Here is a 288358-nt window from a genome sequence, read left to right as displayed (position 1 = left end):
AATTAAAGGATTTACAAGTCCTTTTTGCATTAAAGCTTTGCTTTGCCTAGGCTTTCAGCTAGAAAAGCAGAAGCAAACCATGGGGTTTTCCCCACAGTTACTTCTAGATTAGACAGCCATGTAATTCAGTGTGTGTTGTTTACCTTGGAGTGCTCAAATCTCCTAAAAGTTCCTAAAAGCAGCAGCTTTTCAAGGGAGATGTCTCAAATCCATACCAGCCCTGTGGTCTGAAAACTTCCTTGCATTGCTGGAGAGGGAAAGGGAAAAGGGGATGAAGGAACAACTCCAGGGCCAATCTGAGCCTTCCTTAAGTAAAGCTCTGCCTCTGCATCCTGTCCTCCTCTAGGGATTTGTGTTGTGTGGAATAAACATCTGCTAAACCTCAATATTTGCAAAGATGTCATGATCCTATTTGCAATAAATTGCATTCCTCCTCCTTATTCCTTCCCTCCCAATTTAGAGGATGAGCTGAAATAAGGTTAATGTTTAAAATAAATAATACAATTGGGACTACAGACAGTGTCCTGACACTGCTCAGGTAAATCTGGGTGGTCTGGAGATAGACTGAGGACTTTGTGACATTACTTCAAATATGCAAGAAGGAGAATTCCATTTTTTGCCCTTTGGAAAAGGTCATCGATCTCATAATGCCCTAAAGGGCACTAAAATTATTCTATTGAGCAAAAATCCTCTTAAGATGCACCCTAACTCACATTTTCTCCAGTGTATGGACTAGGGAATAGCATAGACAAAGCATGGTTAACCTTGCTTTGGGTTTCTAAAAACTTAAAAAATCCTCCTTTATCCTTTATGTATTATACCATTACCATCCCCACCTTATTGTTTTTTCCCAACTAAATTTCTGCATGTCCTCTCAGGTAGAGTGCTTATTTAAATTCCCAGGGAAAATCTGCAATCTTGTGCTCATGGATGTGTGGAAAGCATACATTTATCACAATCAAAGGAGAGAGGGGAGGAACGGAGGATATTGTCACTTTATTTTTTCTTCACCATTAACCTCTTAAGTCTTTAGTAAATTGGCTGTCCTTTAATCATGTCCTTAACAACCCCTGATGAGCTACTAATTGTATGTGCACTTGATCACTTGCAAAATCCCCTTGTACTCTTTTAGCTTCCATTCCCTCAGATTACAGCAGCAAGAATTTATCTGGAAATACTTCATTATTTCACTAGTTCTCATTAGGAGTCCAAAGGTCATATCCCTAGACCAATATGAAGTTGATTTTTCCATTTAGTCAAGGTAACTTAACTTCATCCCAAAGATGACATTTTGTTCCATTTCCTATCTATTCTTTTTGTTCCCCAGAAGTTTTTCTTTTCCTTCTGAAAACAGAAATAAATTAAGAAAATAGCTGGCAAAGATTCATGGCTTCGTTCTTCTTCTTTGGATCTTCATATTCTATTTATGAGCATTTTATTTCATGTATTTTTTTACTAGGAAAGAATAACACCTCATTACTTGTATCTGGTTTATCCACCTTATGGAGATGATGGTAATGCCTCAAAGTTCATGTCAATAGATACCACTGCTTAAAACAGCAGCTTTCTGCCTGCTCAGCTTTGTTCCAAATGCTCCATTATCTTTTTAATTGGCAATTTAATAACACCCAGATAAAAAATTCTATCAATTTGCATGGCCAACTGTTACCTCCATATTTAATTGCTATCTAATATTTAATCAATTTCTGGTTTTCCCTTTTACTTCCTCAGGACTAAAATGGAACAAATCCAGTTTATTCCATCTTTGAAGAGCTCCTGTACTGCATTTTCAGTGCTGTAGAAAACAATGCTTTTTTATTATTATTTTTTTAAATCTTCCTCTTTGCTAAATATTATTTGACTTTTATCTACAATGAATTTATCCCGAGTTTTTTCAGTACAGGAATTTGTAGTATGTGTAAAAAGAGGCCTGCCTATGGTGCTGGTAGTTTGTGTTGTTCTATTTTCTAGATTCTCCTGAAAAAAACTACAATAGAAGCAAAAGGAAAACCATGCTGATTTAGTGAGAGACAGCCAGAAATGGTTTGATATGAAAATTCATTTGATCTGCATCAAAACCCTGTCTGGATAAAAAGGATGTACTTTGTACACCACAGAAAGCAAGTTCCTTGTAGGATGTATTATTGCCTGCTGTGCCCATCAAATTGAATTAACACTCAGTGATCTGGTGAAAAATGGAGCCTGGATCAATTGTTTTGGGGATGGCTGAAGGAAAAGTGATGTGCATTCCACCCACCTCCCCAAAAATCAATGAGACGTAGCTGACTGTGCATGTGCGTTGTCATCAAAGCAGCTCAAATTCAGATTTGTGTTTAGTGTGCACAGAGGAATCAGCATCTGCAGGACAATAGCATCTATTTTTAGCCAAGATTAGCTGGTTCCATACCTGCTTCAGCCATGCAAACAGATCACCTGCTGCACAGTGTCCTCCCAAAAAATAAATTGATAAATAATTTTTAAAGTTTTAGTAATTAGGAGTTTGTGCGAGTGATGTTCCATGAGTTTTGGCAGGAAGCTCATTCTCACAAGTACCATTTGTCATCCCCCAAGCTCTAAAACAATCTTGAAACCTCTCAAGAAATGAGAAAGAGGGAAATGAAGCAACAACACGAGACACAATTTGCAAAGAAATAGAAAATGGTTAAATATTGCAAGTCAGATATATCCATAACATCAATGAAACTCTCCATGACAACATTGTTTAACATTTCAGCCTCAAATAATAAATAATTGTTTACAAAACCTGCTGAAAAAAAAACCAAACCAAGCCCAAACCCATCATCCTATATATGAGAAATGCTTTCTTCAAAATCTCTGCATAAACAAGATATTTGCCATAATTTAGAGAGACAGAAAAAAAGTATTCCAGAAAAATGGATTCCTATTAAATTAGGCTGGGAATTTCCTATTAATCTTCCTTTTAGCTACAGAAATAAATATTCTCTACCTACATCAAGAAAGTTTTTCTTGAGTGCTCTTTCTTCAGTTTTCTCAGCAAGGTCTTGTATAAAGGCATCATTTTGATATAGAGTTGTACAATTAAATTTAAGGGGTAAGCATTCAAAAATTTTATACTATAGAAATAGTGTAAATATATAATAATATATGATATATGGTATATGATATATGGTATAGAATATAGAATATAGAAGATATTGTAAATTATGTATAATATATAATACATAATAATATAATATGTAATATATAATGGTCTGGTGCAGAGCTGCCATATTTTTTAAAGGCGACGGAGTTACTGCAGATTGGTTTTGTAGGAGGAATAATCTCTTATTAGCCAATTAAACAAATGACTGATATTGAGTACACAAGGTACAAGCTCTCCTTTTTCACTGATGAGGGAAATACTTTATCACCCGATTGATTGTGACTGAATGGATGAGGCTGTGCATTGAGCAATTGCAAAAAGGAGGAAAGATGATTACACCACTTGAACCAGGCTCCATTTGCAAAAATCAATTCTACCAGGAGGAAAAAATATTTGTTGCTTTTTATCCTGGTGAAGGATTGATACTTAATATTGCAGAAAGCACCCAGCCCCTGGCTGGCACTCAGAAAATATGCTACATTTGCTTCAGCTGTTGTGCCATTCCAATATTGCATGTAAACAGAAAGAAATTATGCACATTAATTTCTTGGAGGTGAGAAATGATAACACGGGGTGATGATTACACTGCTAATGTGTATTTATTTATTAGACATGTCAGAACGTGCTTATATGTGATATCAGCAGGTAAAAATATTTTGTGCACCTCAAATCCAAGGCTGCTAAGCCAGACAGTACAGCTGGTTTTGGAGTGTACTATAAGAAGATTTTCCTTAGTTGTACAACCTGTGGACAGGAACTGTTGCCCTGGTAAGATTTCAGCGATTTCTCTATTCTAGTGTTACACTCAGTATTCAGTATTTTATCCTGCAGTAAATGCAAGGTAACATAAAAATATTTTTGTTATAATTAAGGGACAGGGTGTTAAAATATACTTCTAGCATGAAGAATGAAAAATCAGTTAATTAGGAGAGTCTGAAGTCCTCTGCTTTAAAACTACTTGTTACTGACTAAAGGGTAATCAAATCAAAATTTTCAAGCCATTCCATGCTATTAGGGTGACCAAGCAGTGCAGAGAATGCAGGACCCCTCCCTGTGCTTTTGCTCATCCACCTCTCAGATAACCAAAAGAGTCATCACACCTTTCCAATCTCTGCAAAACAAGCAAACAAAACACTCTCAGGCAGCAAACACGCAGAGCATTCCCCCTTTCTGGCTGAGCACTGAGCAGAATCTTCTCCAAAGACACCTTGAAACAGAAGGGGAGTTTCTGGTGTGTTAAAAGGCAGTAGAAGAGGCAGAGCCAGCTTAGGGCTGGCTCACTTTTTCCCTTCCAAATAGTTTTGATCCACCTCTAACTTCACCCCTGCACAGTGTGGATATCTCTGAATTTTCCTCCTCCAGATGCAACAGGCAGTCTGGGTTTTCCTTCCCTACTTCCACAAAAATAAAACCCATCCTGGTTTCCTAAATACCAGCATACCTAAATACTCCTAAATACTCCTTTCTTCCACCTCTGGAACTTAGAGCAACAAATAGGAGAGCCAGAAAATCAAGTGGGAGGAAAAGAAAGACCAGGAATACCTGAGGTGAGAAGATTTTTATTTATTACAAGGAAAAACAGTGGTTTTCTCCTGTGGGCAAGTTAAATGTATTTAATTGTGAAGCATTTTAATAGTTATGTGTGTTTAGTGTATTTGAATTGGAAAGTGCTACCATGCTTGGCCATAATATAAAAGTAAATTCTAACTTTTTTTATTCCAATAAAACAGCTTGAGCTATTAATATTGGTCTTTATGGACCCCAGCAGAGGTGTGGAAATCTCATTAGGAATGTAAATGTCAGGTAGGACACTTAAAAACCTCATTATGGAGAAGAACCCAAGTACCAAAAGTGACATAAATTACTGTCCAACCTGAATATTGCAGAAGAGCAATCCTGCAGAGCTCTGTTATGCGGTTTGATTGGAAGGACAATTACTACCAGCTTTATCTTGATATAATGAAGATGAAATGTACATTTAACTAGATTTGTGCTTAAACTGACTGACTAAAAAGAAAGTGAGGTAGAGAAAGGTAATAAGCCTCTTTAAATATTGAATAAATCTCTTAGGGCAGTAAAATACTTTTGTAGGACTTTTGTGTACTTTAATGGTTTATCTGTTCATAGTCATGCTGCAGATTGACATGTGGTAGAAAATTACGTAGATCTGTCTATTTCAGATCTGAAAATCAGCATTACTCAGCAATAGCTCCTTTCCCAATATAAAGTTAGCTATTGATTCTGTTGGTCTCCATATTTTTGGTTGTTCAACACTTCCCCTGACTTTGGGATGGAGAAGATGGGCTCTGCCTGGCAAGAGCATTAACCATGTCAGGTGAGTGTCACAATGTCTTGTCCCTGTGCAGAGGGCTGGGCTGGGACCATCACACATCTTTAAGTGATTTCAAAGTCAAATGGGAAGAAATTAAATGTTGGTGTTGGAAGATGAACACTCATGACCTGCTGCTGTAGTGATGGAGCTTGGATGGTTTGGCAGGAGGAAAGATAAGATGAGGAATTCACAGAGGGTATGAGTTCAACAAAACTGCTTTTGGCTGCTCTGTACCTTTCAGCTGTGTCCTTGCTCTGTCTTTCTCTCTTTTCACACCTTTCCCCATTATCAAGAAATCTGTGGAGTACAAAAGGATTGGCTCATTGCTTTGATGTAGACAAAATTAAACAGGACTGCTTGCAAGTGATCAGTTTTGATTATTTTCATTTCTCTTTATTTAAAACACCCTAAGAAGTCTGATCATGAATACTGGGGTTTATTTACTCCACCATATCAAGATTAGCCACAAAATGAAAAGGCAGCACCTACCCAGGTTCAAGATTTCTGCCTAACAGAGGCATAAATATCCACAAAACATCCTTGTCCCTTCAGCAGCTGAGCTGTTCTGTACAATCAATGGCTTTTTTTTTTTTTTTTCTTTTAACTCAGTGACAGAAAATCTGTCCAAACAAGGCATACTGAGTATGTTTGGTGGGGGATTTTGTGGGGGTTTTTTGAGTTTGTTTCTTTTAGTGTGTTTGTGTTGTTGGTTTTGTGGGGTATTTTTAGGAAAGAAAGCAGAACCAGCAGGAGATGTAAGTAATGAAGGTACTGGGTTGAGTTTGTTATACCCATAAAGCATAAATTACTCTGGATTTAGCTTTAAATATTCATTGGATTTGCTCATTCACTGCTGTCCATAAAAACCCATCACATTGTTTAGCACAATTAGGCTTGATTGTTTAAAGAGTCTGGACTGAAATAGCATTAATTAGCTGTGTCATGCTATTATTCACTGTCCATAAACTTGCTGTTACCATTCAGATCATGCTTGGATTTACTGGCAGAGCAGAATCTGGAAAAACATAACAGACAGTAGACTTTATAAAGCTGTTTTATTTTTTGCTGATTCAGTTTTCTGAGGGAGGACATATTGCAATATTAGGAAAAGATCTTTAAGCCTAAAATGAAGAGAGAGATGGAGATGGGACTTAGTTTTATATCTTTTTGTTAACATGTAGCTTCATAATCAGGAAGCTTTTCTATTTTTCCTTTTTTAGTAGTCCATATTGAAATTTCCGACTTGACTTTCTGGTTGTACAGAATTGGTCTTTGCATTTTCCACAGATTCTATAACAGCAATTTACGGGCACAAGCCTTACATTCCTTCTCACAGATGTTTTACTTTGCCTTGCTTTTACATTCACTTTTCCTTTTTAGCACTTATAATGAGCAGATATACTAAGCAACACAAAATATCTTAAATAAAGATTTTGCCAGTTCATTTAAAGCAACACAAAGTCAAGCACAGAGAAACAAGTGTGCTACGCTGTGATCCAAGTCACTTTAGAAAAACCAAAGCTGAACAAAAATGCAAACATTTATGTTTATTTACACAAACAAGTGCCTGTTTATGTACTGTATGCTGGAGAATTTTAAAAATTTAAATAAAAGGTAATTTTCTAGTTGTAAACCCCAGGCATTATCCGATCCCTACGCTCATCTAATGGCAATATCTCTTTGTGCTTGGATGGAGCACCAGCTCGCTCCTTTGGTGTGAGCAATTACTGTCATAAGCCATAAATCTGCCTCAAGAAGTGACAGTTTAAGCTCAGGATTCTTAATGCTGGCTCTCTTAGAATAATGGTTGCTTAACATAACACTTGGAGCATTACCCATGTGGATCAAAAAGAGGGGTTTGAGTGAAAAAAAATTCTTCTGTCTTCCAGATGAGCCTTTGGCATTATGCTGCATATAAACTGCAGTTATTTCACTCAGTACTGAAACTTCTACTGAGCTCATTTCAGGACTTCATTTAAAGACACCAAGAAGACAAGAAAGAAGGTATGTTTGCAGTTTAAGGCAATCTTCTCCTCTCTCAAAATTTTTTTAATATATAAGAAAGCCAAACAACAATGGAGAGGCATAATGGTAAACAGCAAATTCCTCCTTTAAGGAATGAGCCTTCTGCCTTTGCTGGGAAGCTTTCTTGTGTTGATACATTTAAAGAATATATTAATTTCTGCTGGATTTCTCTAGTATTTCTAAAAAAAAAAACCCCAAAACAATCAGAGGAGCCCAGTTAAAAAGCAGGCATCATTGAGAAACTTCATCAGTTCTTATGCAGATGATACAGCGAGGGCAGACAGAGTGTTTACTGCTCTGGTTTTTTTGTCAGGACTCTGGGATATGCAGATTTTTATATAACTGTCATTATTGAATCCTGTGGAAATTTCCAGCTGACATAGTCCTCAAATTCTAGCCCCAGTTTGTTTTTTGACTTTCTGATAAGCCTGGCAACCTTCACTGTCCTTCCCTAATCACAAAGGAGAAATATTGGCCTCTTGAGCAGCTGATGGAATTAATGCCTGATGATTTCACGATTAATGTAATCTTTATGCAGCAATTTCCACTGTTGTCCAATATCCACGATGAATCTCTTCACAGCAGCCATGAAATATTTTAGAGAAATTGTAACTTAGTGGAGAACACGAGATACACATCTAATCAGAACTTTGTGAATGTAAATCATATTCATGCAAGGCAGGCAGATTTTATTGGTAGGAGAAGTCAATAACACTAACGAGGAAAAATTCATTCTGTTGAACTTGTAGTACTTTTAATGTGCCCAATTTTTGCTGGATGCTCTTAGGCTGCCTTTTTAATTTAGATTTCCAGACACTTCTAAACCACATCCTGGATGCAAACCCTACCACAGCCATATGTAATTTTAAATCAGAAAACTCCCTCACAACCATAAAGGGCTACAAGGAGATCTTTCTTTCATTTCCTTTCAATACTATTGACATCCAAGTAAGTCTCAGCAAATGTGGTTTAGTCAATAATTCCTACTGGCATTGCTGGTATGATTTAGAAGGGACAGTGAGTCACCTACCCAACATAATAACTGTGTTAGGAAGGATGAAATTTGTCACACTGGGCTTTGCCTGCCTGCCCAGCAGATGAGAAGGCAGCTTGCCTGATTTGGGGATTTCTTCCCCCCCTTTCTCTGCTTTCTCTAAATCTAGTTCTACTGAAGGCAGTGGAAACACTCTGCTCTTCACACAGTCTTCACCTTTCACAATTTTCTATTTTATTTCTGTATCTAATACATCTCTTCAATCAGGAATTTCAGAAAATACTGTAAAATCCCTAGAATTTGAACTCATTTTTAAGGGTCCAGCATCTCAAAAGCCTTAAAAGTCTGTAATTAGTATCTGAATCACATGAAGCAAACATCTCAGAAGGCGATTTTTGAAAACCTGGATCAGGACAAGGCTCAAAAATTGTAAGATTTTGTTAAGGCTGATAGGAAGAATGTGTTATTTCCTCCTCGCCACAGTCGTCCCTGCTGGTTTGGTGTGGATTAGCTTCTGCAGGCTGACATATAAACCCACAGCTTCACCTCACTGAGAGATAATTTTTGTTAATGTCTCTAGGAAAATTTTAAATTAGAATTCTGAACTCTGTGCTCAAAGTCTTTTCCCCTATTTGTGCTTTAATATTCCAAATCAACCACAAACTCTTGCTTTGGTGAATTATCCTTTATCACCTTGATGCTGGAATATAGGATGGGGTGAGATAAACAGTGGATGAGCTGCCACATTTCTACAGCTGAACATCAGTAAGATGGAGAATTTCCTGCCTCAAGGTCTCAGCATTAGCTAAAAAAGAAATTTCCTTTAAAGTCACAGAGGAGTTAGAGCAGTATAAACAGTGAGGTTGCCAATTCATTGCCCTAGACTTCTGTCAGGAATCTGAGTGAGCTTGGTACTTGATTTTGACGTGCATGTTTATTTTACACCACAAGGTTTGCTTTTTCCAATCATACTTCTCCTCAGGGTTTATTTAGTTTTGCCAATACTAACAAAACTATTTGTGTGGTACCTGCTGAAATATTATTGAAGACATCTAGCAAGTCATTCTACACCCTCTTCTTAACATATTTTTAACTCTACTGCATAAACAGTTGACTTATTCCTGAAGGAACCGCCTTCCAAATCCCAGGCCACTTAAGCATTCTCTGATTATGTATTTGCTGGATGTCACTTGCTAAATTCTGTTTTCTCAACATTATTTGAGCAAAATGTTCTGGCTATCAGAACATAATAGGGGTGTTTCATGTACTGCAGTCATCCTACACTTGTCTGGGCCTTTCATGCTTCTGGCACTGCTTTTCCTTGTCAAAATGTTGGTTGAAGGCAGTCATTTGCTAAACACTTCATTTGGTAATTGCTTTTTTGGGGTGGGTGTGTGAGGAGGTTGGTAATTGGCTGTTTACTTTAAAACTGAAGGCACCTGAGATGGACAAGCAGGATGATGTTTCAGTTTGATAAAGCAGAAATACCAGTTCAGTGTGGAGTGTTTCTGCATGCTCTTTCTGCTGTAAGGTACTCTAAATTTACCAGATCTCCAAGTTAATCTTATTTTGAGCTTAATATTCTTAACAGTTTCTATTCCCTCTGCTTTCTTTTCTTCTGGCTATCACTGATCACTGTTGAAAATTCCTGTAGACCCTTGTGTGCTTCAGCATTTTTTCTGCCACAACTGTTATTATGCATTGTGTTTTCCAGGGACAGATTTCACATGGGATTGGTGAATCAATGTTTTCTGCCAAATTTCATGAGTGTTTGGCAAAGTGACAGTATTAATTGAAAAAACCTGCTGGTGGTTCAAGCCTGTTTATGTAAACAGGGGCACTTTTTCTTTCCAGCCTGTATCCCAGTCATGTTGTGGTGGGATTTTAGTTCCTGGCCACTTGAAAGTTCTCGTTATGAATGTCAGGTAAGTCTTTCTTCATGAAGAATATTAGTCTCATGCCAGGTGAAAACATTAATCTGAAATAGGCCAGCAGAAGTTACCACCCTTCTCAAAAAGACTCCTTTTGATTTTTTTTAAATTTTATTTTTATTTGGGAGGAATTTTAGCAAAAGAAAGATAGAGAAGTTTTCCCTTGAGGTGAAGTATTCCCAGAAAAATAGGTGAGATTTTTCATCACCAAATCCCAAATTTTGTATTTGCATTCCAGAATCATCTGCTTAGAGGACAAGTACAGGTCTATAAAATATTTCAGGCTTAAGTAATCTACGAGCTGTATGATACAAAACTGTGGCTGAAATTCACTTGAGTGAGTGAAAATGGAGTCTATCTTTAAATTGATAAACAGACTTTTGCTGTAAAGCTGTGCTGTTTGTTTTCTTTTTTTTCCTATTGGATAAAATATTTAAATTCAGGTTTGAAAACATCAGAAGACCATTTATTGTGAGGAGCCCCAACCTTCACACACGAGTATTTAATTGAGAGCCTGTGTAAACACTCTTGTATCTCCTTCTCATCTGTTTGCTGGGACACATGTGCAGCTCCAATGCGGTTTTTCTGTCCTCTGCCGTTCTAGGAAGAAGGAATTGCATATGGGATGAGCCCAGAATATCCTTTTTTACCTGCTTTGGCTCTGATAACCTCAGGCCCTGGTGCTTGGACTCTGCCCTCCAGCTGAGCTGACTTCCTTGCAGTGAGCTGCAGCATTTAAATCCAAGCCACCTGGTCAGAATATTTTAATATTTAGCAATGAAAAGCTATTTCTAGTTCAGGTCAGGCTTCTAATTTAAAGTAGCCCTGCTGGTTTTGATGGGACATGGCAAACACTGAAGTTCTGCATCAATCCAGTCAGTCCAGATATCAGCAAGGAGGTTCCACGCAGAACTCAGGATAATTATCTGTGCATTTTTTGTGGTGATGATTTGTTTTATTTCCTCTTCTCTTGCCAATACCTGAGCTCAATATTTTCAATTTATCCATGTAAGGGCACCTTTGCTGCAGTCATTCTGCTGACTCTGGTGTAGACATAGCCTGGGTCTCATTTTGCACGGGAAATACAAGTTTTCCTGGCATAAATAGGATAAAAACTAATGGCTGCATCTACTTTTCTTCATTGTCTTCATCATTTTGCTGCTGCTTTTAGGCAACACGTCAGCATTCAGTCATAAACATCTCTGTAAAAAATGTGTGCTGACAAACATCACATTATACTTCAAGTACATATTAGGTTTCTGAGCTGGTTTTTTGTTCGTCTTTTTCCACGACTGCAGGTTTGGGTTTTTTTCTGTGGGTGACATTACTTACAGATCTCTATCCTTACTTCGTCCAGTTTTATTAATTGCTTTAGAAGTAAATCAGTCTACACAGATTTGATAAATAGAGGGGGTGTCTAGTAAAGAAAGCTACTGTTTGTGAGCTCACGTGCTCAAAAGGAAGCAAATACAGAGCTGGTGTTTTGGCAGTTTTATTTGATGGAAGTCAATGTGAATATAAGTTTTACTAAGAAAAAAGGAAGACCACAAGACTTGTCTTGCTTGTATGAAATCCCTATTTGTGGAAAAATTTTCAAAAATTCGATCTTTTTTAATTAAGCTGCAAGTTGGCAATTGAAGGGGGGAAAAGAAAGGTTTGGACTAAATTGATTAAAAACATAGAAAAGGCTCTTATGGAATTTTCCCTGCATTTAAAACTCTTGATGTACTTGAGTCAAGTCATTATGTGCCACATTCACAATTTATACCAGCTGACTTTAAGGGTACTTCATTAGTGCAATGCCAGTGAGAATTTTCCACTTAGTGAAAACCTAATGAATACAGAAGATTTAACAACCTTTGAATCCCCTTTAATCTAAAACATGAAGAATCAAAAATAACAATGAAATTTTCACTTTTAATACAATTTATCTGTTAGTGAACACACAGGCTAGAATCGTTGCATCATTTTTTGCTATCTTGGAAAGAGTTAATGAAGAAAATTTATATGTAATATATTCTTTGCAATAAGTAACCATTAGTTCTTGCACACCTACTGGAATTCATCCTAAAAACAACAGCAAATTTATCTAAAATAAAATCTAGTTCTTCAACACCTTTGTCCTTCAGATGAGTTTTGCATGAGCTTGAATAAAATTTTGCGTTATAGAGGCAGGGTGTCTTTTATGCAATGCCTATAGTAAGTTGTTCCTCTGTAAAATGTGAATTCAGAGTTTTTGCCTTATTGCTGGCTCTAGTAATTAATTGTTTGTTAATGGGAGCAGTTGGAAGACTTCTCAAACTGAAATTCTTGAGCTGGAAATTTCTTTTTAACATTCCCAGATAAATGATCTGATTCTGGTCTCCTACTTTTTTATCCTTGAGTGACTCTAATGCTGCTGCTTTGGTTTTTATGCCATCCAAAGTCATGACTTGGCTCAACGAGAAACCAAAGGCCTAAAGTTTAAATAATTAGCACTAGCTGAGCATTATTTGGGGATCTGTAATATTTCAATATTTTTAGTCTTTATATCTAATTAATTAAATTCTATTAGGAACCACCATGACTGCAGGAGTTGTACTAATACTGTTATGCTATGGGTCTGCATCCAGCTTTAAAGCCAAGTTTAAAATCAATTCCTGTCTGCAACTTTTTTAGCAGTCAGACTGAGTTAAGATGGTTGAATAAAACCACAAATGTCAGTAAGTAATGACAGCTTACCATAATTTCTTTAAAAAAATCCTAATGTTGCCAGTAAGGAAAGTCACATGCTGTGGACACAGAAATCACAGAAATTCGTGTACTCTTTTAAAAGCCTCTAAAGTTTTGGTGCAGCTCTCACACTACAGCTCCATGAATATGTAATGGAGTTTTTCATTAACATAAATCTTTATGTATTATGATGTCAAATGAGTGAAGGTTCCAGCACAAAAATTTTAAGCATTTTGGAAGGAGAGTGATTTAAAAAGAGATGACAGAGACGGGAATCTCAGCCTCCAGTCTATGCTCCATTAATCTTAGGCAGTAAAATAATATAAATATAGTGACAGGGAGAGCCAAATTTGGATTTCAGTTCCATGAAGGAATATTGAGAATGTTTTCTACCATAAGCTAGGCTAAAATGTAGAAAATGTTGAGTCTTAACTATATTTGTAGAATATTGTATTGTTTCAAATTTGTAGCATTATTGATTTTATATATACGTATATATATGCACACACACATGCACACTTCTAAAAACAAGTAGATTTTAGAGGGTGATTCAGCTATCAAACCACACTGATCTAACATTTCTTTAGCAGCATTCAGGTGCTGCTCTGGAAGTGTGGAGCCCTTAACCAGTGTGTGCTGTCCCAATATACATGTTGAACACCTTGGGAGGATCCAAAACAGCTTTAAATTCATATATTTAGGCAGCTGAATACCATTGTTGTAATCATATGCATAACACACTTATAAGTTCTATTGCTTCCCCGTTGTATCACGTGGAAATAACAAATTTTCAAGTTCTAAAATTAATTCTATCAAGAACTTAATGAAGTAGAGCATTTAATTATTTAACTCCATTGCTTTCACTTTGTTTGTTATAGAAAATGTCTTCATTTTTGGTAGCTCTTGGTAATGTATTAGATATTTCCAATGGCACAAAGGATACCAAGTTAGGTGGTTTAAATTGCTGGGAATGTTAATGCAAGGAGTAGTTCAAGAAATTAAATTCTGACACATTGAGAAAAACTCATGCTTAACTGTTTTCAAATATAATCTTTAGTGCTGTAAAAATGATACTCTGCACTGAGCAGGTAAGACACACAGACATTTAGTTTCAAACTGGCAGGAAAATGAGGATGCTTATGAAGAAAATAGCACTGAAAATTAGTAAAATAATTAAAATGCAATAAGTGAAAAAGATATAGCAGACTTGTGGTCCTACAAAGATGGAAGGACAATAAACCATGAGGAAACCCAAGGAAGAAGAAAATCAGAACTGGTTCTCCCCTGCAAGGAGGAGAAATACTGACAGAAGAGGTGTGACAGCATGGCCAAGTCAGCAGTTATCAGCCACAAATCAAGATATTTTCCTTAATATTTTGGGCACTAGTTTCCCCAGTTTCCATAGTTAAAGCATTAAAACTAGAATGGAGTAATTGCAGAGCAGGTAATTGTTTGGGTATGTATAATTGCTGTATTTCCTCTTCCACATGGAGAAGATATTGTGGAAATATTCTTGTAGAGCATTACTGACAGAAGCTGAGGCAGACAAAGCCAATAAATTTAACAGGCAAATGGAGGCTCTCAAGAATCAGCCCAGTGTCCTGTTTGCCAGTGTAGGGGAAATACAGTATGGGAGACACAGGAAATCAATGCAACTGCAACACCTTAACCACTCTGAGATTCTAAAGGTCAGACCAGTCTGGGTTTTCTGCATTCACTTCTGCTAGTCTTCCCTGATGAGGTTGTCTTTTAAAAAGAGAAAATTCCTTAAATTTATATTATTTTAATTTTGTAATGCTGCAACTCATGGCAGCTCAATAAATAACTTTTCTTCAGAAATAAGTGATGTGATTATTATTTCAGAGAAATTTTAGTATGGGCAAGAGTATTTAGAAAGGAAAATCATGCTGCTCTAGAAAAGAGCATAAGAAATGTGGTATTAGCTTTCAGTTCACGTATGAGTCTGGTTCCATAATGGAAAATCACAGAAACATTGGCTGGAAGGGACCTGTGGAGGTCCAACCATATGCTCAGTGCAGGACTGTCACCAATGGGCAGAATTAGCTCAGCTGTGGCTTTGTCTAGCTGAGCCTCAAAAACAAGTGAGGTGGTTCCAACATCTTTCTGGACAGAAAAAAGAAGAAAAAAGTTTGCCCATAAATTGAGCTGAAGCCATGTTATGAGCTGCTCCTCATCAGCCATTTCTTTGTGCAGAACTGAGAGAACACAGACAGTTAAAACTGATAATTTCTTTATCCTGTTCAATTTTACAGACATGCAGATCCATATTAGGTTGCTGAAGAGCTGCATTATTTCAACACAACCCCATCTCTTCACCGGGTGATTTATCCACAGCAGCAAAAGGCACTGTCAATAAACCACAGATACAATTTGGATGACTAGGGGAAATTTTGGTATAGAGTAATCCTGTATGCACTAAACTGCTATTTTTCAGAAAGGATTCTTTTCATACACAGCTGCACAGAGTAGATGTCAATATATAGAAGAGCAATATGCCCATTTCCTTAACAAATGAGATTTTGCTTGTACTTTTCATCTGGACAGCAGACCTGAAGGAGCTGAGTACAGCAGGCTATGTTCCATATTGCAGCACTGCTGGATCACTTCTCTCTTTCTCAGTTATCTGGGTGGGTGAGCACGTGCTGAGAGTGCAGCACTAAGGTTTTAGTGATTGATGCTGCTGGGAAAAAGCAAAATGTGTCAGTTTTCTCCACACCTGGTGCAAAATAAATGCAGCATGAGTGCCTCTACAGCAATTCCTTTAAGACTTCAAAAATGGGGTTGTGAGGGATGGAATAGGAATGTGGAAGCTATAATATCATAAAGCAGATATTTTTCAATCATATGATTGCTTTTCTCTCTTGGCTTGCACAAGTCAAGCACTTGACTTGCTGTTTCTGAATGCTGTGGGATTTCATTTCAGAACAAGAGTGTTCATTTAAATGGTGGTTAATATTTCTAAATAGTCAACTGCAGGTTTTAAGAGCTACATGGATGCTGATTTCACATCATTCCTGTGAGATGTGTGCAGTAAAAAGGTGGAGCAAAGTTGAGAGTAAAGCAGAGTTGTTGAAGCAAATTGATAAAGCTGAGGTTTCCTGTTGTGTGTACTTTGTCTTGCTTTACTTTTGTTAACTTGGAAAAATTCATGTCCAGGTGTGGACTCTGATGTTTACTAGAACAGAAACCACCTAATTTCCATAGGATTAGGATGATACACAAAGCAGAAAGAGACCAAATTATCACTAAAAATTCAAATTCCTAACTTGGGGCTTCTGTGCCATCACATCTCGCAAACACTACTAAGTGAACCACAGTAATATTTGGTACCAGTCTTGCTAAAATCTGGAGAAAATAATCACCATCAAAGTATTTGTAAGTTTTCTTACATTTCTAAGCTCTCAAGACAATTGTAAGAGGCCAGGAAAATTACTGAGTTATTGACGCTATTAACAGTAACAAACACCAAAATAAACAACAATTTAAAAAACCCTCCATGTCTGTGGAGGATAGAAAATATTAATTCTGCTTTCTTTAGCATTTCTGTAAAGTTTGGGGGTATCACAGGACATATAAAAATGAAAATGCTCTACCTTGTGGTAGTCAAGCCATCCTCAGCCAGAGGTGGAAAAAGTACAGAAGCTGCAATTTTGAACTATATTTGGGGTTTTTTCATAGCAAACATTCAAGTCATAAGTGTATTTTGGGATTCCATAGTCAGTATTTCTGGAGTTGCCTGTTCACAATCCAAGTTATCCCTTGGTGCTTGCAAAAAGAAAAGAAATTATTTAAATGTGAGGGAATACTCACATCCCCAACTGCTTAGTGAGTGGAGTATTTTTTTTTTTAAATGTACTTTGTACAGTTAAAGCTGGTGTCATTTTTACAGAATTGCTACTCTAGACCAGTTTGAAAGTGGTAATCTATCACTGGAGTGATATTCCCAGGTTGCTTCATATTTGTATTTGTTAATAGGATTTTCTAGAAGTGAATACTTAGAGCCCAGCCCTGTGTTTGTTTCAGGTTGGACTGAAAGTCTCACATGAAAGGAACTGGATCTTCTCATGTTTTTTGGGAAAAAGGAATGCATGTTTTTGCTTCATCTGGTTGCACTTAAGTTCATTAAGCTGAAAATGAAATCTGTCAGAGAGAATCATGTGTAGCTTTGTTTGTTTATTTGTCTTTTTCCCCAAAAATGCCTGTAGTAGGAGTTTGTATTCATCTGCAACCCTCTCCAAACTGGGGTTTCTCTACAAAAGTGTGCAGAAGTTGTGGTTTTTTCTTTCTTAGTTTTAGTTCTTCAGATTTTGCAGCGTTCTCTCTGTTTAAATAGCTGAATAGCAAAGCAGAAAGTCAGCCCTTTATAGCATGTAATCAAGCTTTTTATATGCTGAGCATTTTTCATTAGTACAGGGGAAAAAATTTCCTTCCTTTGCATGGTGTTTTGACAGTAAATACAGTGAATACATTTCTTTCATTACTCCAGGTAGACTTTTGGGAAACCAACACTTCAAACAGAGATCTGCCTTTCTCTGCAAAGGATATGGATGAAGTATAACAGAAAATTAGAGGTGGTCTCTGATGCAAGGGACGTAACAAAGATCACATTTTCACTGCACACCCTTGCAGGAGTCTGTGTGTGACAATTTCTGACAATCAGTGCAAATCAAGCACCGTGCACCACGCTGAGCCTGGAATCAGCATGCACCACACAGCCCTCAGGAGAGAAAGAGGTGGTGCTGCTGCTGGGGATGGAAACTGGTGTGGATGCAAACTCTGAAAAGTAGAAAAATAGATCCCCTGATGACAAAATCACACCTGGTGTTAAAGTCTAGGCTCTCATTAAGTAATGATTATTGCCTGCTGTGTATAAAAATAGCCAACACAAATAGCAGAGCTTAGCAGTGCTAATTTAATAGTTGACTGTGCTTACGGGTGTTCAGTGGAGCAGAGAGAATAATCTGCTGAGAGTTGTATATTGAGTGATTCCAGTCCCTCTCTTCTGCTTCTGGAATAAGCACAAACAGATCACAATTTCCTGGAGTTCATCTCTTCAAATATCTTTTATTAACAACTTTTCCCAGACACAATTGACTGGGTTGATTGATCATGAATATTCTCAATTCAAACCGCTGTGTGTGCTTGTGGTTAATCAGATAAGTCACATTTTATCATTTTTGTTGACTGTCTGGGTAAATTCACAACAGCTTTCAGGGAGCTGAACCCAGCCATGTGCTAAAGGAAGCAAATGTACGAAAAAACCACATACATCTAAAGCATATTTATCAAACCACATTTTCATTAGTTATGTTTGGTAGAAAAGCATCATAACTGTGCATTAACTAAAAGGAGAATGGGACCTGCAACTTTGCACTTCATGGAAAATTACATTTTGCTATTGCAGATGTGTATTCTAGTGGGTAATGTGTGTATTTGTATATATTGCTAAATATTTCTATATATTGCTATATTTCCTTCACAATTTAAGGTGACATGAGACTCATCCACTGCCTTTTCAATGTTGGAAGGAAATATGCTGGAAAGGAATAGAGACTTAAATACTTTAGAATGTAAAATGGTAACCAGCTAATGACACAAAATACAGCACAGTTTGGGATTTTACAGATCACTCTAATGCCCTCATGTGATTCATGTATGGTCTGTATCACAGAGGAGCAAGAATTTTTAATATTTATTTTTCAGTGCTTGGGCCAATGGGGAAGCCTGGGAAGTGTTATCTGCTAAAACTAAACTAAACTTCAAAAGTCATCAGATTCTATGATTCTATAGGTTATCCTGTGGTCATGCATTCGTTTGTGGCTGCTAGAAGAAACCAAAGATTAAATAAGAAGTGAAAATAATCTTGGAACATAGCTGGTATTGATTGTCTCATTCAGTGTTTTTCCAAATCTTTCTATACCTTGAAGTTGCTGGTGATTTTTCCTTACAAAAAGCTAGGAGTCAAATTAGCAGTAGTTTGGAAACAGTAAATGAAAAGGATTCTTGAAAAAAGAAACTATCAGAATTTAAATACTAATTTGTAAAACTGGGAATTCTCATCCTGAAATGAGGCTAAACATCTTTTTCTGGGAGCAATTTTTAATTGATAGTGTTTACTGTTTCTTTGCTTTCCGTTCCTCCTTTTAAAAAGAAAAAAAAAATCAAATATTGCAAAAGAGCAGATGCATTTGCTGATTCAGTTTGCTGAGGAGGTAACTGTCAGCCCAGCAGGAAAGAACAAGCAGGAGGGGATTCTTCTGCTGGCTTAAAGTTGTTCATCAGTCTTTTTCCCAAATCCATGAAACCACAGCTCTACACCTCTGACGTGAGGTAGCATAAGAAAGAGCACCATCACATGAGTAATTGGGACAAAAATTGAATTTTTATACCCAGAGGTGCTAAGCATTTTCTTCACTTAGTGATTCACTGACAAGTGTCTGCATTCCATGCTGCCTAATCCCAAGCTGCTTTTATTTGCATGTTTAAACTTGAACATAACATTTCTTTGGCTGCAGAACTAAAAATTTACCCCAAAATAGATCTTCAGTTCCAATTATGGCAAATGTGTCTTTAAAACACATCTAATCGGGGCCTTCATTGCTTGGAGATTTAGTGCATCAGCTTTATCTTGTTTATTTAGGCAACTGATATGGTTTTCAAAATATGGATAACAAGGCATGGACAGAGCTGACTTTGCTGTGACAGAAATGAAAGATTGTTTAGATTTTTTTTCTCTGTGACAAAGGTACTGTTTGATATAAATGATGATATTCTGAGTTAAATAACAACAGTCAGAATTACTGTATTGTCTTAAAAATAACCAGAGGTGCAGGAAAGCCTCTGTCTCAGTGAGCTCAGTTATATTCATGCATCATCTTTTTTTTTTCAGATGTCCTTCAGTAGCAGACTCTGCTGGGTCTCCTTCAGTCAAAGCTGCTGGGAACTTGAGGAATGGACTGAAAAATGCTCTTTTCACTCCTATCCACTGGAAATGATTCAAACTTGTTTTATTCAGCACAACATGCTCTTTCTTTTACCCCTAGGAGGAGCATGTTTTCTAAGGATGGGTGTTGGATAATATCTCTTATTTCCTGGGTTTGGAGAGACTTTTCCTTTGCTTACATAGCTTTCCTTTAAAGCAGAAACACATCCAGGGCTAGGTGGGTGCCTTTCTAAGTGAGTTCTGCAGAGACAGATATTTGATACAACTGGGTTTTTTCCCCCTTGCTCTTCTTTCCTTCTTCTTTATACACCCCTATAATGTCCTCTACTTCACAGGTGCTAACTAACTAACTTTACTCAGTAAAGTCCCAGCTTGTATCTGTCTCAGCTTTGTCTTGGCTCTTATTTGCCTCTGAATCTGCTGTGTTTGTTAAAGACCAGAACAAACCTGCCTGATTTTCTGAACTGCACCTGTTGGCTTTGTAAAGATTTGACTTCTATCTTCAAATCTGTTGAAGCAGTGGATTTACCCAGCATAATTTCTGTCATATTAATGGACTCTTCTTCTTCAGGAAGACAGCATCCAGGTCAAAGAGTCATCTTTAAGACTTAATTACAAGTATCAGGAGGAAAACAGAGTGATCCTGCCTTGCATCTTGCCAAGCCATAGGTAAGCTCTGATGTATGACAAATATTGAAGGCAGAGATGACACACAGTTCAGTGAGGAAGATTTAAACACTGTAGGGTGATGTAAACACAATCAACTGTTTTCTAGAGCCACAGGGGTGATTTATGAGGTCTATGATTTCTAAATAAAGAAATGAGAATATTTCATAGAAAGCTCCCTCCTCTAATTGAGTGACAAATGGAACCAGAGAGGTCTCTTGTCACCACAGGTATGGACTTGCCTGAACTTTTGCTCTGTGGACATTTAAACAAATTCCCAAACCCCTTCAATAGTCTCTTAGAGTGCTTTATGTTACACTAGTTTTATCACTACTGTTTCATTTTCCTGAGCTGTGAGCTCATTGGTGAAGTTCTAAACCAGTGCTTCATTATATTTTCTAATTATCTATGTAGATAGCTGCTGTTATTTGGCTAAAAATGAATTTCTGTATATGTGGAGGAATAACACTAACAGCAAAAATAAAGGGTTTTTTTAAAGTTATAAAATGTTTAGATTGGCTCAAGTGAATTAGGAAAAAAATCTGAAAATAGAGCTTTGACTCATTTTACTTGATCTGAAATGATCAGTTCATCCTGCTAGGTAACTTTTATAATTTGACCTTGAGTGAAAGAGATTTCATTCCTGATAGAAACTAATTGTATGTGTGGTGTTCAAGCCATAGTGTTGAAATTAAATTAGTACTGCACAGGAGGGGATCATACAAGGAAAAACACACTGTCTTAATGGGCTATAAACCTGAGTGAAGCACTGTTTTCAAACCAATGAAATGGCTATAAAGTCATCTTTGCTTTTTATGATTCAAATATACCCCTGAAAGTTATAATTTATACCTTAAATACATAAACCATAGAGAGTGAAAAACTGCATGTTTCAGTAACATGACAATAAGCCCTCAGTTGAGTTTTTTACCAAATATTTATGCTGAGAGTTGAAATGAAAAGTTTTCTATATGTTCTTTGAAGGGAAGTCAGGTTTCATTATATTAGTACGAGCCTTGGAGCTGTGCTTCTCTTTTTTAGCAGCACGTGTTTGAAATTAATGCAGTTTCCATCTCCCTTTTTTTGCAGCACGTTTCACTTTCACAGTGCACACAGAGATCTGATCTCAGCTTGTTTGCTCTGGAGATAATGTAAGTTTTGCCAGTGACTTTGACAAAGAAAAGCACTTTGCCCAGTAATTGCTTGTAATATGCAGATATAACTAGCTATAATAACACGTGCTGTATTTCAAAAATTGAAAGAACATGAAATGCAAAGCCATAATACTGAAGGATTCTGGGGGCTTCACTAGACCCCACTTTTATACTGGTGAGCTCTGGCAATGTACAACACTCTTGAAATGGTGTAATTATGAATTTGGGTCATTTCAAGGTTGCTTTACCCAATGTAAAGAAGCCTTTGCATACCAGGGGAGTGGTGTTTGGGTATTGTCTTCAAACTCTCTTCTTCTGTAAAGAGCAATATTATATTGAAGACTGCTCCAGGAGAAGAGACACAGCACAGAAGTGCTTGTGGCAGTGAGTCTGTCCTTGCATCAGGCTAGGATGGTCTGTGGTGGTGAGCAGTGAGCACCCTCACCAACCACATCCCACTGTGTTTGAGCTGGACATCATCCTGGACAGTGCTCAAAGTCAACTATTCATAAACATGTTCATAAACCGCTGGAAAGAGTTTGCAAACTGAAATTATTCTTTGTTAAACCCCATCAATGAGTGTGAAAGCCTTCCCTAGTCTAGATTTGGGACTAAGAACTTAAACTGATATGCTCTTTGCCTTCCTCTTCCTCTGTTTTGGAAATATTCTTCAGCAGAAGGTGATGAAACTTCATCACTGAAAGGTGCTGAAGCTTGTGGTGCTTCTGGGAACAAATTTATCTGTGCAGGGTGAGGGCAGCTTTCTAGAAATGCCAAAATTCAGTCATTTCTGCTATTCTGCCTCCAAAGACATTTAGAAAGACACAAGAATTACACCTGCTGCCACTCCTGGGATACACATTTAGTGGTAATTCACCCCCCACACACCCATTTAAAGCCACATTTCTGAGTCTACTTGTTAAGTGGAAAAGTCTCAGTTTTTATTTAACTAAACTTCTGTCTTCAGAGATAGACTTGTAAGTGTAAAAACTGAAGGGAAGAAAAACAAACTTCCTGTCTTGTCTTTTGTGCAGTTTAGTGAAGGAGGGAGTCTGCTCACCACTGAATAGTTTGGATGCCCTTTTTTACTTTAATTGGGTAAAATGCATTTGTTTTTTGAGAGTAAAAGAACACATAAGGTAAATGAAAGCACTTATGGCATGAATTAAGGATATCCATGTTCACTTACAGCCACTTTTTAAAATCAATAAAGCAAATCAGGATCCTCTTCTACTCTTGTAGTGTAATTATGATGTTGCAAATGTATCTAAGAAAGAGCTTTGAATAAGCTTTGTTTATCAAAAAAGTCCTGATCCTGCAAATTCTTGTGAAAGAACAATCACCTGATCCTCTTGGGTTTTTATGGCTGAGTAAACGGAGTAAAAAAGGCTGAACCCACGTTAAAAACTTTGGTTTTTAACTGTATAAATTCCCATTCCTTTGGTTTTTATAGTTGAAGGGATTTGTAGAGAGATTTTGATGAAAACTGTAAAATATTTACTATTAACATACAGCATCTAACAGAAAAAATGTTACTGAAGCACAAACTGTACCAGTTCACACCTCTGGACTCTCATTTCTAATTTATTTCTTGTCAACAGAACAAAATGGATTTGGCATCTTTGTTTAATGTTCGCACCTCTTAAACTGCTGCTGTGGCTCTTTCTAGCAGGCACTGGAGTTATGCTCCAGTGAAATTAAAGGAATTTAATTTGCTTCTGTCTTTGGCACCTGAACAAGGGAGTTGATAAGTGAAAGTTTTTGCCAATGGTCTCCCAGCTCAGCAGTGACACGAGGTAATGTCTGTGAGGTGCAGCTGTGAATCAGGAAATGATTGAATAGATTCTATTTGTCTGCATCAGAGAAAAAACAAACCATAATTTTTCAAAAATTTCATAAAAGTATACAGCACCTACTGGACAAAAATTCAATTCCATTTCTGTGTTGTAGCTGTCAGTTTACAGTGCAATAGCTGCTTTTTAGCAGTGACTAATAACTACACTAGACAAATTCAGCAAACAGAATGATATTGGTTTTCTGTTATTTCTCTAAAAGCAAGGCTGTTTTTTTAACTTACAGATGCAAAAGCATCGCTGTCAGTAATCAAATCTTCGACATCAAAAGCCACATTTTGAAATGCCAGAAAAATCAAGCATTCTTTGTCTCAGACTGAAGGCTTTCTTAACTTTCACAGTGCTGTAAACTGTTGTTAACTCCAGTGGGATCTGAACGTATGTTTTTGCTGTTGGTTCCTGTTTCAGAGTGTTTGAAGTGAACTGTGATCAGTGTTCATGTTGAGAGGAAAGTTGGCTGGAAGTAAAGATGTGACTGAACCACTAAAGTTGGGTTTTTTCCATGGAAAGTACTGGAAGTATGTAATATTTAATTACATGTAAGAAGTATTTTCACTTGTTCATCAGATAAGGACTACTGTGGAACCATTTAGGGGCTTGAAAAATAATATTGGCAATTTACAAAAAATATCTTTCAAGAAGCATTTGGCAAAACCCCAATCCTATTCCTTCAAAAAACAAATGAACTACAAATATTGGGTTTGATGCAAATTGACAAATCACTCCAGCACATCTGAGCATTAATATTGGTATGGACAAACAGCTTGGCTGGATAAAAATGAAAATGTGCATATTTTCAATTTCTAATGAGATCTAGAGAATACAGATACCCTCCAGACTGAAGTGCAGGGGATGAAATTCGAAACACATTTATGGAAAAATGCAAATATTTTGCGCATGAATTATAATGTGGCTGCAACCCCGTTGTTTATAGCTGAGAAGGAAGATACATGATATACCCAAAGTGAAAACACTTGTGAGTTAATGGCAAATTTTTCTTCATTCTGCAAAAATTTTACATAGAGCCTGACAGTCTTTGAGTTTCCAATCCATGTCCAGAGCCATTGGTCCAATTCAGGTTTCACTGATCTGTTTTACCCTGAGCAAAAGGTAACTTTTTACCCATGCAGCAAGTTCTTTCCAACAAAGGTCTCCATTGTATGGCTTCAGCCCAAGGGTAATAAATTGCAGCACCAAAAGTGGTGATGATTTTAGGAGGATCAAATCAATTGTATTTGAATTTAAAGGTGGGGTTGATGTAGCAGAGAATTCGAGCTCTGTTATTTTACACAGTTAATTTTGAATCAGTTGAAACCTAAGAGTGGTCCTGCTTTCTCGGAGACCCACAAACAGCAATGCACAAAGAGAGGTTTTCTCCTTTTTGTTCAAAGAGTGCTCTTGGCTAGAAATCTTAAAAAGAGCAGATCTACAGTTTTAACACTGTATTTTTTGGGGTTTTTTTTTTTTTTTTTTTGGTTATGATCTTATGTCTGAGGGTGATCTGAAACCTGGATTGGCTTCACACTTTTCTACAGGCAATGTGTGACAAGAGAGGAAACTGAGGAGATAGGAGCATTATCTAAATGATATGGAGAAAAGCAGCAAGACATCCTAATAAACCACATGTATCCACATCAGAACAGTAGCAATTATAATTGGCACAATGTTAACTCAGTTTCAGAGTGTAATTCAGCACATATTTTGTCTCTTTTCTAGAAGGAACAGAAAATCCTCACCAGTATTAATTTATTTATAGCACATTATGAGCTCTTAGTCAGGGAAACATGTCCAGAACTTGGTGAGAGTCCTCTAAAGGGAAGTATTCATGACAGTTCCAATTCTTTTTTTTTTTATATAACCCTATTATATGAAAGTGAGAGATTGCTGGAAACATTTTCCCTCAAAGAGGAAAAAATTGTAGTCACTTTCCCTTGCAGATGGGAGGTATCAGGGAAGCCACTTTAACCATGGAAAGGGAATAGTTTTGCTGCAAGGAGTAATATAAATCAGATGCATCTTCAAAATTAATTCCACGGCAATTCTTTTTTTTTGCCACTAGTTACAGAATCTAGGGAAAATAACACATAAATAAATGAAAATGTGGCTGCTTTCTACCTTAGGGATATAGAATGGATTAATTTAATTTAATTAGATGAATGTGCTGCTTAAGTGGAAAACATTTCCTTGGTGGAGTAAACACACAAGAAGGCTGAACTTCTGGAACTCCATTGAAGTTCAAGATAAGCTCCCTAAAATAAGTTTCCCTTTGATTCCTTTAGAAAGAAGAAAAAAAAAAAACCCCAAAAAACCCATATTATTCATTATCAGAAATTAAGGGATTTTTCCTAATCGTATAGAGCTGTTTCCCTGTCACATCTTTTTGTTTTCAAGTTCAGATCTTATCCAGTTTTCGAATTGATTTTTTTTCCCCCCGTCATAGTGAAATAAACTGTTTACTGTCCTCCTTTCCAGTAAAAGCATGCAAGATGGTGATGAGTGTCAATATTTGCCAAGACTTCAAGTTTTTCAGACAGGAGAAAATCCTATCACAATGTCTATTATGCCCAGATCATGAAATTATTAGTTTTTCACAAAAGCAGATGGGGAGAAAAGTGAATTTAATAACAAAGATGTTGCTTTCAGTAGGTATGGAACCTTCCTCTTTGCAAAACCTAATTATTTCTTATTTCTGAAGTTAAGGCATCATCCAGACTAAAGAGTCCCAGATTGGCTGTAACTGTGTGTAATGGTAATTTGAAATTTCATGTTGTTTTAGTACTAATGAAAAACAAATGACAAAACAAGTTTTGTTCTCACACAAACAAAAAGATTTTATCTCTGCAAGAAGAATTAGGCTGATTTTCATTCTCTTACCTACTTTACATGTTTGGTTTGTTTATGTTGTTGATTTTGGCTGCTTGAACCAGCTCTAAAAGAAACTTACTGTGTTCTGCCTCCCCTGTTAAATCTGGCACAGGGGATGGAATCAGTGCTGGGAAAGATTATTTCTTGCAGGAATAATGAAGCAATGGGAACATTGCTGCCCTTTTTCTCCCTCCCCTCTTAGAGCAGATTTGGATATACCCAGTGGTTTGAAAAAATCATACTCTGTAATGTCCCATGAGGAATTACATGCCTATTGTTGGATTTATTTTAAATGCAAGCTTCTTAAATTCAGTCTGTGGATAAGAAATCTCATCAAAGAGTAATTCCACTCAGGGCAGCAGGAACTGCCCACACCTGATTCACTGCAGGCAACAGGAGTGACAAAAGACAAAAGACAGGCAGAGATTCAAACTTATAATTTAGGGGTATTGGTGGTACTGCCTGCTCAGGAAGAAGTTTTGAAATCTTTGTCTGATAATCATTTTGGATTATTCACTCTATTAGTCACAGTCTAACTCCTCTTCCTGTGACCATTATTTAATTTTTCTTTCCCCTTTTTTTCCTTCTCTGGCTCTCTGAGCAAGTGTCTCTTGAACTTCATTGTTCTAGTGAGCATTCATTTATGTACACAATTATTATATTGTTATACAAGTTTATTTTAAATCACACCTGCCAAATCCCTACCACCTGTGGCAGGGCTTACAGTTACCTGGATCTGCCTGAGGCTTTGCAGACCTTCACCCAAGCCCTTATTGTGTAATTAAAAGTTACTTTTAAATTGATTATTACAGAACAGAAAGCATTGTTACTGTGGGAATTCACAGCTCATCAGTTCTTCTGACCAAAGTGTCACGTGAGCACAAATTGTAAATCTGGAATCAGTTCTTGACCAGCCCTGGGTGACTTAAAATTGCTGCCCTGTGAACCCTTCACCAGAGTTAGATCATCATTATTCCAAACTATATGACTGGTGTGTGATAGGGTTTCTGCGGTATCAGAAATAGTAATTAAATAATATTGTGATAACCTTTGCAAATGGGCTCATTTGGATTCACAGAGCAAATAGCACCACTGCAGACAGGGTTTGCATGTCGCATGGCTGGTGCTTTTCTGACTGAACCACACAGATTATCAAAATTCACTGTCTATCATACTTTCCTCAAGAATTCCAAGTGGGGATTTTTGTGTGTTTTTTCAAGTTTAAATTCTTGAAGTAAATTTATATTTAAAAAAAAAAAAATTATTGCTGGGAAAAAGTCTGGAAACTCATGTTTGTAGTTCCAGATGTGAAAAAAACCCAGAGAGAGGTGTAGTAAGCTTCTCTTTTTATTTATGAAAATTCGAAAATTCGCTAAGGAGAATGTAGAACTTTTGGAAGGTATCACTGTGGTTCAGTGAGGAACAAAACTTGCAGTTGCACAAAGCAGACATGAGATTTTTCATATTTGCTTAAAAAAAAAAAAAGTGGAGTTGTGCCACTTAAAAAGTGTTTGATTTCTCTGTCTCAGAACTGTCATTTTGATCCTCCGCAGTCTTCCTTGTTGGTATTATTCGGGTTAAGAACATTTGGTTATTTGGGTTAAGAACATTTTAGGACAAGAAAATTTCTTAACTGTTCCTGCTCTGCATGGTGTGAAGAAGTCAGAGCTAATAACAAGTGTGGTGGCTCTCTGGCAGACTCTAGGTGCAACATGTAAAATGTGTGACATAATTATCTATAGATCTCCTAAGCATATGTGCTTTCTAATTTCTCTCTTGGCAGCTGCTAATGTAATTTTGAGCCATGGTGGAAGGAGTATAATCACCTTGGGGTCAGGGAAAATGTGCATTTGAGTGACTAAATGCCCCTGTTGGATCAGGACTTTATTTGGCTGCTCTGTCTGATCTATCCTGAAGTGCAGAAAGGCAAACGAGGGTCATTGTCACTCAGGCCTTTTCAGTCCTGGTGGCAGGTGCTTGGCAAGGGACAAGGCACAAGCCTTGGGGGCATTTTGGAGCTTATGCTTATGCTTTTTGTCTTAATTTCGTTCCTGACCCACCTATTTTTAAAAAGTCCTCGCAGTTCCCTGCAGTGGAACACCATGTTCTGTCGTGTTGCTGATGAGCAGGGATGAAACAAACCTCAGCTCCCTTAGGGACTCTTGGTGCATCTGAGATTTCATCTCCTTGAAAAGGCTTAGGAGGACAAGCCATATGGATCATCTCCTACACCTGGCTGCTGTGTCTCACAATGTCTGTATCCCAGTATAAAATTGTGATAACTCGAGCTGCAGCTGATGGGAATTGCCTCAGATGCTCTAAAGACAGTTGTGGGGCCAAGGTTCCAATTTCAAGAGTGAATCCTGACTTCACTGAACACAAAGTAACATATCCCTGTTATCATTGCATCTGCATCCAGACAGAAGATGCCCAACTTTATGACCATATTTCAGAATATGAGAATTCCTTTTTTCCCTTGGGGGAGAGGTAGAGGAAAGAGGAGACCCCAAACCAGGTGTTGCCTTGGAAGAGGCCTGGCACAGCACCCCAGGTTCATATTTTAGAGTGTGAATCAGCCTCCATCACCTGGCTGCTCACAGTCACATCCTTTAAAGCTGGGCAACCTCTGCAGGGCTTGGCAAGCAGCTCCTGCTTTTCCTGGAGCTTGGGAGAAGCTGGGAGCCCTGATGGCTTTGTGCAGCTGGGCTTCCTGAGAAAGTCTGGGATCTGTGGAAGGTGAGCTGTGCAGCTCTGTCACCTCACTGTGCTGGCTCTTTCTCCATGTATGCACATTTTCACCTCACACCCTGCTAAGGAGGTGGGCATTGCAGTAACAGTGAACTGGGAGTGCCAAGCTCTGTCGTTGCTTAAGGCAAGCAACTCCTTCACCTAACAAAGATTTTTATTGCAATCAGATGGGGCAGGGAATTAAATGGCCAGGCAGTTTGTCAGCAAGTCAGGATAAATATGACAACTCTGCCTGATTATGTGGAGGTTAGAGCTGCTCAGAATTGCTGCTGTAGGGAGCAGCAGATCAGAAGAAGAAGTGCAGCTGGGGGTTTGCTACCTGCCTGTGCTGTCTGGGAAATGCCACAGCTGCAAAGAAGCACGGCAGGGACACTGCAGGAGCACGAAGGAGAGGCAGAAGAAGCAGAGGACCTGATAACTGGAAACTAAAGAGCCTGGCAACTGCAGATAAGCAGATGCTTGTTACTTAAGCTGTGAAGAAGTATCATGAGACAGGGAGTGGGGCTGACACGGTACAGAATTTATTTAATCTGTCCTTTTTTGTTTTGCTTCTCATTCCTCATTGGAGCTTAGGGTTGTGCTTTTCCTGATTTAAGTGTATTGGTCTTACAAAGCTTCCAGACTTTCCAGTTAGTGGGCTCTGTAATATCTGCAAATCAAACTGAAGGCACAAATGTTGTTTTGGATGCTGAGCCACAACTCATGGTCCTTGTTGAACAGATCTCAAGGATGAAATTCTACTGACTTTTTGCAGGACAGCTGCAATGCAAGCTGAAATAGAAATACTTATGCCATAGAGCTGGAATATAATGTTTTTTAAAAAAAGTCTCTTACAAAGTCTGTTGCCCTTTAATAAATATAGTGATAACAATAAAAAAAGCTTGATGGAATTATACTTGGCCCTTTTGAAAACTTCTTTCTGTTGACAGAAACGTGAAGGACTTGGTAGCTGTAAGAATGTAGAGGTTTAGGGGAGAAAGATTCAAAGGCTGCAAAGGGAAAGAAATAAGTGAATAAAAAGGAGAACACAGTACAGATTTTAACCACAGAAGACACACTGGAGTATTCAGCCCCAGGAAATTCAAAGAAGGGGGTATTTACTGCAAATTTAAGAACAATGTGGTTACAGTGTAGTTTATATCTTGTGGCATTCAAGAAAAGTGGTTAGAAATTGTGTATTCTGTGCTTAATGAGAGAAATAGGTTTTGCTTTGTGCTTTGTAATGTTGAAAGCATTAGGATCTATAAACAACAGCATAGTTTAATCAAGTTTCACCATTAACTCCTAGAATTATTCCAGAAGTTCCCAGCATTCTGGCAAAGCTTCCCCTCTGTCATCTGCACCCAGAAACTTCAGTTCTCATCTGATGCTCACAAGGAGCCACCAGAGAAGTTGTCATTTCCCTGATCACAGTTCTGCATGGTGAAACTGCTTTTTAGTATGAACCAGTTTCACCTACAGCCTTTTGATACCATCATCATTGCCCTAAAGGAGATCTGGGGTAGTGTCTTTTAAACTTCTTATAATCTTGAAATCATCCCTGTTTCTGCCTTTTACGTTTTAATTGTAAAGCCAATTTGTTTCATATAGAAACATGAAACATTTTATTCCAGTACAGCTGATTCTCAAAATATCCACATCCTGAGGTTTGTAGTTCAGTTTAGTCATACTTTCATTTGTTCAGTTGTCTTTATCATGCAGCATCTCTAGGGAGTACCTCTTCTGGAACCTTCTCAGGTCATTTGGAAACTTTATCTGCATCATCATCAAAAGTACTGATGTTAAAGAAATGCCATTTCACTGGTGAAGTGCTGACAACTGCCTAAGATGTTGATGATAGTCGGTATTTTACTGTTTTGGTTTTTTTTTTGGGAGAGAATTTTCCATTTATAAGTAAGGAATAAGAATGCTGGGCTCACTGACAGACTTTGACTTGCAGCGTTTCCTGGAACACCACAGTATCAAGGTTTGAAAAAAGTCAGTTCTGAATTCTTTATCAAAGTTCTGACAGTCCATGCAAAATGCTTTGCATATCTTTCTCAGTCACATGACTTGTTATTTTACATTTACATGTAAAACGCATTTTTCTAGTGTTAAACTTTCCTAAATAATCTGCCTACCAAAACAAACATTATGGGGGAAAAAAAAAAGGAAAAAAAGTTGTGTATTTCCAGTAGAAAGGGGCTTTTTCCCCCCTCAGTATTTGCTCTATAATATCTCTGGTCTGGAGCAGGTGGTGTGAGAGGGTTTAATTCCTTGCTGAATGAAGATAGCAGTTATTATCCGCCCAACCATAGCTTTAATTTTGCTCTGATCACTGTAGCTAAATGCTTCTTAAATGGTTTCATTTAGAGACCAATTTAAATATTATTGTTAACAATTGGTGATTGCTTTATGTTCTAAAAAGTATTATTCTTTGCATTCCTTTTTCTGAAGCGGTGAGTATGAGAAGATCTTGGACATGACCAAGAGCTTTTATTATATACACAGGGTCAAAATAAGTTTGCTTTTGTGTTAATTCTAGGATAGTTGCTTGGCTGGAGATATGAAAACATATATAATATTAAGATATAGGAACAAAGGTTTCTAAATCAGATTACTTTAGCGTATGTGTTCTTTTAATATAAAATGGAAAATATCTGAAAATGTCATTATCCAAAATACACAGAGAAAGTTTGGATGCCTTCATTGCATCAAGCCCTTATATCTATGTCAGTGCATCCAGGAACTCCTTTCTTCCCAAATAAGCTTTCAGGCATGAGAACAAAGCAGCAAAAGCCTTCCTCTCATCTTTCTTCTTGCCCCCACTGTTTTTAATAATGTCTGTCTGACATGCCAACAATCAGGCACATGCTCTGCTGCTGCTCCTGTCTCCTCTCAGCTGCCTGAGAGGGATGAGGGGTGGAATTGCACATCAAGGATCTCTTTTGTTGGTGGAGCAACCAGGAGAGCGTTTCCAATTTGCAGTTTGGCACCGGCGCCTCAGAAGCACCACGGATGTTTGATGCCCACTTGGTTGCCTGCCACCAAACTTGGGGATCAATCACTGTGTTGTGACAGGATGCAGAAGGAAAAAAAAAAAATCCCCAAAGCACACATGCACATAAAACAAACAAAAAAAAATAGGAAAAGGAAAAAAAAAGCAGGAGAAACCTGATTTTTATTTTGGAAATAGTAGGACATTTACAGATTGAGAATTTTATTGCAAAATGTGAAGGAGGAGCAAGTGTGTCTGTGAGTGTGAATATACATGTCTGTATTTCTTTTGCATAACATCTCACAGACAAAATATTCCATAATTTGATTCCACTGACAGTTTTTGAGTTAAACCAGGGATTGCACTGAGCCATTCTTAGGCAACCACTTCCAAGTTAGTCCAAGACTTCTTGTGGCAGATCTGCATTCTTCTTAATCACTTGCAGTCAATCAGATTTTAATTTGTCTTTGTCTTCAGCCCTGCAAAGTTTGGGCCTAAAAGTTTTTCTGCTTCAAGGATCAAAGAGGTGTTTTCCCTGTGTGTGTCAGGCACACTTATGGAATGCTCTCGTATGTTTATTTAGCTCCATAATTATTCCATATTAACAAAAGCAGATTGTTTCAGGAATGTTTTTCAGAAGAGCCTGTTTGAAATCAGGCTTTGTTGGAATTATGGCACCTCCAATTCTGCAATTTTCCTTTTGAAATACATTGTAGGAATTCACTAGAAAATCTATAACAACCCCATTCAGGGATGAATGGCTTATTCTGCTTCTTATCTTGTTAATCAATATTGTTAACTAGCTGTGATGGACATAATTAATGGAATGACCCTAGCCCCTCCTAATTAGAGATAATTGCCTTGTTCAGTCACATTCACTCACCAAAATATAAGTGTGTGAGCATAAATGTCATAATTTATTTTAGATTCTGCCATGATCATTATGTATTCTGTTTTCTTGTTAACAACTCATTTTAATTCTTGCTCACCCAACAAAGCTGAAAGCCATGAAAGGGTCCTCTTACCTCTCTGAGCTGGATGGCCAAATAACACATTATTATATTGCACACTTACAGTCAGGAGGGTAAAATGAGGAGGGTAAAACCAGAATTCCACTGCTTGGCTCTGGCCAACATTGCCCAACAGCTTCTCAAAGATGAGAGATGTCTTAGCTTGAAGTTAAATGGTGCTTGCATCAGAAAAAAACCCTGAATTTTGGTATTCATTTCATGTACCCTTTTATCAGCTTTATTATTTGTTATGCTTTTGCTGAGCTTCCTTGAAGAAGAACAAAAGGGTACACTTATTATGCAGCTATTTCATGAGAGCTATTTAAAATAACATTTGAGGAGGAAAAAACAAATCAAAATGAATAAAAGCCTGGCAAACACATGATGAAACAGAATGAATATCAGAGCTATTAAATTAATAAGCTTGCAAAGCATTATTTATGGTATCTCAATGGAAGTTTAGAAATTGATAGTGACTTCTCCAAATTAATTGAGTACCTTTGTTGTATTTCAGGAATACAGATTCAAACTCACCGTGCCCATTCCTTGTGGGGAAGATTGTTCCACCTGCCAAAAAAACCTCAGGAGTTTAATCTGATTTTCATCTTCTCAAGGTAAACAGTGGAGGTATTGACTCAGGATGGCATTCATTCAGCAGAGCTGTGCAGTCTCAGATTGTCTGCACACAGTTGTCCTTGCTGTCACAAGCTGCCCATTAAAGGAGTGTTTGAAGCAGCAGCCTGAGGAAGATTTGACCTCTCCATGGCCAAGTCTGCACAAGTGCAGATGCAGGATTTGGTATTAAGGACTGACACGTTCAGGATGGGCTCAAACCTCCTGCCAGCTCAAAGGCCAGAGGAGTCACTCCCATGAGGAGCATCTCACGTGCTTGGGGCTGGGGGACATCCCTCAGCTGTGTCCCCAGAGCCCTGCAGAGAAGCACAGGGTCAGACACATCTGCACACCACCTGGGAGGACAGGACAGGAGGGGCAGAGGATAGAATGAAGTAGAGATTTTTTGGATATTATCTTTGCTGGGTTGATTAATATTCACTGGTGCCAATGAGATAGAGATACAGGTGTCTATTTCACCAAAAAAAGGGTGTCGGCAGACTGGAGCTGCTTCCTCAGAGTTACCAGGCTGCTTCCTGATGGCTTTGAATTGTGGGGAGTGGCTGAAATTCCAGTCCTTTTTGCTGTAGCCGGGAATTCTCCCTGAGTGCCCATGTTTCACCATTAAAAGTACATCTGCTAATTCTTCCAGGATAAACTATTTATCTATGACACTAGTTTTCTCCAGATTTGCTAAAATTTGGTTATTTCTGTTATAGCTTCTCATGCAGGAATGAGTGCTGGAGAGAACCACTGTGAAGTGAAAAAGGAAGATGGAGGAGCACTGACAGAAACAATCCCACTTTGCTATTCCATTTCTCTTCCCTCATTTCTGCTTCCCCTTTTCTCTGATCAAGTTTTTCCTGGAGTTTAATTTTTTTCCAGTGAGAGCTCTTTTTCAGAATAATTCTGATAAAATTTTTTTCTAAGCAATGTTTTCCAAGTGCCTAACAGCTCAAATTCTACAGTAAAATAAAAATCTACGTATAATGTGGTGAAGGTTTTAACTTTGTAGTGTTTGGTTTATTATAAAGATCCTCCTCTTGTGGTGTTCAGCTTGCAATTGGTGTGATTTTTGCAGAGAACCAGGTCCCCGCAGTGTGAGCTTTAAACAAGATATTGGATGAGAACTCATGATTTCCAGAAAACATTCAGTGATATGTAAAAGGAGCACTAGATTGGATTGAATAATAGCACAGGAACAAACAGTTCTGTATTAAGTCTTTCTCACAAATCTACTTCTGTAGGTAGATTTTCAATTCTGTCAATTGCTGCAAATATTGTTTGCCAGTACCAAGCATCAGTTTGTGGTAAGCAGTAAAAGTTTATCAAGCTGGGGTATTTTCCCTTGTTGTCCCACTAAGAATACTGACATTTTACCAAGAAATAGTAGAATTTCCAACCAGAATTTCTTTGGCTTCTTTGGCTGAAAGGTGTTTCACACGACAGAGTGAGCAAGGCCATTCCCTCTATGTCCTCCCTGCTCACCTGCAGAACCTCGTGGGACCCTGCTATAGATAACTACCAAAGCTTTGGGCTTCATTCCTTTTTTCTGAGGTATTATCAAAGCACTATTTTATCTTTTCATATTGTCTATCTTGGCATTTTTGTTTCCATTGAAATGTTCCTACCTTGAGCTTCTGAGATGAGCAAGTGTTTCATCTGCTTAGGGTTGTTCTCAGTAAAGGTGAAAGACCCAGTAATTTTTTTGGGCTGAAAGAGGCAGAGAAGTGATTTTTCCTGATCCAGTTTCTGTCTGGTTTAGGTTTTTTAGGTTTTCTGTTTTTCTATCTGTATTAGGTTTTGTTTCTCTTGAATTCCTTGCATATCTTATTGGGTTAATACCAAGGACTTTACGGCTCAGGACTGTATTCTCATAGAGCTTTAAAGGACATTGTTCTTGGCTGGTATTTCCAGACACTGCTAGAATGCAAAAATAAAAAATCCAAAAAGAAAAGTAAAAAAGGATAAGATTATACGTGCTGTTTATATTCATGTTTGTACTTGTAGGGATGTGTTGATGGGGAGGTGTGGTGAAATGATAAAAAGGTTATGAAAGGCAGTTATTCCTTCCAGTGAAATCAGGAACTCCTAAAGACACCAATTTTATTCTGAGAGTGAAGTGAAAAGGACCAGGACGATGCAAAGGTAGCACAAAAAAGAATTGAAAAATTATAATGGAAAAATCTATATTTCAAGCACTGGCAGGAATATATTTATGCATGGAGAGTATTCTGTGATTGATCTGCAATAAAACTGAGTGAGACACAGAAACAACACAGAGATGTTTGTGTCACTCTGCAACCTCCACTGGAGATAAATATGAAATACACTCATATTTCTTGGGAGATCTATTTGAAGCCTTCCTCCTTCCAATGTGCTCTTAACTTCAGTAGTGGATTTGTAACAAATTCCTTGCATCTGATGGAGTAATGTTCATCTTCTTGACCCATGAAGTGGCTTCAGAGTTTTGTCTTCAATATTAAAATGGTTACCTTAAACCAAAAAGCCTACAGTTCCCAAAATAGATGATGAGAGACAAGAGTCCTGATTGCTCTCAGTCAAATCTCTTTATCCCCCATTTTCTGTTACACAAAGAAAACCATCTGTCATGTTGTCATTAAACTTATTTTTCTATTAACCACAAAGTAAAAAAATGCCTGGTAAATTGAAGTTGCCTCAGTCTTTCACTGGGTTTATTTTTTTTTTAAATAATTTGATTTGGTGATGTTAAAGGTACTTTCCAACCTTAATGATTCTGTGAGTGCTGGAGGAGAAGGGGTGGAGAGGATTTATATCTTCTCATTATTAATATACTTTGATTTGAATGCACAAAGAGTTGACTGGAAAGAAGTACTGGAAAATATATTAAGCAAACCCACAAGGTTTCTGAAATGCAGAAACCAGCAGCCAAAACTACCATTGTGCCTCCTGATTTTGAAACACCAAAGTCACAATCCTGGCATCAAATTTTACATCACCTACCTTGAATTTGACATCCTATGTTACTTTAGGGAACCCTTTAAATATTATATTTCTTGATACAAACTTGAACTACATATTATTTAGTTACAGTTGTTCTGATTTGCTGTCAAAAAAATAAAAAAAATAATTTGAAGACATTATTTTCCTACATTGGATTGTCTGTTCAGGCTAAGGTGGATAAGGCCCAGAAATGAGACAGGTCAAAGATAACTTTGCATCTCTTAATTTTCAGGGCCTTACAGAATTCTTTAGTGGGAAGCATAATTTAGGATAATTTTCAGCACGTGGAACGAAGAGGAGATGAAAAATCAGAAAAAAAATCTTTCCCTCCTATCTTTTGTGGATATCTGATATAGCTATAGTTCAGTAATACCAGTACTTTCTTTTTCATTTCAGAGGCTATAAAAAATTAATTTAAAAAAACCAAAACAGAAGTGGCCAGGGGAGTTCAAGTGAGACTTGATATTTACACTCAAGATTGAAAGTCCGAAATGAAGAGCTGTGTAAGGTAGTAAATGGTATCCATGATTCATTGCCCAAAATAACACCTTGCAAAGGAGATGATGTCTGAGATCCCCCAGAGATAAAAGGAAAATCTTTGATATGATTGGCCTCTGCCTCTAGAAAACAGCACGATTTATAAAGTATTTTTTGCATTAAAGCAAGTGATGGAGGAATCAGGTGAAACAGTGGCAAGGCTTTATGGTCTTATTTTCTGTCCTGGCTTTTAAGATTAAGCCTCATTTTGTAGTACTTGTGTCACAGCACCACATAAAAACTTTCAAAAGAAACTGAATATTTGGCAATGCAGAGGGCAAAATTAATTCCCTTCTGAGAATATGCAGAAGTCATTGGGGTGTCTGCAGGCTGACAGACACAGTGAGGAGAGTCTCCAGAATGAAGAATTAGTTTAAAATCTTACATTTATTGCATCATATTCTCTAAGATTCACGGATTTGTTTGGCATTTGGAGAAAAAAAAGGACAAATGAGATAATTGTCCTGCAATTATTGACAGAATGGGATGCTCAGCAGTAGGAAAACTAATCTGGAATTCAAGTCAGGCTAAGGGAAAGTCATTAGCTATGCTGTGTAAAGCAGACATATACAATCAATGTGTGAATGTCACGTTTGTCAGGCCAAAGTGATGGGAAAAGACTTCTACTAAAAGAGAGAAAATTGAACACATCTATAACAGTGCAGGATAGTTCATATCCTGTTGTAATTGCAGTGCACTTCAAGCAGAATGAGAATAGCAAGGGGGGAAAAAAATCTCTCCTGAGCTTTACAGCAGCACTGGAACGTGTGACAAAGGTAAGGGCTTGGAAGGTGATGTTGGGAAGGAACCTGAGGCCAAGCAAAAAGATCAGTAAGATGGTTTGGGGGGAAAAAAAAACAAAGAAAAAAAGGGAAAAAAACCCAAAGCTGAATTGAGCTTTAGGCAGCCAGGGAGAAAGTATCTGTAAAAGAACCCCAGATGGTGCCAGAAAGAACTGATGGTTCTGCTCCTTCTGTCTGTTCAAATGTGTCAAGTGTGCAAGATCAAAGTGCACATGGTGATTTGATGGCAAACAGAGACACGTTAAAAAAATGAAACTACTGGGGGAGTTTGGATATGCATTATTGATAGATGTTTATTGGGTAAAGATATTTAAATATTACATATTCAGTATTGCTGCTTGGTCTGGTGGTGTGATGTGACTGATGTGCCACCAAGGGCAATCCTTCATGGAGGAAAAAGCTGAAAAAAACCCCAAAACTGAAAATGGAAATAATATTACCTCATTACCAAGCCAGGAATCCCAGATTTATTTCAGGCGGTGTCAGGTAAAAAGTCTGAAAGCTTCTGAATATACACAGAAAAAGGAAAGTTTGAAGGTATGAAATAGCTCTTGCTTGAATTCCTGTGGTATTCCAGGTGCTACAGTCATTGTCAAAGATCCTATTTTACAGTAATAATAATGATGATAAATAAAAATTGTGAAATAAAACTCCAAAGCACCAAGTCACTGCATATAAAACAAGGGGAATAACTGGTACAGGTTTGCCAGCTCTGTGCAGGACTTTGTGAGGGGACAGAGCTGGGGACACTTTGCTCCAGTGCCACATTTCAGGCTGCTGTTCCCTCCATCTCCGGTGCTGCTGTGGGTTAACCCAAGTGCTAAAGGAGCTCAGTAGTGCCAGCGAGAATAGAATTCCCTATTCCTGCAGTCAGTTAGGGAAAACCTCTCCCTTCCATCTCACAGGGTACTCCAGAAACACAAGCAGCAGCAGCTTCTGTGTGTTAAAGGGATTGAAACAGTAAATTTTACAGCACAATTCATCAGTGGCGTCAGTCAGGTTTAAGAGAGAGAGAGCAGGTTTTAGCAAAGCTGCACAGATTGCTGTAGCTGAGGTCAACAGCAAGCTCCTGGTGCTTTTAAAAATTGATTTTACTGAAATCTTACTCAATTTTCTTAGTAATAAAGGCCTCCAAGGATTTAAACTGCTGTAAGCAAGAGCAATGTTTGGCCCAGTTCTCTAAGTAGGTGTGGCTTAGCTCCATTACAACTCCAACTCAAATAATAACATCCTTTAAAAATGGAGTGCCCTTCCTAACATTTTAGTGAGCAATTTTTTTGTTTTCTCTTGTAAAAGCTGGGAGGTCATAAGCTTAAACTCCTAAAGTCTCCAAAAAACCTATTTACCTCCTTTGCAAAAAGGCTAACACAAAATCAGACAGCATATGTGGAAGGAATATAAATATATTTGCTTATCTGGCAAACTCAGTGCAGATTGCTTAATTTAAAAAAACCCCAAAAAACAACAACAACAAACTTTCCAAAATTAGCGTGGCTTGGTTATTTAATTCTAGACAAAACATTTGAGACTGTATAAAATGACAGAAAATGCTGTCTTTATTATTCTAGAGCTCACAAGAATCTTTTGAAGTCTTCTTAAGGAAAACTAAAGGGCAGGAGGCCCAGCATGTATATGTCTGAAATTGATACAAAAGGAAGTTCTTTAGAAGTAGTTGATAACTTGGATTTTAATTTAAAAAAAAATTTAAAAAAGAAACAAAAATTAAAAAACCTCACCAAACAAGCAAACAAACAAACAACACTCCCAACCAACCCAACAATCAGGACCCATAATATAAAAGATCTGACATTTTTTCTGCCTTCTTTGGGTCACAGAGCTCAGGCTTTTGCACTTTGCTGAAGGTGTTTGCAAGGTTCTCCATCCTTAAGCAGGGATGGAGGTTCTGTTCCTCCTTCCACTTCCTGTGATTTATATCTCAGGGGTTCTTCTGGAAATGCTGCAGTTTTTGTTCTCTCCTGGGCAACAGTAATACTACACTCAGCTGCCATCTTAAGGCAAAGCATTATTTAAAACAAAGTCCCATTAAAGGGAGCACATCCATAAACCCAGCAGAGTACACTGGGTTTGCACAGCTTGGCTTTCAGCAAAACCTTCCCCTCCACACTTCTGACAAGTCCCTGAGTTTCTTTCACAGATCCACTGCAAAGTATCTCCTTTTTTTCATTTCATGTAAAGGTCTAATTTTATGTCACTTTTGATGAGTGTCATTTTTCTCAAGAAATGCACTTTGATTCCAGTGGGTTTTGGATTTTTAGTTTTGCAGCTTGGCATTGCCAGTAGTGTAAGTTCATTTTAGGAACTGAATGGGGACTATTTTCTGCTAATTGTCTCCAGCTTTTTCAATAGTTTGGGGACTTTTTTGGTTTTATTTTATTATGATTCTTTTTTTTTTCTATGCATTTTCTACAGCTGCCTTTTGAGCTAGAACCTTGCATTCATTTAGGAAAATCCTGAAACTCTTTGTACGAAATTTCCCCCACCACACTGTACAATTTAGTTGTTACTTCTTTCTTTTAATCCTTCTGCTACTTCCCAGTTCCAAAGCTGATGCATCCAAAGGAAATGACTGAGTACTCACTGGCTAATTTCTCTCATTAAAATCTCTAGAGAGATGACTCATTTCAATGCTGGTAAACCTTTTCCAGCAACTTTAGTTTGGTAACACAAATGACAGAGGATTTCTTCATTTCTGGTATAAAAAATGTAACTCACACATTCTTCCAGGTTTTGGTGACAGCTCAAAGAAATGAGGGAATTTCTTTAAGCAAATGTTAAAGCCAACATTTAAGTCATGAACTGTCTCATGAAAAATAACCCTGATGATGTTTTAAAGATTGAAAATTTAGTTCAGATAAACCAAATATGACATTGGGGCGGGAAAAGCTTTTTTTCATGTTCAGGAGGACAAGACATTGTTGTAATACATTCTACTGACATAGACAGCACATCTCCAGCTCAGAATAAGAAATGTTTGCATTTCCAACGCTCTTTGGTGAGTTAGAAAAGTTAAGGAGCTCCATCCTTCACTACAGAGCTGCAGCTGGCTGCAGGTCTGGGGAGGAAAGTCTAAAATATCATAAAATATCTCATTTAATGGATAAGGGCTGCTTATCCCAAGGCTGACAGACTGTCCTGCTATGGGTCAATTGGGCTGGGAGAATACTAATGAGCTATAATTATTTATTGCATGTGTTGTCTAATAATTAGAAAGAATAATATTTAGACAATGTTAGCTTAGCCTTCTGCAGAAACTGCAATTCATTGCCCAAGTGGCTGAGGAGATTAATAAAAAAAAGCTACCTCGTGCTTTCTGGCAAAGTAATTAACTCATTACAATCAAGAAGAAAACACTGGAAGACTTGAGAGCTTCTCAGCACGCACAGGGTGAGCTGGGGTGATGGGTCAGGAGGATGGGGACGTTTCACAGAAGCTGAGCTCATCCAGCAGCACAGGTGTGACTGCTGAGAACGTGTCCTGCACCCAGCTGGCTGCAGCTGGGGGGAAAGGATGCTTTGGGGGGCTCTAATTAGGGGCCACGTTGGCTTTTTTGGTGTATTTTTGCTGTATTGTGGTTGGAGGCTGAGAAATGTTGGTACAAGGTGGGCACGTGAGGAACTTCTGAAGCACCTGTGTTCCCTGACAAGTTCTGAGCCTATCCAGTTAATAGCTAATTATTATATAGCTAATAGCTAATTATATAGCTATTATATAGCTAATTATAGCTAATTATTGCATATGATGCTGTCCTCAGTTCCCAAGCTCTCCCCAAAGTCCTGGAGGAAGCAGCTTTTGAAGCAAACAGGAACTCTTTGTCTCCATGCAGGCACCAGAATTGGGAACAAATCTTTGGAACATGGTTGTCCCTTTTGAAATCTGATTTTCCTCTTGGGTGGTAGCATTTAGTTAGGAATTAATAACCATATGTACAGTTTGCAATCAAATACCCACCTTGCCATAATGAGCAATAATTGAATGTAATATGTGTATTATTAGTATGAAATGATTTCATGCTTTGATGCTGGATGTGAAGTTGGGGGTTCTAAGATAATTCCACTTTATGGTCTTTTCCCCATCTTATTCTATCCCCTGATGGTTCCTTGGATGTGGTCAGAAGTCATGGTACCATTCCATAGGACAGAAGAGAAGAAAACTTTGACTAACAGGGAGAAGGTGAGGTGATTTGAGAAAAAAACAGCAAATGACCTGAAAATACAGAAGTAGCTCAATCATTTGCAGAATCTCAGGTATTCTTTACTGAAAAAAAAAAAAAAATCAACAGTTAAATGCAAAATGTTCCCTGTGGAAATGAAACTGTTAAGGAGTTCTCACATGTTGTGAACACAGACTCTTCAGAGTGTTTGCATTCTGCTGTTTAAAATTGCAGTTGGCCATGAGTGTTTCTCTCTGTTTTTTAGCTGGCAAAAATAGACGACCCATTTTGCTGTCAGTGTGCAAGCCTGGCTCTGCAAAGACAAGGGAATTCTTCCAATCCAGCTCAGCCAGATTACAGAGTTTTACCCGTGTGCTCTCCAAGTGCATTCCCCAGTTTGGATGTTGATCCCTGGTATTAGAAGTACTGTCATATTTATTTTAAAATGTGTCTGCCTATTTTTTGTCCAACCCTGGCCTTGCACTTTCTTCTGGAGAAAAAAAAAGTCAGTGAGTTGAAATACATGAGAATAAATAATTTCATTTCTTGGCTGTCTTTTTTTGTTTTGTTGTGTTTTTGTTTTGGCCTTAAAACAGAAATTTCTGAACATTCTTTGTGACCTGCAAGAAGAAAAACAAACTGATCAAACTTATCATTATACACCTTATGGGAGGTCTGCCAGTGTCTCCATAATACAGTCTGGTTTTACAGGATTCATGGGTTTCTACTGTAAGTACCCCATGCTAAAGCTAAAATTTGGCAAGCTCTTTCATGGTAGCAATACTCTCTCCTGCACATAAATGTTGCTTTTTTCTGAAAACTGGCAGTAACGCTGGTGAAGCTTTTCTTTTATGGCTTCTATAGATTTTTGTTTACAGAAAGGTAAATTCAGTCTAAGTGCTTGGACTGTCACCTTTTTATTGCATATTTAACAAACGATTCAGACTTTATGGGGAAAACTTGCAGCTCAAATGTATTTGCATTTTGCTTTTCTACCCTTTTCCATCTCCATGCTTTTTTTCATTACGGGATTGGTGTGCAGTTGTTTCATAATTACAAGTTCAGCTTTGTTGCTGCTCAAAGCTGAGTTTTTTATGCTGTCTAGTTAATCCATTTGTCTGGATTTTCACATAATTATTATGTAAGTATTGATTGGAAAGGGCTATAGCTTAGCTTTACATGACTTATTTAAAGTAACTTTTCACACTTCATTATCATTTGTTTTTATTGCATCCTGCCTTTTACTCTTCCACATCCTGCATTTCCTCATCTGCTTGCATTTTCAGGGCGACACAGTGCATTAGGAGACCTTTGAGTTATGCTGTAAAACCTTTCCCAAAGAATATTTAAACCAAGGGAATCTACTTGGTGGCTCGTGGGAGGGTTTTTCCTCCTTGGTCACCATCTCCAAGAGTGGCTCATGTCAGATTTAGGATGAACTCAAGCAGCAATGCTTCCATCCATAATACTTTTTACCTGAACACTAAATAGTTAACATTAAAACAGATGCATATACATACATACATATATATATATATATATATATATATATATATATATTACATGCACAGATATATATACATATGTTTATATATATACTGAGGTGGTTATTTGGAAGCCTAACTGATTACTGGGAAAAGCTGTCCCTGTTATGATTTATGTGCAAAAGTTCTGTCACTGCAGGTCTGTGTGAAGGGAGGTGCATCCACATGACAAACAAGAACCTGCATAAATAAATCCCAGAAATTGAGGGGGAAATGTTCTCACGCCTCCCAACAATCCCATGGAGGCACAGGCGAGGCATCACTTGGGGACCATTGTTCTGCCTCCTCCCTGAATAAATGGGGATTGTCCAGCCACCTTTCTTTATGAGTAGTGAACCTGTCATTAATTCTTTTTGTTTGTTTTTAAGGAAAATACTTTAAATCTCTAAGATTAGAAGTTTCGTGTCATTCAATTAATTAAACGAAGCCACTCAAGAGACATAAACATTAAAAAGCTTCTTGGAAGCAGGCTGTGGCCCAGTCCATTGGATAAATTGATTGATTACTTCTGTGGCTATTCCTAATAATCTGTAGCATTTTTTCATTAGGCAGAAAGTTGTTTTCCTATTTAGTATGCAAACGTGGGATCCGGAGCATTCTGCCCATGTGTTATGATTTCTTTTTTCCATTATACAATCACAGAATGTGTCACCTCCCTGTTTACAAAAGAAAAATGTAAGAGATAAAATTTGTGTTTAGTAAGGATTTTGATCTCCAATATATTAAAGAAATTAAAGCCCAGGCTTGGCAGAAAATCATAAATCATAGTTATGTGTTTCTCCAGAAGGATTTTATGGATGCTAGGGCAAAGATATTACCATGTGCACTCTGGTTATGTAGAAATGCCACTAGAGGCTATTTTCTTTCTTCAAAGGTGCCCTTTAAGCTCACAGAAAATTACTCTTAATAGAGTAAACATGCAATTTGCACAAAACTAACAGAACATGCGTCACAGAGAAAAAAGCCTAGTGAGAAATTTGTAATGAATTTAATCTTTCTTTCCTGCTGAGAATTTTCCCAGGTTTGTGGGGGGTTTTTTAGTGAAGTTTTTTAAAAATGCATTTTTTGTTTCAAATTTTTCCAAGTATTTCTGCTATTCATTTTTTCACTTGGGAGGTTTTCTTTCTGGAAAGTTTGACACTAAAATTTATATTATATGGATTGTGTTGATAATTATACTTTTCTTCCTGTATGAAATGAGTTCAGTGATGCTGAGATATTTACAAATTTAGAAAGTGATTGCTATGAGTAGCCTCAAAAACTACCTTCTTTGGAAATATTTTTTTTCCACCAACTGAGAACAGAAGTTTATTGGGTTTTTGGTTGATTGTCATCTTAATTTTTCCCCACTCCCCACCCCCCGATTTGTTCTTTCTTTACCCTTTTTCCTTCATCTTTTTCTCACACCATAAAAAAAAACCACCAAAAAACAAACAAACCTGAAACTGTGAAAGAAAGATGCAGCTTCAGAGAGATCAGAACTAGTAGTCCTGAGAACTTAGTAGGGTTTTAAGGGTGTATCTCTGTTGTATGACAGAACTCAAGGAAAACAGTTGTGTATTCTAAAAAAGCTAAGGAAAATGTTGGCAATAAACCCCTTCAGACTAAAGCAAAATAGTTTTTAATATTAGGGAAACTTATATTTTGAGGAATGTTAATATTTCTGGTCCTCTTGCTGTGGAAAAGCATCTTTGTCCAATGAATGGAAAGGTGTGGTGAAATGAGACTTGAGAAGGATAAAGGAGGACAGGAGATGTTTTTCTCTGGGCCATACATGGTGAACTGCATGACCAGACCAGCCTGCTCCTCCCTCTGCCCTTGCAGGTTTCCTGCTCAAGAGCTCTGGGCATTTTTTCCATCTTTTGGAAGTTTGACCACAGAGGAAACAGTGCAGATGGTAAATACGAGTGAAAGGAAGGGTTGGAGACATGAAACAAATGGTATTAAATTTGATGCTTCTTTAATTTGGTTGATTGAATAATCAAGCCTGGAAACAGGAAAGGAGATTAATATAATGTTAATTTTCAGTGCTCATGTGCTCCCCTGTGCTCTCCTGAACGAGGAACCTGTCTGAGATGACTTCTCACAGCCTTGCCTCTGCTTTGCTTTGGTTTCCATACATTTCCAAACCCTTCAGTGCAGCGCAGAGTTAAACCAGATGTTTGGGGGGTGCCAATACTGTGCAGGAGAGACCTTGGCACGGGTCTTGCCTTGCAACCAGTCCAGCACCTCCTGTTCTGCTGCAGGAAAGCTGCATCGCGGCTGAAGCAAGCTGGTCATTCTGTGTTGTTTGGTGAACCGGGAGCTCAGGTACTGCAGGCAGCAATTCCCAGCTGTCCCGCTGGCCCTGGTGACCCTGAGGACACCAGAACACACAGGGCAATGAAGAAGGAGGCTGTTCAGATGTTTACCACACTGGTTTGAGAAGCACTGGGTATTGGCTTGTCTGCTATCAAAGGTTTTGGATAATTCTGAGACGTAGTTCCACATCTGTTGCCAGAGGCTCCTCTCCTCCCATCCTGTTGCTTGCTGCATGTGCAGACAGCACATGCATTCAGAGCTAGCCTCTGTGCTATGAGGATGCATAGCTTTGGTTTGGAGTGAAATATTTATTTGACCTCGGTATTATTCAGATATTTCCCCATTTTCCACAGAACCATGCTGGGCAGCTCTGGAGATCTGAGACAAGTCACTTGGGAAGGAAGTTGTCCGTATTCTGAAAAAAACTGATCTGCAGAAGGGGAAGCTTGGGAAGCGCTGCTCTGCAGTGATTCCCCCTGAGAGCAGCGGAATAGCAGCTCTGTTTCTCTGCTCTGTGCTCTGACAGGTACTCTGGGGCCTCTGACGGGCTGCAAGGGCTGAAGGAAAGGTGCGAGCATGAGGAAAAAAACCACTCATTTTACATGGCAACTTCTAGAGTAGAGCTACACACTCCCACAGAGAGCAGCCCTCGGGTGGAGGCCCCTGCTCCAGGTTGCTTTAGTGATGGCAAAGCCAGCCTGCTCTGGGGCCGGAGTTTTGGCCCCGAGTGGTGCAGGCTGTCACCGCGGGCGGCCAAGGACCGAACGATGGAACTGGCGCTCGCTTCTCCGGCAAGCCGGCCACGGCTGCAGCCTGAAACTCCCGGGGTTTTACCGCTGCTTTGCCGCTGCATTCCCGCCGGGAGAGCCCGGTAATTGGACACGACCGGCTCGTAGCTGGCCGCGACACCCACCCGAGGCTCCCGAGTTACGTGACTCGTGCCACCCACCCGCTCTGCCGAGCCCCCGCTCCGTGTGACGGGGCACCTCCCGGGGCTGGCCGCGCTCGGGGCACCTCCCGGGGCGGGGGGCAGGCTCGGGGTTATCTCCCGAGACTTGTGGCGGACTCCGGGGCACCTCCGCGGCCTGGGGGCGGGCTCGGGGTTATCTCCCGGGGCGGGGGGCACGCTCGGGGTTATCCCCCGGGGCTAGAGGGGCATCTCGGCGGTCTGTGGGCAGACTGCGCCGCCCGGGCGGGGCGGGGCGGTGGGCGGGGCGCGGAGCGGAGCGGGGCGGGCGCTGCGCGGCGGCGGCGGCGGCGGCGGGGCCGGGCGGGGGTGGCCCCTCCCGGGCGCAGCGCGGAGGCGGGCGCGGGGCATGGTCCCGGCGCCGGGGCCGGTGGCGGCGGCGCGGAGCGGGCGCGGAGCGGTGGCATGCGGCGCGGAGACATGCGGCTGTGCCTGCGCTCTGCCCCGCCGACATGGACCGCCGCCGCCGCCTGCCGCCACCGCCGCCGCCGCTGCTGCTGCTGCTGCTCCTGCTGCTGCTGCTGCTCCGCGCCGCGCTCGGCGCTGCCGGCCGTCTGAGCGCCCGCCCCGGCAACGAAGGTGAGCCGCGGCACGGCCGGGTGACCCGTTTATTCCTCGTTGTTCCTTTCCGCTATTCCCCCCTTTCTCTATTTATTTTTCTTCCTTTTTAATTTTTTTTTTCTTCCCCCCGTTATTCCTCCCCCGCCCCGCTGCTCCCCGTTAAGGTGGTCCCGTGCGGCGGCGGCTCCTCGCCCCGGGAGCGCGGGGCTCGCCCTGGCTCGGGATGGATGGATGGATGGATGGATGGATGGATGGATGGATGGATGGATGGATGGATGGACGGACGGATGGATGGACGGACGGACGCGCGGGCAGCCGCCCTGCCCTCCCCCGAGCGAAGTTGGCGAGGGCAGCGCAGCCTGTGCCTCCCCGCCGGTGATGGGCAGCCGCAGCCCCGGGGCGGGGAAGGGGCAGTGGCCGGGCACCCGCAGCCCCAGCCCCGGCAGGTGCCCGGGACGAGCCGCCCCAGCCCCCGATGCCTCCATCGCTCTCATCCCGGTGGTAACTCCGAGCCCTTTCTCGTCTGCAGGGGTGGTGGTTGCGCTAGTGGTCCTGCCTTTCAAAACTTTTAATTAATCCGCAAAAGAAGCTTGTTGCCCTGTAAAACCTCCTCCTGGTTCCCTAGCGGGTTTGTGTCAGATCGTGTTGTTTGTATCGGATGTGTATCAATGTGTTAAGTTTGCGCGTGTTTGTGTAAAAAAAAATTTTCCGGGGAAAAAGAAAGAGTGAGTGGTTTGTTTTCTTTTGCTGTGTTAATTTCCAAGATGACATTTGCTGAAAACCCATGCTAGGTTTCCGGGAAAAAATAAACAGTGGCAACCAGACACTATGAAAAAAACCCCTAAAAGACCCCTGTCCTTTCCCTATTAATAAATAAATAAATAAATAAATAAATAAATAAACGGAGCTGCTTTTGCTTGCTTGCGGTGAAGGCACTCGGCATGACCAGGATGCCCAGTGTAATTATCTTTTGGGATAAAATCTAGAGGGCAGAGGTTGTGAAGAACTTCTAGCACCCACAACCATGTAAAACTCGCACCTGCTTGAGTTGGATGGTTGTCTAGAGAAGCTCTGAAACCTGTCAGAGCAATTATTTATTTCTCCCTTAGAAATAATGCTGATGTAGTTACTGATATTCTGGCTGCTTGTGGGATAAGGCAGTGAGATAACAACTTTGCATTATTTCTAGAAGGAAAAAGAAATATACAAAAAAATAACTAAGGAAAGATGCAAACTTCACAAGTCCTGGGTAATCTTTAAGCGGTTGATTTCATTGCTAGGAAATAATTACAGTACCATTATACAAGAGGAGCAGTATGTCATCTGTTTATATGTTTTATGCAAATTTGTTTTGTATACAGTGCTGTATAGATTTATTTTAAATGAGCGTGCTTTCAACAGTCACTTTTAAACCTCCAGATAGAAGCTATTTTGTAAATGTTGTCATTTCTCAAAAATAATTTTCAGGAATGAAAGCAAGTGGGTAGGAGTTTCTGTTGTCTTGTAACCATTCCTCTCAGGGAAGGGTTGTGGTTCTGTCAGTCAGCGGAGCAGCTCTGCCTCCATGGCAGTGGAGACACATTCTGCAAACTGACAGTGACTGTGCCAGGAAGATATTGGAGTGTTCCAGTTTGCAAAAAACACCCCACTTTTTGTGTCTTTGTTTCGAGTCACTGGCGCTGAGAATTGAGAAAAGAGGGAAAATATGGGTATCATACGGAATGCATGTTAAGTACACTTGTCCAAGTCAGCTTTCAGCAAATGCTGCCTCCCTTCTCTCAGCTTCAATAGCTTGTACAAGATGAGCAATATTTACAAAATTGGTAGTGAAAACAACAGTAAAAATGCAGTTACAGGAGAGTAACCTGCTTTTGAGTGTTTTTTTTTTTTTTAAGCATATGTTTTGCTATGCTTTTAAAAAATAGGAATACTGTCAATTTTCTTTTTAAAAAAGATATCAACTTTTAAGGGCTTTTTTAGTTGGCTTTTTTTTTTTTTTTTCTTAAATCCCCATTTAGGAAAGCTTGATAATCCTTTTATTTATTTACACTATATGGATTGATCGTGTGAGTTTAGAAATCTTAATTCTTATAATTTGCTGACCCACTAATTTGATGAACAAGTGTTAGCGTGCTGCTTTAAATCATGTCAGATGATGATATTTTTATCTATTAAATAATCTTTTTCTAACCACTTCATTTACATTTCTGGTGTTGTTCATATAAATTTCCTCCCAAAACTAGAGATAGATGTTTCTATATTTCTCTGGAGTATTTAGAAAAAGTTTTCTTTTTCCACCATTGAGAATAAAAAATATATATTTTGGACAGCATTTGTTGATGTAGGCATGTAGATAAAAATGTCTACTTTTTTCCTTACATTTTATATGAAAACTACTTTTTAAATTCTCCCCATAAATTGTTTTAACAGCGAATGGAACTAATTTTTGGTGTGTTTGTGCAGCTTAGTCTAACTTCTAGGGGATGTAAATGTTACGTGCCTACTGCAACAAGAGTGTGGGCAGAGAAATAGCTCCTGAATTTATTTGACTTGAAATAATTTGATTTTTTTTTAATCCAACTTCACTTAACATTTGTAATTAATATTAAAACTGTTGACTGTTGGTGGTAATACTACAGGAGAAGTGAATGGGATGAAGGGAGAAAAGGATGAAAGAGGGGCTGAAGACAAGCTGCTGTCTTACTGCACTTTGTGGTGCTCAATTTTTTGTCTTTTTCTTGGAGAGCTTGAGATTTTCTTTATTTTCTTCATCCCAGAGAAATTTTATATAGGCTTTTTTCTGGATAAAAAGTAAAACTTTCCCCCGAGTTTGTTTTCAAACTCTCTGCCGTGCTCATGAGAAATTTTCCCCACTCAATCACAGGAGCTCAAGAAGGATCTCTGAAGCTCAGATTTAGCTGTGTTTGCTGGTAAAAGGTGTGTGCTGTTTTCTGCAGGGCAGGACAATGTCAGGAAGATTTCACATCCAACTTTTCCAGTTTGGAGTTTGCAGGCTGAGCCCCGTAGGTGCACAGAGACCACAGGTTCTCCTGTTCCACTCTGCTGGGTATTCTCTGCTTGTTGAGGATTGAGTTTCTTTTTTTCTTAGAAGGATGCAATTCTCTTTCTGAATAATTCCTGTGGTATCAAGAAATCGAGTGAGCCCTGTCGTTCTTTAATTTAATAATTTCTCCTCATCTCTTCTGTAACTATATTGCCTGCCTGAGGGTACCAGCCACCTTAATTTCACTGTTTTATAACCCACAACAGTTAACACTTGACCTAGGTCATTAACAGGATTATCAGCAAATTTGTTTAAGCTTTTACTGACAACCTGAATTGCTTCAATAATATTTTGACTGTGCAGACAGGAAACTTCTTGTAACCTCTCAATCTAGCATAAAATTAATTTCTTGTGAGCACAGCTACCAAAAGATCAATACGAGAAATCTGCTTACAGTACTTGGCTTCAAACCGTGCCTGTTTTGGGTTTACAGTAAGAAGGTTCCAATCAGCCTCTCTTTTCAGTCTGGTTTTGGAGCTGCAGTTTCATCTTTTGAGCATTGATTGCCATCTCAGAACTTTGCAGAACCACACAATTAAATGCACCATTTTTGTCTGAGCTGGTCTCTGTTAACACTTAAAATTGATAAAGACAATTTACTGTGCCTTTGTAGTAGTGACAGCTCTTGGTGTGGTTTTGAAAAATGTGCTGCTTGCACATGGAACAAAATCCCTGTCTAAGTCTTGCATGTGATTTTGGGAAAGGCTGACAATACTGGGAACTTCTCAATAGAATCAGAAGGGGGAAATGCTTTTTCCAAATCTTACTTTGCTCTATGTCATGTATCATTAGGTCAGGGTAAGTCTTCATTTCTCATGACACTATTCCTGCTGCTGCCCCTGGCTTGCAACTGAGTGTGTATCTGCAGAAGAAGTTAAAAGCAGGTTTAGAAGTCTGAATGTGATACCTTTTAAAATTGAGTTTAAGAAAGCTCGGAGTCATGGGTGGGGGTTAGAGGACTGTTTTTCATACAGCTGTGTCGTATTCAAACCTTCTGTGCTTAATCCTAAGCTGTATGATTAGACAAATAATAAACATGTTTTAAAATTCACACCATGGTGTGATGGTTTCAAAGCTAAGAAAAGTTAGGTGAATGCATCATTTTATGACAACATTTTTGATAGTAGACTGTAACATGTGGAATAACTTATTTTCTTTATTGTTTGTCACTGGGCTTTTTTCTTGACTTACTTCTATTTCAGCATAGTGTATCAAAATGAAAAAATCTCTCCATTGGCTGTAGTAAACTTAAAGCAGGTGTTTGAAACAAAGAGATGTGCAAATTGGACACAGCAATTAATTCTTATTGCAGTTAATTTGGACACAACATACTTGCTGTCCAGCAAAGCACTCAGGGCAGAGAAATGGGTCAGAACTCTTCTGTACCCTCAGCTTCAGCAAAAAGGCACCACCAGATGGACAAGCATGGAACAGATAATAGGCACACCAAGTTTAACAGTTGTTTACACAAAAGCTTTGCAAATCAGGAGTGTGTTCTGACTGAACTGAAATTTTTCATTCCCAACTGGGAGGATGTACAAATTAGTTTTAATTTTTTTTTTTAAATTATTCTCTGCTGGAGTTAGGTATATTGCTATTAGTATACTTACTTTTTGATTCTGTTGGAGAACTTGGGAGTTTTCCTCTAGGAAAATGTCTATAATTGCTCTTGTTCTTGTAATCCCCACTTGATGAAAGTTTAGAAATACAGATGCAGGTGTTCATTTTCTCGTTTTCAGAGCTCTGGATTTTATCACCAGTGAGGGTCACTACAGAGCTGTTACCAAATACCACAGTCCTGTTTGTGGAGTTTTATACAGAGCCTGAGTTAGTGCCATAAGGTACCTGTAACTCGCGTAGCTTTGTAGCTGCTCTTTGATTTTTCTGGGAAAGAAAATAAAAATAAATAAGTAACTGCTGCAATAATTGTGCCTTTACTTACGGTGAAGTTCAAAGCTCTGCTCAGTGGAGCTGGCATTGAAACCCAGAAGGTGATTTTGATACCCCAAGGTGCAAAGCTGGATGTTTCCAGAGTTGTTAGATAAATCTCCAGAGGTGGGGCAGAGGGCTTTCCCTAACCCTCTGCCTTTCTAAAGCATAATTTCAGCATTCAAAGAGTGTTTTTTCTGGAATGGAACATTTCCTTTCTTTTACATTGTTAGACTTGTTGAAGCATTGCTGAAAATGTATTTGCGAGGAGGAAAAGACTTGTCATAAGAAATGATAGAGTGAAATAGAAGACTTTTTAGTTTACAAAAGCATCTGGCTACTGTAAAGCGATTGTATTTCCTAAAAATTCACCACAGTGGGGTAACCCTTATTTCTGTAAACACTTTAATACAGTGGCTTTAAAAAAAAAAACCAGCATAAACTTGTTCTAAACAAGAACTAAAAGTTGTAAACAAAAATAGTTTAATTCCGAATATTAGATATGAGCTCCCAGGAGTGTAATTTTGGAAACAGAGTGTGCTAGCAATTTGTGGGCTCAGGATTGCATTCCCCAGCAGAAATCTTGTGTTTTTAAGTTTCCTGGGCGCTTGCTAAGTCCAAGCGCAAGTTCTCATTTTGCAGCGTGAAACAGATGCAGGATTAAAATTCAGTCCCTTAAACTGAAAGTTCCTTTCAAATTTTTGCAGTGAATGAATGAAAGAAATAAAGATGTAGAAGTAAAGATAATCCTGCCTGAAAGAAACCTTGGGATGGTGACAGAAAAGTTCCAGTCTGCCACAGTGACGGGGAACCAGCATGTAAAGCCTTAAGTTTGCAGAGATGTTATTAAATCAGACACATTGTAAGCAGAAACGTTTGCACCACTCTCCTTTTTCTTTTTTTTTTGTTCGTTTAACTACCGTGTCCTGCTGTTTCAGGCAAAATATGGAGGAAAATCCCATTAATCTACTGGAAAAATATTGATGAAAGAAGAATAGCAGAGCAAACGAACAGTGGTTGAAACTTGCTAGCAATTAAGAGAACAATAGGTTGAATGTTAAGGTTCAGTCAGGGCAGTTTAGTCTATGGGAATGGGGCTTTTTTTTTTATTTCCAGCTGGTTTCTCATAATGTTTTTATATTTATATTTGGATAGGAAGATTTGCATGGCATTTTTTTAAACAATAATTAAACCTGCTAAAGTAAAGCTGCCTCACATAAGAGGACAGCAATTAAAATCTAAAACTTTAAATTGGTGCCTAGGAATGGGGGGGTTGTAGAAAATCTAGAGTGACAAATTACTCTTTTAAATAAATTACAATTAAAGCCTAAAAATATATTTTGGTCTGTGATGGGCTTCCCAGAAATTTTGTACAATAACAAATAACAACAAGTGACTTGGGATTGCTTAATTTAGTTGCTGAGAAGTGAGAAGGCAGCTGGAGGGGGGTTGTTCTTGATTTATTTATTTTTTTTAAGAGGCAAGGGTTTTTGAGAGATCCATTTTAGGGGGGAGAGAAGGATTAAGGGAAGAGAAAAAGTAGGCAGAGATGAAGAAAATCAGATCTGAATATTAAAAAAAAAATCCAAACTTCCTCTGATTCCTGACAAAGTTAGGGACGCAGAATTCAGTCCTGACAGGGATCTGAACAGTGAGCAAAGCACAAATTAAGAAATTCCTTGCCTCCCTGAAAGTCTGAGCTCTGTTTACATTAGTAAGCTTTGTGACTCTGATTTACCAGTGGTGAATTTCAACAGAGGCTGCAGTTAAGAAAGGGTAGAGGCATTTTCACCATTCTAGTTAATCTTGCTCTGACACTGCTTTCTTTAAAAAAGAAAAAGAAAAAAAAAAAAAAGAAAAGCAAGGCAAGTTATGTCTGCCCAGCCTTAATGTTCATGGAGAAAACTGGCTTTGAGGCCTTAAGGTTCTGAGATGGTGAGGGCCTTACCCTGCAAAAAACTTTTCTCTCATGATTTACCTGAGAGAACAAATGTGCTGGCAATGCCTGAGTGCTCAGCGTTCCTGCAGTACGTGGTTCCAGCTGTGGAGAATGTTCTGTGCTCACCCAACTCCCCAAAGACAGCCCAGCTGTAGGGAAAACTCATCCGGTTCTTTATTCTCAGCTCACCTGCCCACCCTTCCTCTCATGGCCTGTGCCATTTTTTTTGTCCCTTCCTTTCCAGAAATCAACATTCACCAGAAAGAGTAGAAGGCAGAAATAATTTTTTTTCCCTAATTTTGAGGGCTGTGTGCTCAGTTCTCTTTTTACTAAAAGCTGTTTACCAGAGGAGGGGATGCTTTGACCCTGTAGATGCCCAGAAGACAAAAAAGAGGAATGAAATGTTCAATGGCATTGCTTTTCCTGAAAGATGGGCTAGAGCTAGACAAAGGGTGTTCAAGGAATTAAAACAGAAGTTTTCCATGCAAACCAGGGAAAGAAACACTGGAGAAGAGGCATGAGGAACATGCTTAGTTTATGGAATAAAATGGAAACTTGATCCCTTTGTGGTAAGGTGGTGGAAGCAGAAGAATAAGCAGAAGACAGGGGTCTGAGAGTGTCTTGTGGGTAGATGGGAATAGAGCAGTCATTTACCTTTCTTATAAATATTTGTGTTTCTCACATATGGAAATAGTGAAAAAAGATGTTAGTGGGGTTTTGGTTGCAAAGGCAGCAAATGAAGTCGGGGCAATTCCATTTTTCATACGGATAGTTCAGCACACATGTTCTACATTAATTACCTCCATAAATTCTGTTAACCTGGCAAACAATGAAAATATCATGTTGGTGACATCACTGTATTGGAAAATAAAAATGGGTTCAGCATCTTGATTTTCTCAGCATGACATTTGAGGAGATTTCTTATGCTATTGGCATTTTACTCCTGCAATTTACACCGTGGTGTTGAGTCATTTGCTCTGTGGGTTTATTTTATCTGTGGGGCAGCCATGTAAGGACCCAAGCATTCCATGCAAGCTGGAGATCTTTATTCATGGAGGTAGAGAAGAAAAGCTTGACAAAATTATCAGGGAAGAAAAGCCTGACAAAATTATCAGGGCACACTTGAGTATGTGGCTTTCGAATTGTAGTGCTTCAGGATTCTCAGAATTGCTTTACAATTCTTGACTTCTGTGCTTTAAACTTAGAAAAACAAAACTCAACCAAGCCCAACCCAACTCTATTTATTTTTGTTTTTCTGTGCCCTATGCGAGGAGTTCCTTAAAAGCCAAATTTTTTTTCTGAGTTGTGGCATGCTGCCAGTTGATTCACTAGGGGGATATCACAGCCTTTTTAACAAATGAATAGTCATTTCCTGGACTTATGCTCTGGTCCCTGTCTCAAAATCTTCCGTCCTCCAAAGGGGTATTGATCACTTGCTGTGGATTTTGTTGATTTCTGGACCTTGAATATGTTTGAACTGCAATGAAATTTGTGGGAACCTTGGAACTTTTAGTTGTGGGTGCCCAAGAGTCTTTTCTGTGACACTTTTTTGTGTCTAGAATTCTAGAACTGAGCATGTCATAGTAGGTTTGGACTTCTCAGCTTACCTTAAGTGAACTTGGACACTGACTCAACATTTATTTTCCCCTTTAAACTGCTAAAAGTCTTCCCAAGGGGGATCTTTGTCATGCTCCAAATCTACCAGACCTTCAGAGAGCTCAATTCTGTAAAACAAGTGAACACTTTTTTTGCAAGGGAATGTAGAAGTAAAAAGAGTTAGATGTGCAGTGTGGTTAAACCTTTCTAAGAAGTGCTTTAGGACTTATTGAAATGATTTGAGTAATGTTTGCTCTTGAATTTTGGCTAGACATAACATGTGGTGCCATTTTATGTGCCTCAGGGTTTGGGCACCCAGTGGGACTCACAAATATGACACATCCTACAAGAGACCCACTTCTATTCTGGGCTGATAAAAGGCAGGGGTTGGCAGGGTTTTGGTAACTCAATCTCATCCACAATTTCTGGGTTTCTTTTTTTCCTCTGAGAGGGGGAAAATAACTTGGGTTTTAAAGGGAATTTAAACTCCCTTTCAACACAGTAGCCCCCATTTTGCATTTGCATATTTAACATGGTGCCTCAGTGGTATCAGATTTAATGCCAGAGTGCTGGAATGGAATGAGATCTGTAGGATTTGTATCTGGATGTGAGTTCAGCTAAACTCTAATTCAGGTATCCTGAAGCTTTCTGCCTCTTGCTTTTTGTAGGAGGTACTGGAACAGGACCAATTGGAGCTGCTTAAAAAAAATGCAAAGAAGCCAAGGCGACAGTAATTTGGAACCCATTAGGTTAATCCATTTTTAATTTTTATATCCTTGTCTTAATGAAAAGAACTGGCACATATCAACTTACAGGAAATAGCCTAATAAAACTGAAACCTTATTAGGCCCCTTTGATAAACAGTGCATTCCAGCCCACCACCAGTCATATGTTTTTGCATACTTGGAAATTGAGCTTTGTGCCACTTTAACAATATCAAGAGAACTCTCATGTTTCAAAGTAATAAAAAAGAAATAAAAATTTGTTTTGCCTGTGTTCATCACTGAGAATGGGTGGATGGTTGTCCCTTCTCCACAGGCAGGCTCCATACTTGGCACAGTGAGGAAGACCACTGGAGAGCTTCCACTTAGCATGGAGTGCAGGTGATGTTTTTATTTTTAGGCATTCCTGCATTGCTGATTGCTGTCCTGCATTCCCTCCTTCATGGCAGCTTTTTGAGAGAAACCTGCAGAGAGGGGTTGCTGCTTTGGCTGCTCCTTCTTCTTTTCAGCTGAGGTATCTAAATCTGGCCTCAGACTCTCTTGAGGAGAGTGTTTGATAAGAAAAGTAAAATCTGGGTGAAGAAAAATTAAATTCTTCCTATTCAAAAACTGCAGGAAGATGCCATAAAATTAGAATTTGCCAAATCATCTGAATTGATGGTGGAAACTTATATGTTCTGCAGAAGCAATAATCTCTAGGGTAATTTGACATATTTTGCTAATTTTTGGTCTTTTCGTCTGATATTTGTAACAAAATCTCTTAATTTGGAAAGTTTTTACTGAACATTTAAATGAAAATAGTGGAGGCTTGGTCTTTCCAGTTTTTTTCTGGATATTCCTGTGTTCAGTATTGCAGCAACTGTTTTTTAAATTCATTTTGGTTTTTGTTTGCTTGTTCATCCCTTGCCCCCACCCTGGTGGAGTCCTTCAGTCAGCAGTTTGACCACAGATTGAACATGACAGTTGCCAAATTCGGAACGTTCTGCACAAAATCACATTTGTGTTGTGCAGTGTCACAGCTCAGGCAAGGAGGGCTGGAAGTGCAGACCCCACAGGGCTGTGCCTCTCTCAGGACTGCAGCCTGGCTCTGGGCTCAGCAGAAATCTCAGCTTTGGGAAAGAGGTTTTTAGTAAATAGGCCAAACTGTTGGCATGTGGGTAGGGTGAGTGCTGCAGAGTTCTACTGGCTGTTTTTATTTTATTTTCTGCTGACCAGTGCTAACATCTTCACTAAAATATTTGAGGGGAAATGCAGGACCATAAAATCACAGGAGGCTTGACTTTTATTATTAAGCAAGCAGCAAATCAGGCTACTTAAAACCAGACTTCACTGCTGGACATCCTTTTTTATTTGTTGCCCCTTCCCAAAGGTTTCTTGGTCTGCCTTAGCTGCTTTCATGGCAACATCAGTGTGATAGCTGATCCTAGCTGGAAATTAAAATTGCATCAAGGTGCAACTTTGGCCTGAGTTCTGCCTGCCTGTCTATACATGTTGGTTCTAGCCCCAGAATAATCCAAGACACAAAGATGATGTGCTGCCACTGCTGGGGCAATGGAGAGTTGGGAAGGCTCAGATCTGTGTTCATAGGTGGATGAAAATACAGGTGCAAGCCCCCTTTGCTGGGAAGGGTTCACCATTCCAAAAATGTACATCAGGCTTTGTGCTGACTCCACTCTGTCCCACCCCAAAACCAAGTTCTGCCTGACTTTCTGCCACAGAGTATTTTCTTTGCTGCTTGGGATTATATGGCACATTTCAATTAGACATTCACAATTTTTTTTTTTTTTTTTTTGTTGTTGTTGCATAGCAAATTTAATTTTTCCCATTTGTTGGCATTTTTTTTAATAACTAGCCAGGGTATTTCTAAACTCAAAGTTTGTTACCAAACAAGAGAACACAACATATTGATGTGAGGGTTTTTAATGCACTTTAAAAAAAATATTAATGGAAAATGTTAATTAGCTGAACAAAAATATTTTATGTATTTCTTGACCTTGGCTATTGCTCTGTATTTTCTATGTGAAGAAGAAAATTTGGATATGTTTTCCACTGGTGAAGTTGTTTGTAGATGGTTCTCTAAATACTGCAAGTTGCAGGATAGTGTCCCCTAGAAGGCTTTCCTCATTTTTTTCAGCAGTGAGGGGAATCTCAAGAGTGATTCTACCTGGCACAGGATTTGTTTCTTTATTTTCATTCTTGAGGGAGGTATTTCTGCTGTATTCAGTTCATTGTGGCAGTTATTACTCCACGTGTTTCTGGAAATGCTGCAGCTTTCAGACTGTGTTCAGGAATCAGTTTAGTTTTAGGGTTCTTTTCTTTCCCTGACATCCCTCCTGATGAAACTTTCTGTTAGTGAGCCCTGGACCATCACTCCCAAATCTGGAAGCAGTTTCTGGTAGCACGAGTGTCATATTCCACCCAAGCCTCCATTCATCTGCTGCCGATGCCGTGAGAGGGAGAGTGAGGGAGCTTTGTGTTTCACATCCACGTCCCTACTCCAGTTCTGGGGAGAGATTCAATTTACCCCCTGGAAATCCACATGGAGGGAGCTGATAATGCTTTCTCCTGTGGCTGTGCACGGGAAAGGGCAAGAGAATTGGGCAGGAGAGAGTCTCTAGAAAGGGAAAATGTTCTTAATGGGCATTTTAGCGGTGTGCTGCATTGGCAGAAGTACTGCACTGTAGTGTGGTGAGCAGGGCTGTTGTACAGGAGGGCCAAATCACTGATTTTCAGAAGTCATGGCTGCTCATCTTAATACCAATAAATTCTCCCTTAGAATAGCTTTAAATCAAGGTAATTATGTGATGGGAACCAATGCAGGACACCGAGCTAGTTAGACAGCACTTTATTTATTTACTTAAAGTTGCTTCATGAGAGCTCCTCTGTGTCTCCTCAGCACAACTAGGAATCTTATCCAAGGCATTCTGTTGGAAAGAATTGTCACTAGCAATGAAACTGTTCAGCTTTTTTAAGAGTTACCCCTGGTAACTGGCTGGTCAGCCTCAGGGATTTCGTAGGAACCAGCTGAGTGATGGTCACACAGTTCTGCAGGAGGACTTGGTGCAAGGAGAGCAAATGAGTTGTGTGAGAAACTCATAAACTCCTTTCATCTAGCAAATACGTGGCTGTAGGCATTTGTAGGATATTTAAGTATTGGCTTTCATTTAACTTTAATGGTATGTGGGAAAACAAATGAGGATCACACTGAAAAATGCCTGCCAGTGAGGATCTGACCGAGTACATCTTCATGAAACACTTCACAAAATGGACCTGTCCAAGTGTTGTATTTTGTTACACTAAAGGATCTGTCAGGATTAAAAGAAGTTGTAATGAGTTAATGTAGGAATCAAGTGATTGTGTGAAGTTTTCCATTTTTACTTTTTACCTAACCATCCAAATTCATGAAGAAAAATAAATCAGACAATGAATTTCTAACCCATTCTTTATGAATTTCTTATGTCTTAGTGTAAGGAAATGCTATTTTTTCCTCCAGTTTCCAGATTAATATGTCGTGTTAGAACATACAATGACAAAATGAACAGTTGCTTCTCCCAGTCATTTTTGTCTAGGGACCAGGATTGCATCTTCTAAGTTCTGCATTATTGTTTCCTCTCTGTTGAGGTGTGCAACTCTCTGGAAGTCACAGGGAAAATAAGTGTCCTAGAAGCTTTTATCAGGAAGAAGGTGGTTTTTTTCGAGTTACTAATTGCAAGGAAATTTTTGCATTTTAGATACTATTAAAGAACACACATCTGAACCAGAAACCTCCTGTAACCAGTTTGAAAACCTCCCTTGTAAGGACTTCTAAAATGTAGTGAAGCAGGTTTGAGAATGGAAAAGTAGTGGTTGCAGTCTGAAGGAGATGAGGAAAGTGGAATGAAGGAGAGAACTGAAAAATTGTTCTTAACTTCATGGATTTGATCTGGATGATGTCAAGTTGCCCCATGGCTGAGGCACCTGCTTGTGGTGTGGGACACTGAACATTTAATTGCCACCCATGTCCTGTTGTGATGCCTGTGAGGGCAAGCTGGACCTGCAGGGCAGATCTAGAGCGGGGAAAATTCCACCATATTGTATTATTATTATATTAATTATTATATATAAAATATATCACTTCAGTTTGCTCCTGGGTGATTTACCTCAGTCACTTCTTGCCAAGAGATTTTCCTCAGGAGCCACACTTCCTTCAGCCCTGTGCAGTGCAGATGCATGGCAAACAAACAGATCTGTCTTATCGTGGGAGATCCAGAATCTTTGAGAATTTGTAACAAAAAATGAGAAGTGCACTTTTCCTTTTGAATTTTTGTTGCTGTTTCCTTTTTATGGATGCAAACCTTGCCTGCCTAGGGCCCTGTGCACTCAGTAAAGGGCTGACTGATTTTTCTTTGTCTATGTGATTGAGGACTTGATTCAGAGCTAAGAAATATGTGGCACTGGATTATGTTCTTTCTGTAATATTAGTAAAGATATTTTGTTTATTGATGTAGATAAAACAGTGCTATTGTTTTCTTTTAAAGGGAAGTATAACTGCAAGGGGAAACATTTTTCTCACATAGATGGCAGAGCAGCTCAGTCCTGGCAGTATAGCAGTGCACATATATTCATACAAAATACAAATATGCATGCACACATATGTAGAAAATGTTTATTTATGGTTCCTTATAGCACAGTCTTATTTCTAATACTGTACACCTGTGTCTCCTTCTGCTCATCCTAATTAACAGTAAAAATAATGCCTTCAGAGCTCTCTCTTTTTTTAAGTGGTGTCCAAAATGAAACAGCAATTAAAAGGAGAATGATGTAATAATACAAATAGCTTAACTCAGCTGATTCATAGATATTCTCCCTCTTTTTTTTTGTTTCCTGTTCTTCTGGTTACTTGGAGCAACAATGCTCAGGCCATCTGGTTCTGGGGACAGTGACAACCCCTCAGGTTAACAAATAGAATAAGAAGCTGCTACAGTGGCACCTCTAATAAATCTGTCATTGTCAGGTGTTAAAATGTCCTAGCATATGCTGAGATTTATTTCATGTCTCATTATCATTATTTCCATACTGAAGGGGAAAAAATATAAAGGGGGTGTGGGGGGTGGTGAACACACCCAACAAAAGTAAGCTCAGATTGCAGATAATAAATATTACGGTGTTGCTAAGAAATATTATTGCTTCATTAGTTGATATTTATATAGAAGCTATTTTTTATACAGTATTTTATATAAATTCACCTGTTCTGCTTCATGATGATAGAGAAGTGGTTAATTAGGGAAGTGTGTGATCAAGCACTTGGAGGTTGTATGGCCAAGATGCGGAAAAGAATTAATTTTTGTGCTTGTAGGAAACAAATGCCAAAAGAATATCCTTTAATTTCGATGTACGTATTTATTTTAAATAGTTGTGTTTAAAAATAAGTATAAATCCACTGAGATTTGATTGACTGGAAAATGCCTGTCAAACTGTTTAGAAATAAAATCTTCCTTTTCACACTGAAAATTATTGCATGGCTCAAAAAAAAAACAAACCAACAACAAAAATCCCAGCAAGATTAGCAATCAATTGATAGCCCTCTTTAAAAGCAGGTTTGTCTGAACTTGTAACATTGTAAATAATTACTTTTGTATCTAATGTGTTACACATGACATTTAGGAAACACTACTGCAAGACAATTTGAGAACAAATTAGATCAGAAGCAAGAAAGAACTGCAGGAAGGACTTTAATCAGCTTTCATTATTTATTCCTGTATTCTGAGAAGATTATAGATGCCAAATGGATGTCTTTAATCACATAATGATTTAAATATTCAGATCTCACCATTTCAGTTAGATGCAGTGACCCAAATTTCAGGCATCCGAGGGAAAAACGCTGTGGTTTGTGTAGCTGATAGAAGAGTTCTGTTCCCACCCCCTGCTGCAATTAATTTAGCCATGATCCATTGTTTGTTTACTGTCACTTTTCTGGTTTTCAGAAGTTGTCCTGTCTGCTGTTCATAGTGTTTTAAGCTAAAGGAGATGATCCTTTTCATTTGTCTTTTTCTTCTGTGCAGCTTCACCGCCAGGCCACCTGAACAAATCAACCTCTCCCAGGGTCCACAAATAAACACAGCTCTGGGTGTGGGTAACTGAGGTTAACTGGAAACTCACTGCTCTTCCTTGTGTCTTCTTTTGTAGTTAATCTGCTGGATTCAAAAACAATTCAAGGGGAGCTGGGCTGGATCTCCTACCCGTCACATGGGGTGAGTTCACTGGAGTGTGAAATGGGAAAGTGCTGCTGCAGACCAATGTGCTATTTAACCATTGTTTCCTCTTCAGAGGACACCGTGCAATAAGGCTGGGGCTTTGGAGATGCAAAAATAATCTGCTCTGAACTTGCAAAATATGGCTTTCATAGCTGTGGGGCCTTCTCTTCACAACACCCCTCCCAGAGCAGGTAAACCCCTGGAAAGGCTCGTTCCTTGGGGAGAAACATGAAAGCAAGAGGTGCACTGAACAACAGCAGCAAAAAGTTCTCCTTAGGTACTGCTCCTTCTCTGTCATAAAGTGTATTTCTAAAAGAGATTATGGTTCTGCTTCATGGTGTTACTTGCTAATTTGCTCAGATGGAAGTGGTGGGAGGTGAAAGCTCTGTGGACATAAGTGGTTGATGTAAGTACTTGTTTGTAACTTTTGTGCTGAATTGTTGCTAAACTGCTCAAGTTATGAGTTAGAGTATCACTACAGAAATGTCTAAATAATGCGCTGGAGGTGGTTGGTGGTTGTTTTGTTAACCTTGTATCCAGATCTAATGAACGTGGGTATTCGATTGGCAGATTTAGAAGTGCAGTCTTAAAGCACCTGTGCTTTCCAATTTGCTAACTCCATCATTTCTACATAGTTTTTTGCCAGCAGACTATTTTTAAAAATGTCTTATATGATAACATCACATTGATGACTAAATGGTGCATATCTGTCTAGTGATGCTGATGTGTGTTCACTCCCCACCTCCATGTGGAATGTGTGTTTGTGTGTAGGAACATCCCACCTCTCTCTTTCTGCATTACATCGTGTAGATATGCAGGATGACTCTTGTATTCCTGCATTCTTTTTCCCCCAAACACAAAAAAACCCCACTTGTCCAGAGCTACCCTTGCTCTCAGAGAAGGCTGAGCCATCAAGTCTTTGCTGAAAGAAAGCATCTGTGAGACTTTCTTTTGCTGTTCTTACCTTTATCACTTTTACAGAATCAGTGTTAACAGTGCCTTTGCATCTCTGCCTCATGGGATTCCTTTGCTAATGTTTAAGTTGTTCCTTTTGATATTAGGCATTATGCAGGTATTTAGCAGTACTCAAGGATGAAGGTTTGGTTCATTTTTTGAGTTTATGCATGGATCTCTCTCTGTGTCTCTGGATAAAATTGTTCCATTCTCATGGGAAAGAAGTGGGAAGAGGGTTCAGGTTTCCTCCTAGTGGCTTTTTCTGCTGACTTTTCCCAACAAGAAACATCTCTGAACAGGATGTCCAGAAGGGAGCTCTCCAGCAATTTCTAGTTCATCAGTGTGGGTTTTTTTTTTCCACTTGCATTTTTTTTATGAAGCCTTTCTCTCCCAGCTCCCACTGCTCCTCTGCTTTGCTCCCCTGCTCTGCTCAGCTCCTTGCAGCTGTGCAGATCTGCTGCTCTGCTCCCTGCAGCTGTGTCTCTCCTGCCTTGGATGCCTGAAACAGTTGGTAGGGAATGATGCAGGGTATCATGGGGGCTATAAGGAAAACAGATGTGCTGCATTACCCCACCAAAAAGGGCCCCTGGATCTGTCAAGGTCAATTTTATTGGCTTTTGCAAGTTTTTGTCAGGTAAATCCAGCCCAAGTTGTTGTCTGTGTGTGTTTGTACATGCTGTTCCTATTTACTGCCATATCTTCGGATATCGAAGCCAAAGTAAATAATGGAATTTCGCTGATGTTCTTACAAGTTAATGAAATTCCTCGTTAAAAATCGCGTGGCAGTAAATTAATGTAGATCATATGCTGTGACTGTTTTTGGAAGAGAACTGAGCCTCTAGACTGTAGTCTTCAAAATACCTTGAAATTTTAAGATTACATATTGAAATATAAATGTAAAGTATGGAAATAACAATGTTTATCCTATGCCAATTGGCATTTTGCTGTAAAATGGTGACAACTTGAGCATCGTGTGAGAGAGGCGCCTTCTTCTTACAGCCCTTTATTTACAGTCAATTAATTAAACCTGGTAAATATGGCTGTGTCTGTCTCTGAGCTAAAATATGAACTTAAACTTCAGTGGAAAAACATTATAATAAAGATGTCACATCATATTGAAAGATTGCTAATAGCAGAGCAGTGATTTAGAAGGTAAAGCTGATAGAGCTGCACTGGAGGCTGTGACTCACAAATGAGAATATTGGTGTCGTGCCAGTTCCTCTCGAGCGTGCAGCAGTGTTCACATAAATGTCAGGACACCAAAGCTGGTGACTTACAGGGTTTTAAAAAATAATTTAATTGAAGTGTTTAACAAACCTCTTACTAGGTTAATAATTTTATCCTGTTGATACATGATATTGATTGATTTCTGGCAAAATGATGCAAATTGATTGGTTGTTCTTTATTCCTATAAGTTCCCTAATCTTGGGCATATATAGTAGTAGCTTTCCAGAAATTCCTGAATATTCATGTTAAAGGTTGTGGCTCATTGGTATTCAGGGGTTTGTGTGTCCCACATGAGCACGCTGTAATGGCAGTGGTTTAGACTCTGGTGAGTAATATCACCCTGGAAGAATGTGATCTCTTCTTGAACCATCCCATACAGCCACAGCCTTGGCTCCAGGAACACTGATCTGGTCAAGCTCATTAAAACCCCGTCAGCACAAAGCACTGGCCCCTCCAAATAGCAAGGCACAAGAATTAAAAAAATATAATAGCAGGTTTTGCTGATGCTTGAGCATGATTGGCAGCAGCCACAAGGCCCCTGTCCTGTGCCACCATCCCCAGCACCTGCCCAGGCAACCTTTTTGTGATGCCAATCAGTCAAACCCCAGCTCCATTTCTATAGGTTTCATTAAAAGGGAAAGAAAGAAGAGCTACTTACTCTGTGCAGAGTATATTATTGATATGCTGATTAAGCATAATGCAAATGATCATTAACTGTAATTCACATAAATTACAGCAGCACAGATGTGGGGGTTGGGAGGATAAAGCAAGTCACTTTAGTAATGTACAACAGAAATGTGATGGATAATTCATACAGGACAAAAGGAGTACAGTCTAAACCCCGCTCTGCATATTCATGGGAGGAATTTTATTGGTTTCAGCATCATTTTTTTTTATGTATCTGATTCCTGCTCCAACGGTTTTTTTTGGAGAAGTTTGAAAAAAATATCATTCGTGACATAATCTCAATCCATCGTTCCGCAGTCACGCAGCTTGTGACTCAGTCTTTACGTGTTTATTAGTCAAATTTATGGACTTGAAATTTTTAGTCATGTTTTTTTCATGCAGTCAGTAGAAAAGTAACAGAGGAATCACTCTTATCTTGTTTTGTTTGTAGCTAGAGAAACGAATGCTGTGGCATTTTTTTACTGTCATGTAAAAGATAATTGTTCAAAAAAGAAACCAAACCATGTCAGGAAAAACAAACCATAACAGAAACAACTCTAACAAAAAAAAATCCAACCTCAATGAGTTCTGTACATGGCTAAAGTTAGTAAAATGCAGACAAAATTGCAAAGGCTGATTGGAAAAATAACGATTCTGTCTTTGATCTTGATGGCTTTCTAAATCCCCGAGTTTCTTCAGAAACAGTAGATTTCTTTAAGAGCTGGCCTTACTCAGTACCTTAAACTTTTGGGCACGTAGTTGGAAATCTGGTGTGAAAAACTTGGCTTTTTCTTAGTGGCCACTCTGATGGTCATTTGAACAAATCAAGCTGATCATGTCAGTAATGGAAACTGGTTCATCAGTATTTGAGGAGAGAAGGGTAACATTCCCTGCTCCCCTCATAGCTGGTGTTGTGCCAGGCAGGCTAGAGCCTGCGTGACTGAGATTAATGAGAGTTTTTCCATCAACCAAAAATTGGGTTGGAATCAAAATAATCCAAGCAAAAGTGAGGAAAATGCCTCCTTTCTTATATTTCAAAATCCTGAAAGTAGTTTGTCACGTTAGCCTGCATTGCTGCCTACCCAGGCTGCTGGCAGCCTCCCTGGTTTCATTTGTTCTGCTTTCAATAGCTGGCTAATGTGTGGCACTATAAAAACTTCTGGATCTTTCTTTTTGGGGGATATCATGGACAGAGTGACTGCAGGAGAGCCTGAATTATATAAGCATTTGGATGTCCCTTGTGAGTAGGTGAAGGTAGAGGAGAATTTGTGCAGGGTACATCCTGGCTCTCAAATAATTGTCATTCAAGAATCAGCTTCTCAGGCCACTGTGACTGGAAAGTTTCTATGTTAATGAAGAAGACATTTTGAAGATTAAGAAGTATTTCCATGAGGTTTGCTTTCCTGTAGCTTTGTGTGTTGCTGTTAATTGCATCCTGTTCTGCAGAAGGTTTGGTTTTTATTTTTCAGTAGGTCCTTAGTGCCAGTGGGTTTCCTTGTGCCTTTCCTTCAGCCTTCCCCTCAGCTGGGCACAAAAAAGCAGGCAAAGTTTTTCTTCCTTGCGCAAGTCTCACATTTTCACACCACTGCAGAATCTCAGGGCAGCTGAGCTGCCAAAAAACCTCAAAACTGGCCAACACAAATACAAAAATTTATCAAATGCCTCATTTTAAGGTTTTTTTGATGCTGATTGACATCTTAGCCCGTGTTCATTTTTTTGGCTGACACCAAACTTGACAACTTCTAAACAGTACTGTATATAAAGTGTGCAGTGCTGCTGAAATCACTAAGTGGTTGTGAAAATGAGTTTCAAAGTGAACCCAGTGATATCAAACCATTGGTATGAGACAAAAGACTGAAACTTAAAGATATCTTTGTAAAGATATCTTGTTTTAAAAATTAAAACAATCATGTCATGTTATATAATTTCTTTTTCGTATCCATCAGCAGTGGAATTTCCTTAGTCCTTCTTAAAACAATGTGTTCTGGAAAAATCAAGATTTATCTGTTTTGCCTGAGCTCTGCTCTCCTTACAACCCCATACTGTTACCCTGCCTTCCACAATTTGTGTGTCATGTCTGAAATTCAGGCAGACTGTTGTGAAGGTTGCAAGTCAAATGAACCACTTGGGATTCTGGTTTTGTGATTCATAGACTTTGTTTCTTGTTACAGTCAGTGGCTGATTGGGAAAATATTTTTTTTGTTCATATGCTCATTTTTTTCACTTATTATGTGCTTTTGGGGTGCACTGAACATGTATTTGTTTCACTTGATTCTCCTTTTTTCAAAATAGTGAAAACTTTAAAGAATAAGAGCCTTCATAAAAGTTTTTCTTTTTACCTTCAGTTTTCTGTAATCAAGCATGTGCTGTTTCTTAGTTTTAGACTTCTTGTGTTCCTCCTGGTGGAATTAAGCTCTCTGAATGTTCTGCTGTAAAATGGATGATTTTTCTTTGGAGAGGGACAATTAGAAGTCTGCCTGATTTCTGAATTATTTAGTCTCTTCATTCACACTCAGCCTTGCATCAGAATGCAGTTGTGGTTTCTTCAGTTTGTGGGTGCTGCTTTTACACAAAATCCTGAATTAGTAAAAAAGAAAATTGTATTATACTTTTTTCCCCTTTTCTTGTAGATTTTTCTTGTAGCAACAAGACCTGAGATAGGCCAGATAAATATGCTAATTCTGTGAATATTGTTATATTCATGACTGATTTTGAATAAATGTGAGTTTTGTTGATATTTTCAGAGGCAGTGTGAAAGTAGTCAATGATAGTGTATTTTAACTGGTTTTGACTTGTGTTTCTTCTGTGCACTATCTTCTGCTGCTTGCATTAAGCATGCATTTAAAAGGAACGTTTAAATTGAAAAACTTAAGTGGAGTTGACTAAAGAAATAAGATAAATGCTTTGGAGGAAAAGAAAGAGATTAAACATATTCAGAATTTTTTGCATCCCTGGTCTTGTTAGTAATTGTTGCCAGAAAGAAATGCCTTCCTTTTTAAAATGTGGAGCACTGGAATATTCTTAAGAATTTCTTTTTTTTTTTTTTAATAATTGTAGTCTGCATTGCATTCATTTGAAAAATTCAATGTGATCATAATGGTGCTATGCTTTAGTACATTTTTGAAACAGCTTTTAAGTTGATCTAAAATAGAAACTGTGCTAGTTCCAGTGATTATTATTAAGGAAGAGAGGCTTTTCTTTTTTTCCTACTTTTTACTATGTTACCTCAAATTATAAGATTTCTGTTAAACAATAATTATAACAACAAGAAGACAAAGTCCAGTAAGGGCAATGTCCTTATACCATATTTTACAATGAAAAATATGGACACCCTCCCCATATTTCATTACCTTCATCAGTCCTTTTATTTACTGGTAATAAGGTTGCTGAAGGTTGGAGATCAGTTTTCTGTGGTTTCAAATAAAAAAGAAAAAAAAGAAAGAGCAAGTTTTGGCTTTTGCTCCAAGAGTTAAATAAAGATCTTATTTAAAATTGCAAATGGAGATGCTTCAGCATCCAGTTTTCCCTTTTAACTTTCAAAGCTTAGGAGCAACATCATTCTCCTCCTGGGCAGAGTTTTATTTCTGTCAGGATGAATCCAGGCCATTTGTGAGAAGTTCTCTCAAATGGTCTCATCGCCATGAGATATTTTTCATTTGGTGAAGAAACACTTACTTCATAACTTTCTTTTGTGCTGAATTTATTTGCATAAACCAGAACAGAACAAAGTAAATACAGGAACTGTCATGAAATGCAATATTATTTATCACAGGGGCACACTGCAGTCAGTTTTAAGACTGTTTTTATAACATCAAGTCCACAAGACAAGCAACTCCCCTCTCCAGTTAAAAAAGCTCATAAATGTTTTTTTCCTGATAGTTTTGCTGTTCTTGTAATTACGGTGTCAATAGTTTGGCTAGGTAGTTTATTCTGGATTTTTTTTTTTTTTTTTTTCCAAATATCTGTAGGCATTCAGTCTGAGATGACTGTAGCTCTAGAGTGCTTTTAGAAGGTATAAAGTGGTTTTAGAAGGTATAAAGTGCTTTTAAAAGGAGTTGGGGAGGGGGCACTGATGGCTGCAGGGTGAAGGAGAGAGACTCGCAGGATATTTCAAGGCAGAAGACACGCGTTGCTTGATTTCCCTCTTCCCCCTGTCTTTTTTAGAGTTATTTGTGAAAACAGCCTGAGGGTTGTGGTAATTAATTTCCTAATTTCTCCCGCTTTGCCTCGCCCGGAGCGGCTCGCCAGGCTGGCTGCGGCCGGGCAGGAGGAGCGAGGGCAGCGCCGGCCGGGCGGGCGGTGCCGGGAGCGCTTCCCGGCCCCAAAACATCGCCTGCCCTTCCCCTCCCTGCTCCGGACACCCAAACCCCCGGCATCCCGCTGGAGGAGGGTGACGGGCTTGGTGGGGAGCTGGGACAGCGTCCCCATGAGGCTGTGCCCGGCGGGATGTTGGTGTTGGTGCTCCGCACCAGCGGGCAGCGGCGGGGGCTCAGTCCGCACGGCACAGCCCGGCTGGCTCCGAGCGCAGCATCCCGGCTTCCCGTTCCCCATCCCGCTCCCCAAGCCCTCATCCCGCTCCCCAAGCCCCCATCTTGCTTCCAAAGCCCTTCCCGGCTTCCCAAGCCCCCATCCCGCTTTCCACTCCCTATCCGCTCCCGAAGCCCCCCATCCCGCTTCCCAAGCCCTTCCCGGCTTCCTGAGCCCTCATCCCGCTTCCCGAGCCCCCATCCCGTTTCCCAAGCTCTATCCTGCTTGCCGTCCCCATCCCGCTCCCCAAGTCCCCATCACGTTTCCCAAGCCTTATCCCGCCTCCCGTCCCCTCCGCAGCCTCCCAAGCCCCCATCACGCTCCCCAAGCCCCATCCCGGTCCCCAGGCCCCGTTTCCCGTCCCCGCTCTGTGTCCCGGCAGGTGGCGATGTCCCTGCGGCGGGCACCGGGATGCTGTCCCGCACCTCCCGCCCGGACAGGCGGGCCAGGATTTAGGCAGCTTCTCTGTGTCCCCTGATAAACCATCCAGCGGCAGACCGCAGCCAGCAGCCGCTGTTTTGGTTCTCGGCGCTCCTGTTTTGGTGTTTGGAGCAGAAGGTGTTACGGTGGAGCTCATGTTTTGTGCCGATATTCTGCTTTTAATCAGCGGCGAAGGCTGTGTGCTGCTGCGGGCTCTCTGCACCGGGCGGAGATACCATCTTACACATAATAAGGTGATGAAATCTCGGAGTTTCACTCCGTGACATCTGGCCATTTCATCTGCGGGCTGGTTTCTCCTGCCTAACTGCGATTACTCAAACTTCATTTCCAGCTGTTGGGTTTCCAGAGGCCCCAAAGGGCAGCTGAGACACACAGGGTGATTTGATTGCTGGTTGTTAGCACCAGGACGGGGGATGAGAGCTGTGCTGCGATGTGGTTTGTGTGCTCTTGCAGTAGGCAAAGAGGGGCAGTCAACACCATCCTTCCTCAAGAGCCTGACAATTGATTTTAGTTGGACTCTGGGGGGGAAAAAAAAATTGAATTGCTCTGTGTTCGTGTTTTTAAACAAAATAAAAGCCTAACCCCAAAGTGCATCTCTTAAATCTAGAGGAAAGTTTCTGCTTGCAGTAGCTGAAACTTAACTTCTAAATTGGATGTCTAGGTTTCTATGCTGCACTTTCTGAGTAGAAAGGTAGGAATTAGTATCCTATATCAATTGTTTATCTTGGAATGTTAAAGGTAGATTTTGACCACTAATCCTTTAATTAGTGCCTGTTCAGACTTCACTGATATCAACAAAAGCATTATAGTCAATTAAGTTGGTTTAAGCTAATTCACTCAAAAGTTATGACTGATGGGAGAGGGTGATAGTGTAGGTTATGAGTCAGGCTGCAGAATGGCATAAATCAGAATCTACTTTTAACTTGGAATCTCCATTAAAATGTTGTACTGAAATGCATCTAATTTTCAGAGATGTAGATTACCAGAGACAAATTAAAATGTTGTTTAGGAGAGTTGCCAAGAGGCCACCCAGTCTCCTGCTTGGTGCAGGATAATTGTTGAGGTTCTATCAGGTCAGCAGCTCTGGTTTTGGAGAGTGGAGTCTGAGGTTGGAGATATAACAGCCCCTCCAGGCAGCCTGTTTCAGTGCTTCTAGTGGGTAGAATTCTGCCAGATACCTAACCTGAATTTCTCAAGACACATTTTATGGCTGTTTTCTCCTCTTACACCATCTGCTGTTACTAAGGAGAGTTTGTGTTAACTCCCTTTCAAGTTGCAGTCTGTAATGAGATCATTCCTTAGCTTTTTTTTCTTTTTACAAGACTGAACAATCCCTGTGTCTTTGCAATGTATTTGTCCTCTAACTTGATACTGAACAATCCTATTAGGTGTGATGCCATACCCAGTGCTATCCTGGCTTCCTTAATGGGGAGGTTAATGTGGAAAACCTCTAGCAGGATGGTGGAAAAATATCCAAGAATGGGATGAAGTAAGGATGTAGGTGCTTTATCTGTGTAACTGATGGAATGTTTCAGTCTAGAAGCACCTCACAGCAACGCTGCAGTTTAGTTTACATTCCTTTTACAACCCGGGGATTTAACAAGTATAAGCTAAATGGGTTCTGAAGGGATTTCTTGAAAAGAAAGATAACAGCACAGTGTGGCTTATTTCTTCACAGCTCCTAAAAATAAGAAGTCTGGCCTTAAACTAACTTGTGATCAGAAAGCTCTTGTAATAGGAGGCATGTTTGTCCAAAATCTGAATGTTTTCAAGACCTTTTCCAATCTTAATAGCTCTTTCCATGATAGCAAAAAATCCTAAGATTGTATTTTCTGCTCAGAGGGGTGATTTTGACTGTTTAAGATTCAGTAACAGAAGTGCTTTTTGGAAATTGAGTGTTTTGGGTTGGGGTGCGTTTGTTTGGATTGTTGTTTGTGGGGGTTTTGTTTGTTTAAAAAACCCAAACATTTTCTGTGGGTAAACAGAATAAAAAACCCAACAAACTGAGGAAATAATGGCAGCTGAACTGAAGGTGAGAGCTTTGGGAATAGTGACATTGAACATTCAGCTCTGTGTGCAGACTTGTCAGGTGTGAGGGTGAGTGAAGAATCCAAGAGTGGAGTGAGATCTCCAGAAAGCAACCTGGGTTTAGATTGCTTATGGAGCTGTTTCTGCTCCCTTCCATCTGCAAGGCTTGGAGCTTCTTTCCCGTGTGACAGGAGGGAATAAAGATGCCACAACAACCTTCATGTTCCAGAGAAAAGACAGGACCCTGTGGCTTCTTTGAGAGGGAGAGAGCTTGGGTTAACACCGGGTTTCCCTGAGACTCTTGAGTTCATATTTCAGAGATGGATTCAGTGACGTTTGTGCTTGTTACCTGTTCAAAACTGCACCTTTGTGCACCTCTGTAAACACTTGGAGTCCAAACAAACAGGATTCTCAGTTTTCTTCTTTTCACAAGAATTAAAATCCCAACCAGAGCTTCAGAAGTTAAATTTCTTTCTGCCTGTGTAGTTTGATACATCATGTTGAGTGCATTCCATCAGACTTATGGGATGTGTAAGCTGGCAAAGCAAACACTGCTACTGGAACTTGAGCGTTTATGTTCCCTGATATCCTTGTGTTACCTGTTTAACTTTCACTAATATTTCTGTGACACTTTATTAATAAACATAATGTATCTGTGATGGTAATTTAATTTTACTTTGAAACCTGGTAATAAATGTTTGAACTGCAGAGCACTTCTGTAGAAGTGTTTTAGCCTGAAGAAATGTTTAGAGGAGAGGCTGAGCTGCACTTCTGCTGATGGCACCGTAATTCAGCGGTGTGTATTCAGAAGTAAATGGTTTTCAGATTAGAACATCCTCTTACAATGAAAACATCCAGAGGGTGAATGTTAATCAGATCTTGTAGAAAAGTGCTGTGTGGATGAAGGACAGGCAGAGGTGGTGAGGTAATGCACAAAATAAATGTGCAGCCCAGGTGGAAACTTTACCACGGGGTTGATTTGCCAGAACCACAGCAGTCCTGAATTGTTACTCCTGTAGTCTGGAACTAACTGGAGTATCTAAAAATACTAAAGGCAGGTGTTGGTATTAAACCACAGAGGGTGTGGTGGGTTGGGCAGATCTGGGAACGAACCAGATCTGCATTGAACATCAGCACTGTCACATTTTTAATTTAAATAGTATTTTAAGAGAAAATTGTGCGTTGTCTGCTGTGTGCTGCAGCAAGCAGAGAGTGCATTGTGGGCTACACCACTGACTTCCTGAAGAGTTTGGGATTTTTGTATTGATAGAGAAAATGGAAGCAAAAGCTGAGAGAATGGAAAACATTCTGAAAACAGTAGATGTTGAATGTTGGTGTTCTTAAGATTTTTTGGAAAACTAGCATATACTGCGTGCTACATTTTGAAAATTCAGTTGTTGCATGTGACTGCACTATTGCAATGTCTTGATTTAGAAGGTGGAGGGCAGCATTAAACCCATAGAGCTGATTTACTGGGGTAAACCACTATTAATAGAGACACAAAGTGAAGGGTCTGCAATTTGTGTTATACAGGCTGAAATGTGGTGACTTTGAAGACAGACCAAAGAAAATACAAGTTTTACTTGACTCAGAGCTGTGTTTTAATCTGAAGAATGGCAGGTTACTATATAGAAGGTGAAAAAGAGGAATATAATCTGTTGTTAGGTATATAATTTGCATTAAATGTGTAATTTTTTGTGTTTATGTCCTTTGAAAAATAAGGAGGATTCAACAGTGGAGCAAGCATCTGAACTGAAGGCTCATGGGTTCTTGTAATACTGATGTACGAACATTTTGCAGGGTTCTATCTGCCACCCTACTTTATATTTAACATAAAATGTATATTTAATTGCCTCTGAAATGTTTGCAAGTGAACTTTTTAAAACCATATGCCTTTTAACTGGTGCATGGTAGAGGTGTTTACAAACACTGGCCAAATGTGGTGTAGGTTTGTTTAACCTGCTTCCCTAGTTGAGTTCAAGGCAGTGCTGTGACCAAAAGTAAACAGGTTTTGTCATGGCCACTTGCAATGTGTTGTATTTAGGAATCAAGTTCATTTAGTAACTTTTGGCAGGGTTCTATTTCTGTTTTTCTATGCCTGTTCATATTCAGGCATTGGAATTATGCTGAATTTCCATTGTAGCTAAGAATAAAATATGACTTCACGTAGGTAATGCTCCTGCACTGAAAATAACAAAGAGATGAGTTAATGTAAAGGTTTTGTGGTTTGGTTTTTTTTTTTTTTCTAAAGGTGAGTAATGTTTTGTAAATGCATGAACCAAAATGAATATAAATTACATTTTGGCATCATATTCTGTGCCAGACATTGTGGAACAAAGTCATGGGTGGAAAGGACAGAGGTGGAGTGAGTCTCTGAAGAGGAATCATTGGTTCAATGTGATTGTAAATGCATTTGTTGTGAAGACAGAATGAATGCAGAATTGTAATAAGTAACCACTGATGGCTGGTGTGAGCAATGAATATGGTATTCTGGGCAACTGGAAAGGTTATGGAATGGTTAATGGCATTATTAAAATGATAACAAAGTAAGAATGCCAAAAGGTCCAAATAAATACTAAAGATATATTGTATTTTCTGAGAGAGAATGGGCAAATAAAAAGAAGAAAAAGTGAAGAATCTTAGAAGTAACCCAGAATAATTTGATTAATGTGGAGTTTGCATAAAACCAAAATTAGGTTAAAAACATTGTTTCAGTGTCCGCAAATCTCTAGAAATGTGTAAACAAAGAATAATGCAAGAAAGATGGTATTGGGATAACTGACAGAGAATAGTTTAGAATTAGGTTTTTTGGTGCCTCTTGACATTTTGTGGACTGAAATGAACAGGGATAGAGGGGAAAACAGGAGATCACAACATAATACATTTTAAAAAGGAGCAAAAGAAGGTGAAACTTGAGGGAGTGACGAAGAGGAAATTCAGGAAGAAGGAGAAGAAAAGAAAAATTAAGGGTGAAATCTTTAAAATACCAAATCATGTATGGACAAGATGCAAACTGAGAAAGAGACATGCATAGGTTACAGGTTATTTTTGTCCTCTTGCTTATTAAACTACGAAGAGAATCCATGTTTGCTTCCTGCTCTGGGGTCTGTAGGGAAGCATGGTCCAGAGGGCTGTGTGTTCCTGAAGCAGTGACTCCTTCCACGGCAGCATTTCTCCATTTTTCTTTTCTATTTTTCTTTTTTAAGTCTCTTTTTCCACGATTCAGCAGATACCTTAATGGGTAAAATAAATACAGAGTCCTGGTCAAAGATATGACAGTATAAAGCAAAATTCTAATAGTTCTTTGCTTACAGTTTTAGGGACAAAGAGTAGAAGTTTCTCTGTGGTCTTTTTTTTCTATGAATGCAAATATCTTTATAGTCATGCACACACTCACTCTTGCCTGATAAAGAAGTTGAAAATCAAAAAGTTCTACAAATTTATATGCATTTAATACTGTATGCAGTGCATAAAAACATATTTCATAGCCTGTGCGTTGCATTAGGTCCTGACTGTTCAAGGTTTTTTATCAGTTCTTCTGTACAAATCTTGTCTTTTCTTCAACAAGTTGGTAGTTTTCAGTGTTTGCATGACAATTTCAAAAGACTCATCCAAAAGAAATATATTCATTGTATTTATTAAACTAGAACTTCTGCTGCTAGTATATCAGAGCAGCCAAATGCAATGTACATAAACACTTGTGGAAATCAAATTTTTATTTTACTGGAAGATAAAGAAACCCCAACCCCTCACAAATCAAAGAAGTCTTGCTATTCCCAAAGAAAGCAGCCAGTATTAAAAGAATTCAGTTTAATTCAAATGAAGGCTATAGACCAGATCATTGTATTGATATCAAGTTCCTTGTGATTGATGGTACAAGAGCGAATAAGAAATTAATTTGATAGACATTGATTTTGTACTGCAGTGTATTGACAACGTGCAATGTTGATATCTGCCTTACAGAACTTGATTATTTTCTTATTGCTCTTCAAGGTTATTCTTTATTTCTCTACTTCCTACCTTTTCATTAATGTGAAGAAATGAACATTCCAGTCTTTCTGTTTTGAGCAACTCATTTGGCTTCACTGGCATGGGGCGATTTGGCCTGGACCAATTTCGTCCTTTTAAGAAATTAAGTCTTCATTAAATCTCTTGCTTTCATAGTTTTCTTAACAAAATAAGATTTAATGGATGGCTACAGGTAGAACAGTTTTTACTGGGTATGCAAAGTCTAGGTGATAATTTCCTCTACCTGCTACCTGCTACCATTTAATTTTTCCTATGTCTTCTTTAAACTCTATTGCCTTTACTCCACAACTCTGAATAATTTCAAACAGCTTCTTTGTAAAGTCATCAAACCACATAAATGCAGTTTATTGCATAAACTTTGGAACTTGGAAAGCATTTGGACATTAATACTGATGGCAGTTTGATATTACCTCTGGCTTTTTGTGCTTGTAGGCATAGGAAATTTAAGAGGGTGTTTGACCTACATTTGCAGTAGAGTTTTGTGTAAGATATGTCATTAGACCTCTCCAAAGGTCTCTCAAAAGGGTAACTTGCAGCAAAAAATCCACATATCTAAGTTTTTGTGACAAATTTGGGTTATCAGCCTGCTTTGCATAAGAGTGTGTCATAGGTTTTGCATAGAATGGAATACTGGGACAGGTGGAAGTTGGGGACATGAAAAATAAGTTGCAATTTTCAAAAGGCACCACACTACTTTAGCAGCTGGAAGTGTAGCTGGAATTGACCCAAACCAGAGTTTCAGTTTAACAAACACAATTGTTTGTGATGGAATTATCTGAGGAAAGAGATGGAAAAAGGAGCAAAAATTAAACGTTTCAGTCAGTGAGCTGGGCCATTTTAGAAAGAACTGCATTTTAACATGGAGGACTACTGTGTTTTTTAAAATGTTATTATGTAACACCTTAACAAAACCTAATTTAACTTTCATTCTTACTTGTGGCATAGGATCTATAGGCCATCCCCATGATGTGTTTATGGCTGTTATATTTTTCAGCAGTAACAATGTCACATAACATTTTTGAGTTTTAGCATTTTAATTACACATATTTGACTTGAATTGCTTATGCACCTCCTTTAATGATCAAGTCAATGTATATCATAAATCAGAAGAAATCAGACAAAGAATCATCTTTGGTGTTGTGTCTTTTATGACTTAGAGTTTGGGAGTGAAGTAATTTTATTCTGTTTTTAAATTTGCATGACCCAGATGTTACTTCTGTGTCAAGAACAAGTGTGAGCCTCCCTAGAATATTTTTGACAGAACAATATAGTTACTGTTGTATTTCAATCATTTCCATAGCTGGTGAAGTTCATATCATTTGAAAAATTTATGGACAATATATTACAGGGAAGGGCTGCAGCGTGATAAGAGAGCACAGGATATTAAAAGAGATTATACATTCCAAAAAAAAGGAGAGATTTACTGTAGTCAGGAATTGCAGCGTGGATGGGGAAAAATGAGAATGGAAAATTAGCTCACAGATAAAAAACCCCAAACAGTTGAAGGTCAAACACTGACAAATTTTGCATTTGTGTGGGGTTTTGTCCCTTTGCTGAGTGTTCTCCTGGCCCTGTGCTTCCTGCACAGGATAAACTCCCCCAGACCCCTCCTGGGCACTCTGGAGCTACCTTGGGTCACGGTTCATGGAGGCAGCAGAGCCCTGCAGAATGGGAATGCTAGGAAAGAGAATCTCCGTCTGCTGTGCTGCTATGAAATAAAACAGCCGGGTGGGGTGAAGGGGTAGCCTGCTTATTTGTTTCTTTTCACCCTGAATTATGTGTGTTTCGCTGTGTGTAATTGACACCATGGCTCACAGCATCTCTGAATTTGTTCCACTTTCTCATAAATACCTGATACTACATTGTCCTGTGGGTTTTATCCTCTTTCCAGTGAATAGGATTTTATCTTTTTTTTTTTCCCCTAGATGCTGTTTTGCTCAAAGCAGATGTTTTATGACAAGTAATTTGAGGGTGTAACATGGAGGAGATGTGAAATAAAGCTGCTTGAGTGCAGCATTGTCTGGAAAAAAAAGTAGAGGCATGTGGAAGAAAAATAATGCAACAGCATCACTGTGATTGTAGTTGGAAAAATGAGTGTGTTTATTTTGATGAAACTTACTGAGAGATGTTTATTTAAGATGCCTGTGATGTTATAGTGCAGTTTGTAGTAGAATCCATTATATTAATTTGTTTTGTGGTAAGATTTCATTAGTTTCTAAGCAATATCTGGATGTTGTTTACGTATTAATTTTAGTTGTTGTGAAAACTGCTCATAACAAAGCTTTTGAGTTGTTCATAATAAAAATACTTCTGCTCTGAAGAGCATTTAGCAGTCTATACCTCACATAGGAGGCATGTGTGATGGACAGAAAAGAGCTGAAAGATGAGTTTATGCCTTTTTCTCCTTGTGGAAAATAGAAGGTGAAGAGGTCACTTGAATTCCAGAACTTAGTCCTCCATGGTTGTATTAATTCAGTCTTGAAGGACCTGGAGATATCTATTCTGGAGATATCTATACTAGAGATGTCTATTCTGGAGATAAATATTCTACAAATTGCAAAGCACTTCCTTACTCCTCAGAACAAACACAAGCAGATTGGTAAATAACAAACTTCAGTGGTGGAAGGTCCATAACAGTGAACTGACCACAAGGAAGCTGGACACAGAATTGAGAAATTGCTGTCATTTTTTTCTTCTCCTGTTTAGAAAACTTAGTAAACACCAATTTAGGACGTGTTGGCTTCCTTTGTCTTCTGCCAGAAGTCTGGTGCTGGTGCAGAATTGCGTGTGCCAGCTTTAGAGCTGATCACACTGCGTGTAATTCATTAATATTTTAAGAAATCTGATTTTAATAGCAGAGCTATTTTGAGACTAATGTTTTAAGAAGCTATCCAGAAGACAGCTTGACTTCATCTTTTCCTGTGTGTTTTCTTTTTAATAACATCTTACATTTTAATTTTTTTCTTTTCCTTTTTTTTAATCTCTGCTCTGATATTTTTTATTGTTTTGCTTAAGGAAAGTCACAAAAGATCACATAAACATATCCTTAGCTCCAAAGGGTTCAGATCTTGGCTGGTCTGGCTCCTTCATGTCTTGCACTGTTTGCTGAGCAGTGGAATATTTTTGTCCCTGAGAGGTCTGATGTTTGGGTGCCTGAATGGAGGAAATTGTAGATGGTTTTTCATGATTTGTAATTGCAAATTTTAAAAAATTGTAATTTTTTATTAATATCTCTGGCTACTGTTACACATTTTCTGTTGTCTCAAAATGCACCAATGTGCTGTGTTCCCAAAGTGGAGAGTGCTTAGGAATTATCAGTGGTACATACACTTTTTTAAAATGAGATTCATGTTTCTTCCATTGGAAATCTTAGGGTGGGTTTTCCTTTTTTTTTTAGCTGTTTCTATTTTAAACCTGCAATTTGAATAGTTAAAGCAGCACAAGAGCACGGGAGGTACATTCATTACAATGAATGGAACAAGGCTCTGGTTCTGCAAAAGCATCTACATTTTGGATCCTACTGGAATTAATGAGTTTGCTATCTGTAAAATTAAACAGACACTTCTGAATTTGGGGGAGCAAGTGTTTTATCAGTTTATTCTGCTTGTTGTTAGAAAAGTCAGTGTTGTCAAAGTTCTCTCCTTGCCTTAAGAAGGAGTCAGAACTGTTAATAGGGAAAGTTTTAGGGACTGAAAAAGCTTTAGTTTTGGAGCATCAGGATTTACTTTGAGGTTGAGGAATTGTGCTTTTCTAAGAACCTTTTCCAGCAGTCTCTTAAAGTGAGGTTGCTGACCTTGTCTCTGAAGTTTTTCCTGTTAGCAAACTTGTTGTCAGGCTGTGAAATACAAAGGCATTGTTAAAAAAGAAGGAACCTTGTTGACATTTTATTGGGAGTTTTTAAAGCATCAGAAAACTTTTAATAGGTAGGTTAAATGTGGGCATTGTGTTAGGAAAAAAAAAGTAATCTTGAACTAATTTAAAGTCCACAATTAGTCGGGATCACAGGTGGCAAGAAGAAGTTTTAATGATAGCCTGGCCCAGGCCTTGAGGTAAATGATGCATAATTATTCATAACTGCTATTTTTGGCTTGCTTGCATTTGTCCTAGACCTCTGCCTGAGGAAACAATTTGAAATAATTAGTGTGCTAGTGCAGTGACAATGATGAATGAATCAAATGCATCTGGTGCCAAACACGGATCTTGATAAGAAGCAGATAACTTTGGCAACTGTGGATTTTTTGTTTTTAGATTTCTGAGACTGGGAACAGTTTGTTCTTGTTGGTTTTGGGTTTTTTTTTTTTTTTTAGACTGACATGTTCAACATAGAAAATTACCACTCACTGGGCCGTGATCAAAGTGCAGCGAGGAATTCCAGCGCTGCGAACACGAAACAGGTCTGCACGCTGTGTGTGCAGCTATTCAGGGCTGGGAAAATGAAGGGGGAATTAAGGTGGAGCATTTTGAAAGATCAGGTCAGCAGAGCCAAAAGTTAATGTTAAACCAGCAAGATGCATTGCTTACCTCACACAAGTTGCAGGCACATTTGATGTCAATATTCAGCAGCGTAAATACAGCTGTGTATCATTATCAGAGCAAAGCTAGAGCAGAAACAGAAAGATTTGGTTCAGATCCTTGCATTATAGCTTAGTTAATGCTTCTGAGGTCCTCAGAGGTGTTTTCTTTCTCTGGCTTGAACGCTCATTTCTATCTATGTAATTCAATTTATATGGGTTTAGGTGCAGGTGGATGTGAGGCTCTTTTGAAATTAGAGGTGTTTAATGAAAAGGGAAAATGTTAATTTTAATTAATATGCTCCTGTCTTCTGGACTTCCATACATTTTTATCTTGTTGGACTAGTGAACAAATGTTTAGTAGTTTTGAATTTGTTCCTAATGAACTGATTAAAACAGGTTGCAAGGTGCTCAGCTCTGCAGTGCTCAGGTCAGTGACTCTGTGCCTGAGCTGTGTGAGCAGCAGTCTCTCAATCTAGAGATTATTTGGCTTCTACTCACAACCTTGAAATTACAACATTGTGAGTAAAGTTCTCTGTGACAAATGTGGCTCTAAAGAAAGACTTTTCAAACTGAAATGCAAGGTATAAATTTAGAGGAGATCTGACAGCCTGAGAGTTGATCTGTTTATTCACTTCTGCGTATGCTTTAAGGAAAATTGTTACAATGAGGATTTAAATTTTTGAGCTTGTCAACTGCTGCTGCACGTGGTGTGTTTTAAAGGAGTTTCTTGGTGACAGGCATTTTATGCATTTGATTGGACCTTAAACTCTGTGTAAACTTCAATAGAATGCCTGTAATAAGTTTTCCAACTTCTAGCTGGTCTTTAACCTTCTGCTTCTACATGTAATTAATGTTTTTCTAGTGATTTTTCCAATGCCAATCCTAATATTGCACCAGAAACTTAGACCTCTTTGGGCAGTGAACTCTTATTAGGTTGAGGATGCCTTGGCAGAATATGGGTCTAGAGGAGTTTTTAGCCCATCCAAATAAAACCTCTGTTCCTAAGAGAAGTTTTGCTGTGATAATAAGTTTGCATGATCAGATACTTTTTTTTTTGTAAACATCTCTGAGTGCTGTGTCTAAATCACCTAAAATCACTTTTTGTTTGTTTGTTGTTTCATCTCAGTGGTCTCTGGATTTTCTGCTTGGTGTTGATGTGGGATGAGGCTGGGGAAAGAAAACATGGGGAATAACTGTGTGTTCAGAGCCTTTAGTCCCGAAACTTAAATAAAAGTAAATTCAAGTATTAACTGCTGCCTCACTGCCTATGCACCTTGTTCACTCAGACAAAATATTTACGTGGCATGGGTTATTTTTATCTTAAATGCCAGAGATGCCAGAAGTAAAAGGTGAAATGAATGAAAGCCTGAGCAATTCAGAGTGTCTTGAGTTGCTGTCACAGTCAGGCTGCTCAGAGCCTTTCTTGTTGTGTTCTTCATTCTGGATTCTGCCTTTTCCCACGACTGCTGAGCTCCTGCAGCTGACCCAGGTGTTCTCTCTGCAGAACAGCTGTCCTAAGAGAGAGCTAAGAGGATGCTGCATTCCACTCTACAAAATCAAGGGGAACCTTCACCTGTGGCCAGAATCTGGAGTAAAATTTTCCAACTCCCTCTTCAGAATATCAGAATCCAGAGCAGATCTTGCCATTCACGAGGATGTCCCACTCGTGTAGAGCTCAAGGGTCCTGTGGGAAAGAAGAAGTTTAGTCACTGAATTAGGTGGTATCACCATGTCTGTGCACTCTGGAGCACAGGTGGATTTCCGCACCTCAAACACCACTCAGTTTCAGCAGCTTTGTGGCAAATGATGTTATTTTCTTAATTCCTATTTTTTTTTTTATTTTATTTTTTGAGCATCTGGCAGGGATGGTTTCTTTCAGTAGGTACTCCAAACTTTTCAGTGAAGAGTTTGTAGCTCTGGAGTCAGTCTAACATTTGTTTTCCACAATGTCAAGAGCTTTTGACCTGTAGGGTAAACCCAGCCCCTTGATTTGTCCCTGCTTCCCATTTCTGCTGGATGTTCCATGGGAGATGGGGCAAGAGCAATGTTTCCTGGTAGCTGAAGGTGTTTGCTGATACTGCAGTAATTTTTAAATGATGTAATTGTTGGAGCACTGGAGGAATGCCCCTTTTCCAAACTGAAAGGAGTAAAATAACTTAAAAAAATAGGTTGTAAGCTCTTGTAAGTTGTTCAAGCTGCACAGAATCATAAAGCCTGTTCCAGAAGTGGCAGAAATAAGTGATTTTTATTTTCCCTAGATTGACATCCTAACCAGATTTCCCACGTATGTCCTGTGGCTTCTTGCCTTTAGAGCAGTGCCATCAGTCTAGTGCCCATTTCTTCTGTTAAAATACAGTTTATTCAGTTAGCTTTGGGTTTGTAGCAGTTCAATTCTGCTGTTCTTTGTCCCAGCCCATAAAAAAGAAATATTTAAGAGATTTTTTCATCATAGTCAAGTGCCTCTGTGCATTTGTTCATAGAAGGCTCACTTGCCACCCAAAGAGGTGAGAGTTGGTGAATATTGAACTTATGTAACTTAAGGTTTTGCTCTTGAGTATCCTGTCTTTGGATTTTGAGGGTTTTTCCCCTCCTAGAAGCAGTGATGCTGCAATGATTTGAGAGCTTAGACCTCTATAGGCCTAACTTGCTTTCTGGAGAAAAGAACTGAATGCTGAGCTCAGGGGAGAGAACTATTCCTCTTTTGCAGCCATTTAGGAAAAATGTAGGATTTTCAATGTAATGAAATGGGAAGCTTAAGAGACTTCAATAGGTAAATAATTTAGCCTGGAAAGACTCTTCAGTGGTCCTAAAACTAACTAGATTTTTGGGTGGTCATAGGAACAAGAGTAATTTACTCTTTACCTATAAAATTACTCTTCACAAATCACTTCAATATATTAAATGTGGGCTTCTTTTTTTGTTTGTGGTTTGTTTTGGTTTGTTTTGGTTTTTTTTTGTGATCTAAACTAATCAGGGTAAATGATGTTTTCTGAGGGAGAAAAGTGAGTGCTCTTCTTCCGAGTAAGGATAGGAAGAATGTTTGGGGTTTTTAAAAGTTTTTTGAACAGTATTTCTTTTTCTTTGTGATGGGAACATATTTGTGGTAGATTTTCACATAATTTGGAGTTATTGGTTTTTGTTATTATTTTTTTGGCAGTGTGTAATCCTTTCCCATAAAAACAAACTGAAAATGATAATTTCTCTGAGGCAACAAGATGGAACAATGTACTGTTTTTTCCCAGATGGAAGCAGAGCGCAATAAGAAGCTTTTTTTTGAAGAGAACAACACATTCTTTGAAGTGGATAAACTTATTTATTTTTAGTATCTAAATCTGCCACAGTCTATGGACTGAGCATGATAATAACTGCCTCAAAGGTTATCTTCTTGTGTATTCCAACATTCACACTGAGTGTGGGGTGTGTGGGGAGGGTTAGGTAATCGATTTTGGTTTGGTTTGATTTTTTTTTGGTTTTTTTTGTGTTGGTTTTTTTTTGGCTTGGTTTGGATTTAGTTTTTTTGTTTGGTTGGTTGGGGTTTTTTTTTGTTTAGTTTTTTTTGGGGGGGGCTTTTGGGCTGAGTTTTTTTGGTGTTTTTTAATGTTTTTTTCATATGACCTTAAGCAGAAAAACCAGGTTGTTCATCGTCTCCCTCCTGTTCAGTGCCAGGAGCTCCTTCTGGAGTTACCCACCCTCAGATGTTTTGAGTTTCCTGCTGGGCAAGAGGGGACACTGGCAGAGGTATTCAGGTGCTGTTGACAGCCAGGGAAATGAAATGGAATTATTTAATCTAACTCAGTGCTGGTCCTCAAGCCTGGACAACAAAACTCACTCTCGTGTCCTTCCTGAAGCTTCATTAACAGAACAGAGTGTGCTGCTTTGACACATTAATTGGTTGCCATGCTTTCATTTTCTTCAAGTCAACCTTTCCTTTGGTCACTTGATTGAAATTACTGATAATTGCAGGGCTCTTAGGGGTCTGTTTGTGTAGAATGAACTTAAAGGGTCTTTGCTGTCCAAGGGAGAAGGCAAATGGTTCCTATCACTTGGGAGCTGCTGGGTTGTGCTTGTCCCACACACACTCCTCCCCTTAAAGAGAAAGGGCAACTCAGCAGAAAAAAGGCAAAGATAAACCCAACAGAATACCACAAGAAGTTACTTTTAAGGAAACCAGTTCTTCCTTATTGGAAAATAAATGGAAGAGTGAGAGTGGGCTGACACAAAATTAGCACAGGGAATATTTATTTGCCTATTTCCTGCATTATGTAACAATTTGTTGTGTTCAGCAGTTACCAACTTTCAGGAGCATCAATGCATTTAAATTTTTTTTAAAATGTCTGCTGAATAATGTATTGTACTCCTGTAGGAACAGAGTAAGATTTTGGATTTGAAACTTTCTGGTTAAGTGAAATGAAAAAATTGCACAGGGTAATTTAAACTGCTATAGCTTCCTGGATCTCAGGGTTTTTTGTATAGGTGTTTAACATTGTGTCATATTTAATATTTTCCTTTCCAGGTGTAAGACAGCCAAATTTATTTTTTTCCTAACACACTTCTTTGGTTTTTTGTTTCTTAGCCAATGAAAGCCAACAATGCTTTCCACTAAATGTTCTTATGACACTTTGTTTCAACTTTTCTCCACTACTTCAGTCAAAGACTGGAATTTCTGTATAGTTTTGATTGCCCTTTTCTTAGCTAAGGTCGCTATTTTCAGAAAATAATGTCATTAAAAGATGACTCACTCCATTTGTGTGCTCAGACATTTGTATTCGAGTGTTATAGAAAAGTCCACTTGAATTTTCTGGTTTGCAGTTATTTTAAACCCGGACATTACAGATACTGTTTAGTCTGATGAAACATGAACTTCAGTTTTGAGAAATGTTCTATTCTTTCTGCTGTGATAATTCACTGTGGAGAGGCATGGGGCCCTCTGTCTCAAATCTGTGCTATAAAATAGCATCTGCCATTCAAACAAAACTTCTTATGGGCAGAGATGAGTCATTCTTACATGTTCCTATTATGCCTTTCACAATGGAATTGGTCCTTCTCAGTACTACCACCTTTCAAGTAATAAAGGTAGCAGTAAAAATACTTTCCTGAACTTTTCTACTACAAAAAAGTGCCATTACCTCACTTTCAGGAGCATTAAACTTTTTTTTTTCTTCAGGTGACCTACTTTGTAGGGTAGATATTTCTGAGACCTCTTCCTTTTTCCACAGCTAATCTGCCTTTACTGTGTAAATCTCAGTTTATTTGTAATTTAGTACATCCTAAATAATTTTAATTCCAGCTAAATCTTCAATTTTAAGTTAGTGCTGTATTTTATGATCATAAACCAGAAACACTTGCATGGATTTTAGGTTGTTTCTGTGGCATAGGTTTGTTTGAGTGCCTCCTTGGATCACACGTATGCAGTCACCCCAGAACTGCCGTTCATGCCTCAGCTTTTAGCTTTTATATTTTTCAGATTCTGTGCTGCTTTACTGTGTACTTTTGAGCTTCATATTAGGGGATGGTGAGCTCTCTGCACAGAGTAGGGAGACAAAATCCTTCTCTAGCTGGGGACCAAGGACAAATGATCCAAATCTCAGGCCCAAAAGCAGAAACAATGTGGGCTGAAGAGCGAAAAACAAGAAGGATGGGACTGCAGGGGCTAAAGCTGTAATTGGACAATTAACTCCAAGATGCAAATAGAGCAGAACTGATCACAGTGAGAGACCCCATGAACGCTTGTGCATTTTTTGTGACCATTTTGGTTCATCTTGGGTGTGTCCCTGGCTGGGCTCTTGTGCTGCCCAAGGTGGATCCATGGAGGCCTTTTAATAAATCCCTGCTTTATTCTTTAGCTCTGTCTAGTTTCTGTTCTAGGGCAGCCTTCACAAGGCATCACTGTCATGATTGAATTAACATTATTTACATTAGTGGCTGCTTAGTATAGCCTGGAAATAGTTGGCAGAGATGGTGTTCTGCTGTGCAGTGAGGATACCTTCCCTGCTGATGGAGGAGACAGGGCTCTTAAGGTATAGGCTCCAGGAACAGAAAATGTGCATTGGGTCTGAGGAATGACAGAAGGTGTCTGGGAAAATGCTTTTATGTAGGAACAAAAGGCCTTGCACAGGTATTCAGGGCACACTCTGCTTCCTCATGCTTGGCTGCAATGGCAGTCCTCTCCATTTAAAGAAGCAACTCTGTGACCCATGTGCGTGCACAGATGTTGAGTTACTGATTTAACCTTAAATCACCTGCATGGCTGGACTGTTTCACTGATGTTTGTGCTGTGCTTGCTGTGCTTTGCTGCTGCTGAGATGGACAATTTCACCTGCACGGTCAAATGGCTTGTGCCACACTCGGGGCTCTCCTGAGAATCACCATGAGGTGGCTGTGAATTATGCAGGAAAGCAGCAGTGCTGGATCCTTGCTGCCTGCAGTGTATTGAGTGATACCATCCTGGGAGGGGTGTCCTGGTTTAGGGCAAATTTGGGAGAAAATGTCTAAAGGGGTTCCTCTAGAAAGCAGATTAAAGCAGCCGCTCCCCCGACTGGTTCAGGAAAATATTTCCTTGGAGAAGTGGAAAAAAAACTATTTAACAAACAAAGCATTCACAAGCATGAAACATGAATATTAAACAGTAAAACCTCTCGCTGTTCTGAAGAGATGGCAAACTCAGGAAGTCCCCTTTGTGGGCTGTAGTTTGGCTCTGTTTGTTATCAGTCCCTCCGCTGCTGGAAATGCCACGGCCCAGGCCCGGCCCGGTGCCCATAGGGGTGAGCTCCTGGTGTTTTTCTGGGTTTTCAGTCCAGAGCAGGGCTGAAAGTTCCAAGAAAAAGAAGATCCACAGACCAGTGAAATTCTCTGCCTCAGCTAGCTAAAACTAACTAAAAGCAAAGGAGAGCTCTCTCCTGCTGTCTGTCCATGCTGCAGACAACACAGGAATGTGGGGGAGCAAGTGCAGTTTCTGAAGACAAACTCTGCACTTCTTCTCACTACCTTTGCTCTCAGAACCAATCTTAAAGGTGCAAAATTTACTTCTGAGTTAAACAGATGAATGGGGATACAACTCAGCATCATAAAGTCACCCCAGGACAGAGGGGAAACAGTCCAGAAAGCAATTATTTGGCTCTAGATGTCTCTTTACCAAAGTGATCATCTTGTGTTTGGGTCATGATGGAATGACAGGAATCCAGTTTTGCCAAGGAAAAGTTCTGGTTATGTTGTTCCTCCCACACTTTAGGACTTGGCACTTTGCTTGCTGAACCTCTTGAAGTTCCTCTGAGCCCATTTCTCCAGCCTGTCATGGTCCCCTCGAGTAGAGCATGACCCTCTGGCATTTTGGCCACTCCTGCCAGTTTTGTGTCACCAGCAAACTGCTGAGGATGCTCTCAGCCCCATCATCCAGACCATTGATGGAGATGTTGAACAGGATTGGACTCTTGGGGTGCCTCCAGCCAGACTTTGTGATCACAGCCTCCTGAACATGGCTGTTCAGTTTCCGTTCACCTTCCTGTTGCTCAACTTTACTACGTTTTATCAGATTCTCTGTGATGTCACGGGAGAAAGGGGTAAAACTGTGCTGAGTCTTCCTGACGGTTTCCTTGTCCTTTGTGTGCTTGGAAGTGATTCCCAGGATTGCTTTTTCAATTACCTGCACAGGAGGCTGTGATTCTTCAGGATTTTGCTACTCCCCATCCCTCTCTTCCTGTCCCAGTCTAGGAACTGGCATTAACACTTCATGATTGTTGATCACAGCAGCCACTTCTGTGTCTTTATTTAAGGCTGCTTGGTTTGTTTGTTTCCCTGTGCTCTGTTTTTGGTGTGTTTTTGCCAAGTTGACATGCAGATGGATTTTTCCTTGTATCAGCTGCCAGACTGGGCACTTGAGGAGTAGGAGAGAGCAGAATCAGCAGTTAAGCTGTGTAGGGCCATGACTTCCCTTACTGTGCAAGTTCAATTTTCCATGTGTTTAGTGGTCAGATGCACATTTCTGTACCCTTCACAAGAAAAAGACATAGAGGGAGAGAGCATTTTAGCCAGGTATTTTGTTTGTGCTGTTTTACTTTGCCTTACCCAGACAGTGGTTATTTCTTAAGAGCAGTGAATTTTAATTTATGCTTCAGAACATCGTATTAGACCATCTTGAGAAATATAAACTCATTTCTAAAATCTTCCAGATAAAGCAATACAAACAATTTATCATTTTTATAGAGATCAAAAATGTTTTAATTAAAGACAGAAATTACAATACAAAATAAGTATATGTGGTATATAGAGTATGGCCTTTATAATAAAAAGTTATGCCTTATTATTCTTTAAAAAGAGTTTTTATATTTTTAACTTCTTGGACTCTTTTCCCACATAATTATGTTTAGCAGAAGTTCTAAGTCTAAGCAATTTCTTCTAAAACTGTGGTATCAATAGGCATTTAAATAGTATTTTATTATTTTATTTCCAAAATCTCTGTATATACTAAATGAAATGTTAGATGTGTTTAAATTATATTTAGGCATGTGAAAAATGAGTTTTCAGGTTTTTCACTCACTTTTTGTATTCAATTTAAGTAAATAATTGCTGCCTTATTAATAATAGCAACAAAATTATTTTTCTATTGGAGGTGTTCTTATTTATAGAGTGAAATAAGTGCAGTGTAATTACAGTAAACACAATTTCTCATTTAGTAGGAAATATTGCATCTAAAATTAGCAGACTGGAATATTCCAGAATGTTAAATGCATAAATTATAAAACTCCTAGGTATAAAGTGTGTGTTTAACATCACCTGCATAAAATACTCCTGTGAATTTAAAAGTATGTTGTGGATTTCTTAGTTTGGTTGGGGTTTTTTTTTTTTTTTGTTTTTCCTGACAATTGAAATGGATGAACAAATTTGCATTTTTTGTATGTTTGGGGCACAAATTGCTGTTTTCATGACAAAATGTTAGTCTTTGCACTTGGAATTTTGGTATATGGAATATGAGGCTTGGTGTAGTCAAAGATAATGTTCATTTAATTGTTTATTTGTTTGCCTGACTCCTTTGCTTTTGGATGCAGCACCACTGAGGTTCATCAGCAATAATTCCATTCAGTATCACTTCAAAAATTGAACTTCTCTTGTTATGGTTATCAGTTTCCTATGTTCTCCATCTCTTTTTCTGCTGCTGTAATGTGGGTTCAGTTCAAGCTGGAGTTCTCATTTCCCAAAACATTCCCAGTTGGGATGCTGGCTCTGGGACACGTGAATATGAAACAACTCTGAAATGCACTTCTGGACTTCATTGCCTATCAGTAAATCTGTGTTACTGCCTGTGTTTCATGGGTTATAAATCAGCAGTGATGCTCGATTTTTCCTGTTTCCTGTGGCTTGAAGCACATTCCAAGTGTTTTCATGTCCTGGGTTTCTCACTAGGTCCCATCCATCTTCTAGGGGAGAATTCTGATTCCAGAAATGGAAGGGATTCCTGACAGCTCAGGTTCTTTGTGGGCTTCTGACTTCACTCTCACAGTGTGTTCAGTTGGACCTGAGCAAGCAAGGGACTGAAGCTGAAGATCTGAAAGAATGTTGCATACACGTGGTAGTTTGTCTAACTAAGTATATTAAAATGTAATTTTTATCTCTGGCTTATGGGACTTCAAAGACTTAACTCACCCAGAAAGGCTGTGATGGCCTTATCTCAGAGCCTTGAAATTGAGTCTTTATCAGAAACATAAATAATTTGACAACAGTCCCTGACCTTGGGGCAGGAAAAGACCAGAGATAGGGGGAAGGTTGGTTAGTCTGTCCTCCTTTGCATTGTGATTCACCCATTCCTGTGGAGGTCATTGTCAGGACATCCTGGAAAACCATGTGGTTACTTCTGCAAGGCTACCTGGATGGCAAATACAGGGGCTCATTGTATTCTGGTTCTGAGTAAACTTTCACCTCTGGAAATCCAGAGGTGAAATCCGCAATCCAGAAAAATAAATAAAACACTGCAATTCTTGTCTGATTTTTTTTTCCCCTTTCTGCAGTCCCAAATGCAGAGAACTGAGTCAAACACACATTTACTGATGCACATTCCCAGCAGGCTTCCATTTATATTTAGTGTTTTGTGTTAAAAAATAACAAACCTCTCTCCTGTGCAGTTGGTTTCATTTTGAGCTTTTCATGTGCATGTAATCAGTGTCTTCCTGAGAGCAGTGCAAGCTTAACTTTCTTTTCTAACCACAGGACGTAGAAGTGAGGCAATTTTGAGTGTTTGAATACCAAACTTGCAGTGCAGTACTATTGAGTGTGTTCATATCCAACATTATGACAAAGAAATGAAGCTTGAGGAAATAAAGGTAATACATGGAAGTACTTTTGGCATTACAGCTAATGAACTCTCTTTATCTTTAGGGTAATTCTCTGAACCATGGCAGTAAGGTATTGGTGCCACTGATACTAATTAGTGTAGTGCATTTCTGGAAGCACTTTGTGCTCCACTGTACCATAGTAAGCTAGAAAATTTAATTTAGGCCTCATATTTACATGCAAGGGCTAATGGAGGAATTTAGCTGTTCCTGTGGATGTCTCTCAACCTCCCACAGAGTAAGTACACAAATATACCTATTTAATGAGATTTGAACTTGAGGTTCTTTGTGATCTTTCTCTAAAATATGACAATACCTTTTAGTATTTGATTTATCCTATTCCAAGAGACATTGGGCTCTTCCTTGGCTTTCCATGACCTGTGACCAGATTTTTTTTTCTAAGTGTTTGTGTATTTGTCAGCTGTTTTATCTAATGAACGTCTGTTTACCCAAGACTGGAATTGAATGAACCTGGAAGCTGTAAAAGTATGATTAACTCTTTGGGGTTTTTTATGGTTGATTGATTTTGGTTTGGGGTTGTTGGTTTTTTTTTTTGGGGGGGGGGGTTTCATTCTTTTTTGTTTTGTTTGTTTGCTTCTACAGGTAAAACTACATATTTTTGTGGCGTGCTTTTTTGTAGTTCCCAGTGTGGACAATTTATCAAGTAACAAACAGAATTTTTAGAAAACAATGTATCTCCAATTTACTACTACACTATAGAACTGTGAAAATCAGCTAATGCCATTGCTCCTCAAGAATCTTTGTTTAAAATCCTGGTTGAGTTACTTCTGTTTATTTATCTCATATTAAATTAGGCATGAGTTCTTCTTTCATCCCTAGCCTGACGCAGGAAAAGTAATTGTTTAATAATGTTTTAGAGCCTTGAGAAATCAAGAGTGTCTCAGCCAGAGGTTGAGAAGATATCTGGACTATCTCCAGAATTCCCAGTCAAATTACTTTGTTCTTGTTCAACCGAAACAAATTTATCTTTAGAAAATATGAAATGTCAATGAAATATGAGTTCCTGTATTAAACATATTTTACAATTAGAATAACTGGAAATATGTGCACAGAACTAACTTTTCCTAATTGTATGGTGAGAAAATTAATTTCCATAGAGTTACAGTAAGAATATAATAATTACCATCTCTCTTTTGACTCAGCAGTTGACAAAAGAATAATTACCTTTTTGGAGGTATTTTTAACTTAGCCTTTTAAGCATAATGACTTTTGTCTGATTTTAGCATGTGTTTAATTTTCAAGACCCTATATGATCGCTATATTTAAAAAGTAGTACATGTGCTATTTTTATTTATTGCCTTTTTGCAGTACTTCCCAAGCAAGGGATTGGAGGAAACAATATGAATATTATGCTTTTCAGGTATATTCATAACTATTTTTGGCTTGTCCTCATTAAAGGGGAAGTATGATGGCAAGGACAGGATTTCAGATGCTGTTTTCTTTAAGGTGTGCTGCCTTCTATAGAAATAGAGTCAACCTCAGAAGGAAAAATGTATTTAATTGACAACTTAGAAGAATGTAATAGTATAATTTAAATGCCTCTAGTGAAGAATGCAGTTTTCAATGAAAGCATGAACTGATGAATGAAAATGAAGCCTCTGCAAGTTGTTATTAAGAAATTATTGTAAAAATGGAAATGGAGATATGTAAGTGTGTAACCACCCAGCTAAAAAGATACAAATAAAGAGAACATATATAAAGGATAAGGATAATATATCCTTTATAAAGGATATAAAAAGAACACTGCCATATGAACAAAGTTAAAACCAAAACAACCCAAATAACTTTAAATTATGGTAATTACTCTGAGCAGCCTTTTATGGGATTGATTGTGGGCTCCAGCTGTCATGGAAGTTGTTTGAGGTTTCAGATTAAATTGTTGCCTCACATGGAGCTATGAAGCATTAGCTACGTGTCACTCACCCAAATTAAAGGTTTCCATTTCTAGATTAGCTCCCCATCTGGGTTGTGCCAGGGAGTTGAAGATTTCTGTGGAATCAAGGTCTTTCAGGAGGGGCAGAGTCACAGCTCTTGTCTTCATGTGCAGGATTACATCCAGTGTTGAGATCTTAAAGCTTTTATTGTGCTCCAGGCCAGAAATCCTGGAGCTTTTCCTCAGTGTTTTTGTGAAGATGGCTGTGCAAATTCCTTGGAACTGGAGATCCTCTGGAGCTGGAGGGAGACTGCTCCACTCAGCAGGGACCTGCTGCACTGTCACTTTGGGGTGACACCACTCTGGGGTGGCTTTGCCATCATCAAATCTGCTGCCAGGCTGGAAATAGGGACACAAACTTTGCAGCATACAACTCTTACGTTTCCATTCTCAGCTGCGTTGTGCTCACCTCCTGCTTAGTACAGGGTTAATCTCTCCTGCAAGAGGGGTAAAATTGTCTCAACATTGCTGTTTCTTGTCTGTCTACCTTGCCAATTTATCTTTATTCATGGCCTGTGCAAGGCACTGGTTGAAGGACATGTTGCTCCAGGAGCAGCTGGAGTAAGGATGCCTGGTTTGCTTTTTTTTTTTTTTTTTTTTCTTGTTCAGTTTTGCACTTAGAAAATGAGCAAATATTGTTTGGATTAAAGGAAAAGAAAAAGTCTGCTATGTAAAATTTGCTCAGAACTCTGTATCCCTCTTTGGTTTAATCATCTAAGTACAAATGAGATTTTCTGTTGGGAAGTAGTTTTATATGGATTTGTGTTCCTTGCCCTTGTGCAGTAGTACTGCCAATTATATTTATTAGCCCTAAATATTAAACAGCTGGAAGGATTCCATTGTATATAAATAAGACATTTGAGACCTGGAAGGTTGCCATTTCTAATACAGCCAGCTGGTGCTTTTTACAGTTACATTCAGCACAACACTACTGAATTTCACTTCCATTGAGTGTTGTGTTAATGACAATAGGAGAACGTGGGGTGGTTTGGGATTTCTCTAGGAAATGCCATTGTGCAAAAGTACATTGTTCTGAAAGACTGGCTAGCAGAGAAATGCTATATTATGCACCTGTTTTGTGCATTTTGATGTAAATATTTTTTTTGTTTATGTGTTTTGCTGGCAAATCCAAAACAAGAAACTGCAGGAGCTTTTCAAATGTGAATTTTTAAGTGTTCTTGTGCCACAGATGTTTTTCAATTTCTCTGTTGTGGTGCTGTTTTCCCATTTAAGTAATGGTTTCATTTTTTAAAAATCCTGCTTGCTGATGCTTCTGAAAGCATTTGCTCGTTCTTTGATTTAATTTTTTTTTAAAAGCAGGCATCATTGTTATGGTACAAGAAATAACTAAAATAATAACAAAAATATTGCCCCACTATTTTTTGTTCCTTATCTATTTGCTAGAAAACTGAGGCATAAATGTGGGTGAGGGATATCTTCCTGTTTAGGTAGCCAGCAAACACTTTGGAGAAGTGGATTCTTCCCACTTTTGATTGACTGTGTCCTGATTATTTCTTGATAACCACTGCCTGTGCGGGTGGCTACATCCAGTTTTTGGAGCTGTGTAGTGCTTTAGGTGAAGCAGAGGATGGTGCTGGACAACCTGATACTTCTGTTTTTGTGTTATTATTTAACATTTACAGAAGCTGATTGTTAGGAGCTAAATGTCATGTCTAACATCGTGTGAAATAATTCCTTGAAGACACATTTTTTTCACCAGATTGCCACATCCACAGCTTTGTGTGAGATCTATCTTGGATAAATTTCCATCTCTGAAACAGCCACACTTAGAGGCTGAATCTTACCTACTTTATTCAATGCTTGTGGAGAAAGGTGATTTTATAGAAATTATTGTTCAGTACAGATTTCAGCCACAGGGACTGTTGTGTTGAGAACTTCCCAAAAGATCTGCTTAACTTGTGAGATAAATAAGATTAAAAATTGCTTCTCCAGGAGTTATATAGCTTAGGAAAAAAAAATGAAGCTGTAAATGCTTTTCTTGTCCAAGCTGTGGAGGGGTGTTTGAATGCTGGATTCAGATGTCTGTTAGGAAGTCAAATGTTTTCCTGCTTGTGGTGACCTTTTTACCTCACTGTGATTAAGAGGCTTTTTCTTGCTGAAGGGTGAGAATCAGCTGTCCTTACAGATATGATGATGAAGTACTCATCTCTCTGCCAGTTAGACATGGGAGGGAAAAGATGGTTTTCCTCATCTTTCTGCAATTTCGTTTGATTATTGGTTGAGTATTCCCTTGATAAGGTGTGCTCTCCTGCTTTCTCAATATTGTTTATGTGTGCTTAGCTTCTGTAAGACCGTTATTTATTATAATATTTGTTTTATTTCATGGTTCTTTAAAATCAGCAGCATATCTGCATGGATCACAGATCTGACTGGTTTGGATTATTTGGGATAAATCTGGGGATAGTTGTATGGTAAAATGCTGGAGCTCAGTTCTTCTTGGGCAAGTTTAGTATCTGGATACTCTAAATGAGTTTCTCATCTCACCTGAACACTCAACAGACAAGATATTAATATTTTGTCTTGGTTGTAATTCTGAAACTCTTTTGCTTAGCTATGAAGAAACCCAGGTTTTAGGTTGAAGCTATGACTGTAACAGAGTCTGTTTCTTATGAAGGTTTATGTGATGGAAATGATAATTTCACTGTGTGTATAACTTAATCAGAAAACTCTTGCAGTGCAACTTATTCTTTCATTTACAACTTAGGAAAAAAAAAAACAACTTAGAAAAACCTAAAAAACTCTGGCTAGAGCCAGTGGCCTGAGGTAATTTGATTTTTGAATGTCAAATGCAGAAAAAAAATTTCCATGGTACTTTTAAAGTTTCTTAAAATCCTAAATCTGATCATTCTCTGTCTTCTGATCTCAGCTGGGTGGTATTTATGGGCCTTGAATCAGCATCTTTGGTGATATTATGAGAAAAGTTTCCATACTGATGAGCTGCCCTGGAATGCATTCTCCTATAATATGATCATCACAGGGATTTTGTTAATAGCAACCTTTCAGAGCTCTTGCATCCTGCTACTATTTTGTGAAGCTTTTAAACAGCATGTGGGGAGGTTCTTTTTTTTTTTTTTTACTTAGACTTGAATTATTCTAATGCTCATCTCAAGCTGGAATTTTATACTTTGTAGTTTAACAGTTTTATAGCAATGTGATGCTGACTGAAAAAAATGGGATTTTTTTTTGCAATCACACAGTTGCATATATGTTGCATTGTAAATCACAAAATATCCCTCTGTTTCTTATTGTAATTCAGACTTCTTTAAAAATTATGATGGATAAAAAGACACAAAAAGTGATGTCACAGGCAGGATGAGAGAATTGAGCTCACTCATGTCCTAGATTCCCACATTGAGAGGGAGCTTTTCATTAGACTGCTCATGACATCCTGGAAACGTCCTACATTCACTTCTGTACATTTTCTTTTCTAAAGAAATTGCAAGAAATAAACCAAAGCCATAAGTCCAGCACAGTGAAGAAAATTTTCTTCTTCAGATCTTGGAGAAGAAAATAGTTTTTGGCCCAACTTTGTCACTCAGGGACATGAGTTAGACCCTCTCATTGGGGATCTGGAGGTTTTTCTCCACCACTGAAAGCAATCTCTTGTTTCCTGTCATTAACAGTATCCAAAGAAGATTTTAAAAAGTGAAAAGCAAACAAAAGAACATTTTCCAAAAGCCAGATTACATGCTGGGAAGGGAGTGGTGCTATGGCACTTCTGGAAATGCTTCAAAATTATTGAAAGTGCCTGAAGACATCAGGGAAATATGACAGAAATAGTGTATAATAGTATGAATTCAGAAGCTGTGGCTCACATCATCCTCTCATAGAGCCCTGACACTTTTTTATAAACATCTTCCCAAAAAATTTTTAATTTATCATTCCTATTGGACTTGGAGGAGGACAGTCCTGTCATTTCATCATTCCAGAATTTAGGACTTGCCTATTAATTTCCTCTCTAACAATAGCCAAGACTGATAAATATCCATTAGTTTTGTACAGTATTGAAAAAAACTCCAGCTGGGACAACTCTGCAGTGTAATGCTTCATGGACCAGAGCTGCTCAAGATTTAGTTTTTATTTGTCACTTTAGTGTCATTTGGTTGATAATAAATTAGGCCAATGTCCCTAGGTTGGGTTTGTTTTGTCCATGGCAGTAACAGGTGAGTGATCTCTCCCTCTCCTTATCTCGACCCACAAGTCTTTTGTTGGATTTTCTCTCCCCTCTCCATCTGTTTTATTATTTTCCCTACTTAATTCCATCCCTGGAATAAGAATTTATCTCTATTTATTATTTTTTAATTTTTTGAAAAGAAGTTTTTTAACTATTATAACTTTGTAGAACAAGTTGAACATGTGAATTGCAAGCACCAAAATAAAAATTAAACCAAGTTACGAAAACAAGTGTTTGAGAAACCTTACTTAATGGAAAAACCTCAATGTTTTTGATTATCTGTTTACCATTAAGATCCTTTTAAATGGCAATACAGAGGCTTACTGGGAAGACTTAAATGTATGAGCAATGCAAATGTTCTGCTTGCTTTTTACTTTGATCATGATAATTATTGAATTCCCAAATGTACTCAAGTGTGGTACATGTTGGGATTTGAATGCTCTTCCTGTAGTTTTTGTGACTTATTTAATTTTTTTCTAATGAAATAACTTCAATCTCCACAATTTTATAACTGTTAAAGTATCTTAGTCAAATTAGCACTGAGACAGTGGCATTTCCCTTCAGCAATGCTTCAGCATTAAATGATAGATCTAAAATTTTGTTGTTCAAGTAAGTGGATTAACACAGACTTCCAGGCAATTTGATCTTCATTGAAAATTACTGAAATTATAATTGCATGAAGTTATTAATTGAAACTTCTGGATGAAGAACGTAGTAGTGATGCTTTGTTGTGCAAGTCCTATATTTACATTAAAAAGTCTGTTGGATAAGAAACTTCTGGCAAAAAAAAATATCATAAGACTTGTTCAGAAAACTAACATCTTGCTGTGGAGATGTTTTAAACTGTGCCAGTTCCTGGTTTTGCCTCAATCTCCCACTGGACATTTAAAATTGAACTGATTAGAAATTACAGGGAAATGATAACCACTGAATGACTTCTGAATCAGTGCAAGCTGCTTAAAATGTCTCTAAAATTTGGTTTCATTATATAATCCTATCTAGTTTCATCCAGGTGTTGTTACTCAGTATTTATTTGTCCAGGTAAGAGCTGCAGATAAATCAGTGCATCCCACTTCACTGGAGGCAATTATGGCTCTTTGAGGCAGGGTTGGCTCAGGGCCTGTGCTTGTGCAAGGACATCTGTCAGAGGAGGGTCCTTCACTCAGTTTGGGAAGCTGGCAGAAGCTGGGAGCCAGGGTCCAGCTGCCTCTTCTGCAGGCAGCAGCTCATCCTTGTGTGGCTGGTGCCAAGCTCTCAAGTGGCCATGGGCTCCAGTGTGGTAATTCTGATTTGAAAAGTCCCTGCACTGTTGTCTCTCTTTGGAAATAAATTCTGTTATGGCATGCTGCAGCATATCAGCTGCTGTAGACACATTCAAGGTTGTGTTTTAAACTCTGTTGAGCTAGTCAGGAAGAGATAAAACTTGTGTATAGTCAGGTCTGTAAAGTGAATTGCAGTAAACTTGGTTTCAATTAAAGGAAAGAGTATTTACACTGCTTTTATCTGCTGGTTTAATGACGTGGTTTAAAATCACATCTTCAGTGCTGTGTGGACAATTTCATTGTGCAGACCAACTCTTAGTCAGATCAAAACTTCCTTAAATTAGTGGGTTGAGACTGAGAACTCTCAGATGCTACTCTGATATGTCCATGGGTTTTTTTCCCTTTCTTTGTATATGTGTGTGATGTACATGCATTGTAAACCCAAGAAACTGTAAGCACTTCTGCACCATGATTTTTGTCTCCGTAGTGGGAATAGTTCTTTCCTCTCCTACTGTCTGCACTACACTAAAGTTCTGTAACAAAAGGTGCTTATGTAAAACCAGTAATTATTAGACTGAGATCTTCAATAGGAGATTTATATTACTTGGTTTTTGAGGGAAAATGTTTTTCTGGTAGAAATTCTTCTTTGTCTCCCTTCCTCAGGAGTGGCAGTGACTTCTTGATTCTCCAGTTTTTGGTGTGTGTTTTTCTTATTTTTTCCCTATGATTGGGTAAATATTCCTCTTTGGTAAGTATGACTTTGGACACCAGGTAGAACTGGTGCATGGGTAATTCTCAAGTAGGAAGTCCCTTCCTTCATGTTTTGGGTCAAGAAAATTTGTCAGCTGATGACGGCTGTGAAAACAAACCATGACCCTGTGTTCTTACCAAACCATTCCAGTGTCACAGCCTATGTAGTCCACAGAAGAACCAACTATTCAAGATATGGTAAATTGGTAGTATTTCTTAATCCATTTCAACCCCAGTTTCCAGAGTTGTTTGTCCAGAGTACATTTATCCCAAGGAAAATCAATTGTCATGCTTTGAATAAATGTAAAAATGTAACATTTTATTGAGACTGTATGGCATTTCAGTTGGAGCCGTTGACTTATGTTTAATCTTAGAAATAAAGCTGGTTCTAGCAGTGCAAATGTGTGTTGTCCTTGAGGATTTCTTCCATCTGAGGTGAGTGTAGTTGTTGTAAAGGTGTGGAATTGTGGGTGAAAGGACAGCACTGCTTATTGTTTAGGAAGTCACAGGTTTTTGGTAATGCAAAACAGCTGTAGCATCTCTTTCATCCACCTTGAAGTAACTTGGTAAAAACTGACTTATTAATGGGGAATTCTATGATCATTTAAGATGTTTTTAGTTTTGGTTCAACCAGACCTTATTGTTTATTTTATAGTGATGACCAAGAAAAATTGTTTTTGCTTTTTCACAGCTTTTGGTCTAAATCTTATTTTTGTTGGTATAATAATTAATCTAAAAACATTTTATTTATTTTATTTTTTTATTTTGTTAATCCAGTGGGAAGAGATCAGCGGTGTTGATGAGCATTACACCCCGATCAGAACTTACCAAGTGTGCAATGTCATGGATCACAGCCAGAACAACTGGCTGCGGACGAACTGGATCCCGCGCAACTCGGCCCAGAAGATCTACGTGGAGCTCAAGTTCACCCTGAGGGACTGCAACAGCATCCCCCTGGTGCTGGGCACCTGCAAAGAGACCTTCAACCTCTACTACATGGAGTCTGACGATGACCACTTGGTCAAGTTCAAGGAGCACCAGTTTACAAAGATCGACACCATCGCGGCCGACGAGAGCTTCACCCAGATGGACCTCGGCGACCGAATCCTCAAGCTGAACACGGAAATCCGTGAGGTGGGGCCCATCAGCAGGAAGGGCTTCTACCTGGCCTTCCAGGACGTGGGCGCCTGCGTTGCCTTAGTGTCGGTGCGGGTGTACTTCAAGAAGTGCCCTTTCACCGTCAAGAACCTGGCCATGTTCCCAGACACGGTGCCCATGGACTCCCAGTCGCTGGTGGAGGTGAGGGGCTCCTGTGTCAACCACTCCAAGGAGGAGGAGCCCCCCAAGATGTACTGCAGCACGGAGGGAGAGTGGCTGGTGCCCATCGGGAAGTGCTTGTGCAACGCTGGCTACGAGGAGAGAGGCTTTGCGTGCCAAGGTAACGATGCCCTGCGTGCCCGGAGCTCTGCTCTGGGCTGGGGCTCCCCCTGCTCCCTGGGTTGGGTTGTGCTCCTTCTCTCCAGGTTCTGGATCTCTGCAGAAATATCAATCGGTTAGGTGGGAAAATTGCTGTGGAAATGGGGTTGGTTCAAGCTGTGTTAATGATGTAATTTGCTAAAAATATTTGGTAAGAATCAAAAGCTGATTTTTAATAACATATTGCGCGGCAAATCTAGCCTCTCCTACCACTCTTGGACCTTCTTCCAGTTTACAATCGTTTTCTAAAATGTTTGTGTCAAAAAAGTGATTTTTTTCAGTGTCTTTTTGTCTTCTAAACTTTGTGTCTTGATATATGACTTTTGCCAATGAGCTGTGTTGATTAATTGGTTGGTAAAACACATGTTGTATTTCTCCTGTAGCATAATTACTAAATGCAGATACACTTGGAAAATTAATAGTTAAAGTATATTCATTAATACTCATGTATTTTAACTCAATTTTCTCCAAACTTTCAATTTCTGCAAACTGTGGTTATGTGAATGCTCCCAAGAATAAAAGTACACTGGGGATTTGGATTTTTTACAGAAATGGTCTTTCAAATCTTAGAGAAATGCATGTTGTATTTACTAAATTTAGTATCAACCAAGATGATAGCAGCTAACATTTTGATGCTTTTTATAAAATTACATTTTGAAATTTGATTCAGTCTTTTCACAGTGTGCCTTGAAGGGTGTTGGCTGTGGCAAGGGGACTTCTGTTAAATACATAAGTAAAAATTAAACAGTAATGTCTGGAAATCACATGGTTGGAAGCAGAATAACTGAGATGTTTACTGTGGGGTGTGTGTATGTGTAGAACAGAAATTTAAGGTATTCTGAACCTGTTTGGGACAGTGCCTACTCCTTTTTAATCAGTCCTACAGCAATACTTATGTCAAACAAGTAAGTTCTGGGGAGTTACTGAGAACCCAACAAACAATATAGCCATGACTTTCTCTCAGAAAATGGCAGGTAAACATCTGGGGGAAGGGGTAAGAGTGTTCTTGCTTTGACTTTTCTTTTAAGTAGATTTTAAATAATCTTTTGCCCTTGAATAAATTGAGTAGCCAGGTCTGAGGATGCTTGTCTGAGGTTGGATACTGTTATTTATTAAAAAACAACGTGAGCTCTTCTGTTAAGAGCTGAATTCAGGGGAGGATATTTTATTGTTCAGAAATGCTTTATCCGGGGCCTCCTACAGCTGCACTTAGAAATGCTAAAACATGAGTGAATCCTTTATCCTCTGTGTATATTCTTGCTTGCTGCAGAGCCTGTGTTGCTGTAAATGGTTGGAAGCTGTTGGTTTAGAGTTTCAGTCACATGTGAGCTTAGAGGGACTACAACTGAGCAAAAGTAAAGCTAAATAAATTAAACTAAACTTTTATTAAAAACAAGTTCTCAAATGCTTGAGGCACGCAAGGCAGCTCCTACTGAGTTCTGCAGAGAAAATCAGACCATAGAATGAATATATTTTTCTGGTTTGGTTTTTTTTCTTCCTCACTCACAGTTGATCAAGGGGGCTTTATATGATGAAGCCATTAACAATAGCAACAGGTCCTTCTGGTTTATTCTGATTTAACATAGAATGTTCTGCTAACTTTTATTGGAAGTCATATTGATCAGATCCTTTCAGTGTGCTGTGATTGAAGTGGCTCTTTAAAATCAGGAACTCAAAACTTGATGTTTGTTGGCATCAGTGGTGCAGCAGGAGTTGGAAAATTCAGAAAACCTCTTCAGCTTTGACCTCAGGATCAAGGTTGCTCCTGCATCTTTCCTTTTCTTTTTCTTCTCTCCTTCTCTTCCTCTATCTTTTAGGGTGTTTAAGGATTTTTGTGTTTGTTTGAGGTTTTTTGTTTTGTTTGGTTTGTTTTTTTTTTTTTTTTTTTTTTTTGTTTGTTTTTTTTTTTTGTCATTGAAAGGGCAGTAGAATCAGGATTGTGGCAATGGAACCCCAAAATGGTGTTACAGCATGGGCTGGAATGAAGGCATAACTTAGGAAAAATAAGTTTCAGTTGAAGTCTGAAGGAGTAATTAGTAGCAGAGGTTATTGTCTTTCCAGTGGCTGAAAACATTTAAGGGCTTCTCAAGCTCAAGATCTTAAGAGATGACTACTTGATCCAGTGTTCAGACTGTTCCTGATTTTGTTTGTTTCCATAATGCTGGTTTCATAAACAATGTCATTTTGCATTAGCAGGAGATTATCACTGAGGACTAAAATGGTATAAGATCAGCCTGTTTGAATTCCATTCAGAACAGCTTTTCTTTGTACTTGGAAAATAAGGCATAGTCATGGCCTCCCAAATAATGCAAATGTCACCAATTTCCTTGACTGCTTTCTTTCCTCTGCATAACCAAGAAAAGTCAACATAAACTCAGACCATTTTTTATTACTGGTGCATATTTTTATAACACATTTGTGTGTAAGCTGTGAAAAGCCAGCTCAGCTGATGGGTTCTTTCTGTGTGGAATATTGTTCTGCTCTGGATCCTGTTGACTGATTTTTTCCTGTACAGCAGCAACATCCCTACCTGTCAGTCAGCCAAAGAATTTCACTGTGACCATCCTTGTCCTCTTTATTATGTGTTTGTGGAGCAAAGATTTCCCAAAAATTATACACTTGAGATTAACAGCTTAAGATTTAATTTAAGCGAGCTTGAATGCTCTTTTGAAGGCTTCCAACAGGTGACCCTCTAGACCAAAACCAAATTTTCTGGCTCTGGTTATCAAACGAAAAATTTAAATTGGTGGGCCTGAACAGAATGACTCAAAAAGTACAGAATAACATTTTCTGCATGGTGTTGTTTCAAGGTATAGTTCTAAATTTTAGTTGCTGGAATTGAGTAAGTCTGAACTGTATGTTTCCTATGTAATGCTATGTAATAAAGTTGTAAGTTTTAATCATGAGTGACTGATACATTTTCTATAGCAAAGCCAGAAGGAAAAAGAATGTAACCCAACAGTTTTTCCTTATGTGTTTAACTTTTAGCTATTAATCAGGGGGATTGAATGGGAGAAAAGGGAGTGAGGGGTAAAGGAGGGAGAGGGTAAGTTCACCCACTGTGCCTGGTTATTGCAAAAATTACTTCACAAAATTTCCCCTAACACTAAATTTTTCAGTGCTTCAAGTTGTGCGGTGAGCATCTCCTGAATCATATTTCTCTCTCTGAATTTCTGGAGATATGAAAGGAATGCCATCTGTGGCTGCTAAATCTGAACCATCACATCCATTGCTTAATTCTTTGAGTGGAATGACTGCTGCACTTGAGGTAAAAATATGTAAAACATCATTAATACCAAGGAAGCAAAGCATTTCTCCAGACTTCTTTTTTTCCTCTATGCTTTAAATAACCATTTTGTCTCTGCATAAGTAAATCTAATTTTTACTTTTCTAGGTCAGTAGGAAAAAAAAATATGACTTTGCATGTAAAGATAAAAAGATACTGTGAGGAACTACTCAATTTTGTGCAAGTGAAAAGAGAAAGAAGACAGAAATGTTTTTTGCAACTGCAAAGTTTCCCTTGGAATTAATTGAGTGGCTTGGATGTGTTACACTGCAAAAAAAGTGTGGCCTTAACTCTTAGACTCTGCACAGGAGAAATTACATTTAATATTTGTAGGCACTGATCTTATGGAGATCGTACAATATAATGATGGAGCTATCAAAAAGTTTCCTTTTACATGAAATGTGGAAAAACTGAGGATTCAGATTTTTAAAGCAGAGGTCTGAGGTGTGTTTTTTATTCCTTTGGTTTGTAATGTTTTGATTTTAAAAAGCAGAAGAGATCCTTTTTAAAAGGACTCTTAATCTTTCAAGCTGGTAAACTAAAATGACAGCAGCTATAAATTATGAATCACTTTATTTGTAAAATATTCATTGTTTTGATCCACTTTATATTCTGTAAGTACATAAACAGAGCACAGCAGTGAAGGATTTACCTTCCTGCTTAGAATTTATTTAACTCTTAAAAAAGTTATGTCCAACATGTCCAGATGATTTTCATGGGAGAATTATGTTGCATTCAATACTTCCTAAACATCCCAGTCAACTTTTTATGTAACATTTTCTTACTGTTACAAATTTGGGAAATATTCTCCAATTTGTTCCTAGTAGATATAAAAATGCAAGTTTTTAAGGGAAAATTTATTTGGTACAATATTGTGATTTTTTGGACCACATTTGTCACAAATCCTGAAGAAAAAAGAATTTCTGAAATTATTAGAAAAGAGGGGTTTTTCTGGTACAATACAATGCACATTCTTTCATATATGTAAAGAAAGTATTCTTTCAGCCCTTTTAGTTTCTTGAAATAGCCTTTACTAAATTTCTTGGAGATTGTGATAGAAGTATTTAAAAACATGATTATAAATATTACTATAAAGTTTTTAACATTCAGTGATCAGAAGATTGAATGTAACATTACTGTTGAGTGTTCCTAGAAAACTTAGCAATACATCTCTCCAAGCTGTTCAGTACTACAGTGTCAATATATGGCAGGACTAGATAATTTAAAATTGAATTTTTGTATTTAAAACCAGATGGAAAATAGAAAGATTCCCTCAGAAATAATGGAAATATTTGCAAAAGTGGTAATGACTCACAAAATGCAAGTTAATATAGTTGTATGTTTGTTGAATCCAGATATGTTACCACTTTATAAGTGTTTGCTCTGCCATTTTGTGGGTGTTGGCAGTTTTTAACTTGTCTCCCTTGCCTGCTTTTCAAGCAACACAATGACCATCCCACTCCAAACCCTGACAAGAAAACTCCTCAAACACCCCACTGGAACCCAGGCTCTCTCCAATTTAACAACTTTGTGAAACATTTATTTGCTCTTATCCACACAGAAGTATTTGCCTTAATTCTTTGACACTCACCTGTTCAAGAGCTGAATTGGTGTGCAGGATTTTCTGCAGGAATCCTCTGGATGTCTGTCACTGAGAATCTTAAGGGATCTCCTTGGCATTTCCTTAACCTTTTCTCTGGAATGGGTTCCCTTCTTTGGAAGTTTTCAAAAGATTAAAGGCTAAATAATGAGTGTCATCCTCAGCACGTTTTGCTCACCATGCCTTGGGTGATTTTTCAGTCTTGGAGTTGCACGAAGGTTGCATTGGCAGTGACAGTTCAGGGAACTTTTTCCATTGAAAGCTTTTTCCATTGGTTTCTGTGCCACTGGCAGAGTTTATAGAGCATTTGACAATCCCTTATTAATTCCAGAGTGGGACTTATAAAGGCTAACAGGGGTTTGCATTAGCCCTGGCAGCTGGCACTAGGCTTTAAATAGAGAGCAATTGCAGCAAGAGCTGTGAGTTTTGATAGCACTCAGCTCTGAAAACCCTCTCAGAGTAAGGACCATCTTGAAAGATGAGTACAAGACGAGGAGAATCTTCTCTGAGTCTGCTGCTCCTCAGCGTGAAGCTCAAGATGTTGTCAAAACACGCTGTTGGCAGACATCTAAATAACCAGCAATTGATAGCAGACTTTATTGAAACACTCAGACTGTGGGTGAAGTAGCAGCATTTGCTTTTTCTTGGATGACAAACTCAATAACATTCAGTTCATTTGTAGTGTCTCGTCCTCCTTGCGTTTGAAATTCTGTTATTCTGTCTGAAATTCAGTATTACTCTTTATGCCGCGCCAGGAAAATAATAACTTGGACTTCACACAGCCTGTTTAGGGAGAGAAAATACAAAGTTCACTGCCTAGAGTTTGTTTGTGACTTCAGCTTTAAGTATCAGATACCCTGGCAATTAGTGTAGGTGTTGTTCTGAGGCAGGGATAGCCCTAAATGATGACAAATCCTTCCCAGGTCAAGGAGGTGAACTGTTTCACCATCATGGCTCTGTGGGTTCAGTGCTTGTCTACTGTAAGGTCAAAATTTGATGTGATAATTTAGAACAGCTGCTCTTTGACAGGAAGATTCACTTTCAGCAAGGGAAGAAAAAGCCATATGGTAAAAGTTGATGCTGTGCCAGGCCTGAATAGCTGCAGAAGTGATACAGGACAGTTCTCTTCAACAATATGCTTGAAATAAGGCATTTTACTTGCCATTGTTGTTTCCAATCCGAGTGCTTTTTTGAATTGTAACTTAACTTTTAAAACTTTTCACAAGTACTTTTTTCTAGCTATTTTCATATAATACTTTTTATTAACAATGATGGTTAATTTACAGAAAAGGGTGAGTAGCTTTAAAAATACACAGTTTATTCATAGCGATATCCAGACCACTCTTTGTACTCTAAAAACATATCAAAGTTTTATAGAATGATTGCTTCAAAATTTTCAGTTAAATTACCATGTATTTTAGAGGCTGTGTTCCACACTTGACTTCAGATGCTTTTAGCAGAGTAATTCACTCTGTAATTGTCTTTCCTTCTCCTAGAAAAAAGATAAAATCTCTGAGGTGATTCTAGTAAAGCAGTAAAATATGTTGAAATGGTCATCTGTTACCCAGCTGAGCTAAGAAAAGACCTAAAGTGTGGCAAACATACTAAAGTCAAATATTAAACATGTTCTTTGATGTTTTGCAGCCCTATACAGAGGTCACTTAGGCAGAATTTGACCTAACCTGACCAGCCCCTTTATCTCTGTAAGAGGTAACTCTGACATTTAGGTATGCACATATAGAATTGTTTATTTATAAGTGTCTTCTAGCAATTTTTTAATGCCACATTAATATTAGGATGGTGTAGAATCCAGTAAGTAAAAATTCCTCCTTTGTTTTCCTAATGAAGAGCATAATGTAGTCCTTATTACTATTATAAAAATAAACACAAGCAAATTATTCAATAATATACAATTCAAATTTAACAGGAGCATCTCCAGCTGCTGTAATGTGCCTCTTTAGATGCCAGAACAACTTGAACTCTCTGAAAGCCTAACAGATTTTTTTTTCCTGATTTTGGTAATGTGATCCTAATACTGAGATGACAGCTCTGGGCAGTTTATTTTAAGAAGCTACTCTTCAAATCTGCTCTAGGAGTTTTCAGGTTTTGCTCCCAAAAGGATACAATGGAAAACTGAAACAGGGCTGAGGGACTGTGACTTGAAGTGGAGTCAAGGTGTATTAACCACGAGCATGAGATCACTGCTGCAGCTGCAAAAGTGGAGTTATCCTGGGCAGGAGGAGGAGGAGGAGGCTGGGTGGGAAGAAGGCATTTTAGCTGAAGTAGCTGGTTAGAAACCTCAGGTAACCACAGCTAATGAACCTTCATCTTCATTAATTAACCAACCATTCCTTCAGCTGCTACTTTTATGCAGTGTGTAATGTCTCTGGCTTTTTTGACTTTGGGTGTCCAGAGCCTTCACCTCGAGCTCATAGGAATATTTGCAAATGCAGTGGATGGAATTAGGAAGACATGAAATTTTTATGTGTGCATGGCATTTAGCAAGCAATACCAGTCTTGTTTCTCACCCTGTGTGTGAGGGGATGAACTGGCAGTGAAATTAGCAGTAAAAGAGGAATCAGTTTCTGTGTCTCTTCTCTGCCCACACCAACCACAGCACATGGTGGAAGAAAGCTAAGAGTGTTTCTATAAGAGGGTCAGAATAAGAAAGAGAATCGAGAGAAAAAAAATCACCATAATAAATAAAATATACTTATTTCACTGAAACCTAAATGCTGAAATTAGTAGTCTCAAAAAAAAAAAAAAAAAAAAGTTGTTACTAAGTAAGAGGATCTCCTGAGAAAAAAAAAGGAATGCTGATTTTAGTTCAGACAGGAGTATGAGTCAATGGTGTCTTTAAAGGAGGATGTGAATCTCTATGCAAGTTTAGTCTTTGCTCAATTGCTAAAGATATTCATGTTTCTGGGGAGAAAAAATGTGGTGACTGCTTCAAGTCTGTGTTTGGGTAGGTCTCTGTCACAGTCTCACATGGGATTGGTCTGCAAATAAAATATTAAATTGTCATAATGACTGTGTTACACTGTGAGATTTAAAGCTGATGTTAGGTGCAGTAAGCAGTGACACATCTGTGTTTCAGGAGCCCTGCCTAAATGAACCTGGACTAGAAAAGGTTTGCTGTTTTCTCAAGAGCCTTCCTCTCAGAGGAAGGTGTGAATTGTCTCTCTGAATTTTGTCTGGCCAGCATTTTAATAATGTTTCTCTGATTTTTCTTTGTGTCACTGAATTTCCAAGGGCTCTGAGTGTGTACCTAGCAGTTTCTCAGAAATTATGGAAACAACTTGAGGGGGTGGACTGGAAGATCTCCAGAGGTTCCTTCCAACCCTGACAATTCTATGATTCTGTGAACTCGAAAGCCAAAAGACTGTGCCTTGTTCTTAACTCAGTGGACTGGGGGCTTTTTTGAGCTTGAAAAGCCTTTGTCCAGTGGATTTATCGCTGCTCTTCAGCGTCCTTAGTAAAGGAACATGAAATAAAGCACTTGTCAGTGATGTGACATAGAAACCATGGTCACATCTATGGCTTCTCTTTGTAGGGATGACTCAGAGGTGCAGTTTATCATCCCCATCCTTTGGGAGCAGCTGCTTCATGCCATATTCATGGGCGAGCAGCTGCTGTGGCCAGGGAGGAGGTGTGTGTGTGCAGCAGAGCTCTGAGTCCTCCTCTCCCTGCTTTCTTTGGCCACTTCTAGAAGGTGAGAGGAAGTATCAGGTGATGGATCCCTCAGAGGCTTGGAGGAAGAGGGTAGCAGAGCTTTTTGGGCTGGGTAAAAGTTAATCCTTGCTTGCCCTCACGCTGCAGCCATGCTCCTGATCCGTTCTAATCCACAGCAAATCTGAAATGTGATGGCAATAACACAGCTCGCAGGAGTTTTCACTCAATTGGATTTCGAGTTTTGCCTCTGATCCACAGCTGCAGTGTGATAACAACCTAACCTTTTAATTTTTAATCTCTTCCCTGAACAAGTAGGCCCTGCTTCCCCCCAAAAGTTAAATACTAGTCTTTAATTGAAAAATACACAAAGCACTGCCAAATCCTGTGGTAAAAGCAGGTGTTCAGGCACAAGCCTGTTTAGTAAAGAGCTTATTTAAACATGGATTAAAGGCTTCTTTGGAATTGAATGTGTTGGTTTTTTTCTGTGCAATAATTACTTTCTAGAGCTTGTGTGTTTAAATGACTGCCTTAAAACCTAGCATGCCCTCTATCCCAAATTCTCTCATAATTAGGGATTATTCTATAGCACCTCAGTTATCCATCTGCTGGGGAGCTTCCTTGTCTGACATCCACAGATTGCAGTCATTCAACCTACAGGTGCTTTCTTGGTTTTGTATGGTCTGGAGGAAAGAAGGCTCAGGGGAGACCTCTACCTGAAAGGAAGCTGTGGCAAGGTGTGGCCTCTTCTCCAGGGAACTGCAGGACAAGAGAAGACAGCCCCAGGAACGTTCATGTTGGCCAGCAGGAAGAGTTTTTCCCTGAAAGGGTGAGCAGGCATTGGGCTGGGCTGCCCAGGAAGGTGGTGGAGTCCCCATCCCTGGCAGAATTCCAGAAACACCTGGAAATTTCAGTGCCATGATTTGGTTGGGCTGGAGGGTGTTTGGTTAAAGGTTGGACTGGATGATGCTGGAGGTTTTCTCCAGCCTTGGTGATGTCGTGATTCTGTGCTCCCCTCAGTTATTTTTCTTAGGCACATTGGGTTCTATGTTGTGCTCCTGCCTCCTGCATTCATCTTTTTGCTGGATTGGAGGTTTGAAGGCAGGGAGGGGGTTTTATCCTGGGTCAGTTTGGTCAAGTCTATGAGATTCCCAGCCCTCCAAACACTTATGAACAGAAGGTTATGCATTCAGAACCTTGCTGTGGGATTCAACTGATTTTGTGGGATCACCTGGGAGACTGTGCAAAAGGTTTCTGGGAGTTAGGACTTAGGAAATTCTCTTGACGTCTTAGAGGTGATGTGTTTTGATACAGTTAAGCCTTTTGGTCTTCCCTTGCAGATTGTAAATCTGCTCTGGGGCATTTCACTTTGTTTTGTGGTGTTTGATGATGTGTTTGTTGACTTCCTATAGACTGTTTTCATTACTTGAAAATCTGTCTGTGTCCGAAGGTTGACTTAAAAACAACTGGAGGAATAAACAGTGTTATATATTCTCTCTGCAAACAATTCAGAAACACTTACTGGTTTTGGATAACAGTCACGTCCTACAGTAATTTGAGAAGGTTTCTAGCTGAGGGAAAAAAGAAAATGTATAATTTTTCCTTCCACCAGTAATTGTGAAGATTTTAGGAGTGAGATGTACTTGACTGTTATGTACTGGAGACTCTTGGATGTGAGCAGAATCATTCACACCAGGTCCCATTAGGAGTCCCCTTTATGTCAAGTTGAACACGTGAAGAGATGTGACAACTGCAATTTTGTGTAAAGATTGAACAAAAAAAAAAAAAAAACATTTATGAAGAGAACTGTTGGTAGATGTATTAAGCATTCCCATTGGAGAGTCATCAAAAGCGTGCCTACGAGGCTTTCACTGTGAGGCAGGGAAATATTTCCTAATAAATAAAGGCTTGTTCATTCTGGGGGAATTCATTGGAAGAGAAATGAGTACAAAGGACCAGTGGCTCTGGGAGTGCTTGTCCCTGAGGAGCAGGAGCATCTCATTGGAAGAGAAATGAGTAGAAAGGACCAGTGGCTCTGGGAGTGCTTTTCCCTGAGGAGCAGGAGCAGGTTCTCTGCATCAGAACCCATCCCTAGGGTCAGAGCATTCCTTCCTCCCTTCATGGCTGTTAACATAACTTTCCACCTCACCTTCCCACGCTGTGATGGACCCGAGGAGCTCTGCCCAGGCTGCTTTTCCTGCCTGTGTGCTGAGTTCCTGTTTTGGTAAGAGGCAGAGGGTAGTGGGGAAGGCAGCTCTCCCACCTCAGAGCTGGCAAGCCCTCGGGCTCAGGATTGATGCTCGTGGCTGGCTCACAGTGGGAGCCACTGGAAGCCGTGACAGAGACAGATGATGGCACACCAGAGCTGCCAGCTGAAAATGGCAGGGGCCCCAATGAGCAGGAATGCTTTCCTCATCAGCAGAGCTTGAGTTTTGCCTCCTGTGAAGGTGGGATATTGGGGAATAGCTGCCTGGTGGAGGATGTATTTTCTTTTGTCTTTACATTTTAGATGCGAAGTCTCTAACCACATTCAGGGTTGCTGCTTGTGCTGTCACTGAAATCAGTTGTGAAGTTCCTGTTGGTTTAATGAGAAGAAGAGAATTTCAAACAATTAGCTCTTGGATAGGTGAGAATGTGTGGCTTTTTGATAAAATGCTGTTCCTCTTAAACAACATATCTCTCTACAGTCAGGAATGCAGTGCAATACATTAGTGAATAAATTTTTGTATGTGTGAAATACAAAATAAAAAAAAAATACAAATCATATCCTGGATTTTGCAAAATTATGAATTAATCGTTCAGAGAATTTACCAAGTGAAGATTTTTAGCTTTGTCAGTGACTCATAATCACTGCTTTGTACTGTGATTTAAAGTACAAGACAGTTGGTGTGCTAATAATATTAATCAAGTGGGATTCTTTTAGATTCCAGCCTCTATAACTAACATCAACATGAACTTTGAATTATTTCAATGAAATATATACCATTTGTGTGCTATTAATTCTAGTGAATGTTATACAATTAGAAAACAAAACTGTTTGATTGCGTCACTTTACTAATAGGTGGAGCCCAACTTTCAAATGATCAATTTAATAAACAATACGTAATTAAAGAGATTCTTTAGCACATATTTAATCTAAAAATAGTATCTTCCAACACAATAAAAAAGGCAGCATCTGGGCTTCACCAGCAAGTATTTGCAATAATTTTCTGTGTTCAAATTTAATTTTGTCCAGCTGAAACTTAGGTTAGACTATGTATACCCTGGTGTTTATACAGCCCTCATTATTCAGGATACAGCCCTGCCATTGAGAAACTTAATGCAATGTTTGTACATCAAGGCTTTATAAAAAAAATAAATAAATGTTTTTTATCAGTTACAAAAATATTCACCAGTGGCCCACACATGTTTTGTTACAGAAGAATTATGATAACCTGAAGGCTTTGTTTTTATTGCTTTTGGGTTTGTATTTTACAGAGTCTTCGTGGTCCCAGTTTCATTACAGCTAAATGCATGAAAAATGCTCCAATTAGCAATATATGGAAATGGTTTGCAAATGGTTTGCTCCTTCCCTGTAATTTAGGAGTTTGCATAAATTACTGCATTCACAGGACTGAACTTCCAGCATGCCTGAGGGCTTTGGGTCTGGGCTTCTGGTTCAAATCAGTCTATGCAATACCTTAAGAGAAAACCTGTCTTTTTCTGCCTTGTTTTTTGATCTTGATGTATATTTTCTTTCTGTCGTACCTATATCTCTATACATATATATATATATAGGGGGAGAGAGAGAGTGAGAGAACTGGAAGTCTGTTCTCTTTGCATGCCTTGAGAGAGCAATTTGCAAAACACAGAACAGGGAGATTTATTTGAAAACATATGGAAACCATGGGGGTGAAGCCTGAAGAGGCCACTTGGCCCAGCATGGGATGCTCCACCTCAAGCTGAACAGAAGCTGCTGCATCAGGCTGGGTGACCCCATGCTGGGGCATGCAGGAGCTCAGCTTAGTGACCAGGGAAATCTGGCTCTCAGTCCATAAAGCCAAAACTTGCCAAAACATAGAAGAATTTTGCCTAATGCGAGTTATGTAATCAATAAACAATGAAACAAAAAGCAATGAATAACAGTTACACGCTTCATCTAAAAAAACCATAGTATTAAAGAAAAAAAAAGGCATGTACATAAATTTAATTGAATTGATGAATTGATTTGTTGGTGTAAATAATAATTGATGCTTATAAATGTAGGATGTCTGTTTTAAAACTCTGTTTTAAAGAATAAGCTATCAAGGCATGTGCAGTGAAGAGAAAGCTTGGTGCAGAAATAAAGTGTTAGAATTATGTAAAACCTCTAGAAGGTCTTGTGTCTGTAGCCAAAAAAATGTTTGTTTGCTGGGCTCAAGCTGAACTGTGACTAGAATACTTAAATTTTAGCTTTTCTTAGGCTGGTTTTTCATGACTAAAGCTCATAAGTCATTTAGAGCTTAAAAGTAATTATTCAAACAATGCAGTAAATTATTATGAACTGAATGGGTGGGTTTCTAAAAATACTTTATAGTTTGTGTCATCTCAGCTTAGTTCATAAGTGTTATGTATTTTTTATGAGAGCTGAAATGTTCTCTTTTTAAGTGGCAGTCTCTTGCTCACTCTCTTTAATTCTGACTTATGAGTTGTTTTAATCAGATGCCAGTTCCTGGCAGATTTGTTGAGCTGAGGTGCTCAGTGTTGTCCTCTGCAGTTGGGTTTGTAGCTGTCTCCCTCCAGTCTCTTTATTCTTTTTTAATGTCCAGTTGCACAGCTCACCCATACTCCTATTTTTTCTTCCCCCTTGATACAATATTTTCTTATTACCTGGATTCAGCTGAGCTCAGGACCTGTCTGGGTGTAGCTCATGCTCCTCACTCAGGACAATCACTGCTTCTAGAATTTCTGATAAATACCCCTCAGGGTCTTTTCTGGGGGAAGGTGACTCTCTAAGAATAGTATTGATTATTACTCCCTGACCTTCTTCACCCTATTCTTGATTTAAGTGAGTTGAAAGGATCACTGCTACAGAATCAGCCAGTCTGCTGAGTTTCAGACCTGATGTCTGCAGACTAGAGAAGTAATTTCCCGGTTTTGGGAGCTCTTTTTTTGATGTGCTGCCTCCTGCCCTGTCTGAGTTGAGCTTGCCTTGGTCCCAGGCATGCTGGGGACAGGGCTGGGGACAGTGGTGACACCAGTGTGACCACAGGACAGGGCAGGCAGCACTAGCACTGCACAGGTGCTGCTAAAGCAGAGCCATCTGTCAGCTCAAAGCATTTGGGGTACCTGGCTACTAAAGGGGTGGGCACAGTGCACCCCAAAAGGGTTAAAGATGTTAAATTCCTGTAAGGGCTCAAGTTATTTCTATGTTGTCTCTTTTATTTCTCTATTTTGTAAAATTTGCCTGCCATATAAAGGTCCACAGAGTCTGGTGGTTGTTGTAGAAAATGTATTTTTAGTGACGATGGACCAAGCCACAGCTTTGTGTTATGGACATCCTTTAGCTTTGTTAAATGAGAGATTTCCTGCTTTCCCTGCATCTCAGTGGAGAGTGTCTCATTCATATTTCATCATGCTGATGATTATGTTTGCAAAGAAGTCTCTTTGTTTAATGATCAATCAGGGAATTTAATTCATTAATCTGAAAGCACTCTGAAGCACAATAAAACATCATCTACATTTTACAAATAGAGCACTAAAATAGGAAAAGATGCAGTTGCTTGGTCACATAAATCTGTGAACAGCAGAACTCAGATTTCTTGAGTCTCATCTCTCTGCTTGCTTCATGAACCGTGGCCACCTCATCACTGTTTGGGAATGATAAATGCCTCCCATTTATAGGCACATATGCATGTTCTGGTCATGCAGTAAACAAAGGGGCCTTTCAGTATTAATGAAAGAATTCACAAGAGGCCAAGCCTGTGGTCCTCGTGCAGACAAAACTCTTGTGGGCTTGTGTCAGAATTCTGTTTTGAATGATTGCTAGACCAAGCTCATAATGTGTGTTTAAACCTTCTCAGGGGAGGAACAGAGCTAGCATGAAACAAAGCAGAAGTGAGGGTTTGGTTTGGTTTTTTCCTTCAGAATGAAAAAGAATAAATGTAGCATCACTATGGATGAGATCATATGAGAAAGCCCCTTGCAAGAGAAGTGAGGTGACTTTTGCTGTTCCTAAAGTGGTTTTCTTTAGGTCACTGAATAAGTTTTAACTTTCATAACTCATCTGCCCAGTGGCTTGGTGTTATTTGCTCAAATATTGATGTAATAATATAATGGGTGCTATTCCTTATGATTATCCTTAAGATAAAAGTTTAGTGAAGGCTCACACATTCTGTGTTTCTGCAGACAAAATAATTGTGCTGTGGTTTTGAAATTTAAGTTTCAAATCAAATTTCTCAAAGATCTTTTCCAAATTAAAATGAGCTATTCAAGAGGAATCAGAATAAAATAAAATATATTTGAAAATAAAAAATTAGGCCATGTATCATAAAGTACTTTCAAAGAGGATATAGGGAAAGTTTATTCCTTATCTCTAGATTTTGGCTTTAGTTTTATTTGTTAGTTGGTTAGTTGGGATTTTTTGGTAATTTAAACACACTCCAAAAAATGAGCATTTTTGAAATACCAGGTGGTAAGCTTCCAATAACCTGATTTTTTAGGATGACATTTATGGATGTGTACGCTCCAGCATAGGTAGTTCATTGACTTTCTCAGTCACCCAAATATTTATGCACATGCACACATCCTGTCAGTTTTGAGGAGGGATTTCAGTCTTGATGGACCAGTATTTTTGAGCAGAAAATTGTTTGGTGAAGGATTTTTCGATCAGCTCTAATCTTGCATATCTGAGTAGCTTTGAAGTCACTCTGATTTTGGAAAAGAAATACCTGTCCTGTTTAAATATTGAATGTTCCTACTGAAACCATCTCTGGCCAAAAAGGAATGGAAGCCAAATTCAAGCAGGGATGACTTCCCTGTTCCTAAATGTATCATAGTTTTAAATTGGCATCACTGGTCACATTACTAAAGGTGTCAACTTTTAAATTAACTACTAGTGCCTACAAAGTTTGAGGTAAGAGTTCTATCTCCTGGGAAAGAGAAAATTCCCACCTTTCCGTTCCCATTTCTGCTTCTATCCTAAGAGTAACAGAATTAAGGATGCACTCCTTCGACTTCCTACTAATGTAAATTATCCATAATATGTTAGGGTGTGAGATAATGGTTTTGTCCTCACATCTGTCGTTATTTCCTTACTTAAACCTGTTTAATTATTGTATAATTGCACTTTAAGCTGTAGTACTGGTAGCCTTGAGTCACTGGGGATGCTGAAAATGCTGTCAAAGATTATTAAATACAAAGGTAACGTCTCTGGCTCAGGAAGTCCCTTTACCACAAATACCTGGAGTGCAGGGAAATATTCTGAGGAAGCATCAAAACCCATTTGTCTTCTTGCTGTACTCTTTTCAGGCAGAGGCAGTTACAAAAATAGTCTCAAGTAACAATAGAATCTCTGTGGATTCTGCTCTTATTTTATGAAATACTTTTTGTAGTAGTTTTTACACTTGTAAAGGTATTGGCTATGAAATATTATCCTTAAAGAAGAAAAATAGCTTTGCTTCAAAGTGACATTGAGAGTAAGCAGATGTAAATGCAACATGGGTGTTAAGTAGAGAAAGAAAAGTAGCACCAGAGGTGTCAAGTCCCAGTTTGTCTCTAAAATTAACTGGTATTTTATGTGTTCAGTGCCATGGTTCCTATGCTATCCATCGGTGGTGCCCAGTATATAAATATTAAAAGGGTAATACTGAACCAGCTCAGGTTTATGATGTGAGTTACTCTTCCATTTACACCACTGGGGTCAAACCCCGGTGTGCATTCATACTTCCAACATACTAAATCTGAACTTCAAAAACTGGACACCAAAGGGTCTCCTCCCATCCCCATCTTTTTTGATGACAGAAGCTTGTGGATCTCGGATGAGCCTTGATTTTGGTGGAACTGAAACCTTCTCCTGTGTTTGATAAATGACTCTCGTGCTAATCAAGCACCAGGAGGCAGGAAGGAGGATATCAAGTGAGTCTTTATCAAACCTGCTAATATCTCAGAGTGAGATGATTTGCTTTTCCCTGGAACTATAGCAGAGAAGTCTGAGGACTGTGAGAGAAGCATCGATGAGGAGCCTAAATTTTGCTTTCATAGATACAGATATGGCAATATTGCATATTATTTTTCCTTGTTTTATTGTGTAAAATGGCTTTTACGCCTTCATTTTTAAACAAACAAAAAATCCAAAATGGTTAAATTAAATCAGAAATCCGTTTTCCAGATTACTAAACCATTCAACTAGCTGGAATACCAGATTCAGACTTACAGAGCTCAGTACTGGTATAGCATCTTTTTCTTTTTCTGCCCTTTCTGAAACAGCATAATTAATCAAGGCACTATTTTCTGATAATTTCTGTGCAAAGTAATTTGCTTTGTTCTTGTCTCTCAAGTGACAGGTTGCTGAAGTTGAGCCTCTGCTCAGACACCTCTTCCACAGACAGTTTCATATTTCAGTGAACATTTCCCTGGCCTGGTTGACTTGATTTATAATAGCTGAGGTTAGTGGGAAATTAAAAATTAATTAATTTCAATAAATGTGTAATCAAGCAGAGTGGCCTGAGCTGTGGAGGTGCTAATAGGTCTCTCCTGGATGTCCCTCTCCAACCAGCTGAGCTTTTAGGGTGTGGAACATCCCAAGGTAGGTAGAGGGTCAGGGTTTTGGGGCTAGTCTTCTCCTGTTGCTGCAGGTTAAGGAAGGGAGTCTGACAGCTTTTGAAACACTTTAGTGGGACAGGGACATCTCAGTGAGTTACTGGAGTTAATTTTTGGTACCTGATTTTGGTCTCTGGGATGCTGTGGAGTGCTCACTTCTATGCCATGCAAGCTACAACCATTTTCATGGGAAAAAAGGTAAAAGCAGCCTCATTCAAAAGTTCAAAGGACCCCTAAATGCTCAGAGATCTGAAGTATTTGCAGAGGAATTCATCATAAATTTGAATCCATTATCTAAAAAAATATCAATACCCCTTCATATCAATTTTTATATGGTAGGGAGATAATTTTCTGTTAACTGCTCCTTTTAAAAGGGAACACGGGAGAAATTAAACATCTTCTCTCCGTTTTTCCTGTGAGAGAAGAAGGAATTGATAGAAACAATAACTTCAGTGCATTACTGTTGATATGAGACTAATTTTAACCCTTTTTCAACCTCAATAAGGCAATGACTCAGTGATTCTAGCAGCACAAAGTTCCAGGGTGTATTTGTGATCCAAATTGAAGTGGGAAGAGTAGCTCTCACTCAGAGTGATGCTGGGCTTTCATTATTGGAGCTGTGGCTGGTGGGAATCCAACCACAGCCCCACCTGATCAGCTTTGAAGGTCACTGAGCCTTTGAAGGCTCAGAACAAATGGATGCATTATTAAAAATCTCTCCTGTCCTCACACTACACTGCATTTGGTTATTTATTTAAGAATCTGGCCAGAGTGAGAAAAGCAGAGGAGTAGTGTCCCCTTCAGAATTCGCTTTAGTTGCCAAAATATGATTTTTGTGTGCATGTGTGTGTGACTGCACATATGTAAATATTTATATGTATGCACACTAAAACAGTTAAGGGATTTCCTTTCTCTTGAAGGAAGGTAGATTAGTTGGAGCAAAGCTGTGAACAGTGTTTTACCTTTGCCAGAGCTGTTGCATAAAAACCATAAATAGCATTTTTTAGAATATCAGTGTGAAGTATTTTTTAGCATGTTGCACCCTAAACACTGATTCAGCTATAATAAAACATGGCAAATATAAATCTGTGCATTTGAAATTTTACTAGAACTAAAGACTCAGTATGTAAATTTCACAAAGTATCTTAGAAGTAGTCCAAGAACTACAGTTTGAAAACAAAATGCATAAAATATATAGTACATTTTTTTTTATTTTGGACCCTTTTTTCCAAAAGTTGATGGCTGACACTTGGATTGTGACACTCTTCAATTTTGACTGGATGTTGTCAGAAATGTATTATTTTTTAAATAAAATGTGCTAAGGAGTGAAAGGAATTTAAATAACCAGGATTTTTGCAATGATTTCTCTGTATATGGTCACTAGTGAAATATTCAGTCCATATTAATTACAATACCATGGTGATTAACTGCAGGGCGAGGACAACTTTAGCTCTTATTCCATTCCAAGAATGCTCTGAACATAAAATGAGTATATTTAACATGAACCTGACCATAATGGTTTGGATAAACCTCTCAAATTCATGTGTTTTGAGGAAATGTGGGAGTCTTTAGGGTGTTTTTTCATCTCCAATGCTGTTCCCAGGTGTCATTCAGTTATTCCCAGCGATAATGAAAGATTTATGCATCGACAAGTGTGGAGGTGAAACTGTGGTTAAAGCAGTGCTGCAAGTGATACTCCTGATCCCAGCAGGAGCTGCTGCCATGCTTGCATTTTTTGGAAGGTTTTGCAAAGTTTCCCCTCGTGAATAACCATAAATTATTGCAGTGAGGCTTTTCTTGTGGAAGCTAATGTCACCTCTTCTGGCCTGGAGATTTCTGAGCTGCATAATAGAAGTTAATCCGGTACATTTTTTGCTCAGAGGATCTGAAAGGCTTTTATTATAGGGAAAAAAAAAGGATTTGCAGGCTTATGAAATAAGAACAATTACTATCAATTAATAGTTTGAGTGCTTCTTACTCCTTTCTCTCACAACTTTTTTAACAAAGAAAGGAATGAAAAAACCCTACCCAAACAAAGAAAGAGGCAAAAAAAAACCACCCAAAACTTTTCAGGAGTCAAAGTAAGCCTTAGTTGCTATGATTGTGCTGTAACAGCAGTTAATCTCTTGAGAGCTGTAACGTGGATTGAATTGATGAAAAGAGAATGTGTGTCAGAAATGACCCCATGTATAATGGGCAGAGATCAGGTCCTGGTTTCATGGTGTATTAAAAACTAAAGACCCACAGTTTCAGGTCCCACATATAAAGAAAAGAGGGGAGATTACTGAGTCAAGCAGGGATGTTATAAATAAGCACTTGCCTTGATTAGCCCAGCACAGGCTGCACTTCCAAATATTTAGGGCTTCAAAAGCCTTTGCTGGTAGATTCTCAGAAGAAAAAAAACTCAAAACAAAAACTGCAACTCATAAAAGTTTGGTCTGTCTTTGCAGGGAATGAGGATATAGTGGCAGCTGTAAAAAATAGTTGAATTTCAGCTGTTTTTTTCAGTAGCACTTAAAAGCAATGGCTATCATCCTATACTGCATCTCAGTTCTTTCCAAGACAGAACTATCTTCAGAATGTCTGCACACAGTGCATGTCTCTGGTTTTACAGGTGGGGAAATGGAATTCATAATCATCTGAACTGCATGGGGACTTTCATCCACAGATTACATTGACAAAAACAAACAAAAACCCCAACACAAAAAACAAAAAAAAAAAACAAAACAAAACAAAAAAAATTTGGGATTTTATGCAAGGGTGGTTAGGATGCATTCAGGATATCTCTGAGGTATCAAAGTAGTTTGTAAATGTGATTGTAAATAAGATTTTTATTTTTTCTTAACCTGTCACTGGTCTGTATACAAAGCTATACACACAGCACAGAAATAAGACCAAGAGATAGGTCAGTCAATATTTGTTCTTCTGTCAGTCTTTTTGTCACTCTTTGTCAGACTTCTTTGAGTCCAACCCTAGTTTACTATTGGCTTCTTCTCCTTTGGGGATGTGAAGGGCACAGCAGAGGACACAGTTTGTAAAAGGCAGACAAGTTAACAAATGGAGGTGCTTCTTTTGGGAATCATCCTAAGAGGAATGTTGAGGAGAGGCCTTTTACCAACATCACAGGAGCTGGTCCCTGGACCTACAGTCAGCCACCCTACTGTTGCCTTCCCCCTGTTTTATGATTTGTTTTACACTAATTTTATCTCGTGGGGATTAAAGAGTTCATAGATGAAAGAAATTGAGCACAGAATGAAAGATGCCTTCTCCAGAGCATTCTGGTTCCTTGTGGAGTCCCCCAGGGTGCTGGACCATGAGGAACTTCCCCAGGTCATCCTCATTTCCTCAGAAGATGAACTGCAGAATGAATGAAAGGTGAAACGGGAGAGAGGAATATGTGGGTATTAAATCTTTAAACTGTTTCATATCTTTAACTTCAACTATTTGCTTTCCTGCTGCCTGAGAGTTAGGTTTACTGGTGTGGAGGCAAAGGCTGTCAGAGGAAATTGTGGGAGTGAGACAAGGAGTGGAATGGTAATTGTGGGTTCCCTGTTAACTGCAGTCATTAACAGCTCAAGGTCAGCACTAATGAATGTTTCTCCAAGGCTGGAATGAAAATTGCCCAAACCACTGAAAAGCTTCTCTATGGCCACAAGCAGGGCCTGGGCACATGAGGTTGGACATGGAAGAATGAGTTGAATGAAGTTTGAGTCTTCTGGGGTCACCAGGTAATGCCTTCACTGAGCACAGCCTGCTGAAATCCCAGGGCACAGGTAGGGCTTGCTGGTTTGCCTCATTTTGCAGTTGTTTTGTTGTACCTTTGAGAGGAAAATTTGCTCCTTTCAAGAAAGCTGGGGGTACCTTTGGCAGACAAAAATATGCTCTGGCTTTGGTATTCCTGATGTATGGGGTGGGGGGAGACTGTATGTGGAGCAGCAACACAAACATGAGAAAACTTGTGTGCTTTTTTGTGATCTGGAGTGTAAATAGCAAGTGCAGAAAAGAAGGAGGTGAAGTATGATAATTACTGACCTTGTAATTTGTCAAACTCCCCCATCCATAACATTTTTGCGCTGCTTTACTACCTTGTGAAGATTATATTTTGTTCAGATATTGAGATCTTCCTGCTCAACCTTTAAAGTCCTTCAAGAGCAGTTGACCTTTAAAAAAATATTTAAAACAAAATGCCAGATGAGAGTTTTGTTAAGTGAAACTCTTGCCTACATCCTTCTCCTCAGATATTATTCATTGCTTAGACGTAGCTTATGCTCTCTTGGTACTACAACACAGCAAGGTTTGTTGGTAGAAACTGAGGAGAAGAGGGGGAAAAAATACAATCCAGACCCCAAGACTGCTCTTTTTCTGTGGTAACTAAATTGCAAATGGAACTGAATAAAACATGTAGCAGAAAATTAGTAGAAATCAAACTGGATCAGTGGGGAAAAGTAACCTTATCCTCAGAATGCCAAAATCTGTGTTACAGAAAATGTTTCAAGGCCTCCAGAAGTAATTTAAGGAGCTGGTGAGCAGCATTACTGTTTGCTTTGTAAATGAATTCAGTGGGCTCTTTGCTGGTGTGGGAGCTGGAGTTCTGGGTAGGCAGTGTGCTGTGCATTGACTGAAAACGTGTAATTAATTATCTGTGCTGATTTCATTCCATGGATAAATCCGAAGGGAAGAAATACATTTCCTACAGAATTGGAGGAAACAATCACAAACTGGACAAATGGGGAAGGAAGGAGGTAGGGGAAGCAAAGGCCTGCATGAGCTAGGTCTTTTCCATCTCCAGCTTCTGTGAATCAGGAAATAGGCTTACTGGGGCCTTGGGACATTAAAAAAGAAAAAGAGGAGTCAGCAAATCCTCCATGGGCAACCATACTGCAATTCCCAATGGAAATCATGGAGGAGGAATGATAGGGGAGGAAATAAATGTCAGGAACTGCTGGGCTCAGGCCTTGGCATGCCAGTCACAGGGAGAGGATCAGCAGGATGCTTTCAAACATTTCTGTGACAAATAATGGGAAAATACACTGCACTTGTGATGTGGTGCCACGGCCTGAAGATCTGCTTTGGGACTGACAGTCCAGCAAGAACATCCTGGTCTGCTGGGCTCTGATTCACCTTTAGGTAGCTTTGGTGAAAATTCCCTTACTGGGGCCTTACATGAGGCTTTTTTTAGTACCTGCTTTATCTTCTTAGGTCTGACCTGTGACGTGGATTCTGTACCCATTTCTGAGCAGGGATTGCTCTAAAATAGAGGAAAGCAAAGCAGGCACCACGCTGTGCTGGGGTGTTTGTTGTTTTCTGTCCCTTTTGCCTCCACCTTGGCTGCCTTTGGTCTCCCTCAGTTTTCTGGGACACAGAGCCCTCCCTAACCCTTTTTTTATCCCTCTGGGGGCCTCTTAGCTGCAGGGAGGAGACATCCTGCCCATCCAGAGGCAGCCTCCGGGTTACCTGTTGGGCTGTGGCGCCTATGGATAAGGAAAGAGGGATTTAAGTGCAAAACCCAGGGGTTTTCTGGCTGCCAGCTGGTTTCTTTTTACAGATAAACTGGATTGCTCAAACCCTCATCAGTCAGGAATGTGAAAAATCAAAGTGTTCGGGTTTCACTGCTTGTACACATTGATTCTGCACCTCTTCTTAGTCTTCAGTGGTTTGCAGGAGCGTTGGTGTGAATGCAGGGCATAATTCTGGTATGAAGTCACTGATTACACCAGTTTCAAGATATTTTATAAGGCTGATCCAAATCCTTGAATAAAACCAGAAATGAGGTTGGAGAAAATCTCTGATGGCTTGAGAGTTATGTGGTCTGCATTTTGACAGAAGAATTTCACCCCCCCCTTGTTTCTCACAGCTACTCAAAGCTGAATCCACACCCTCCAAATATCAGCCTATCTTTGTTAAAATAGGTGAGGAATGTTCTTCAAATGAATTTATTTATTTTACTCTACAAAGAATTTTTTAAAGAACCATTCTCAGTATTTTATTTTGGTTGTATGCATCTGTAGAGTCTGTTTAGACATTTTACTGATTTCCTACATGGAGTGAAGCTATGAAGTGCATTCAAAAGCAGATCAGCATGCTTATGGCACTAAGTATTTAATTTTCAATTGCCTCATAGTCATTCTAATAATTAAAAAAAAAGGAAAAAAGAAGAAGGAAATCCATAGTAAAAATTTCTAATGACAAATTTAGAAATGTCTAAGCTAGAGATGAAGTAATACCTATTCGTTTTGTCTTTCTCAGTGTCTATTGCTCCTACTTCCAGTGAGTTCCTGTGTAATTCATACACCTGAGGCTGGAATGGGGCAGCTTTAAGGCAGGAAGCTGTCTTCCTGCCTTTCTCTGCATCTAGAGCTTGGCAAAAATGCCAACATTTCTGCCAGCAGGATCACTGGAAGGAAAACACTTGAATCCCTTCCCACTGCTGGTATTAACTAGGCTGAGTCAGAAAAAGCCCTGCCAAACCCTGTTCTCTTTCACTCCCAGAATGGCACAGAATTACCCGGTTTTTTTGCTTGTGCTGAAATGCTAATGGCCAAGCTGCTGTTGTTTCAGAAGAAAAGTGCTTTATTGTCAAGGGCTTGAGCAACTCTACCAAATCCCCTTCCCATATTCTACAGATGGTTTTGGTGACTTTTTTTTGGCCCTCAGTATTGCATCCCTACAAAGGAGCTAATGTTCCCCATTGTGGTGAGAGCACTGCAGTTGCAATTTAGTTTCTTGTTGTGATGCCCAAAAACACGATGGGCTCACATAGGGGTAGAAAGAGGAAGGAGCTCTATCAGGACTGTCAGTGAGGATGCTGTGCCTTGCATCATAACTTTTGCTGGTCCCTTTTGCAGCTGTTTTCTCCCTGTTCAAAAATGTCTGTCTGCTGCTCCTTTTCCCTTTCTTTTTCCTGTACAATTATTTAGGTTTTAAGCATATCTTTAAGTTAATAATGACTGAGATAACAGAGGAAAGGTGTGTAATGTTCTTGGGCCTTGAATTCAAGAGAGGAAACCTATTTTTAACATTTTTGCAGGTGACCCCTTTAACTGTAATAAATGACCCTTCCCTGGAAGAAGAGCTACTTTACTAAAATTATGTTTTTCAAAAGGATCCACAAAGCTCATGAATAGTCTTTGGCTGTGGCTATCTGTGGATAGTAACATACTGATATTTTCCTTGTTCACACAGCCACATTTTCTATTCCTAAAAACACTGTAATCTGTCTATGGGGGGGTGTGTGAGGGGAGGAGAAATGTGGAATAAATAATTAGGTTCCTTCTTTGGGAACATGATGTTCTAAAGTAAAAGTTGGGCAATCATTGATACTGAACAATCAAAGCTTTGGCTCTGTCCAAGGTTTTCGGGAAACTTTTTTTTGGAGTGAGAAGGAGAAAGAACCATAAACAAATGTTTAGCATAAACAAATGAATTACATTTTCTTTGCTGGTTTTCTCCGCAGTTTTCATAGATCAGTCCCTGATGTTACTAAGTGAAATGGGAATATGAAAATCCTGAAATATGACAATTTTTCTAGATAGCTTTAGCCTTTGCACAGTGATTCTTGCCTGTAACTTCAAAATCTGCTGTTTGAAGTCCCAACAGGGCTTCCCAAGGGCTAATAGGATACTTTCACTATAGCAAATGGGATATAGTCTTACATGTAGTCACATGGAAATTCCCTTGAGAACCATGGGAAGAAATGTCTCTTTTTCTTCCTTTTCACCCCCCTCTCTTTGTTCTGGGTATTGTTCATAATGAGTTCTAGATTACCTTTTTATTGAAGGGACTTGAGAAGCAAGGCAAGGCTACAAACTCTGCTTTGTGCCTAATTTAGGGAGGATTAAATGTAGCACTGGAAATTTGTTCTTGTGCATCTCTTGCAGCACTGAGCCGTGTTCAGGAGGCTGCCATTGGCCATGGGCTCTGTCATTGTTTTGAACAAAATCAGTTTGAACCCTCTGAAAGGAAAAGAGTTCTCTGAGGCTCTCACACGTTTTCTCCTCTCGCACTGCAGTGCGCTTTTGAATTGTTGAGCAGCACTCTCAGCTGGCTGCCATAAATTTCTTTCCTAATCCAGCCGCACTCCTGCAAATTCAAAGTCGAGATCTGGCCACTACAAGTGAGGAACAATGGGGTTTTGTGATGGAAATGCTGACCCCAGCCGACCTACAGCCATGAGCATCCTGTGCTGCTGGAAGGGCTCTTGGACAAGGTTCAGCTGAGCCACGTGCCACCCACCCTTCCTGCATTATTGATCAATTATTGATCATCCTCCCTGCCCCAAGCTGGTGCTTACAGGGAGGGCAAAAGGGGAACGAATGGAAGAGTTTGGGTTTTTTAATGGTTGCCTGCAAGTGCTGTTGATGTCTTTTATACCATGTGATTAAAGCCTGAATAGCAACACATGCAAAGGTAACTTGTACTCTTCTATTTTTTGACACAGTGGTTTCGCATGTAAATTTAAAAAAAAACAAAAACACAAGAGCTGAAAGCAGCAGTGAAGGGTAGAGACCCAGCTGAACTGCTTGGATGTTGTTTAAAAAAACCCTTATTTTATAAGTTTGATTAAGTAAGAGTGAATTTTCCTGAGCTTTCTGTGTTTGGTAGGAAGATTTATGAGAATAAGCTAAATGGTGCTCTCAGGAAGCCAAAGTTCCCACAGAATTCAGGAAATCATGTATTTTTTTTTTTTCTGCAACACTAAAAAGAGCATTCCGCATTAAAAGGCGTATCTGTAAGTCACTGATGTGCTGAGGGAGTGCAGCTGTGGTACTAATCCAGACCACTGTAATTTTACTCCCTGTTAGAAAAATAAAATAACCAAAGATGGATTTACATATATCTGGCAAATACTTTGCAATTATTTTATTTCTTTTAATCTGAAGAGTCAATCAAGACAATTAATTTTAATCTGTAATCTTTAAATACTCCCCCTGTTGCTTCCCCACCAAATAAGTGTTACAGTTCACATCCACTATGAATATTTCAAAAGCCTTGTTGTTCTCTCCTGTCATCTGACAGGTCTTTGTTTCTTTCTTTTCTTTCGTTTTTTTTTAGTCTGAAGTAAAGTATTTGGTCTGAAATTTATTTCTTTCCTGAAGCAATTACAGCTGATTTTTACTGGGTGCACTTGTGATGTTGCTGCAGTTAATGGCCACGCTCTGTCCCTGACATTTAACAAAGTGCAAGCACTTAAGTGAAATGGAAACTCTGATTTAAGATACGTTATTTCAAGCTTGTTTTCATAGTTACTATTTAATTTGCAAAATGTGAGCATGGATTGCTACAGGGATTCCAGGAGATTGTGTTTTGGTTAAAGCTGTAACAGCAGCTTTTTTCCCATTATGTGCTTTCTCTGCTTATATTTAGTGGACATTGCATTGAAGGATTAAAGTTGTAGATTTTAAGGCAGTAACATTTTTTAACTGATTGTCCTATGAACTGACCTTTCTTCCTTTGGAATTCTGTGGATTGGAATTTCTTGCACAGCAGGATATCAGTGGGCTTGGCAGCTGAGGGTCATCTCTTCCTGGGAAAAGCAGCCCCTTGTGTTATAGGGAAGGTCCCACTGTGGATTTTCTAGCTGAGGTATTTTTGTCATAGAATTGAAGGCTAAAAATTTAAATAATCTCTTCAGAAAGTGGATAGAAAATTAGGGGTGAGTTCAGGAACCACAAACCTGGACTGTGTTTTCATTCCAGCTATGAAAGTAATGTTTGTATACAAAACAAAACAAAAAAAAAAAAAAAAAAAAAAACCCAAACAAACCAAAAAACTTTTCAAAGTTTCAGGTTGTTTATTTTTGAGCAAACAAGCAGCACTTAATTTAGAAAGACACAGAAATTAACATCTTTAAAAGATGCAGACTCATCATTTGTAGATGAGTATCCTTTGCTTCAGCAGGGAGGACAGGAGGAGCTGTTTAAAGTGGCACTGAACTCACACCAGAGGACCAAAGCACTTGTCTGGGTTTTGTATTTTCCTTAGCAGTGAGGTAATGATTAGATGATGAAATAAGAATATGAGCCAACAATTTCTCAAAGCAAGTGTTTGCATTAATGTGCCTGTCAGGGTTCCAAGACTGTGGTTACATCTCAGAAAGTGATAATATTGCTGGCAAATAGTTGCATTTAAAATGATCACCTTCTCCTGACTCTTTTTTAAATTATGGGAGCATTTCCACATACCTTGTAGATTTTCACACTGAGCTTTTTACTGTTTTGCAGTAATGAGCTGTCAGCTTTTTACAATTTCTTACCACTTCACTTTTCAAATATGGATCTTTTTTTCTCCAGATTCTGAGGAGCTAAGATCAAAAGGGACTTCCTTTTTAATTTTATTCCTTGAACAGCAACAGTTCAGTCCTGTTTGCCTTTTTCTTCCAACTGTGTAAGACCAGAAATTAAATACCTGTTTAGTTCATCTACATTTAATACTAATTTGCAGTAACAACATGATAAAAGACAGGAGTTTTTAAGCAGCAGGGGGTTTAGAATTGTCTTGATCCCATCTGAATAAACCCTAAATTAGTGGGATTAACACAATTGGATCTGTGTTTTACCTGGTAAAGACCCTCCAGGGGATAAAAATGGCAGAGAGGAGGGAAAAAGGCATTCATCTAGAATAGCACTTAAATATATGCCTTGCCCCTTAGGATATAGGTACGTGCTTAAATTAAAGTATATTTTAAACACACTTCCTGAATCAGAGCTGTAGAGAGCAAGAGCTCCTGGAGTACATAAATAAAGGTTGAAAAACAAGGAGACAATGAAGTCAGGCAAGAAAGAGAGGAGAATTTAGAATTTTTTAAAACTATGAATAGTATCTGTTGTAGAAAGAATAACCAGTCATGCCAGTTCATATTTTCAGAGCTTTGATCCAATTTCAGGGCATGACACTTCTGTCTGTCCTTTTCTAATGGGGAAGAAAGTGACTTCTCAGTGAAAAATGGTTTGGCATTGAGGAGAAGGTTACAAACCTGAACTGTTGGTAAATCTAAACACAAATTGGAGAAAGAAATCCACAGCACCTTTTTTTTTTTTTTATTTTTGATAGCCAAATACAAATGATATTCAAATGTTGATATTCTGGAAGTTTCAGCTCAGTTCACAAAGTTTTTAATCTTCATGTGAAGTGTAGCACCATCTTACTTTTCTAGGTAGCTGTTTAAAAAACAACAACAAAAATATTCACAAAGGGTATTTTTGCTTTTAGAAGCTTCATTCTGGGTTTGTCCTTTTTATAGTGTGTCTTTGTAACAGCACCCTTTAATTCCCCTGAAAACTTTTAAACTGGACTCTGTCAGCTTTGCTGCTGAATGAAGATCACCCCGTAGGACAGATTTGTGGTAACTTTTTTTGGCCACCTTTCCCTTTTTCAAGGTGTGTTTGTAATCCCGAGCACACTGGAGCATGATTCAAGACATATTGCCTGATTTTATTCCAGCGCTCTGCTGGTTCCCCAGCAGTATCCAGGCATGCCACATCTCTGGAATAAAGGCAGCAGTGAGCATGTGGTGGGCTCTGTAGGTGGTTTCAGGTTGGAGAAGCTGCCTTCTTTCAGGTGGGAAGTCAGCCTGTCAGGCTGAGTTATGGGAACATGATTAGTGTACCAAGTTCATTAAATGAAAACTTTTGCAGCTCCGTGTTCCCATTGCTCCCTGTTTGTTCCAGTGAAACAATCCAGTTTTTCATTCACTGAGTGGATTACCATGTGTAGGCCCGGCAGGAGGACATTCCAGATTCCCCATTGATTTCCTCTGCCAGAAAGTTGTTTTGTGATTCTGGTTGGTGTCACATATAGAATCTGTATTATCTGTTGTCTTTTGCCATGGTGGATATGAGCAAGCTTGTGTTTGGATAAAATGTGGAAGAACAGCATGTAATGGCATGGATATCTCATGTAATGGCATAAATATGCCAACCAAACTATTACAATTGCCCTTAAAATATTCTGCTTGGTACATTTAAATATGGTATATTTGTAACCCAAAAGGTTAAGCCCCATCAAGAAATCTTTTAACACAGAATATGATTAAGATTTGATAAAGAAAGGATGCCCTAACTTCAGATGTTGCTGTCATTTGCCATTTTGAGCAGCTAAGGAGCTTCCCAGGTGACATACAGAGGTAAATTTCACTTTTTGTCAGCCAGGAACTGAAATGTGGTACCTGTTCACTTCCTCATTGCTGTTTGCTGCCCTCATTCATAAAAAATCTCTCCTCAGTGATTGCAGTCACTTAGGGATAGCAAGGGCTGCAGGATCTGGCGTCAGCCTTTGTGGGGCTCTGTGGTGCAGAGAACATGGTCTGAGAGGTCATTCCTCCCCCAAGTGCTGTCTTGTGTAGTTTTCAGATTTCCTTTTTTTAATAAGCAGTTTTATTAAAACTGAAGCCAAACTAAGGGAAACTATTTATGCAGGCTTTCAAGGGCACTTTGAAGATGTTTATCTGGCATCAATATTCATTAGGAGTGAGTTGTGCCTCTTAAAAGTCAAAGCCTAAAAGGTTTTTGACGAGGGGCAAGATGCTTTCTGTTGTTATTTATTTATATGCTTGTAACTGGAAAGACTGACCTTCTTCCTAATGAAATGTATCCTTTTCTGTTAAGATAAAAGTGGCCATTTCTGACTAAAAAGCCAACTGTTATCATTCAGGTATAGATTCTTCTCCAAGCAGTGAGCAATATCCTTAAAAGGTTGTGCAGACCTGTCTGCTACAACAGCTACACTCTGCTTGTCTTTCAGGGACAAGATGGAAAAGGTCAATGAGGTACAATTGCTGTACTATAATATTTACAGATAAAGTACCAGATATGCCTAATTTAGAAAAGAAACGTTGTGAGCTTTGCATCATTAATTCATTTTGTACTCTCCTTTTAAGCAGATCTCCACAGATGATTGGTGGAGGGCTTAGAGATTACTTTAATAAATGCCTAGGCTAAATGGAGCTGAAAATTCAGAGGAATGGCTCAATTTGCTCAGTGTTCAGTGAAATAAGCTGGTGTGTCAGCCAGTTGTACACATAGGATTTTTGCTAATTGATCACAAGTCACATCCCACTGTTTCTTAAATGAGGGCATTCATCTTCAGGAGTGTCCTTGTAGAAGTGCAGAGTTTTATGTGCAAAAGGAACCTCCTCTACAACACACCTAGGGTGGATTATGCCTTTTAGGTGCTACTGGCTGTTCTCATTCATTTTTAGCTTGAGCTACAGTTAAAGCCTTTTAAAACCAGATAAGATGCCTACACACGAGTACTGACAAACTAAGGGAAATCTAAAAGGTCCCCCTGATCTGTAAATGCATGAAGTGGCATTAAATGCATCACTGAATAGCATTACTTATGCTATTTATTATTCAGTCTCTGAAAATGCTTTTGTAATGCTTTCAGTACAACATTATATTTCACAAAAAAATCATATAGAAAGTTGAGACCTGAGTAGAGGGGTGAGTGTTGCATTAGAGAGCAGGTCTGCATTCTCACAACAGCAGTGCAGGGAGGGCTGCTCAGATTTAATTCCAGATCAATATGAAGGCTGCCAGGGTCTGGTGAAGCAGACCAGGGACACATTGTCATCTTGTCTCTGCTGCCTGTTGTACAGCTCACACAAATCAAAGCACTTCAGCAGAGACAAGCCATGTTTCTGTGCCGATCGATCTCGGCTCAGGGAGCTGTCCTGGAGGCAGTGATGTTTTCCAGAGTGTCAGGTGTCTTTGATTTGGTTTCAGATGGATTCTGAGTCCCATCAGAGCAGCTGTTAGGAATGGCTGGAGTTCACAACCCTACCTTGCTGGAGAGAAAGTGGCAGAAAGCTCACAGTGTGGTTTTTGATCCTTTTGGTCAACAATCTGAAAGAGGAACCAAGTAAAATTATGTGGGAATTATTGGAAACCTACATATATTTGCAGTGTTGGTGAACCTGACCCCTTGGTTCTTCTTCATGCTGTGGGCATCCAGCAGAACCAAATTTTAGAGTTTAGCCTCAAAAGCAGCACATGCAAGTTGAGGACAAAAATTAAAGGTGGGAAACAGTGAAGCTGTGTTGGTCTTGGAAATAGTGTGCTGGCTGGTCATTCCATCACACGCTGCTTTTACAGCAAAGGCTTTCTGACTTCCACATCAATTAAAAGACTCTTTCAGATCTTAAATAAGTGAGTACACCTCCTCCAGAACTTCTCCCAGAAGGAGGATGAACTACGGGAAATCAGCCTCCAGGGATAAGCTGTTTTGGGAATTTAGGCGTAACTCTTTTTTTTTTCCCCCAACTATGAAATAGCAAACCTAACAAAACATCACTTCAGATGATTTTTCTCTCAATAAAAACTGAATTAAAGCAGATTGAGTAAAGTGGAGGTTAAACAAAAACTGAATTAAAAACTTATTGAAACAGTTTTCTGTTCTCAGCACTCCAAAGCAGTTGGTTTTTATTGGGACTCAGATTTTAGTGTTGGAAATCTTCAGCACACAATAAAGGCAGCTAAGCCTTCACCTTGAGTTTCATCTGTGAGTTTCTTACTCACAGAATAAAAGCAGTCTATAACTGAACATTTACCTGCTGTCTTCATATTTTTTATGTGCAAATTACTACCTGCTATGTTGATGTTCAGTTTCTGGTGTTTTCACTAAGAAAATTATTGAGTGTTGTAATGTGCTGGTAAGGGAAAAGGGGAAAATACTATAGAGATCCAAGTGGGACTTTGATATTCACATGCTATGAATTTTACATCATTATAAACCCCATGAAGGTGAGAGAAGGGTGTGACACTGGTAATATTTTATAAGCTGCTTTACATTCATTTTGCACTGTTTTCAATAGCTATATGTCAAAGAGCACAAGAAATCCAGCTGAGACCCCAGGAGCACGAGGCAGGAATCCTGGAGCATGGAGTTTGGGAACTGATCTCTAGGAAACTGATATTCATATGCTGTGCAAGTTTTACAATAGCTGGAACAGAGGGTTTGATTGACACTGTTTCTTCTTCACTCCTTATCGTTGGAATTGCATGTAGGAACTGTTGGATTTTGAAGTGTGTGAGGACATCTGTCATGGTAAATTTATTTTTGAACAAAGCCTCTGTGCCAAAACCGTACAAAAATCTGTCAAAGTAGTCTTCTCATAAGTTATGTGGTCTCTACCATTAATAACGACTATTTTGATGGGCAAATGTTGCTTTCAGAACACAGACACTAATGCTGCAGTTGTTTTTTAGTTTTTTTTTTTTTTGTTGGTTTGGTTTGGGTTTTTGTTGTTTGTTTGTTTATTTGTTTGTTGGGATTTTTTTTTACTGCCTTCCAAGGTCATTATGTTACAATTCCAGCCAGAACAACAAGCCGTTCCTTTTTTGATTTACTCATTTACTGATTTTCGGCGAGCACTTAAATTCTCCTGGAGTCTGGCATGAAATATTCCTTGGGTATTTCCTACTTGCAGCCAGCTGATTTTTGTGAGCTATTCAAACATCTGAAGCTAAGCTGGCAGTGGTTAGTGCAGCCAGCTTTGAGTGCCTCCAGAAAGCCAGTTTTAGCTCTAGCATGTAGAAGTGCTAAAAAGGAAGAGGTGGTGAAAAGAGAAGTTGCAGCTGGCAAGTGGAAATTGAGACTTCTTGGATCCTTTGCTTCATCTTTGACTGAATGCATAACCTTAACAGCATTTTTCATCCATGAGGTGTCTCAGATACCACAGATACACCACAAAGCAATGCCCTCTTGGACAAATGTCCCAGAAAGAGTGATAGAAAAATGCAGGGTGGCTTTGTTGGAGGTTTTAAAGCCTCACTTCAACCCCAGAGTTCCCAGCACCCAAGCAGCCTTGCTGCTGCTTTGGTGAGCAGATTGCCTTTGGTGCTGAAGTGTTTATCAAGGGTTTGCTCTTCTCAACTCACAAGGAACAAAAAATATCCGTTCTCCACTGATGGTCTGCAAAACTCCAGTAATTCCATCTCAGTCCTCCATGTACATTTATTTCCCTTCAGGTGTCTGTGGAGGCAGTGGAGCTATTGTTTTTTCAAATACTGAAGATGAAAATGACTCTGTTGGACACAGATTTGAGAGGGACAGGTGGTTGGCACAAACCCAGAGTGCTTCAGAGGGACCAGTAGGGGTTCCAGGGAGCTGGAGATGCCCAGGGCTGCTGCTGGAGGTGTTCAAACCTTGTCTCCTGGCTGTTGCTACAATCCCAAGGGTCTGAACATCACTCTCTTGCAGGTATTCATAACCACGTGTCACAGATGCTGACAAGGTGATATTTAGGTAGCGATATACACTGTTTAATCTTTCTTAAATAAAGAAAAGAGCATGAAAAATTTCTTTAAAGTGTAGGTGACACTGGAACAGGTTGTCCAGAGAGGCTGTGTATCCCTCACTGGGGATATTCCAGAACCTTCTGGATGGAATCCTGTGCTCTGGGTTGGCCCTGCTTGAACAGGAAGGCTGGACTCCATGACCCAGTGTGGTCCCCCTCCCACCTGACCCACTCTAGGGTTCATTTAGTAATAAATTGAGCTTCTAAAATTATTACACTTAAAAAAAAAATAACAGAAAATATCTGCTCCAATATTTTACATGAAATCCAATACTTCTATAAGTTATTTATTTTAAGCCTCTTTCCAAATTTATTTCTTAGTTACGCAATAAGATGCATTAGGATTTCAATATCCTAATAAAATTTTCACTTATGTCATGTGAAGAACAAATTAGACTGACAAGTAATTGATGCTTCGTTTTAAAATTAGAAGCTTACAAAGCTTAATTTGAGGACAATTTCCCTTTTTGTATCTAATATACCATTTTGAGAGAGATGTTTCTAGATGGAGTGTCAGTCTGACTTTGGTATATTTCTTTTTTTTTGCCTCTTATGAAGAGCAGGGTTGCATTGCCTTGTGTTGTCTTGCATCAGAGTTGTTCTGCCTTAGAGGAAGTTTTGATGACTGTGAAAACTCAGGAGAAAGAGAGAGGGGGAACAGAATTGTTGCTTTTTATGGCTGGCTTGTAACTTGGTGTGCCAAGTTTAGTGTTACTTTTGTGTTCTACTTTCCAGATCACCAATAAAACGGAAGTTTCTTTTTCCTAAATCTCTAATTAGGCTCAATTTTACAAATTATGTTTTTTAGATGAAAGCTGTGAGATGACTCACATGGACATGAGAAGAATTGTTAGGGATATGAGATAATTCAGTCTGTTCCTCAGGAATTTCTGATTACCCACTCTATCTCCCTTACAGATATTCCTTCCAGGACCTTCTCCAGTGATGTTCAGGAGAAGCAGGCTGTGATAGTTCAAAATTGAAAAATTAATTGACATAAATGCTATTAATTTTTTTTTTTAAGTTGCAACTGTATTTTTAAACAAGAACAGCTAAAACTAGTTGGGAAATTTTAAACTCTAGTTCTTGGGACACTTTCCTGTTTTCAGTGAGTCATAACACTGATAAAATACTGCAAAAGAGTGAAGAATGGTGTTTATTTTCTGATCAAGCCTTGAGTTTAGTTCTGTAATGGCTAAACCACTGCAATTGCAAATAACTTGAGTTGAACAATAATAATTTTTAATTATATGGAAAATCTCAATATAGTTTATTTTCAACATGCATCCTAGATTCTTCTCAATTTAGTTCCCCAGCTATCCTGCAGGAGAGCAAAAGATAAAGTTTTTTGCTGTTGTCTAATTGTAAACCTCTCAGTGGATTTTTTTGATATGTGGGAAAGTTTTTTACCATCTCCCTAGGCATTTTTATGATCAATTTAAATATTTGGTGCTGGCATCCTGCTTGATGAACATCCTTTGTAATTTAATATGGTGGGAGATGAGTATTTTCCTCTCATAAAAGAGTAAAATCTTGTGTTTTGTTTCTCTGAAGTGGAGAGTGTAAAATTCTAATGTGAAGTGTGTAATAAGTGATGGTTTGGGGGAAAATTTTTTATTTTTATTATGAATGTCTAGGTTATCTGTTTAATAATGCCTTTATGGTATTTTTCTTTTTTATTTCTTCATTTTATTTTCCCTTTAAAAGGTGAGAAATAGTAGTCTCATAGATAAATCCTTTGTGTGGTTGAGTTTCTGGCTCCCTGGGATCCTTTGGAGTGCAGAATCCCTCTGGCTCTTTCCCATTTCCCTGGCTGTGGTACCAAGCTCTCATGTGGCTGGATAGCAATAGCTTGGACATTAATAGTGGTGTGACTGGATGCCATTTAATGGGATCTGAACTGATGAGCTAGTTCTTTTCTCTATTTCTGGTTTTGTTTCTTTATTTTTTTGGTGTGGGAGCATATTCTTAGCACAAGTAATTTGTATGAAATGCAAATGTGCCAGTTGTCCTGGCACTGGTTACCTTACATAACTCCACCAAATGGCCATGATTCAAGAAAAAGCTCTGTTTGTGCAGGTGCTAAGTGCATTTTCAGAAGCCAAAATGTGAAAGTGTTTGTTGTACTGTCAAGAAATCATTCTTTTCACTCGCTACTGAGATGAATTATAGATTTCCAAACTATGCTTGTGCTATTTGTGATGCACCATCTGCATTCTTCACAGCAACTTTAGCATGACCCTGGTACTGGTTAATAGAGGGTAAAAGGCTCTGCCTGTGGTAGCAGAGCTTCAAACAGGGATGATTTTTGTGTGTCTTACAAGACAGAATTGACTTGAATTGACAGCTTCCATGCTTTGGCTCTGAAGAAACAGCTAAGCAGGTTTTCTTTTCCTAGACTTGATAAATATGAGGAGAAAATGTCAAATTACAGGTGAGGGAGTGACCTCTCAGATGAAATAATTTGGTATGGACCTAATTTTAACAGGATGGTAGCTGTGTGGAGCAGGGTTTATGGCTTGCTGGGGATGGTGTGCTGCAGAGATCCAGCTGGAGCCACGCAGAGTTCATGCTCTGTGACACCAGGAGAGCACATCCTTGGCAAACCTTGACCAGAAACCAGAGTGGGGCATGCCAGGGTCCTTCCCTTTGCTCCCTCAGCTAAGAAACAGCAGAGAATCTCTGGGCTTCGAGGGGCAAAACCCCCAAATTGATGTGGTTTTGTAGATTCCCGTCCTTAGGAAGGAGACAATACTCAAGATCTGGCCAAGGATACCAGACTTTCCCTGATCAAACAGCTTCCTAAGCCTTTTCTAACCATAAATATGATGATAACCACTGCAGCATGCTCATAGGCTTGCATGAATGCAAAGAGCCTTAAAAAACCCAATATTTAGCAGCAAAGTGTGGGCCATTATTTCAGACTTGTGACACTGGAGCTTTGTTCCAGTCTTTTCCACTGCAACTGCACCAAGTGCAAGGTTTTGTTTGTCTCCAAATTCCTTGCAGAATAAATATTGCTGGTGCAGACACTGAAGAATATAATCCTGAAAAAAAATGGTGCTCATCATACAAAGATCACTGTGTTTGCCTAGTCTGTACATTGCATTTCATATTTTCTCTACAGCTTTTGAAGGTGGCCCATGGAAAGGGCTGCAAATGCCAACAGGGCACAGCACCACAGTGCCTCATTTCTGTCACAGAAGGCATTTTATCAGTTAAATTCTGAACATACCCAGAATTGTGTTTGGCATCCGTTTAGGCAGATGTTTAGAATGAAAAGCATGTTATGAATGAGCTGCCTCTCACTCCATGGCTGCCTATGAAAAATGTGTTAGTCATTAATGGAGGAAAAATGCTATTTTTTTTATAAATCTGACAAAGTTAGGATGATGTTTTGGGATTAGGGTATGTACATGTCAGTGTGTGTGTGCATGGTATAATTTTAAGATCTGTGGCAGTGCAGTGGTAATAGAGACCTGAGGGGAAAAAAGAAGAAAAAAGAGGAACTTTTTGTGTGGTTGTTTTGTTGGGGGGTTTTTTGTTTTGTTTTTAATATGTATTTTGTCATTCCTTTCAGCATTTTCTTTTCCCTCAGTGTCAGAGGCTGAAACCTCACTCCACTGTTTGATTTATTGGATTGGCAGCCTTGCTGCTGTCACAGGTACAGGAGCAGCAATGCAGGGCATTTTATCTCCTCACCGGACTACATCAATATGGAATGGATTTCTCCAGGTTTTCAGTTTAGTACGATTCCCTCAGAGTGGTCTAACTGGGTGAAAACTGTTTTAATAGCTGAGAATTACTTGGAAACACTGACGTGTTTTCCATGAGGTTGTCACTGTGTACCTTTTCCTAGGAAGATGATTTTTATGAAGAAAATGAATTTCCACAAAGCAGCATGCCATGCAATAGGTGATTTTTAAAGCAATGTTTCTGCAGCAGAGTTGTTATTCTGGTTTCTCTGTGGGTGCTCAGAACACCCCACAACCCCACACAGGAGTGGTGTCACACCCCAAGAAAAAGCTGTGACTATTTCTTCACTCAGAAATGAAACTGTGATGTTCCAGAAGCCTTTGAATGTGTGTTGTACGTGGCCTTGCTCCAGCTGACCCTTCAGAGAGCCACGGGGTCTTTCTGGTGTAAATACTTGGTGGAAAATTAAGACCTCAGCTTAAACATCAGAAAACTTGTCATTATGTCAGATGTAAAATATGTGGTGTCAAGAGGTCTGCAGGAGTTTCTACCATTGGCTATGAACTGGGGAAAAGCTTTTAACCTCCTCTTTTATTTTAAACCATTTACAAAAATATAGTGACAGCTCACAGCTGTCATCTTAGGAAGGTCCTTAGAAAGAATTTCAAGGGTTTTGATCAGTTCTTTTTATAAAGATATGAAAAAAAAAAGTTGTGCCTGTGCTGAACTGTGAGTCTTGTTGAATTTGCTGGTGAAGGTTTGTGTTTTAATACAGGAAAGCTCTGCCTTATCCCCAAGCAAAGCTGAATTCAGGAGTTGAATGAACTGGTCCTGTCATTTTTGAAGTTATGTCTTGGGGGAATGGGTGGTAGGTTTTATTTTTTTGTACTTGAGTATAATTTACAACATTTAATCTGTAATGTAAAAAAAAACATTTCAGCAAATTTTTGAAATCTCTGTATTGAGTGGGTTTCAATAGAATTATTCTTATAAAAGGATAAATGATTTCTCTCAAAGTTCAACTTCTGGCCACATGAAGTTTATCATGCTTTTGGTGCAGGGAGCAAGCCAACCCCTTCGGTGCTGTGTTGTGAGGAGATACCTTTAGCAGTTTATCTCTAACATTCAGTTATTGGCACTTGCCACTTCTGGGAACTCCAATCCTCACCTTCCCCTAAGGAGAGAGCATTTGCAAACATCCCAGTTCCACAACAAACTCTTTCCTTCAGCATCCCTCAGGCACTCGAGGGATGCCTGGCTTTGAGAGAAATCATTGATTTTCTAAACCCACAGAGCTAATTATGCAGAACATTTATGGGGCATATTCAGAGATGGTAATAAAGGCACTTTTAGCCCTGAACAAAAGCCCAAGCCTGGAGGAAAGGGGAGGAAACAATAGAATTTTTCACAGAATATTTGAATAATGAGATCAGTACAAGATTGCACGTTGAAGACACCTTTTAGGCAATTTAGGTTCTTAGGCTGAAGAGCTATTATTAAACCACTGAGGACCTAGAAGTGCAACGTTGCATGAGATTATGTGCAAGGATCATTTCCTGCACTTCATAACTCTGTCACCCACTGGCAGCAAAGAGAAAGGAACTTTCTTGTGCATGGCTAAAAGGTTTGGGCTGATTTATGTGACATGGGTGCCCAGCTGGCATGATGGATGAAAACATCTCTTCTCCTGATGAACTTCTTGTTGTTTCACGAGGGTTTTGATGTATTTTGAGCAGGTTTACAACCTGCCCTGTGACAGTTTCAGTGCCCAGTCAGTGGAGACAAATTGGAGATGGGTGGCAGTGAAATCTTTAAAAAATGTGCTGACATCCCAGCTGAACCACAGACATATGATTTGATTGATTTTGTTTTGGGTGGGGATTTTTTTGTTTTGTTTTGGTTTTGGGTTTTTTGTTGTTTTGGGGTTTTTTGGTTCCTGGATGAATGTAGAGAGTTGCTGTCCCTTGAGGTCCCTCTGCCCCGTTTTTCTCAGGAGATGGGATTTTTTAATTGATGTATGCAGAAATAAATCAGAGTCCCCTTTTCACTCAGCACTAATGCTTCTGTTACAGAGTTTGCTGGTTTTCTCTTGCTGGGCAGCTCTTTTGGTGTGGTGTGATCTCAGATGCTGGAATATGCAGTCAGCACTTTCTCATTTGTCTCTCTCTGGTGTTAATTACAAAGCCTTTGCAGCCTGCACCATTGCTTCTTTTCAACTGTGTTTAGTCAGGCTTATTTCTGAAACTAAATAAAGGACAAGGAACTGAAGAATTAATACTGGCACCTGCCAGTGCTTGAGTTAATGAGCTATATGAAGGAAAGCTTGAGAAATTTTCCTTTTTTTTTTTTTCTGTTTTAATTACTCTGGTTGTCCTATAGCAGCAGTCAGCCTTCCAAGTAGTGTTAATTTCTTTGCCACAAGAAATCCCATAAAAGAGCTACTTCTCTGTGTAGTTTTAACCCTTATATTTATCATAACCTCTGATGCAAAGAAGAAGAAAACCTAAGCATTTCTTCTCCTTGGAAATGCAGTGTTTCACCATGAGATGTTCCTCCACTGCATACTGAGCATGAAGGCACCAACTTACCTTCACTTTTTAACTAAATTTTGTAATTCAAACAGGTTTGTTTTGTTAGGGTTTTTTTTCTCTTTTTTTAATAGATATATGATTTATATTGGAAATACAAGAATGGTCAAATGACACACAGCAATTTGAGCTGCATTCCTGTCTTGCTGATCACTCACACTGAGTTTTTGCGCAGGCTGGGCAGTAATAGGCAGCAACTCATTACTGCTGCATGCAAGTGAGTGTCTCCCTGCAAAACATCTCTTGCCTGGTACGTGTAAGCAGCTTTTTGAAAGCCAGAGACCAGCACTGTGCCTGTGAAGCCTTTGATCTTAGAGTAAAATAATGCTCAGCGTGGGAGGGTGCAACTCAGAATGGTGGTGGGAGTTTGGGAAAGGTGACACGGGAAACAAGAAATATCAAAAGAGTATTTGGGCCATATAGTTCATCAAATAATGAGTTGATAAACCCAAAAGCCATAAAGAGAGTGAAATAGCAGTCACAAGAGGATGCTGCTTAGGAGAAAAACACCTAATTAATGGAAGATATCATTATATCAGAGTACCAAAATGACTGTTTTTCTGAATTGCCACCAGGACCCTGCTAACTCTTCATAAATGTAAAAAAACTCCCTTCCCATTGTAGAATATTTTTCCAATATTCTCTTTATAAAGGCAGTAAGTACAACTTCTAGACTCCCTGTTTCTAAAGGTTTAGTATAACTATGTTGTGAGTATAGTAAGATGTTCCTTTTCCCATGCCTAAAAAGTAAAACACCTCAAATTTTTGGAACATTTTTCAGTGTTACAAGAAAATCACACTGCATAATTTCATAGGAAAAAATGGTTTTTAACACTTTATTTTTAAAATAGGAATTGTATATTCTGCTTTCTAATAATTGGTTTTTATTTAATCACTGAATATTGCCCTTCTCTCCTTGGGGAATAATTGAGGGGTTTTTTTTGTTTTGTTTTTTTTTTTTGCTTTGGCACTGTTTCTTCTCCTGTTTTTAAGAATTTGACACAACATTCTTATATATTAATGGTTTAAAAGTAAATCTAATTTAGTAGTGTCATCATAGTAGCATCCTTCTAAAGTACAGTGGCCATGTAATATGGAATTACTGCATCAAAAAGGAAATTAATTTTTTCGCTTTGCTGAGAGTCGGTGACTAAAAGGAAGGTATTTAACTGGTAAAGATTGGATTGTTTGTGATATAGCTCTAAATAAAGGGTTTGGAGTTGTCTGTGCTGCTTCCTTGACAGCTTTCTTTAGGATAACCAAACACACAAAAAATAAATAATCAGAGGAAGGGAGAGAACTTCTCCTAACTGCCCACAGCCAGATAAAATACTTCTGTTATAATTCATCTGACTCTTTCACAGCATTTACTTGTTTTGTTCTTGTTGCTTTTTTTTTCCTCTTGTTTTTCTCTAATTTAATATTGGTAGTTAAGACTGAAGCATCTCACTGTCCTGTCTGAAAATAAGAATAGTGGATTGTAGATAAAGCATTGGTCAATCTGAAATCTACCTTCAAAATCTTTCTCCTTTTTCTACATGTTAATTTTTTTTTCTTTTTACGAGGATCCAAAGTATCTTATTTGTGACAATATTAGGATTAAGGGACATAATTAAAGGATATTAACTATCAGTGGAGTTGCATCACTGGGGCAAAAGGAGAGCCCCTTATCTCTGTGTGGATGCATGAATAGCACCAGTTCAGCATCTGCCACGTCTATTTAAAATAATAATGAATTTAGTCTTTAGGAAAGCAGAAGATTAACAACAACCACAGCAGCTCTTGCCAGGATTAGAGCAGAGAAGTGCTGCAGCAGCATTTCCCAACCCCTCTGCCAAGACACTTGAGTTTTAGTGGTGAGAACAAAGCTGTTTGAGCCGTTTAAAATCCCAGTTGGCCAGAGGAGCCTCCCAGGTCCCAGAGCACGTGTGCTCAAGATGTGGGTCCTCACCATGGCTCCCTGCTTGCTCACACCCATGGCTGACAGCAGCAGAGCCTTTCTGCTTCTTTGTCTGTCATAAACTCACGTCGTGGCAAGGGTTGAAAGTGAGATTCAGGGATATTAAATGCTTTAAAAGAGCTTCTGGAGTAATTTTGCACTTAGGTTTGTGTTATTGCATGACAGTGCTGCTGGTTTGCCACAGTGGTCCTTTGTCACATCCAGCCCTGAGCCCTCTGCTTAAAATGATCTCAGAATCTCCTTTGCCAAGTCATTACACTATTTGTTTTTAGTAGTTTCCTTTTCATCTTTTAAGATGTTAGCTTTAATTTCTTGACTACAGGAATTTTTCTCTTGCACTTGCCTCACTTTTTTTATGAACACTTCTTAAGCCCTTACAAATAATGCTAAATTTCAGCAGTGTTTTTCCTCTGGGTAACTGTTGAAACCACTTTTAAAAATTGAGACTTTCTACACAGATACAGCATTTTGTTTAGTGGCATTTTCTGGAGGCTGTTCTGGACAGAGTTGGTGGCATTTTTAATACAAACACTGTGCACATGCACTTCACCACAAGGTGCTGGGTAGGTGAACCAAATTCTCCCACTGGGTGAAAGATTGGACATGTCTGACAACAATTTCTGTGATTTCCTAAAGACTTATTAACTATACATGTATATATACACAGATGTATATGTATATACATTTCAAAACTAGCAATGTCACCATCTTCTCCCTAAGACAATGATATCTTTTAAAATTTGGAATGTAAGATATTTCTGGTTGTAGCATCACTATTTCTGTTTCATTAATCAATTTATAATTTTATTATTATAACTGATCGTCTTTGTCTCTCTTGTTCCCTCTCTTTTTAAATTTTTTTTAAATTTTTTTTTTAAGTTCTCTCATCCATTACGAATCTCAAAGTTCAACAGCAACATGAACCAGAGAATGTTGTTACTGTCTTTCTTCTGTGCTGGGTCTTAATACTGGAGGCAGAAAATTAGTGGTAAAGATAGTGAAGGGATTTCATTGCTTCTTTAGCTTAATTAAGCAGCAGATAGCTAAAGGAAAGGAACAGACTAATGCTGGAAGAGATTGTGTTAACTTTCTCATTGTTTTAGGATTAATATAACAGTAAATAATGGAATATGTGCGGTTTTCTCCTGAATAAATTCCCACAGCTAGTGGGAATTAATGCATTAATTTATTATTTTTATAACTATCTACATATATATATATACACACGTTTATATATGCTTATATATATATGCACACACATTTATATAAAATATATGCATATATATGGTTAATAAGTCTTTACAAAATCACAGAAATTTGTTCTAGAAATATAATTGCACAGGTAAAGGGAAAAGAGGAGGCTAGTGAGAACACAAATGTGATTTTTTTGTGGTTTATTCTGCTCTCTAAGGTGCCCAGCTAGGAAAGACCAAACGTGGGAAAGCTGTCACAGGAGAAGAGCACTCACTGCTCAGCTAAGAGAGCAAAGTGAAAAGATAGAGAATCCTGGGACTTTTGTGGAAAGACAATCACAATGGAAACATGGGACAAGATGGGACTCAACAGTGCTGTTGTAAAATTTAGAAGCTAAATAATCAAACTTCTTCTGTAGGGTTTGTATGGTTTTGGCCTCTCTCCAGGGTGTGTTGGGATTTTCCCACAGAAATGTTTGAAATGCCAGAATCAGTCATTTTGCAGTACAGATTTTTATCTGTGTTTATCAGGAAATCCTCTTGGCTTGTGTCAGTTTTTTTCTCTTAGATCTGCTGCTGTCCCCATTAGAGAGAACAGCTTTATTAGGTAATTGCAAACACATATGGGGACATTATTCTGATTTAAGAAACTCTTGCTTGGATTCAGTGCTTATATTCTTGTTCAGCACATCAGCAAGCTGTCTAGCTTCAGATGAGGTTGTTGTTTGATATTGATTTATTTAAGCTTCTGCTAGTCTTGTATAGATCCTGGCTTGATTTCAGGCTAATTTGGTTTTAACTGAAATTGATGAAGCAGCTATTTAATATAAGCTGATAGAAATGACTGCTAAGCTAGAGATGTGCAAATCTCCAAAAAACAAAGAAAAATCCCAAAAAGCTTCTTACTATGTGTGCATTTGAAGTAATCTTTTGAGCCGCTGCAAAGGGGGGGATGTGATTTTTTCTTATTGCCAACTATAAAAATACAGAGCTTTGGATTAAATTGTGAAGGTATAGCTAAGAAAAATATCAGTACACAGAGATTTTTTTTTTGCTGAAAGATGAAAATAGACCTTCTCTAGCTATATTGGTGTAGTTCTGTGAAATGTAGGGACTCCTACAGACGGGGGATCCTGCCAGGGGTAGGATGGGGACAAGTGGTTTTCTAGTCCTGTATTCTCTTTCTCACAGTGAAGGATCCCAGGTGCTTTTTGTCTGTGGTTTGCTTTTCTATCTGTGAATCTTTAATAATTCAAAAGAGTTTTTTATGGGTTTTAAAGGCCCATCCAAAAAGCTCCTGGCCCCTGAGGTGGCCCTTGAGGAAGGACCTCACTGCAGAGCTACTGGAGTGGTCAGGGGGGATCTGGAGGGGACTCCCACTCTGTCCCCAGAGGCACGATCAACTTTAACTACTTTTCTCATGCTGTCTGGTTATTTTTTTCGCATTTATAATCTTATCATGCTCCCTTTCACCCCTGGAAACAACCCTTTAAATATTCCAGAGGAGGTAGTTTTATTTCCCCCGCTTCTTTTATATTTTCTGTTCTCTTTACCCCTGAACTTAGTCACTGCTTGAGTAGCTGAGGATCTCTTGGAGTCAGATTTGAATCTTGTTTTCCATATGTGGGCAAAAAAAATGGCCTGTACAGCAACTTTTTAATAACTTTTTCCATTATTCTGTATACTAATTTTACCAGTCTCAAATATATAATTAGAGAGATAAATTGGATTGTTTATCTACAGATAAAGCCAAGCCCCTACTAATCTCTTTTCACCACTCAAAATTCCTGCAGTCAAAAGCAGGCTACGTAGAAGCAAATGCATATCCAATTTATTTTAATGGGAATTCAGGATTTTCAGATCATGGCTGATTAGAACTGCTCCTGATACCAATTTGTTGTAAATTATTCTTGTTTTGCATAACCCCCAAACATATTAATTTGCTACTTAGAACTGCTGCTGCCTGCTGCTAACAATTAGATAACCAGGCTGCCAGTCCAAGTTTTTCCCCACTGAACTTGGCAGGGTTTAAGTGGCCCTTTTCTGCCTCACCTCTGGGAGTCCATCCCCAAAGAGCCAATATTAAATTTAGCAAAAATGAGGACTGAATAATCACATGGATTCTGAACTGCTCATCCAGGCCAACTCTGCTTCTGCCTGAGTTGGAACTGTTTCAGGAGCACTTACGAAACAGTTATTTTAGTAGGCTGGAATATTTGGCTGTGAAAACAACATAGTCATTTTTTCCTGTATGTTGGGAGGGACATCACTTAGGTATTGCACACAGTTTCTACTTCTTACTTGGACTGTGGCATCTTAGTGCAAATGAATGTTGAGATAGTAGACTTATTTGAAAATAAATTAGATGACAAAATGCTAATTAAATTTTTTTAGACTCTCCTCCTATTGTTGTTTCATGGTTGTTTTCTACTCTTTTCTTTATATCTTTACATATTTCCTTCCCTCTGTTGATGGTCCTATAGTTAATTCAATTTGGTATTTGCTCACAGGCTTAATTTACAAATTGTTTTGGTTGTACAAAACTTTTCTGGGGCAGAAATTACCTAATCAAAAGTGGCCCTTGGAAGGGCCATGAGTTTCTTTTTTAGACCTTTTTTCAGAGAAAGTTCTCTGTAAGAACACCTGAAGAAGTCAAAGGGTAGAAAAAAAAATGGAGAGGGAACTCTGCTTTATCCTTTCCCACTTGTTTCAGTTGCAAGGGGAAAAAGGGTTGGGTTTATTTGGTGATTGCTGCCATTACAGCTTCCTTAAAATGATTGATTATTAGCTACACACAAGGAATCCACCATGGATAAGCATTCCTAATTTCTGAGAGATTTTTTCCTTCCTCTGCTGCTTTGGAAGTTTTGTGATGCAGGTGCTGAGTCTTGGGATTGTTGCCTTAACCTTGTGAGGTGATCCCTTTGTAAACCAGGAGTTTTAGAAGAAAAGAGAATTTTTTAAATAGAAAGAAGTTTGGGGTTTTTTTTTAATAGAACCTGTCCTTTATTACAGGATGAGTGCTAACTCCTATTCTGATTTTGTTGTGCCATAAATGTAAAAGATGCAGAAATTACTGTGATAAGAATGAGCTAAAAATATCCATATCTTACTGGAGGCTTTGGAGAGTGCATGGAGCAGGGGGCAGGAAGAGATTTTCAGTGGTATATGCCACTCTAGGATTTTATAATGTGATATAAAAACCTGATCTTTTCAAGAGGGTTGAAAGGAATGCTGACAGCAGTTTCAGTTATTGACGAAGTCATGTCTGTAAAACCAACTTTCTTTTCAGGGCTGGCAGTACTATAGGTATACAAAGACTGGCAGGTATAAATCATCCTAAAAGCCACAAGTCTGGAATTTCTGCCCCTGGCTGCCAAGCAGCTTAATATGAAAGGTGAATTTATATAATTATTTTGCCCCCTGCAGATTCAGAGATTCAGAGTGAGAGAATTGTAGGGTAGAGGAAGTGCTCCACGTGTCCCTCTGTACCTCTGGGAATTACTCCTCCTTCGTGCCTGTAATCATCCACTGAGTTCAGAATTTACTGTACCTGTCAGGTGTTGTTCATCAATAACTAAATATTTGAGGATTCTTGCCTCAGGTATGGGATATTGAGACAGAGCTGGAATAGTGTTAAGTGACGAGCCATCCATAATTTTTTACTTTCAGTTAAATCATTAATGTTTATTACCTGCACTGCTGTTTCTAAAAAGATCACTCAGATTCCAATGTCAGTGTGATACTAGAACAAATAGCTGGAAATTAGATAAACTTTGTGTTAGTGAAATGCCATAAGGTCAAAAGAGAACAAAACATTTCAGTTCATGTCAGGGATTGTCCAAAACAATAAAGTTCTATTATTTTCATATTAAGTTTTTTCAAACTCCTTGAAAATCTTCCCTCTTTCTGCCCTGTACTGCAAGATACTAAATTTACCCTAAAACCAGAGTTTAGTTTTAGTTTGCTGAATTTCTCATTTTATCTCAGTAAAATCCTCATAGAGCTAGAGAAAGGCCAAGTTGTTTGTACTTTTGTGTTATGAAAATGTAGCACGGGAAATGGTCCATAAAATGTTCAATTTGCACAGACTTCACTTGATTTCTGGGTATATCTTATGTTACATGCAAGTAGTTCTGACTGAAGGTTTACAAAGTTATATATAGTGTGGGAAGAAAGATGACTCTACTTATTGTAATTAAAAAATGCCCAACAGATAAAGCACGAGGAGGGTGCCACCAAGCAGGCACAAATATTTCCCACTTGCAGGGTAACAGGGAGGACTAATCTGATTCAAGCCAAATTTACAAGCATTGCCTCACTCTTTTCTAAACTGGGGCTGTTGGCAGCTGTTAAATCAATTGTAAGCATTACAGCTCTTAAGTTACATTATTCATCAAGAATAACAAGCCTGCTTGCTGCTTGCCTGTTCCAAATGCTTGCTGCACACAGGTTTAACCCAGTCTTCACTGCAGCCAAGAGAAGAAGTGGAAAAGGAGCAAAATGTTCTTTAAGAGCGAATCCTAATGCAGAGGGAAAGTGTTCTGTGTTAGGGAACAGTTAGAAAGTGCAAATTTGTGTCCCAGTTCACAGCTGGGCCTGAGCACAGCAGCTCAGAATTCCTGTCCCAAGGGGCACAGAGCACAGAGAAGATGGTGATGGGGCTGGGGGAAGCTCCCTGGCCCTTGCACTGCTGGCCATGCCTTGCCCAGACAGGGCTATTCAGGATTTATTTAGCAGTGCTGAAGGAGGGGTCACTGCACAGTTAATTTATAAGGGGGGAGCAAAATAAAGCAAAGGGCTGCGTGTGCCATGTCCTTGGCACCAGGTGGGGATGTGAGGGCTCGATCTGGCGAGGTGCTGGATCTGCAGTGCCAGGTTTGTGACTGTGGGAAGCTGTCACAGCCTCACTTGGTGGTGTCAGGGCAGCAGAACACAGCACTGATGGCATTCGTGTTAGTGGGAGATCATTTCAGATTGCTTGGGCTATAATGGGATGTTTTGCTAATGCATTTTGACAGTACCTTCAAAATACAGTTACACTTGCCTATCATAATCACTTGTTGTGTGTTTCTAATCTGACACACAGGACAGGCAGCAAGGAGAGGAGGAAGGGAAAAAAAAAAGTAGGAATGCTTTAGTGACTTACATGGACATTATTACTATTACTCTTTAACTGGATTCCTGTCTGAAGAGCAGAGCCTTTTATAGAAGAAAAACTTTCCATGGGATGCTCACAGCTGACACACACCCTTATTCTGTGGGTTTGGTGGGGAAATGAGGGCTCCTGAGCTGCTGAACCATGGCTTTGCAGAAAAACACAGTTTCAGAAACATCTTTTAGGGTTATCTTCCGGTCCAGGGTTATCCCAAGCTGAATCCCTGTTCACCTGTGGTACACATTTTTTCCCAGCACAAGGCTGGGAGCTCCAGCTGTGGCTGGAAAGCCTATATGGGATCTCACCAGTCTGCAAAGCTTTTGTGTCAGGTGTAGAGATTGACCCATCAGCTCTGGGCTCTCAGAAATGCACCTGGTTAGTAGTGAATGTGAGATGTGCAAGCACTTAGCCAAGGAAAAATGTTTTTCCTATTTTCCTCTCTGTATTGGCTTTTAAAATGTAGTATTTAGCGGAAAAAAAAAGGTCTCAATGACATGTAAGCTGGAAACCAGTTGTCCCAAAGTTATATCAATAAGGAGGAAATTATTTCTGCTATAACTTTAGTTTTCAAAAACAGATTTTCTTGACTACATTGCTTAAAATTGTTTATGTGCTGTTTTGTACCATTTGTACCAGTTTAATGTGTACAGAATTCTTTTTTCTGGATTCGTTGTCATTCTTGAAAGAGCCTGCAAAAAAGAAAGCCTTTGTTATTGTCCTGAGATTTGTTCAGAAAAAGTAAAATAGATCTTTTGGAAACAGACCTGTGATCAGAGCTTTGTTAAGCAAAGTAACCAGTTTGAATTTGATTACCCCATTTCCAGGATAAAGCACAAAAGTTATTTCAGCTCAGCTGCAGAGTGCTCAAACCTCTTAGTAAACTCCAAAGAATTCTAGTGGGAGTAGTCAAGAATATTCCTAGTAGGAAAAACCCCACCCTGTTCTGCATCAGGTAATCCTGATAGACACAAAATGTCAAATCTCATGGTGGATTCCCTAAAGGCTTCCATCTTTTGAGGATTTTGGATGACCTTTCAGCCTCCTTGGTTTCTGCTTTTTATTGTTAAAGTAAGAAGTGAGAAAAAATTAATATAAAACCAATGTTCTAGTTAAATCCATGGTGTTTGCAGTATTGTTCCTTCACTCAGAAAATGGCATGATGTCTATATAGTAAAACCTTTCTTATAAAACAATGCAGAGTCATTAAAGGCATTGTAATGCTGATTTTTGATTCTTTTCCCCATAAAGTCCAGTGGAATTGCAAACTGTTAATTGAACATGTGGCATTGGATATCAGCACACAGTATTATTTGCTAGAAAAAGCACAGAGCAGAACAATGCAAACTTAGTTTCCTGTCCCTTCTGATGAATTTCTGCATTGAGAAGTGAATGCTGTTGGAGAATATTGACTTCTTGTTTCTGTTACTGATTGTAAGGAAGGATTTCGTTCTGTAGAAAATACCCTGTAAAATGCAATCCATCAGATTCTTTGTTTTCTAAACAGCTGAGATTCTGCCCCCCTTGGATTCACACAGGTAGCAGGCAAGAGAAGAAATATGCTGAACTGTGGGATTTAAAAAAAAAATTACATTTAATTGGGTTTTTGTTCAGCAGATAATTGCTTACCCTGCAAACCCAGACTTTTTAAACACATGCACACAAAATGCATGTTAGGTAATTAAGCAATTTCTTTTTAAAAGGAAAAATACCAAGGAAGAAGAGGCAAAAGCTAAAGCACACAATGCAGAAATGCACTTGAGTGTTGAGATAGTTTTGCAAAATCCTTTCTTTTCAGCTGTGAGAAGACTGTCAGCTCACAGATGTCCCCAGGGGCTGGAACTGTTTAATTTTCAGGCTTTCTGCTGGAAAGATGAAAATACAGTTGGTGAAAAAGGCACATGAAGAGAAGAGGATGTTCTGACAATGATGAAACTGTAATGTTTTGGGTCTCCTGTTTAAAGCTTTTCTTTGGCAATCACTGAAACCTCTCTGCACATGACAATATCTGTTTATATGTTTAATGACTTGAGATAAAATCATCTTCCTTTTGCCAGATTCTGACAGCACAGAGATATTTGAAGGCTGGTGCTCATGGCTTAAGTCTGCATTAGCAAGGAGTGTGGCCAAATAGGAGCAGATCAGTGGCATTCAGCAGTGGGAATTAAGGACTCTGTTCCCATACCATGACAATTTTTAAACATTTAAGTTTCACTTCTGAAAATCTCTATCAGGTCCTACAGAACTCCTGTAGCAGGGAGAACCTCTTCCAGTATACCTGGAATATATGTATTTGTGTGGTCTGGACACACTTTATCTTGTGAATCATATGACAGGAGGGAGAGAAATGGGATTTAGCTTTAAAAGTGTGGCTAAAATACTTATATAGATGCAGCCATTAAGTGGCATTAACAGCATCACTAGCAAAGCAATGGCTGTTTCCTGTACACTGCTGCAAATTAGAGCCATTTTTTGATACCCTAAATTATATCCCAGCTTTAATGACAGTGTGTTAAACCTTAGGGATTTTTTCCTACAGGTTTAAGTGCCTGCCATTGCAGCAGCATTTCTCTTCTTAAGAGCTTCCCTTTCCCAGCACCAGTTCTCAGTGAATTCAAGAAGTAATAAGTCAGTGGTTGGCAGTGAAAGTAGCACTGAATCAGGCATAGGGACACAATTTCAGCTTTAATTTTAGCTTTTCAGCTCCTGTTCACATCAGTGCTTAAAAATGTGAACTTTGGTTTTGGTTTGGGTTTTTTTTTGGTTGGTTGGCTGGTCGTGTTTTAAAAGAAGGACAGTAAAGTATCTCAAGTGTTTGCTTCCTAAACTTTATGTGCCTCTGGCCATGTCTTGCCTCCAGTGGTTGAATTAAAAAATGTGGTAAAATTGGGAAAAAGAACTAACTCTGAGGTATGAGAATTTGTGGGAAATGAATGTAGAGCCATTCTAGTCACTGGCCATTAACTGAGCCATTCTATTTTTATTTTATCAGCATCTGGTATATTTAGTATTGTGAAATTGTTATATTTAATCTCAGCTGACAACTAAGCCACTCACTGCCTCTCCCCTCATGGGATGTGGGAGGGAATCAAAGGAGCAAAGTGAGGAAAATTGTGAGTTGAGAGAAAGACATTTTAATAGGGAAAGCAAATGCTACATACAAGGAAAAGAAAACAAGGAATTGATTCCCCACTCTCCATCAGCAGGCAGGTGTTCAGGAAAGGTGGGATGGAATATCCCTTTGGCCAAACTGGGTCAGCTGTCCCAGACGTGTCCCCTCCCAAATCCTTGTGCACGCCCAGCCCGCTCAAAAAATACCTTAACATTGTGTGAATGCTGCTCAGGAATAAAAAAATATAAAAACTTGGTTGAATTATCAACACTGTTTTCAGCACAAATGCAAAACACAGCCCCATAGCAGCGACTATGAAAAAAAAAAAATTAAACCTACCCCAGCCAAAAGCAGCATTAGAAATAGATTGTCTTTTTATGTCAGTGGGCTGCTTGTGACAGGTACTGAATTAACAGCTCAAGAAACCAAAGTTCTCTTTTTTACCAACAAAAATAAGTTCAGCAAGGGTGTGAAGAACACAAGCTTCCCCCACACTGCTCGAGCAATGTGCCTCAACCCTGACCCGAGAGCAAATCTCTGAGGGAAAAGGCATTTGTTAAATTTCTTTTCCAATTAATTTGACAGCTCTGCTGAGACTCCTAACAAAAGTACTAATTCATGCAAATTGCAGTGGTGGACCTGTGTCATCAGGGAGCTGGGCTGGGCTCTCTGAAACATCACACGAGCCACCAGGCAGCATTTTGATTAGAAGGTGACACTGGGTTTGGAGCCTATTCTGCATTAATTTTCTCCCAGGCACAGCAAAAGATTCCTGTATGTGCTAACAGAGGTGGGAAGTTGCAAAAGAATATTCAGCCTCAGTAAATGCATCATCGTCTTCTCTCCATCCCTGAGAGAAAATTTATACCTTTTGTGTGTCTGAATTAACTGTTCTAACTTGGGATCTGTGCATTGACTGGAAGAGATGTTCCATGGATTGCTCAAAATAAAAAACAAAACCCAAACAAAGCAAAGGCCCAAATGTGTTAGAGAGCAAGATATAATCTGTAGCGCAATATATAAATCAATTTGTTTCATCAGACATGTCATGGGAAAAATAAGATCATTTTCCACTGTATAAATGACAGTGGAGAAACAGAGATGGGTATGATCAAAGGATCAGAAGATATTCCTGTAAAAGCTGATTGAAAAGTTTGTGTTTGTTCATCACAGAGAAGATAAGATCATGATAGATCTTTGTAAGATGAGGAATGGCTTTGAGAGGATACATCAAGAGCAGCTGGTCTTCCTGTCATGTAATAAAAACCAAGGGTACATTGATTTGGTGAAAAAAGTAAAAAAAAATTGAAGGCAAATTGAAGGAAAGATGAATTTTTGTGCTTCACATCAACTACCTAAACTGGAGCAGAATGCATTGCAACCAATAATTTGCAAAAAAACCCCCCAAATATTGGATAGTCTACATGAAGGACAGTACAATGATGATTAAAATCATTATCTTTGTTAAAAAATAAATTAACAGCTAACCTTGTATTTCCAGGTTTTTGAAATTGTATTTGAGTTGTAGGTGTGAGCGTGAAGTAATTAGAGAATGCAAATGGTGATTCCCTCTTTTGGCATTCCTCTTGCATTTCCATGTGGTGTTAACATTAGATAGGAGATGGGTACCGGGTAAGGATCTGCATGGAAATTCATTTCTTTTTCTTTGTTTATAGCACCTTTCCTGTTCTGAACCTGTTCTTTTGGCCTGCTTTGGGCACAGGGAAATTACATAAAAACCCCCAAGCCAGGGCAGTTGTTTTATTTTTTTTAATCAGTAGCTAAATCTAGCCTGCAGGGATTGCCAGGCACTATCTTGATTTTTCTGCTGGGCTGGAGGGGAAACACCTTACCCCAAGCTGGTGGCCTGTGGGACAGGGGCTGCTGGCTCTGTTTGCTTTACTCTGGGGGGATTGGATGTTCTTATTTTGATCTTTTTAGAGTCCTGACATAGAGGGTGGAGGTTGAGCAAAGACTAAACCTGAGCATTGCCACAGATTTCTCTTTGTGGCACTCTCAGCCTGAATTAATTTTTATTTAAAATTTACTGTTCAAAGCCATCACAGTACTATGTCTGGTTTGCCTTTGAGGAGTTCCTAGTGTAAGTTCAGCTCTGGGAAAAATAAAAAATAATTTCTTTGCTTTTTATCCTTGCCAGCTGATCGTTTAAAATTCTTTATGTGTGTATTTGTAGAACCTTTTTTCTCTTTTACTGTTTGAGTTGGTTCTGGTGGGTTTTCCTCTGGTATTTCTTTAATTTAGAATTGAAATTACTAAATTCAAGTGCTTCTTGAATTAGCAAGAGTTTTTTCATCTCTCTGCAGATTAAGGGGCTTTTTTTAGAGAACAGAACATGAAATTGCTTTGTTTGACAAAATGCTAACTTAATACATCTCAGTGTGTCCAGGCTTTGAGTTAGGAAAACCTCTTGTTTAGGAAAAACAAAAGCTAGTGCTTATAAAGATGAATTTTTGTGCTTCACATCAACTACCTAAACTGGAGCAGAATGCATTGAGACCAGCAATTTGCAAAAATCCCCCAAATATTGGATGGTCTGCATGAAGGACAGTACAATGATGATTAACATAATTATCTTTATTAAAAAATAAATTAACAGCTATCTCTAAGCCTGTATTTCTAGGTTTTTGAAATAGTATTTGAAGTATTTGAGTTGTAGGTGTAAGGGTGAAATAATTTATATGGCAATTTATAAATATGGTTTATTAAATTCCTAATTGAGGAATGACTGGTAGAACTTAAGGAATACAGGTATAACTGAAGTTATACCTGTTTTAAAGGTTTAAATACCTGTTTAAGTGATCTACTCTGATTTCTTTCCCCCAGAATTGACTGCAGAGAAGCCACAATACCTCACACATTTTGAAACCAGGTGCTTGCATGCCCACAAGTGAGAACCTCTTTGCTGTAAAGCTGTTTTAGGTCTGCAATCTTTGACATTGCACTTTAAACAAGACTGCTGGCAGCAGTCCTGGCTGAAATACACTGCACAAACAGAGACACAGAAGCTCTGCAAGGCACAACCTGCAGCTATTGCAGACTTTGGGTTTTTGGTGGTTGAAAGGTGCAGTGTTGTTCCCTCAGGACAAGGCTATCTCTTATGTACATATAATTAATATGTCTGCCAGTAACAGTTATTAAACAAAGGAACAGGAATTGTTTCTGCTGAATGGCTTGACCTGGGAGTAAAGCCAATTTAAGAAGCATCTTATTAAAATATGCTAAGGTCACAGATCACTATAAAATATGAAGCAGGGAAGAAAAAGGCAAAAATTTACTCATGAGGAAGATTGAATACTACTGTTTTTTTTTTCTTTTGTGCTGGCAGCAGCTTTCAGGTGTAAAGAATGCAAAGTGCTCATTCTGAGGAGTGTTTTCCTAGACACATTTCAGTGTCACATTGCACTGGATCCTTGCCCCATGCATATATCATGGATGATGTAAGAATACAAATACGAAGAACATTTTAATTTCTTCACCAGACAGAATGGGATCCTACAGGCAAGGAGAGAAAGTCAATATCCTTACCTCTTTCTGGGGATATTCTTACAGTAGTGGTAATGGGGTCCAATCACAAGAAGAGCTTTTATCCCTCATTAGAGCCTTCCTCAATCTTATTTTTCTCTTCCCTCAGATCCCAGCAGCACAGCCCATCACAGAGAAAGCCTGCTCTGCATGTACAGTAATACCCTTTAGTTTTGAGAGCTGCTCACTTAAGTGGTGGCTTTTTATTCGGGTCTGATGACAAAAAGTGTGCCTGAAGTTCAGTGGAAATACGAATCAAAAATACAGTCTAATTTTTAGAAGCCTTTGTGGGCTGAGTTGGTGTCCAAGAAGTTACAGAGAGGCTCAGGAGAGGATGCTACAGACATATAGAATGCTACAGAATTTATGGCTTTTGAAATACTAATAAACAACCAGAGCTGCTGAAGGTGGTTTCATTGCTCTGAGGAATTTTGAAGGAAACCTGCATTGTAAATTTGCTGATAAATGGGGTGTCATTAGTGGGGAAAAAAAGGGAAAAGCTGTGTAAACACTTTCAAAAGGAACAGGAGAACAGTTCAAAGATGCAAGGATGTGTGAGGGCATTGAGGTGAGCCAGTAGCATTTTAAAGAAAGACTGGACACAGCCCAGTGCCATGGTCTCATTGACATGGTGGTGGGAGGTGACAAGCTGGACTTTATGGTCTCAGAGGTCTTTTCCAACCTAATTGATGCTTTGATTCCCTTTCCAACACACCTGCCCAGCCAAAGGTCATCCTGTGATGACCAGGTCCAGCTTCAGGACTTTGTTAAAACACAAGCAAATCTATCTCCCTGCAGGGACTGGAGCATTTTCTCAAAATCCTGGAAGTGAGGAATGGGTCCTGATATGATAACTAAAATATTGATTAGCTCAATGAACTCACCTGCTGCTGCTCAGGTGACAGTGGGAATAGTTTGCAAAGCCCCTCTAAGAGTGGCCACTTCCATGGGGAATGCTTCCCAGTGCTGGGCACAGGAGGTTTGTCCTGGGTTGCTCTCATCTGTCTCGTTAGTGCACACTCTGAGGATGTGTTAGCTGTGAGCTGCACAGGTTTGTGGTTGAATTCCCTTCTTTGTGGATGCTGTGCCTTAATGCCTCGGTGACATTTCACCCCTGGGCTGTTTTAATGAGGAGCAGAGGAACAAAGAGAGGAAACAATCAATGGGTGGGTGCTGGTCAGCCAATGCCATGGATATGAAATCCACTTCCAGCATGTTGTAATGCTCCAGCCCTGCCTAAAAAGCACAAAAAGCAGAGCTCCTGCAAGGCTGGGCAGTGCCAGGCAGTTTCTAAATGAAGTTTCCCTGACCTTGTGCAGGAGATGGGCCCTGTCAAGCCTGGAGTGCTGGGGCTGGGACATCCCCAGTGCGGGCTCCACTTGTTCCTTGCTATTTACAGCTGGGAATTGCTGAGATTGCTCTGTGTGCAGGGGGCTGCAGGACCTGAATGCTAAAATGCTCCTATTTGCTAACAGATTTATGTTTTAATTTAAAATTAATTCCAGTTTAAATTAATAATTTAACCCTTAATTAGGAGTATGTTTTCATCCCAAGCAGATTAGTTAAGATGAGGCAAAATTCACTTTGCTGTAGAAAAGACAATCACATTCCTTTAATCAGTACCTAGCACAGACTGTTCATGCATGTGTTTTCCTCTCACTGAATTAACTTTCCCTGCTCTCTGTCTCTGAGACAGACTCATCAGTTGGAGCTTAAGGAAGTTCATTTTCACACTGTAACAAGGACAAACAGTCCTGAAATTCTGACTAACAGGTGACTCAATAAAGTCATCCTGGCATCACACCCAAATAAAAGGGGCAGAAATCAGAATAAATGCTGCAGTTGGGAGTTACCACAGGAGTCAGAGCCAACAGGCTTGAAGAGATCTTTCTAAAAAAGCAAAACCAGCCAGCCTTGCTGCACAGTTTATATCACATGTATAGAAATTCCCAAAGTTTCCTTGACTCACTTTTAGTGTGCTAACAGTTTTTTTCTTCCTGACCCATTGCATCTACTTCCTCCTTCATTGTTCCCTTTTGTGAGGGAAATAAAAAAATTCTTATTTTTGCAAGAAACTGTTGAGTAAAAGCAACTGCTGTTCACAGCTGGTTTCCATGCTAAAATTAGAGATTCTGTGAAGACTTTGTATGCTAATTGCTATGATTTTTTTTCAACCTAATTGAAACCAAAGCCATGGTACTTGCTTCAAAAAGCCAAAGCTTCTTCTATCAGTACATGTAATCCAATTTCTCTGACAGAGAAATTAATGGCTTTTGAAGTAACAACTCTATTTTTTTCTCTCTTAAATATCAGGAGTTTAAAAATGATTAGGAAAGGAATAATTACAGTAAGTACATCAACAGTATTTTTCATTGGCACCTCCAGTTCTGAGCTTCAGTTTCAAGTGTAAATGCATTTTTTTTTCCTCCTTTGGGCTGCTGTTGTGAGTAATCTGAAATTGGTCTGACAGACAAAGACAGAAAGTGCAAGACAGCCTGAGGGGAGACATGAGATTGGGATGCCCTTGCTAGGGCACATTGGGACAGCAGGAATCTGACTGGCTCACCCCCCCACTGACCATCACCACCTCTTCTTAAATGAGGTCCATCAGTTTTCCTCTGAGGGGTGAAGGAGACATTGATTAATGGAGGAGTTTCTCTTCTTTACCCCTCTGAATCTGTGTTCTTCTAATACAAGCTTGCTTACTTGTGTTAAATTCATTGCTTTATTAAAATACTGGTGGTAGGTTCGTTCTTTTTGGTCCTTGCATTAAACTAGCATATATATTTACTAAAGATTCTGCTGTATAGAATCATAAATACATCACTGTCTCATGAATGTAAAAGTGTCCCTTCAAGCTGGTTAAGCAACAGCATTGGAAATTTATATCTGTAGCAATTTTCCATGAGAAGTTTTGGTGGAACTTCTCTGTATTAATGAGGCAGATGAAGTGTGATATTTATTCCTTATTGTGTTTGCGTAGTTATTACTGCTGGTAAGAAGGGTATTGACATCTTTTCTGCCTGGCTTGTTGTCTCAGGGCTGGGAACAGAGGCAGGAAAGTCACTGGAGGTTCCTCTGTCAGCCAAAGGGCCACCAGAGGGGATTGCTCCAGGTGTGAGGGAATGGCATTTGAGTTGCAAAAATAACAACTACACCAAAAAAAAACAAAAAAAAACCAACCCAAACCCAGTTGTTTCCTGCTGCATTTCCTCCTGGTGGAAGGGTGTAAGAAGGACTTAGGTTTCCTTTATTTCCTCCAGTTAAATGGGTATCCCCAACCCCCCTGGCAGTCTTTGAGGAGAGTGGAACAGCAGAAGTGCCAGCTGGATGGGCTGTGCCAGGTTGGGCAGGACCGTGCTGCTCACACAAGGTCACTTTTAGCAGTTCTGCTGTTCTTTAGCAATTCTCTACAATTCCGCTGTAACAGATTGTCTGCTGGGGCCGTGACTCAGAGGCTCAGACTCTGGGTTTTTTACTCGGGGCTTGCAGGAGAGAACTTGGAGCAGGAGCTGTCTTTGCTGCAGCCTGGAAGTCGGAGGGAGCAGCTGCAGCCAAGCGCTGCTGTTTGCCAGGGCTGGGAAGTGCTGAAGGGTGGCTGAGATTGGCACTTCCCTGTGAAACCCTTCCTGCTCCTCCTGCTGTCCCTTGCTGGAGGAGGCTGTCCCTTTTTAGGATGTTTCAGGGAAGAGCAGAGCAGTTGCTCTCTCACCATTCACCAGAGCATTTCACTCAGGTGTTTGGCATCAGGAGCTAACCAACCAATCTGCCTTGCCCAGGTGTTTATTTAGGTTTTGGTGAGAGACAATAACAATCCCTCCCTCCTCCATCACTTAGAAGGATGCTGGGATATCGGTTCAGATCTTTTTCCTACCTCAGGCTGCCCATCTCAAGACTTTGCTAATCCAAAAAAAATCTTTCTTACACAGGTAATGCAAGCAGATCATTGACATGATCATTCAAAAATGGAAGAGATCTTTCTCTGTTCAGGTTATTTTCTTGGTTTTGGCTTGCTTGCTCCTGACCTGATGGACTGAAGAGACGTAGTTTACAATCAGTGTGCCCTTGTAAGAAAATGTTAGCAGCAGAGAGAGGATAAAGTTAGTTTCTTATGCAGGGTAGGGCCAATGTTTTGGTAAATTAAGCGGAAGAGAAGGAAAAGGAGTAAAGTTCTCAAAATGAAGCATAGAAAATGTTTCTTCTTCGTGGTGCAATACACTGTTTTGTTTTCCAGGCAAAATTAAATGCAAATCCAAGTTGATGCATGAATTCCATTCTACCAAGACGTTTTATTTCTGTCAGCTCTGATTATGGGAAAAATCTATAATTTTAGAACGTAAATGTCTGCAAACTGTGATTCCCATATGGGTAGGTTCCAGGGCAGTAGTCACATGTTAGAATCAAGATGTCCGTGGAATGTAAAACTCTATCCCTGTTACTTTGCAGCCTGTCGAGCTGGGTTCTACAAAGCCTCTGCTGGCAATGTGAAGTGTGCCAAATGCCCTCCTCACAGCTCCACCTACGAAGATGCATCTCTGAACTGCAGGTGTGAAAAGAATTACTTTCGCTCTGAGAAAGACCCTCCATCCATGGCTTGCACCAGTGAGTAGCTCATTCTGCTCGGGGCTGTCATTCTTGCTGCTCCATCTGTCCCTCCACAACAGCTCGCCTGCTTGCTTCCTCTCATGTCCCACTGCAGTCAGCCATCCACTCCCTCTCGTGTCTTCTTGAGTGTTGGACAGGCTGCTGGAAATCGGTGGGCTGGGTTTGTGTCTTTTCTGATTGCGTTTTCTCCTTCTTGTACCATGTCAGACTCGAGAAGGAGAAATAGGATTTTTTTTATTGCTGCCAGTACTCAGCCCTCAATCCTGAACTGCACCCTGAGGGGACTCTCTCTTTATAAGGAAACATGGTTCTTGTTAGCCTAGGTCTGTAATCTAGTGAAATACTGCAGGAGTCTCCACAGGAAATAACCAGAAGAGTTTGACTATTAATGGTTTTTTTTACTTTTATATTTCTGCACCCTCGTTACTCCCATTTTGGAGCACCCTTGGGGAGAAAATCTCACTCCCTGATTTCCCTTTCCCAGGACCGCCATCCGCCCCGAGAAACGTCATCTCCAACATCAACGAGACCTCCGTTATCCTGGACTGGAGCTGGCCCCTGGACACAGGGGGCAGGAAGGACGTCACCTTCAACATCGTCTGCAAGAAGTGCGGCGGGAGCAGCCGGCCCTGCGAGCCCTGCAGCGACAGCGTGCGCTTCCTGCCGCGCCAGAGCGGCCTCACCAACACCACGGTCACCGTGGTGGACCTGCTGGCACACACCAACTACACCTTCGAGATCGACGCGCTCAACGGGGTCTCGGAGCTCAGCACCCTCTCCAGGCAGTTTGCTGCTGTCAGCATCACGACCAACCAGGCTGGTGAGTGTCTCTCTGCTTGCCTCTCCTCTGCTCGAAGCTGCTGGGGTTTGTGCACCTGTTGTATTTGTGTTGCCCCCAGATGAAGGCAGGAAGGATGAATGTGACTCCATGTGGTGGTTTCAGGGTCCCCCGTCGGGGGGAGGAAAGATGAATCTGACTCCATGTTCTTAGAAGGCTAATTTATTATTATATTATATTATATTAAATATATTATATTATGCTACACTAAAACTATACTAAAGAATAGAGAAAGGATACTTACAGAAGGCTTAACAAGATACCAATGAAAACTCATTGCTCCTTCCAGAGTCCGACACAGCTGGACGGTGATTGGTCATTAAGTTAAAACAACTCACATGAAACCAATCAAACAACCACCTGTTGCATATCTCCAAACCACATTCCAAAGCAGAAAAACACAGGAGAAGCAAATGAGATAATATTGTTTTCCTTTTTCTCTGAGGCTTCTCAGCTTCCCAGGAGAAATCCTGGTGAAGGGATTTTTCCAGAAAATATGACAGTGACAACTCCATGTTCTCAGAAGGGTAATTAATTATTTTATGATACTATATTATGTTAAAGAATACTATACTATACTAAAGAATACAGAAAGGGTACTTACAGAATGTTAAAAAGATAATAATGAAAACTTGTGACTTTCCAGAGTCCTGACACAGCTTGGCACTGATTGGCCAATGAGACAAAACAACTCACACCAGAATCCAATCAAACAACCACCTGTGGGTAAACAGTCTCCAAAAAACTTTCCAAAGGAGCAAAACAGAGGAGAAGCAAAGGAGATAATTATTGTTTTCCTTTCCTTCTGAGGCGTCTCACCTTCCCAGGGGAAAAATCCTGTGCAAAGGGATTTTTCAGAGAATGTGAATGCCACATGCACCTTTGTTTCTTCTCCCTGATTTGCAGGATTTTCTCTGTGCCAGGGTGACTAATTGTCTTGGATATTCCCATAAAAGTAAAAGCAGAAACAAACCCGGTGTGTTTCTGTCAAAGAACCTGGCAGCATGACTGTTATGATTAACTCCCAGTTCCCAGTTAATAGTCTCTAATAGCAGGCTCACATGATTCCTTAGCCAGAATGTGTTTTATTAATAAAACCAGATTTTAATAAAACACTCATTTCAATAATCTCCAACATAAATTACTGTAGTAATCTTAGTGATTAATTTTGATTAAATAGAAGTGAAAAAAGGCTTTGATGTTAGACACATAAAAAGCTAACATTAAATTAGAGTGGTTGAAAACACTGCTTTTTTTTTTTCCTCCTTTACAAGTTGTCTCACCAACTCTGAATTATTGCCAACATGATGGGGGTGTGAGGCTGAAGACTGAATTAGATCGTGGTGTCACAGTTGATGGGGTACAAAAGGGCTGCTCTCCTTCTGTGGAGACTTAGGAAAGCCTTTGAGGCCCTGCATGAGCACAGCAGTGTGCCCTGGCTGTTGGATCAGAGCCTTTGTCATCACTGCACTGTTCTGCCATTTGCTTCTCGTTTGACATGGCTCCATTTATCTGAAAGTTGTGAAGAATCTAGACTCTTCCCTGGCATTTGGTTGGGTGTGAAATTTTTAGGAGGAATGTGTGCCAGTGAAGAGAGAGACTCGATGCTGCAATTTCTGTGCTTGTGCTCCATGCAGCTTCCATCAGGAGGCTTTGCACAGAAAACACGCATGTGTTCAGTAAGCCTCCTCCCACGTCCTCCCATCCCACACCATGTCCCCAAAATACTTCCAGTTCTGTCTTCCTGAAACCACAGACAAGTTAATATTGTTCTAAGTAACGTTGTTCCTCCTGGTGGGCTGTGTTATTGCAATGTTTTTCACTGTAGAGGGTGTGTGTTTTCTCCTTAAATCACAGATCAGCTGTAGTGGGAGGCATAAAAATGTGAGAACAGGCTATTTCCTGACCCCAGTCACTACACTTCCCAGTGCTCTGGAGGCTGTCTTGCTGTGCAGTAGGCAGACAGAAGTGAATCTACCCAATTCAGTCCTGGAACCTGCATTTTATGTCCATTCAATTTGTTGCTGTTATAGTTCATTGTTTTGGATTTTCAGATCAGTGGTTTGGAGCGTCCTTGTTGAGTTTCCCTCTCTCTCCTGTTTCCCTGCTCAAAGGTGTTGCCTTTCAGCCTGTTCATCACCATAGCAGTTAGAAATCACCTGAGGACAGTCCAAAAAAATAAACTGACCAGTCCAAAAAATAAACTGACCTCTTTCTCTGCAGAGGCCTCCTGCTTTGCAGCGTGCTTCCCTAGGGCCCAGTGCTGCTGCCTTTGCACTGCAAAGTGGATTTTGATTTTGCTGCGGAACACACAGTACCTGGGATGTGGCAAAGTCAAAAGCATTTCTGGCAATAGCAGCTCTGTTCACTGTAACCCAAAAGCTACTTAAGCAGTTTATTTTCTGCATTTATGCATGGCCCATCTTTTCTTTAAGTACATTTAGGTGATGTGGGTTAGTACAGGCTTAATTGTGCTATCTCTTGATCATGCCAATTGGTTTACTGTATTAGAATTACCTTAGAAACTCTGCTAGTTGTTAAAATTAGACCTTAAATATGTATATAAGCAGTCTCTTGAAGTATAATTACAAAAATATAATTGGTCTTGCATTCCCTCACTGGTCAGATCACACAAGGGATATATGAGAAGAACATTTTTAGCTTTCTAAGGTCTAGAATGCTGTCCCAAGAGAGCTTTTCTGCAGCTTTATCCTTAATTTCCATGTACCATATCCAAATGGGTCTGGATTGATGTGAGGGGTCACAAACCCAGGTTAGACCAGAGGGGCCATGGGCCAGGGCAAGCAGAAGGAGCAAAATGAAAACCCTGTAGAGGGTAGTTGGGAACAAGAGGGTCAAGTCTATGACCCTCTTTTGCAACAGCATTTTCCTGGCAGCTGCTCTACATCAATCTGAATATTCTGTCTCAAAACACCAACTTTGCATCTTCCTGAACTCTACCCCTTCCATTTTTTAGTGATGATTCAGTGTTCATGCTTCCAGCAAAATTATTACTAACGTCAAAGTTTTGTGAAAATAATTAAATTTTCTGTATTTTCTAAGTCTACTCATGCCAATCCCCAAATATTTTCCTTTTTTTCCTCCCTAACACCTCAGTTCTTTATTGCATCGATGATAAAATAGATTGTTTTCTTTTGATCACTAAAAGCACATTGTAACAGTTTTAAATGGAGCTTAGTTCTTGAGGACTTCAGGCCTTTTAACCCAAGGTCCCAACAGTGTAGCTGCAAAAGGTGGTAGCAACTAAATTCAGCTACAATAAGGCAATGTCAGCACTAAACCAATTCCAAGGAGTTTTGTGCTGTCACGTCTCCTGGCATCAGCAGAGGAACAAAGGGGACATGTGGTAGCAAGAGACTTCTTCAAATCCTGTCCTCAGCTCACCACAACTCTTCCACACAATTCAGGCAGGATGCAGACAGGTGCCAAAAGTAAATAAATTGCAAAATAAAGAAGAATCCCTGAAGAAGAAACACAGAAGGCTTTTTGTGGGCTAAATGTCAGCTGGAAATGTCAGTGTTTCCTAATAACTCTAAAAAGTGATTATGCTTCTCAATTCAGAGACTAAAAGTGCCTAACCCTGAGTTTTGGCCTCTCCACAGGTCAGTTGTGCACCTGCAAAATTTTGATTCCTTTCTCTGTCAGGGACTTTTCCTAGAGGAAGCTTAGAGAGCAGCCACCCCTGCATCCAAACGGAGGCATCCTATGCAAAGCTACATTATAAATAATAACAAAACCCCAGATCTACTTTATATCACCTCAAACTTCCCTAGACAGCCAGTAGTTTAATTATCTGCAGTCTCCTCCTTTTATCTTTTATACTTCTAAAAGCCAGGAGGCAGAACAAGCCATGTAACTTGTTTAATCATCTTGCTTAATCATTGAACCCAGGCATAAAAAGCCATAGGAAATCACTTTGTTTAAGGAGAAGGTAATCAGTAAGGCACTACAGAGTTTTTACAAGAGGCCAGGATGAAAATGATTTTAAAAATAACCTTTTGAACAAAAGTAAGGTAGTGATAAAGAAATTAGGATCATTAGGAGTGTTGAAGGGTTTGCAGTATCTGGATCTCCCTGTGCCACTGAAAATTCCAAGCCAGATGTTAATTTCAGCCTGGAGGGATAAACATTTACAATGGAGAAAGAACCAGTCAATTTTTCAGTCCTGTTTTAAGTAGAGGCTTCTGTGGCTCCTTGGAAGGCTTGTTAAAACCTCCTCCGAACCAGAATTTTATTTGCCTGGAATCTCTGGCTTCAAGGGAATAAGTTCAGCCCCAAGCCTTGTTTCAGTGTATGTATTTGATTATTTTCAGGTACTTTGATGCTATTTATGTGCTCAGCCTGCACTGCACTGTCTTCAGCAGCTCACAAATGATGTGTGATGCTCCCTGTTTAAATAAAATCCATATTTAGAGAGGGTTGTGTGCACTTTACAACCTATATCCCAAGGCAAGTCCCTTAAGTAGATCTGTCTTCTAAGAGAGACAATTTGAGAGAGGCACAGATGTTTGGGGGATGATATATTTCTTTCTTTCCCTATGGCCCTTATAAAAAGGACAAGAAGATAGACTTATTAAAAGTGAGCTAATGACATGATGTAGGGAGTCTCTGGTTCACTGACTGTTGTTACAGCTGTGCCCCATTACGTACTGAATACCTAGGACATGCTTGTTTTCCTGAATGACATTTATCTTTTGAGTTTCAAACATTCCTGGCATAAATAAAGATTTTACGCTCTTCAAATGTGTTTTACAGTTCAGCCCAGAGGCTATTCGAGGATCATTTTAACTCAATAAAACTCCTTTAGGGATATAAAAGGGAAGTGTTTCAACAATGTCACTCCATGCATAGCCTGTTATTAGCTGGAGATGTTCTGCCTGCAAAGTCTTTGATCCCTTTTCCCCCTGAACGTCAAGGAAGCTCTGCCAAGGCTTCAAAGTCTGTGACACACACTGGGCTCTTCAGTCCTCATGTGAACGCTCCTGACCTGACAGAAAGTTCACAGGTGAAGTTTGTGGCTCAGAGAGTTTTTCCTTTTCCAGAGCTTTTAGTTGGCTTTTCCACAGATCACAGTGAGATTTTATTCAGCACTCTGTGGGTAATGGTTTTCTTTCCTTGCTTCTGTTAGTCTTCTTCATTTAATATCTTAGTTTGGTACAAGAGTAAAAATGGAGAAATGCAGGTAAGCAGGATGCTTAGTCCTCTGTTAAATAATAAACCTTAGACTTCTGTCTCTCTCTGTTATCTGTGCTGGAATTCTCAGTAATTACTGAAGGAAATTGTGTTCCTCTTTATTGTAAACACAGCTTTCAATTTGCTTTCTGAAGCAATTCCCTCTAGGCAATTTGCAAGCTGGGGAGAGATGGGAAAAATTGTTTCTTTGGGTTGGGGGATTATACCTGCAATGGGAATTATGAATGTAATAAGTGTCAGCTTCTACAGCAAAAAGAGTCTTCTTTTTAGTAAACTATCTCTGTGTATATTGAATAAATGTTGCAAATCAAAAAACATATTAAATCATCTCCAAATCCAAAAGCATGTGAAAGATGTCAGCACCTTTCAAATCTTTTGTTTGAGGTTCTTCTTTCCTGATGAACCTCCACAAAAGCAGCTGCTCCAAGTGACAGGGCAAGAAGTTTGAGAAATGTTGTTTCTTTTCTTGTTCTGAGCAGATGGAAAATACTGACAGACCAGTTCAGGAGCTCTTGGTGATTACTTAAAAGGAGAGAAAATATTTTGTATCACAAATTATTTATTTGAGGGCAATTGTCTTCTCCAGTTTTTGGATAATGGCTTTTTCAGAGATAGTTCTTAAGTATATTCTTACATTGTGCATGGGATTTCTATGGTTGAGGAAATAATCAAATTATCACAGAAAGGGAAAGCCTGCTCAGCACCTGAATGTTGATGAGCATGGTAAATAAATTCTTCTTTCTGAACACTTCAGGAAATGTGAGGCTTGAAAATCCTCTAAGGCAATGTAGCAAAGGGGTAGGGAAGGCAAAGAAAAACAGTTTATTTAAACTGATAGGGTCTTTACACATTCAGTGAAAAATATGAACTATTGCAAAACTCCCACCATCACCACCTCAACAGAGAGCAGAAAGAATAACATTTGTGTTGTGAGTACCTTTGGGATGAATCCTTATGAAAGCACATCCAGCATTTGTCTCCTCTCTGAAATAACAGCTGGGAATGCCACAGCACCATAATTTCCAGTTTCTGAAGCGAGTGCCTTGTGCAGCCTGATCCTCCCCAAATGGACATGGCATTTCCATGACTTATTATACATGTGTTTAACACATGAGCAAATCAAACCTTTTGTTTGCTCTGGGGAAGGCATTTGCTATCTCTTTTAATAAAAAGAGGGAGAAGCAAGAACATGATTGCGCTACACTTAATGACGTTTCCTTTTAATTTAGAATTTATTTGTAAAAGTGAGAAATGATCTCTGATAATCGCTTGTCCAGTGACAGCTGCTGCCCAGAAGGTTGCCTTTCTGTGCACTTGAGAGGGAAATCAAGCAGCTGCTTTTTGGTGTAATTCCTGCTGAAGCTGCTTGTTTCCCCCTTTCCAGTTCCCTGCAGTCTTTCTTCCTCAGCACCTGTGAAATGCCTGCAGCCACTCTGGAGTCTGTAACCACAGGCTGGAGCCTTTCACAGATGCACTTGGGCACTTCTGCCATAATGCAGGCAGTCATCCATCAGAACAGCCACGAACAAACCAGTTTTTAATTTTTTTTCCTGTTTCTGAGAGAAGTGTGCCCAGCTTGGTTTCATCCAGCGGCGGCCTGCTTGAGTTTGCCTTTGAAGTTTCGTCCTGTTTCTTTCCTTCCATGTTCTGATGTGTGTAAATGTGATCTTGAGCCCTTCTCCCAGAAACTGTGAGCCTTTTCACCCTCTTCCTTATGATGGAATCCTACCAGGATCCAGCCTGGGGCTGGTGAGAGGGGCTTTTTGCTGATGCGGCATGTCACCTTCACACTGACAGTCACCCAGTGATGTTACAGAGTCAGGTGACATTTTACAGCCCAGGTCATAAAAAGAGATTGAGCCTGCTCCAGCTCAAGGAAAAGGTGCAGGAGGACAAACACAGGCACTGTGCTGGTTTAACTGTGTGTCCTGGAGATTAAAGGGCAAAGGGCTGTGTCTGCACGTGCCTTGAAGTTGTGGGGAGCTGTATCTGGAGGAGCAGTGTGTAGGGTTTAGTAGGTTTCCAAAGAGTTGTTAAAGTGGGACTGTTTCCTCCTCCTGCCTCCTGGGAGGCACCTGGGGACCTTCTTGGAATGTGCCTCTGGGATGGGGCTTGCTTGCTTCAGCACAATCCTTTAGCAATGCTTAAGAGAAAGCGAATAGAAGTGCAGGCAGAGGAGGTTGAAAACAGAGCAGGTCCTACTTTCTGTGAGCAGGCTTCTGTCATAAACCCCTTCTACACTGATCCACAGAATAAATGTTGGAGGTGTTAAAGAGTCCAAGTAAAAGCAAAGCTGTTCACAGACTTCATGTTAGTGTGACCCTGTCATGGAGGTGTGACATCATTACACGGATTTGCGAGTCAGTGCTTGGGACTCTTACCAACTGAGTAGTGGAATTGGTGGATAAACCCAAAGATAAAGGATTGGTTATCTAAAAACCCAGATGCTGGGTGGTTTTGCATGAATCCAAATGTGTGTGTGGAACATTATGAGCAGTGTCAGACCCAGCACCGTGGTAAGTTCTCATCCTGACTGTGGATGTGGCTCCAGTGTCCTGGAGAAACTGCCTCCAAGTGAGAAATCAGTTTTTTCATTCAAACACTGGTGTTTCTGCTTTGGATTGCATGATAGTTTTGTGGTTTGGATGCTGGTCCTCTAAGACTGGCAGATTTAGGTTTGAGTCCCAGTGGATCCTACTTTGAATCAGAGAATGCAGATTTAATTTTCAGGTTATGATCTTTATTTACCGCTCTTGTTCCACATTACCTCCTGGGGGTATCACTGAAGAAAATTTATAGGTTATATCAGATTGCAGTATTATGATTAGATAATAAAAGCATCAGTTTTCAAAAGAAAGAAAAAGGAACAAGCCTTCCATTTGTTCAGCAGGGCAGAAGTTGAAAATTGGCTAGAGCAGTCAATTCTGCTTGGTCACCATCTTTCAGCATAGTTTGGAATATCCTAGGCAAAGCATATTTTACTCTTGTTTGCAAGCAAAAGCTGGAAGTGAGCTGTGAGTCATTTTAGAATTAAATCCTATCCTAAAATTTAATTTGTGACCTAGAAACCTAAGCTAGAAACAATAGGACTCTAAATGTTTCAGCAGTTGTTCACATGTGCCTTCACAGAGTTAATACTGAGCTCTCCCTGTCGCAGGACAGGGAATTTTCCTTCAGTGCATTTATACATCTGTAAGCCAGCCACATATGAAAACAATAACCAAGGAATAAGGAAAAAGTCAATAAGGAAATTTATATATAGCTGCTATTAAACTGGAGGAAAACAAATCATCTGTTGGGGTCAGTTTCAGTGGGAAATCAATTTGAGCAGAGTTTTATTGTCGTCTCTGCAGATCCTTCATGTTATTTGCTTGCACCTTTAATAGTCATGACTGAGGAGGTTTTTACACTTGAGCCTGAGCTCCCTGAATCATTGTGTTTGTTACCTTTTCAACATCCACATTCCCAGTTGTCACAAATGCTACCTAACAACAGCGAGTGCTCAAAGTACATTTCCCCTGTTAGCTCCAGGGAGTTTTCAAGGTTCCTGTTAAGTGCTCAGAGCAGTTAGGCTGCAGTGCCAGACAAATTTGAACCATGTGAAGTGTAAAAATGCCTCTCTGTGCATTGCATGGGACTGCTGAGACTGAAACTCTTCATACATGTCCATACAAGCCTACAGTTAGCCATAAAAGCCCAGCTCCTATTCAAGTGAAGAAGTTGAGTGCTAATACATTAATCAAAATATCAATAAAAATGTAAATACCTGGCAGCATACGAGACATGGGATTATTTTAAAATCACAGAAACATCTTCTTAGTCTAAAAAAGTACTCTCCTTAAGTTTTACCTTTAGGTGCAAGTTTTCTAAATGGTGAACTAATTTAACCTTTGCATTCCTGTTGATACTTTGATATAATTTTTAAATTTTCAATTAATCCTAAAAAGCTTAATAATGTCTCATTATTTGCTAACCCAGTTGTTTTGTCAGTGGCAGCTGCAGATTTAAGATAGACATTTAATTTTTAATTTTCAGTTTAAGATAGAAAAATAACGGAAATTCAATGAAAAATGGCTGTTCTAAAATGTCATGTCTTTCTCTTCATTTTGTAGCCTGATTTTGAATTCCATCTCATCCTATTGTGGTTATTTAATTCTCTTTAGAAACTCTTGATTCTCTCCTCCTCATAAGAAAGACTAAAGTCTAAGCATTGTTGCACATGGTGATGCCTTCACTGTTTATTGGTTTATAATGTTAACTGCCTTTACTTTGATTTTTCTCTCTGCTGCATTTTCAGACATTTCCAATTAAATAGTGAAATACAGTAACTGAGCTGCTCTAATGTTACTAAATAGAAATTAAGGCTGATTTCTGTTTAGACAGTATTTAGCATATTAAGGTTTACATAGTATTCTGGGGATGTGTACAAAAAGAAATTAATTAAATGGCCCAAATGTCAAGTTATTCATCTGAATTACAGCCCAGCCCTGGGTTGGGGCCATATTCAGGTTACCTTAACTCTTACTGTATCTTAAATTCATTGATTGCAGTAGATTTAAGCATAAACTTAGAAGTCACCTGAACGAGGAATTTTCTTTAATTGGGTCCAAGACTTCTAGCACTTTTCAAACCCACAGTTTTCTATACCCTAACAGGTATAGAAAAAAAAAAAAAAAAAGAATGTATTGAAATTTAAAACTGTGTCAGTCCAGGTTGTCACTGACCAGCAAAGAAAGGTTTTGTACTGGGATTTTTTTTCCATTTTGTCTCATCTTGGTGGGGGATTAAAGCTGGCTGAAACATGATGTCCCCTTGATTATTTATCTCCCCTCCCTGAGCCCATGCAGTGGGATTCTGGTTCTTCCAGACACTTTGAATGTCTCATTTCTGAGCAGCTTTGGGAACCCTAGGGATTAGGGGAGGTATATGAATGTTTTATAATGTTATTGATAACTGCAGAGCAGATGTTTTCTAATAAACTGCTGTGAGATAAGTTACTGGTAGCATCTGCAGAGATGTGTGCAAATGAGCTCAAAATAATTAATACTGTGCTAGGAGAGAGTTTGTTTTTTTAAGTTTGTCTGTATTGGAGCATGCAAGATTGTTTCAGCCTGCCCTGAGTATCTTTTAGAGCAAAATTACCATAATTTATTAGGGGAAAAACCATTTCTGTTAATCATATATTAATTATTCATAAAATCAGTTTTAATTTTACCTTAATGGGAAGTGTTACCAGCTGGGTCCTGGGCTTGACAATCTATTCACATACAAAAAAAAAAAAAAAAAAAAAGAAGAAAAAAGAGAGATAAATAGCTTGACTTAAAAAGAAGACATAAAAATGACTTAGGAGAGCATAAAAGCAGCAAGTATGGATATATGAGTTCCCATGGAGCTGGCTACAGCAGGGAAGTTCAGCCTGCTAAGCACTTTGTGTTTTGGCTCTGGCACTGGTTTGTGGGATTCAAGTGGAATTGCTGAAGGATGTTTGTTGCACACAAATCCTGTATGCTTCTCCCAAACTGATTTTAGGAATTTAAATTCAGGATAAATTCCTCCTGCTGGAAGAAAAAAGAAAAAAATTGCCACTTTTTAATCTTATGCGAACCAGGTGAAATGTGAAAATGCTGTTCAGAGGATGTGTTCAGCCTGGAATGAACATGAAAAAGTGGATCCTCCACTCTGCTAATGGAGGATTTCAATACTTAGATTATGACTCAGGACTAGAAAGTATATTGTGCTGGAAGTTTAGCAAAATCAAAAGCAGAATGAATTTTCAAAAATTTATCCTAATTAAAACCTTTATTTTCCTGTCATTTTCTTCTCTCTTTTTTTTTCTCCTGACTATTGAAAGTTCTTTAGCAAAAATGAAAACCCGAATAGAAAGGGCATTGGCTGCAGCATGCAAATATGTAATGCCTATAAAGTACAGCTAGTTTTATATGAACAATAAAAGCTTCAGAGGGTTCAGCTGATACTAAATTGTTGAGATCAGCTCTAGAGCCTTTTTATTAGGATAGCAAATGTTGAACTTATAAACAGATTTTATTTACATGTTAAGATAAAAGGCTGTTTATTAGCAAAAGATTTTTTTTTGAAATGACAGTTACAACCTCCAGTGTGCGATCTGTAAAATATAATCTGATGAATTTTGGCCAAAGCTATGGAAGAGAAGCATTTGGAGTGGGAAGCCAACCCAAAAGAAACAAAACAAAACTAAATAATTTTCAAAAATTGCACGGCTTTCAGTGAGTCCAGGAAACCCAGACCAGGCCTTGGAACAGCTTATGGATCTGGGTGGTCTAAAATTGAACCAATGTTCAAGAATCTTAAGTAATTATTAATATTTTATGTGTGTGTTTAGCATTGATACTATTTCCAAGTTGTGGGTGGCGTGTGAACCTGTGGTATGCAGTCAGTTGTCATGCCTAACCCTGATCAATGCACATAAAAAATTATGTTATTTTGCAGTTTGGATTTTTCTTTTTTATTCATTTTCAAGGAAATGTGGTGAAAAGAGAAGTGTGTATGGGAGCAATTTTCATCTGGAGAACTTACCAAATAATGATGCCAAAGAGGCTGACTTGTGCTGATGGTTATTCCCAGCCCTGAGTACCAGGAGCTCCTTGTACTTTAATGCATCCCAGCACCCTTTTAGACTTTCTTATCAAAATGTTGGGAAAGTCTAAAGTCAGAGTTCTGCAGGGTCTGGCAATGATAATGCCTCAGCATTAGAACAAACAGGTACTGCTGCTATTTTGCTCTGTATTTTCACCCACTGAATATATTTCATTGCTTACACTGTAGTAGCAGATCAAAACCATCTGCTGCCTTGCCACCAGTCCTCCTCCAGTGGAGGAGAAAATCTCAGCTTGTTTTCCATCAGGCCAGGGTGCTCCAAGGCAGGAGTACCACGGCTGCAATCCAGCTGCTGCTGTCGGTGCGGGGCCAGACCTTTGCTGGGTTAAATGGAAACCTCGCTCCTTGCCAAGAGCTGGAACAGAGATAAACTCGGTTTGCTTCTCTCCCTCCCCTCTCCCCTGCCCCCTCTGCAGCTCCATCCCCCATCACAGTCATAAGGAAGGACAGGACGTCCAGGAACAGCGTGTCCCTCTCCTGGCAGGAGCCCGAGCATCCCAACGGGATCATCTTGGACTACGAGGTCAAATACTACGAAAAGGTGGGAAGGTCAAAGGGGAGGGGTTTGCTCAGCACTGCTGGAATGAAATGAAATCATTGCATCTTGCCTGTGTTAGGGATTCAGAAACACTCCGCTTTGTACAGCCTGCCTCAGCCACACTGTGTTGGAACTGCTCGATTTTTGGTGATGAGAACATCAGGAAATACAAAATAAAATCATTCACAGAATTCACAGAATGACTAGGTTGAAAGAGACCTTCAAGATCTCTTGATCCTTGACTGTTGATCTCTTCAAGACCATTGAGTCTAACCCAGCCCCAACACTTCAACTCAACCCTGGCACCCAGTGCCACATCCAGGCTTTGTTAAACACACCCAGGGATGGTGACTCCACCACCTCCCCGGGCAGACAGTTCCAGAACTTTATCACCCTTTCTGTAAAAAAACTTTTTCCTAATATCCAGCCTATATTTCCTTTGGTGCAGCTTAAGATGTGTCCTCTGGTTCTGTCAGTGCTGTCTGGAGAAAGAGCCCAGCCCCACCTGAGCACAGGCACCTTTCAGGAGCTGTGGAGAGTGATAAGGTCACCCCTGAGTCTCCTTTTCTCCAGGCTAAACAGCCCCAACTCCCTCAGTTGTTCCTCATATGGATCCCCAAGCACATCAAACAAACACAAAGTAATGTAGTCAATACTTAACTCCTTTAATTTCTTATTTTCTCCACTAAGATTTTGTTATTATGCTGTTCTATCATGCTGTCAGTGTCCCTGCATTTACTCACATGCTGGTGGCACTTCCCTGTGGCATGAGCATCTTTTACATGAAAATTATTTGGAAAATGTTGGCTGGCCTATGGGGCTGGTTTAGACTGTGAAAGTTGTTTCTGTGAATAACTGAATTATTCAAAAATTATAAGCAAATAACTACAGATGAAACAAAACCTACCTTCTGCTTTTTATTGAAATTTTCTTTTATTTACAACTATTTATTTAGACATCTTATAGAGATCTATATTTACAAAAAGAAGTCTTTGTAATTGAATGTTTTTAGGAGGTCTTACTGGTAGAATTGAAAAGACCGTAAATTGCCTGGAGATTGAGGAATGTGGTATTAGCCATTTTTTGATAGATCTATTGATAGCTTTATTTGATATATTGCTCTTGGAATTAGCAAACTTTGAAAAAAATGCCAGAATTCTGGTTTAATTGAGCATTTGCTAACAGTCTTCATATCTAATCAGGCTTATATTTCATACATATCAGAGAAGATGTAGTGATAATATCTTCTATGAAATGCTGTTAAAAATACTCATGAGTACTCAGTTAATATTTAGAATTTTTTTTTTCATGGAACTTTTGAGTGGGACAATGTGGTGTTGGTAGCTCATGCCTGATCTTCAGACGAAGAAAGAGGATCAGAAGGCTGGATGCTGAAAAGATTTCTCCCAAATTTATGTAATCTGATTTTGGGAAGAGTTTTTTTGGTGAGCACTTGAACTTTCAAAGACCTTGGTAAAAATTTAAACATGCCTTGTGCTGCTGATAATGGGAGAAAAAGAAATGATCCAAAACATTTCAACTCAGTCTCACTTAATGGAGCAGCATCCGTGGACTTCTACGTTGTTTTGTTTTTAATTTCAATTGGGACAGGATCAATTTCAGTCATCCTCAGGAAGGCTGGGCCCCATCACAAGTAACAGGGACTTGGAAAGACAAATGCCAACACTCCAAATATCCCCCTGTTCCTTCCTATATCCCAGCCTTACAAGCTGAGCATGGGGCCACATGGGATGGGATATCCCTGTACCCAGCTGGGATCAGCTGTCCTGGCTCTGTCACCTCCCAAATCCTTGCTTACCCCCAGCCTCCTCTTTGGAAAGGTGTAAGAGGCCTTGACACAGGAACCACTGCTCAGCAATAACAAAAATACCTCTGTACTGTCAAACCTGTCTGTTTTCAGTGCAATTCCCACAGCTACAGCTGGATATTGTGAAGAAAATTAATTCCACCCCAGCCAAAAACAGCACAGGTGATCTCTTGGGTTTTACTTGCCCCAAAGGGAGAGATTTTTTCCCCTGCTATGCACATTCAGTTAATTTTAATTAAATCACCAATAAGTTTTATTTGTGTTGGTTTGGGATGTTTTGACCATCTTTCTACACTGAAATTGGGGTTTTCTGTTCGAGAAAATTGCCATGCAGTGTTGTGCAGAGCACACAGCCCCTATTCCCACCGGGTGTATCCACTCTCAGGGAGCACTTGGTTGTCAGAAGACAGCTTTATAAGACAACCCACCAGTTTAGGAGGCTGATCTTGCACATGTGTTTCTCCCCTTTGAAGTCTGTGATCAAGAGTTCATATGCACCAGACAGTTTTCTTAAACCAGGGAGCCAAGTGCTTGACAATGGGAGCCAGACCATTTAGAGCAAAAGGCTTTTAAAAAGCCAACCTTTCTGGCACCAGCATTTTTAATGTGTGTTCTGCAGGCCCTTGGGGAATCAGAAGCCTATTCCTCAGGGTTTATGAGGGGAAAAAAATTTAAAAAGCAAATCTGTTGTCAGGAGACTTGAATCTATGTATTTTTAAGCTTTGCAAACAGGTTCAAAACTAATCTGATAAACTTACCTGGGGCCAGAGCAGCTCATGCAGAATTGTTACTCTTTGTTCCTCCACCAAACACCTTTGGAAGATGCTGCTTTTCAGTCTGGGATCTCTGAGCATGCTTCCTTCCCTCCTCTTTTAAAAGGCAAAGTTTCTTTTCAAACTGGTCCACTCCATTTGATTTTCGGCTTCAGAAATCATCTTGGTTGTGCTCATCAGAAAATCCACTGCTGTTAAGTGGAAATAAACCCTTCAGAGTTAGCAAATCTTCAGGGTATTTCTCCTGACAAGTCATACCTGATTGTTGGTAGATGGTTTATGTTGAGGCATCCTTTTTCATCCTGCTTACTTTCAGTTGATATGTCTCTTGTCATCTCTTAAAAATGAAAAAGAGCATTCATCATAAAGAAATTAAAAATTAGAGCATTAATAGAGCAATGCAGGTCAGCCCAGTTCTGTCATACATCTTGTTCGTGGCATTATTTTGCTAAGCTGGTCTTAAGGTATTTAGGATATTACAAGAGATTTGAAATAAAAAATACAATGTCATGTGTATTAATTGTAATATCTTGTATTTTTTTCTCATGGATTATTGTCATAAAATATGTGAAATATATTCAGTTTCTCAAGGGAAGTTAATTAACCTGCTCATTTTGGGTTTTTTCATCAGTTATTGCCTTTGTGTAGCTGAAAGAGCAGAGCTTTATATGTGTCTAAAGAAATCACTGGCTACAGCTTTAGGAAACTATTTCAACTCTTTGGAATTAATCAGGATGGCCTGGGTTGAAAGAGACCTTTAAGATCATCCAATTACAACCCCTTGCTATAGTTAGGGGTGATTTCCACTCTCCCAGGTTGTCCAAAGGCCCATCCAGCCAGGCTTTGAACACTTGATAGCATGATGAACTCAGTGAAAGCTTTTCAAAAGCAGTGTTTGGAATAAAATTGTATTTTTTTGCAAAAAGATTTAGAGCTTTATTATGAAGCCCCAGTCAATATTTATTAATTTAAAATACTTAAAAGACACAAAATCTTCTTTCAGAAGGAGGCCATATGGAATTCTTAGGCATTTATTTTATGGTAAGGCATAACATTTTATGTTAAGTTGATGGTACTAAATGACACCTCAGTTTAGCTCATCCATATAATGCTGTGCTGAATTTTAAGTGTCTCATCCATCAAAGTGCATAAATAACAAAGCCATGGTTTTTTCCTTGCACAAACCCTATTCTTGTTTCCTCCTTGTCTTTGTTCACATAATCATGTTCTCTTGAAGAAATATCTTGATATATGAAGGTACAGAAGAAAGCCATCTCTTAAATACCTATTAATTGTTTCAACTAAATATGTACCTTACAATTAAATCATGTCTCTTTATTAAGATGGAGTCTTCTGCAAACAGTGAATGAAATTCAGCTGCAGGCTGACATTGCTGAAATAGATTTGCTTTTGCCATCATAGGAATTGTGTGCTCAGTGGTTACAGCCAACATAGAACTCTGCACTTTGAGGCTGAAAAAGTGCATTACATTCCAATGTACTTTGTTGCTTTTGAACTCTCATTTTTCTGGTTTTAAGTGCAGGTAGGCCACGAATACTCCACAAGACTTGTAGGAAATGTCATATCCATGCAGAGCTCACTTCTGGCAATAAGGGAAGCTGTATCAGGGCTGGGCTGTGGCCTCCTCTGGAAATGTGTACTCAGGTTTTGGCCTCTCAAGTGCACATGCAGCTGATGGAAAAAAATATTTTTCCTTCTATAGTATAAGCACTTTCTGTGCTTATCTGGAAAAGGGCAAACCATTCACCCTTCCTGGTATCAATTTAAAATGTCTCCAAAATATGGTTTTTGTAAAGCAAAGTGTAAAATTATAAAATGTCACTTGCAAATGAGACACTAACATCAGTAGGATTTGCCTCCCAGCAAAGGTTGTGTCTGGTAAACTATGTAGAAATATTCAGGAAGAAATTGCTTTGTGCATCCAAGTTCAAATTTATCCTCAGAGTGTTTGGTTGAAGTTCTGCTTGGCAAGGACTGACTCTCCTTTTTGTATATTCCTTCTGCTTATGGCAGCTCTAGTGCTGTATCTCTGAAGTTTTGCTTTATCCCCAAGAAAGATAAACTCAGGCTTTTATGTGGTGTTGCACTGATTTGATTACTACTAACATAAAAAATGACTTACAAAATATGTGTGTAAAAAGCTTCCCATAAACTGAGATACCATGACATCCTCCATACCATTGTTTTAAAGGTTTATTTTCCAAGTTCCAATGTGGATTATTAACAGACAGGGCCATGACTGTGCTTTCCCTTGCACGTATGTATCTGCACCAGAAGGAAATGTTTGCATTTCATAAAAGCAGCCTGAAGGCAGATCAAAATGAATGTCCAGTCATAGCATACACAAAAGATGTTGTGTTTTAAAGACAAGATTATTATGTCTTTGAAATTAAAATAGTTGCCTACATCCAACTGAATGACAAGATAAGGAAAGCCTGCAAATTATAATACTAGGCCTTTGTTAGTTCAAAAATAAATAATCTTGCACAAGCCTGTTAGCTCTTTACAGTGTCTTCCTGTAAATTTGCTCCCCTGAATTTAGAACAGACAACTTTTTAGAGAAATATTGGGAAACTCTGAGGAGGTCCAATGCTGATTTCCTTTTTATTTTTACTGTGCAAAGAAAATGGGCCATGGTCTACACTTTGATAGTCATTCTTTGAGAACTGGGTCCAGCTCACCCTATCTGAGGTTTAGATTCTGGATAGTAACTTTTAGGCACAGGCTCAGCTGCTTTTTCTGTTTTCTTAATTTTTTTTTTTCCTTTTACTGCGATTTCTCTTGAGCATAGTGTTGAATACTGCATGGAGATTCTGGCAATTTTCCTAACCATGGTGTAAATGTTTCTGTTTCTCTATATCAAAGTGCTGCCAAGAACAGGGCACTTAGGCTTCTTTAGCACCAAAGTGAGCAGTTTCTGATGTTCACCTACTAACCTAGAATACCCTGACTCTATTCCTGCAGACAGCAGAGCAAACACACTAAAACAACTCCAGCCTCTTGAACTTTACACGTGGAGGTGAAATGGCAACGAGTGTGTTGGGTGTTTTCCAAGCCCTGAGCTCGTGCGTTGGCACTGCAGTGTTGTCAGAGTGAAAATGTCAGCCCCTCACCAGCTAATGCAATGCCATGAGAGATGATGAGGATTAGGTGAGATCCCCTGCATCCGACGTGCCTGCGCCGGGCTCCCGCTTTCAGCCCAGCCGGATTCAATGGCTGCAGTGTTCTGCCCGGTGTTCAAAGCAAAAGGACATCACATGAAATCCCCACCACCTCCAGAAGGAAAAAAAGCTCATGGTGGGGAACCTAAACAATTGAGATTCTCACAGTTTCCCACATGTGTGGCTGCTGGCCAAGAGGGTTTTTTTTTTTCCTGAGACAGTTCCAGCTGCCATATTTAGGAAGCCAAAAATGCTCTTTTGGTGCAAGATGGCTTTAGTAAAATAAGCAGTACCTCTGGCCCCAAATGCATGCTTAGATGTTAAGATTATGTGCTTATAGTGGGACAGAGGCATACTTTTATCAGGATTAGCTTTTTACACAGTGTGAAGTGTATCCAAACTTACCAAATTACAAACCAGTCCTCCTCTTATTTTATATAAAAAATGTTATGTCAGACATAGGTGACTCTTAAGCAGAGAGGGGTTATGAATGTAGTCCAGGATTGAGTTCAGTGTGGTTTTGTCCAAATGAGGATGGGCATAACTATCTCATAGTTTTTATAGCATAATGGAAAACCAGCTCAATCTGCCTTTTTGCTGAGCTGAGGAGCCTGAGTGGGGTTTCCCTCCTGACTGTTATAGAGGTAACACTGTCTTGTAAAATGTGAGGCAGTAAAATCTGCATCCTGCAACAGCTCTGCAGGGCCCTAAAATGTCTAAGTTGGCCTGTTACAACTTCCAGTTCAGTGCAGTAGGCAAATCTATGGTTTTTTTTAAATAATATTTTAATAATTTTCTTGTTGTATTACAGACCACGGACAAAATGATGCAAAACCATTTAATAAAATATCATAAACTCAGTATGTCTAGTATTCGAGTATTCTAGTATTACAGCAGAATAGCAAAATCTGATGATTTAAGGTATCTTGTTAAAAGGTGATTGAAAATGAATGTTTGCACAAGCACTTGCTAGGCTGTAAATATTGAAAAATACACCAGTCGCCTCCAGGACATTTGTAATCATTTAGTACCAACCACTTCTTTTGTTTGTTTGTTTTTTGGGTTTTTTTTGGTTTTTTTAGGGTGTGGTTTTAATCTGATAATGTCTTTTTTTCAAAAGCAGGAACAAGAGACAAGCTATACAATTCTGAGAGCCAGGGGCACCAACGTGACCATCAGTGGCCTCAAGCCTGACACCACCTATGTCTTCCAAATCCGAGCCAGGACTGCAGCTGGATATGGCACCAGCAGCCGCAAGTTTGAGTTTGAGACCAGCCCAGACTGTATGTATTTGTTCAAAAGGTTTTTGCTGACATCCTGCCCAGTTCCTGACTGATCTCAATGGCTGCTTTCACTCCTTCTCTAGCTGAGGAAATGTGTCTCATTACTATTTATGATGTGTCTGTCTTGGTAGCATTTCTGGGTAACTTTATGTTTTATCATTAAACTTGAAACAGGCTGTAAAGAAAGTTCTATCCCAGAACTATCACAGGTGGTGTTTTCTTCCATTCCCTACCCTACTTCTACCTCAGGCCAGGATTGATGCCTTGCTAGACCATGGCTCTTGCTGAGGGAGGAAGTCTGATAGAAAAACAAAGAGTAGTTTCAAGCCAAATCTTTCACCCTGATTCTGTGTATATTTGAGATATGTTATGCATTTCATCCCCGCTTCTTCCTTCTCCACCCCAGTTTTTATTCTGAAAGGCAAACAAGCTTCATGTTTTAAAAAAAAATGTTACAAATTGCTGTTATGGTGACTTGCAGCTTTGGTGTTCTAGTTGAAACTAGAACTCAAGTTACAGGACAATTACAGCAAGGAAACAATCAGTTGCACAGATAAAAAAAAATTAACAGTTTAGAGGTTAATGAGTTTTCTCTGCAAAGTAATGTTACCCAAAAAAGGGGAAATTGAAAAAGTAGAAATGTGGAAGGAGACAGGGGTGCCTATCTCAATAATAAGCATAAAAATTGCCCAGATGACCAACAAATGGCAAAAGTTTGTTCCTGTGTTACCCAGTTGTGATAACTGGGTGCAGCTGTGGGTGTGTAACAGGCACGGATGGGAATGGTGTGACCCTAAAGAGAGGCTCTCCAGCCTGTGTGGGCCAGGAGTGTTAGCTGGAGACTGGTTCTCAACCAAAGCTCTAAAGCCATCCTGTCATTTTGTCACAGTCTAAAGTTCCATGCTCAGGGACCACAGGGAGATACCCAAAACAAGGCAGAAAATAGCCCTTATTTTCTCTGTAAACATCTGTGCCTGCATGCTCTGGCTTTCCACAACCTTCATGTGGATATTGTCAGACTTAACTGGGAAATTTAAGCTCCTAAGAACACTTTCCATCATACAGAAGGGGAAAGGAAGGTGATGATTATGGGAATTCATGCCAGGGAAGAGTTCCTTAGTGAGCATGACATAAAGTATGTATGGCATACATGACATGTATGTTTGTATTTATGTATAAGTTTATGTTTTAACATCAGTTTGCCAGCAGTTGCTACATTTAGCAAAAGTAAAAAATTGAGAGTCGCAGAAACAGATTTGGTAAATTGGCAAAGATGGCTAGGGTCTGAAGTTTTCTTTCCTTGTATTTATTTGTTTGATGAAAAATCATGTTCTGGATTCAATATCTACCAGGAGACCAAATGCTATGTAATAATGCCTGTCCCCTATGTACATGTAAATTCTGATGTCACCAACGAGATGTGTGTGTGTGTGAGGTTATTTAGATGTTTTTGTGTTGCCTTTGCAGCCTTCTCCATCTCCAGTGAGAACAGCCAGGTGGTGCTGATTGCCATTTCAGCAGCAGTGGCCATCATTCTGCTCACAGTGGTGGTGTATGTCTTGATTGGGAGGTGAGTCTGGTGTGTGATTTGCACATTTTCTCCTGTTGCCACGTCCCAGGGGGGCCCTGGTGACAGTAGCACATGGGGTGTCATGGTGTGGCTGCTTTTTAATCCTTTGTCTGCTGCCCAGGAGCTCCAAACCCTGCTCACAGTCAGTAATGAGCCTGCTCACGTTAGCAGCCCAAATCATGCAGCAGTTGTTAGAAAATGCTATAAACACATTCTCAGGCAATTGTAAAATTAAACTGTAGGGGTCAAAAATCAACAAATCCTCTCATTAGCCAATTTCCTCAAATTCCCTGAGAACATCACATGCCTCTATAGGGCACAGAGAATGTAAATATCATTAAACTTTCAAACAGGCATTTAATTGTGCAGGGAAAACATTCTATTCTGTTTCCACCTGCAGTTAACACATAAAATTCTCTGTATTAATTTTTTTTTCTTTTTGCTTGTAGATTCTGTGGATACAAAAAGTCTAAACATGGCACTGATGAGAAAAGGCTGCATTTTGGGAATGGCCATTGTAAGTTACTGAAGCCTTTTAATGCTTCCAGATCTGTTGAATTCCTCCCCTAGGTAACTGATATTTTTCAATTAAAAAAAAAAAAAAGAGCCATACCTCACTTAAACCAAGGTGAAATTAGGAAGAGAATTATCCCTTCTCTTATGGGTAAGGAGATTTTCCCCAAACAATTATTCTTTGTTTCGACTTCTTTCATCTGTGTTCAGGTTAGTAATGAGCCAAACATCCCTGTCTATGTTCAAACAATGCCTGTGGTTGAAATTGTGATATTGATCCTGCTGTGCAGCACTGAAATCCAGAGAACAACTGCAGCTTCCTTGTTATATAAAGTCTAAGAAATACATTTTCCTTCACCAAAGCAAAATATAAATAAATTAAACCCATCTTGATGAACACTAAAGCTGCTGTGAAAATTGCTTGCTTGACAAAGTTCACCTACAAATAATAGCAATAATCTGATTCTGGATCCTTTTTGCAGTGTACTTAGTTTTGTTACACTTTTCCACAGCAGAACTGTGGATCCTGAAGGTTGGCTCACAGGCAAAGCTCCATCTATACACCCTTTAAAACAGGAAAAAAATTAGTTTTGGAGCAGGAGAAGCTGAGGGAAAAAGAAGGTGATAGCCTAATTCCTGATCAGGAATGCGAGGATTACTTGGTTGTTTTTTCATTTAATCACTGTACTTTGGATGTTTATATCCTTACAGGCAAAGATAATGCCCCTCATAGACACCAAGACAAGAAAATCCTTTTTTTCAGCCACATAATTGTTGATTTCTAGTGAGGCTTTGTTTAATAAGAAGCAGTAGTTCCTCTTTGAAAATATTTCAACTCCAAATGAGTGTCCTGCTACCCCATATAAACCATGGTTGAACAAATGTATTTGTTGTTTGGCATGTTGTAACATTAATATCTGTGGGGTTTTTTTGCACACAACATTGGCACTCTACTATTTGCAAGAAAAGAGCTGCTGGTACCATAATCAGTGGCCCCTCCCCCAAATATAAGTGAATTAACATTTTAATGCGGGGTTTACCTGCAGTAGCTGGAAATTAGAGCTGCTTCCCAACCCTTGAGACAATGGAATAACTGTTCTCTGACTGTTCAAATCATTATTCTTTAAAGTTTCCTGCCTCTCCTTATCTCCAGAGAGCCAAGAGTATGAATATCCACGATTTCTGTCTCCCTGTCTGGGGATACACAGACTGCAACCCAACAACTGCTAACCAACTATTCTCAAAAAAATCTCTAAGGTTACATGTGGCCCATAGAATTAATGCTTCATCATCCAAATTTAATGAGGTTATAAAATAAAAGCAGCCAGTAAAATAAGTGTCACAGACAAATAACAGGTCAGAATTTGCTCTCCTTACTCCCACACAATGGAAAGTTGCAATCACTATTCTTAAACATGGCAGTGCTGTTAAATTCCTGTGGATTAAATTGCTTTTAATTTGGCTTTAGATATTTATGTACTGTTTTCTGAGAAGTGTCATGCTGATTCACTATGCAGTAAGACCAGAGCCAATCATGGGCCTGGTATGTCTGTTAGAAGTTCTTGAAAATTACTTATTATAGATTTTGCAGACATTTATCTGTTAGAATTTGTAAGTATGTATGTGTGTGGTTGTTGAAACTTTTAATCTTACCAAGTTACTCATTCACAATTAGTAAGAAAATTGCTCCTATGAACTAAAAAAGGACAAAGTAACTTCCATGGCTGTCGTAAACTTTCAGCATCTTATACACAGCAGCTGGTTTATTTCAGTCAGTTTACTCTGAATTACTTTTAAAAAGGCTCCAGCCATGAGCTATTCCCTGCAGCCTTATTACAAATCCTATAATATTACTTCAAAGGAACAAAAATGTTTCACCTCCTCAGATCCTCTCCCTTTGCCTCCTCTGGCTGGGCCTTTTTATTTTTTTGCTACCTTTAGGGCAATTTGTGCTGTTAAAATGAAAATGTAAATTATTATGTTTGCACAGAATGAGCTGTAAAGTAGTGCAGCTTAACACATGTGCACGTGTTTATTATCTGTATTTCATGACAGAACCCAGTTACTGCACAGGCTGCCCTTAATTATTGGTGTGAAGGGATTATTCTCCTTGCAGCCACCATCACCTGATCTTGGGAACCTCTGGGGTCAGCATTAAAAATCCCAAGCCAAAAACCCCACAGTGCAGAAGCTTTTAATTGTTATTTTTATTGGGGATGTGAGGGGGCCTGTAATGTACATTCAGCATGGACGGGAAGGAGCATTTACAAGACTTTTAACCAACAGCAATATACAGCCAATTACTTTTTGTTTTACTTGCAGGTAATTCTGTAATCATCAGGCTCTTGAAGGAAACACAGTTGGCTTTTAATGCTGTGCACACGCAGCCCTTGTGTTGGGAGCATGGCTCTTACTTTGCTTTGTTTTCAAGGCAATTAGCTTGGGAATTCAATTTTATCTTTTTTTTGTTTGTTGCTGTGTTACCCAGTTATCATAACTGGTATGATTGTATTCTGAGACAAATCCCATAAGATTGATTTTTCCCCCCTTTTTTGCATACACTTTTTCAGTGTTTGATAAAACAATTTTGTGCTCTCACCATCCAAAGGTTGTTTTCCCCCATCTTTGCAACCCCAGCAAAAAAAGGTTTAACTGTTTTAGCAGTGAAAAAAATTGCTGCAGTATTATAATGCTAAGCTTGAAAGGATATTACTGAGTGGGCTAGGGCAGTGTTTGTTGAAGGAGTTAATATCTTTTACAAGACCTATTGGTGCAGTTAGGGAAAGCTGGAATACATGTCTGGGAATGTAGGGTTTGTGGCAGAAGCAGAAAACTTCAAGCTGGGTATTTCACTTTTTGTTAATAAAACATATTCCTGTTGTAAAATGAGTACAACAGAGGCAGGCACAGAAGGGACTGGGTGCAAACACAAGCAAGGCTTTGAGCTGGGCAGGGGGAATGAGGCTGTGCTTTGCTTTCAGCATTTTTGTTGGAGGCAAAGGTTGGGAATGATCTCTTTCAGCAATCCCTAGCCAAGAAACTCTAGAGGTGGCCAAAATAATAACAGGGATGTATGGGGAGCAAAGCTCTAGAACCAGCCTTTACTCAGAACAATTATCTGCCATCCTTGAATGTTCTGGCAGAGACATTGAGGCAGGGGTGCATTTTTTTAATGTATAAGTTTCATATTATACATCTTGTTAATAGACGTAGGAAAAAGAAAAGCTGGAGTTAATCTGATTTCTTAATACATTCCTAAGAACTTTTCAGGTTGACTGTAGCAACACATTTTGTTCCTTGCCCCTTTTTTGTTAACATTTTCTCTCTGAATTTGTTTTTACACAGTAAAGCTCCCGGGTCTGAGAACTTACGTAGATCCACACACATATGAGGATCCCAACCAAGCTGTGCATGAATTTGCCAAGGAACTGGATGCTTCCAATATATCCATTGATAAAGTAGTTGGAGCAGGTAATGACTACCAGATATATTGAACTCAGATAGATTTTTGCTGTGTATATACTGTCTTATGTGTTTAGGTTCATAGTTGTGACTGGAAAGAAAATGTTCTAGAAAGTCTCCAAATTAGCAGGTCACATTTACAGCTGATTTCAGTGCAAAATTAAGGGCACACAATTTTCTATATTTTTTTTTTTCTCAAAGAAAGGAGACAGCAAGACAGCTTCTCCAAGGACACCAAGCCCATATTTGAGTGCACCGCCGTTGGAAGGGAAAAGATCATTCTGCCTCATTTCTATTTTTCTCTTTAAAATCTGTCAGCACGGCATAGAAAATGTTATCTACTCGGAAGGTGTTTTCTTTTTTTTCCCTCTTTCCCCATGAAAGAACTCTTGACTATTATGCCTTGAGTGAAACCACAAACTCATTTCATACCAGTCACCACGCATCCATCAGGCTGCAGTGACCTTTGGTCGTTGGATTGATTTTGGTCACTGCTTTGGATTTGAATTATGGATTTAGGAGAAAAGAGTTGTCTGTCCAATAACTGGTTGTCTGAGCCATAAAGATGCCACAGGTTGTTGGATTTACAGGAAACAAGCTGGTGAAATGATCAGATCAGTAACAGAGGAGCCAGATTACAGAAATTCTCATTACACTGAGTGTTGCAATGGAGCATGTAGCTCCTGATGGAATGTGTGCCTGCTCCTTGAAGTGAAGTGGCAGATTGTCTCATTGAGCCAGAAGATCATGGAGTGTTGCCTTTCCTCCTATATTAAAGCATTTATGAGAAGTACTATTGATTTTTAATCCATTGAAAAATACTTGTTCCTTTATTATTGATTTTTTTGGCTTCTCTCTAAGAATATGGTTTGAATTAAAACTGTGAGATGTGAGAGACAGACTCTGAGTGCACAGCAAAATATTTTCAGCTGGAAAATTGTAAAACCTAAGGTACTGTACTCAGTGCATCTCCTGAATCACCCAGAAAAAAAAAAAAAAAAAAGAACAGTTTTCATCCTCTCTAACTAAAGCTACTCAACTGTTGTTAGTTTAAAGTTATTTTATGGAAAGGTGGAATCCATGTTCCTTGCTGGTTTTAATTTTGCCCCACAAGAGTGCACTGTTCTCCATCATCTTCAGTCAAGGCAGCAAAGCTCTGCTTACTGCACATAGCAGGGAATTTGTGAGGGAATGGAGAAGGAGGAATACTCTAAATTTAAGTCCAGGAGCAGTGTGTTTCCTTGTAAGACTTTCAGGAGCCTCACAAGTGAAAACTTTCTAAATTTGGGCTGTGTGCAGTATATTAATCTAGAAAAGGAGTTCCTAGGATCATGCCATATTTGACAACTTGGTTGTTCTGACCTGTTTTTAGTTAAGATGCACAGCAGAATAAGAAGTAACCCAAAATTTGTCAAATATGGCCTCTGGAAACAAAGGAAAAAATTTTGAGAGGCTCCAAAAAAGGACTATGTCCTAAAGGAGTCAGGTGTTTTAAAAGTCTCCCTGCTCCACTGCAGTGAGAATCACAGGTTTTTCTGGGTTGGAAGGGGACCCCCAACAATTGTGGAGTCCAGTTCTTAAGTGAATGGCCCCCAGAGGGATTGAACCTGGACCTTGGCATTACCAGCACCCTGCTCAAACCAACTGAGCCAAGTGGCCAAGCTTTTGACATTAAAACTTGCCCTCAAGCTGTAATAACACCTTTTTTTGGGCACTATAACTCAATCCATGTAGCCTGGAGTACATAGGGCATTGTAGTTAAATTTCCTCCTAGCAGTTGCTTGGGATGCCAAAGGAGGAGCCAGAAAGGGAAGGACAGATGAAAATCAGGCCACAGAGAGCTGGCAGCTCCCAAAATGAGTTTGTGGCATCACTTTACACTGCTATCACCCTCAGCACGTGGAAGCTTTCACATTCAGAGTGCTCTGAGGCAACTTCTTCAGGAACACTTCTCCCCAAAACCAGAAAGGCATTTCCTGCCTCTCACTGAGTCAGTGACTTGTTTGAGTGAATAACTTGGTCTCTTCCTGCCCTTGTCCTTTGCAAGGCAAGTGTGAATGAAATTGTAAGAAAAAAAGACAGGGATTTGAGAAGAAGGGATTCATTTAACTGCCCTGGAGTGTGACGTAAGTAATGAGACCTTCAAGTCAGGCAAGCAGCCTCGATATTCTGAAGTGCTCCAAGCAGTTTTTCACAGCTTCTCTGAGAAGAGAGGGCTTTCAGAGCTTACATAGCTTTGAAAACATGCACAAATGCAATAAGGAAATATTCTTATCCAAAAGAACCTCAAGAAAAACACAAGGGATTTTAGTGGGAGGCTAAGCATAAGAAAATTGAGGTCAGAAGCCACTTTTTCAGACTTTTCTTTACAGTAATTTTTTTCTTTTAAAATAACTCACTTATTTTTATGGATTCAGTTCAACAAACCACTTCATAAGCTTAAATCCAACTGGGCAGTAGGAGGATACTAAAGAAAGCACTTTCTTGGTCTGGGGTGGATTTAACTGTGTGCTTTGCTGACAAGAAAGCAAGTATTTGCTTTTCTTCCAAAGAAGAAATATAACTGTAGCACAACATCTTGTTAATCAAATTTTTCACAAAATTCAGGAGCTGTTTATGAACTTACTGTGAAGGTTTGCAGTGTCCCAGTGAATGTGGCTGATGTTCCCAAGGTAAAAGAAATGTTGAACTTTGGTGCCTCTCCAAATCTGAGGGGGTTCTCTGCACAGATTTAAAATGCAGCAAAGTCAAGGAAGTAGCTGATTTCACAGAATCTTCATTTACTGTTCCCCCGAGTCTAAATGCACAGCAAACACCATCCCCTGATGTACAAAACAGCCTCTTTAAAAAGAAATTAGGATATCCTGAGGAGAGATCTTTGTGCCATGAACAGCCCACTAAATAATCCCTATCAGCTTCCCACATGTAAATAGACACACCAGTCAGCAGGGCAGGTTATTCAGTCTTTATGTGTGTGGTGCAATTAAAAATAAACACCTCAGGAAGGCTTTGCATGAAAAGCTATCATCCTCATATCTTACAGTGCCAGGTTTTCCACTCAAACACAAGCTCTTGTTCCTCCTAAACAATGTCTGGTGAGACCCAGTCCATTTCTTACTGGGATCATGTAATAATAATTTGCAGGAAAAATTGTGGTGTAACTGCATGGGTCACTCTGGGTGTTGACCAGATAGATGTATTTAGCATCCATGTTGCCCTGGATATAAAAAAATCATAGGTTAATGTAGTTGGGCTGCCTGGGGAGCTCTTTCCAATGAAATAATTTTCCAAGAAAGCGAACCTGCTTTATATCCATAGACAAGAGCAAACTTCATTGCTAGAAAGAGCCCATCTTTTATTCTCTTGCAGCATCTGCTGGCCTTGAGGTACTTTTGGAATCTGATTAATCATTCAAGCTCTGGATCGTTCAGCCATGGCTAAATGGGACTGTGTTGATGGACATTACCCATAACCTTTTCCTTCCCAGAAGTTAAACAAATATCAGATACATGATTCCAGCTTTAAAATGAAGGATTGATTGCTGGGCTGCTGGCTGAAATCATAGCTAAAGTCTCCATTGACAGTAACTGTAAAATAGTTCTAAGAGCTTGGCTTGTTATAGCTTTTTGGACCATTAAAACATCAAGAAAATGGAGTTGGAAGCTGGGTGCTACAAGATTTATTTCAAGTGTTTTTTTCCCCCTTCCCTCTGTTTTCAAGATGTGCTTTGGTCTTCCTATTTTGTGGTGCTCTGACAGTATTGAGCTGGGGTTGGTGTTTGAACTCCTGGTAAAGTATAATGGTCATTTGGGCTTGCAGAAGTTGAATGCTTTTAATTAGGTCTGAAAAGAACTCAACTCCCTTTAGTTACTAGTAAAAGCTTTTAAAATTTGTTTTCTGAGCTGCTGCCTGTCTTGGCAGCCTGAAATACAAACAGTGTTAGAATCAAAGGATTTAATGTCAGTGCTTTTTAGCAATATGTATGTACATGAAGATATATCTTCCTTTGAGTGGTTTTTACCTTGATAGTACAGCCTAGAGGATGAAGCAGCTGGTGGTAAGATATGGTAACATTAATTTCTATGTTGTTGACTCAAATCTAGCCTGGGTTAGCAACAGAGAAAGATCATTGCCCTACCACACATTTATTCAGGCCTTTCTTAATTAACTTGGCTGTCTGAAAAAAAATAAATATTCAGAAAAGAAAAGCTGAAAATGCTCATTTAAATCAGTTGCTGCTCAAATAGTAATATATTGAAACTTCTTTATGTGACTTCTGTAAAAATTATTCAACTGAAAAAGATTTTCAGCTGAAGTGTCTTCTTCCAGCAGTTTTCTATATATTTAATACTCCCTCTTTTGAAGGGAAAGATGATTTTCCTTGTGCTCTGCTCTTGCATGTTGCAAAAGGATAAACCAGCATACACCACATTCCAGGGGCTTTTTTGGTCCTGATTCTTCTTCCTTGAATCCCTACGGAAATAACCACATTTCAGCTTTCGTCACTTTTTTTGTGACTTTTTGTCACTCTCTTTTTTTAGGAGAATTTGGAGAAGTGTGCAGTGGACGCCTGAAGCTGCCTTCTAAAAAGGAAATTTCAGTGGCCATCAAAACGCTGAAGGTTGGCTACACAGAAAAGCAGAGGAGGGATTTCCTGGGAGAAGCCAGCATCATGGGCCAGTTTGACCACCCCAACATCATCCGGCTGGAGGGAGTCGTCACTAAAAGTGAGAAATCCCAGCCTAAATAATTCTCTGGTTTTCTGATCAGTCAAAGGAGAGCAGAAGTGAATTATAAATGAAGTCATCCAGGTTTATGCTCTCCAAAAAGCTCAATAATAAATTGGCAGGTTTAATAAACTCCAGAGTTAGGAATTGCTCCAAAAGGGCCAGGAGGCACTGGGTGATGATCTGGTAAGGAGTCGTGGGGACTGATGAGCTGAGGCTTCTTTATTGCACTGAACTTCACTGTCTTCTGCTTTCAGCTAAGTCATTAGATTTGTCATTAGCACTAATTAATGAACAGCCAACCTGGTACAACAACCAGTTCTAGTGAATAATTACATAAGGCCAAACTTTTTTCCTAGATGGTTTTTGTACAGGGGAGGTACCCCATGAGATAGTCAATATGTACCAGCATGGGGCAAGTTAAAGCTCCAGAATTCAAACATCTTGGTAAAAATCTCAAAAAGAAATCTTGAGGATTTAATTAGTCAATAGTAAAATTAATTTTATCTCTGTCCTTATATATATTTACTTAAATGCCTTTTCTAAATCTGAATTTGGGTGCTCTTGTTATAGGTTTGGTTGGGGTTTCGGTTTTTTGGTTTGTTTTTTGTTTGTTTGTTTTTGTTAAAGCATGTTCTTGGTTGTTGTTTATGATAACAAATCACCTTCTCTTTTTGAGACCAAAAAAATTTAACTGAAACCTTCATGTACATGTGGTACCTTCTTGGAAAAATAATATATTTCAACAACCCCCTTCAGCCACACTTTCTATATTTCCACTGCATAACAAAGTGATACATTTAGCAATCAAATGTATCTACCCACATTAGTTATTAAGTGGGAGATCAATAAGATTTTTTATGAAGCAATCTTAAAGAAAAAACAAAAAGGGAGTGCTCCAAGGTTTTTAAGAGGGGCAGAAAAAATTGGTGGGATATTTTCTTGTTCATCCCAGAGGATCCTGCTGGCAAAGCAGCTCTTTGCCATTTCAGTGATCAGCTTGGAATTTGCTGAGGATGTTTCTAGTTTAACTGGATAGGAACATACCAAATACTTCAGGTTTAAGTAGATGATTTTATTAGTTTTAAGAAAATTTTGGTTTTCAGTCGTGTGGTTCAAAGTTTCACAAGGATAAGCATGAAAAAATTTCATAACATACTGCTGAAATGTATAAGAAATGAAAACCCCACCAGAATATGTCTAAAAGTCACTAGTGAAAGGTATGTAAAACACTACATGTTATGAAGAGCCATAATTATAATAATAATGCCTTCTCTATGTGTGATTCATTAAATTCTATTTTGCTGATTTCAATAACAAAGAAATTATTGTTTATCTTAGGTCTCACAGTCCTATTAGGAAAGGTCTGCCTGCATAAATTGAGGTTTATCTCCTGCTTTGTAGTGACACACACTTTATACAGTCAGAATAAGATTTGCAGTCACAAAATCACCTTAAACACCAGCATCAGTCTGCACACAGCTGAGCTAAAATCTCTGTTGTTACATTTTGTATTCCTGGAGCACTTGAGACAATAATTTAATTGCTGTACAGGCAGGAATTTGTGCGTTGCTCTTGAATGTTTATTGCTAAATCTCTCTGTACTCTGTGTGAGTGGCTTTTAGTGAGTTTGCCACTCAGGTGCATTCACAGCACTGCTGTCTGCTTTGGGGGGCTGGGGGAGGAGGTCAGGAGTGCCAGCTGCCCATCACATCTATGTGTGAGAGAGCAAACTCTGAATATTCTCAGCCAAAGCCTATAAAACCTCAGGGGTACAACACCCTCTGCAGATAGCTCCAGAAAGGGAGCTGAGAAATCTGCTCTGGAGCTACTTTTTACTAGGCAAAAGTATATGGCACAAACTAAACAAAATAATAAATATAATTATTTGTTTTATTGGACATTCTGCAGAGTGATAGAACGACAAAAAGCTTGGGAGTTTGGAGGCTTTTTTGTTTGGGTTTTTTTTTAACAAATCAGTCACCGCATCAGGCTTCCAGCCTTGCCTGCAGCACAGAATTGTTCCTCTGCTCCTTGTGGATTTCTGCATTTCCCAGCTGCTGCCCTGCACTCCTGGGCACACTATAGGCAGCAGTCTTAATAACCAGCACACGTGTTCTGCTGAGTTTACTAATAATTTACAGCAATTTGTAGCCTGCTATTCTAATAAACCTGGGCACTGCTGTTGACACAACTTGTTATCATTTATAAACGGCCGAGCTTTGATAAATGGATGCAGAGGGTTCTTTTAAAACTTCAGAGCATGTGCTTCTTATTATGGGCACATTTCCAACTGAATGAGGGTGAAACCCTGCACTTAAGGCTTTTGGAGTGTGGGTGAGCAAGGCAGGAAGATGCTCCTGTAATAATTTGGAAGATATAATTCTTACTCTAATTTAAGTTCTTCTGATAAAGTCTCGTAAAATTGCCTGAGTTTGTACAGAAACCAGGCACCTGTCTCCTGGCTTCAAAGTGCAGGGCAAAGTAAATCAATTTATCATGGAAAATTTTGGATAGCCCTGTACTTGAAAGGTCCAGCAGCATATTCTGGGTGTTACCAGAAATCCCTTTGAATTCATGTTACACACAGAGTGCAAGTGCTTTTTCTTCAACTATATTTCTGGCTAGCAAGACTAAGTATAAATAGATTTTTTGTTTGAGCTTTTACATTGTTAAATCTTCTATCTGTATCATCTATCATTCAAGATTAATATTTTGCATACAGTATTTCCTCCTGGTGAATGGATGACAGTCAATTAATTAGTCATTAGTGTGACTCCCACAGTATAACACATCATTTATACCACAGAAAGAAGATATCTGAGCCCAATAATTCATAATGTTCTTCTTGTGTTAAACTCATTCTTTGAAATTACTATTTCCCTTCTAAGATTTCTATTTGGTAGAAGCTGTATTTTTTGAAAAGCAAACAGAAAAAAAGTTGTTACCATTGACTTGGCTTTTTTAATGGCTTTCTTGTTCTTAATTAAGCTGGGTGCCTTTTTCAAGCCTCATGCTGTTCAATTTTAAAAGCTAAAATTTCACCATGCCCACCATACAATATGCAGGCTGTAGTCCTACTTTTATGGTCAGATGCCTTCCTGTATTTTATGTGCAATAATAATTCATCTCCTTAAATATCTTCATGGTCTTACCCACCTTTCTCTCTACCACAAAGAGAAAATAAGCAAAGCATTAGTAAATATTATGAAACAATAAAATATATATCATGATAAAATATTAGCAAAGCAATGACCTTGGTCTGGAAACTTCCCTGTCATCACATGAATTTTTGCATTACTTTCTCTCCAGCTTGTCAGAGCTGCATAAAAAATCTTGATTGTGTCACAAAATGCCCTAGGGTGGAAGGAATGGTTTCGAAAACTGGTCTGAATATATCGGGATGAGTTTTGGGGGAAGAAAAAGGCTTTTCAAGCGCTGTTTCTTTAGTGTTTGCCAGTGCCCCGTGGGTGCAGCATGTTCAGGTCCCAGCTGTGTCCAAGTTTGTGCTGTCAGGGATCCCAGTACAGAGGGAAGGAGTGCCTGGAAGGAGGGAATGCCCATCTTACAGATCTTCTTCTCTTTCCTGTGTTTTATTGTACACTTTCCATCTTTATCTGCACCCAGCCTCAGTTTGCCCACACATCTTTTGCTTCCTTTCTAAATGTAAAGGCATAGTGTAAAAATTATCCTTGGGTTAGGAAGATTTGGACACATTCCTGAAATGCTTGGGTTTGCTGATGGTATTCCAATGTTTCCCTTTGAAAAGCCTGACCCCTGTGCTCTGTTTTCAGGTAAACCAGTTATGATTGTTACTGAATATATGGAAAATGGTTCCTTGGACAGCTTCCTACGAGTAAGTGCAACAGGAAACTAAATGGGGCAGAAGTAGCTCATGTTCTGGACTTGTTAGGGGTTTGCTGCCACTCTGCACTGATTCATCAGCAGCTCTTGTTTGATATTTCTTTATTTTCATTTGGGTTTGCGAGTATCATGATGGGCTCAGAAAGCCACTTAGGGATCTGCTGGTCCATTTACAATAAGCATTATTCCAAAATTAAGGCAGTTTTGGTTGCATTAGTGTGTCATATCTATTAAAAATGAACAAAACAAAGCAACATTCTGGCACACAAAAAATGGGAACTGTTTTTCTGGAGGCTGAATTATGACTGTAATGCAGTTATGCTTATTGGTTGGCAGTCTCTATATCTAAGCAAGAGATTTTCTAAATGAATGAATTTATGGAAATTTTATCAGTAATGAAAAGTTGAGAGAATAGCCCCATACCTGGGGATGTTAGAAATGTTTAGCCAGCAAAGTTTACTGGCCTGTTTTCTTCTTCCAACCTTAGACACACTAATGCTGTGGCTGATTTATCTTTGTTTTCTGTCAAAGTTGGTAGTGAGCCTAAAAAAATTCAAATGCTCCCTGTGTCACCAAGATTTACTTATGGCAAAACAAGGAGTGTAGGAGAAATGAAATCCCATCTGAGGGGAAACACTGGTTTAATTTTAATTTGTTAGAGCAAACTCAGCTTTGGCTGGGAGACTGCTTTGGTTCTGCCACGGTTGAATGACATTATCCCCCAAATTCATAACATTGAACTAGACATTTAACCCCAAAAGGGGATAGATTGTCAACCTTAGTTTCTCTATGTACTATATATGTTATGGTGTCCACTGGAGCATGTAAAATACATATAAATAATGTGTCAGTATAGCCGAATGAAATATCTCTGTACTGAACTACATATATTTTGTTTAGACTTGAAATCCTTGAAGAGAGCCCTGAGGAAGGGAGAATAATTTCTGACTGCACAGAACAGTTGTTCAGCTTGTTCTTTCATTTTACTGTGATTTTTTTTTTTACTACTGTTATGTAGAAACATAGATAAGAACCTTGTGACTCATTAATATCACAGGCAACTCAGGCCCTATAACCTTTTTATAAATGCCTTTTGGAACTACTTAGTTTGCTTTCCTCATTGCCATTGAAAGGCTCTCTGAGCATCTTATTCTGTTCATGGTTAGAAGCCCTCTGGTTTTCAGCTAAATCTTTTCCAGAGTCTATATAAAATTCTCTTGTGTTGGCTCTGATAAAAAAGGTACAGACAACTGATAAGAATCTTTTAAAATATTAATTTCTTCATGAAGGGGAGTTCTGAGAGACTCTTTAAGCATCCATGCTGTCATATATTTGTCTAATGTTTTGTCTAATGTACTTTCACCTCCAAGTACACTAACCAAAAATGAAAAATGGATGCAATCAGTCTGGCAGACTGATTCATGTCAGATCACCTCACGTGACAGAATCAGCTCCCTTGTATTTAATAAAATTCCAGAAGCAGCAGCACGAGGAGTTGGAGAGCTGCCCATGAGGTTACATTTACAGCACTGGGGAATTCATCTGAGAGCTGCACTACAACAAATGCTGTCCTATTGTCTATATATCCATATATCAATATCAGAAGTAGATGTTAGCAAACAGGATTAGTAAGAGTTGAGAGATGTAAATTATGCCCAGAAGTAGATGATTAGAAATATATCCAACAAATGGTTTCTAGGCTAAGTGTTTCAGTCATTTTTGTGTTCCTGAAGTTGAGGAAAATTTTAAGAAATGAGTTTAAAACTAACAGAATTTGAAAGCTGCTGACTCAGATCAGCATTTTCTTCTGTTAAATGAATTTCTTGTGTAATAGAAAACTTTCATTAGGCCGTTGGGGAAGGCTTGGATTTTCACTAGAAAATCCTGTAGCCTTTCAGGGAAGTTGGACATCTGTTTCTGTAATGTTCTGACACTCCAGTCTCAGGAGCACACACAACCTAGATTTATGTGCTGCTTTCACACGTGCCCCATCTAGGAAATTAAAACTCTGATGACAGCAAGAAGGGGGAAAATGAATTTTTATCTGAATTGCAAATCTTCCCTCAGCTGATTGGGAGACCAACATGTGGCATTTAAATCACAACGCCTGACTCACGAGCTCTTCATTTGAGGAGCTTCCAGGCTATTTATGAAAAAATCCGTGCAAGAAGGCACATGAGCAATCCCGGAGATGATCTTTCCAATGTTTTCCAGAAGCACGATGCCCAGTTCACAGTGATCCAGCTGGTGGGCATGCTTAGAGGGATTGCATCTGGCATGAAGTACCTGTCGGATATGGGTTACGTCCATCGGGACTTGGCGGCTCGTAACATCCTCATTAACAGCAACCTGGTCTGCAAAGTCTCAGATTTTGGTCTCTCTCGTGTACTGGAGGATGACCCAGAAGCTGCTTACACCACAAGGGTGAGTTCCTGCGTTCCTTTACCTTTTTTAAATTCTTGTTGGTCGTGGCAAAGGCTGAAATCAAATGGAAATCTGAAATCTGAGGCTGTGTTTCAGAGGGCAGTCACTCCTGCCCAGAGATGTTCAATAACCCAGGAGCTCATCACAGTTATTTTTAAATTCATGTCTTGAAGAAAATAGAAAATGTCCATACAAAAAGCATGGTTTGTGTTGGTAGATTACTTTCCTTAGACTATGCAAAATTCTTGGCTCCGTTTCTTTCTCCTGGATGTGTAAGGGAGTGAATATTACAATTAAAGCCTGAGTTCTTTTGGCACACAATAATTTAAGCCTTCATGTGTGCTTTGAGAAGTTTTAGTTACACTGCTGATTTAGCTCTCACACAGTGAAAAAAAAATCCTACCCATTGAATTTTGTTGTGTTTTCTAGCATGATAAGAGATATGTCTGACTGGAGCATACTGCAATCACTGTTCTTCAAGGGTGTGTCATTATACCTGCTCTTGTACCTCTGAGTAAAACAGAAAAATGCACATCTGATTATGACCCTGAATTACATTTCCATTTTTTTTGTGGAAGCCTTTAGCTTTATGTCTATATGTGTATTACTCTTGGATATCTGGTTGCTCATTTTAATGCTATTTAAAGTGGATTTTGTTAGCTTTACAATAAGTGACATTAACATCCAGTATCTTAGCCAAGTGTAATTTGCATTGCCCACAGTTATCACCTCATCTTCACCGTACAAACCAGATTACAATGTATCAGCACAAGCTTAATGTGTGTTTTCTATGGTTTCCTTCATTCCTGAACACTGACAGGAGCAATCAATAATTTTAGTAGCTTACATGCTGCCTTCTTCATGATTGAAATAAAATAACATGTGAGAAATGAGTAAAGAAATGACAGATTTCTTACACATTATATACACATACATTAATAGATACATTTATCATACCTTCATAACTTAGAAGGCATAAAGACTCTATTCTTTACTTGACCTTTCAGTGTTTTCTTTGCCCTCTTGATAAACTTTGTCATGGAGTTAGAAATATGCAATATATACCACTTTAGAAAACTGTCTGCAGAGATCTGGCATGGTTAGTATAAAGAGACATTAGTAGGACAAAGCAGTGTTCTTTCTCAATAATCTTACAGCATTAATAAATTATTATTAGTGGTAGTATTAGTATTAAATAGGTGTATTGTTGTTTCAGATATTTGTTTGTTGTCTTAAAATCAAGCTGAAAATGAAGCATTGGATGAAGCTGTCACATCAGTGACGTGTCTGTGGTGGCTTGGACAAGTCAGGGTGCACAGGGTGTCAGTGTTTTCAGCCAGTGTTCCATGTGAATTTCCTCTTCCTCTCCTCCTGCCACCTATTTTCTGAGTCTACCTGCCTATTTGCAATTAGATAGTGAAATCAGATGGAAAGAAACTATTTTGTGAAGTGTAATCATCTGTGTTCAGTAAACTCCATCTGGCATTTATGGTGTGTGTGCAAACTGCTGCAGGAAGATGCTCACATAATTAAAACCTTCAAATACCACTTAGGACAAATCTGATTTTTTTTCCAAGAGTTGTTGCTGTGAATATACCTGTGCCACATGTTAGCTCTGAGAGAGGAACAAGGCTATTTGATATTCATCTTTTTTGCTCACATTTCCCTTTGAAGTGAGTCTAATGTTGATGTCAGGGGAGTGTTTCCAGGTGGGATGTTTGATCCCCAGCTGAAAAAAATAGGGACCACAGATGTGAAACAGAGCTTCACTCCACTGGCAGAGAGATGAACAGTGCATGTTCCTGCTGCTTGGATATTTCACGAAACACAGGACCATTTCCTAGGCTTAGCACATTTTGAAACCACTAATTATAGGACAAAAATAGTGCCACATTTTAAAAATAATGGCATCATCTCAAACTATTTCATGCCTAATAATGGCATTGTCCCAAACTATTTAATGTCTTTAAAACTAAAGGATGACAACAAGATATTTTAAAAAGCAACAACAAAAATCTAAATTACAATTCAAATTTCAAAAATTACACAGTGTGTATTACATTGATGTCCTCCTGTTCTCCAGCTCTTCCTCCTCCCAGCTGACCATTCAGTATCAGTGGTGCTAGGAAATTTATAGAGTTAGCTGCAAAGATAGATGCTTTATCTATTTAGGCTCCTTATCTGCCCCTATTTTCCACCTGTAAATGTCAAAGCCTGAGAATGATTCCACTGCTGTAATTCATAATTGCAAGTCAGGATTGATCTACCCCCAAGAAGCCCAGCCAGGCTTTCAATAGTCACCACTGCCTGGGTGACATTTTATGTTGTGCTCTTTCTCAGAAGCCATGTATGAAGGTTTGCATAAAGGCTGTGAACATGTATCCTTTTATACATCAATAATTTATGTATTCCTTTATATATCAATGCATAATCTGAGATATTCATGCTATTGTACCAGAAGGCTGAAGGACAATGCAAAGATCACAAGTGCATGTGTGAATTACAGGGAATCGGGAGTTGTAAGGAACTTTCCTACCTGACAGGGTCATTTTTTTTACCTCCTGAATTATTGTCACTGCCTTGATACCACAAAAGGCCTTTGGCAGCCTGGGGTCTGCCTGCTTACAGAAGCAGAAGCCAGCATGTGAATCAGGCTGACTGACTGTTTGGATTTTTTTTTATTTTTTCACAGAGTCTTTGTGCCTGAGGGGATGTGCTGTAATTATCCACATTCTCCATATCTATTCACTTTTAATTGAAACACCAAGATTGTATTAAAATTGTCATTTTCAGATGGATCCGGTTTATCCTTGTTATTTTTCAGATGACTATATGACAAGTGGGTGGACTAATGACACAGTATGAACTGGAAGTGAATTTAAGCAATCACAGTTGTAGAGGGACTGTAATTATGTCTCTCAAAGACAATATTTGGGTAATCAGTAGATGAACTTTGACTATTTAAGCACACAGATACATCACCAGTGTTCATGGCATTTTAATGTAAATGCAGCCTGTGCTGGACAGAAATCAGTTGTATTTTCACTGTATGTGCAAAATCACAGTGATACAGTCAGAATGTATTGAAGGGTGTGGTAAAAAAGGAATCAAAACCCCATAAATTCTCTTGCCCCAAAGCACAGAGGAGGGGAGCAGTGCTCTGTCATCACTGACTACTCAAGGAGGAGATGATCTCAATATAAAACTTGCATTAGTGAGGGCCTGACAAGCACCATCACATAATGTCAGGTGTGTAAAAAGGTAAAACTGGCTCATCTCACTCACATGAATCTCTTTTGTTCTGTACCATTAAGAGATCTCCTGAACTCTCCTAAGTCCTGGTATAATGAATGAATGTCAGGCTTTTACTTTCAGCTTTTTCTGCAAAGTCCTTCTAGTAATTCAGTTAGAATCCATTTTTCTTGATTCACTCCTCCCCAGGCCTGTGGCTTAGGTGCCTGTGGCTGTCACCTTGTAAGAGATTATAAATCAGAATATTGGAATGGGTTCTGAAGCCCTGGAAACAGCTGCCTTGTGCTGGAGTGCCAGACGTGCTCGAAATAAATTGAGGACTTCATTGACTTTAGATGAATTACGCTGGAGAGACAGATACTGCAGGAATAGCAGCTCCATCTACAGAAGATAAAACTTTTGGTTACTGCTGGCTCACTGATTTCCAACCCTGAGAGAGGTTCTCTGACCCAGAGTGCCTGGGATATTGAGCTGCAATAACAAACTCCTACAATTTCTAACACCAAAGCTGTCTTTCTCCTCAAGTGTGGGGAGCTTGGCTTTATGATGAGCATGCCATTAAAGGAAGACTGTGACAAAAATATCTATAAACTGTATTTTTTTTTAGAAAATAAACAGCAAATATATTGCTGTTCTTGTTCTTAAACTATGCCAAAAAAGAGTCAGCAAAATCCCTTTTTAAAAATAATTATGACATTTATATGACAAATTGGGGAGCAGAAGAGCAAAATTACACTTTTAGACTCTGTTCACTGGCAGTTGATTTCTTTTTTTAACTACATTTTAATTAATATTTTTGAGTTATTTATGGTAATGCTCTGTGGATCTGCAGGTTTTTATAGGATTGCAGCTGGAACTTAGCAAAGAAAATTTGAAAACCACTGACTCACACTCACTGCAATAAGGATCTGGGGTAGATGCACCTTCCTTTTTCAATAAAGCAAAGCCAAAAATTGTTTCATTGAGTTTCTAATCCTTCTGCAATTAAGCAGTTACAAAATGTGAGGAGACTAATTACTGCCTTTTTTTTTTAAGCGTTTCTCCAATTTCATAGATAACTTTTTACATAAGATTATAAAGGCTTTCTATCCAATATGAATTCCTGCCCTTGTCTGATGGGAGATGTCTGATTCTCTTTGTGGTGGTGAGGTCTTTGTTGATGTAAATTTAGGATGTGGCTTTCCCCCAGGATTCATGTTCTTTATTGAAAACCAAGGCTCACTTCTAGCATAGAAAACAGAGAGATTGATTTCTTTATCAGCCTCACATCTAAAACTGTAAGTGGATTTCTTGTGAAAACACAAGGCTACAGGAGAGCTTTCCTTGTTTCTTGGCTGGGCCTTGGACTCTTGGAGGGCCTCTGGACACTTGTAAAGGGAGCTTATTAATTGAGTACGAGAAAAACAAAGTCATTTTTATGTTCTTGGTACTGTTCTGGAGCAGCACTGGGAATTGTGAATAAAGTTATAAAGCATGGAAAATACAATATACTTTTTGTGACTAAAGAACAGCATCCAATAGATTAAATTTCTAAGAGAGAGAGATTTCAGACTCTTCCTCTGGCTTCAGAGACAAAACAGTGTTTTCAAACACTCCACTTTGTTTTCTGTATCCTCTTTGCTGGTCTGCAAGTGATGTGGAAATTCAGTGTTCACCTGATTTTAAGGGTTGTGTGTGAAAGGAAGGTTTGTCTTTTGGTATGGAGCTCTGCTAAACAGAATGGGATCCATGAAAACCATATGCCAAGATAATTCCCTCCCTGACCTCTGCCAAGCCTCTAAGACCTATCCAGTGACATTTTGGAGGCCTGAATTGTAGTCTGAGTCAAGACTGCCTGTGTTGTTTATACTTAATTTAATTTATGCAATATTAGCATGAAAATGAAGATGCTTCAGTGCAGTTAGACTGTATTTAGGTTTATAATTAACACTAATGCCTGCATTTCTATTGTTAATCAAGCCAGTGAGTCTAAAACTGGTGATTGTATAACTACTCTCAGTGTAGGTACAGTTTATGGGAGAATAGGCAAAGCAGTAAAATATTTAAATCTTTTTTCCTGCTGGTTCTTCAGTGGAAGTCAGAGCACTCTCTCCCCACAGAGGTGGTTGTGAGGAGAGGTGTGTGACTGGAGTATAATGGAGGTGTCAGAAGCACTGCAGAGAGCTGGTCTGGTGTGAAATCTTCAGAATATATTCTGCACACGTTGTGCATAACTGGAAATAACTAAAATCTCACAGTTTTCTGTACTAAAACACATTCACTCCAGAATTGCTTTCAGGAACAAGTTCTGCAGTGCTATCTTTTAGAACTTCGTTTTCTCATGTGTGACACTCAAAAAACTCTGTCAAAGCTGACATCACCAGGAATTGTCTCTTTCCTCTAATTCTCACATTTTGGAAAATCAGCTTGAGGTTCCTTGTGTGCATTTTATTAACTTGACCTACAGCACCAGGTGGTGGCCATGACCAGAGAGAGATGTACCCCTACCTACCATGTTAATTGTACTGGTAGCTTCAATTCTCTTCAAGTTTGGCATTTAATGATGGCTTGCTTCTCTTGTGACTGTAAAAAATGTCCAAAGTCACTCTCCCAGCTGACATTTTTTTCACTCTTCCCTCTTCACAGATGATCCCATCTGAATCTGACTTTCTGTGTCAGCTGGAGGCTTGGCTTTAGTGATAGCATGGCCCCTTATTTTCCTTGAATGTCCTAGAAAACCTGGTGAAGCCATGCAGGGAATTCACTTCAGTGCCTTAAAATCAGCCAAATCCAGCCCTCCTGTGCTGTGCAAAAGGACCTGGGGTTATAAGCAAGGACCTTGGAGTGGGTTTTTCACCTTTAATGATGTATGACTGTCGTGGCAGTTTCCAAACATTTCATAACTGAAAATCAACCAGACTTGATTTATAATTTACTCTTATCTGTGCAAATTATGCTACAAACACGCACACACACTCTCTCACACACACATATATCAGTAGATTTTGCACTGAAATGTATTTTACTCTCTCGATTGCTCTTATGACAAGCGGCAGCAGCGTTTTCCAGCTTACATTGGGTTTTTTTACACCAATATCACAATAACTGAGGCTCTCAGAGATAAAATAATCAACCACACAAAATCATATTTGTTGCAGGACAGTCAAATGGACTCTCTGGTTTTGTTTTGCTCCCAGGGGGGCAAGATTCCCATCCGATGGACGTCTCCAGAAGCTATTGCCTATCGGAAGTTCACGTCAGCCAGCGACGCCTGGAGCTATGGGATTGTCCTCTGGGAGGTGATGTCTTATGGGGAGAGACCCTACTGGGAGATGTCCAACCAGGATGTGAGTAAATTGTTGTCTGAGTTGTGTTCTCAGATAAGGGATCAAGCTGTGAAAGGAGGCCAAGAGCAGGTGGCTCTGAGTTTTTGATGGTGACGTTGAATAAGGTGTGGAGGGGAAAACCGCCACATCTCCCTGGTCAAGTAAAAGTTCATTAGAACTTAAAAAACCCACCATCTTTATAGCAGAGTGTTTTGGACCTCTGAAGGAGCAGAGTAGAGTATTTTATCCCATTGGTGCTTTTCTGTAAGATGATGCAAATAATTCCACTGGAATGAGGTCATTGCCTTTTACATTCCTTAGCTTGTTGTTAGAAAACCCTCCTAAATTTCTGTTGATCCCCTTTTGGTTCCACTTGTATAATACCCTATAGAAGTTTTCTGTAAATGTCAAATGCACAGAATAAATTGCTCTTGGCACTTGTGAAAAAGAGAAGCAAAGCATTTCTGATAAGAGTTTAATGAAACCAAAATGCTTCTGGAAGTAATCAATGGATAAAATAGAGAAGGAGAGTGATCTGATTAGACTTCCAATACAGGTTTCTTTGTAACATTAGTAAACTGTCCAAGCCTGCAATCCAAATGATTAATGGAGCTCTCCCAGTATTTATTAAAGCATAACATTTCACCAAAGAAGATTTTTTTTCTTATATCTATTTTGGGTTCTTTTTCTGTTGTTTTATTAATTTTAGATTTATTCTACAGGAGTTTCTTATGGATCAAATTTTATGGAGGGCAGTCACTCACACAAACAGATTTTCCAAGGAGATTATATACATTGTTACTAGTTGTAAATTAAAAAAAGTCAGTAACATAGTTGTAGTCAAACATTTTTCTGTACTACTTTATGTTAAACAAGGAAAAAGAGGAGAAAACTTCCTTTTAAATGGGTATCTCTGTAACCCAAATCTCTGTAGAAAATGATGCATTTCTTTTAATTGGTAATGAATGTTTTTTGTGGAGATTAACGTATCCTGTTGTGCAGACTGATATATTAGTGGAATGTCTTTAATAATAGCCCATTAAAATCTAAAATGGAAGGATTAACCTATTTATATACCTCTCCTTCATGGCTGCTTAAAGCATTAACTGTTCTCTTGTCCTTGTTCTGATTTAGAATAGTTTCTTGTGCTTTTCAATTAATTGATCCAGATGAAAAGGAAAGATTAACAGAGTATGGCTTTATCATTTTCTCCATTGAATACATTGGGTTTTTTTATTCATGGGGCAATAGGTGCTGTAGGCCTGATCAAGAGGTGTTGGATTCTAGTGAAAAGGCTGGATTAAAAAGCTTCTTTACAGCATAAATTCTAAAGTAATCTTGGTTTTGTGTGTGTCAATCTGGAAAAATTACAGAAAATCTAGAAAAATTTTATCAGCCTAGGCAAATTATAAGGAATTGGGTTTACACTTCCTAATAGAAAATGCATAGTTATCCATGAGGTAAGTTTTAAAAACATTTTGTGGCCCTGTGACATCATCCACAAGACCTTTTGTCTGTCGGTTCAGGATGGCAGTGAGGAGCAGGTTGATTTTTCGGCAGGGTAGGCTGTTTTTCCTGTTGGTGTTTTGAGTTTTGCATCCACTGGAGGATGTGGAAAGGTTTTTTTCCTGCTGTTGTTCTGGAGTTCAGTGTCCACTGGAGGATGTAGAAAGCTTGTGTTTCTAAGGGTAATCAGAGGAGAGATATCCAAGACCTTTTGAAGTTCGGCATGCTTAAGCAAGCTCTTGCTAACTGTGGCTTTTGTTTATGGATTTATTTCAACTGAGAGTGAGTTTTTGAGATCCTTGCCACACACTCACCTTCTTCAAAGTCACACAGTGTATCTTAACTCCCCTTTCTGCATGCCTAATCTACTGCCTGGTTTACTTTGCAGATAAAGGAGAGACAATTAGTGAATAAACACGTTTGTTTAAACACACAATGTCCACGTTAACGTTCTCACAGCTGATAAAAACCCAAGTTGCTGTAAAGTGCCTTTAAGATTGCACAAACTTTTCTCCTTGTGCAGGTGATTAAGGCTGTGGATGAAGGGTACCGCTTGCCACCTCCCATGGACTGCCCAGCTGCCTTGTATCAGCTGATGCTGGACTGCTGGCAGAAGGACAGAAACAACAGACCCAAGTTTGAGCAGATTGTCAGCATCCTGGATAAGCTGATCCGTAATCCCAGCAGTCTGAAAATAATCACCAACGCGGCGGCAAGGTGACATACTAGATCTTGCATTGCTCATGAACCTCTTTGATTCCTTCATCTCCTGTAATTAGAATTTGTTTGCACTCTTTACCACCTTCTCTCTTGAGAGAAGGATTTAATGTTATTGTTTTTATCATTGCCGTGTTTATTTTACTAATTATTTGCTGTTACTTTTCCACTCTGTGAAAGATTTTTATGCTAAGACTGAGCAGAGTTTTTTTTGAGAAAAACGCAGCTGGCAGATTTGGCCATCATGTGATTTCCCTTTTCCTTCTGCCCTTTGGTGGTGTTTTAAGTGCTTAGTGTTTCACAGGTTACAGCCAGCCATGTTCCTAAGTATCTTTCTGAATTGGGTCCAAATACACTTAGGCTCTTCTCTGACAAGTCATGTTAACTTTAATCATCTGAATTTTTTTTTTCTTGAGTAGTGCTCACAGACCTAAAAATGCACTTACACTCCCTCTTAGATCAATGTGTGAACTAGGAATTAATTTTCAACCTGTGCAATGTTCCTAATTGCATTTAAAACATTCATTTTTAATCCTGGGTTTTCAACACGCTCTGGAACATCATCACTATGATGAGATAAGAATTATCTCATTGAGAGAGAGCAGCTGAAGAGTGTGTTGACACCTAAGGGCATAATGAAGACGTGGTGAAAGAAGAGCTTTAGTTAAGTAGTGTTAAAGAGACTGGGTTTGCACAATGCACAAAATGTCATACTCTTACTGAAGGAGTGTAAAAGTATTTTTAGCATGAATGGTAGTGCCAAATCCTCTGTCAGCAAAGCAGGCAGAGTCAGGGAGAAAAGCACTCTGCTCCTCTGCTGCTTCAGAGCCAGGCCCTGGAGGGTGTTCTGCGTGTCACTGGGCAAGAGACCAGAGCCTGACACGAGGCAGGTTTCAAAAGGCAGCACAGAAAACCTTGCTGTCAGACCTCTCCTTGTGATGCAGCACACTTCCCACCACGGCAATTGCATGGGAAGGCTGAGGGAAACGGAGCAAAGGCAGTGGGAAGAGCTGCATTGATCCTGCAGCCTGCTGTGCGACTGCCATGGACCTTGCCTCCTCCTTCCTGGCCCTGGCTTTGTGCTGCATCCTCAGCCAGACACTGGCCACTCTAATTGCCTCCTGCTGCCATGCCGGAGGGCAGGAAAAGAAAGAAAAAATGGGAGGAGAAAGGCAGGCATACTAATGGGCTCTGCTTTTAAATTCATATATTTGGGAGAAGATGGCTCGCACAAAATTATGTTTCAGTAATTTTGCTTGGTGAGTGTTTAACAGCTAGGAAACCAACATGTTTACAGAAGCAATTATTTCTAGGAGGTGACAGAAAAAACCCAAAAAACAAAAAACTAAAAATTAAAAAAAAATAGAAACAACCACATTTTTTGGAAAAAACTCCAAACTGTTTAAACGCCATTTTCTTAGTCAGGTACATTTCTTCCAACAATTTGCACCACTATATGGCAAACGATGGGTGCAAAGAATGATTTTCTAGGGATGTGCTGCAGCAATCTGATGACATGGGGAGTTGGAAATCATGATTACCTTGTTTGCAGAAACCTGGGCTGCAGGTTTTTCATTCCAAACAGAAGCAAAATGTTTGTGGTCTTGTTTGTGGTCCTTCCAGTTACAGATCTGAACTGCAACAGAGATAAAAACGTAATTCCCAGTTACCTGTTCATAGCCAGTGGAAGCTGATACCCTCTAGTGGGGACCAAATTCAGTCTGGGCACCATTTCCACCTGCTGGGTTCTGTGCAGAAGCTCCACAGGGGGATATTTCTTGTTCCCTTTTGTTTCTCCTGTTGAATTCTGTGCTTTAGTGGCACGGAGGGTGGCAGAGGCTGCACATCCCTAGCACAGTGCCACGCTCCCTGCTCGTGGGGAGGCAGGGAGGGAAGGCAGGAGGTTGCCTGCATGGCAGGGAACCTCTCACAGCTGCTTTAGGTGTCCCAGCATGGGAGTTCCTTCCCTCTGTGCAGGAGTTTCTTGCAGCTCAGGGAACGTGTGATCCGTGATCTCTCCATCTCCTCTGTCAGTGTCTGCAGGCTAGCCCAGGCTGTCCTGAAACACAACCACGAATAAACACAAGTGAGGGGTGCTGGGCAGCCCTGTGCCATGAAATCATTCTCAGAGCAGACTAATCTCAGCCCTTGGACTAATCTCAAAGCTTAGACACTGCTGGAAATCTGCAGCCAGCTCCACACCCCTGTGGTGTCCTGCAGAGGGGCACTGGTGGCAGGGAACAGCCCCTGGGACTGAGCCTGGAGGTTCAGCAGTGCTTTTTGACAGGCTGACAGAGAAAAATGAGACAGAAAAATGAGAAGTGAGGCTTAAAATGGGGTGGAGCCTTGCCATAGCCTTGTGTGCAGGAATGTGTAAGTGTAAGTATCACAGAAATGTGATACTGAAGGGCTGTGGGTCAGGGCAGCTCCTGGAGAAGGGGACACAGTGGGATCCCAGAGAGGGACAGACATCAGAGCAGGGACAAAGCACTCAGGACTCAGCCCCGAGGGCTCTGAGGTTTCCACTGGATTGAGTGGCTGCTCCCAGTTGTTATTTGAGGCCACAGCACTCCCACACTGCCTCTCCTCCTACCTATAATAAGCAATTAATCTAAGTTATAGAAGTCCCAGCTCTCTTCTAGCTGTGTCTGTGGTGCTACTGGAGGAATGCTAAAGCTTGATGCCCACCATATGCTGGTAGGTGTTCACAATATACTCGAGTCAGGGAAAAAATGTTTAACCTGACGACGTCTGGTGCAGATGCAAAACCTGTCTTTTCTTACGGATTTCAGGGCTGATGTTTGTTTAAAATAGTCCCAGCACCGTTGTATCCTATTTAAAAAACATATTTCTGGAGGTGCATAGGATATCCCTGTCCTCTGGGTGCTGGTTGCTGTTAAGTGACCTCCCCTGGAGGATGTGCTTGGCTGAACATCTGATTCCAGGCCACAGCCCAGGCACGTTCTACACTAATACCTCTCAGAAGAGGAGTCAAAGCCTTCAATTCCCTCTTTCCTTTAAAGTTTTCTATCCCTTCAGGCCACTCCATGGTATCTAATAATTTCTTGATACCCGAGGGGATGTTTTTATCCTTATTGATCATGGCTTTGCAGACTGTTCTACGTGCCTTTGAACCTTACACTGACAAAAGGTTTTTGTAGCCTCAGCACAGCAAACGTTTCATAATGCCTTTGCTGGTGTTGTGTTTCATCTCAGATTCATGTACAAATTCCATTTCTAGTCCTTGTAAAGCGCAGAGTATGGCTGGTTTCTTTCTTACCTGTCTAAATTCACTTTTTAATCAGGTGGCCACCCTGAGCTCTTGCTAATAAGACCTGCACTGGTTCTGGACTCATGGGGTTTTTGTGTCCCTTAGGCTGCCTGGAGTTAACCAGCTCTGTGAGGGGCTGTAAGAACAGAACTCAGTGCAAGCCATGTGGTTTTCTAAAGCACAATCTCATGATATTTTCATTTGATTTATGTCTTGCTGTTCTTTCCTGTTTTCTGAACATGATGTTCATTTTTCTAACAGAGTCCTTAGGTTGTTTGGATATCTTTAGGGTGGGAGTGAGTTCATCGTTCTTCCAGTTTTGATCAATTTCATTATTTTTCCTCTTGAGCTTATTGTTTTTTCAGCCCACTGTGTATTACTTCACATTTGTGAACATTTCATGCAGATACAAAGCAGATGGAAACTTTTCTCAGCTTGGGTTGGGGAGTCAGAATCACTTCACCCACCTGCAAGCAAGTTGGTGAGGCTGAAATGGCTCTTTAGCTGTTGTTTCATTTGTGTGGGGAAAAAATTGTAACTCGAGTCATGCAACTGGAAGTATTTTGTGTACACTGCAAATCTGAAATGGACTCAGGATTTTTTTTTTTTATCCATTTCACCTTTTTCACTGATTTACATTTATGATTTTTTACTTAAATTTCTGATTCTGAATTTCTTTATTTTTATATATGTTTATATATATTTACAATGTATATTACTATTTAATGTATATGAATATTACTCTTACGTGCCCATTTGAAAAAAATATATTTAATCTGTGTAATTTAATATATTTAAAGCCTTTATGTGTCCCAAATCTGTCACCGTACAGTGTGATCTTGAGGTATAAGGGTTGTGACACAGGATTCAGGCAGCTCAAACATTGTGGCAGCTTTCCCATATCTGCTGTGTGTGTTCACATCTGTGATGTAGGGGAGGACTGGAGTCATTTAGTCTTCATGAACCTGTGGAACAGGAATAGCTGAGTTAATGCACATAAAAAAAGAAAATTGAAGTTTGATTTTAGTTCCTTTAGAAATTATGGATTTCTGCCACGCCTCTGATTGATTGCAAAACTGGTAGGGAATCTGCACCAAAAAAATCCCAACCTGCTTCTGTTTTTGCTTTTGGTAGCGTGAAAGTCAGTGTCAGGTATTGCTGTTGTTTTTCTTTACTACAAGCACATGTTTAGGAGAAGAGGAAAAAATTGTATTGCAAGGAAGGGGAGAAAAACACCTGAAAATTCAGGATATTTCAGAAAAATCATAGCTGAAATTCTTTTCATATAGCCCAGAAAATTTAGGAGGTCAGGGTCAGTTGTTCTTCCTGATGAGAAAACATGTATGAATAATTAATTCCTCATACATTCCTTTACTTGTTAGCAAATTGTTTGCACCCCTGCCTTGATTTGCTTAAATTTGATGTGTTGTTTGAAACACTGGCTTGTGTAATTTCCTTGAGCAGTCTTTGGAAGGGCTGTTATTTGTGAGTAATTGTTTGCAAGGGTTCAGTGCGAAACATGTTCAGCTTTGCTGTCTCTCATTGTGCTCCTCTCGCTGCTGTCATTCTCAGACATCCAGGGATACACTTACAATTAAAAATTTGGATTTAAAACTTTGCTGCTCACAAAGTTTATTTCGATTTAAAATCTGGTAGTTTGGTGGAAACACTCTGCATTCTAGCTTGGTAGGATTCTTATGAAAATCAAACTCAAAAGGAGCAGCGAGCAGGGCAAATAAAAAATTCAGACTTGCTCCTTTTTTGCAGCATAATTCAAGCCCTGTTTTTACAAAAATATTTACAATGAAATTGCTGTTTAGATTGGCTGAACACTTTGTTGAGAAGTCTCTTTTTTTTGCCATTCAGGTCAGAAGGCTTCAGATGCTTGACATATAGTGCTGACCTGCTGTAATATTGTTTGTTTGCTTCTCCCTGTTAGGAACTTCCAGGGTGGAAGAGAGGAGGAGATTTCAGTTTTCCTTGGATGTTGTCTGGGTCTTAACAACAGGGTTTGAGTTTGGCCAAAAGCTGTGTAGGGCAAGATTCAGTGTGGACTTTAAGCTTCATTTGAAATCCAGCAACAACCTAATCTGTGTCCTAAACCCAGACTGTTAGCTCTAAAAGAATTCAAGTAATGTAAACTTAAAACTCCAGCTCTCTCTCTGAAGCCTGTTAAACATAAAATTGTGAATTTATGGAAGGAGGGGGAAAAAAGAAACTTAACTACAAATCACAAAATGGAATGCAGTAAGTCCTACTCCTCGGTGTCTAAGCTCAGTTTGGATAGTGAGGTTAGGCTGAGGAGGTTTTTAGGGACTTCATTCAGCTTTTCAGACAGAAAAGCCCTGTTTCCACCTGATTTTGCCAGTAATCATTATTATTATTGAGGCTGGGGCAGGCTTTGCTCAGCCATTGTCCCTTCAAAGGGAGTGGTTGGAAGTGAGCAGGGCTGGCTGTTAACAGGGACAGTAAAACATCTATTTGCACTTTCACACCTCTAATTCGGTGAGACTCGGGCAGGAATTTACCGCGGGTTGGGTGCTCTGTAATTTGAATAGAAATGCAGCTGGACCAGAGGGTGGCCTGATGGGGAGGGGAGGTTTTGCTGTTTATTGAGATTTCCCAGGAGTTTTTGGAGCCCTCGGTAATGGTGGTGGCAATTCCACACTGGGAATGTTGGAAAGAAGTGACAATAGTAGAAATTCAGTGATGCCTAAGCTTTTTGTATATTATTTATATATTTGTAGGTTGGTAGATTGCCAATGCATGGCTGTAGTGCTTGTCCTGCTCTTTCCCCCTAGATTTTGGAACACATCCTTGAAATACGGTTTAGATTAGTAAATAATCTTTATTCCAAATAGGGGATCTACAATAAGAGGTAGGACAGAGAAACCCTTGGACCAACTTCGAGGGGCTGACCCAGGGGTGGGTTACTGGGGCAGCTGAATCTCCTTATGGATGTACCAGTTAAATATCCTAATTAATTAACCTTATGAAATCATAGGAATTTGATTCTGGGTGTGCACATCACCACTGGAACGCCTGGAAGCCTCCAGATAAAGACTTGCTTTTTACTTTACTATTCTAACACTGATGCAAGGGGTTTTTCTCTTTTGATTATGGGCAACAGCAGTGCGGCCAGAGGTGAGATATAAAGGGAAGCTCTCCACAGCAAATGGTAGATTTTAAGCATTTTAAGAGCTTTGTAAAGCATTTTTCTCTGCCTGTTCTGAGACTGTCCTAACAATAATGAGTGGTTGGCACTGAGGGTCTGTCAGCCAGCTACACATCCCAGGAAATGGCCATGTGCCTGTATTTCCTTAAAAGCACAGCTTAGGTTGGGTTATGAGGGGGAAAAAACTAAAATTCAGCAACATGCTGGGTTTTTTTTTTTTTTGTCTTTAGTGGTTTGGTAAGAAGTAAATGAAGGAGCATTGATACACCCAGGCATACGATTTATTTTTCCACCAAGATGCTGAAAAATAAGAGCACATTGAAAATCATGGGCAGCTAAAGGAGTAGGGAAGACTGAAGGATTGACCTTTGGGGCAGTTGAAATTTTATTTGCTTGTTATCCTAGTGGAAGCTGTGGTAAGTTAGGTTGTTTTTTGGGGTTTTTTGTGTTTGGTTATTTTGTTTGGTTTGGTTTGGTTTTTTCACCAGCAATGGAGCTAGAAAACAAAAAATATTGACATTTAGAGAGGTGTACCTTTTTTGCAGCCTCAACTGCATTGTTTTTCCCCTTTGGTTATTTGTGTTGCCCCTCTTGATTTCTCCAGCTCTCCTTTCTCTCCAAGGAGCAGCCCACAACATGATTATTTGGAGAGTATGGAAACAACCCAGGAAGGCCCTTGGGAAAAGCACATGTGCCCCCTTTAAGAGTTGAATTGTACTTTAGGGACCAAATTACCAATTCTTCTCCAAGCATGTTAAAAATGGGCATGAAGAGATGGAACTCCAAAGATTTTTATCTTTAAGGTCCAGGGATAATCAAGTAAACAGAATAACTCTACTTCTCCTTGGCATGTCAATTATTTACCAGTTTCCTGTTGATACACATGTATGCATATGACTCTGATTGCTGCAGAAGATAAAACTGAAATTTGCTTTCTGTGTCACCTCTTGGTTTTGGGGTTATTTTTCTCTTGAAGTAAAATTCTTGTTAGACCCACACTCTGTGCTTCAGCTCACCATAATCATAAAGCCCATAGGATCTGAGTTCCAACCAGGCTCATTGGGAGCAATTTCGCTTTACAAAATCAGCATTTAATTACCTAAAATTTGCCACAGGAAATTACTTTATGTTTTGGGGGGATTTTTTTAATGCTTTCCTCTTTAAAAGAAATTGACTGTGGAGAGGAAAGTCCAGATTTAAAAAACTGAAGGTTGGTTTTGCTGTTTGGAGGAATGGATGGAAAGAGAGAGGCTCCTACAGCACAAAGTCTGGCACTGTGTGTGCACAGCTCCTCTGTGTATTTGCAGAAGAAGTGGCAGGACATTTTCATTTTCTTTGTCTCAATTCCTGGATTTTACAAGTTAGTCTCTTTTTCTCCCCACATGGCAGACAACCAGAGGTGAGATATTCATGCTGTATTGGGAAGGGTTCTAATGATGTTTTCTGCATTTTTTCTTGCTAGTGCAGCAAAATTTTCTCTGTGTTGTGGCAAAAAGCTGTGCTAATGACAATACACCATAGTTCTCCTCACTGCAGATGGCTCAAAGGTTAATTCCAACTGTTAAAGTAATGGACACATCCAGAGGAAGCCTCCAGCCACAGGATGTTTTGTAACTGGCATCTCACTGTTCAATTTGTCTCTCCAAACTGAGTCCTGCTGTTTGCTGTTTTTTTCAGGGCACCACATGTCAGTAAATACAACTTTGTAAGTGTAGTAAATACAGCAACAGTCAGGGTGAACAAGGTAGAAAATCTTGTCATGACTGTCAAAAGATGATACGAGAGGGTGTATCATAGTTAGTCAAAGCAAAAAAGTAAAAAGAGTTAAAGAAAGGAAAAAGAAAATAAAAGGAGGAGAGAGAAGAAAAGATGGAGAGAAATGTTCTATTTCACTTCCCCTGAGCAAACATGTAATTTCCATGATTTCTTTTTAATGACTCTCTCCTGAAGCTGGTAGGTACTGATTTATGAAAAGCTGTAAAGGATCAGGTGGAGCCCTGCAGGACGTCGTTTACAGCTGCACAGACTGCAGCCCGTCTAATTTGTCTGCTAAAGTGTGAGCTCATGGCACACATCACCCAGACCATAAATTCCCTCTTCAGCCCTTCTGTCCAGGGGCTGGGGCAGGGGGAAAAAACCTGCCAGGGTGTGCAGATGCTCTGCAAGCCCAGCTTTCCCCTGGTGCTCCCGAGGAGACAGCACAGGCTCTTCGCAGCGAGGCGAATTCCTGCTCGTTGATAAACAGTCCAGATGTCCTCTCTGAGGAGGAAAGTAACTAATTTTTGTTTGGAATCCTGCAAGAAGAAAAATGATACTTTACAGTGCTGGTTACTCTGAGGTCACTCGCATTAAAATTAGGTCATATTTTTTGTCATGATGATACTTTGATCCAAGTAATAAACATAAAGGCTCTTTTGGGCCACTCTAATTCCTAATCCTAGAGACCTGTTCTATTTCAACTTGTTTATACTTTTTTTTTTCATTAGTGATTCTCGAGTCAGACCTTGTTTTATTAGACTTAAGTTAAAAAGGTGTACTAGGCAGGGGAAAAAAAAATCTGTGCTTTATCACTAAGAACACTTCATAAATACTCTTAATTAATATCTTGGGATTCCAGGCACTGCACCCAGAAAACTATAAATAACAAAACATTGGCTTTTTACAGGACAAACAGTAGTCAGTGAAATTCAGGCCTTACAGCTACTGATTAAAACTATCTTGGGCCTGTTTATCAAACTGAGCCTTTAAAGCTGGGTGTCTAAGATTTGGTTTGACCATGACACCAGCACATGTTTTGGGGACAGAGCAGGTTTCTGGTGTCTTCTGTTGCTTTTCTTTCCATGGGTGGCTGTTCCCAGCATGGAAGTCCAGAGTTGGTGTCAGTGGTCACAGTCCTGGCTGGGCTCTGGAGGGAAGGTAGCCAGGGAAAAGCTGTCCCCATCAGGGACATCTCAGCTCTGGGACCTGGTGAAAACTGATTGTGTGTGTTTGGAGTTAAGATTTTCAAGCATCCAAGTAGCTCTTTAATTATGCCCTGCATTCCCAGAAGGGAAAAAATACTATATGAACTTTCTGAGCCTGAGAGAAATCAGCTGACTGATAACAATCAGGAAAACATCAGAATAAAAGGAGCTGTTTCAGATGTGGCCAATACTAAAAGTCATTGCTCTTTTCTTCAAAAGTGAAAGGTAAAAGTCTTGATGTAACTAATGTTACTTAATGTAACTGATGTGGTATCCCCTGACTACAGGGCAAGTCAGGTGTTCTGCAAGGATGTGATGTTGTAGTGCTGCTGATTTTGGTGAAATTTAAAACATACTGGAATTGAGAAGGATTCAGAATTTCTAGGCTTCTTATGAGGTTAAAATCACTATGTTTAAATATGTGGTTCTCTTGGTGCCTTTAAAATCTCCTCCTCTTTATGTTTGACTTGGGTTTGGAGTGAAGAGAGTGTTTTACAACCCAGATCAGTTCCCCAGTTCCAGTAGCTGTCACCTACCTGTTACACTGTGTAATCACTGCCTTTCAATTATGCTGTCAGTCCAGCCATCTCTCATTTTCACTGCTTTCGGGGACAAAAGTCACTTCAAATGGGTTCAGCAGCAGTAGTCAGACTCCTGTGCAGGTTACTAGAGGGAAAAAGAATTCTGGGGCAGAAAGTAGACTGTGAAGTTGCAGAGATAACTGCTTTGAACATTCTCTAGTTCAGTCTCAGGCACAGCACAGCTAAGCACATGCTTGACTTTAAGCCTGCAATAAAACAATAAAAATAAGGTACTTTGCTCATTGTTGAAGCTTCTAACTTAGTAGCAACATTTAGGATTTGTCAGTGGGCCACAACATTCTGAACATTTGATATGACCAAATTCTAGCAACACGCTCAGCTTGGAGCCTGGAGTGTGCATTGTCTGATGTTTGAGACTCAGTGAGTCATATAAATATGACCTAATTTAGTCCTTGTTAACATTAAATTGGGAGGTACCAATGCATTTTGCGGATGCTGCAGTGATTTAAACACGGGCATGGGAAGCTGCTGCTCCTCAGGAGGATGATTGCACAGCATTTGTCAGAGATACCAGCACCAGTCCCGTGGTGGCCTCAGCAGCTGAGAATTCCCACAAACAGCAAAGCCACTTCCAGCCTGGATGCTCCTGCCACTACTGAGCTTACACAAAATAAATCTGTGTTTCTCTCTGTTCCCTCAATTCCATTGCATTGTTCTTTCCTTTCAGGCCATCAAATCTCCTCCTGGACCAAAGCAACGTTGACATTTCAGCCTTCCGCACCACGGGTGATTGGCTCAATGGGTTTCGGACAGGGCAGTGCAAGGACATCTTCACAGGGGTGGAGTACAGCTCCTGTGACACCATAGCCAAGATTTCCACAGAGTAAGTTGCAGTTTGCTGTGGGTTTTCATCACAGCTACAAGTTCAAACATGAGCTCAAAGGCAGCACTTTTATACGGCATTCCCAATTCTTAGCTAAAATTTTCTTACATTTGAAGAGACAAATGGGAATTATTTGTTGCAGTTGAAATGGCCATGAAGAAATCTGTGTTTAGTGACTGTGTGAAGGCCATGGTCCCACAGCTTTTTCTCACTAAATACAAGGAAATTCCCAGTTTTTTCCAATACAGTAGCACCATGCATCATCTGGTACACCAGCATCACTTCCTTTCACTGAAGTTTCTCTGTTGATTCTTTAAATTCTGTATTTTACATGGCAGTTTCTCTACAGCTGGTTCATTGTCAATCTTTCCCTTTATTGCCCATCCCATATTCCACCAAACCAGGTGAAGGGGCAAATTCTTTGTAGCTGTTTTCCTCCTCCATGCTAATAATCACTCAGGAGCTGAACTCCCTCCTGCTATGCTTGGAAGTGAGCAAATGGCAAGTTTATTACATTCTAAATGCAATCCATCTTTGTTCCAGTGACAAGTAGGAGTTCTTTCTGCACCTGAAAAGGCATCAAGTACAGTTAAAAATTTAATGCCAAAGGAAATCTTAATTCCCAGTTGGGCTGGCTGGATACAGAAGTTATGGAGAAGTATGTAGCTGCTGTGCTACCAACAATTAAACACATCAATGCCATTAATTAGTGTATTACTGCGTCTATAAAAAGAGTGCTAATGGCTTTTTGTAACAATTACCCTTTGGGGACAGTGTAGAAATCCTCTAGGAATGCCCAATTTCCTGTGAGCCCCTGGTTAATTAGCCCTTCACAGGTGTTAAAGCACCTCTGTGTTGCACAAGGAACAATGAGATCCTGGACAAACAGGAGGGGAGAAGCAGGGCAGACACTGGAAGCTTAGCCATGGACTCCTTCACCTCAGTGCTGATAGCAGAGCTCAGAGGACCTTTCAGAGGCCAGTGATGTGTCACTGCCCAGGAAAAGCCATCAGATTGGTGGGGGATGGAGGTGTTAGAGAGGCTCAGCTGATCCAGCAGTGACCCCCTTGCTCCAGAACGCCAGTGCTTGCATCACTGGAAAATTATTTCATTGCTTTTTTTTTCCATGTTTTCTTCCACAACAAGTCTAAATGAGCTTTCACTGTATTTTTCTGCAGCCCCCTTGTGTTTTCAGACAGTTGCTGTCAGTGTATTTTTGCAGCAGGGCTTGTGTTTCAGCAATGTCCCTATAGCTGGAGGCTCCTGCCGTGCAGCAGTGTGAGATGGGCAGGTTCATTGCTGTTTGCTGGGATCAGAGCTGTGAAACTCAAGTGTCCTCACTCACACACCTCCTCTTTTTTCCAGCGACATGAAGAAAGTTGGCGTCACAGTGGTGGGCCCTCAAAAGAAGATTGTCAGCAGTATCAAAGCTCTAGAAACTCATACAAAGAACAGCCCTGTTCCTGTGTAAGGTACCAAAATGATGTTGCTCAGGAGAGGAAAAGAAAAAAAAGGAGCAAAGTTGCATGGCAGGTGAAAAGTGATGGCTGACAAACGGCAGAATTTAAAGGAGTTCTTTGCAACAGCTTTGGAAACGCAATGGTTGAGATTTCAAACCCACAAGACACTCAAATACTGAGTATAAATGCCTTAAAAATAGGAGCAAACTTGTTTTCTATCTGTTAATCCTAAAGGGTGGGTGCTCTTGACTGACTGTTAATGCAGATAGTAAATATCAAAAGAAAAAAAAAAAACATGTGAAAAATCCTTCCAAGTAAAAACCAGTGTTACTAAAACCTAGAGCCATTTGAATATTAAGTGACTGAATAACAGAAAAAACCCATGGACATAAAAGCTGTGTATTTGATCTATACAGCAAACAAGAAGAAAGAAAGACTTGCAGTATTTTTATACAGAAGAGATCTGTAACAGGTATTTTATTTCTTTAAAAGCAAGGAAAATAGAGGACTATACCTCACAACCTGTCTGGCCATATTTACTATAATGTCATTGTAACATGCTATTTCAGCTTCAGGAAGGAACACAGAAATAAAGTTTGTAGTAACTTTGAGTTAGTTGACAAAGGATTTTCACCATTATGTTAGCTTCCCTAACTGTGTTCATTTAAATAGAAACAAGTCTTAATTTTTAAAAGGCTTATTTATTTTCTTGTTTTGTTGTTTTTTTTTTTTTTTTCCATTATTGTTTATATTTATGCTTAAATACCTTAACCTGGCTGTATTATTGCCAAGTGCCAAATGTTATCCAAACTTCATTGGTTCAACCTGAGAAATTGTCTGAGGGTTAGTTACTAGATGATTTTATACTCATAGCACCATGCATGGAATACGGAAGGAAAGAAAGGTGCTCTTTTTTCCGGCACAGACACTATGAAAAGCATCTGGACTTCTTCTTTGCAATGAGATTTCTTCCATTTGCTGTGAGTGGTATTTTCACCCAGGCTGGGGTTTTTTCAGTGGTGTGTGCATTTATCTTTAGATCAGGATCTGCCCCAAACAGCACATCCCATTTCCTTCCCCAAGGCTGCTTTCCTGTCACAATAATTTTCCTGTTCTTGGGTGGTGTTCAGGTGAGAGATCTGCCAAGAAAATACAAAAGAGGGCCAGGGTTTGTTGCATCCTCCTTTAACTGATGATGCTTTTTGAGTTCCTTGGGAAGTGACCCTTGTTTAAAAGGATGACTTGAGCTGTGAAGTGAGGCTTGGGTGTGGAAATTTACATATGCCTGAGCTAGAAACGCCCCTGCAGAGGCACTGCCATCCTGCAGGGGACCTGAATTTTGGGCACAGCTTCAGTGGGTACCTATTCCTTGAAAGAAAGCAGAAGGGAGCCCAAGTCTAGGGCAACATTCACATCCCCCACTGGAAAAAGGAGACTGAAAGGTGGCCCTCCAAAACCATTTCCAGCATCTTCCAAAGAGCTTCCCAACTCCTTAGTTTTTACGTGAAAGCACATCAGTCCCAGTTCTGAGCAGACACCACTCTTTGCTGTGAAAATGTGTGGTTTAAAACACGTGAGCCATTTCTTGTGCTTCTTAATGCTCTAAACATGATGCCAGGCACACAGAGAGCAGGCCTTGGTCACCAGGGGAAGCCATTCTGCTTCCCAACTTGATATTCTGGAATCTAGACCTGATTGTGACGATGAATCCCTAAAAATCCAAGACTGTGTGATGAGAGGCAGATGAAAAAAAATGGCACATTGTATTTTCTCTGTGTATGCAAAAGCAGGCAACCACTTTTGCTTCCTTCTGGCTTGGGTTTTGAAGTTCCTTGGTATATAAGTGAGGAAAGAATCCGTTTCTAAGGTTTGTGGGGCTGAAACTGTTGTACATGAATCCAGGACTTTAAAAATGTCCAGTCACAACATTTATCACACATTGCTAAAGAGAAGAAGTGTTAGAGGCCTTTTCATGAGTGCTGGTAGTGAGCACGCTGTAAAGGACTGGGTTTGAAACACACTCACAGCATAATAATTAGTAATTCTTTCTGAAAGAGAAGTGAATGGGTTTTAAAATTGAAATTAAACACAAGAAAAAAAAAGAAAAATGGAAGAAAGGTAAAATGAAGCACTTAAGCTGTAAAGAACACTTTCCCTTATCTGCCCAAATCTATCATGAAATGCAGCAAGCTGGACAGAAAAGCTGTTTTGTGTTTCTTAGTTCGTTCAGAATCAATCATTACTTTGTGTTGAGATTGCTCTAAATCAGACTCTGTTAATGAATTTAAGCCACCAAAACCCAGTGGCAAACGGTCTGTGTGGGGACAGCTTTTTGTGACATTTCTCCTCAGCTGCACCCCGCTGCTGGAGTGTGGGGACAAGGGGCTGGGGTGGGGGGCTGACCTCTGGGAGATGCTTCTGGAGACACAGACCCAAGTTCTTAGAGCTTTTGACACTTGAAAACTTTGCACCAACCACCCTCAATTTCCTCCTGTCGTGTTCTTGCCCACTGTTCAGGCATGCTCAGCATAAAAGATTCAATCTCACCCAGGGAAAAAAATATGAAGCAGCTGGATTTTGCTTTTCTTTGCTGTTAGGAGCTGAGAGTTTTTAAAACCCGTTTGGTTTTCTCTCCCTGTCAGAAGTTGATTTGTACTGTAAGTGGCCTCTGTTGCAAGCATCCTGTACTCCCCGTCCCCCTGTACATATGTAAACATAGCAGTGTACAATTCTTCAGTGTGGAGTAGAGAAATAGAGGTCGTGTGGCCATCTGCCTGTACAGGTTATGGACATCAAGCAAAATGCAAACTGCTCATAAAATGACACGCCATATTATTGGGTTTGTACCTTTCAATATAGTTTCCATTTTATTTATTTCTGTTAACATAATCTAGTTTTTGTGCTGTAACTTAGCATCCAATAAGCAATGTATAGATGTGATTTGATTGGCAATATGTATTTACTTTAACTTGTATTTCAAAAGCATTACTTACTCATTTAGATTATATATTGTGCAATTGTAGATGGCCTCTTACTAATGTAAAATGATTTGTAGTGGAAACATTTATATTTTTATAATAAACATAATGAAAGTATTTTTTACATACTGAAATACTGAGGTGATTGCTTGGAGGACAAAGTAAATTTATTTGATTAGTGTGATAAAATTGTAATTAAATATGGATAAATTCTGAGTGTTAAAGCATGGGTCTGGAGTGAAAGCTAGATATAACCTATATTATCTATTAAAAGAAACAAGCAGTGCAGGTTTTAACTAAACAGACCAGCATTTGTGCAAAACTGACTTACATCAGTCAAAGACTTTACTTTCTCCATGGATACTGGAAAACATCACCTTCTACAGCCTGCCTATGGGATATTGAAAAAAGCTGTCATTTATTTTAGTTGTGTCAAGTATTTCCAAACTTTTGCTTTCTTTCCTCCCTTGCCAGTGGACCTATTTTCATCTTATTAATATGTTCAATCCAGTCAAAGATGTACTTTTCAACAAAATAAAATCGCCCACCACGTACTGTAATTTCACCCCACGATCATTTCTTGCCTCTGAGTATCTGTATTAGTTAATATTTTGCCCCTGTTTTGTTATGTCCCTGCCATGTTGTTTCTGTGTGCTTCACCCAAGTACAGGGTCTTTGAAAATGCCAACATACACAACTCAGGAATCCTCTTCCTAGGAAAATAGGAATGGTTTTGATGCTTGCCAGTTTCTTGAATTTTACAGGTTCTTTCTGTACCATAACTGATTTTGCATGCTTTTGTATACTACTCTGCTTACTGGTGCAAAACAATGAATGATATACCTGTCCTGGAGTCTGTAAGTTGATAAACTTTATGAATGTGGATGTAGCATACCTCTTTTTTGGGGCGTGGGTGGCATTCTGTCTCGGTGTGTTCAACAGAAAAGGGAATCACAGAAAAAGTCACCTAGAGCTGGACCTGTCCTTAAATGACCACAGCTGGACTGGAAGCCCCTTGTTCTTCCTGCCACCAGAATGCTTCATGCTGTGGTGGATAAATGGTGTCATTTTACCTTCCAAACAGGGGGTTTGATGCTGTGCTTGAGCCCCAGGGCTCTGATGGGATCTAATCCATGCAGATAATGGTGCAAACCATTTTCTCTGTGAATAGGTTTCACCTCAGCAGTTGTGTTGTCCCAGCTTGTGTCTGTCCCTGTGGCATTGCTGGTACATTATATTTGCTCTGGATCCTGGAGGGCACAGTGGCTATTGGTGTTTTTATTGCTTTTACTGTAAAATTGTATTAATTTGATTAATTAATGGAGCCAGCTCTGGAAGGGCAGCAGGATGCACTCACTTAACAACAGCAGGACAAGGAACTGCCTGGCAGCTCCCACCACCACAAAATACCAGAATGTGCTGATTTGGAAGGGACCCATCAGGATCATCGAGCCTGGAGAGGTAAATTGCTGATAATCACTTCCATAAATTCAACATGCCTGTTGGGATTTTTTAGTGCTGCCCAGGTGGTGTTTTTCCACTCTGCATTTCTTCCCAAGGATGATGCCCAGACCCAGATATCTGCACCATTAAAAGCCCAAACAGTGCCAAGTGAAATCAGAGAACTATTTCTGCTGTCTCACACGTGCCACCTCTTTTAATTCATATGGATATCCATGCTATTGACTTCCTTTCATTTTCTGAGCTGCTCTAATGCCTCAGTTCCTTTCCAAACCATCACTGCCTGGTCAGTAATTCCATTTAATGGCTGTGCACTCAGTTCCTTTTTCAGTCCTTGGTCCAATCCTTTGGGATTCCTAAATGAATTTTACTTTCCCAATTTAAAAAGTTATTTATTTTAAAGATATTTCCCTCAGCTTGGATTCATTCCCATATACAAACAGGCACATGGTGTTCATGAAGGTTACTCGTGCACAGGTGAACAGCACAAACACAAAGAGCAGCTTTCCCTTGGCTTCCTCATGATCCTTTTCAGATGGTCAGAGAACCTCTGGTAAATGAAGAGTACTCAGTACATGGGATTTTTCAGCTCACTCTGCTTCCACATTAAAATTATTCCATAATAGCCCATATTTCCCCAGTTAGCTCATGAGAATGTCAAAGGGGGCAGCACCAAAAGTCTTAGTAAAGACAAGATAAATCACATCCACTACTTTTTAGATTATCCTGCCACAGAAATAAATTAGATGAGTTTGACAGGATTTGTTTATTCATGACAAATCTGAGTTGATTTCTTAAGACCTTGTAATCCTCCAGCTGCTATATATATTTATATATAAATATGTAAAATCTTTCTGGGTATTTGAGGTTAGCATACCTGCTCTGGAATTGCCTGGCTCTGCTTTTCTCCTCTCTTTAAAGCCCAGGCTGATCTTTGCTCCTCTCCAGTTGCCTGGGCTCCAGGACTTCTCAAAGAGAATAGCCAGTACTTCCACCAGTCCCTTGTTGCTATAATCTATGCTATAAATAAATAATAAATATAAAATGTAAATATAATAAATGCTATAAATCCCACAGACTCTGAAATCCTGAATGCATCAATCACTTTTGACTGTTAAGATTCCTAATTATGAAACAGAAATAAAATGCACTCAGACAAATACTTTAGTGCATGACCAGGTTCTGCTTTGAATTTTTGCCATCAAGCAATGACTTAGAGTCATCATTAAGGGAACATTTGGCTAGCAAATTCCATTATTAATTTTTAATTAGATTCAGCAACTAAGGTTCATCACTGATATATCACTTTGAAGGTAGTTGAGGTTTATTAGAAATCTTTCAATTCACTCTATTGCTCCCCATGTAAGGGGAGAAATATCCTTTATCTCCACTCTTCTTTTATCCAGTAGCTTTAGAAAGCTCAGTTTTTGAGTTTCTTCAGTAAAGTGTCAACTCACTATGGATTTGTAATTAATACGGAGTTTAGCTTCCAGCCCTTTAAAGAAGTGTATGTTTGCAAGAGAGTGTGAAATAATCAGAGCTTTTTATTATTAATTTTTGGGGTTTTAGGAAAGCAGGGTTTTGGCTTCTTCTCCTGCCTCAAGACCTGTAGGAGCAAAATAATGAGTGTTTAGTCTCAATGTGTTCATGGGAGGGTAGAGTAAAACATTTTATTTTAAGGCACTGAGATGAAGTGAAGCCAGTAGAAAACATATAAATGCTAAACCCTGTTTGTTTAAATGGAAAAAAAACCAAACAAACAAACAAAAAAAAAACCACAACAAAACAAAAAAATAGAGGTCTCGTAGTTCTGCACCAGCCTGACCAGGGATTCAAATAGATATCTCTGATGTCAATTTTCCTGTCGCTCCCCCTCCCCACCCATCAGGAAATTGTCCTTAGGTGTAGTTTACATTTTATTTGAAGCATTTTATTTTCAGGGGGTGGTTCGCTCTTTTCACTTTCATTACTGTCGGAGCTCGTGCAGGCTAAAAGGCTAAAACTGGGCACAAACCACCGAGTTTTTGTGTGGCAGAGCCCCCTCCTCCTGCAGCCTTTCCCTGGTACCTGCTGTCCCCTGCTGTCCCCACCAAGCATCGTCCTGAGCTCTCCTCTCTCTGCTGCCAACTCCCCGTCTTCCGTGTCTTACAGCCCAACCTCCCAGAAATCCCAAAAAAAAGGGATGGGAGATGACTTGAGGAGATGTTTTAGAGTCAAGGCAGGGTTTCAGTCGTTGCACTATTAATTGCTTGCCTTGCTGAACTTTCCCTTTCTGTGCCATCCAAGTTTAACTCTGTGAATCCCATTGAATCCCATTTGGGTTTGTCTGGGATTCTTTCCCCCATAAATCACCTTCAGTGCAGACATGTTGTCCCCATCTTTTCTGCATTATCTGAGTGGCTTTTTGCAGATCCAAGCTGGATATTTGCTGCCAGGTTTTTGACCTGCAGCTTCCCCTCAGGCTGGCTGTTAGCTAATTACCAACAATTATTCCCATTTCCAGGGTGCCTCTTTAAAGTTGTATCACCTTTTATTATTTAGCTAATTTTAATTTCTTTCTTTCACTCTCCTAAAGTTTTTTTGAGGGCTTTAGTTGAGGACGAAGTCACAATTCCCACTTGGACATACTTTATAAAAAAAATTGTGCCTCATTTAACTGAGTTAATAGTTGCCTAATTGTAACAGCAAAGCAATAAAATCCAATCCCTACAACAATGCAATGCTGTAACTTCCTTTCCTCTCACTGATGGAGCAATGGGCTACCTGCCAAGGAAGTCAAATGAAAATAGGAAACAATATGAACAAATAAAATCTATTTCTGAGATTTGGATATAGATATTTTCTTGAGTTTTTTCTTGGTTTTTGTGGGGGTTTTTTTTGTTTGTTTGTTTGTTGGGTTTGTTGTTTTTTTGTTGTTGTTGTTTTGGTTTTTTTTAATATTTGGTTATTACTTGGTTCCATTTTTTACTTTCTGTTCCCACATTCTCTCATTGTACCTGTGGGTTTTGGAGACAGTGGAGTTGGCCCACAGAGAAATTTATTTTCTGTCTCTTTTTACCTCTTCCTCATATATAAGCTGTCCTCCTCATATAAGGTTCTAGAGGGTTTTTGTGAAAAAAACAAGTATATCAGATACCACCAAAAATCTGTAAGGGAACACCTCCCCAGCATGGACTATATAAATAACTGTAATTAAGCCTTTCTATTCCTTCAAACAAATACAAAATAAAGATTAAATCAAAGCAAACCTCTGTCCCTGGCACCAGCCAGCCTTCAGAGCTGTAACACAGCTTTATCAATTTCCTGCTGCAAGGTAAGAGATCCCATCAGAAGGAGGACAGAAGGCAGACACAAGCACAGGGCTGAAGAAATCAGAGACCTTTGCTACTCCTAACACCCAAAACTGAGTGCATTCTTTCTCCTTTCTGTTATAATTTCTATGCAATAAATCCACTGCTGAACAAGTACCATGACCAGCTAAACGATGCATTTAGACTGTGAAAAAATATATTTAATAGCACCAACACACTAAGCAGCTCCTCCATGCTTAAGGTAATGTTGGGTGATTGTGATCCAGCTCTCTCCAGTCTGTAGACCAGGCTCCATCATCTCAACTTGTGTTTTGAGGCATAACCCATATAAATTTATATTATTATAAACATTATGGACACAAGCAGCTCTTTGGCCTGTTCTCTCTGGCTGCCACAACACCTACTACTGGTTTGGATTTCAAGCACTCAGTCTGAAGTGTATTTTTGTGTATCTAGTCTGTTTTTAGCCATGACAGACACAGCCCCAAAAAAACCCTTTCTCCCAATCTGCTTCGATGTTTTCACTGGGATCTCTTGGGTGCTTTTTCAGAGGAACACTTTTCACAGGATTTCTTCCCAAGCCCAAGACTTTACCTTTAGTACAGGCAATCCCTGGCTGTTCAATGGCCTCCCAAGGAGTCCTTGCAATGATTTTGGCTATGGCCTTTTGTTGCTAAGTGCCTGCGAGAAGGGTGCTAAAATTACAGGTTAAATAATTTGCTGCTCTCAACAGGAAGATCCTGTGCATCACAGTAGATAGTGCTCCTGGAGAAGACAGAGCAAAAGTTTTCCATCTTGTGGGAAACCAGTGGAACAACCAGTTTGGATATTTTTCTCCTAATCCTTTGGAATTTACAATCTGAAATTTAGATCATTCCCTTCTTTCATCCATGTCCTCGGTGTCTGTGCAGTATCTGACTGAAAAGGCACAGAGCCAAGTGAACCAATGGTCAAAAATGTCTCAGTGGCTGCCCAAAAGGGAAACTTTCAAACTTATCTGCTACTATTCTATCATTTTATCAACAGGACTTCTTTCTCCAAGTAACTATTCTTGTCACACTGTAAAACACTGAGTTTGCCATGACAGGTCTGGCTGTGTGGAGTTACTGTGATACTGAAGCTATAAAACTTTTGAAATATTCTTGAAATATTTAAAAAATATTTAATGATTAAAAGTTTTATGGGCTTGGATCAGCAGGTATATGAAATCTGCTTGATGTTTTAGGCTAAATGTTAGTCCTGTATCTTGAGGGAGTGGTTGCCATTACTATGCAGACAAAAACTATATCTTCCAGTACAAAGGAATCTGAAAAAGCTCAGAAAGCTTGTCAGAAATTTCACCTACAGTTTGTGAAAAGCTGATTAATTTTCCAGTGGGAGAGTGAGAGGGAAAAAAAAAAAAAAGATCTGGTTTAGTCCCTGAAATACCAAGCTCAGTAATATCAGAGGCAGGAGCAGAGGACTCAGGGGAAGCATTCCTGTTTCCTTCATTTAGCCTTAGCAGGGTTTGGACACAGGGCTAAAGTTACCCCTCTCTCCAGAGATGCTGTGCAGGGGCTTGGATGTGGAATGGGAGCAGTGCATTATAAATCTCTTTGCAGAACATAAGAGTGTAAGGTTCTTGGAAGAAAAATACATCGGCTCTTGTGTCATTTGAGGGTTGTGGCACTTCCAACCTCTCAGTAATTGCCTAGCTCTTTGCATTTGTGAGAAAGCAGAATGAGATGCCTTAAAAGGGGGTTCTGCATATTGTAAAAGTCCAACTGCAACTCGGAGAAGCACCCCTGAGAATTATTGCTACCATTAGAAGCTTAGAGTAATGTGCACATATTTTTCTTTTTAGGCCATGCACACTTTATCCAACCCTCAGAGGTAAAAGAAAAAGAAAGAAAAATGAAAAAAAAATTCTGTTAAATATGGGGTGGTTTTTTCCTTTGCTTTGATCTTGCCACCACATCCCTGGCATCACACCCCGTGGTGCCACAGCCCCTGTGGATCTCCTGAGGACCACAATTTCCCTGTGGTGCTGTGATTTCCAGCACTGCTTCCCAGCTGCAGAAGGGTGTGAAGCAGCAGCCATGGGGGGAGGCAGGAAGGGAGGGGATTTCACTCAGGCTGGAGACCCCAAAACTCAGCTCCAGGCTTCCCTGTGGGATACCAGCACCTGGTACAGCCACTGGCCAGCCCTTGCTGGGGCACTGCCAGAGTTGGCAAGGCTAAATGGTGGTGGAATACTTCATTAAGGAAAACGTTCATCATTAGAAACTCATTGCATTTCATTCTCTGTGTGTTTCTGTTGTGCTCAGCAACAGGGGAGAGCCAGGGTAGAAGCCTGACTTTGTTAAGTGCCTCATTGCCTTTGGTTCTTGTTGGGTTTGTCATTGCATTTTAGAAAATCTCAGGTCTACTTTGTAACCTTAAACTGGAAATTTTCTCTTTTCTGGTGAAACTTAATGTGCCTTATACAAAACAGTGGGAATGATTAAATCACAGCAAAGAGGGCAACAGATACAATGAGTGGTGTAGCTGTGGAATAATTCAGAAGTTTTCACTTGGACACTAGCTGTGCTCCAAAATCAGCAGCAAAGCAGATTTGAAACCTTTGTCAGCAAAGGCTTTCAAGAAAATAATCTGGTCTGGTGTCTCACAGAAATCATTTGGAATGGCCTGAGGCAGAGAAACCTCTCAGTCTTTTCAGCTTCAGAGTTCATGATTCACGTGGACTCACACAGCTCTTCCCATCCCTGTGATGCCTCAGGTTTCAGCTTTTATATTTTTCAGATTCTGTCCTGCTTTACTGTGTGGGTCTGGGTTCACATGAGGGGATGGTGAGCTCTCTGCACAGAGTAGGGAGACAAAACAATTCTTGCTCTAGCTGGGGACCAGGGACAAATGATCCAAATCTCTGGCCCAAGAGCACAAACAATGTGGGCTGAAGGAAGTAAACAAGAAGGATGGGACTGCATGGGCTAAAGCTGGAATTGCACAATTAACTCCAATATGCAAATGAACCAGAACTTATAAATGTGAGAGACCCCAGGAGCGCTCGTGCATTTTGGGACCATTTTGGTTCATTTTGGGTGTGGCCCTGGCTGGGCTCTTGTGCTGCCCGAGGTGGGTCCATGGAGGAGATCCTTTTAATAAATCCCTACTTTATTCTGTAACTCTGCCCAGTCTCTGCTCTAGGTCAGCCTTCATAAGGCATCACCTACACCTGAAAAATCTTTGTCCTAAAAGACAAATCCCATTTTCCCCTCTCCCTGGTGTGCTGGGCACAGAGAAATGACAACCCTGTTAATATTGCTGCTGCCTGCGTCAGGGCTGGTCCCCACCCAGTGTGGTCCCTCTGACCTGCTGTTCATTGTCACAAAGCCCTGACACATTGTGAGAGCCATAAAATGGGGGGAAAACCCCAAACTGCCACGTTCCCCTGCTGCCCATCACCCCCTGGCTTTTCCCTAACTCTGCACCACTCCTCCACCTCAGCACTCCAGGAACGAGAGAACACCCTGTGCAATCTGCCCCGTGGGAGAACAGCTCCCGCAAGGACAATTTCCTGCCCTCTGTTGTTGGATATGACCTCCCCTGGGTAGGTGGGGGTTTTGGCAGCCTGTACAAAGGCTAACAGGGACTGCAGCAGGAGCTGGGATAGAGCTGTTATGGCTTGACAGCCCCGTGTTGTAATGCACTGAGGGGGTTTGTTACAACTCAATTGTAGGTTCAAGAAATTTAAGAGTATGGCATCAGCTTGTATAATTTTTATTTTTTTTTAATGTTTAATACATGAAATTGCAGTAGATTTTAACGTGGAGATGATGGCTGTAGCAGGCCTGGATGACTTAATAAAAACTAAAATCAATCAAACAACTTGATTTTGTTGGCGAGATTTTGCTCTGTAAGTGGAAATAAATGTTTTTGCAACCCCGATAATTTCATTCTCATTTTTCAGGCAGTGCCAAAACACTGGGTTTATATTGTTTGTTGAGTGATTTTTTTTTTTCTGAATTTGTGTTTAAAGAGCACTCTGTTAAAGATAATTTAGTGTAATCTTTGTCACTACAGTGCCTATCAATGGTGACCAAAAGCATGAAGGAGTCCTGTGGCTTGAGAAAAGACTTTTCACATCCCCACTCTCTGTAACCTTTGTTTTTCTTGAATTAGCTAACTAAGGGACATGATGAAGGCAATTAAAGCTTCAGATCACTGACTCCATGTGGTCACAGTAGAGCTTATTTTTATTGTAAGATAATGATTCACAGAGAGGGAAGGAAAAGGGATAATATTTTGAACAAAAAGATGCAAGGAAGGGCTTTTAATTTGATTTCAGTGGGAGCATGGTGAATAACATTACAGAAATTATATAATGCTACATTGTGTTTATTCCTTGGTAGACCAATGGGAGGTAATCAATGACCTATAATTGGAATAATATTTGGTCTGCATCTACTCTCAGTCCTTCCCTGGCCTGAAAGACCTCATCCTTCCAAACCAGGTAGTTACAACACCCATTATAATCTCATTTTAGTGCTGCATGTTGAGCTCTGTACCTTGCTATGTTCCCACAGAATTTAGGTGCAATCTTATAAAATATTTTATACTCTTGCTGGCAGTAGTCATATTCCTCTTAAGATAAGATTCTTAACCACTATTTTAGAGAACCTATTGGAGCAGCTGTCCAAAGCACATGAAAATTGGAAGGTGGCTTCTCCAAAATCTGAAAATTGCCATCCAGATAAATTAAACTGGAGGAAGACCACATGTCCTGTTACTGGGGGTGGAAAAAAGATGCCAAGGAGGAGCCTTGCACAGCTGGAAGGCACAACAACCCCACCAAGGGTACTGCTGAGGCCAAAGGGAGGTGAAACCCCAGCCTCTTACCTTTTTTCCATTCTGCAATGAATGGTTACATCTAGCTGTGGATTCCACAGCACTACCCTGCAAGATTTTTTCTGACAATTCTGATTCTCAAGACTTTGGGGGTTTTCTGGTCCATGGAGCATAAAATCCTGAGGAGGCCAGGAAAAAACCCCAGGATTTACAATCCTGCTGGAGATTTGAAAAGACCTTCTGGGATGGCTGCCTCCACACACGACTCCCAGAAGCCCAAAAGAGGAGAGCCTGCATATCCATGCCCACCTGCCAAGAAATGGGAAATTTTTAGGCTCAAGCCAGGTGTGTAGCTGGAGTTTATGTGACTTCCTGTGCTCTCTCAAATCCATGGCTTTCTGCTCTGAGACAGTCCTCACAGCAGAAAAACTGAGCTCAGCACATCTGTAGACTTATTAGCTGCTTATCGGGTTGCTTTGGGGGTAAATATTTTTAGATTTTTCATAGAATAACTGGAATTTCCACAAATGAGCATTTTTCTACCTAGAAAGTGTTCTCTCAATGCCAGCAGTCCTGAGCAGTGCAGGTGCCATCAGTGGAGATCTGATATTTTTAAAGAACTTTTTAATGGGTCAGGTAACAAACCCAACAAAACCAATCCATTTTCCTTGGTGAGCATCTTAGAGAGCATTTTGTTCTCTCGGGTGCAGTGTGCAGAAAAAGATTGGTCTTGTTAAAGCCTCTTGCTGGACAGAAGGGCATGAAGGTTTTATGTCACCTGTGCAAGCTTTGATGTGATACCCTGACCCTTTTCTTTTTGTCCAAACAAGGAATTTCATGAGCTAAAAAAATTATAAAACCTATCCAGAGGAAAAACATTTCTCATATAGCCTTGAACTCCTTTCTTCCTCATGAGTTTTCTGACAAAGAGGCCACAAAACCTTCGCAGCACACTTGCCCTTGGGTCTAGGGTAGCCTCAGAGGCTGAACCAGAAACACCATCAGTGGTGTGCTCACACTGCAGCTGCGTCTCTGAAGGAGTTGTGAAATCCCAATTTTGCGTCTCTGTGGTCTGGATTGCACCTCAGTTCTACCTCAGCTGCAGTTTCCAAGGGAAAATCAGCAGCCTGTTTGTTACCTGTGCGGGGCTGGTGCACTGCACAGCCACGGGGCTGCTGAGAGCATCAGCTCCTATTTATTAACTGAGTGATACCACATGTGGAGTCACTGGATGTTTACAGAACTGCCTGGGTGGGTTGGTCAAACCAGCAGGGCTTTTCCTTTGGTTTAATTCCTGTTAACTGATGAGAGTGAAAAGAACCCCAACAAATCGGATCAAAACTAACTGGGCTGCATCCAAACAAAAACAAACAAACAAAAAAAGATAAATTGTATTGTGCTTTTATCTTGTTTTTCTGAGGCTTGAATAGAGAGATGCTTGTCCTCTTTCTTGCTATTCTAAGATTCCAAGCCTGGAAGAAGTACTGCTTTGCAGCCTGGCACAGCTGGAGCCCTGTGTCCCCTCGAGACACCTAATAACTTGGGGATTTATTCCAAGGCAGTTAAGGGATTTACCTCCTTCCAGAAACTGCTGAGGAAATGACCATCTGATACAGAAGAAGTGGTTTAATGGAATGACATGCAAGAGAGAAATATGTCATAGCCTCAGGGGCCCAAAATGCATCTCCCAGGCATCCAGAAGGATATTCCCTGGTGCAGGATGTGCTCTTGTCCTGGACCCTGTGGTCATCAGGGAGCAACACTGGAGACCCAGAAACCTGTCCTACTGTCACAGAAACCTCTCTTTTTGTTGTAGGAGCTTAACATTTGGCCTGTGCAGCTTCAGCTTTTTTCTTTTAGCATGGACATATCTTTAGGGGAAACTGTGTGGCTGAGTTTTTAAATGGGATCAGTAGCAACTACCTGCACCTGTGTCCATCTGCAGTGAGTTAATAAAGACAGCTTGCATTTAGATATAAAAGTGTGCATTTTCCCATGCTGTAACTTGATTGTCTTCCACAGAGTTACACAAGGGACAGATTTGGATAAAAGTAAATCCAGTCCAACCTTTTACTCAGGGCAAAACTTATATTGGGATTAATAGGCTATTCTGGTGTTCTGTCCTGCAGAATCAATTAAAAACATTTATAAAGGAAAAAACAGACCACCCCTGGGGTTAGTGCACCTATTTTTTTATGGCCTTTTATCATGTATAGTCCTCAGCACCTGTTTAAAATGCTGTGTAATCTGAAGAGAGCTTCATTGCTGGGGTGTAAATGGAGGCTCCCCTGTCACAGCTGTGCATACTTAAAGCAGTGCTTAAAGCAACTCAGGGCAAGTGTGTCTGGCTATTGCTGATGGCCAAGCACACCAGGACTTCCTGAGGGCTGCAGTCTGCTGGCTGGCAAAAGGTAAAATTACCCTTGATATTGTTGTTTTTTATGCTCTCAAATTTGAGGTAAACCTAGAGCTGTCTTGGGTTGGTTTGTAAATGATCACAGGTTAAAATCTGGCTTGGAAGAGTTTTCTGTGACAGCTGAGAGGGGGTTCCTGGCGTGGCTGCTCTGCTGCAGGTGACCTGTAAGGCCCTGAGAGAGGAAAGGAATTTATTTCCATTGAGAGCCCCTTGGTGTGGGTGCCTGGCCTTGTGACCTTGGGATGCTGCATGGGCTGGGAGCTCTGCTGTGCCTTGGCCTTGCCTTGGGTGATGCAGAGACTTTTTTTGTGGTTGGAGAAGTGAAAGTTGGGGGACTGAAACCAGGAATGGTGGTAACCTTGGTTTGTGCCCTTGCTCTTGTGTGTCTTGCCCACCTGGGCAGATATGCCCTCTGATAGATGGTTGGCTCTTCTCTAGTGTTATCTAGACCCAAGGGCTCCTACTTTTATGAAATGTATTATAAACTGCAAGATTTTCAGGTGTGATGGCATGAGTGCTTCTAAAAGAATGATAAAACTCCCTGTAGCATTCATTGTCTGCCTAGTGGAAACAGAGCTGCCTTCTTTCCTTCAATTCCAGGCTTCCTCTTACCACCCATTCCTGGGCAGATGGGTACTGAGCTAGTTTACCATGAAGATGCTTTCTAAATTAAAGATTTATGTGATGGCAGGGAAATAATTTTATGCTTAGGGACAAGTTATGTTTTAGAGGCATCTAAGAGACTAAACTGAGCTTGGGGAGGGACAGTCTCAGCCTATTTTGCACCCTTTGAGCTGCAAATCTTTATGAGTTGATATAGATGTATTTGCTTTTATTTTATTTTGTTTTTTTATTTGGGGTTGGGGATTGAGGTGGAAAACAAGTGATGTCCATTGCTCTGCTGAAGCAGCACTTTACCCAAACCACCGCTGCGAGCAGGGAGCATCATCTGCTTTATCTGCACACCCTGTCTGTGCAGAGCTGTGCCTGCCAGAGCCGGGGATCAGGGAAGAGCTCACACAGTGGATGGTGCTGGCAGACAGAAGGAGCAGCTCCATGGTGCCCAGCCCCAGGAGGCATTCCCTGGGGAGGGTGTGTGGGATATCTGTACCCAGGATCGCTTTCCCCGCATGCCCAGGGCACCGGCGCTGCCTCTTGGCAGGACGCTGAGATGTGGATTCCATTCCAGGCCTGAAACTCAACCTCCCACCTTGACAAATTGGCTGTGAGCTGAGCATGATTTGAGGCACTCCAGTGCAGCTTGGCTCGGTCACCCCTTGGTGCCCTGTTAACAGGACGTGTGAGCATCAGACAATGAAGGGCAAATGCTGCAGAGCACACCAGGTCGTCTCCTTGGTGGTAAATAGATGGTGAATAATTGAATAATGCTGTAATAGGGGAGGGAAGATCTGCCTAACATAAGGCACAAATTACGCTTCTCTCTCTCTGCCCCAGCTCAAATGTTTCAGAATCCTTTTTCTTTGCCATAATTGGATATAATCGGTAACACAGTCAGTGACTAAAGGCTGTCTGGTATCAATTCCCGCGTTCAGCAACCACAACATCTAGATTTTGAGAGAGTTAATGTTCTCTATTAGTTGATTAGTTCAGTTAATTTGTTGTGTCCCATGGTGATTGTAAAGTAAATACAAAAGGGAACTCTGTTTCAAATGTCTTCCTGCAGCTCTGTGTGTGTTATGTATGTGTGATATATGCATCTGTGTATATCTGCAAATTCTATCTGCTTGAAGGTGTGGAGAAACTGCAGTTTTCCCTGGCTTCAGAGGAAGATTCTGGCTTAGCATCTCCTAAAGAAAAGTTGTCCAAGACTATTTCTTCTGGTTCAAAGGGAAAGACTTGTTCCATGGTGCAACTCAGAAAGAGAAATATGTGTGACTTAGAGGAATTTATCTCAGTTTTACTTCTGGATATAGCCTGTGTGTCTTGCCTTGTTTTCTAATGGAAATTCTTTGGGCAGAACTCTTCTTATTCAGGAATGTGACCTTATGATTAATTAATAAGCTTAATACAAATCATCCCTTCCCCTTCTTCCCAGACAAAGCTCATTTCTGCTAGTGCAGATGCAAATGTGACTTCTTTAAAGTATAAACCATGGGTAGGCAATTAATTGTGTATTTTCCTGTGACCTAGTGGATTAGTTATGGATTTCTGAAGTAGTTCTTTAAGTCCATCCATGAAAGACAGTGCATGTCACTGCACAAGTGCTTCTGTTATCTTTGACAAACTGTTGATGCTGGGAAAGAAGCAGTTTTTGCAGTGGCTAACTCTATGGATGTGGCAGGTAGGAAGGTATCCTCTTGACAAACAACTTCCCAGGGTAACATTTTATTTTTCTGAGGATTCAGAGTGAACTAGAGAGAGAACTATGTACCACTTTGGCTTTGCACCATGGAGATCCCCATGCCAGCAGTTCTGCATCTTCAGAGCAAGCTGAAACCCTCATGTGGGGGGAGATTGCTTGGCTACCTGTGCTCCAGGACCATTTTCTTTCTCCTCTGTCCTGCTAGGCACCAGCAACTTCCCTTGGCTTGTATATTAATCTTTACTCCTGAAAACAGGCAGAGATGGCATTTCCCACTCTGTGGCAGCTGTGATGAGGCTCATGATGATGGGCCCAAGTGCAGAAGAAGCTTTCAGCTTGGTGGGGAACAGCAGCTTGTAACAGTGCCATGATTAAAGTGTCAGGTTACTGCTCTTTTCTGTATTAGATGCAGACTGCAAAAGATTAATGCATGGTGATTTATCTTCTGTTGGGTTTGCTTGACAGTGAATGAGACTGTAACCAATTTGCCTGGAGCAGGGGAGATCAGTAAACCCTGAAGGTTTAGGGGGGTGGATTGGACAGCCCTCTGTGCTCTTCCTTGTCTTGGGGAAGTCACTTATGGAAACCTGCAGCATTATGTGGTCACTTGAACTCTTGAACCTGAGTGTTTTGAAGCTTCAAATCACCTTTTCCACAAAGCAGAATCCTCCCAAACCAGCAGATCCCAGATCAGACTTCAGTTTGCATACACTCTTGCAAGTCCCCCATTGCCTGCATTTTTTTATCACTGAAAGATTTCTGAATGAAAAAAAAGGATATCTCTTTTGTTTTCTGTTTGTGTTTTTTTTTTTTTTTTTTTTGTCCTTGGTCTAAAATTCGCCCTTAATCCTATGAGGTGTGCAGTGTCATGGGAATTTTGCTCCTTCTGGGCACTTGCAGTCTCTGGCACTGCTGGGGGAAACATCCTCAACCCGGCTGGTGAGCAGGCTGTGAGCACTGCTGCCTGCCTGCTGTGCACATTTTGTACTCCTGGTTGTTAAATTGGGATGTATAAATGCAGCTGCTGAGTGGGGAAGCACTGCTGATTGGCAACCAGCATTAGCCCAAAGGTCAGTGCTAATTACTCTGCCTCGTTTGCATGAGAAGCTTTGAAAGGTGGAGAAGAAAGTGTCTGTGGCCTTTTCTGCCAAGGAATTACTCAGCTGACAGGAGGATGTCAGTGCTCATCAGTGCTGATAGACTAAGAGGGGGTACTTGTGCAATTAAGCAGGATAGAAATATTGCCTCAGAGAGTTAACTTTCTGGGAGTAATTACTGTGGGTGTCAACACATGCCCGTGGAAAGGAAGAGGATGTATTTACTAAATATGTGAATCCAGATTATGAGTGATCAGTCAGTTTGAGATGATCACCTCTGTCTCCAGCCTGCCCTTTCTTCCTCTTCTTATTGCATCTTTTTACTGACAATTACACCAGGGAAGGATAGAGGGTCACATCTACACTGATTAAGCTCTGCTGATCAGAGTTTGGCCTGTTTCTCCTCTAATTGAACCTTGTGAGCTTAAGTGTGGAAGACTAAGGTATTTTTTAAGTCTTGCTCTACAGACATACCCTGCAGTTCTGGTAGAAAACTGGGCAGAGCTGAGGTTGAAGCAACTGAAACAGCAACACAAGGGAGGTCTGGAGGAGCCAAAGGAAAATCTGACTTTTGGAAGAAATCTGAAGGCAGGAGGCCCTTAATTAACAAGATCGGTGCCTTTGAATGACTTGGGTTCTGCATGTCAAATTTCCATTACCAGAATTTCAGTGGGGGCAAGGAAACTGGGCAGTGGAAACAAAATCCCTTAGGAGTGTCTGTTGATTACCTGAAGGTGAAGTCAATCAGGGCCAATTTTAGGATGTAAAAACATTACTTCAGATGAAAGCTTTTATTCAATAGCATTGGTAGCATGATGGGGCTTGGCTCCAGCAATTAAAATATTGCCAGAGATACGTCCTAGAACATGCCAGGTCTGGTCTATGTCTGTGTCACCTCTGTGTATCTGTGACTCTGGGAAACACTGCTGAGCCTTTGCTGTTGAAGAGCCAGCATTTGCTTTGGTGTGAATTGGGCAAATTTAGTTATTTAAACCTAAATGCTCTTTTTATTTTCCCTAAATAAATCAAAGTAGAAAATAGCAGTAGCTCCTTGAATTTGTCAGTTGAGCTGACATATTTTTTCCAACTCTGTCCCTTGCTTTTCTCTGTTATTGTTTCATATTTAAACTGGCTTCAAACAGCCTGCCTACCCAGTTATTAAGTTACAGAGACTTCAATTTCTGCAGAAGCCAAGTGCCCAAGCCCTGCTGTCACTGAGTGACAGACGAGTGCGAGTCCTTTGTGCTCCTTTGAACTTCACCACCTTTGTGCTCGTGTATAGGACACCAACACCAAATCTAAAACACAGAACAAAACCCTTCTCACAGAGTGTGGCTGTAGTCTCACATAAATCAGGGCTTTGACTTTGCATAACAGAAAAATACCCGGAGACAAAGGGCTGCGTGTCGTCCTGGGAGACAGAGCAATTTGTCACGCCTTGGGATCCTGTGTGTGGCCAAAGGCAGTGCTCAGCAGAGCAGGGTGATAAAAACCCCTCCTGTGGCACCTGTGTGCCCATGGATTGGGATTGCCCTGTGGGTTTTTAGCTTCTCCTTCTGGGTGTGATGGGGCAGGTGTGGCATCTCCTCTAGGGCTGTTTCAGGGGCACATGAGAAGGGTTTGCTGCACCTCAGACCCTGCACCTTTTTTCTGGCACAGCAGCAGCACTGTCCCATGTCACCAAAAGAAACAGAAGGAAAGGTACAGCACTTGCTTCCTTGCAGGAAGTTTGACAGCTGATTTAAATCCTATTTCAAAGCTGCCTTCTGAGAGGAGCAAGGCAAAAGTTGCTGTCCCCTGCACATCATTCTTTGCTTGGTTGCATAAATTTTGTTGAATGTTCTGTTTCATAGTTGTGGTTATCAGACACTACTTGTGTTTAGAAATTGAATTCATACAAGGTTTGAATTGTAGGGCAATGGGGTGGTCTAAATGGTTAATTCAAAGTAAAATATCCTCAGATGGTTGGGGGTAAATAATGAGAGTCTTGAGATGAGAACTTGGAGCTGGGTCAGAAGTAGGAAGGCACAGTTATTGTCCCCAGATGGGGATGATAAACTGTGAGTAATTAAAATGGCAGAAAGAGGAGGCTGAGGGCAAATCTTGAAATGAGCACTAGAGTTAGAGAGGAATACCTTGATAGAAAGTTTTTCACCCATAGTTTGCACAGCATTTTTGACCTTGACTATGCTAAGGCTTGCTAAAGACTTCCAAAAATCCCATGTTTAGGCTTTTATGTTTGGCTTTCTGATAAACATAAAGGTGAAAGAGAGAAGTTTACAGCAAGAGATAATTTCCAGATGGAAAACCTTCCTAGCTCAACAGCCTGAGAGGTCTGTGAGGTTTTAGTTCAAGTCCCTCCATAAACTGAAAGGTGCTGCTTACAGTATGCTTATTTTCATATTTGATTAGTAAGCACACTAAAAATGTATCAAGGAGCAGGACTCTGCAGGGAGGCCACTTCTCCCCACGCCGTGCTATCATTTGTCACTCAGTGCTGTTAAATTAAAAGCAGCGTGGCTGCAGCTCAGCTATTACCTACAGCCACTCAAAGGCCAGCAGTTTCAATTTCAAAATGTTTTACATTTCTGTGAGTCTCAGTAACACATCTTCATCCATGACTGCTCAGCTCTTTATTGACTCTGCATGAAAGAGAAGTGTGAAACTATTTTTGCTGCGTGCCTTGAAGTGCTCCCAGGAAAAGGGAATGTGCCAGTGTGTCAGGTCTAGGTCTGGTTTTTTGGGGTTGGGGGGGTTTGTGTTTTTTCCTTCTTTTTCTTTGGAGTAGAATTGGGGATGTAGTAGTGCATTGAGTAAACAGGAAATTGTTCCCTGGTGGAAATGTGGTGCTGGAAGGTGCCTGCAGTGTCTGCTACAGCTGCTTGTGTTGTCATGAAACTACTTTGATTTCTTCACCTCTGTAAATTAAGTGATACTTTTGATTACCTGAACTAATAAAATTAGGGTGCTGGTAGGGATGGAAAAAGCTTCATTAAAGAGAGATCTAGAGAAGGTTGATATCACTTTTTCTCTTACCTTGTCTATTTCTCAGGTTCTGTAATAATTCTTAGTTAATTCTAAACAGCAACAGCTGATGGGATCTGTGGGTGGGAGTTGTCTGCCCAAAACCTTGGTCACCTGTATTCAATGAGGGCTAGAGAGGGGGAAAAAAGATGAAAATCCTGCTGGGTTGCTTTTTCCCATTCTTCCATATGTCTTTAGTCTCTCATGGCTCCCACCGAACAACCACAAACCAAGAGAATAATTCTTTACCAAGCAGAAACAATTGCATTTGAAATGTCTCATGGCATGGCCTATTTTAATGTGCCACAATGAAACTTATGAAGAGCCCATTACACTGGCAGCTGAGAGGACACAACAAGGAAATATTTGATATTTATATATTTGAGGACAGAAAGGAGTTTGAAGACACGTGACTTAAAAGAGCTGATTTCCTGGACAAAGAATATCTGAGCATTACACTTCCAGTGACTGTGAGACCTCATGAGGTAAACAATTTTCATAATGTATCAAGTCTCACTGTATTGTAATACTGACAGACATAAAACTCAGCTGAGGGAAGAATAATCCATCTGGCCTTCAGATGATTGTGCAGTGATGCATAGCTTTTCTATTAAGAGCAAATAAGCCTTCAAATAGGGGTACTGAGCATGCTTTGGCTGGTGAAATTGGGGAAAGTAAAAGAGGATAAAATCTCAGACACAGTTTGATAGAAACAGTTGTGCAGCCCAATGTCCTGATATGAGGCTTTATTTTTTTTTTCCTGAGGTGTAGTCTATGAGAACACGAAAGATGATGTAAAAGAACCTCACCAAAACTCATATTAAAGCAATCATCTGGATGGATGTGAATTACTTTGTTTACCTAAACAGTAAAGGAGTGCCTGAGATCTGCTACTACATTCAACTTCAAGACCTTGCAGATTTGCTCTGTAAAGAAAAATTCTTTGCTGTTTCTTGTGTGCTTTGCTCAGTTTGAAAGATGATAGAGCTGATTTTTGAATCTGATCATTGGTTGGTTGCAATGAGAACTCATCCTGGGGCGGGAGAAATACCTGAGGACAGTCAAGGTCTTTTGGAATTTAGACAGAAGTCTCAACATTAATATTTACACCTCCCCCTGCCAGGAATATGTCTCTGAGGGAGGCTGCTGCCATGCTGTACCACTGATTTTATCCTTACTATAATATTAGGAGAAGAGCATCCCTCCTGACAGGGAAAGGGGAGCTTGAGGGCAACTTCATAACTTAGCAAATGCCATCAGAGACAAAAATTAATGCTATGTATTAAATAATTAATTAACCATGCATTGGAGAAAAGGCCCATCTAGATGCTGGAGCTGTGATCACTGACAGCAGACACCTGGCAGCTGAAATGCTGGAAGACACATTTCCAAACTCCTTTGATTCATTTGTGCTGTGCTGGCATCCTCTGGTTAGCTGCAGAGCTCCCAGCCTGCTGAGAGGGCTTCTGCAGAATTTTGATATCTTCTGGAGTTAATATTGCCAATATTGCCTTTCTAGTGCTGGTGCCTGCCCAGCCTGGAGCCACTCCTTCAGACAGAGCTAGAAATAGGAATTGTAAAAGTGCCAATTTGTATCTGAATGTGGAAGAAAGCTTAAAATATAATTAAAATTAAATTATAATTGTGAGACTGGTTCAGCACAGCCTTAGACTACACTGCTCCCAATTAAGAGCTTCTGCATTGCAAAATAGTAAGAATGAAAATCAGTCCAAGGCTGCTTTGGTTTTATTTGGTTTTGATTTTTTTGTTAGTTGATTGTTTGTGTTGATTTTTTAAAATTTGTTGTCAGTTTTTTGTCTGTTGCTTTATTTTTTTTTTTTAACTGAAATGTCAGTGATGTGAAACAAGTTAGGGAAACTAAAAGGGCTTCTTGGCCTCCTTGCCATGAAAGGAATCTCCCCACTACAGACACAGGAGTCTTAACCTGAGAGCAGAGCCTCTCAAAGGTGGCACAAGGCACTGAATTTCCTTTAAAATAGGCATTTCATGGTCCAAAGTGTGTGTTTGAGAGGGGGAGCAGTGAGGAGCCCTGCTTTGAGAGAGAATTCTTGTTGCTTTCACACACCACTGGGCTGACAAATCTGAAATGGTTGCAGAGATTCCTGAATTGTCTTTAAATTGGAATTTAATGTTCAAAACAAACAGCTCCCTTTTTTTTTTTTTCCCTCTTGTTTTCACCAACCTCAGTTTGAGTTCCTGAATGTTTTTTGTATCATTTTGAGCTGTTGTGCTTTTGGCTTTGCTGCCTCTGAGGCTGCAGAAATCTCTCTCACTGTGGGGAACACAAAGCCCTCAGTACTGTGGTGGGTTAGAGCTGCCTCTGCTGCCTCAGACTTTGTGATAAAACAGGAAAAGCCATTAAAAACAACCCTAAACCCACAAAAAAAATCCTAATGCAAAATTCTCTTCTTTTGTGAATAGTGGTTGTCATCAGCTTTCTTTAAATCAATATATAAGTAGTGCAGAAGCCAAAGTTAGTCGAGGGTTGATGATGATTGTGGAAGGAGCCTCTGTAAGCCACATTCTGCTTTCTCACATCACCTTCCCCCAAAGAAACCACCTGAAAAATCTTTTCCAGTGCTTCTTCCTTCTGCGTGATTTCATTGTACTGACCTCGGTTCTACTGGATCATTCAGGCTAAGGCTCCATCACTCACTAATGTTTCAAAACATATTCAAACCTCTAATTAGCTTTTAAAAAAATATATTTAGCTCATTATCCTGTTTCAAAATTCTAATGGAATGGCACTGCTGCTACTGTGACATATTCCATATTCAGAGAAAAAGTGAATTTCTGAGACATGAGAAATGTAACATCCTGGCACCCTTGGCAGGGCAAGAATCTGATGTTAACACATCCTTGCTGGAGAAACCAAAGGGGGGGGAAAATTAGTTTGGCTGTTCTGCAGTGATGAAAGTACTTTTACTTCTTTCAGCCTGATACTCTTAAACCCTACAATATTCAAGAAAAAAAAAAAAAACCAAACCCCAAAGCCCAATAAAACTTCCCAAAAAACCCTAGAACACTCAGCCCTAAACATCATCTGTAAAAATAATTATTAGTGAACTTCCATATAAATATACATATATACACACACTGGGAGAACATGTGCAGGGAACCTTAATTTAATTTCTTACTAAAATCTTGTGTCCTTGTAATTACTTCAAAGACCAGTACTCCATTTTTAATATTTCTTGAAAGGCCTGTTAGGGCAATGCCTTTAAAACAGGGACATTGCAATTTAAAACTGCTTTTTATATACTGGGGAGTGGCAAAAGAGACAAAGAGAATGATCATCCTGCTGTTACAAAAAAAAGGCTGGGTGGGAATGCATGTTTAATCTTAGAGAAGTGCAAGTCTTTTGTAGTGCTTTGGTTTTTGGAAAAACTGAGCTAGAATCCAAATGGCAACATTTTGAGTTATGTGATGAAAAACACAAAGCAGAGATTAAGAATAGTGAATATTTACAACACTGATGCCCTCAGTATAGCTCCAGGCAGTTATTAAATAGCAGATCATTTTTCTCCAAGTGAAAAAAAGGGTTGTATTCATCTGTGTGATAATACTGTAAACAATGAATTTTAGCCTACTGAATTTCAGTGTTTAATGCAACATTTTCATTGAGTTTAATAAAATGTGTTTGTGTCGTGTGTGACTGACAGCATTCAGTGAGATGTAAACAAAGAAATCTCACATTGTCACATGCCCACATCACATTCAGGTGGGGGTGCTGGAGGAGCCTGAATAACTGGATCCAACATCCAGAGGCCCCAATGCACCTTGGAAGGATATTGGAGCAACCCATGGATTTTGTGTCCTGCAATCACACTTTGGTTCTTTAGGAACAGAGTGGGAAGTGTTTAAATTCTCTGCAAAGCCAAAACCAACAGAAAATATTTTGAAATCATATGATCCATCTGCAGTGACTTCCTCCAGACATCATTTTGGGGCCACTCACCTGGAAAAGGTTATGCCAGCATTCAGCCTTTCCCAAGGACAAGGTCTTGATCCCAATGCTGGAAATCAAGAGTTCCATTGACTGAGGCTGTGACCAAATCAGTCAGCTATCAGTAATCTCTTCCTGATGAGTTCACAACCACCTTAATTGTGCATTTTTAGACACATGTGTTTGATAAATATAGAACTTCATAAAATAAATGAGCTTTTTGATCAGGTTACGCATCAGCATAATGCAAATATAAGCCCTGAAAGAGCAGCATTTAAACATTTCAGTTTTGAAGGATGAGAGTATGTAAGTACCCTCCCTGAAGATTTTTTCCTTTTTTTTTTGCCCTATGATTAATTCTCTTTCATTTTCTTTAATCTGTTGCCATGTGCAGCAAAAAGACAAATTGTGTTTACATTACCTTGGTCCTTCCCTTCATTTCCAAAACAACTGCTTTTATGCACTTCGTGCAGCTCAAATCAGGCCTAATTACCAGGCCCTACATCTGCTTTCAATCTGTGGGCTAGCACACAAAGTTGCTCTTGTTTTGAGGCTTGCATGGTGGTTCCACTTGTTTATGTTTTGCTTTAGAAACATATATCCATAAACATCCACAAGGACAGCAACATCCTAATATTTGACATCCATCATGCAACAGCAAGGGATGATTTCTACTTGGGTGCTTTGCTGTCTCCTCAGGACAGGCACAATGCTCTGGACCAACCAAGATCATGAGTCCATAGTGGGGGTCATTATGATCCTCTTTTTGTCCCTTTTCCATCAGCTGCTTTTGGTTAACAAACTTCTTGAAGACTTTAATACAAATTTCCCTCTCTACCTTTTGGGTTGTTTCCTTCCATGATGGATAAAGTTTTGCTGAAATTAAAGATTTCTTCTGAAGGCCATGGGGAGGAAAGAGATCAATTCTCTTTGTGTTGCATTCATCTCAATTTTCCTTGGAATGGTTGTGCATGAAGCAGTAGAAAGCTGGTTCTGAGAATTTCTATAATAAACTTTAGTAGGTGAATGTCAGAATAAGCTGGAAAAGGAAACAATTACTTAGAAGGTCATTCTTGCTACAAGCAGCACCATGTGAGTCCTTGATAAGTTCACTTTGCGTGTGAGGGCAAATATAAATTTATTTAATAGAAAACCAGGATTATGTGATATACATTGTATAGCAGGTGCTGGTGGGAAAGGCCAGGAAAATACCAAAAATAAGAACCAACAAAATCTCAAATTTCACATATGATCCAGACCATGATATGGAACTACTGTTGATTTTTTTAATAAACAATTTTCTTGGCTGGGGCACTAGAAATGATGTGGGATGAATCTAGGTTGAAATACACAGAGGAGAAAGGAGCAAGCAGCAAGCCCAAGGTGAGATTTCTGTCATAAAATTCTGTCAGGATTTTGTGTTTTATTCTGCCAATATCCAAAGCAGTTGTATGCCTAATGAAAGAAGTATACATTGCATGCAGGTGCCCTCTCAAACCCTAAATGAGCCACCACTTCTGTGCTGAATGTTCTAATATTTTTTTTTTCTCTTTACCTCTGAAGTTGTAAAGCCTTTTAGGGCATTTGTATGTTTGGTTTGACCTCATTTGGTTCTTTGATGTATTTGTGAGCAACAGTGCCAGTATTCCTTCACCTTAGTGAGCCATTTGTGTTTGTTTGTTTTTTAAGTGCATATAATTATTGATGATATTATTACAGAGTGCATCTGCTATTGAATAACTATCATATATCTATTTTATCTTGTGTAGTATCTTTTACTATGTAATAAGACTGAATAAAATTGAGAGGGCTCCTTTGCCCCATTCGAATTGCTCTCTGTCTTGACATCACATTCTTCATTTCCTTCATTTCCTCAATGACTTAATAAGTACTTAAATTAAACAAGAAAGGCCTTCTAACACAGAGGTGGGGAAATCCAGAGTTAAAGCTGCTACTCTGCTCTTAATTCACCCAGTGGTGCAGAGGCACTCTATTAAGAAAGCCGCAGAACAGCAGGTGAGCTTTTATCTCCTGTTTCTGCAATGGATATTCCATATGTGCTGCACAGGTCACTGCATATGCTGTGTATGGTCACCCTCTGCTCTGGACCCCTGCTGCACCAGCCTGCAGCCAGGTGATGTAAGAGGATGAGGAATGACTGCCTGATTAATATATCCCTGTTTTGCTTGATGATCTCTCTGCTCACAGCACATTCTTTTGGTGGAGTGGGACCCCAAACCATCTTTTCCCTGCCCCTTCTGTAGCCTCCTGTTCTTTCTTTCACTGTTCAATTTGTGTAATGTGTGGAACCTCTTGTTGTGGTCTTCAGCTTGGTAGAAACAGAGTCCCTTTCCTCAAGTGACAAAAGCTCAGGAGCCTTTTTGGGTTTCCCAAATTACTCTTACGAGTCAAGAAGTGAGTCCTGGTGTGTGCCAGCTTTCATGTTGCAGATTGTTCCTGCAATGGCATGGGCAGAGAATGCCCACAGCTTCCACACTTCTCCTCTTACCTAAGTGCATTTTACACTCTGCTGAAGCTGATGCTTTCCATGCAATACCTTCTGTAAGTTGTTGCACACCTAATGTTAGCTGTTGGCTAATGTAATTATTTCTGAGGGAGCTTGACAGGATGCAGGGCCTTAATCTTCAATAATGCCTTCTTAACACTGTTATTTAGACCACAACTATTCCATGGGAGTCTGTTTTAGTCTGATTCTCCAGCCCTGGCTCCCCATGAGCCTGGGCCAGTCAGGAGCATCTGAGCAAGTGTGTTCTCTCTCCTGCTGCTCCATCCCCAGGCTGCGAAATGCCAGGAGGAACACAAGGGAAGGCTGGCTCCCTGCTGCATGCAGGGCACCAGCAAAGCTGTTAAGCATCTGTGGTGCTCCACGTTGCTCATTCCTAAGTCCCTGACTGTCTTCTGAGGCAGCAAAAGCAAAGGGGAGAGGAGGGTGAAGGCAGAGAAATTCCTGTGCCTGCACACTTTGGGAGCTGGCTGTGAAATCTGTGTAGACACCCTGCAAGCTGCAGCTCCCCTCCTTGTGGAAATGCACTGATCAAAGGCACTCTGTCAGTATCTGATTAAGAGCCATGTAAGAGTGCTGAAGACATTTCCTTCTGGCTAACAGCTCTGATTACAGGGGGCTCCTGCAGTGAATTTCCCTGCTAGCAGACAGCCTTGTCTCCAGGCTCCACCTGACGCTCTAGGGTTTCTCAATGCCATGGCTTCCTGTTGTTGAAGGCTACTATTCATTCACAGCTTGTAAATCAGTGGCTTGTAAATCAATGGATGAAAAAAACTACTGTTAGAGAAATGTTCCTCAGCAAATTCCTCTCCCTCCCCCAGATATTTGTTTTCCCAGGGTGTACAGTCTATGATCACGGAAAAATATTTTAAAATTCAACATCTGTAACTAATGACAGAGGTGGAAATGAAGGACCATACCTTCTTGATTACCTAGGAAATTTGCTGTAACTACTTTAATGTGATTTTTATTTTATTTTTTTTTTATTTAGGATTGGGTTTATTTTATAGCAGAGCCAAATTAACTTTTTTTATTGCTAACAAGCAATAGACTCTCATCTTTACAGTAACCTTCAGAATGGCTGAAAGCTTAATGTAAGCAAGAAGCAGAGGAGAGATTTGGGGTTGCTTAGCACTGATTTTCTTGCAAAAATGATTGAAATAGTGTTAAGGAGTTCTACCCTGATGAATGCATCCAGGTGAACACCAGCAGCTGCTACTACTGCAAAGAGCACAATACATCCAGTGAGGATCTCTCTCAGGGGCTGGAGAACTCCAGGAAGCAATGATAATTAGAGGATAACATTTGGTAGCCAAACCTCAAGAAACACACACCCTTGGAAATAGAACAGGCTCAAACTGAATTACTGCCAGACATGCTGCTTATCTGGTGTAACACTGAGAAATGTGCTGTGCATGTCATTTTTTAGTGTTAGCTCCTTTCTGTGTCAGCAGGCAGAGTTGTCTGTGTGGCTGGTGGTGTGCCTGCAGAAATCTTACTGGGGCTGATTTGAGGAGATCTCAGTATTTAATCCCAGCTACAAAGCTGAGTTCAGGGCCTCCCTCAGCCCAATGTGCTCCTCTCCTTACCCCAGCCTGAGCTTCTCAGGAGGAGGACCTGGAGCTCTGTGCTGTGCTCACCTCAGGCACGGTGCAGATGCAATCCTCTGCAGGTCTTGAATAATCTCTGCAGCTGGTCTTCCCAGCTTCCCTTTGCATTTTAGCCAGAGTGGCCGATTCCAACCATAGGAAAAGAAAGAAGTAAAAAAAAAAAAGAGTAATTTTCAATCTAAGCTCATTTAACATGTACCAGATGGGGTTTTTTTGGTACTGAGCCCTAGAACAAGGCAGTGACTGGAGGAGGGCCATGAGAGAGAGATAAAGAGAGATCTGCTGCAGCCACAGCTCTGAAAGAATCCGTGGGATTTAGTGTGGGATAAAGATGGCACAGAGATCTAGTGAGGGAGCTGAGGCAAGATTTGAGGCAACATATGAAAAGTAGTAAGAACTGATGTAAGAAAAAAATTTGAAAAGAAATATAATTTCTCATTCACTGAAAAGCTAAAATGTGTGATTTACCTTCCTAAAGGGCAGGGGAGTGAACTCCTTTTTCTATCAAACTACATGATACACCAGGCAAAGAAACATCTGAAAATGTGTGGGGCAGGAGTAAAAAAGTTATGGTAAAGAGATTAAAAATAAAAATTAAAAAAATATTAAATATTAATTCTGCTTTTATTTTGACTCTAATCATCACACCATTAATTCTGAATTTAGAAAATACTTCCTGTGTTATTACTCTTAGCTGGTTATGCACATTATGTTACTTGTTGCCATGAGAAAAATCTGGGTGTGTGCTTTGAAGTAAGAGCGGAGACGCAAGAAAATGTGTTTCCTAAAATGTTCTGACAGCTTGTAGAAGAGACTGGGCTAGCAAGAAAACCTCAGCTATGGAAAGAATAATGTGCTTAATTTCACAGTTCCTGGAAGTGTTGTCTCTGAAAGAACTTTGTCTGTGCACAAGGATAGCCTATATGGGGAGTGCATAAATCGTTTTGGATTCATGTTCCTAATAAAAACAGGTCAAAATTATTTTCTTAAATGAAGTCAGAATTGAACTTGACATATAAAATAATTGTGTGAGGTTTTTCTGTTCTCTATAGCTCCTAAATTTTATGCTCATTTCCATTTCTTGGTTTTAATGGAGAATAAGTATAAAAATGCTGAAATGTCTTAAATTAAGGGTTGCATTTGCAGTATTTTCATTAGAAAAAAACTGGAAATCTGGTGACCTATCAAGCTCTGTGTAACCAAGAGGGTACTTCAGCTTTTGGGTCTCCACACATAGAAAAATCCCAGACTCTGAGGTTTTCCAGCCACTAAAAATCAATGGAGATTAATTGTTTACAGAAGTTCCGAGAAGCTAAGGGGAGAAAACTAGAAAACAATTTCATTGCTTTCACATTTAGAAGCAAAATTTTCTTAAGTTAGGTATTTAAAAATGCAGTTGTAGAAGAGTTAACCATAAATTCTGTGCAGTACTGCTCAGATGAGCTCAGACTGCAGCCCCTGTGACACCTGACCCTTCAAAGTCTGCTGATTCACCTGAAAATGCTGACTTGGAACCAAGCCCTTTTTTCTGTGTTTTGCTGTCCCAGTGAAATGCTTTGCTCTTCTCAGGAATGTTGCAACTTCTAGCTGAAGCTTCTGTTACTTTCCAAAATGGAACTTCTGGACATAAATTCACGTAGAAGTAATTTATTTTCCAGCAATTTTAATAGGCTTAGGTACTAATTAGTTTCGATTTCTTGATTACTGTCTTTAATCATTTTGTGGCTGGTCACTTGACCCTAATGACTCAATCTTTCTAATTTGATTAGGAAACTCTGGGCACTGCTAGGATGAGTTGCCTGGATATAAACTATTTCTGGAAGAACCTTTAGCAGAAATATCAAAAGAATAGCTGCTCAGATCCATCATTTCCCTCTTATTTGTGCTTGGCTCTTTCCTAATTTTGTAACCAAGGGCTTGTAGGAGACCTGATGGATGCTCCTTCCTTTTTGATGTTGTCTGGGCATGGCTGGAACTTCATCACTGAGAAGGAGACCTGCCTGTAATTACTGGGCCTGTCCTCCTGATGAAATTTGTCCCTAGAAAGGGACTTTAAAACAATAAGGCAAGCTTTGCATCAGTGAGCAATTCTGGTATGTCCATTCTCTTCTGAGAGTCATGATGCAAACTTCATTTGCTTTGTGTGACTGGGGAAGAATTCAGTATTTAATTTTCCCCTGGTTCCTGCTGCATCTCTTATTTGTGTTAATAGAAGGCACAAAAGAGCCCAGTAAAATTTTTTTTTTTGTATCAAGTGAATTGATTTTTCATTTGTGTGTGTTTCCTTCGTTTCTTTTTTCAGTTTCCTCTTGTGTCTTTTGCTTTTTTCCTCTTTGTCTTTTGCTTTCTCATACCTCTGCTTTTTCCCTCTGTCAAGCACCAGTTTTTTGATTTGTGTCACATTTCCTTCTCCCTCCTTTCCTGCCCTCTGAAGTCTTCACTGCTTTTAACCAGGGTCTTGTTTGATCATTGCATTAGTCTCTGCTAAGACTTGCATCAGCAGAGAGATGATCTGTAGCATTAATAGCAAACAAATCCTATGATGTATCCCACTTTCCTTTTCTTTTGCTACTGGAGCTTGGATGTGCAAGGGTTAGAAGGCATTTACCCCAGAACATCTTGTGCTGACCTTGCAGAAGTTTGATGAACTTAAATGTATTAGGAAGTGTTTAAATCCAGGCAAAGCTGTGGAACTAAGCACTTGTTAGAGACATGAAGAGTGCTAAAGCCTCAAAGCATTTAAGAAATTGCTGCTTTTTTTAAAATATAATCTCTGGAATGTGATTGATTAGAGTCTCAATAACCATTTAATAAGTCATTCCGAAGGCTTAAGTGGCTGAAGATTTTTTTCAGGAGTACCAGTTGCCTTAATTTTTGTCCAAATCTCTATTTAAAATGTTAGTGAAGAACCTGAAAGCTGCAGATGGAGACATTTGATTTCTTCGTTTCTAGCTGGTGTGGAAGCAGTAATCTCTGAAATCAGGGTTGAGGAATTATTTCACACTATGGTTAAGCTTAACACCTCCCCAGTTCTATAAGGAGAGAAAGAGATACCACAGAGACCACTAGCCAATTAATGGTTGTGTGATAGCCAAGATGAAAATGATTATAACTGCAAATTGGTACTGGGAGATCTAAAACACATCACATGTTTTCCAAGGTGCACAAGCATGTTTGGGCAAGGTGTGTGTATATATCTATTTATCCCTAGATTTCCCCCTCTGTTTTCTGCCTGAAGCTGAATCAGAAATGCTGATGAGCATGTGAAGAAGAAAAGTGATCAGTGTTCGTAGAAAGAATTGAGACTACTGGGACTCTGGGCACTGGGTTTTAGTTTTGGTTAATGCAGCACCAGTTTGAACAGACTTTTGGGTCCAGTAGGAAGCTTTAGGAAAAGTTTTTATAGGGAGATACTTGCTAAGTAATTGGTCTATGATAATGGATGTCTCCAAAAATCTCTGCTGTGCACTAGGGAGAAAACCTCTGAGGGGAGCAGGGACACTTTCAGTCACCTTGGATGTGTGAAATATTAATGCCTGATATATAAAGGACACCATAAATGTTGATAAGAATTCATGAAGGAAATAAGTTTTCCTTTTCAATCATATTCTATCTAGAGAAAGAAGAAATATTGTCACACTGACAACAGTGTTTCCTCTATAGGTTCCTCATGCTCTTTTCAGTGCAGAATGCTTATTTCTCTCTGCAGTTGCTTGAGCAGCAATCTCTTGGCTGCATCAGGCAGGGTTCTCCCCTCTCTGGAGCCTGCAAGTCCCTGCACAGCAATATTTGTTCTTCAGGTGCACTCCTTTCACACCACTTCTTCCTGTCCCCAAAGGCTTCTTGGCCTTTTTCTTCCTCTCCTGTTCCCCTGTATCCCCTCATGGGCTGTGTATACCTTCCAACAGTTGATTGATTTTTTTTTTTTAAAGTAGGAACAAAACTCTTATTCAACATCTTTCTAAAATAGATCATTGAGGGAGGAGAAGCAGGAACTTCCAGGTACTTATTTCCAACTGAAGTGCCTTTTTTTTTCTTTTTTTTGTGTATGTGTGTAAATTTGAATGCCATTTATCTGTAGGGAGTTACAGGATATCTATTGTGAGAGGGCAGCTCCAAATCTAGGTATTAAAACAAAGATTTAAAGTATATGTTTTGGGGGGTTTTTTGCATAAATTATATTGTTCTGCATTTTGAAGCTCTTATAAGAGACAGTGGAGAAATCAGTAGAGCTGGGTCTTGGGTATGTGAAGTTTCCTGGCTTGGCTATAACCTGTTGTGTGGCTTCTCACAATTGGTTTTGCTTCCTTGTGCATATTAGAATCATCATTTCACAGTCTTTTCAGGTTTCTCTCTGAAAGTAGTATACAACACCTGCCTGTTGTCATAGGGGAGAGAGAGAGAGGGAGTGACAAAGCTGGAAAAGACCTTCAGTGTTGGGAGCAATGTGGGTCAGCATCCTCTTTACACAAAAGGATGGGGCAGCTATTTGTATACTTTTTTTTTTTTCTGTGTATGGATGTTGTCCATTCTATATTGCCAAATTTAAAACTTACCATCAGCCTTGTTTCTGAATGCACTGATAGCAGTGCTTTCAGTTGTGGTTTGTTTGTTTGACTTGTGGGTGAAACAACAGGGAGCCCACAGATGGCATCTAATATTTAGGAAGGAAGAGTCAGCACCAATGTCACGGAGGAAAGTGTTATAAATAGAAAATGTGTCTGCAGAAGAGCTAATTAATTTACAGTGAAGACACTAAGCAAGATAGCTGGTGCCAAATTCGCGCAGGAATATTTTAAACTGACATTTTTCTCAGCCTTCAGAATAACTTCCATGCTGCTCCAGCATGAGGGGGTGGAAAGAAGCTGTGGGAAGTCTGGTGGTGTGTTTCCAGTTTTTCTGAACACAGGTTCTGCCAAGTGGAACTCTGCCTCAGTGGTACAGCCTGTGCTGGCAAGGGACAGAGCGTGTTCAGCTATCTCATAGCTTTTGGTGGCAGCAAGCATCCCCCTTACCCTTGGAGAAGTGCAGGGATTCAGCCCTGGTGAGAAGCTGCAGCACACTGTAATTCCCTCAGTGCTGAGGTGGGGCTGTAATCGAGTTAAGCAGCAACAACAGATGGGTTTGTTCACTTGTTGGTTGGCTTTTTGTGGATTTTTCTTTTTTCCCTTGGCATGCTTTAAGACCTGGATTTAACATCTCTGGTTAAATGATACTTCACCTTCCCTCCCACATCTGGCCCTTCCCTTTTGTGCCCTGGGTGCAGATGAATGCCTTGTCTGTTCCCTGTGCCTCGCCTTGAGCCTGAGATCTGTGCCATAATTTGGCTCCAGTCTGATAAGATGCAGACACGAATTCAATCTGCTGTAACTAAACCTCACCATTTATAAATCTCTTGATGATACTGAGGCTTTAAGCAATTTTTCCTCTCTCTCTGATAGATGGGGCAGAGGCAGATCTGGTGTGAATGCCAGCCAAACTGTGAGAATGCAGCACAATACTTGGGTCGGGTGCTTGGTCAGTATTTTTTTTTTATACTTAAGTTAAATTAACACAAATTTCTTTCACTTTGCCGGTGGTCTTCATTTTTATGCAGTTAAATATTTCTTTTTTATGTTGAATTCAAGTATCCAGATTTAATGTCTAGAATTTTTTAATTCCCTATTTGGTAGTGGAAGGCTCTCAACACTTATTCAAGGTATGGTTTACATGATTTTGGAATATCTGGGGAAACTTTCCACAGCAATAAATCTCTTTCTGCTTGGAATAAATTCACTTATGGTGTATCATCCTGGGTCTTGCAACAACACAATCTGGTAGCTCTTGAAAAATAGCTTTGTGAAATATACAAATAAAGAGACTAAAAGGTCTTGACATACAATCTTCCCAATTTGGTCTTTAAGGATTTTTTTTTATTGTTTAATTTGCTTGGTCACTTGACTTCTCCAGCCATTCTTGTGAGCACAGTAAACGCAGTACCAGTCCTACTCTCTCTCTTTTAGCCCTTGACAAAGTTGCTGGCTGTTGGATTTATCTCTAGAAATATCATTCAGACCTCCTTATGCAATAGCCTTGTTCAAATATATATTTTCTTTCATAGTTTTTAGCCTCACTGAAATTTTCCCCCTTCTTCCCCCTCCTCTGCCTCTTCCCCACCTCCAGTCTAAAGCCATATGGACTCCTTCACTCTGAGCACTAACCTTTGATGAATATGCCCTTTATTGCTGCTCACTCCCAGACTCTGCAAGGAGCAAGGCTGATTTTGCAACTGGTTTATTTCATATCCTAAAATCATCCTGGGTAAGGAAGGATCACAGAAGTTCTGCATCTGAAAGTTGTTTTTCACCCAATGAACAAGTTCAGCAGAGTTAATCTCTTCATAAAGCCCAAACCATTCCTTACTAATGAGAACCACGTGCACATCAAATAGCACAGGTCCTGGAGAAAAATACTTTGATGCTCCAAATACAGAACATCTTCAGGTTAAATGCTCCCGGAGACCCAGGGTGGTTGGGAGAAAGTGGAGGTGCAGAATGGAAATGGGGTTTTGGGTATCAGTATCCAAGCTGTGTGCAGGGAGACAGGAGCAGGTGACAGCTCAGGCCACTGTGCAGGGGCTTTGTGCTGAATACAGCCCCAAGCTATCACCAGAGTGAAGATCTCATGTGAAATGTGTCTTTTCTTGCAATTAGAGGCCAGGAAAAATACCAGGGGTTTGGGGAATTGTCGAAGAAATGTTTAATACATAATCTGAGTTTTGAGGCGCTATTAAAGCTGATGTCATCACTTGTGGTGTCATCAGCTCTATTTTCCATTCAGAGTGTAAACCAGAAAAAAACTTGCCCTCAAACTAGAACTGACTGGAAGCTCCTTCTGTTTGGAGGAGTTCAACCACCTATCTGTGTTTGAGGGGCACTGACCAGGGATGGAGGAAGGATGGAACAAAATCCATTGTGATCAGGAGCACAGGAGGGGAAATCACCACCACAAGCAGACCACACGCTGTGGCTGGGAGTAAATGTGCAGGCTATTTGTGCATTTCTAACCAAGATTAATTACATCTGCTCTATTGCTCTCTGTGGCATTGCAACGAGCACACAGCTTCACAAGTTCACCATTTGTGCATCTGTGTTTACATGAAATGTTTCAGCTTTATGTCTTGTAATGATTATTTTTTCACTTCTAAAGACAGCTCAGACAGTCATGTCTGTGTAAAAGGATGCACTCCCATTTTCTTTCACTTATACCAGTTAGACCAGTAGCTAATCTGTGTCAAATAGTTCCCTGCAAATGCATCACTTTTCTGCTTGTCCTTAGCTTTGCATGGGGTGACCTCTGAAGCGCTTGTCCTCACATATCAAAGACAAAAATAACTGTGTGGGTAAAAATGAATTACTAAAGCTGAATCCTCGGGTATATTAGAAGATGTACATAAGATTTTAAAGGTGCCACTCTTGCAGGTGTTGAGAAGCCATTAGACCCCTGCATAAATGTTGCTGGTGGTTTTGTTTCTGAAAGGCTCAGTCCAGCAGAGCAGGGTTACCAGCACACAACCTGTCTGGCTCAGATGTGCCTCATTCTGCAGAGGGTGTGGATGTGGGTAACATGTGCAGTGCTGGGTTTTTTGGACTATATTCACCTTGGAGTTGCTTTTTTTGCTGCAAGGTTGTAATGTGTAGTTAGCCCAGCTCAGGGCATGGTTGATGCTGTTCCTGTGAGTCCCTTCCACCTTCCTTTGCCTCCTGCCACTATCAGTCCACCTAAGGGAAAGAATTCTATTAGCTGCAGAACCTGCCCTTCTGATTGTCATAGCTCTTATTTGTAACTGTACTGTGTGCATCTGTAGCTTTTTTTTTGTTTTAATCAATAATCAGGGGGTGTTGTTCCCTTCTGATCCCTTGCTGTGTCCTCTCCTGGGCTGGAGACAGTTCAGGTTCCAGAAGCTCCACCTGGAAGCCATCCTGCTGCTGCTCCCCTGCCTGCCCCGCAGGGAGTGATAGCCTAATAGTTTACACGTGTATTTCAATTATCTCTTCCCTGCTTTCCAGCTCTGGTACCTGCCCTGCATCCATCACTGTGCAGCAGCAGCTCTGGGTGTAGCACCCAGGCTGCATTAAAGCCCTGCTTGATGGATTCCTGATAAAGATTAAGGTTGCTGACATTTTTGTGCCCTAGCTCAGATAGAGCACGCTGGCTTTGATTATTCTCTGTTCCACCCCAATATAAATCTGAGTCAGTGGAGTTATGCAGATGCAAGGGGAAAATCAGATGTGCTGCCCAGGCCTTTTGATGTCACCAGCTGCCTGCTCTGATTTGCATCCATTGCTGCAGAAGGAAAACAGGAGCTCACCTTGTAAGCAATCACCCCAAATTCAATAATTAATCCAAGAGTGCACAGTCTATGTCATAGCTGGAATTATTGTGCCAGGTTTCATCACTCTGCCTTCCTTTCTATCTCCCTGGTAACTGGCCGTGACAGGGGAAACAATCACTTGGTTTCCTTAACCAAAATGTTTAAATGGGAAACACATTAAGCTTTAGGTGCTAAAAGGGTTTCTAGGGTGAGATGGGGAGGTGGAAGAGTGTGGAAGCCTTGAACCAGTGATGCTCACTTTTACAACATTGTTTTTATGCAAGCAAAGCCCTCCCAAACTCATTTAACATTTTGTCTTCCTGCCACTACTAATAATCAATTTATTTTTCTGTCACTGCCCTGTGCTATAAAGAAGGGCTTGTTCTCCAGCTGCAAGAAAGCAAAACATGTTTTATTGAGCACCTCAGTTCAAACCTCTGCAGGGCTGGCCCAAACACCACTCTGGCTGTGGATCCCAGGCAGAATACTTCTACTGGTATTTTCCCCCCAAAAAAATAAAGGAGGACACCTTGATTTCCTTTTGTGGCCCAAGGAAGATCTTAAGGAGCCAAAGAAGCTGAGGGTTTGAGCCATAGAGAAGCTTGAGTACTGTGCCACTGACAGTCCTGGTGTGGCTCTGGTGACACTCTGTGACATTCTGGTGTGGCTGTGATGTCTCCTGGGGACTTGCAGAAAGGTCTAAAATGACCCTGTGGTCTAAAGAGGAGAAAGACTGTTGAAAGTTTGGAGAGAACAGGTGAAGAAGGTCTGGTCTAGGACCCAGTGGTTTTGGTCCACACTAGTTAATTCAAATATTTCACTTTTAAATGAAAAAAAAAATCCAATAAGCCTTTATAGGATTTTTCACTCTAAATCCAGAAAAGACTGAGGAACTGAAACTCTTGTGGCTTGAGCCACAGCTAACTATGAAATTTTAGGCTCCCAAGTTGAATTTGGTTTGTGGGCATTGAGAAAATGGCTTATTTTGAAACCTGGGTCTGAAGGTTGCAGGAGCTGGTGATATTGTGACTGTAAGTGAGCAAAATCTGCCTGTTTGCTCAACTCTCCCTCATCATCTACCTTTCTCCTCTGTCTTTTCTGATTCATGTTTCAGACCACAAATCATACAGAAAGATGCCCTCTGTAGGTCACTTTATAGAGCAGTGATTTACTTGCAGATGCTGCCCCAGGTACTTTTCTGTCAGTGTGTCTTAAATCTCATGCCTGTAGGAGATGCAGGCTTGCAGCTCACCAGTTCCCTGCCATGGGCACGTCTGTGGCTTCTGATTATAAACCTGCATTACCATATTCTGTGTAATAGTTGCTTTTCATTATCTCTTTGCAATTTTCCAGCCCTCTACCCACCAAGAAAAAAAGAAAAAAAAAATCAGGTCTTCATAAATTGTGAATAAGCTCCTGTCACTTGTGATCCATTGGTTTGTAGAAAACCATTAATTGTGATTCCTCCTCATTAATTCCAGCTATGAAGATCATGCAGAGCCCAGTGTTGCATTAAGCTTTTTATTGTTGAGAGACAGCAGTAAGCCATGACCTTATAAAGCCTAGCAGGCAGTATTTTTATTAGTATATAAGATATGATGCATTATACCTGCCATTTCTGTGATTTTCATGGATGGTTCATAGCTCTTAGGAGCTCAGTACTTGACATTTAAGATGGATACAGCACCAATTAATTAAAAAACACAAACTTCCTGGCTATTCTCATTATTGAATTAGCACAGTATTGTGAGCCACTTGCCTCCTGTGTGTGAGGAACAATTCATGAGCAGGACATCGATGTTAATGATGTTTTAACCTTTCCTTTTTTGCTTAGGAATGGAACACTTGATGAGATGCTTGCATCTTCTAGAAAAAGTGCTCATTTCAGCCAGCTAAACTGACCTGCTTATTGGTAAAGTGATGGGGAAAATGTGCTTTGGGTACAGGTTATAACCTGGACATTTTGGGATTCAGACTTGCTTGGAAAAAGCAGGAACCTGTTAGCAGGAATGGGGTCAGGGTAAAATCTACCCCTAGCCCCAGCAACTGGAGGTTAGTGTCAACTAAAAGAATTATCCTGTTGCTTAGAGAACATACTTGGAAGTGTAATTAAAACTCTCAGCTGAGCTGGCATAGCCCAGCCATTTTTAAAAAGTCACTTTTCTTCCAGTTTTGCCCCAAACTCTGCTGGAATCTGTTATTGTTCCCACTCGTGTCTGGATATGAAAAGTTCTCAGTACTGAATTATGTCCCCTCAGAGAGGACAAGCAGCTGCATAAGATACCAAACAGCCAAGAAGTTTTACCTCTGTGTACAGTGCAAGAGAGAAAACAGCTTTGACACACAATAGATAAGAGAGAGATTGGTTATTTTAGTGCCTGTGTTTATCTTTGAGGCTGTATCAGCAGCCCAAGAAAAGTTGACTCTGCTCTGAGAGTGAGCCCTGCAGCTGCAGGCTTCATGCTTGGAAACCATTATGGGCTTTACCTTCTCTGTAGCTGCTTGTTTGAACTTCCTAGAAATGTTTGAAGGTATTGGAGGGGGATCTGGTGCAGAATTTCACAAACTGACCTCCGTATCTGGAAAGCTGTCTGGAACTGGAGGAGGAGCAGCAGCAAAATTTTCAGACCTATATTTAATTGTGCTTACTTTGTGGTATCTTTATCAAGAATGAGACCCATTTTTAAGAATGAAGTTCCATTATCAATCATTTAGATGAAGTTTTCAGGGTCAGTAAAGTAGTTCAGATTTGGATAACAAGAGCATAAACTGCTCAGGATACAAACACTGTTAGTTTGAAAACTAAATAAAGGTTAAACATGTGCATGCTAAGCCACCAAGCAGGAATAACAATCATAAAGTGGCATTCAAATAGCTCTGCTGGGGAAAACTGCTAATTGTTCCTCTTGGGTAAATAGGTAAAGGAAGACAGTAGCCTCAGGCTAAAAAATTACAGCCTTTAGCCAGCCAGAGAGAGACCTTCTGGGTGCCTCAGCAGCTGCTGAAGGTTTGGGTTCAGCAGTGCCAAAAGGACAGGAGGGTGAAGGGAGGTGCCGTGAGGAGAAACACTCTGAGCAAGAGATGATTCTGAAGTCCTTAAACTACAAATAGCTTGAGAGATTCTCAAGAAGCAGGCTGCTTCTTAAAATTGACAAATAGCTTACATTTTAGCCTGATAAAATTAATTTTTCTGTCATCTTTTGGTGTCTCAAAACCCTTTTTGCTTTTATTTTAAATGGAAGATAAGGAAAGAAATAACTTCTAAGAGAGTTAGCACTGTCTGTGCTGAGCAGTGTAAAAGTGTAAGATCTATTATATCAACACTAAGTTTAGCCTACTATGTGTCTGCATTGAAATTCAGTCTAATCTGGTGTGATGTATTCCCAAGATGCCATATGAAAAATGAAGAATTTGCCTTTTTAAAAACTGCTTCAGTCCTAAGCCAAAACATCCACAAAGCAGCAGCTACTGTTTATCCACTTGCACAGAAACCTCCACAATGTTTTACACTTTTTGGATCCAGTTACAACAAATGTCACAAGCTGAATAACAAACCTTATTCCCAGAGATCTGCCTTCATTATTGATGGTGCCTGTAACAAACAGGAAAAACAAGCAAAGAGGGTGGGAGTCTGACTGCACTTTGATCTCAATGTGCAGCGAGAAAAAGCATCAGCCAAGCAGAGGGATGGATGGAGGAGGACATTGGCAGGACAGCTTCTGACCTTGTGTCCAAAGACTGCCAAAACTCCACAGGTTTTTTCTTGTTGATAAATGAAATAGCTTCTAAATACACTGCTATTGCCATTTATTCCCCTTGCTGTTGCCTCACACCAGAATTGTGGCAGCTTCCAGGTGATTCCTCTCAAGCACTGGAGGGGAACTCTCTGATGACAGGGAAATCTCTGCACTGATTCATTTACTGTAATATTCATACTCTTCTGATCCTCAGGACTTAAATGAACCTTTGCTGGCTCTTCAGCCACAGTATACTGTGTTAATCTATCAATCTAATTAGTACTTTAAATGTACAATTTAAATTAGTATTTTAAATGGAGATTCTGTTTGGGAATGAGGAATGGAGCTGGGAGGTGAAGTGGGATTTGGACCCAGAGCTTGTTGAGACAGCAGAAACCAAACTTTGTCTGTTCAGGGAATGTCCTAAAACACCCCAAGATGTGTGTGTGGGACTTGGTTCATGTCAAACAACCAAACTGCTCTGGCTTAGAGAGCAGCAGGTGCAGGGATTACTATTCCTGGATAACTTGATGAAAATGTAGGTTACTCTGATTTCTGAAAAGCTGATTCCTGACCTTGTGAGGTTGGTCTGAAGATCCATTTCTTTGCTCTGCTAGGAGGTTTCTAATGTAAAGGTGTGGGCCTGGCATAGCATTATGTGCTCTTACTCTTCTGGGCCATTTCTATGTAGTACTTGAACCTTTTGGTTTGGGAAATGTTGCAAAAGCCATACAGATATTTATGGCCTACAGGGAGCTGCTGATTTGTCTCTTCTGTTTCAGCTAGAGCTGTCTCCATGGTGCTTACCCAGAATACTGGAACATAAAAGAGTTGTTTCTTCTATTTGTTGCAGCAACAGGCAATTGAAAGACTAAAATAAATGTAATATTCTCAAAATAAATCTAGGGAAAACCAGCCGCCTATCTTCAGCATTCTGGCAGCCAGTGTTGTATTTGTTTTTCTTTGCTCTGAGTCAAACTGTGACTTCTCTCAGCAGAAGGAAGCCAAAAGCATATATTGGGGTGGTTCTGTGAATAGCTGAACCATTGATGGCATTCAAATAAGTGTGTTTTACCCAGCTGTTTAGGAGAATGTGCTGCATAATTGGTGTACCATAAACAGAGTGATTATTGGCGAGCACAGCTGTCATTTCTATAGTCAGGCTAGATGGAGAATCTGGGAGTCACATGTGATGAAAATCTGGTGGGTCTGTTTTGTCATTCTTAATTTGTGGGCTTCCAGAAGCATCTAGAAGACTTCTCAAAAATGTGCTTGTCTTTTGTGCAGGAAAAGCTGCAATCACTTTCCTCATTGACATACAGCACTGTTTCTTTGTGGGTGCAAAGGGAAGTAATCAAAGCAAAGTTAATCAGTGCTTTTGAATGTGGGCTGGGGATTTTTGTTTGTTTTGTTGGTTTATTTGTTTTAAATGATAGAAATTTTTAAAACAAGCAGCTTTTTTTTTAAAAAAAATCATATTCAGTAATCACATTTTGAAAACTTAATGTGCTGAAAGGACCAGAAAATAACTTATTGGTCAGAAATAACTTCATTGCCAGATATGAGCTACTTTGCTGAGGCTGTGAAATTATAAGAAACTGGCTCAGGGTAGGAATCTGTCCAGTTGCAGGAGCTCCCTAAACAGATATGCTGTAGAAATCATAATGGACTTCTTCTGCTGGTGTTGTGACCTTCCAGCCAGAGGAAAGGGAGAGAATTTCTTGACAGATAAACATTTCATCAAGGAATGGGTGGAGGAGAACCGACTGTTAATGGCATGAGGGGTCTTCTAACTTCAATAAAGTCACTAACACATCTGGCCTCATCAAGAGTCTCTTAATTAGGTTTGATTTTTGGGTAAGTGTAGCTTGAGCTCTGTTAGCTGGATGTGCTCAGGTGCTCTCCTGCTGTGAACTCCCCAGGGGAAACTAAAGGCTTCCAAAAGTGAAAAGATAAGGCTTAACACTTTGTAATTCCTTACCATGGTCCCTTTCTGTCCAGCTGAGATCTCTGCTGGCCCAAAACTACAAATAAGTGACCAGGGGGAAAGGTGGAAAGACTCTTCTCCCTATGTTTCTGTCCAGGGAGGGAATGTCTCTCTATTATAAGGACCATGTAACAGAAATTGGAGCAGAAGAACACCAGACAATGTCCAGCACAGTAAGAAATCCTGAATGAGGAGTGTCCTCAGCTTGAGAATATGGCTGGGGTGCTTTTTGTTGGCATTTTGTTTTTGTTTTTTTTTTTTTTAATCAAAGAGTAGAACTTGTAATATGAAGCTAAGCTATGACTTTTTGTTGAAAAGAAAAATAAAACAAAAATCCACACCCCTCCAAACCCCCTGAAAATTTGGAATGGGACTGTGAAGAATTTTAATGTATTAGACTTCCCCTGAAAGCCCACAGGCAGCATCCTAGGTAGCTGTGGAGGAGACCTGATGAGAAACACGTGAGGTGAAGCTCTTTGAATAATGATGCCATCTGCAGGAGTTTCCCAGCCATCAGCCCTTGTCCCAGAAGACCATTTGTACTTCACAGCATTAATATTCATTAGGTGTAACACCATATGTTGCACAGCAGGATGCATTGCCAGCAGACTGTTTGTCATAAAGCCAGATTTAATAAAGCATTGTAAAACAAACATTATGATGATAAATACAAAATGACAGGCTAATTAAGAGAATCTTAATTGCCATTTTTCCGTAATAACATTTGTTTAGTGTGTATCTGTCTGGTGCTGGTACCTTCCTTGTTCAGCCTTTCACTTTGTATTAGTTCCATAAGGGAACCTGTGCCCTGGATGTTTGAAGGCACTTTAAGGTTCTGTTGCAAGAAATAAATTCAAGATTAATGAATTGTTACTAGACTATAGATGTGCATAACCATTGACCTCCAATCTTGATGAGTGCAGAGAAATCCAGCCCTGAAATGTAGATTTCAGAGGGGTGTGAGTTTGCTGGGGACACCTTAATGCCCCCTCTTGAGGGAATTATTTGGCAATGCAGCAGTTGCAATCCTTTTACAGGAGGAGTGCTTTTCAGGGACCAGCTTAGGTGTCCATGGCAATTTTCACATTTCATTGTGCAGACTGAAAAGCCTCTTTTTTACCTCCTTCACTGGAGTAGAATTTCATTATTGCTCCAGTGCCCTACACCGGCGACTTCATGGGAGAGGAAGGGATTTAAAGGATGTGAAACGATATTGTGAATTAATGCAGGGAAGTGACACCTATTTTTCTTCTTGCTATTACCTTTTTATCATAGCAGTTGCTGCCAGAGTGTCAGGAAATTAATAGATCCATCTTCAAACCTGTCAAGGTGGAGAGTTAGAAAACTTTCAGAAACTCTTGGAAAAGTAAGATGGAGAAATAAACTCCTGTACCATACAATGTGTATATCCAGACAGTTGCCTGACTGTTATATGATGAAGACAAAAAACTCATATGGGAGGTTTGCCCATCATAGATGGGCTTGTAATTGGATTTTAGTCTTCGTCTTAGTGAGGTCTTCTCTTCCACAGGTGTAATTTTTACTATAATGTAGATTTGGGATTTTGCCTCTCTGTAAGATTTTGTTGTTACCATAAACAAAACCAGGTACAAAACTGAAAACCAGAGGAAGGAAAACCCCAACTCTTTGATTATAGTGACATTGAATTTTACCACCACATCTTTCTGCATGGATACCTTAAGCATGTCATTAATTTCACAAAACAAACTATCCTTGGGGAAAAAAGAGTGAAAAGGGTCCAAAATATTATCATTCATTCATTCATTTTAGAAATATTTATTTTGCTATTGTATCTCAGATGGAATTTTTAGTGTACCTTGACTTGTGGATTTTGAAACAGTAGTGTTTCAGAAGCTGGATAGCCCTTGCTTTTTTGTTTGAGATTTGGTTTGGAGTGGTTTTGCCAGTGCTGGTAGCCTTTTTTTTTTTTCTATTTAATTTGTGTTAAGTCTGCAACTGAAGAACAGAATAAGTGTGACAAGTCTTGAGCAATAAAAGAGATTTTTTTGTTTGGTTGGTTTTTTTGGGGGGGTTTGTTTTGTTTTTTTTCATGTTGTTTTTGGTTGGTTGATTAGGAGGTTTTCTTCAGTAAGAATTGGTCAAAAGGCTTTTAGTCCTTCTGTGAACACTTCCTGGATGGTAATTTACAGTTCTTTCCAGTCTCCCACCTGGATCATCTCCCAGCAGTACCTTATATAGTGCTTTACTCCTGGTTTGCTCACTGAGTACTGCTTCTTTCTGTACCCTTGGGTTTTGACTACACTGCTCAGGTTTCAATGTTCTCTCCTTAGCACATATAAATTATCAGTGAAGGATTTTCTAGGTTTATTCTTATTTTGCTTTTTTTTTTTTTTTACTACTTTCACTCTAGGTTTTAACCTTATTACAACTATTACTCCTTCTCTTTGCTTGCTGTGCTACCTTCAGGTGGCTGTTGGGTGTTTGACATTGCCTGTGATGAACAATTCACTTTACATCTTCCAGAGTATGAGCTGAGCAAAATGTCCACCTCCACCTTGTGTAGTCTCAATAGGTCTCATCACAAAGGAAGAAAAAGCTCAAAAAATTATTTAAACAGAAAAATCTTACTGGATGTCCAATTTGTACCACTAGGGGAAAAAATATAGATAGGCTTTACTTGAAACTCTTATGCAAGAGGCATTGAATGGCAAAAAAAACAAATCTTGGTATTTAAATCATCCTGGGATTGTGGGGAGAAGTGGGATGGCCTGGACAAATGAATAATTAATGAGTGCTTTCCCTTCCTCCAAAGGATGGCCAGGACAGTCATACTCTGGAGCAGGGAAGATGAGGTAACTGCAGTGAGGTGCTGAAGCAGAGGAATTTTTAGGAATCTGGCGATGGAATCTCAAGACACATTATGAGCCACATGATCCTACTCAGAAATGGTGGATGCTGTGTTTAAAATATGCATCTTCACCTGACAGTTGTAAAGACTTTAAAATATTTGTGTTGCAGTGCTTTTATAGACATATTTTGTCCTTTAGGACATGGTAATTTTCATGGCCAAGGGGCAAAAATGATCAATTCACAGACTCTGGTTTAGGAAAGTGGTTCAGCACCTTGGGAGTTGAGTGGTGAATAAATACACCTCATATGTTTTGTGCAGTTCTGCTACTCTAATTTATTCCAAGTAGCAAGCATACTTTTTTCTGTCCTCATACTTTCCTCTAGTGATGTGATCAAAAACTGAGAGGCAGATGTTGGATTTAAGGTGCTATTCCGGCCGTTCTGACATCAGTGGGAGTTTTTATTCAGAGCAGGGAATGTGTACTCATATATTGTGGGCTGGAAACTTGTTTGTGGTTGTGGCCCATTTGTATTTTGTGTGTGTTTTCAGTAGTTTCGTATTGAGAAATCCCAGTGTGAGTTTCCTCTATACAGAATATTATCTGTCTGTGAGTGGTGTCTTACCAAAATCATCTCAGTTCTGACCCTGTTCAGCTAAGAAGAATGTGTGGTATATGCTAAGAACAGATTCCTGAGAGCTTTTAGACAAAACATTTTCAGTAGATCAGTGTTTCTTGTTTGTTTTGGCACCTTTGTCATCTCAATCTCTTGAATAAGTAACAGCAAGCACAGCTGATTTTTTTCATACTTTAACACTCCAGTGATGACAAAAGAAAAGGAACTATTGTTTGCCTTTCCATAACAGGCAAGTAAAGTTGTGCTCCATTGCTGAATCTGTCTTTGGCAAAAAAGGTTTTTAACAGAATGACTGAGGATAATTAAAAAATTAGCAGCTGAGTACATGCTAGCATGTAGGGCCTGGGAAATAAGCAGCAGTAAAGAAATGAGGGAGGATCACAGTGGCAGTGATCTTGTTCTTTGATTTGTGGCCTGAAAGTTCACTAGATGTGATTAAAAAAAATAATAAAAATGAAAAAAACCAAACTACAAACAAAGCCAGACAATAAAAGCCTAGATAAAGATCAGAGCTGAATACTATAGAAGTGCTGTGCATGTCTTTCAAAGGGAGTTAACCTTATTTCCCTCATAATACTGTGTAATACTCATAATACAAATAATAATGTGTGTTGTCATCTGGGCAGCTCTGAAGATCACAGAAATGTCACCTCTCTTCCCCTTTGCCTCTGCAATGTCTGTGGCATCCAGGCTTCACACCAGCACAGGCCTCACTTCCAGAGGATGTGAAAGTCTTCATTTGTTAAAAGGCATCCAGGAAAATCATTATAAAATGTATTTTATTAAGTCAGGCACGGAAAGTCAGCTGCAGACTGGTGGAGGTTACAGGAATTACTGGGGAGACAGGAGTGCTGCTGGACCCTTATTTTGACTTGGTGCTGCTGCTCTGACACTGATTAATGGTGTTGGAGAGCTGTTGGATGGCCATGGCTGGCTGAGCTGGTGCTTCCAAAGCTCATTTTCCTCCTAACTGGACTTTTGGAATGGAGGAAGAGTGGTCCTTGCTGAGCAGCCCCTCAGGGGTGACCGAGGAGTGACACCCTGGCCTCTGGACAGGCCTTGGTGGCCAGAGGGGAGTCCCTTTCACCTTTCACTGCCAGCTTTTGGCTCAGCACAGCTTCTAAAGCACCTGGCAGCACAAGCAGGCAGTGAACAGTGCTCCAGCTTGTTATTTCCAAGGGCTCAAAGCATAAATCACCTTTGCCAAATGAGATCAAAGTGAAACATGATGAAATGGAGAAGGTATCTGAAAAGATTTTATAAAGGTCTTTGGGTTATTTATTTCCAGGCCAGCTGAGGAGCTGAGAATAAAGCATCCAGCTGGGGAGGCTAAGAGACTAAAGCATCCAGAAGTCAGATTTAGGGTTCATAAACACGTTCTGCTGTTATGATTTTAATCTTAAAAAAATTATCTTGAACATTAGCGAGGGGTTTGCACACAAAGAGAAGAAGTGCTGTAAGAAAACTTTTCTGAGTTACACTAAACACTTAACACCAGGAAGAAATGCCATCAGTTTGTGACTAGTTTTCTAAATTATTCAGCAACAACCATGGGGATTTGGATTAAGATTTATACACAATGACATTCTGTGCTAAGTTTCAATCTTGGAGGGATTGATGTTAAAATCAAGCACTGTCATGTGATTATAGGACATGAAGGTGTGTGCTAGAAAAGGAATGAGAGGTAGAAAGAAAAATCATTATTAACTTCAGGAAATAACTGTGAGCTTCAGTGTCTACATGCAAGAAATTATGTTAGGAAGGAACGAAGAGGAGAGGCATAAAATGGTTAGATGCAATTATAAATTTATGTTAAATGAAAACACTTAGGATGTTAAATGATACCAGTGAGATCCAGACTATCCTGTTTCCTCACTCTAAAATTACTTATATTTTCTACACATAGCAGACGCTTGCTTCAATTTGAATTTCATCTGATCTGGTAACATTTTGCAGCAAGAAAACAGCGAGTCTATTCTAAGCAGATCAGTAAACAATAAATTCATTACAAACAAAAAACTCAGAATAAAATAGGCAAAATCCTAAATGGACATTATTCTTAAATTTGTCTGTGATTACTTATGCTCTCAGCATCCTCTTGTGCATTTGTTGGAGAAGGTCTGGCTAGGTGTTTTCACATCTGTCAGCAGAGCCAGCCCCTAAATGTGGAGTGCAGCACTTGGGAACACTTTGCAATGATCCCCAGAGGACCTTTGGCCTGCAAAAAGCAAAGAAAGGATTAGATGGACCCACAAATGCATTACTTTATTTTCATCTGCAAGAGGAACATCATTGCTCCAGCTTGGTCCCACATGCTCCATCACTTTGGACAATGATCTTGCCAGACTGTAACTACTGCTGTGTTTGAGAGGTAGAAGTGTTATATTTAGAAATCCTCAAGGCACAGTCAGAACTTGAAGGATATATTGTGAATTACTTTAGTAAATATTTTTCTTCTGTTGTAATAAATGAAAAAAGAAAAAAAACCAAACCACTAAACAGCAACAAAAATCCTTTAATAACTTAATAACTGGCTTGGAAGAAAAATCAGAAAATGCACTGCAGAAAGGAGAGGCACATTAGCATGGGTAGTGCTTCAAGGGATAGAGAGAGATTTAGCAAAACTGGACAGGCAAGGAGACCTCTGGCAAGCAACACCCCAAAATAATCATTGTATGATTTTATACGTGGCGACTTTTAGGAGTTGTTTCTAATAATTTTGTCAATACCTATATCTGGTGTGGTGCTGCATGAGAGAAGAGTTCCTTACAGTGGGACAGTATTTACTCATAAAAATATGAAGTAGCCTAGATCAGAGTCAGATCCTCAGTAGGTAATTAAGTAATTCAGAATTTAAATATGGTAATGAAAATGAAAAAGTCCCCAAACTGCACTTTGGAGTTGGAGATTGGTTCTCTTTTTTTTTCCCAACTCTGGATGTCTTCAGAGGCTTCCAAATAGAAGTTCAGTGCCCTGCTTAGACGATTGTTTCTTAAACAAGTTATTGATGGTGCTTTGTTTTGAAAACTGCTGGAAATGTGATGCACATGGGTGATTTTAAAGAGAAAAGTTAGCAAATACAAGCTTAGTGTGATAGCAGTAACTGAGGGAAGCTTTTGACTTGCTGACCTACAATATTTATTCTTTATTAATTCATTCATATAAATTTTTTGTTTGGTGTCTACTTTGGAAACACTGAGTTAGTCTGAAACAAAGGTGAAATATTTTTAAGGCCTGTGTAGTTCTTCATACTCAAAAAAAAAAAGTTTGGGGACAATTTTTAAAAGGAGGAAGGGGAATCTTCAGAAACTCCCCCACATTAACATGCTGAGTTCCTGGTGGAAAGCTTTAAGGCACTTGGTCACATTAATGGGGGAACACTTGGCTGGCTGATTGCTTTTCTGTAAATTCTGGCCTAATTGCTCTCCTTTGCTATTGAGTTGTGAATTCTTCATTTATTTGCTGCCACTAAAACGAGTTTTGTCTTTTTATGAAGGCATGATACCACCTTTTCAACTAAAAAGAGAAAATTCTGGACTTGGCTAATTTTTTCCTTTGGTTTCGTTGGTGTTTTTCATTGGGTGTTTTGTGTGTGTAAGATTTGCTTGGTTGTTGGGGATTTTTTTTCCCTTCTTTTTTGTGTATTACTGAAAAATTACACCACTTAAAAGCACCCCTGGTAATTATAAATTTCAGCCTTTTCCTTCCTGTGGCAGACAAGAATGAAATACAAGTCCACAGGTAACAAAACACGCCAGTAACTTGTCGGTGCACAACACTTAAAGAGCTTTCATTGGATATCCATCTTCAAAGTGCCTTGTAAACAGTGACAGGGAGAGTGGCTGAATGAATTCATCACTGCTGAGAAGCATTGGCTTGATTAGATAATCATCTAGTTTATTTTATGCTACAGGGCATTTCACCTTTAGTCTTCAGCTGTTGGCTTCTGGAGAGAAATATAAATTACTGGACTGTGATTTTTCCCACATATATTCACTGTGGTCCCTGATAAATCTTCTGAACCTCCTTAATTCCCTATCTGGCCTCAGGTATGCTTATTTTCCATGAAAATCTTCAAAGATATCTTTTTTTTTTTTTTCCTTTGTGAAAAGGAAAGGGAGAAGCAGAATAAGCAGCAGTGCTGCAGCATCACCTTCCCTGCCAGGTGTGTCCTGCAGGTCCCAGCTGGCAGAGGCACCAATGCAGGCTGGGCACAGCTTTGTCCCTTGTTCCCAAGGTGCCTCTGCACCACCTGGTGATGAGATTTATTGCTGGAAGGGTGGACTCTGGTCCAGGGCTCAACTTAGAGAGTTACTTATCCAGGAATAAGTATCTTATCCCAGCACCTGGGGAGTGACTGGATTGTTTTCCCAAGCTTGCCCCTTTTGACCACAAAGCCAGGCCCAAGGGGGATTTGGTGCTCTCATATCTTGTGCTAAGACTCTTGAAAGTTTGCCAGAAGAAAGAGGTAATATTTTTTTTTTTTTCTGTGAGAGCTGCCTGGAGACATTGCTCTTTATTTCGGCTCTGCACCCCTCTGAGCAAAGCAAATCAGTGCAGTATTGTGAGAGGAAGAGACTTCTGCTGTTCAAAGCCTTCCCACTCCTTGCCCTCTCCCTTGGCTGATTCTGCCAGGAAAGGAGCCAGGGAGTGCAATCCCACATCTGCAGTGGGACAGTGACTTGGAACCCCTTTACAAGTGATGCTGCTGCCACAGAGGGTAGAGCCCTAGGGAAAGAGTGGTTTCCAGAAAATATTGGTTTTGCTGCTCTGTCCCTGGCTTCCTGGAGGCTCCCACATCATCTCTTGCCATCCACGTGGGCTCTACTGGTTTCCAGCAGTAGAAATCACAATTCCTCTAAGATTGCTTTTTGGGATTGCTTTGCCATTAAAATGTTTCCTCTAAAATTCTCCCACTTGCAGACTGAGACTCGTCTATCTCTCCTTCTGTCTGCAGTGAGTTTGGCAAATGAACTCTGTGCCTCCAGTTTCCAGTAAAACCTGATGTGGCAATAAATAATGATCTGTCCCTGAAGCCAGTTAAAATAAATACATCTTAAAATGTCTAATTAAAAATCAATCCAACAGCTCATACCTGCATTTATTTCCTTCCAATAGATCCAGATTTAATCTCTAGAGTATAAATAATCTTTCCTCTGATCATATTTAGAGTAGGGCATTATGTATATTTTCTATGAACTATGTTTCAAATATCGATGCCCACTCCCCATATCCAAATATCGTGTGGTTGTATCATCAGCAAAGGTAGCAGCAAGCAAGGTTTATCTATTTAAGGAAGTAATTTTAGGTTTTTTTCCCTCTAAATGTAATTCTCATTGTCCAATATTGCTAAAACAAATGGGCTATAGCTCCTCACAGAGGGGCATGTTTTTAGCATTTGTCTTTCGGGGAGGTTCCCAAGCGCTTTCACATGAAGTCAGCATCTCCCCCTCAGCTTTTACAGATGGAAAAGCTGGGATCCAGAATGGGAAGTGGCTGGCCTAAGGTTTCTCCAAAACCCTTGGAAAGTCCCTCAGTTCCCCTCCAGCCCATTAATTTCAGGCAGCTGCCAAGCACCAGATCCTTATTTGTGTTGCAGCAGCACTTAGCAACCTGCGCTGGGGTCGGGGCCGTGGTGCTGCCCCAGCCAGCAGTGACCATCCCTATTTGTGTGCCTTGAACCCAAACAGCTGCAGCCAGGAGCCAAGAGAGGATGCAAAAGTGTTGAAGTGACATGTGTAAAACCAGACCTCAGGGAAGCAAGCAACTTCAGCAGGAAGTTCTTGAATTTCAGCCACTGGACGATGATTTCTGCTTTGGTGTTAGGAAAATATCCTGCAGCTCCCATGGGGTGAGCCTGCAGTTCTCAGGGGGCTGGGGAAGCAGAACACAGAGTCGGGGCATGCTGCTGGCAAGAGGGTGCTTGCTCTGGTCATGAATTGCCTCAGGAATTGGTTGTCATGTTCCAGTTTATCACAGCATATTGAGGAATTTTTCTTTCTTTCAATGGCGTGCTTGTATTTAATGTGCTAAGCTGAGAATTTTTCCTTGGAAGAAATGCAGCGATGGTTCAGCAACACAACAGACACCAAATGTTGTCTGTAAAAGAGCAACTCCCTGTTTTTTTTCCATCTCACCTTCTCTAGCAGCTGTTTTCTTTTCTTTCTACTGTCACAAGACAGTAGCTTATTTACCCTGGAAATATATGTCAGCTCGGTGGCTACAATCCTTTCCTTGTAATTTTTGAACAGTAACTGATCCAGTTTGATAAAAATTCTCCATGTTCTAATCAGTCAAAAATAGTCCTCTCATCAGACATATATTTTTGGATAGCTCTAATCATGACTGACTTGGTCAGATGCCTAACTGCTAATTTAAATAGAACCATGTCCTTTTAACATCTGAAGTGCAGTAAGTCACTAAAAGGAAAAACAAAATCTGTCTTGAATGCTTTACAGTAAAAATAAAAAATTGAAACATTTAAGAGCCTTTCATTCCCTCATGAAGTCAGACAGCAAAATCCTTTGCCCCAGCATTTGATAAGGTTTTTTCCTTTATTTGTATACATTTTCTTAAAATCAGCTGTAGTTGTGTTCTCCCTGGACTGATGACCATCACTTGAAGTTAATAAGAAAACAGACATGTTGGATGGGTTTTATGTGACTCTGATGTGGATATTTGCAGTGGAAATTAAATAATGAAAACTCTGCTCAGGCATGATTCCACCATTTGATTAGAGTAATTGTTTTACTTCTTTGTTTGGTTGCTTTAACACAGCAAGGAGGCTTGGCCAGGAGCAGGAAGGTGTTTGCCAGGTGAGGTTCAAGCTGGGCATTCCCCTTCTGGCAAGGTGCAGTCACCACACTGGTGCCGATTTGTACCAACAGGAAGTGCAGGTCAGGCAATAGGAGCTGTCAGAAGGAAGAAAAAGATTCTTTTCCAGCTCTGTGTCTGAGGACAGCCTGTTCTTTACAGATCTCCCTCTCCCCACCTGCATTCCCCCACAGCTCAATTACCCATTAAGGTTTTTAAGAGAAACAGAATGGCAATTAAGCTCAGTACAGCAGTGAGAAAGCAGTGGAAGCTGTGGGCTTGCTGAGAAATCTATCCATAAATGAGTTAACTGCACAAATAATTCCAGCTAATTAGAGGTGTGCATTCCCCAAATAACTTGATTCTCTCATTTACTTAATTGAGTTGATGGTTGCTCTGGGATGGAAGAGCAAACTGTGCAGTGGCTATTGCAGTAAGTATCGCTTTGACTAAATCTGTTCAAACAGTCCAGACTTTTTCTGTTAACTTGGAATTTGCAGCAGAATCAAGAAAACTGTTGTTTTGCATTTGTTTTCGGTGCCTTTTTTTTTAATGACATTATTGTGTTCAATATTTTAGAAGATGAAGGTAAGGTAAATTCCATTTACAATCCCCAAGTTTAGCTGAAAAGTGGAGGCTATAAATAAGGATTGTTGGTCAGAGAAGTGGGGTCTTTGTTTCACACTTCAGAGAAATGCTGACAGGACTGACAGCTTTCCAAATGATGACACAGATAAAACTGCCATGCTTGGATAACAAATCCAGGTACTGCCTATGGTCTAAGGAAGCTTCTTTGGAGTTTACATAATTTAGAATCTTTCCTTAGATGAAAAAACTGAAGAGAACCAGCAAGCTTTGCTGGTAAGATGTTTTTTTCCCTAAATGATGAGAGAGAGGCTTCAAACAGCCTCAGATTTTTCAACTTGTTTGACCCTGTCCCTCCTCTTTTTTAAATGACCACTCAGTGTCAGCATCCAACTTTTTGTTCCATGTTCTAACAACTTGAAGAGTGCTGCACCAACCACTGGGCATCAGTAAAACATCTTTCTTTTCTGTTTGCTTTTTTGCCTTGTTCTCTTAATTATATAAAAGAATAAGCATAAAAATACTGCTGGTAGCAAAAGAATCCCCTTTCAAGAAGAATAAATTTCAATTCCTGCTTTGTGTTAGGACCAAGTGAGAGGAGACCTGACCAAGATTTTTGTTCTCTAGTATAATTCTTGTTGGTCAAGCATTTCCATTTTGGCACTCGAGGATTAGGGATATCAATGAACACTTAAAAAAAAGGTGAGAAATTAAAATATGGGTAGCAAACTTGAAAGAAACAGTCAGCAGACACCTTTTTCTTTAGGAGAAGTAAAGTTGGAAACATGCTTCTGTTCTCTATTTCCTTGGAATCATTAAAGCACTAGTCTTCTGCTAAGGAAATAATTTAAGTACAAGGTAATAGCCACAGTGCTGTTTGTCATTAGCTTGTACCTGCTAATAAACAGGGAAATCCATCTGTTATGGAGTCACTTTCCTAATGGACCTTCAAGGACATGCTCCCCATGTCAGTGTTCACAGGGAAAATAAGGAGATTGCTAGGCCACCCAAGCCCTTTGCAAACAGAAGATTTGTTCAAGGAAACCTCAAAAGGATCCAATATAATTTCTCTCTATTGTGTTATTACTTCACCAGCAAAACCTTTCCTCTGTTATTTTGATTCTCACCCTCTCCCAGTGTTAGATCCTCATGGAAACTCCATTTCTGCTCAGTCCTGCACTTATTTTTCTTCCCCTTGTTGTTCTTCCGCTGTTTATTTTTCTTTTCACAGTTGTATTTCCTACTGGCACCAGTGATGTAAATCAGTGGGTGGGTTTGAGGCAGGGCCATTTTGTATTCTCATGGACATGGGAACATTTCTCTTCAAGCAGAAGAGCAGTGTCGCTAATTTGGCACATTGCTGAGACTTTAGTTAGTTTCTAGATTTTTTTTTAATTGGATTTGAGCTTCAGCAGATGTTGGAAAGCAAATAAACCATATGCAATGGTTGTTAGACATTACTCATGGTGTAATCCCTTTATCCAAATACAAAAGTTAAACATGTGAAACCATATCCTTAGATAACTGCAGAAGTGCAGCTCATACTCAGCCACCACCACGTAATTCCCTTCATTATTTGTGCAGCACATCCTCTCTGAAGGAAGGTGGGCAGACAGGGGGAAGATGGATTCATGACTGTGCTTTAAAATAAATGTCAGCTAACCACAAAGGGTCAAATTCATTGCTGATGTAACACTGCTGACTTCAGTGGATTTACACTGGGGATTAATGCAGCCCTTTCTCTAATATATGTGTTCAGGGGGGAGGAAGATGGTTTTTATATAGATTCAGCACAAGATCTGCTGGCATAAAAACAACCCAAACAGAATTGTTCCCTTCTCAAACATCTGTTAGCATGAACGTCCAAATCCTGTGTATCTGCCACAGGTTGTTATAATCGAGTGCATTACATTAACAAAAATACAATAACCATTTGGTCTCTACTTTAAACAAGAGCTTATGAAAATGGCTTTCAGGTGGAGGGAGTGGTGATTTGGCAGCCTTCTCTTGGCAGGGCTGTGGATTGCACATGAGGGAAAGTTGTTTGGTGGTAGAGCAGACAAATTGCTTAACAATTAATAAAAATAATGCCTTGTGTTTCTGCACGACAAGGTGCTGTGTAGGAATTCTCCTCTCCCCAGCTGCTCTCCACTAATAAAACATAGTCAGCTCTGTAGGTTTTTAAATCACACACAATGAAGTGGAATGGTGCTTTAAAACAGGGTGACACTGGATATTTGCACAAGCAAAACTGGATTTGTAACATGGGTTACAAATATAATTTCCCTAGACTGCCCTGCTTTTAAGTCTTTGCAGCCCCACACCAGTCAGCACAGTTGCTTTTGGGTTTCTTCTGTTTTAAGTTTCTAAGAGCTTTCTCCTAAGTGATTAACCAATATAATAGAGTGTGTAGAAAATTATTACAGAAATCAGCTGCATCCTTTTAGGAATTGTATGAGTATGTTTTCATCTGAATCAGAGCAGATTTAATATCTTAAATCTTATTTTACAAGGCAATTGAGACTTCACAAGCCAAAGTGTGGTGCAAAGTGATAAAAGGCTCAAGAATATCTTCTTAAAATCAGAGGTATATTTGAAAATGTTCTTTTTGTTCTGAACATATGATGGGATCTTAATTCTGAGGCTTCTTGTGGAAGACACAAACTTTGCCAGGCTGTAAATCAGATGGGGAAATTTTTTTCTTTTTTTTTTTTTTTCTGTAAAGCAGGGTTTGGGTTTATTCTGCTGAAAGTTCCACAACTAAATCTTCTTCTAGGAGAATGTCACATCAGCTGCTCTGGGGTTGTTTGGTCTTCATGCGCTTGGCTCCACTGGACCTCTATGATGTCCTCTCTGAAGTACAACAAACCAGTTTTATTCTCTTACTGAGAACATTTTCTATGTTTTACTGTGTTCTGGGAGTTTTCCTTCCTGAATCTTTGCACCCCATTTTGAAAGTAGAGATTATTTTCCTTGGGAGAAAACAGAAATTTCTTGGAATTGCTGCACTGTTGGCAGATGTCAACTTTTTAGAAAAGAAATCCAGGTTCCTGGATGTAATTTTCTTTCTTTATGTAGAGTGTGTGATTCTCATAGCACTGATGATGTTTTATCAAAGGTAATTAGAAGCAAGATACTGTGTGAGGATTTCCTCTTTTTGGGAAGATATAATTGAATATTTGTGCAACACACTCAACTTTTTCCTGGAATTAATCTCCAGAGTTTCACATTTGAGATTATCTTGTTCAAACAGCTGCTTTTAACTTTAAACACATAGGTTGGGGTAATGTCTCTTATTTTGCTCAGAGTCCAGAACCAGTTCAGACTAAAGCTCTAAATATTTTCTGGAAATTTGACGCTGGACTCAGCTTAGAACAGGAGCTGATGAGACATTTGGTTTGGGCAAGGATTTTGTCTTTTGTAGGACTGGAAATCAGTAGGATTGGAAAAAAATTCTCCTATTGCTACATAAACATAAAATAAGTACTTTTGGTTCTACCTTTCTCATGTACTCATTGGTTGTCTTGGCTAAAATTATTGCCTTGAGTTTGGTAAATTAAATAATTTTAATCATTACTTTAAAATACATACCTATATCAGCAAAGACCGAATACTTCAATTTGGAGTTCACAGAACATCCTAAGTGCAGAATTTTTTCTGGTTGTAGAGAAAACATGGTTAGGTAGATCTTGGATGATGATCTAGTAAAGCTCACATAAATTATTGCTGAAAAACTTTGAAGGAAAACAAACAATAAAAATAACTTTCAGGATGTGGATTAATGTAGGAATTAATATGTCTCCAATTAGTTAACAGATTTGTATCCAGAAAGAATGAATTACATCTTGTTAAAGTGATTTTTTTAAAATATATATATGTATATATGTTGATTTTGGAGAAGTTTTTATGTTTTAATACAGCACTAATAAACACAAGTGTTTGCTGGTAAGGATACAGTCAGAAGTTGTTAATGTGGTCTTGATTTCCTACTGCGGGGTTCAACATGGTGTGCTCAGGTGATGTGTTAAAGAAATCTGTGTGGTTTGATTTGTTTTCTAAAATTAAATTCAAGTTTTATTCTAGTTAAATGCTTCCTTATTAAGATTCTTGTAAATGAAAACATTTAGGTGTCTACTAATCACCAATGGCAGCCAATATATTTCTCAATTAATCAAGTAAAGCCTGTTAAATGCAGTTTAAGGACCATTTTATGGGGATTCTCAGTGACACCTCTGCAAATGTACTTGAGTAAACTTTATTTGAGACCTTACCAAGACTCTTGGGCAAACAAAGCTTTACTCCTCCAATGGATAACTGCTTGCATTGAGGGCTGTGCAGCATTCAGGAGCAGTGAACCTATAAACCTAAAAAATTTACTTGTTCTGCAGCAAAGAATATCCTTGCCTTCAGTGGTTTCCTAACTGGTCACAGGGAAATGCAAAGAGGTCGAATAGAGGGGCACTACTACCAATCCCCATTCCTACATATCTGTAGAGATGCTCAGATCAAATACAATTTATTTTAGCTCATTCTTCTTTAATGCAGTCCTTAACCAAAATAATTGTGTTGCTGAGCATAGCAGAGACTTAAATAAAGTCCATCTTTCACAAGGATGAAATTTCCCAGTTCTGTGGCTCAGAGGTATTCCCATAAGATACTCTCCGTGCAGTCAATGTGTATTCTTTTTTGGGGGCTATAAATCCCCAGAAGTATTTTTAATGGTGTATTAGCTGTGACTTATGGAGGGAACCTGGGTTTCATTTGCCTAGGAGCTTTCATTACAGGTGCCTTTGGAAGGTTGATGGCTGGGGATAGAATCAAAAATAGAGGTGAAAAGGAGTTATTACTTGTCAGAGACCCTTATTTTCCCTGCTACTCTGCAGGGCTCTGTGAAATGGCCCAGATTACAGATCAATAATGGAGTGCTTGCACTCAGCTAAAACCAAAACCCCATAAACTTTAAAACACAGAATCAGTGCTGGGCTGGGAGCTTGCTGTGAGCTGAGCTATACTGCTTGGCTCATCCAGCTGAGATCTGGGGAATATTTATCTTCTCAGTGGTGTCAGTAGAGGCTGAGCTGGCTGCTCTGGTAGTCCTGCCATTCTTCTGCAGAGACATCAGTTAAAATGCTCCAAAAGACTGCAAATGCACTGCCTTCCTACCAGCTGCTGAGGGATTGAGCAGTGTCTTCCAAGGGAAAAATAGCACCTCAGAAAATGTGCTTCTCTATAATGCCTGCCTTTTGAACTTTGCAGAGGACACATTTTCTTGTTGGTGAGATTAGCAGTGTCTGGACAGCAGTGCTATCTTTTTAAAATTCTGCTTTTACTCGAGTGGTTGTAAGTGTGGCAGAAGTTTCAGGTTCTCGTACAGAGCTCTAGGGATGGGTTCTGAGGAGTGCATGTGTGGTAGCTCTTCTAGAGATGCTGTGTTGTTCTCCTAATTGTTTTCCCTTTGAGCTGTTGAGGAAATCTGCATCCATGAGGCAGCACAAGCCAGAAACTGGAATGTCCCAGCCCTTTCTGTGCCCTTCCCAGCCTGGATGAGTGCTGGGTGGACAGAGTGGGGTGATGGGGATGGGGTCCACCAACGGCTCCTGGTGCAGTAAATTAAGATTTGCAGAGGCCCAAAATGCTACATCACACAGAAATCTTGTCTTGTACACCTCATTCTGCAATATTTATTCTTTTCTATTTTAGCTTTACATGCTGCTGTGGTTGCTGTACGTTTTTTGTATTTACTACGCTTGACTGGATATTATTATTATATAAATAATACCTTTTCCTAGCCCTTTTTAGTGCTCTCTTTTTCCTGTCTTTCATTGTCCCTGCAGGTGCATTAACACAGAATTTGTACCTTGATACTTTCTCACTGCAAGGTGTGTGTGAAAATCACACAAGATAGCTGATGATCTCTTCTGCATTGCTAAGTGGTGACAGCAGGACTTCAGGATTGCAGGGGAACAGGCAAGAGTCCACTGGAATATTTATAATGATCTCTTACAAGCTGTGTGCAGCTTGAAAAAGTCATGAGAGAAAACACCTGTGGGGCAAACATGAATTTTCATGGGATCAGAGGGCAACGGGGTTTGCAAGGGAGCTTGAGAAGCCTCTAATCCAAATTTCTGCTCAGAGCAGGGTCAGCCATGGGTTCAGCCCAGGCTGCTCAGGGCCTGATCCAGCCAGGGCTTGAAATACATGGAGGCTGGAGACTGGACTGGGCAGGAGCTGCTCCACTGCCTCACCGAGCTTATGGGGGAAAATATTTTCTGCATTTCCAGCATGAATTGCTGGTTTCAGCTTCTGCCATCCCCCTGCTGTGCACCCCTGGGAAGGGCCTGCCTCTGCTTTGTGATGAGGGCAGTGGGGGCAGCTCCTGGGTCACCTCAAAGCCACCCATTGTCCAGCCTGGAGGAGCCCCAGCCCCTCAGCCTTTCCTCTTAGAACTTGTCCTTCAGCCCCCTGCCCATCCTTCTTCCTTTATCAAAGTCTGGTTTTGTCTTGGGCACTGAGGAGGTGGGGATGGGATGTTCCATATTCAACCTCACAAGTGCTGAGTGTGAGGGATTCCTTTACCACCTTCCTCCACTTTGTTCCTTCTGCTCTTGGCCCTTTCCTTTCAAATTTCAATGCACCTTGACTAGAAGAGAGTCCCTTGTCTTCATTCTTTGAAAGATTTTCACCTCTTCAAGGTTCATTTCCACTCACAGCAGACAAAAAACTGTCTGGAAGTTGTTCACTTTCACCAGATACTCTCCAAAATCACAGAGTGTCTGGAGCACCATGGAGCATTTGCAGCACATCTCCAGATAGGAACTGGACAAAGCTGAAGAAAAAAGGAAAAAGATAAGACTGAAAATTCAAAGCTCAATAAAATTCTGGACATAAGACTCAGGAAAATTCTTTACTGGTAAAAGGGATTTACTCTGTCAAAATAAAAAGAATTATTTTACTTTTAAAAATACAGAGAGACTTACTTTACTTTTAAAAATACATGTTAGTTCTGCTCTGAAAAAGATTGCTAGAGATAATTCCTATCAGAGAGTAACTGCTTCCAGCTTTGGTGTTTTTAAAAGTTGAAAGTTTCTTTTTGGGCAGAGGAACAGGCCACAAACATCATACCCACCCTTAGGCTAAAAATTAGGCAGCTGTGAACCCATAAAAATAGATGGGTCTTCATCAGTCATCTGATCTATTTTGGTTCATTTTGCTGTAGATTCAAGCTTTAAAGGGGATTTTTGCAGCGTGAACACAAAGTGGGTGAGGTTTGTTTATGAAGGGATGAGGTGCTAATCCTTCCAAACTGATAACAGCCATGTATTTAGGGCCATGTAATACCTTGGCATTACTTTTTTATGTACAGAGGATTTCTGCAAATGGAAGCAACTGGAAATAGTTATCATATTTCAGGTCTCCCAAGCGAGAGTTAAAGCTGCAGGTGATGTTTCAATAGCTCTGAATTAGAGAGTTCCATTTAATTCATTTCAGGTCATGATGAACTCGTAGCCTTTGGTAAGAAGACTTGAGCCAGCCAGAAAAAGATTGAATTACTTGTCCCATGGGAGGTTTTTCTCTGTTGCTGGAGAATTCAGGCACTTGGGGGTCAATGTGGAACAGCTTGGACAATGTCCTCTTGGCTGAGCCCCAAACCATCAAACCCTTCTCACTGGTTTTCTTTGCCAGCACTTGCTTCACCTTCACCAGTCCCAAGATAAGCAAAGCCAAATAAAAAAAAAAAAGAGTCCACATGGGGAAAGATGACCAGATGTTTTGGTGAGGTTGGGATGATCCATTACAAAAGAATTCTGTTTTGTTGCCACAAGCATAAAGACTGTTCTTGTGCATTGAAATACAGAGTTTTCATTATCCCAGGCCTTTGTTCTTCTCTTTCAGACAGATATTTCTGCATCTGCACTGTACTCACCTCTGCATCATGGGTATAATGGAAAAGAAATGGCTTTTTCACCTGCCTGTAGCAATCATTTCTAGAAAATACTTTCCTAAGGAGCAGCAAGCCTTGCTGCAGTGCTCCTCTGAAAGGATTTAGCCACCTCAGGGCTGCTCCCAGGTGATCTGAACTGCAATTCTTACAGAACTCCTGACCTCAACACTCTTGTTCACACATTCTCAGCAGGTGTTTGTGTAAATTATGGTTTCTTTCTAATCAAATAAACACCCATAAATGAGCTGGAGAATCCATAACCCTTGGACAATAGTGGTTTTAACTCAGTTAATGCAAGGTATGGCTGTGGTGCTTAGTGAGAACAGGAGTCTCAGACTATGAAAATACGTAGACATAAAGAAGTTCCTGGGGAAAAAAAAGTTTCTTTAGGAGTCATAACCTTCAATATCATTGTTGTTAATAAATGAAAATTCAGCCTCTCATAAAAAGAAAGATGTGTCATTTATAGTCTTTTATTCTGAACTGTCAGGCCCTCAAAATACAAAATTAAGAATGCACCAAATAATTCAAGAACAACAGACAGACTATGTTTGCATCTAGACTACCCAAATGTTCTTGAAGAGCAAACTTGACACAAAAAAAGACTTCAGTTAATTCATAATTAATGAATACATAATTAAAGGTGAAGAGACTAATTTGTAAAATAAAATAAATTGGCTTCCCTGGGACAACTTTCTGATTCCACTGATCTGTTGAAGAACCTTTTCTGAATTGTAGTGATTACTCACATTTAAAAGCAATGTGAGGAAAAAACAGGTTCTTGCAATAGGTGATGACTGAAATTGTGGATTGACACTCTCTGCTTCACTGTGTTCTTCCCCACAAGTTAAAGAACCCATGTGAGATTTGTGTGCTTTTCTTTTTCTGAATGCTTGTGTAAATTCACCAAATTGGGATTTTGGTTGCATTTAACAAAAGCTTTGCCTATCTGTCATCAGAACCTTATTATTTCCACGAGGTTTTGCCTACTTCCATAAATAATTGCATAGTCTAATACCTGCCCTGCTGCCAGAGCAATGTGGAGGGCTCCAAGCTCAGATCTCCAGGACTTCAGAGAGTCCTGGGTGTGTTCCAGCTCTCAGAGATTTACAGGTCTGGGAGTTTTAAAAGATTCATGCTCACAGGAAAAATGCTGTTCTCATCATTGAAACTTGCTGTGAATCTCCAGAAAAAGTGTGAGTTGAGTGTGTTTTATTGATTTCCTTAAATATTGAGTGAGTGAGATTTCAGGGGTTTTTAACCATCCCACACCAAAAGAAAGTGGAATAACTGAAAACCACCTTGTTCATATTTAAGATTAGTTTGAACAGGAGCCTAGTGGCTTCTTAATGCATCCACCCATCTATAGGGCCAAAAAAAAAAAATCCATTTTGTAGATCCAGGGTGTAGCAGATGTGCTCAGTCTTTTGCCTTCAAGGATTGTTCTCAGAATTCTTTTAGTGGTTTTATCTCAAATTGAACAGCTCAGTTTCTCCATGAAATAATTAATTACTCAGATGAAATACTCTATTAAGTTTACTGTAGAGAGGTCTACAAGCAGGGTGTCTGCAGAAATGTAAATGCTCAATCTGTTCATAATCCTTATGAGTGATATTAAAAAATTGGCTTTATTTCCACAAACAGACATCTCTGTGCATCATCAAGGCAGTGAAAATTACAAACAGAAAATTCAGCTACAAGCAGATAAAGTGTATATCCCTTCTCTCAGACTGTTTAATTTATTTAAAGTAACTAGAATTTTAACAACTAAGTGAAATTTTGGGTTGGTGACAAGCTTGGCACAGTTCATTTTAAAATCTAATTTAAACAAAGAATTGGATGATTAAGGCTCTTGGGCTGCTCGTGTTTTGAAGGCAGTTAAAACATCATAATCTCAGTGTGATAAGGTAAAGTAGCAGATTTGTGTAGGAAAATGCTCTTTGTTCCATTCTGGAATGACTTTTTTTTTAAAAAGACCTTGCTATTTTATGCTTGTCTGAAGAAGTTTTAGAAAAATTATATATTATATGTTGAAATGGAGAGAAGATTCCTCCCTCCTTTATGCAGACAGGAATGTTTGAGTTACACAGGTGCAACTCCCTTTCTTTTTTTTCTTTTTTTTCAATGGCAGAGTTTGGCCTCTTACACCCTTCCAAACAATCCAACAGCAGCATCTCCCTCCTGGTTTGGAAGGCTGAATAAAGTTATATATTTCCCATTTCTTGACTGTTTTGGCATTCCTCCCTGAAAGGGAGGAAAAGCCTTACAAAGTTTCCTTTGGCCCAAGCCCCAAAACATCTGCTGCAGCTGGGGGAAGCCAGGTCTGGCTGTGGTGGTGCCCACAGTGGGGGCTGGGGTGGCCAGCAGCCCCCAGGGCCCTTCCTGGGGAGGGGAGATGAGGGGGGAGGGCTGAGTGGCACTTTGAGGCTGCTAAAATTAGGAAGGCTTTGGGCACAGAAGCAATAATGTGGAATTATTGCATGGTTTGGGTTGGAAGGGACCCCAAAGTTCATCTGACCTGGAAACTAGGAGCTGAGTCTACACCGTCCTTGTGTCTTTGAAGGTTTTGTGAATTCATTCTGACTTCAGTTCTTTTTTTTCCTGAAAAAGCTACCTGTTGAGCAAGCTAAAAGGCCACAAAGTATTTTTAAGGCTTATAGCAACTTGAGAGTGGCTTGGCTTTTCAAAAATCAAGTAATTGCATTGCCATGTTCAGGTTGCACTGAACAGCCAAATTTGTGCTCATTCTCTTTGAAAACTCTGGTGCCCAAGCTCCAGTGGTCCCATCATCTGTCCATGTGCATGCTTGTGAAAAGCAATGTATTCTCTTTCAAATCCACAAGAAAGGGAATTATTTTAACCAACATTAGCTGATATTTACTGAGGCTGTGCACAAGGATGCTGGGAGTTGACATGAGGAAATTTACTGAGTTATGAATGAAAGAAGCTGAGTTGGGAACCTGAGCCACACACACAGGGCACAGTTTGCCAGCTGCTTTGGAGCTCATGGAGTGCAAACCATGAAGAGAGGAAGGCAGTTTGGAAGCACAGGACCCTCTCAGGGCTAACACAGCTGACACAGGATGGGGGGGTTTATGCCCTCTTGTTTTCCTTGTCCTATAAAAGGGAGGATGACAAATGCTAGTTTTTATTTCACCTGGAGTGTCTGGGGGATAAATGCTTTGAGGGCTGAATGCCTAATGACTATAAAGAGTAAGAATAAGCTACCAGAACCAGCTATCTTAAAAAACTCTGTAAGCCTAACCACGCTCCCTCCTTATCTATTCCTGTGTAAAACTCCTCTCCAGGTAAGAGGGACACTTCTGTTGTCTGGCAGCTTGGCAGGAGCAGCATTCAGGCTCATATCAGCAGGATGAGAATTTTAATTGACAATAGAGCCACTCAAGTTCATTAGGTTGGTCTTAATTTATAGCTTAAAGGCAGCTAGTTTCCATTAAAAGTCAGATATAAATATATGCACACAGTGTGACCTGCTGCATGCCTTGGGTTTTGCTCTCCATCAGAGCTTCCTGGGGGCTAATCACCCTCCCAAGGGAGCAAACAAGGGGCTGAGAAAAAAAGATGGAATTCCCACTGCAGAGCTTTTAGCAGAGCCCTTGGTCTGGGGAAATATTTTTCATTCTTTCCAAAGGAGAAGACAAAGCTCTGATGCCCCAGAGCCCTTCAGCTTGGGCCAAGACAGCTTCAGTGAAAAGAAAATATTTTGGTGAGCTTCAGGTCTCCTCCTTGTTCTCCTGTTCTCCTTCTGTTGTTATGGTGTTATTTTCAAAATAACTTTACCTCTCTTCGTAGCCTTAGGAAACTAATAACAAAAAATATCTGTTACTACTCTGAGAGCAACCTGGGCTTTTCTTCCAAGTGTTTCTGGAGAAAATCTTTCCACGCAGCTGGCAGCTTATCTAAATTAAAGCAGAGGATACTGAGGTGAGCAGTGAGACTGCCAGGTGACTCACTGAGAATACTCTGCTCTGTGGCCCAGGTTTTACTGGCAGCTTCTTTTTTACTTCTAACATCCTCGGTTTCTTGCAAAGAGACAGGATAGATATATTTTTCCAATTGTTGTTAAAAATTTTTATTTTACTGAAGGCCAGTAGTGATGTTTCTTCTTCTTTTGCACCAAAAGCAGTTCTTGAGTTGTGTATTTAAACATAAAAAAACATAGATGGGATTTTTGGTACATGCTATACACATGCACAGCATGAAAAAAGTTGTCCTTAAGTCTTCTGTTTAGTTCATATGTGGTGCAGCTGCAAAATACAGTAGAAGAAAGATTTTTATGCATTTTTTTGAGCATGATGTATAACAGAACCATCTTTGGACATTCCCCTCAACCCCACCTCTCTTTCCTGTCACTATTTTCTGTTCTCAAGGATCATCTCTGGGCCAGAAAAGTGTGTGCTTGCAAAGCAGGTAAAAGACACCCTTGAAAGGTGAAATAAGGATGCAGCTGAAGAATAGGTTTGATAAGATTGCTAAAGCAATTATAAATTGATTTTGTGGAAATTTTTAGAGGAAATAATTGTGTGTATCATTACAGGTCAGAGTGAATGCAAGAAAGATAGCTATAAATTTCCGATATGAATGTTTGAACTGTCTGGTATTTTTTATTCTTACTTCACCTTTTATGATATCATCATTCTTCAAATCTGATAAATAAGGACAAAGCTTATTCAGATGTATACCTACACAACCTTAGTATTAATATGTGTATTTACTATTAGTAGTTGCTATTCTGAAGGCACTTGTTGCCAATACTGCTTTTGGAAAACATAATGTTTGTTCACTCTCCTCTACAAAGTAAAATCTGTGTGAAAGAAACATACTTTAATTACCAATTTTTGTGGTGTTCACACAGTTCTTTCCAACCTGGTCCATGCTGATAGTTTCAAACTTTTCTCAGTACACTGCATTTTCAACATGTTAAAATTCCAGTTTGTGCAGTTAGATGTACAGTTTTGTAATTTGATGCTTATCTCACCCCCCAAAAAACCCCAAACCAACAACCCCCCACCCACCCACATAATAGCTATTTATTTCAGAGACTATATATCATACCTGCATATTTATATTAATAATAAAATATGTGTTTCTATATAACATATATATTACATGTATAATTATTAAATATAATATTTATTGAATATTAGTAAATGTAATATATATATAATATTATTCTTGATGTGTATTCAATAATAGTCAAAAAGAGAGACAGTTTAAGGAGACTGCATTTATAATATCCCAGATGTTGATGCCATGTAGGTGAAAGGCAGAGAATTGAAAACAGGCATGGACCTACAGTCAGGGAAACTACAGCCAAATATTATGATGACATCTCTGTCCTTCAGTCAGCATGTGTTAAATTAAAATAACAGTTGATAACGTCCTTCAGAAAGGACATCTTTTCATTCCCTGAGGCTATAAGATACCTGACACCACCAGTGATGAATTCCTGGGGCCACAGGAGAACAAATTGCCCTTGAATCCCCTTGTCTCCAGCATCCCAGTGTCTGAGGACACCTCTTGGTTTTCTTTAAGATTTTAAATGGCAAAAGGAACATCCAGCAATTCCCCAGCTCCAGATGTGGATCTGTATTCGACAGAGCAGGATGCAGATGTGTAGGGCTGCGCCTAGAATGGCACAGCTTCACCCATTTATCAAGGAAAGGTATTTGATCAAATAAAAACCCCAGCAGATCCTGACAACCACCTGGTGGTGTGTGTGCCACAGCCAAAAACACCAACACATCAAGTGGAAGAGCTGATCACAGCTACAGGCTGAGTCCTGCACAGAATGAGGAGCTGTCTGCTCACAGCCCGTTTTGAAAGCTTTGCTTTTTACTGCTAAACAGCAGAATTCCAGAATTCAGGCTGCAATTACAGCTGCACTGGCACTGCCTGACTGCATTCCTGGTTATGGCATTCATGGACGTCTTCCATGCAAAACAGAAATACATTTCCAGTCTTGGTGTGAATGGAGGAGTCTGGGAAGATTTTTTGGTTTAGAGGAAGGTGCAGGCTACCTTTTATCAAGTATTTCTCCCTCAGTTTAAGGCCAAGTGTCTTTTAAGGGCCTCATGTATCTGGAGTTCCACCCTTGCCATCAGTAGTAATAAATCAAACACAGAATATTCAATGATTCTGTTCAGTGACAGCTTCTGGAAATGCTGCACCTCACCCAAAATTCTTTGCTGTAAAAACTAAGTGAAAACATAGGTTATATAAATGAATTGTTTCAGTATTTCCAATAATTAGTAAGCTGTGTTAAACAGATTTTATGTCAAAATTTGAACTGCAGAAAGATCCAGTTCAGGTTCTTTGTGTGTTTCATTCTGTGCCTTGGTTACATTGTTTTATTTGAAATGGCTTATCTGCCTGAGAGTGGTTTCATTGGAGCTTATTATTTCAAATGCATTTTTCCTTGAAGTTTTTTTTTGTGGTAGTTTTAACTCCCTTCAGCAGAGATGTGCATAGACTCTCTTAGACTCAGTGTATGAAATTATGTATACAGTAGATCCATTTCATGTCTGAGACAAATTCCAAATGTGATTTTATTCTTAAGTGAGCACTTAAGACCTGCTTTATTTGAACAAATTAATGAATTTTCAGGACTATGTTAGGAATATATATCAAAAACTATTATCTGAAATACATTCCTTCAAAGACATAAAGCAGGAGCAAGTCCCATCTTTGCTTAAATAAAACATCAGTTTTGACTACTAGAGAAGTTTAAAATGAAAATTCTTTTGGTTTTAACCAGTTTCCTCTAATACGTAATGAACCCAGAGTAACTAATTTAGTGCTTGCAGAAGTCTGGGCTGAGGCCCAGGTATCCAAGTCCTTTCAGATAA

At 39.7% G+C, this 288358-nt stretch overlaps 1 protein-coding gene and 3 long non-coding RNA genes across 13 annotated transcripts; 3 read left to right on the top strand and 1 right to left on the bottom strand.

Moving 5' to 3' along the window:
* The first annotated feature begins 9901 nt into the window (after positions 1-9901).
* Positions 9902-35208, top strand: LOC135295057 (uncharacterized). Of its 4 annotated transcripts, XR_010357108.1 has the most exons (8): positions 9902-10006; positions 10330-10400; positions 11011-11159; positions 20029-20299; positions 20654-20751; positions 21838-21899; positions 33870-33969; positions 34687-35208. It is a non-coding gene; the product is annotated as an uncharacterized LOC135295057 (long non-coding RNA). The 4 variants fall into 4 exon arrangements; XR_010357106.1 differs by lacking the exons at positions 33870-33969; positions 34687-35208 and having other exon boundaries at positions 21838-23135; XR_010357109.1 differs by lacking the exons at positions 11011-11159; positions 33870-33969; positions 34687-35208 and having other exon boundaries at positions 21838-23135.
* Positions 35209-47575: 12367 nt separating this feature from the next.
* LOC135295055 (ephrin type-A receptor 3) lies at positions 47576-222178 on the top strand. 3 transcript variants are annotated; one of them, XM_064411120.1, is made up of 17 exons: positions 47576-47854; positions 63252-63316; positions 100963-101623; positions 160982-161137; positions 161625-161960; positions 174245-174369; positions 181273-181432; positions 182900-183002; positions 183452-183519; positions 186861-186986; positions 191519-191704; positions 195499-195560; positions 197783-197992; positions 204421-204570; positions 206579-206772; positions 217451-217606; positions 218972-222178. In XM_064411120.1, exons 1-17 carry the CDS (start codon positions 47728-47730, stop codon positions 219075-219077), a joined length of 2991 nt encoding a protein of 996 aa, XP_064267190.1. In that variant the 5' UTR covers positions 47576-47727; the 3' UTR covers positions 219078-222178. The 3 variants fall into 3 exon arrangements, with proteins under 3 accessions (XP_064267190.1, XP_064267189.1, XP_064267191.1); XM_064411119.1 differs by having other exon boundaries at positions 181270-181432; XM_064411121.1 differs by lacking the exons at positions 47576-47854; positions 63252-63316 and adding an exon at positions 84070-84209 and having other exon boundaries at positions 181270-181432.
* Positions 74417-88958, bottom strand: LOC135295056 (uncharacterized). Of its 4 annotated transcripts, XR_010357104.1 has the most exons (6): positions 88838-88958; positions 88338-88509; positions 83279-83389; positions 81713-81789; positions 77183-77283; positions 74849-76395 (listed from the first exon to the last, which is right to left on the bottom strand). It is a non-coding gene; the product is annotated as an uncharacterized LOC135295056 (long non-coding RNA). The 4 variants fall into 4 exon arrangements; XR_010357102.1 differs by lacking the exon at positions 88838-88958 and having other exon boundaries at positions 74417-76395; positions 88338-88679; XR_010357105.1 differs by lacking the exons at positions 74849-76395; positions 77183-77283; positions 88838-88958 and adding exons at positions 80148-80344; positions 81533-81616 and having other exon boundaries at positions 88338-88679.
* Positions 222179-233938: 11760 nt separating the features above from the next.
* Positions 233939-244176, top strand: LOC135295052 (uncharacterized). Of its 2 annotated transcripts, none has more exons than XR_010357098.1 (3): positions 233939-234054; positions 240702-240988; positions 241275-244176. It is a non-coding gene; the product is annotated as an uncharacterized LOC135295052 (long non-coding RNA). The 2 variants fall into 2 exon arrangements; XR_010357099.1 differs by having other exon boundaries at positions 241269-244176.
* The last annotated feature ends 44182 nt before the right edge of the window (positions 244177-288358 follow it).

This window comes from Passer domesticus, chromosome 2 (assembly GCF_036417665.1).
Source record: "Passer domesticus isolate bPasDom1 chromosome 2, bPasDom1.hap1, whole genome shotgun sequence".
NCBI classification, from domain to species: Eukaryota; Metazoa; Chordata; class Aves; order Passeriformes; family Passeridae; genus Passer; species Passer domesticus.
Note: the sequence above shows the minus strand (reverse complement) of the source record. Positions and strands in the feature narration are given on the sequence as shown.

Bases quoted from the DNA above. Each gene is read 5' to 3' on its own strand.
- LOC135295055 (XM_064411119.1), top strand. From the start codon at position 47,728: ATGGACCGCCGCCGCCGCCTGCCGCCACCGCCGCCGCCGCTGCTGCTG. The intron at 183,003-183,451 runs GTGAGTCTGGTG...TTTTGCTTGTAG, and splicing joins GTGTATGTCTTGATTGGGAG to ATTCTGTGGATACAAAAAGT. The intron at 186,987-191,518 runs GTAATGACTACC...CTCTTTTTTTAG, and splicing joins TGATAAAGTAGTTGGAGCAG to GAGAATTTGGAGAAGTGTGC.